The 288,358-nt window shown below is 46.1% G+C and overlaps 1 protein-coding gene and 1 non-coding gene across 3 annotated transcripts; both read left to right on the plus strand.

Moving 5' to 3' along the window:
* The first annotated feature begins 64,776 nt into the window (after positions 1-64,776).
* On the plus strand, positions 64,777-232,806 carry NCK2 (NCK adaptor protein 2). Of its 2 annotated transcripts, none has more exons than XM_075563349.1 (5): positions 64,777-64,910; positions 151,188-151,330; positions 178,798-179,039; positions 208,080-208,813; positions 231,431-232,806. In XM_075563349.1, exons 3-5 carry the CDS (start codon positions 178,814-178,816, stop codon positions 231,623-231,625), a joined length of 1,155 nt encoding a protein of 384 aa, XP_075419464.1. In that variant the 5' UTR covers positions 64,777-64,910; positions 151,188-151,330; positions 178,798-178,813; the 3' UTR covers positions 231,626-232,806. The 2 variants fall into 2 exon arrangements, with proteins under 2 accessions (XP_075419464.1, XP_075419463.1); XM_075563348.1 differs by lacking the exon at positions 64,777-64,910 and adding an exon at positions 65,106-65,417.
* A 42,570-nt stretch (positions 232,807-275,376) lies between these two features.
* Positions 275,377-275,496, plus strand: LOC142462041 (small nucleolar RNA SNORA61). Its single transcript, XR_012787187.1, has one exon. It is a non-coding gene; the product is annotated as a small nucleolar RNA SNORA61 (small nucleolar RNA).
* Positions 275,497-288,358: the final 12,862 nt, after the last annotated feature.

Here is a 288,358-nt window from a genome sequence, read left to right on the forward strand (position 1 = left end):
GAACCATAGTCTTGTGAAGAGGTATCTACGTGCCAAGGTACAGCTGGCATTACCAGGTGCTGAGGTGAGAGAACACTTTTCTCTAGACCTTGGGAGGGAGCATTATCTGGACAAATAGGGATTTGGATTCTTAGCCTCCTAAATTGCAAGGCAATATGTTTTTATCCTTCTGAGCCACCTAATTGGTGGCATGTTGTCACCGCAGGCTGTCGGAAACTCATACAGTCACCCTTCCCTTGTTTGGGCAGCTTCCACACATTGAACTAACACACACATGCCTAGAATATTTCCCATTGGTCTTAGTTCTTGTTCCAGAGGTTTCTAGGGACACGATCTGCTTCCTCCTCCGTGTGCTAGCTCTTCATTTTCAGACGGAGAGAGCTCCGTGCATAGCTGATCCTATCAGGAGACTGGATTCCCAAACCAGAGCCCACATTTCGGACCATTTAATTTTTCCGTTCAGAACTGCTCCCTAACTGACTGAGAGATGTCTCCTTTCTCGTACGAAACTAGAGAGCCACTGTCCTGAACCCTGGGTTCTCTACTAGATTTCTGCTTCCCAGCCCTGTATGTTCCCAGGGCGGCTGCAGTCAGAAATTGACCCCTTCCCTTCCTCCCTCCAACACAACCACCAAGAAATTATCCATTCCTAAATCCCACGCAGGAATTCCGCATCTACATGCTACTGTGTGTTAGCCAACATTTTCGTAGTTCTTGAATGTTGACATGGGGTGAATCCATTCCATAATGCCTGGTTTATTCCCTGAGCAGTTCCATGAATCATTAACAGACCGCGCTTTGTTCTCCGGAAGAGAAGAGGTGCGGCAGGCTGAAACTGTACAAGCAGGCCAAGGTCAGGGCAGCTGTTGGCCGAGCACCTCCAATCCTTGTCAGTCCCAGGGAGGGCCTCTCACCCAGCAGGGATGAGCTAAGGCCAAAGGGCATGTGGGAAGCTGTTTGCTTCCTTCCAGCCTCATTAATCACCTACAAATCAATGCCCACCCCCCACTTTCAATTTTATTTGGGCAAAGTTGATTCAAGGCCATCCAGTGGCTCTGTGGGAGAAAGACTTGGCCGTATGCCCCCAGAAAAAATACAGCTTAAAACCCCCCGCAGGGAAATTCGACTCCATCGCCCAGTGTTGGAGTTACTACAACAACCAACTTGTCATCTTAAACCTCTTTAAGTATGCAATGCAGGAGCCATGGCAGTGTAGTGAATTACACTCAACAGCTGCTCCCAGAAGAAAGATGATACTTTCTACTACTATTCAGAGACCCACAGGGGCAGGTAGGTCTACCCTGTCTTACAGGGTCTCTGGGGATCAGAATTGACTAGATGGCAGTGAGGTTTTGGCTTACGTATAAAATCCAGTGGCATTAATTACATCCACAATTACTATCATCACTCTACAAAAGTTTTTTGTAATCACACTCAATAGAAACCACATTACTTTTAAAATATCATAGCCACATAAACATTTTCAAGGCCTGTTTCTAGTCATGTCTACCCTGCTTAAAACCTCCAGGGACTTAGCGTTGCTTACCAAACTCGGGCAAGGCTTCTGACAAGGTCTTTACCCAGATGATAGTCTACTTGCCAAGCCCCTTTCCCAACCATCCTGAGATCATCTCTGTGCTCTGGGAGGCAGCCCTCCATCAGGAGCATCACCAATGGTCCCCTCAGCTTCAGGATTTTGGGTGGGTTTGGCCAATGTAAGAAGCAGTAAGAGAAGGAAGGATGGATTAGGTCAATGGATTAATGAGCCACAGGAGCTTTAGCTCCCATGACCCTGAGACAAGAAGAACTAGATGGTGCCCGGTTACCACTACTGATTACTAGAAGGTGATCACCTTAGAATGTTCTGAGTTGAATGGGAGAAAACTTATGTTATTAAAAAATAAAGCAAAGATGAGACGTCCTTGCTGGCTAGAGACTGGTGGAACCACCTAGATTAGAGCTTGGGGTAAAAAGATTGAGGAATGGAAGGATGGGAGGAGAGGTTCTGTCTTTCTTTCCTACTTTCTTTCCCTTCTTCTCAGTGAAACGTTCACTGCCATGGAGTTGCCTCTGACTCATAGTCCTGTAGGACAGAGTAAATGTGCTGCTGTGATCTTTTGAGAGTGTACGTTTATAACGGAGTAGAAAGCCTCCTCTTTCTCCCACAATGAGGCTGGTGGTTTTGAACTGCTTACATGGTGCTTATCAGCTCAACATGAGCTCAACCACGCCCCCAGGGCTCCCTTTCTTTGCTTAGGACCCTTTTTCTGGCAGTGACCGTCCCCTTCCAAGATGACAGGCCCCATTGATTAATCTCTCCTCCAGTGATCTGGATTTCCCTGGGTTCCTGGAAACCTTCCCTTCCCTTGACTTTTCTGTTCTAGGCAGGATGGTAGCTTCCAACGATGGATATTATCTGGGTCTCGGGTGGTGTCGTGGGCTAGACTCTGAGCTGCTAACCACCAGATCATCAGAATGAACCCCCCAGCTGCTCCCCAGGAGAAACATGAGCCTGTCTGCTCCTGTAAAGAGTCCCAGTCTTAGAAGCCCAAAGGGAAGTTTTATTTTGCCCTTTGTCGTTGTGTTAAGTTGGAATCAATTCCGTGACAGCGAGGTAGGGTTTGTTCGTCTCTTTGGGAGCCCTTTAGCACTGCCTATGGCCTCTGAGGTTGCTTCCTACATCAAGGGGAGATCTGGCAGAGTTGGATTCTATTTTCACCCAGGACCCTGACTGATACAAATGCTATTGGAAAAATGATCCCCAACTGCGTCTCTTTCCTTCACTCTGAACTTCCGAACTTAGACGCTGAACGTCAGTAACACTCTTCTACACGTTGCACGAAAATGCCGAGGTTTCCAACTCTGACTGCACAGCAAAATCACTTGAAAACTTTAAGAAAGAAATTAAAAATCCAATTGAGTTTCCAACTCAATTGACCTGGAGTGTGGATGGGTTTCATGAGCAAGGACCAGTCAGAACAGATGCAGACACTCAATGAACTGTATGTCTGGGCAGAGGGCGATGGATGGCGTGATTCCCAGAGCCAGGCATGATTTCAAGCTTTCTTTGTGGTTCTGATCTGCAGCCAGGACTGAGAACTATGTGAAACAGTGTACTTCTCCTACTACCTCTGGGCCTTAGCGGATGCTTTTCTTCTGCATGGAATATATCCCTCATTGTCCCTTGTGTGCGATAAGCATTGGGAAACTGCAAGATCCATGCTTCAAACCCACCAGTTGCTCTATGGCTGTAAAGTGAGACTCTGCTCTGGTAAAGATTTACTGTCTCAGAAAGTCTATATAGAGTTGCTATGGGTCAGGATCAACTCAATGGCAGTGGGTTTGGGCACTGGGCTAGATCCCATCACTCTTATCACATTACAAAACCCCACCTTCAAAACCCATCTCAGATGCCTCCTCCTCCATGAAGCCCTTCCCCATCCCCAACAGACCATACCATCTCAGGCTTTTGAGCATCCATGGTATTTTCTTTTCTCTTATGATATACTGGGTTATGAATTTTGCTGCTTACTGAAAAGTTATCAGTTCAGACCCACCAACTGCTCCTCAGGAGAAAGATGAGGCTTTCTGCTCCTATTCCAATTTTCATGGTAGTTGTTAGGCTGTGTGGCTTTATTTGGCAATGACTACGTGAGAAGTTACAGTTGACAAGTGATGAGGTGAGGAGTGATAGATGGCCACTGACCATGTGAGAAACCATTTGGAAAGGACTTCAAAGGTCATCTCAATTTCTCTTTTATTGCAAGAAGCAGGGGCTTGAGTGTCATTAGGTCCCTTGTCTTTGGTGTCACAGCTTTGTGATCTGTGATCGCTTTTTCAAATTAAACATGCTGGAATTGATTCTAGCTCAAATTCTCACCCTGCTTTCCTTACATCTTCCTAGCTGGGCAACACCACCTCACTGGAAATGTTTTGTAGAAAAATCAATTCTATAATCATGCTGTAGCACAGAAGTGTTTTGTTTGGATGTTATAACTGAGCATTAAATAATTGTTACAAATCACAATCAATAGATACAAATACTCTGTTCAAAACCATCCAATATTTCCTGCAGAAACCCTGGTTGACATGGATTTGAAGCTCTCGTGGAAATGCACAGAAATGTGTCTGAAGGAAAAATCCAGCTGCTTCTTTGATTCTGGGAGGGAAGTGGCGCCGCAATCTCACACCTGGGTCCAGGCCTAGAAGATCATTCAGGTTAATGGTGAACACGGCAGACTCAGCATCCTTTTTTCTGACCTTCCTTCTCCCTAAACAGTTTTATATTCCTTTAACCTTTCATTAAGCCTTGTGTGCCTGCCCATCATACCACAATGGCAATTAACTGAGATCTCCGTTTAGGTAGTCCAGCTTAGGGGCTGAATATTCATTACACATGCCCAGAGGTCCAGGCTATCAGTACATGGAGTAGTCGCATGCTCAGAGGTTCAGGTTTCCCGCCAGGAAGGGGAGGTACACCTGGGTGGGTGCTGCATCTGGATTGGCCCACCTAGACGAGGTGGATTCAACTCAGCCAATGGGATCGACCAGGTTGTCCACCACGCCTCCCCACAGAATAACTGAAAAGACAGGAGCCCAGAATGGACTGCACGACTTTCCGAGCAGCTTCTAGGGAGTCTGCACGGGGTGAGGGGTCCTGCGGGTGCCTGTGTAAACCTGAAAGTTCTTCTTGGATGACAAACCAGGCTTCGGGGTGAATTCTTTCTCACGTGGAGCCAAGAACCGAAGTATATCTATCCCCAGAGAGATCTAACAGCCCCAGGTGTGAATGAAAGCCACCTTGGCTCATTTGTACATATGTATTCGTGTTCTGAGGAGCCCGTTGGTGCAACAGTTAAGTGCTTGGTGCTAACCAAAAGATTGGTGGCTTGAACCCACCCGGACTTGTGAAGCTGCTTCTATAAAGATCTCAGCCTAGAAAATCCTGACCCGACAGTTCTCCTCTGGCCCCTGGGGCTGCTCTGAGTCAGCAGCATAAACTTCACGGTGCCCAGCAGCAGCAGCGTGCATGCATGTTTCATCAAGTCTGAGACACCACCACATGCAAAGGGCATCATTCTTTTGTGTACTACCGAGGAAGAAACAATTCTTGATAAATTAACTGTGGCAAGTCATCAATCATATGACTCCATTGATTGTAGCATGTGTCCCGAGTCCAGAGGTGCTGACATGTACAAAGAACACTAAAACGTCTGCCTCAGATCTATTCCATGTGGCATTTCAGACGGTCATTGCTCGCTTCCTATCAGCAAATCTTTGTTCCAGTTCCCCCCCCCTCTGATGGTCCCCAGAGTCATCTAGCTGGGTCCCCCCAGCAATGTCACTGATGTTAGCCATGACAATTTCTTCTTCTTTCAATTTTTATATCAGATGTTATTAGGCTACCTGGTACCCAAAGATGAATGTTCATTTTTCCATAGACGAGTTTCGTATTGACACACACGTAGAAACTCATCTTTTTAGCTTGCATTACTATCACATAAGCAAGAACTAGAAGACACTACTGGTGAAATCGTTGAGTTGATTGGATTGGTCTATGATGCCTTCTGGGGACCATTCAAGAAACACTCAATTACCCCACTGATCGCTGATGTTACTCACTGTGGCAGAAAGCTGTGTCGTGCCCCACGTTTTGCAGAACCACCCCGTTGCTCCGTTGAAAATCAGTAGCAAATAAAGCTGCGCATATTCTCACGTTACCCACCAGTCACTTTTATTTTCGGTTCAATTGTTTTCATCTAAGCTTTTTTATTCTGCAGAATATAATGGGATCTCCTTTCTTTCTTTCTTCTTTTTATTTTTTTAGTGTCTGCATTTTTTTTCCTCATACGATTTCCCACCAATTCTAAAATACTCAGACACCGGCCTGTGTTTCCTGCTATTTGACACAGAGGGACCGCCCCTAAAAATAGAGCCGGAGACCTATTCTCAGCAGTGTGAGGCATTCAGTGCTCTGAATTCAGTGCAGACTTTAGTACAGAGACCATCACTGGGAACAAATTTAGATTTCCATTTCTGAAACATAGGCCGACCTCTCTCTTGATGCTTAAAAAAACAAAAAAGTTTAATTTTGTTTCTACAATTTAATTTCTGGTGGAGGAAAGGCTGGAACTTGCAAATGAACTATTTCTTTTTCTTTTCCGTGTATTCTTTGGTAGCAGAGCCCCCGGGAGAGAGCGAATACACAGTGACTCTGAGTCAGAGACCTGACTCCCATTCTGAGCGGCTCCAATTACTCAATTACTAGCTGGGTACCCTTGAGGAAGTTCTTCTGAAAGTCGGGTCGAGATTGTAATGATCATGTTAGCTACCTCACAAGGTTATTTCAAAGGTAAAATGAAATATATCATGAACAGCAGTTGTGGCCATTTTGAGAAGCCCTGGAGGTGTCAGCGTTGACATCCAGCTGCTAGTCGGAGTTTGGCAGTTCAAACCCACCCAGTAGCTCCTGCGGAAAAAGACTTAGTGCTCTGTGCTCAGAGAAGTTCAACCCAGAAAAACCCGTGGGATAGTTCTGCACTATCACCTGGGGTCACTGCGAGTCTGCAGCCCTCAGCAACAGCAGGGCCATGTTAACTGTACCTGCTCTCCAGCCTCATGGTTCCATCTGTAGAAATGTCAACTACAGATACACTTGCCAAATGGCATGAATGTGTCTGTGTGCACACACATACTGATGTGAAAATATGCGATGTACTTCTGCATGCTCAGAAAACTCGGGGAGAAAAATTAAAGATGAAAGTTGGGTAAACGGACAAAAAGATCAATATCCTAATAGATAAAATCTTAAAGTGATCTAGAATGTTACGTGAAAACTCCACAACAATAAAACATACAACTTTCCTCTAGTTTCTAAATGCCTCCTCCCCCCCCCCCAACACCACCACTATCATGATCCCAATTCTACCTTACAAATCTGGCCAGACCAGAGAACATACACTGGTACAAACAGGAACTGGAAACACAGGAATCCAGGGTAGATGATCCCTTCAGGACCAGTGGTGAGAGCAGTGATACCAGGAGGGTGGAGGGAGGGTGGGGTGGAAAGGGAGAACTGATATAAGGATCTACATGTAACCTCCTCCTCCCTGGGGGGCGGGCAACAGAAAAGTGGGTGAAGGGAGACATCGGATAGTGTACGATATGACAAAATAATAGTTTAGAAATGATCAAGGGCTCATGAGGGAGGGAGGAGGGAGGAGAGAGGGAAAATGAGGAGCTGATGCCAGGGGTTTAAGTGGAGAGCAAATGTTTTCAGAATGATGAGGGCAATGGATGTACAAATGTGCTTTACACAATTAATGTGTGTATGGATTGTGATAAGAGTTATATGAGTCCCTAATAAAATGATTTTTTAAAAGATATGTAACAAAAGAAAAGCATTCGTGGTAGCCAGAAATTGAAAATACATACATAATACAAAAAATAATTAATTACCACTTGTCCATTACAACACTGGTATGATTAGGGCAAAATATAACATGGTATAAATCATGCTAGTGTATGGATACAGATTCCTAATGTTCTGGTGAAAGGATGGAAAATGTGCAACCTTTCTTTCTGGAGTACATTGTAGCAGTGTGCACCAAAGACCTTAATGCTTGCATCTGCGCCAATAAAACAACTCCCCTTCTAGGAATTTGTCCTAAGGAAATCAATATGTATATATGCAGGGATGCATGCAACTTGGGACAGTGTTAATAATAATAGGGGGGAAATGAAAGCAGTTTAAATGTCCACCAATAAGAAATTGATTCAATAAATTATGTAGAAACACTACTCAGCCACTTAAAATAATGTTACAGAAAGAATTTGCTAGCAGGAAATATGTTCCCAATTACTTAACGTAAACAAAAGGCTAATTAGAAATCTTCACAGGCAACATGCTTCTCTTTGGGCCTTTACCCAAACTGTTCCTTCCCACCGGTATATCCTTCCCCCTCCTCTAACATTCTATCGAAGGGACTCTGGGAGTCTTGGACGCTGACACCAGACGCCCTACCGGAAAAATGCTTGGCGATCTACTCCCTTAAAAATTACAACCAGGGGAGCCATAAGGCCAGTTCTACTCTGTGCCATAGAGACGCGACAAACCAACAGCACCCCAACCTAAAACCTACGGCCATCGAGTGGATTCTGGCTCTCAGTGGTTTGGGAGGCTGTAAATCTTTACAGGAGCAGGTAACTTCATCTTTCTCCCAAGGAGTGGCTGGTGGGTTTGAACCGATGACCTGGTGGTTAGCAGCCGACTGTTTACCTGGCAGCACCACCCAGGCTCCAACAGCACATCCCAACGTCCTAACTGCTACTCTTTGAGATCTGAGCCCATTCCATGAAAATCTCGACTTTGTCCAACCCCGTTTTACATATTTGCTGTACTTTGTTGAGGCATGCTTCATAACAGTAAGTCATTATTTATTTCTCTCATTAGATTCTAGTCTATGTCTCCCATGGGAGGTAAGCTCCAGGAGGGGAGGCAAAAAGCTGCATCTTTCCCCCCTCCCACTCCCATGCTGAGCACAGTACCCACAAGAAGGAAGTAACTCTGCGCGCTTCTATAACCTGGAAGGAGTGGAGGGGGGGGACACGACTGTGTATGTAATAAGATAATAGATGGAAACATTCATCTTTGTGTTTTTTTCTTTCTCAGATTTCTTTATCTGTCAGTTGGAGGTATCCAAATAGCCAAGGCAAAAATTAGAATTTAAGACTGTCGTCAAGGGGGGTGGAAGGAGAAAGAAGCAGCTGATGGAATCCCGCTCCCCCGCCCCCCGCCATTATCAAAGCTCATATAGGAAACTTCCCGAAGACGAGCCTTTGGTTTACAAGCACTGGCTTTTGTTGAAATAAACACAACACGTAAGCATCAGAAGGAAGGCCCCGGAAGAAATAAGCCGTCGAGATGGCCTTCTCAAGGAACTGGACGGGAAGCTAGAAAGACACCCAGATCAGGGTGCCCTGGGGGAGACAGGTGGGGAAGGGGGTCAGTGAGGATGAGATGAAGGAACTAGGTGGGGTGAGCACGTGCTGAGAGCCCAGCCAGCAGGGAGAGACGGCCCGGGGCATCAGTACTAGGGACTTGCGTGAGACAGGCCTGCACACCCTCACCGCGCTGAGTGAGCACCCAAGACACCCACGCCAAGGCGCTCTGAGAACTGTGTTTTCTCATGTATGACCTTGGTAACATTTCCTAGCCTCCCGGGCCATTGTGAAGATGAGGTCATCGATGCTCACTCCACAGCCCGAAGGTGGACCGCCTGAACCACACAGAGGGGCCTCAGAGAAAAGGTCTGGCAACCAGCGTCCCAAAAGTTACCATCTTGAACAGGTTACAGAGCAGTTCTACTCTGCGCCTTTGGTGTCACCATGAGTCCTAGAAGACTTAGTGCGAACGAACAGCAACGTTTGACGGAATCAATAGCTGTTGCAATGATTGTTGTGACGGCTTGATATGCTTGCAGGGCTGCAGCTTTGTTAGTTTTCCAGTCTCCACATAGCTCTCATTGGCTTTCCTTGGCACTAAGGCTTTATTACAAGCTCCCAAGGACCAGAATCTTTTCTTCTCTCACTAATGACTCACTCTTCAAAAAACAAACTCACTGCCATCGAGTCTATGCCAACTCATAGCGACCCTGTATGGCAGGGTAAAACTACCCCAGTGAGTTTCCGAGATTGTAACTCTGTACAGGAGTAGAAAGCCCTGTCTTTCTCCCAAGGAGCCGGTACCGGTTTGGACCCACTGACCTTGCAGTTGGCAGCCCAACCCAGACCCATGAAACTGTATGGACCAAGCAAAGGAAGGGACCTGTAGAGTTTTTCCTTCTAGGAAAATTCTAAGAGCCCTCAAAGGTAGTATGAAATATGATTCAGATATGATGAGACATTTTTGAAACTTAATAACATTTTTGTTTGAGGTTTTTTTTTTAACCTTTATTGCGAATTAGGTGAAGGTTTATGGGCCAGGTCGTTAGTGTTATATTCAGCAATTCACACAGGTTTTCTTTCATCTCCTCACTTACCCCGCTTCCTCCCTCTTATCATTCTTCCTTCTTTCTACCGTGTCTGGACTTTGTCCTTGGGTGCATGCTGCCCTGTGGATCACAAAGGGCTGATTCTGTCCCGAGTGTCATTGTTCCCTTTATAGTCCTGGTGGACTGTTAAGCCACGGTGGTGAGTTCATGTCCAGACCTGGAAGTAACTAAAGGCCACAGAAGTTCCACTAGTCTCTCTCCATCCAACCAGTAAGTCTGGTCTCTTTTAAGATCTTGAATTTTATCCCACATGTTTTTCCCACTTTATCCAAGACTTTCGAATGTGTGATCCTTTCAGAGAAGTTGGTAGTGGTGGCTGGGCACCCTCTAGTTTTTCTCGTCTCAAGGTGATGGAGACTGAAGTTTTCATAACACGGTAGTCCAGTGGACTAATGCATCACTCTTCTTTCCCCCGGACAGGAAGTTCTCAGAGGACAGCCCCTGCTACCCTTGAAGAATACACAGGTGCATTTTCAGGAAGACAATTCCTCAACGCAACAACACTCCTGATCTTTTCCTCACCAAAGCAGTATTTCATTTTCTTAAAATTTCTCCATAATAAGTCCCAATAGTCATCCTGCAAACTTCAAGAAAATCTACCTTTTGGGATCCCAAAACCTAGCACCGTCTGAGTTGACCTTTTGCCTCAAATATAACTAGCCTAGCAGATTGCATTGAAGGTCACTATTTGAATTGTTTTTTGTTTTGTTTTTTAAAGACATTGTGAAAGTTATATAACCATTTGTCAATCTGAGAGGATTAAGAGTAAAGGGGTGGAGTCTAGTCTGTCAATCAGGTCATAGTCAATGAGGCCTCTGTGTGGGCATGACCTTCTCCTGAGGAGAAGACTTCTCCTGGAGGGGGGATCCTCTCTCTCTCTCTCTCTCTCTCTCTCTCTCTCTCTCTCTCTCTCTCTCTCTCTCTCTCTCTCTCTCTCTCTCTCTCTCCTTCACCTTCCTGTTGAGGAGCCACACTCAGAGTACCAGAGGAGCCACGTAGGGACCCATGCCAGTGCTAGCAGCATTGGTTCCACAAGATTTTTCACCCACTGGCATGTGATCTTCCTGCATTCGGCAACATTGTGAGTGGCTATGTGAGTCTGAAGAGGAATTTATAAACTAGTACCAGACATATGGGCTAATATCGGACTTATGGACTGGATCTGGACTGGGCTGGGATGTTTTCTCAATATGCAATTGCTATTTGATATAAAGCTCTTTCCTATACATCTGAGTGTTTCTGGGTTTGTTTCAAGAGTCAATCCTGTCAACACAGTGGTTAGGAGGGGAGGGGCTAGTCACACAATCAGACTGTGGATCGACCAGCTGCTCCGTGGGAGAAATGTGTGTCTTTCTACTCCTGGGAGTAGTAACCAGCTCAGAAACCCGACTGGACTCAATGATGGTGGGTTTGGATTTTTTCAGTTTTAAGGAGAGAGAGACAAGAGTTTTACTGAGAAAACTTGTCTGCAGCCATCCACTGATTGATTGTAGAAACTTATTTAATACATTTTGCTTGGCATTAACCGATGCGTGCATGAGCTGGGACACTAGCAGCAATACAGTTTCGCTTGTTTTGGTGTTCTCTGTGACAGCTTTTGTACTACAGTGACAGAGGTGACCAGTCGTGAGAGAAAGCGCATGGCTCACAAGTCTGAAACAGTCACTATTTGATCTTATACCAAAAAAGCTGCAAGTCCTGATATAATCTACTGTTTCCCCCCATAATCTGGAATGCCATCTTCATCATATATCAAGCGTCCTGCCTCTTTAAAGCCTATGCCTTGGTGACTCTAAGTGCCTTTACTTACACTATGGTACTTTGCCATTCAAGTTAGAATTACTCTAAGTCTGGACCCCTAATAGGGCCCCTCCTCATCCACATTGTTCAGCTTATTCAAAAGTGCCTTTGCTGGTTTGGGCTGTTGCGCATCCATATATATTTTAGAATAAGATTGTTCTAACTTCCATGAAACTATTTGTTAGGATTTTTAATTTGACTTTCAGGGAACTTATTGAGTCATTTGAGGATAATTTATATTTTTATAAGAGTAAGTCATCTTTTCCATGAACTTGGTATGTTTATCCATGTTTATTTCAGTCTTTCAATATGATATTTATTTTTCCAACAGTGTTATTGTACATCTTTCATTTTAAGTATGTTCACTTGGCTGTTATGTTAAGTAATATCTTTTATAACTTCTAAATATTTGTATATTTATTGCTAGTATGTATATATAAGAAATATTTTATGAGTCTTTATTTGGCAGTGACTGCTTTCCTGTACAGACTCTCCTATTCATATCCTTCTATGTGTTATTTCCTTTTTCTTATGACACTGGCTGAGACTTATAGTACAATTGAACTAGAAAAAGTGAAAATGAGAACTCTTCTTCCTACCTTGTTTAAAAGGGAATATTCATATCTTTACACCACTAAGTATGCTATTTAGTGTACGTTTTTAATAGCTACATCTGATCGTTTTTACTAAGAGTATCTAAAATGAGTAGGTGCTACGTTATGACGCGTGTTTTTATAGTCTACTATTAAGTAAATCACTTTGTTCTTAATCTGTTAACGTGGTGAAGTAACAATATGTAAATTAACAAATGAGTTTGCCTGTAATTCTCCTTTCTCGTACTGTCCTTGATAAATTTTAGTATCAATTTTATGATTACCGCACAAAATGAGTTGCAGAAAGGGGATCCTACTTTCTGTATTCAGAAATATATACATAAATTGGATTGGCATTCTCTGAATATTTAGAGCCAACCTGCTGATGCATATGAGGTTTGTGCTTATTTTGTGAGACTTCTTAAACATTGGTTGTATATCCTTAACGAGACTCTTCCAGTTCTCTTTCACCTTGAGCCCTTCAGGTGGTCTTCGCATTTTATCATTGTTCTCTTTTTCTCCTTTAAGGAGCCGTGGCAGCATAGTGGTTAGGCATTGGGCTGCTAACTGCAAGGCTATCCGTTTGGAACCATAAGCCACTCCTCAGGAGAAAAATGAGGCTTTCTACTCCTAGAAACAGTTACCGTCTCAGAAACACCCAGGGGAAATTCTACCTGATCCTACAGAGTCTCTATAAGTCAGCATCGATTTGATGGCAGTGAGATTAGTTTTTGGTCTTCCCGCCTTATAATTTTTTATGAATTACTTGCAGAAGATTCTTGTGGGAGAGCGATGCTGAACTAATAAAAGTTCATCTTAATCAAAATGACGATCCTCATAAGCGCAATTGTGTGTGTGTGTGTGTGTGTGTGAGAGAGAGAGAGAGAGAGAGAATAATTGTTTTAATTTTTACTTTTTCAGGCAACAGTATCAGCAGCTATCAAGCTAGTCACAATTGAGACTCTCTCCTGCACCCACTTTCCCTGCCAGATGGCGAACATAGCACGTTTGTGTGCTTTCTCTTTCGCTAGCTCTGTCTGGGAAAAGGAGGCCTGGTGGAGCAGTGGTTAAAAACTAGGCTGCTAGCCAAACCAACCAGCCTCTCCAAGAAGAGGAAGATGTAGCTGTGGGCCTCCATAAAGATTTACTGTCTTGGAAACCCCAGGGGCTCACTCTGGCCGAGTGGGAGTCTTCCTCATGGCAATTCCTCTGGGACAAGGGTGCCACCTTCCAACTCCAGGTTCCACTGACCTTGCCTAAGGCCAGATCCCCAAGCATCTTGTCTCTGTGCCTTATCACACCCTTCCTTCCTCAGCAATGCATTCTGTACCTTTGACCATACATTTTATTCATTTTTTATTTTTTAATCATTTTATTGGGGGCTCATACAACTCCTATCACAATCCATACACACATCACTTGTGTAAAACACATCTGTACATTCATTGCCCTCATCATTCTCAAAACATTTGCTCTCCACCTAAGCCCCTGGCATCAGCTCCTCATTTTGCCCCCTCCTTCCCTTTTCCCCCCTCCCCCTCCCTCAGGAACCCTTGATAATTTATAAATTATTATTTTGTCTTATCTTACACTGTCTAGTGTCTCCCTTCACCCACTTTTCTGTTGCCCGTCCCCCAGGAAGGGGGTTATGTAGATCCTTGCAATCAGTTCCCTCTTTCCACCCCACCTTCCCTACACCCTCCCAGGATCGCCACTCTCACTGACCATACATTTTAAATGGAATTTCCTACTCTACTTTTTCAAAGCATCTTCATTTCTGTTAGTTGGTTTCTTTTGTTTGGGGGGAATTTCTCAGAGAAAAGGGGACAGTGATCTCTAAAAATAGAATGTTACTCAAGTTTTGGGGGGCAAGCCTCTCATTTCCAGTGTTCCGTTGTCATTAACTTACTTACTCTCACTGTCCACCCAGTAGTTCGCCATGGGTCCCCACTTCTCCCTGTGCACCAGGTAGTCATCACAAGCCCTCTGACGATTCTTTGTGTCATTTCATGGGTTCATTCTGAGTAATACTTGATCAGACAATAGATTCTTTCTACTGTAAAACAAGTATTGAGGTGTCTATCATGATAATGAGCCCTTTCTTTTTAATAGTTGAGACGTTCCACCTTGATATGAGATGGTAGACCAGTGAGTTTTACTATTAGCAGTTGCAGGGGCAGTGAATTACTTAAAATGGCTCCTCTAGCCAAAGTCTCTAATTCCCATTAAATGACCTTCCCCTGCATAGGTGGGGTAAGAAGATGAGGGAAGATACTGGTAGGATTCACCGGTGAGTAATTGCAAACTGGTTTCCCTGGAGTGCCTGGCTGCTGGGAATAAAATGAGATCTCTGAGAAGCAGGAGGAGGGGGCTCATTACTAGCAAGAGCCAGGACGCAAGATCCCCTTTGCAGTGAACCTCCTGGATCCAGGTGACAGCTATACCCTCAGAGTATCAGCACGAGCAGAACACAGAACAGGGCAATGGACTTCCTCACAAGCCACAGAGCAAGTAAAGACTGAGTGCCGTAGGGCAGGGGGCTGACTTACTGAGTGGCGGTGCCTCTAGACACTTAGTTGGGGAAGCTGGACTTGCTGACCCACCGAAGTGGAGCTGAGAACTCTGAGCTGAGGTTGCTGGAGTGGGGTGCCTCTGGGCACTTAATTCAGGGAGAGAGCTTGCTAACTCACAGAGCTGGAGCTGAATCCTTTCGGGCAGAGGTTGACAGCAGAGTGGTTGTTTAGCATACCTGAAACTTTGTCACATGTCCTGGGACACAACGCTCCTGAGCATTTCTCAGCAGTATTGTGACTTATTAGCTTCTTCATAAACCCTTTAATCACGTGTGCACCCACTGGCAACAATGTTATTAGTTGCCAACCCGTTTGCGCCAAAGGAGCTCTGCTGGCGTGGTGGACTGTGCACTGAGCTGCTCCCCACAAACTCAGTGGTTTGAACCCACCAGCTGCTCCACAGGGGAAAGATGGGGTTGTCTGCTCCTGTAAAGATTTGAAGGCTCAGATACCCAAAGAGGCAGTCTGCCGTGCCATCCAGGGCCTCCATGAGTTGGTGAGTCAACTCCAGCCCATAGTGACCTCGTGTGTAACAGAACACCATGTTGTATAGTTCGGCACCACTTTCATGGTCAATGGCATGTCTGAGTTCATTGTTACAGTTATGGTGGCAATCCATTTCGCACACGGCTTCCCTTACTTCCACTCCTGGAAACCAAACACGACATCCTTTGCTAACCATCGGTTTTCCCTGGTGAGGGTCTGCAGTAAGCAGGCTGGAGTCTTGCTAACCTCACTCCAAGCTATTTTCTCTTCTAAAAAAGCACTCAAGTGGTATTTATTCTCAGACTGATTTGTTTGTTCTCCTGGCAATCGGAGGTATACACAGTGTTCTCCACCAATACCAAAGCTCGAATGCATCCATCTTTCTGTCTTCTAGCACGTAACACCTAGTTACCGTGCACATGGAAATTAAGGAATGTGTCCCTTCTGTGCAGTGTCCCATCTCAGCAAATCTTTAATCACTTAACTGCCCTTCTTGACCAGCTATAGAGCTTACCATCTTTGTGCGCTTGCATGCCCAGGTCTGCGGCAGTTTGAGGAAGTTAGAAATCACATGCAGGAGAGGAGGTAAGCGGTGCACACCAGGGCATGCCAGAGGGAGGGCAGAGCTGAGAAGTACAAGGAGCGATTTGAAAGTCTCCACAGCCTCTGCCTAAGTATGCAGTCCGATTATAGGGACACAAGGGAAAAGCGGGAACAGATTCTTCTTCCACCTCTTTTGCAAAATGAATTTGCCGGTAAAAGTCATTTTCCAGAACACCTAAAGACTCCCCATGGATTCAATTATATGAAATAGAATCTGGTGGTGAATGTAAAAAAAACTGAGCTGCTCAGGAGGCGGAAAAGATTGTATTCCCATTGCCTCTCGACAGCTACCTTCTGTTGTAGAAACACGAGACATCGCTGGGACTCTCATTTGACATAGCTGTTACACGCCTTTTGGTTTCATCTGGACAATATCCTTCCCTTTTTAAAGTTATTTGCTTCTGCTGTTTAAATGGGCTCAAACTTGGAATGATTGTGCAGATGGCCTGGGACTAGGCAGTGTTTGGTTCTGTTGGACATAAAACCAGAACCAAACTCATTGCCATTGAGTCAATGCTGGCTCATCTCAGACCCCTATGGGCTTCCAAGACTATAGCTGTTTATGGGAGTAGAAAGCCCAGTCTTTCTCCCATGGAGCAGCTGGTGGTTTTGAACTTCAGACCCTGTGGATCACAGTTCAACGAGTAACCACTACACACCAGGGTTCCTCTCGGAACTGATTTGGTGACAGGGCACAATAAGTACGCAGCTTCTGGAGAGCGTGATGGGTTAACTCGCACATCAGAGTGTACTTTAGATGCCCGCTCACTTCATTTGCATAATTTATCCAGCACTCCCTCTCAAGCTGAACTCCTCTGTTTTTGAATAAAGACAGGTAAGAATTTGAATAACATTTTTCTTAATCTTTCGGGTGGCTGGTGCTTAAACAAACAGGATATGGAAATGACTGAGCGCACAGAACAGTCGGTCAAGGATCCCACCATGTTGCGGAGCCTCTGTTCTGAGGCCCTGCAGTGGACTGTCACTGGCCCGATCCCAGTTTCTCCTGGAAGTTATTGTAGGATGGAATTACCCACAAAGGCTAACTGCTAGGTCTGCTCATCTGGCCACCGCATAGCGGTGTGGAATACTAGCAAATACCAGAATCAGTGGCAACAAAGCAGCAGAAGCTTTGTCACTAATTTGCCATGAATACCCAGTAGATGTTGAGAGCGTTCCGATCCAATTTTTTTTTTCAGATCCAATTTTTAAAATGACGTACTTGACCTTGTAATCCCTCAAACAGTTGAGCACTTGACTACTAGCCAACAGGTTGGCCGTTTGACCCCACTCAGAGGAGCCTCAGAACACGGGCCGCAGATCCGCTTCTGGCAGGTCACGGCCTAGGAAGCCCTGTGGAGCAGCTCCAAGCTGTACACGTGGGGTCCCCACGGGTCAGAATCACCGAGATGGCAGCTAACAACAACAGGAACTTCCCCATGTGCCTGGATCCCGAAGCCAGTCCCCATTGTGGTCTGGGTGATGCGTCCTTTCAAGAGACAATGAATACAGCCTCCCATGTTATGGCCTAGTGAAACAGTGCTGTCCCTTCCTGCTGCCCAGTTCATTCTGATTCATAGCGACCCTGCAAGACAGAGTAGAACTGCTCCCTAGGCTTTCAGGACTATCAAGCTCTCTCTTTTTTACCGCGCACGCGCACGTGTGTGTATGTGCGTCTGTGTGTGTGTGTGTGTGTGTGTGTGTGTGTGTGTGATTTAGGCAAAGGCTTACAGAGCAGATCATAAGTTCTGTGTTCAAAAATATGTACTTTTTTTTTCAACCCATGCGTTGTCATCCATCCAATGGACTGTCACATATCCTACTCTCTCCCAGTGGCTCTCATTCCTAACTTCTCTCCTAACCCTCTGAACTTCGTCTTTGGGTAAATGCTGCCTTTTGATCTTCAGTGGTTGATTATTCTAACACGGGGTCAGTTCAGTTCCACACTTGAACGGTGATGAAAGGAGATAGGCTTGGGAGTCCCTGTAGTCTCTACCTGACCAGGAAGTCTGGACTCTTGTGTTTTTTGAGTTCTGTTTCACATTCTCTCCCTCCCTATCCAGAACCTTCTAATGGCTATAAATCTTTCTGGAAGGAAACAGTCTACCACACCTTTAAAGATCCCTCGGAGCACCTGGTGGATTTGAACTGCCAACCTTTTTTTGCCACAGTAGTCCAATGCTTAACCCACTGCACCACAAGGGCTCCTGGTCAGACAATAATCAAAGAAAAAAGACAATACTGATATAAAACAAGCCAAAATTGCCTTAATAACTAACTGATCATTGGTGTTTGGATTTGCTTAGAAGTTTAGAGTCTGGGACAAACTCTACAAAGGCACATGTAGTGGCAAAGGTCTGGAGTATCAGAAATCATATTTGCTAATGTTTATAGACTATAAGGGGGCTTCAAACCTTTATGGAAAAATGAAATTTAAAAATAACGGCATTTTCCATGAACTTTTTGAGGCTCCCTCGTTATATGTAATCTATGTCACCTTCCAACAACTCTGTTAGATAGTTTTTATCAGCCAGCCCTGGGAGGTAAGTAAACTGAAGTTTCTAGCCATTAAGTAATGTTTCCAAGTTCACACAGCTGGGAACTGGTAGGACTGGCTGGGGTTTTTACACTAGTCTGTCTCACTCCAAGGAGTCCTGGTAGTGCAGTGGGTTAAGCTTTGAGCTACTAACTTAAAAGCTGATGGTTTCAAACCTACCAACCACTCCTTGTGAGAATGATGACATTGCTCCTGAAAACACTTGAGTCTTGGAAACACTTTGGATTGGTCTACTCTGTCCTGTAGGCTGCTATGAGTTGTAATCAACTCAACAGCAGTAAGTGGGTTGTCTTATTCTGAAGTTAATTCCTTTTCCACAATTAATGCAATTCTATTGGATTTACAGAAAGTAGGAAAATTTCACATCCTATATTTACATAGACCAGTAGTTCTCAAAAAGTGGTCTGTGAATCATCAGCAGCAACTGGGAACTTATTAGAAAGGAAAGGTCTTGACTAAGTGCCCTTGTGGCATAGTGGTTACAAATTGGGTTACTAACCACAAGGTCAGCAGTTAGATCCCAGCAGTCACTCTGTGGGAGAAAGATGAAGCTTTCTAATCCCATAAATCAGTGGTCCTCAACCTTCCTCATGCTGTGACCCTTTCACACAGTTCCTCATATTTTGGTGACCCCCCCAACCATAAAATTATTTTCGTTGCTACTTCATAACTGTAATTTTGCTACTGTTATGAATCATAATGTAAATATCTGATATGCAGAATGTATTTTCACTGTTACAAATTGAACATAATTAAACCATAGTGATGAATCACAAAAACAATATGTAATTATACATGGTGAAGTATTGATTTCTAATGATAAATGAAATTTTGTCTCGAAGCATGGTATAGCACGGGTAACAGTCTTCATGCCGGGTATTCGTATGTGGGCATATCTGCATGTGGGTGGACCCGCCTGGAGATGGATAGAGGAGCAGTGTTTCGGTTCCTGACTCTCGGTAATATGTGTTTTCCGATGGTCTTAGGAGACCCTTGTGAAAGGGTTGATACCCACAGGATAAGACCACTGCCATAAAGAGTTATGGTCTCAGAAAAGCACAGTTGTATTCTGTCCCCGCATCCCCTAAATCAGCAACTCCGGCTATAGTCTCCGCCTTTAATCAGTCTCTGGGCCATTCAGAGGCATGGAATGCCTGCCTGAGTAGAGGATTCTGTGTTGACTGCATTCAGGAAGTGCCAGATTACACAACAAGCAAGGAAAGCACTGGCTGACTTTTGCTTGCTTACTCTTCGGTAAGCCACGTGGGTTTTACATGTGACATTGTTCACTACCGAGTAGTAAGTAAGCACAAGTGGAACTGCGCTTACTTCTTGGGTAATTAGCTCCTGTGTTCAGGTAACTGGAAGCAGAATGTGTGGGTGTGAAAAGTATCGTTCGGATGGAGGCCCGTGTTTTGATACCAATGAGTTGTATTCATGTATGATGGCAGGGTAAGTTTGACAGGGGTACAAGTGTTAGCTCTGACCTAAATTTTCAGTGAGTCAGTTACCCTCCTCCTCCTCCTCCTTACATGCCCCAGCTGTCCCTTCCCGCAGAGTGACCTCAGGAGTTTGGCATTTACTGAATAACTATTACATGCGATCTGTGAGGAGGGTCAACTTCATTAGCAAGCAGTCTTCCATGGTCTTTTGCTGTGCTCACACATGCAGAAATATCTGGTCAAGAGTTAAGTTTTCTCTACACAGGGAGCTGATGGAAGGTTCCTAGCAAAGGGGCGATGCCTGTGGACTTACAACACAACCCTTGGATTCCCTGTACTTGCCGGGACTCTCTTGAGTCCCAGAAACAATGACATGGAGTAGTTCAAATGTTTGAACAAGATTCAAAGGTAATTTTCAGTCAGTCAGATGTCGACAGTGGGAAAATAAATGCATGCAGGGCCTTGACATTCCTAAGTCAGAAAGATCTGGCTCTCGTCCTCAGAGGAATGCACTGACATCTAACACCTTCCCCCGAGTAACAGAACTGACTTTGACAGCCTGACAGTTGTCTGTTGAAGGATTCAAGGACTTGTCTGTGCTGATGGAGCCAAAGCAGCAAGAAGTTGTGCTGGGAGGATGGTCGGCAGAAGGTGTAAATGAGGAAACCAAAAGAGGAGTGGTCCCTGGAGTCACCCCTATGGGGAGGGGGCTCCGTGGAGGAGAGGCGTGGGAGCTCAGAGAGACCTGTTTGTAGTTGAAGCCTGACAGGCCTCTTGCTAATCCAGCTTCCAAGAATACCGTGTTGCATTCCTCGTTAGGCACTGTCATTGTGGATATAATAATCACAGGAAGTGTGAAAATAGCTGGGCTAGAGTCACAGTGAATTAAGATATTTGAGTGTGCCTACTCAATGGAGATGACTTAGCAGGACCCACTTGTGTGTTTAGGATGCGGGTTCCCATTGAGATGGCTAGCCCTTGGATGTCCAGAAGGAGAGAGTGTATAGAGCAGATTCCATGCAAGGCACCGTGAGGTTGTGGTTAAGAGCCCAGGGAACGTGGGTTGAAGCTTGCCTCTCCTAATGGACTGCGGTCTCAGCAGGACCCTTGCTTACACATCCTAAAAGGAGGAGGAGGATCAGAGTCCCTGCCTCTCGGGTTGTTATGGGAACATTGGTGAAGTAGCTCGGACCTTGGTTGGCACTCTATAACAGTCATTATCATATAAAGCATTCAGCTCAAATGGGCACATGTATGTATACATGTTCATATACGTAATGAGATACATGGAAGCACAGGCTTGGATACTTCTTAGACGTTATCAAACCCCTTGCCATACTGTGTTTTTGTTTGGTGTTTTGTTTTACTTTGAAGCCTCCGGATCATAGTCTCATAGGAGAACCTGGTCAACTGGAAAAATCAACTTAATCAACTGAAATACAATTTATGTTCTCCATCCTCGTTTGTTGAGCAGCGTCTGGAGTCCTACGTTTACTTGAATTTACTGTGTATGTTTTCTCTGAAAACTGAATTAAAAGTTATTTTTAAATAAATACATAAATAAACCACTTAGCTCCATTCTTTAAGAACTCGGATGAGTGTTAAGGTGTCTTTGATATCAACAGAATCCTTATAGTCATCTCAGCATGTGGACTTATTCTATGAGCAAAACCTTAAGTATTATAAGATTGCAGTAAAAGGAAGAAAGACAATTAACCCTTACTGTGAGCTTATGATGTCGGGCACATATATGTCCCAAACTTTCTAATTGTTCACCTGCAGATAAACCAGCAAAAGCACTCATGACCCACAGCTCTGTATCATATTATCCATAGCCTATGGATGCAGACATTGACTTAAAGCATAATGAACTGTGTCTGAGTTCAGAGAGAGCAAGAACTCACCCTCATACCTATCACTGTGAGGTGTCATTGAGCCCATTCCAACTCATCCTGGCTCAGTGCCCAACAGAATGAAATGTTGCCAGGGCTTGCACCAACAATTGTGACATTGTTGCTACTTTTTTTTAACCTATTGTTGAACTGCGTCAAGACATTTTGTTGAGGGTCTTCCTGTTTTGTTTTGTTTTTTTTGCTGGTTTTCTTCTTTACCAACCATGAGGGGCTTCTCAGGAACTGGTCTCAACTGATGACACGTCTGAAAGGAGATGACGTCTCATCATTCCCACTTCGAAAGAGCATTCTGGTTGTACTTCCAAGATAGATTTGTTCATTCTTCTGGCCGTCCATGGTGCATTTATTCTTCATCAAGACTATAATTCAAAAGCATCAACTCTTCCTTGGTCTTCCTTTTTCAGTCCAGCTTTTATACACGTATGAAGTGATTGAAACATCATGGCTTGGGTCCAGTGCACCTTGGTCCTCAAAGGACTAAAGCACCATGTAACACTTTAAAGATGTCTTTGGCAGCAAATGTATGCAATGCAAGATGTCATCTGATGTCTTGCCTTGTACTTCCATGGGTATTGCTTGTCAGTTCAAGGAAAACGAAACCCTTAACAACTTCGGTCTTTGTTCCCTGTATCATGATGTTGACTGTTGAGCTAGTTGTGAAGATTTTTGTTTTCTTTGCGTTGAGGAGCAATCCATGCTGAGAACTCTAGTCTTAGATTTTCATCAGAAAGTGCTCAAATCCAATTTGCTTTCAGCAAAGTTGTGTTATCTGCATATTGAAGGTTGCTAATGAGTCTTGCTCCAATTCTGATGTTTCATTTTTCTTTCTATAATCCAGTTTCTCGGATTCTCTGCTCCGCATACTGAGTGAATAAGTACGCTGATCAGATATAACCTGAGGCGTCCTTTTGCCCATTTAAAACCAGTCATCCCTAACACTTTGACACTCTCTTACACTTGCTTTGAAATGTCCCATACTCTATCTTCCCCAGCTACAGACCGATGGTCCCACACCACTACCTTACAGTAAAGAAACTAGGGCCCAGATCAGTTTTTTCTTTTTGCCATACGTCCAGTGACAAATAAACCAAACATTTTCTGAAGCTTAACTTGGAGGAATAGGGCACATGGGGTAGGTGCTAAGTTGAACTTGCATAGGCATCTGTTTTACTTGGTAGAAAACACACTACTGCCATTTTGCCTTAATTTGTGACCTTGTTTCCAAATGTCATAAGAGCGTGAAATCACAAGCATCCAGGAAGATCATCAGTGCCGTATTTCTATTGCAGAGCATCACTAGCAGCCGGATGTAAACTCAAAAGACAACATTCATGCCACGCGGCTATAATCAATTCTTCTACAGTTAATTTTGACAAAAGAGTAATGGCAGATGTTTTAGTTTTTCAAACAATATAACTCAATGACAGAAATTCTTGAAAATGGAGGAAAAACGATCATAATTCATCACCAAAATACAGCTTCTCTCATTTGGAATATTTGGCTTCTAGTACCTTTAGTTCTTCATCAACATCTCATAAGAAGAGGATGGTGGGGCTCAGCACTAGGGGTAGCTTGGGTGAGCAAAGGGACCCACACCTGAAGCATCAGGGTTGGTTCTAGGAAGCCCGGTTCAGTGCATTTATATGCAGTCTAGGGAGTGCAATGGGGAAGTGGCTAAGGTTGAGATGAAAAGGTAGCTCAAGACCGTGAGGAGGTATGGTAGTTATATAATTTCATGTCAACTTGAAAACATATAAAAGTGTAGAGGTGGGGTTTAGTTTGTCAGTCAGGTTACAACCTGTTGGTGACTCCTCCTCATAAGGAGGGCCCAGGGACCCTCTGTCTGCCCCTCGCCTCTGCCTTCAACTTGCTGGGAGCCCTGCCATTGGATCCACACAACTTTGCAACCACCAGTCTGTAATCTTCCTGTATTCTGCATCATTGCATGTGGCTGCGTGAGTCTGAAAGAAACGTATAGACTAGTATTGGACGTGTGGACTTGATCAACACTGGGCTGGAATGTTTGCTTGATAGAAAGCTCTCTCTTACCCACGTATGAGTGTCACGGGAGTTGTTTCTCTAGTCAACCTGGCCTAACACAAAAGGCATTATCTACTTTGCTAACCCACGTAGTATATTACAATAACAGACACAGTGCCTAGGACCTCTACTCCTTTCAGGGCCCTTTGAGACTTGAAATAAAATTACTGGTTCTCTAATATGGACAAGACTGCAATATCAGTGAATAACGTAACATTATATTCAATAGCCAATAGCAACTCAACTCAACCCTTACATGGTTAACTATTACCTGTTAATATCAATTACTTTTGATCAGTATAAACTAATATTGATTGTTGCTGTTAACTGTAACCTGCTTTCAGTGTAATATGGATATTTTCCACATTGAAGCTTCATGTATTCTACTCATGACCCCCACTAGGATGACTAACAGACATCTCAAACTTGACATGTCTCTCACAGTTGGTGGCAAATACGTCCTTCCAATTGCTCAAGTCAAAAAGCTGGGAGTTATCCTTGCTTTCACGTGTCTGCTTACATTTTGCATCAGGAAATTTGGAGGTTGTACCTTAAAAAGGTATTCAGGACCCACTCAGTTCTTATCATCTTGGTTTGAGCTACTATCATCTTTCATCTGGATTATTCTACGAGGCTCCTAATTGGTCTCCTGCATTTACTCATTGTGTCCTCTTTGCATTCTTAGCCCACCAGGGGAACCCATCTGCAACCCAGGTGAAAACATGCCACCCTCCTGCCCACCAGCTAGAAGGCTTTTCCACCTCACTCACATGAGATCCACAGTCATTCTCCATGATCCGGCCTTGTTATTCTGCTGATCTGGCCTCTCTGTGCATTCTCCCTCAATCCTCTCCAGCCACCCTAGCCTTCCTGCACTTTGAACATGGAAGGTGCTATCCCACTTTGGAGGTTTGGAACTATTGATCTGGTTGTTTCTTCTGTGGGGAATGCTTTCCTTCACATATCTACTTGGCTCACTCCATCATTTCCTTTAAGTCTTGCTAAGTCCTCCCATCTTGACTAGTATGTCTTACTACTTACTTTTTACTGCTTTATTGAATACAGCGATCTGTCCCCAGCCCACTCCCAACACCTCTAGCAATGCTCTGATCATTTTTCCTCCCAACGCTGATGGTAAAGGGGCATGAAACAACATGAACACCCTGTATAATATGTGGACTTGGACCTTTGGTCCAAGAATAGCATCTCTGTGAGATCAAGAATGTTGGGTTTGTTCAGAATTGTCCTAAACTCCTAGAATTGTTTCTGGGTAATCATTAATGCTCCACAAATATTTGTTGAATAAACTATGAGTGAATTGATTTGGCAAAAGTGTGAGCTCTTTACTGGAGAAAGATAAGGAGTGTACAGGAAGAGATACTCATCTGAAATTCAACATTACACTGAAAAGACAGATCCAGGTGAAAGATAGAGAACTAGGCCACAGAAGTATCAAAAGTGTAAGTCAAAAATTAATGTCCATATAGTTATGAATCCTGCTTTATCCAATTGATAAAAGTACCCATCCTTCATAAATATCATTTTCAGTGATTCTACTACACACCATTGCATGTATCTGCAGTAACCATTTCTCTTAGGTGATCCTAATTCTTCATGGTTAGGAATTGTCATTGTTAGGAATATCTATGAATATTCTTTGCTCTATTTTGAATGATTTCATTTGAATAGTTTGACAAAGCCTCGTCTGAACAATTTTATGATCCTCCAAAAGATTATACTTAATTTCATCATCCAACAGTTTTTGGACATATGTATTTCACCATAATATTGGGAACATTGCCGATGAACATATGGAAATGTTGATTTAATGTTTTGAACACGTCGTCTCATTTCCGTGTTTTTATTGGTGTTCTTTTCGCATTTATTTACTTGAAGCTTACTTACCCTTGTTCTTGTATCAGTCCCTATGAAATACTTACCAGCTTAAAAGGTGAAAATGCCGTTTTCAATCACATTTTCTATTAAGAGTAAATTGAGCGTTCTTTCATAAGTTCAAGAATGATTCTTTATTTCCTGTGAACTGTTCTTATCCTTCGCCTTTGAAGGTCTCTGTTGTTTTGTAGTCCATCACTCATTCCATTTGACAATTACTTTTTTTATCTCATGTCCAAAGGTGCCGGGGGTTCAAAGCGACCCAGGACAGGAGGCTCTGCTTCACGAGGTCATCTAGACGCCCAGCCTCCTTCCTTCTGCTTGCTTTGTCATCCGCCAGTTGTCCTCTTCCTCATGGCCATTGCTGGCTCATCACCTGCGAGTCTGAGCTCTACTCTGTGGGGAGGGAGAAAAAAGAATGACGAATACTTGTTTCCTTTTTAAGAAAGTGCTGGAAATCCACACAGATTACCGACCTGCTAAGAAACACAGCTAGAGATTGATGTGCCTGGCTAAAACATCAGTGGGTTTTATAATTAAGGAAAAAGAAAAATCAATCTTGGGGGAAATGTCCCAATTTTTGTTACAAGTCCTAATTGGATCTTCCCACCCCTCTAAATTTCCAAATATTTACTCCATCATCGTTTATTTCATGCCACCAGTTAACAGTTGTCAAGTTGGTTCCAATTCATGGTCACCTCCTGTATCTCGTTGATAAATCATGGTCCATAGGGTTTTTAAGGACTGTGTTTTCAGAAACAGGTCACCAGGCCTTTCTTCTGAGGCATCTGAGAAGAAAGTAGGCTCAAACTTCCAGCCTTTTAATAATGAGTCAAGTGCATTTGAACCACCCAGAAAAGATCATTTGTTAAAGAAGATACAGCTTTTCTCCCACTGTGTAGATGAGCTTTCTCTCAACACAATATTGATTCCAGTAAGAATCTCTCTTATTGTTGTTGTTGCTGTTTTTATTATCATTTTTACATTGTTATCATTATGTGTTAATACTTATTAACTGAAGGAACATACAGTGTGTCAATTTGTCAAATTTTCCACAAGCATATTACTATCAAGTCACCTAAACTATTTAGATTTCCAAGGAAAGAGTATTTACCGCTTTTTACTGACACAGCAACAAAAATAACACACTATCTGAATCCCAAAGGATAATAATACAGACTCAGAGGACATTTTATATTATAAGTCTGTTTTGCCAAAACATTAACAAAGTAAATCTAGGAGCAAGTTTAGGGTAAGTATTTGACCCTTTCCTTAAGTCTTGGCGAAAAGAAACCAATAACTCAACACATAGACATGTAAACCTAGACCTGTATGCCAAGGTCAAATTTGTTTTCATAATGGAAGAAAGTGGTCTCATTTCTCTGGACACTGAAAATGAGCAGTGAAGGATTGATAGGGCTTAAAATTTTGCTAGCATAAGTCGTAAGGGATGATTTGAAATAATATGACATTATTCTTCTCCTGACTTGCTGGGTGTCATGTCTGTCTCCAGTGGTAATGGTTTCCATAGCTCATGGAAAACTGCACCCTTGCCAATTCTGGCCATCTTTGCCCTGGGAGGGTCACATTGTAGCTGGGAACTTAGGACATCTAGATACATTGGCTGGAATGGCCAGTGGGCAGACAGTGACTATTATCAGAGATTTAAAAACGAGAGTCTAGTTTCTGATGAATTACGTCACCTTTTGAAAAATGTAACTGTGAGGTCTTCTCTTCACATTAAACTGAGTATGACTTTTTTCCTCATTTCCAGTCAGGACAAATGGCTTTAGATACCCTGAAATCACCTCTTTGGGAGGACGTCATCCAACTCATCTGGCTGCTTTAGGGCAGAATAATAATTAAACTCTGAGAAATGGGAATCTACTTTCCTTTTAAAGTTATTTAGAGAAAAATAGTTTGAGAACTTTATGAACTGGTAGAAGCTGCTAAAGTTGTGAGAGGGACAGACAGAGAACGCTAAAGGGAAAGTTTCAAGGAGCATGAATGGCCTCAGGATCATTTATCAACGTGACCAGACCTGTTGCCTAGCTATTGGGTCAAAAGGGAGGCTAGGTGATGCTGTGAAGGGGGTTTGTAAATGTGAACATCTTTTACAAGAGGTTTTCTCCAATTACAGGAGATTGCGCTGGACAATGCTGTTGATGGGCCTCATGCAATCAGTTGAAGGACACAGGAACAAAAACAAGAGAAGAAGGAATTCTGCCCAAGACTGCACCATAGAAAGCCTGCCTGAGTTATGAGCCTGTCCAGTTTCAAAGTTACCAACCAGATAAACCCATTAAATTCTCTCTATATATATCTTGATGTAGAATATATATCTATATCTATCTGTGTGTGTATGTATGTATATATATATATATATATATATATATATATATATATATATATATATATATATATACATATATAGTACATCACAACCATCAAGAAAGAAAGCCATCTTTTGGATCCTGAAATCCCTGAATGCGGAGCCTCCTCAATCCGGGAGATGGAGACTGTGAGGCCAGAGGAGCAGGAGAGGAGTGGCAGGAGCAGACCCAAGAGCCAGAGCGCAGATAGAACGATGGACTTTGCCACCCACAGAGTGAAGAATGGTGAGTGCCTTCAGGCTTGCTTGCAGAGTGGGGTGCTTCCAGGTACTTAATTCTAGGATTTAGACTCACTGATCCACAGAGCTAGAACTGAGCACCTGTGAGCTGAGGCGGAGTCGAGGGCCCTTTAGGCATATGTTGGCAGTGCTCAAAGAGCTTTGTAACCTTGTCTAAGCAGGAAAAGGTCAAGGGGCCACCTGGGTTAAACTGTATGAGAATGAGGCTTGCCTGTGGGCCTGGTTATGTAAAAGTGTTCCTGATCAGAAGAACTGACTCCTGAGCATTTCTGATCCTCACCTGTTGCCTGTTATTTCCCCAATACACCCTATACTCCTATTGTCTGTGCGTTCTGTGTGACCGTGACAATAAATTATCTAACTCAGCAGAAAACTGAAAGTGCTATGGGAGGGATGGTTGGTGTCGTACTTGGTAAAGAAGGATGGAGCATGGAGGATGCCTGGGCTCATAGAAATTGTCCTGGAGCTGATGTTGACTATGATTCTCCTTCCCCCCTGTGAAGTCAGAGGAAGTCAGACTTGGCCCCATGCCATTTGGGCATTAGGCCATGGCGAGCTGTCTTCACTGAAGGGAGCACAGAGAAAGCCAAGTGAAAGGCTGCTTCACCTATGAGCATGTCTCTAGACAGCATCACTCCAATTTCTCCTCCAAGTAGATGAAGCTTAGATCGGTGTAGGTAGTGGAGGACCAAGGAGAGAGGCAAGGAAGGGAACTGGTCAGCATTAAGGTTAGAGTCCAAGAAAGAATAACTGTGTTCCTCTTTGTGTTGGATTTTATTGGAAATTCCAGAAGATTTAAATCACTAATTAAAATCATAGGAGAGAGAAGCTGACATAATACCCAAATTCCAAAGGAAGAATCATATTCAAGAAGTAACACCGTACAGAACACATCATAAAAGAAAGATCTGCCTGTGTAAACATTTAGTGCATTTTTTATGGACAACCCAAAACCAGAGAGAAACTACACGTTGAGACAAATCTAATAGAAAAAATGCTCAATGCCTTTATGAGATAAAGAGGTCATATGACTAGAATGCAAAACCCTGAAACATGAATAGCTACGTGTAAAAAGACCCTTATGGCTAGGTAAACACAATCAGCAGCAAAGCTATGGAACCAGCCGCGAACCTCATTTGTAATCAAAGGCAAATAAACAGCGAAGTCGCCACACTCTTCACTCTTCGGTGGAATTAAAGGTATGGAGGGCACCCCGTTCGGATGAGGGTAGAGCAACCTGACTGTTAAGTGGTTTTGGAAGCAGCGCTGTTTGTGAAAGCAATTTGCAATTGTATATAGACTCAAAACCATTCATTTCCATTAGTCCAATAATCCTACTTACTACATTCTTATTTAAAGAGATAATCCCAAATATGGAAAAACATATCTACACAGGGAGACAATTACTGATGTGTTTATGTAAAAAGTCAGAAGAGGCCCAGGAATTGGATCCTGGCCCACTCCCTTGATGGCACATTAATCTATGCGCAGGAAACAGCGATGATGAGGATGATCGGGGAACATAAAGAACATCACCTTGAGTAAGATAAGCAGTACGAAGCTGTAGGAGCAGTAAAACGACAATCAGCTGTGGAAATAAAATGCAAATTTGGTAGAAAATAAATAAAAGGCCCGGAATGGAATGTGCCACAAGGATCCTAACAACTCGGTTGTGACTACAGATGATATGAAAATAGCCGTGGTTTCAGGTCCTTTATGTTCAGAACTGTGGAGTAAGACTTCCAAGACACTTCGTTATGTTAAACTGATTTCTGTAGCATATTTCTTGAAAGGTAGAAATGAAGGAGACATTGACGGATCTGGGAACCCGAGAGTTTTGGAATTGAGATAGACAGATTCGACCTCCTCGTACACCTCACTAGTTTATTCTGTTTCAGACCCAGTCCAGTTATGACATTATTTCAAGTAGGTCAACACCTGGAACTTCTACCCACTGTGATATTTAGAAGTAAAGACCTTTTTTTTTGGTCTGCTGAATCTCTTCTGTTTGTGGTGGTGGGTGGTGGGGCTGATAATTTCATGGATGTATAAAACATGTCAAAACTTATCAAAGTATACAGTTTAAACAAGGACACATTAGAGAAGGTCAATGACAGCTCAACAAAGTTCTTAGCAAATAAAATATTGTCTCACCCTGGATGATTAACACTTTCTATATATAAATTCAAAAGTGTTCCTTTAGTATCAGTTTTGATTCTAAAGACTTTTTACACAGTTAAAGAATTTACAGTTATAACTTCTCACAGGGACATGCAGGAATAACAGGTAAAAACCTGAGTTTAGAATGGGGAACAAGGAATCTCTCTACCATCAGGAATGAAGAACTGGGAGCAGAGTCTATTCGTTGGACCCCAAGATCCTTCACACCAAGCCTCCTCCATCCAGGGGACAGAGAACAGGGAACCCAGCACAGCAGAGGTGCGGCGGCCGCAGAACCAAGAATCAGCATGAGGTAAAGCAGCAGCTTCCTGACACACAGAGAGAGTAAACTGAGAGCTTTGGGGCAAGAGGCTCACTTTTGGAATGTACTGTGTCCAGGCACTTAAGGAAACTAGGTCTGCTGGTCCATGGAGCTAGACTACAGCCAACTTGAGCATCCTCGGGCCAAGGCTTATGGAAGAGGGGAGAGCTCTTTTGGCATCTATCAGCCATGCTAAAAGAAGTCTGTGATATTGGGCAGGTAGGGCCAAGGCCAAGGTGCTGAGTGGCTATGAGGTCAAGGATCAAAGACAGGTGTGCCTGTGGGATGGCTGAGAAGAGGTTGCCCTAACCAGAGAAGTATATCCCGCGTATTTCTGATCCTGAATTGTAATGGATTAACCTCTCTAATAAACCCCATACTCTTGAGGAAGGTCTGTAATTTCTGTGTGGCCACTGAAATGGACGTGTAACCCAGCAGAGAAGCACAGAATCGAAGGGGAGGAATGGCTGGGGTCAGAGTTGGTAAAGAAGGTTTGGGAGTGGAGACTTTGGGCTGATGCTAAATTTCCTTCTTGTGACATTCAAAGAGGTTCGACAGGGCCCCCACACTGTTTTTAGAGTGATATTACATTATAGGGATTACAACTGATATCACAAAACAAAATGTTTTGAATGGGAAATCAATTTGCTCTATATACTTTTACTCAAATAACAAAACGTTGGGGCAGGGAGGGGGAGGTGGCATAGCTATATTACAATGACAAAGAGAAAAAGTAGCTGCTAAGGCTGCTTATGGACAACCAAACACCTTGTGGGAGTTTATTGCTTGGTTGGGAGGTTTAGAGTCATGGTTTCACGGGACTTCCAGTTAATTGACCTCATAAGTGTTTCACGCTTCTGTTCCTTGTGTCGTGGCTGAGGTCTTAAAAGCTTACAAGGGCATGGCAATCCGTCCCTATCACTGGGAGCAAAAGAGGAAACAAGACTTGAGAATTTTGAGAGCATATGGAATGTGTGGTTAACGAGCCTCCTTCGTCATGAGACCAGACGAACAGGATGGTGCCCATGTTGATAGAAGTTTCTACAGAAGAATCTTCATCCAAAAGGCCAAGTACAGAACAGAATTTCAAATTCTCGTGTACTTCAGAGTTCCTGGAGCCATGCAGGGTTGATGAACTCCTGAAATGATCTTTCAACTAAACCAAAATACCTCCTGAGACCTTAAAAGCAAATAATAATATAGCTTAACTAGTGAAAGAAAAAGTGCCTGCCTTGAACATTACAATATTTTAAGATTTATGTATTTGGGTTCAAAGTGATCACAGCAACTCACAAGATCACCACAAACGTGTGGGGCAATGAGTTCATGTTAACGGGGAGGAACAACTTGGAAAGGGGCGAAGAGACCTGTAGTGCGAGTCAGTGCGCGCCATGCACGTCTCAGAATTGTTCGTGCTGAGAGGGCTGACCTGGGGTATGTTTTGTGGTGGACATCCTCAACAACAACAACAACAACAACAAAAGAAAGACTTTCACTTTGCGTTAAATGGAAAAATCTACTTTGAAGTTTTATCTTTCCTGAATGGCTGTCACTTTGCAATGCAAACATGGAAAATGGAAAGGTTCAGAATTCATTTCCAGCAGAAGGGAACACACAACGCAGAGGCCAGAGCCTGTCCTTCCCAAACTCTGTGCCTGCTTAAGGCCCAGTTCCCATTTGGTTGACTTGGCCCTTCAATTCTCTTTTGTCTTTTGTTTCTAGGCTTCTACTTGGGCTGTGTCAGACATGGTTCGTCCGCAGCCTAAGTGGCACGATCAATCCACTGAGCGCATGTCACGGGAAGTGAAAGATGGGTTGTGTGGCCTTTGTACTGGCGAAGGACTAGAAGCCAAAAAGAATGCATGGTTGAAGAGTCCTCGGAGAAGAATTCTAATGTGTCTGTTACTTCATATTGAGGCATGATAGAGGATATGCTGCCGGTTGTTTGAATGATGAGGAGCTAATTACCATATTTCAGAATTCATCTCATTCTAGGTCAAGAATGGTTTTGAGAAGACTGCAGGGATGCTGAAGGTGTAAGGAGATGAAAGTTGATAAGTTTGTGCTAAAAATAGGTACGCCGCTTTAATGTACATAGTCTTAAAAATAGCTCTTAACCAAACTCTCTCCTCTGCCCTGCAATCTGCAGGGAGGAGAGGTGGGGCTGCTCAAACCACAGGGAATCAAATTGCGACAGGCCCTGATCTCACAAGCATCCCGGGAACCCAGAGTGCTGCCCAGCAGTTAGCTGCGTTTGGCTCAGTACAGACTGCTGCGACATGGAGGTGCCTTTTTGGGGTCGGGGGGAGGGGGGAGGCTGCACTTGGTATGAGTCTGGGACCACATATATATTTGAGTCACAATGCGAACTCATGCCAACCAACACTCTTCCCTGCCCCTCGTGTCTAGGTCATCCTATTTGGGTGGGTCTTCAGGGACGTGACATTCCAGCTTGTCCCCAAATGGAAACTCCCATCTCCTCTGGTCGCCTCTTTGTTGCAGGGATGTTAGCTCATCTTACAAGCCTTTCCATGTCCACATGCACTTTCGTACATGCCCCGGGCTTCGTTGAACTCCAGCCACAGACGCTATTTTTATTCGCAGTGGCAGCTGCCAGGTAACAGAGCTTCACCCAGGTGGTGAAGCTGCTTCTCATGGGTGAGGCAGGGGCTTGGGCCCATCCAGAGATCTCTGCAGTGCCAGCTGCTGCTTTCAGTCGCAGCCAAAGCCAACCTGGTACTGAAACCTGGGTGCACACCAATTAGCAAGCTCCTGCAACCACGGGGGCAGGCAGGCGGTGCGGTGGGAGCTTTGCTGCAGCCTGCCTGCTGTATGTCAACCCCAATTGGAGGAAAGAATTCTTTTAACCTTAAAAAGTCACTTTACATGCAGTGAGGCATGGTAACAATCTGACAGGTAGGATAGGGCATGGTTACAAAGGGAGAGATCAGCTCAGAGCTTTTTCTGGTACGCTGTGCTGTTTCCACAGAGCAGAGTTCGGCCAGCCCCGATCCCAGCAGGCCTGGCTGGGAGACTCAGGGAGCCCATGATGGTCAGAATGTTGACTTTCTTGGCCGTCGCCGCCGCCGCCATCTCCACGTCCTGACTTGGATAGCTATGGAGTGCTGATGATCTAGACAGGGAAATCATAGAATTTTGTTTGGTTTGGTTTCTGTTTAATTTTAGGAACAGACTGATTCCAGTCATTTGGGCTTAAATACAGAGACATTGGGTGGTAGATCTGCCACTTGTCTGTCTGGGGAGGCCTGCGGGTTTCTGTGATGCTGAACGGCTCTCAGCTGAGCTTCCAGACTCAGATGGATAGGAAGAAAGGCCGGGTGATTTCTCTGTTGATGAAAACCCAATGGGTCCACCAATGGTCAGGGGGATGTCAAAGGACTGGAGGTGAGTCTGGGGCTGGCTGGAGAATGATGAATAAATGTTACGGATTGAGTCCTGTCCCCACAACATGTGTGTGTGAATCCTAACCCCCAACATGTAACTGGAATCCCATTTGGAAATAAGAGTTTTCCTGGTTGTTTTGAGAGGGCCTTGTCATTGTAATCATTGTTTGAACCCAAACACTCTGAGGCTTAAAAGGGGATTAGACCCAGAAGTAAGCAAGGACAAATGTAGCAAGATTGTTGGGACAAAAAGCTCACCGAAAAATTAAGGAATCAAAGCTGAGAAGAGCCCAAAGCTGAAGAAAAAAAAAGCCTTTCCCTAAAGCTAGTGCCCTGACCTGAGTCTGCAGCCTGTTTGCTCATAAATAGGGTGGCAACGGGTCGGAATTGACTCGATGGCAGTGCGTAAAGGCCTCTGAGCTGTGAGATAATAAATGTCTGTCCTTTATAACCACGCGCTTGCTGTATTTCTGTACAGCAGCTCTGAGAAACTAAGAGGAGGAGCCCTGGTGCTGTAGGGCGGTTACTACTTGGACTGTGATCAGCACGGTTGGCAGTTTGAAACCACCAGCAGCTCCGGGGGAGTAAGACCGGGCTTTCTATTCCCATAAACAGCTACAGTCTCAGAAACCCACTGGGGGTTGCTATGAGTCAGCATTGACCCGATGGTAGTGAGTTTGAGTTTTTTCCTGGAAGAAACTAAGACAAACTATAGACTGTTATTCAGTAGGTAGACAGCTGGACCAGTTGGGAGACTAAGGACTACTGGGGAAATAGGAAGTTTCTGCATGGTATTTTGAGGTAGGCAATTCCTAAGTTGACTTCCAATGGTCCATACCTCCTGACAGCCATGCTTTCAAATGTATGCTGGGAGTAGTGACTTGCTTCTAGCAAACAGAATATGGGGGAGAGGGGGCAGTTATAAGGTGTCTTTTGAAATGAGGTTCCCAAAAGGCTGGGGCTTCTGCTTTGGGTCACTCTCCTCCTCTTCCTCAGTGTTGGAGACTTTGGGTACCATGTGGTAAGAAGATGTATGGAGAGGCCCACATGACAAAGAGCTGTGGGAGCCCTCTAGCCCACAGCCAGCACGCAGCTTTGACCCTCAGCCTAACACCCTGCATAGCACGGAAACTCACTACCACCCAGAGACGCTTGAAACCAGGTCCACCTGCCACAGCAGTGTCTTCAGGTGAGACTCCAACTCTGGCTAATAGGTGGCCATAATCTCATAAAAGGAGCCCACCCAACTCAGCTGCGTGAGAATTTCTGACCCACAGAAACTGTGAGAAGTTATACATCTCTTCAGGGTTAAATTTGGGGGCCATGTGTTACACCGCAAGAGGAAACACTTCCAGCCCCTGGGAACACGACGCACGACCAATATTCTAAAACACGGTCCTAGGCAATTATTCTAAAGTTTTACCAAAAGAAAAAAAATTATTGGCATTAACAAACTATCAAATTTATCTGATTTTAGGGTGTGTTGTCCAAATTAATATTCTCTACTCGATCTCTAGTTTCTAATATCCACTGCAATAGCTACACAGGACTCACAAATGAAATTGATGATTAAAGGGTTTATTAAGGAAGTTAAGTTGTAATGTCCACGAGTAATGCTCAGGATTGAGTTGTTTATCGGGACACATTACAATGTGCTGTCTAGTCTGCTAATACATGTCCATATACACCACCCTGCTATATGCCTCAACCCACAGGCATTCAACTTAAGTCCCTGAGTCAGCAAACCCAGCTCCCCGAATTAAGTTCCCAGAGGCACCCCACACCACCAGCCAGCCTCCTGCACAAAAGCTCTCAGCTTTCCCTGCTCTGGGGTTGAGAGGTCCATTACTCTGGCCCATGGTTGTGCTGCTGCTGCTGCTGCTGCTGCTGCTGCTTCTCTAATGGTCCAGCTGTCTTTTGGATCCAAAAGATTGACTTTGAAGGGATCTCAAGTCCAGAGGACACACTCCACGCCTAGCCACTGCTTATAATGAGATCCCTCCACCCACTTCTCAGAGGGTTCCTTCTTTTCAATCATTTTATTGGGGGCTTGTACAGCTTTTATCACAATCCATACATATTTCCATTATGTCAAGCATATGTGTACATTTGTTACTGTATTGGACAGGGTTCTCTAGAGAGACAAACCAGATTGCTAGTAATTATATATAAATATATTTATAAAGATAGATATATCATTCAAGAAATGAACCATTAAATTATATACAGATAGATAATACAATAAATTAACAGTTAAATTATAAAGCAGTGAGACACTAGCAGTCCTTTAAGGCTTGAGAGCTGCCAGTTGCCAGTCCCCTTCTGTAGAGAGAGCTGGGCTATATATATCCAGGCAGCAAACAGCAAGGCAGGTCCCCAACTGTCATCAACTGTCAGTCCCCAGCTCCAGAGATGAACATTCCAATCGTGTGGGCTTAAAGGGACCTCAACTTACAGCAACACAGTCCACAGGCTAGGCATCCCACAGGCAGTGTACCCCTTTAAACTGAGGCACAGAACAACCCAGGTGAGGCTCACTGAGCCATTTATCCCTCTGCCCTTCAGTTAATCCTACTTGTGTTTATCGCCCAGGCTGGCACAATAAACTATAGCAGTTACCATCATCATTCTCAAAACATTCCTTTCTACTTGAGCCCTTGGTATCAGCTCCTCATTTTTTGCCTTCTCTTCCCCACCCTGCCTCCCTAATGAACCCTTGATAATTTATAAATTATTTTTTTCAAATCTTACACTGACCAATGTCTCCCTTCATCCACTTTCCTGTTGTCTGTCCCTCAGAGAGAGGGTTATATGTAGATCCTTGTGATCGGTTCCCCCTTTCTCCCCCAACCTTCCCCTTCCCCTCCTGGTGTCGCTACTCTCGTTATTGGTTCTGAGGGGTTTAGCTGTCCTGGATTCCCTGTGTTTCCAGCTCTTATCTGTACCAGTGTGCATACTCTGGTCTAGCCAGATTTGTAAGGTAGAATTGGGGATCATGATTGGGGGGAGAGGGGGAGGGTGCATTAAAGAACTAGAGAATGTTTCATCATTGCTATACTGCACCCTGACTGGCTTGTCTCCTCCCCACAACCCTTCTGTAAGGGGATGTCCCATTGCCTACAGATGGGTTTTGGGTCTCCACTCCGCACTCCCCCTCATTCACAATAATGACTTTTTGTTCTTTGATGCCTGATCCTGATTCCATCAACATCTTGTCACACAGGCTGGTGTGCTTCTTCCACGTGGGCTTTGTTGATTCTCAGCTAGATGGTTGCTTGTTTATCTTCAAGCCTTTAAGACCCCAGATGATATATCTTTTGATAACTGGGCACTATCAGCTTTCTTCACCACATTTGCTTATATACCTGCTTTGTCTTCAGCAATTGTGTCGGGCAGGTGAGCATCATGGAATGCCAGTTTAATAGAACAAAGTGTTCTTGCATTGAGGAAGTACTTGCAACCCTAATACTAAACCTATAAATATATGTACATAGATATATCTCCCCATCATATATAAATGTATTTACATATGCACATGCCTGCATTTAGAGCTCTGTAAATATCCTTTGCCTCCTAGTGTTTTCCTCTATTTCCTTTTACTTTCCTCCTGTCCCACTATCATTATCCATCAGACTTCATTTGGGTTTCAGTAATTCCTCTCAGTTACATTGCCCTTGATCAAGCCCTACCCAGCCTCTTACAGCCTCCTGGCCATCTTTTTTGGATCACTTGTTATTCCCTTGCCCCTGGGTTTGTTAAACCCACTTCCTGTCTCCCGCCTCCCGCTCTCCCATGTCTCCCCAGAACTATCAGTCCCGTTGTTTCCTCCTCCAGATTGTTTATCCTGCCTATCTTATCTAGATAGACCTGCAGAGATAATAACACACACAAAACAAGACAGAACAAAATAAAGCAACAAAAGAAAACAAAACAACAAAATTAATGACCCAAAAAAAAAAAAAGCCTGTAAATTGTTCAAGATCTGTTTGTTGACCTTTAGGAGCGTTTTCTAGTCGAGTCTGATGGAGTGTCACACGCTGGGCCCAAAGTCAATTTTTGTTGTTCCCTCGGGACTTCATTGCTCCTTTCCCCTTGCTGTTCTGTTGCCCACCCTTAGTGTTTCGCCTCAGCATGGTGGGGTCAGATCGGGCACAATCCCCACACTGTGTTATCCCCATAGAGCTATGGGTCAGTGAGGAATATCATGTCTTATAGGGGGACTGGCCCTCTCTGTGCATTGACGGCTCTGAGCAGGAATATCGTACTCAGGGCTTGGTGGGCCAGGATGTGCTCAACTCTCTCTGCCTCCCCCTTCATTTGCTCCCGTGTGCTCTGATCAGACATCTTCCTTTCCCTGAACTGTAGCTTCAGTGCTGTCCTCTCCAGTGAATTCTTCTTCAGGGAGCATGGGCTGTCCCCTCAGACCTCTCTATTAGTTCCCTGCTTCATGCTGGTATTTTGAATTATTGTCTTGGAGCACCAGGTTAAAGTCTGGTCCCAGAGGGCTCCTTCTCTCCACAGCAGGACAGCACTCCAGAGAAGCATTTCAAAATTACTCACAGGTGAATTTTATCTGTATCTTCCCCCAAATCTTATCAGCTCCATGCAGGCAAAGGTCATTTGGTGGGTGGTAGTGAGAAACTTCTGTTAGGAGAGCAAATTAAATAATTTGCTGCCCTTGCATAGGGTTTGTGTTATTTACAAATCCTTCTTTCCTCTATTTAGCAAACACAAATGAGCAGTGAACTAGCAACTAACAGGAGGGAAGAGAAGTGGGTTATCAGGAGGGTTGGTACACCCAATTCAGGAGGGGACTACAGATCACACTTGGATTGTGTGAAAGGAGGCAAAGCTGTGAGAACCAGACCAACATTCCCACACCAAACTCACTGCTGCTGAGTTGATTCTAGGTCTGCCTCTGGGTATCAAGACTAGATCTTCACGGGAGCAGATCTCTGGGGCAGCTAGTGGGCTCCAATTGCTGTTCCTTTGCTTCCCCGTGCAGCGTGTGACTACTGAGCCAACAGGGATCCCTGAACACGATCAGAAACAACCAACGAACATAATTTTGCATATATGCCTAATTTGAATAATATCTCAGCCTTCTAGTTCAATGATTTTGGAAACTACAGAAGTTTGTTTCAAGTTCAAATTAGAGGAGTTGGGTCTTTAGAGATGAAGCAACTTCAAACAAACTCACTGCCATTGGGTCGATACTGATTCCTAATGACCCGCTAGATGGGAGTAGAGCTGGCCCTGTGGGTTACTGAGACTGAAATTCGTACTGGAGCAGAAGGCCTCATCTTTCTCCCACAGAGCTGCTGGCGAGTTCAAACTACTGACCTGTGCTTAGCAGCCCAGGGCATAACTCACTAGGCCACTAGGCAACCAGTCCAGATAAACACTTTAGAATAGCTTTTATCCGCAGAGTTTGACAAAAATAAAATGGTAGTTGGAGCTCCATTCTATAAAGAAGAAAATGTATCTTATTAACAGAAATAAGTTTTATTAATTTAAACTATAACGTCTGCTTGTTAAGTAAGCCAGTGAGCACAACAGAGTATGCCCTTTGGGAATTAGAGTGGGTGGCTGGCAGGGGAAGTCTGAGGTTATCTGCAGGGGAGTTGTACAGTATTGAAATGGAAGTAATTCACAAAGACTAGCAGTTCCAAAGAGTAAACGTTTTCAAATTAGCTTGCCTGGTAATCTAGGATACATGTCAACTAAACTAATTCAGAAATGTAAATGAGGAAAAATACAGCAATTTTTATTTTTATAATATCATTGGGAAGGCTGTCATTTCTGAATTGATAATTGTTAAATTTGGAGGAAGCCTATCAAATACTTCAACCAGTATTATTTTATCACTGAACAGAAAATAGTTCCTACATGTAGCCAAATATCAAATACAAAGCCATGTTAATATGTTTTTAAAAATCAGACACAGTAGCACACTATTCTATGCCAGGAAATAATTTGAAGTTCCAAACAGTCTAATTTACATTGTTGGCATGTTGAATCCAGAATTGAGCTTTCAGTTTCATTGGTGATGTTTCCGTTGTCAGTTTTTGCCAGGTCACATAGGAGCCCTAACATGGCTAAAATTAGGTCTTTAGAAGTATCAGCAAGAAACACAAATGATGTAGCTGTGGTATATTTTCGAGTGTGAGATAAATGCCTCTATTGAACAGTCATTTCCTACCCTGTCAGAAGCCTTGATAGGGATGCTTTTCTTCTGTGTAACCGGTGACCTGTGATATGGAGAGTACACTCTGGAATCCACCACATATAACATTATAAATAATGAACAACACATTTGCAGTCTAAAGACCATTCTCTCTCCAAAACCAAAAACATTCCTCCAGATTTTTTTGTTTTCATCTTTAAACTTTCTGTTGTGAATTAGGTGAAGGTTTACAGAGAAGACCATGGTTTGATATTCAACAGTAACTACACCTTCTAATTCAACTCATCCAGGGAAGACAATTCTTGAGGAAAGTTGTCAGTTTGTATGATGGTCCCCCAACCCTGAGCACGGAACTGTCTTCTTCCTAACAGCCAGAGCTTGTCTCTGTAGCTCATACTCCTGCACTCCCCCCAGCTGCCATTTTTTTGTCCACTTTTAAAAAATTGTTTTATTAGGGGCTCATACAACTTTTTATTGTCGTTTTAAGCATTTTATTAGGGGCTCATACAACTCTTATCACAGTCCATACATATACATACATCAATTGTATAAAGCACATCTGTACATTCTTTGCCCTAATCATTTTCTTTTCTTTCTTTCTTTTTTTTTCCTTTTCTTTTTTTACATTTTATTAGGGACTCATACAACTCTTATCACAATCCATACATATACATACATCAATTGTATAAAGCACATCTGCACATTCCCTGCCCCAATCATTCTCAAAGCATTTGCTCTCCACTTAAGCCCTTTGCATCAGGTCCTCTTTTTTTTTCCCCTCCCTCCCCGCTCCCCCCTCCCTCATGTGCCCATTGTAATTTATACATCGTTATTTTGTCATATCTTGCTCTATCCAGACCGGCTGCCATTTTTATAGGACTGTTTCTGGTGCTGCTGTAACTCATTGCACAGACACGTCTACATTTTCATAAGGTTATCATGTGGGGGTACTGCTTCAAGTGGTTAAACTTTTCCCCCTAGATAAACCTGCAGTGTTTAATAAAGTGGTCAATACCCTTTTATATCCTGCTAGAGCATAGAACAAGCAAACAGAGAAATCACCAACACCCCTACACTTACCGACTGGTAAGTATTCATCTCGGTCTTTGGGCTAATTAATGAAATACTTTGCATCTGGTTGTGCGTTAGACTATTGTTGAGTGATGGCAATCACTGTGTTGTCAGAGACTCCCCTCCGTGGATGCTTCACATTAGTAGCACCAATAGCACAGGATCCACTCACTCACTCACTGCTCTGAGTCAATTCCCACTCATCATGACCTTGTAGGGCAGGGTAGAACTGCCCCTGTGGGTTTCCAGTAACTCTTTACGGAAGTAGGAAGCCTTGACTTTCTCTCGGCACTGGCTGGTCATTCGAACCGCTGGCATTGCTGTTAGCAGCCAAAGGTGCACCCACTGCGCCACCAGGGCTCCTCATGGGAGTCTAACACATGTTCTTTATGTGAAGCCCTACAAAGACTCACCCTGCTTGTGAGCTAACAAGCTTGCTATGGTTTCACAAATGCAGACAGGAGACTCCCGGCTCAGAGAGAAAGGGCTTGATGACTCCCAGCGCAGCTGGCAGCATGGATTTTGTGTTTGCCTGGGCTCCCTGTATCTCCCACAACCCATGGGGGTGACGTGGAATGGCCCGCATGCACATGCATACGCAGTGGGGGTGCATCGCGGACTGCAAGCAAGCCTGTTCAAACATTGCCCTGGAGGGAAAGTTTACCTTTGTTAGCCTCGAGGGTGACCAAGCTTAGCCTCTGTGCCCAAGGAAGAGAGCACCTCAATTTTCCAAGTGGGGTTTCTGTACACACACCATTGAAAAAGATGAGTCTGACATAAAGGTGGTCAGTGACCCTCTTGGTGAGATGAGCAAAAGCATGTGACCCACGAGGAAAAGTCTACCAGTACCTTCCCCGTTTCCCAGTGGATGCTTCCCTGCTCACCTGCAGTTCTGTGATTTAATTTGAGTGGTTCTGTAAGTGCCTTTTAATTTTTAGATTTTATTTTTGTTTGGAGAATCTCCAAAGTACTTCTGTGGAATCCTGCAGTTTAAGATAACTAAATACTACCCTGGTCCAGATCCTTATCTAATGACAAGGAAACTGAGGCAGAAGGAGGCTAAATCACTTGCTCAGGTGACCGCTGGGCAATGGAATGATCAATCTAAACTGTACTAGATGGCAGGCAACGTAACTCCTTAAATCTGGATTATGTGTCATCCAAAAGGGCAAAGAACATCTCAAAGCCTCTTAATTTGGGATCCTCTTTAAGCAATCTCTGAACAAGAAGCTTATTTGGGAAGGGATTCCAGGAACTATTTTTAGGGGAATAGGGAATAGAAGCTGAGGAGGATGTGAAGCTCGTAAAAGACTAGCTGTGGAACAGGATACTCCCGTGGATGCCTGGAGCTTAACTGACTAGGGAATTCAGAAACCAGTGCTGAATATGGACCCCAGACTTATCCTGCATGAGGGGTGAAGGAGCTGGTGTCCCATATGGATCTACCAAACCCCGTCAGCCCTTGGCTGAGAAGGAACTCGGGGAAACGTTTGTTCCCTAGCATGTTGACCCTGCCCTGCACTCGGGAAGGACAGATGCTGTTGGCCAGAAAGATTTCTAAATAAACTTCCAGTGCTGGCCTCTGTAAGGTAGACCTGGATCGGAAATGATGCCGACCAAAGGGGTAGGGGGTGAGCACCAGTGGTGTCTGTTATGCCAAGTGCAGCTGATCTTTAAGCCGCAATGCATTTGGAGTGAACCTTGCCTTGTCTAATTCTCAGACTCTGCATTGGGGTAAAAGTTTTCAGATCTGGTAGGGATGAGTTAAGAAGGGTTTCAAATGAATTGATGATTGCAACGAGGGTAAAGTATAGATCAAAGGTGAGGGGGGTGGATAGTTCATCTGATTAGGATTTAACATATTCCTAGAAAAGATATCAAGAAAGCGACAAGGAAGGAGAGGACAAGGCTCAATCATGCAGAAGCACCATGGGCAGAGGAAAGGCCCATTGACAACACGCCGCAAGGGATTGCGTGTCCCCAACAGGAAACACAGGACGGAGTCTCTTCTGTGGCTTCCTTTGCGAAGAGTGGGCCAAATTAGAAAACACTCTGGTACCTATTCTAACAATGATCCCAACATGTTGAGTAGGAGGATCCCTTTTTATATTAACATTTTTTCCCTCTAAGGATTTTGTGTGTTAGTGGTTGCTGATTAAATATCTTTTGATTAAGAAAATCCAGGATGAAACTCTACAATGAACTCAGTACCACTTCAAAATGAATTTGATTTTATTCATCACCACGGCATCTGCATATATATTTAAAACAGCAGTCAGTGCGCGCCCACGCGTGTGTGTGCGCGCGCGCAGGACTATGAGATGTAGTCAGACCACAGACTGAAGTGGTGAATTGGTTCCAGAAACACAAGAACTTACAGGTGACCTTTTGTCCATGAGGATGAGCTATGTGCTTGACAGGAGGAGCCAGGAAGGCATGCCCCTGAAATGCTTAACGACCTGTCCAAAAACCCATTCCATAAGACTTTCCCAAACAGAAGACTTTGATTCTTTAATTTCTTTCTTTAAAAAAAAAGTTAAAAAAAATTGTGATTTATGTGAAGGTTTAGAGAGCAGATCATCAATTTTACATTCAACAAATCATATCCATGTTGTGTCAACCCATCATTTGAAATCCTTTCAAATGTACCATCACTAGCCCACTTCCTTCCTGTGTTTCCTATGCTCTTGCCTAGTCCTCTGAACCTTGTCTCTTTTGCTCTTGAATGGTTGATCATTATACCACAGGACAAGGTCATGTCCAGACCTGAAGGGTAAGGACCATAGTCTTGGGTGCCCACTACCACTACTCTCTCTCCAAGCAGTAAGCCTGGCCTATGACTCTCTTCCTGATAGCCACACCTCAGATGCCCCTGGCGGCACAATTGCTAAAGCACTAGGCTACTTACAGGAAAGTTGGCTGGTGGAACTCATCAGAGGGGCCTTGGAAGTAAGGCATGACAATCTATTTTTGAAAGATCATAGCCCTGAAAACTCTATGCAGCAGTTCTTTTCTGGCATACATGGGTTGACATGAGTCAGAATTGATTCAACGACAGCTGGTTTGGTCAAAATTAGTTGTACACTCAAACTGCCTTTGTGTAGACAAAATAGTAAACAAGACGGCAGAAAGAAATTTGCTCCCAGAAAAAGACAAGCCTACACATCTGCAAGTGCATTATATTAAGGACAAGTACACTTGCACACTGACACCTCCACTCCCACCTCGATACACATTATAATCCTTGCATAAGGGCCACGCAAGTTTGGTTGCATGTGATATGATTTGGGGTACTCAATGCGATTCTGTCACTCATAGACTGAGAATTTATGAAGAGGGAACCCTAGCTTTCTGTGAGGCATGATACAGGAGTGATAGACAGGCTTTGAGGGTGATCTGGGGCCACGGTGGAGGAGGGAATCTGAGCTGGACCATAACGATGCCAACACTGAGGTTGAGTTAAGACCTCTTCTGCTGGCTGTTGTCTTCCAGGATTACTCAGTGTTTAGCACCATCAATGTAAAGTAGGTATTAGGATACGCTTCCAGAGATGGGTCCTACAAAAGTTACTCAATAAAACACCCGAAGACTTGCCGTGGTGACCACATGTGACCTTCTCTGTCTTCAGTAGTGAGAAAAAGGATCCAACGCCATAGCAGCCCAAGGCTGATTGCTCAAGACAGAGCAGACGTGGCGCCTTTTCACCCGATCCCAACACCAGCTGTTCACCCTGTCTGCTGGGTTTGACTGCAATCACTGCAGTGACTATGCAGAACTCACAGACAGTACTCATGAGGAGGAGGGATTATTAGGGAAGTTAACCTATTATCACAAGTCAGGACCCCAAAACGTAAAGGATAACATCTTTGGTCCACAACAGTGCCTCTTCTTACTCAGAGGCCACGTCTCTTGCTGGTGCTCAGGCTCTCGGTCACACAGCCCCTTGGCCTTGGCTTCCATGGGTCAGGATGCAGGCCTGCCACTCTGCTTCGTAGTCTGGACACTGCTGGCCCTGCTGCCTCCACTGCTGCAGGCAGAGGTCTCGCACGAGCTCCACTGATAGCTCTTCCTTGGAGCTCACAGGGATCTTGCTTCCTGCTTTTGATAGGGCTATCTTATACCCAAAGGAATTACCGACCAATCCCTGAGTTAGAGTTCTCTATACCTTATTTGCATGGTCCCACGCAATCATTTGGTGGAAGTTAGAGAGAAATGGGTAGAAGATTTGTAAGTAATATCACTTCACCACAGGACCGATTTTCACCGGTTTCATTGTTTCCTCCCTTCAATGACTCTGAGACACTACAGAGGGCTTGAATCCCTGGCTGGTGCAAACGCACTCAGCTGGCAACTAAATAGTTGCAAGTTCCAGTCCACCCACAGGCACCTCAGAAGAAAAGAGGTCAACTTCCCCCAAAACAGCCATTAAAATCTCTGAGGAGCCCAGTTCTACTCCTACCTCTAATATGGTGTAGAAAGCTAGGTTTGCCACAGGGATTGTGCGCCTCGGGTGAGGATAATGCCACTCTCCTTAACAGCCTATTTAATGCCCAGATTGTTTCTGGATCAATTCTCCAAGGAGAAAAAAATAAGAGAAGGGAAAAAAAGTGGGAAAAGAATTCAAACATAAAAGGCCTCGAGAGCCATGTCGGCAGTGACAATGTGTGGGGTTAATGGCAGCATGGGGATGTTTTAACATGTTTGCTCTTCGTTTTCCCACATTCCACTCTTCCCAGCTTCCCATGCCTCTTTCTTGGGATCGCTCCCTAAAATAAACTCCTTACATGAAAACTCGTGCCTTGAGCTCAACTTTTTTTTGGGCGGGGAATTCAGGTCAAGACATCTGAGAATGTTGCTAGTAGGCCCAAAGGAGACGGAGCCTAGCAGGGTGGCATCACAAGAAGGCACGATCTTCCGTGCGGGAAGAGCTGGTTCTTTTTCTCTAGCTTCTGCTTCTGGATTAAGTAGAACAACAGAACACACAGTCCTGTCCTTTAAACCCAGCATTTAGTCAGTCGCCATGCTTGCCATGCGTGATCCTCAGATACCATGCATTTCTTTCCATCTGGTGCTAATGTGACCACCAGAGTTAGGGGGTTGTCCCTCACAACCAATGTGACCATGGTGACTCATATTGTGATCTCCCCGAGTTCAATGTCCTCCTACCCCATCTGCTTGCACACCCCTGCATGACCAATCTTCCCAAAGTACATTTTCAACTTTTGATATTTGTACCGATATGTAGAATACACATAACAGAAAACCGCATGCACGGCTTCATGAATATCCTTATAATTATAGCCCTCACCATATGTGGCTTCCCAAACTCAATCTTCTCCCATGAAACCATTCTCTTTTCTTTGTCTTCTCAATCAGTATGCATCCCTAGGGAGTTTGCTTCAAATAACAACGTGCGTGGCTACTAACCGAAGGTCGATGGTTGGAACCATGCAGAGGCACTGAGGAAGGAAGACTGGTGACTCACTTGCGAAGGCTCGCGGCCGTAGAAAACCCTTGGAGCACAGTTCTGCTCCGACACACATGTGGTCGCCAGGAGTTGGCATGGTTTTCACAGCAGGTGGTTTGTTCTGTTGTGGTTTTACATACTCCAAAATACCAGTTTGATGTGTTCTCTCTGTCTCTCTCTCTCACTCCTTCGCACACACACTCATCTCTGGCTCCCTTTTAAATGTCTTTTAGGCATTTTACTCTAGAGCAGCGGTTCTCAACCTGTGGATCACAACCCCTTTGGGGACCAAACGACCCTTTCACAGGGGTCGCCTGATTCATAACAGTAGCAAAACTACAACAAAAATAATTTGGTGTTTGGAAGGGGGTCACCACAACATGAGGAGCTATATTAAAGGGTCGCAGCATTAGGAAGGTTGCCCTATGGGCTCTGTCCATCGCTGCTTCCCCCAGCTTTATCAGTTAAAGGAGCCAGATCAATTTGGCCTGTAGCTTCCCCGCAGTCTGTACTTTGATTGCATTACAGATAGAGCTTAACGGTTTCTTTGTCCCATGCAGTTTGGTGATTGGGTCTGAAACAGCTTCTTAATTTGTATTATTTCTTTTGCTCCAGGAACCAGTACTTCCTCTGCCTGGCTCTGGAGTGGAGTGTTAGCTTTGGCTAACCAGACAAAAACTGATCCCCACTGACTCTCATTTGGGAAAAGAGGTTCCAGAAACCATGAGCAGAAAGGCATCCTTACTTGCACGTAACATCATGCGCATTCCCCCCTAACATCCTCTCTTGGAATGGTTCCTGAGGCCAGACTATCCTCCCCGCTGCCTCCCCTCCACGCAGAGCTTCCTTGTTCTGCTCAACCCCCCCTGTCAAGTCTTCCCAGGGCTGGTTATTCTGTGGGACTTCTATGCGACTTGAAGATGTAGGTAGGATGACATTGTCCCCAAAAGTGTCCCTATTGAGAACCCTTGGGCCTATGACTAGATCTTCTTATATGCTGAATGAATTTGGCAGCTGTTGTTTGCTTATATACCTTGAGATGATGCTGGATGATCTGGATGGGACCAGTTCTAATCTCAGGAATCCTTGGAAGACCAGAACTTTGCCCGGCTGAGATGACAGAGGTGGAAAAACAGGCGGAGAGCTGGAAGGATGTGGCATTGCTGGCTTTGAAAGTGGAGGAAGAGCTCATGAGCCAAGGAATGTGGGCACATTCTAGAAGGCAGAGAAGGAAAGCACAGACTCTCCCACTGGGCTCCAGAGGAACATAATCGAGCCTTCACTTTTATTTCAGCCCATGAGACCTGCGTTTACTTCTGTCTGTGAGCCAAGACATTTGGCGAAACCACCCGTTTTGTGATAACTTGTTACAGCGGCAACAGATTCTAAAACAATATCCAATATGGTGCTGCATGGGCTTTGCTCCGCCCCCACCCGCCCCAGTGTCCGTGGTGAAGGCATGAGTCACATCTTAAATTCCTCCCTTTCCCATACTCCTTTATCCAATGTAGGCACAGGGGAGGTGAGTTCATTATGTTGATTGGTTGAAAGTGTTTAATAAAATTAGAGTGCACTGGGAAATAATCAGTAACTGTGTGAAGAATTTGACATAGAAGTGATTCAATCGCAGATAAAAATAAGAGAAATATATTTATCTTGGTAGTATTTCTCAAGCACCTTGTAAACCACTATTTACATATTTGTGGGAAGTCTGGCGGCCAGGCTGAAGTGTTCTCCTGCTAACCAAAAGGTTGACAGGTCTCCTCCGGCAGCTGCTTTGCAAGGAAAACCTGGCTGTCCGCTTTAATAAAGGCTATGATACCTTGCCTTAGAAACCCTGTGGGAGAGTCCAGCGTTGCTTATGCATCAGGCTTGATGGACAGCAGTGAGGATGTTTTTTTGGATTAGGAGAAGTCATGAAAATATTTTCACAACTACTGTCATGAATAGACTTGTGTCCCCCACACCACAAATGTATAATCATTCGCTATGATGCGCTGAGCCCGGGTGTAATGTAAAGAGCTTACAGTGGAATGCAGCATCCTTAATCAGGTCATAATCTTTAAAAAAATTTTTTATCACTTATTTATTTATTTTATTTAAGATCATTTTATTGGGGGCTCTATAACAATCCGTACATCAATTGAATGAAGCATATTTGTACATATGTTGCCATCATTATTTTCTAAACATTTACTTTCTTTTTCAGCCCTCAGTAACAGCTTCTCTTTTTACCCTCCCTCGCCACCCTCGTGACCCCTTGATAAATTATAAATTATTATTTTTATATCTTATATTTATTGCTGTCTCCCTTCCCCTGAGGTTTCTTTCCCCCCTCCTCTCCCCACCTTTTCCCTACCCTCCTGGTATCGCTACCACCATTTCTGTTCCTGAGGGGTTTGTGTGACCTGGATTCTATGTGTCCTGAGCTCTTATCTGCACCTGTGTACATGTCTGGTCTAGCCCGCAGTGAAAGGCAGGACTGGGCTCATGACAGTGGGGGGTGAGGAAGCCTCAAGGAACTAGAGGAATATTGTGTTTCATCAGTGCTATACTGTACCCTGGTTGACTTATCCCAAGTCCCATTGTCTACAGAGGTTCTGAGTCTCTGTTCCAAACCCCTTGTCCTCAGCAATATGGTTTTTTGTTTGTTTGTTTTGGGTCTTCTGGATGCCTGTTACCCGATCCCCTTGACACCTCATGGTCGCATAGGCTGGTGTGTTTCTTCCTTGTGAGCTTGTTGCTTCTCTGCTAGATGGCTGCTTGTTTACCTTCAGGCCTTTAAAACCCCAGTTACTATATCTTTTGATAGCCAGGTACTATCAGTTTTCTTGACCATATTTGCTTATGCACCCATTTTGACTTCAGCGATTGTCTGCGAGGGTGAGCGTCACAGAGTGCCAGGTTATGAGAACAAAGTGTTCTTGTGCTCAGGGAGGGCTTGAGCAGAGGCCAAAATCCATCCACTTCCTCAGTGCATTGCTATATAAATATATGTACATAGACCAATACCTCTGTTTCATATATTAATATATTTACATAAGTACATACCTATATTTGTACCTCTATCCATAGCTTTACTTCCTAGATATTTCCTCTGTTTCCTTTTACCTTCCTGCTGTCTCACCATCACACTCACCCTTCTTCTGCCTCTTAGTAATTCCTCACCACCAGGATCTCTACGTTCTCCTCGTTGCTGATTTTAATTCCCTGATTTTTCCCCTGTTTATGGTGTTGTTTGCTAACTGCTCCCTTCCCCTGCCTCCTCCTCTGCCCAAATCCCTCCTGAACTGTCTGTCCTGTTGCTTTCTCCTCAGACTTGTTTCCCATGCCTATCTATATAGGTAGGTAAAACCAACAGTAACAGAGACAAACAAAAAAATTGAATAAAGAAGTGGGGGGGGAGAGATAATAGCTTGGGTAATTCCAGGTCTGTCCACTGACCTTTGTGACTATCTCCCCATTGGTTCTGGGGGTTTCTGGGAACTTCCGCACCTAGCCTGAAGTTTATTTTGGGGGTCCCTCAGGGGCATTTTGACTTTTCTCTGCTCCCATTGCTGATCTGTTATGTTCCCTTCTTGGTTTGCCCCACCGAGGTGACATCACGTCTCGAGCTGCTGTTGGTCCTGCAGTCCTCTCTGTGCCTTAGCATCTCCGTGCAGGGATGTCGTCTTTAGGGCTTGGTGTGCTAATACAGGGTCTAGAGCCTCTCTCTCTCTCTTTTTCCTTCTTGGTTTGCTTCCATGTGGGTGTGGCAGGCCAACCCCTCTCCCCATCATGTAGGTTTAGTGTTGTTCTCTGTAGCACATACTTCTAGGGAGGTGCTCAGTTTGGCTCTGATTGGGGCCAGCCCTGTAGCCCACTTTGTTCATGTGCTAATCCATGTGGTTATGTTGCCCTCAAGGTTTGGTGCGCTGTGGTGGGGTCTGTGTGCACACTACCAATACCCTCTCCATGAGCAGGTTAGTGCCCTGCTCCCCCATTGCCATCGTCTCCCCCTGTATTCATCTGGGTTGACTAGAGCAATTGTATATTGAGAAAACATTCCAGTCCAGTCCAGATCAAGTCCATAAGTCTGATATTAGCCCATATGTCTGATACTAGCCCAGAAATACTTCTTTAGTCTCACGCAGCACATGCAATGATGCCGAATGAAGAAGGATCACAGGCTAGTGGGTAGAAAGTCTCGTGGATCCAGTGAGAGTGGAAGCATCTCAGTGCTGGCATGGGTCTCCACAGAGCTCCTCCATCTCCAGGGCTCTGTCTCCATCAGTGTCTCTCCATGTGGCTTGTCAACTGAAATACCAAGCAGTGAGTGAGTTTGTCCTGCCACCAGGGAGGAAGGCCGGAGTTCCCAGAATCCTCAGGGGGAGGCCATGTCCACACAGAGGCCTCATTGGCTATGACTTGGTTTATAGGCGAGACTCCACACCTTCACTTAAGTTGACCCCTTCTCCCGTTTCCCCTTCTTTGTGTTGGAATGACGTGTGTATCCTTGGGTTTGGCCTGTCCCCCACCTGACTGCCCGTACCTCCACCTGCATTGAGTGAGATAAGTGGCTTTTCTTCTGTATCAGGTCATAATCTTGATCCTTAATAGGGGTGTTTCCCTGGATGGTGGTCTGCATCCCTTTTAGATTACGAAAAGGAAAAGGAGAGAGAGGGAGCAGAAAGAGAGGGACCTACTATACTATAAGATAGAAGAGCCAGGAGCAGAGCATGTGTTTGGGACCCAGGGTCTCTGAAGCTATGAGCCTTGTAAACTGTGGAAGCAACATTTTATGTCAACGTGAAGCTGTGTGAAAGTGTGGGGGTGGAGTCCAGCCTATCAATCAGGCCACAGCCTGCTGAGGCCTCCTTGGGCATGTGGCCCTTTAAGAGACATCCTGGGAACTTTAGTCTCTTTGGCCCTTCACCCTTCCTGCTTGCTGGGATTCGGGGTCTGCTTCCAGGGTCAGTCCCATGTGGGCTGCTGACCCTGGGTTCCAACTTGGGAGCTGTCCATGCCCTGTCCTGTTCCCACCAACCTGGGATCCACACAACTCTGCACCTACTGGCCTGTGATCCCCCTGCTTCCCAATTCACCTTTCTGTGTCATGGACCCACAGCTGTGTGAGTCTGGATAGAGCATTGAACCCATGGACTTGAGTTGAACTGTGCTGGGATTCCCTCTTGATAAAAAAATTACTTCTTGAGATTTTATATATATATGTAATTTGAGTCTACACATAGACTCAGGGGAAACATGATGTCAAGACACATGGAAGATATCTCAGGGATACCAAACCTACAGATGTTGAAAGAAAATAATGACCTTTCCCCAGAGCAAAAGTGAGACAGAGTCTTCCCCTAGAGCCGGCACCCTGAATTCCAAATGCTAGACTCCTAAACCATGAGAGGACACATTTCTGTTTGGTAAAGCCATCCACTTGTGGTGTTTCTGTTCAACTCACTTAAGGTGGGGATCTGGAGCCTTGGCAGCAGAGATGAGATGGGCTGATAACCACAAGATTGACAGTTTGAACCCACCAGCCTCTCCATGGAAGAAAGTGGAGGCTTTCTGCTCCTGTAAAGATTTACATAAAGACCAAGGACTGCAGTCTTCAGTATGGATTACAACTCAATGCAAGGAAGACCCAAATCCTTACAACTGGCTGGATCAAGAGGTAACAGCAGGATACATGGATAAAAGTTGGAAGTGATCAAGGATTTAATCTTGCTTGTATCCACAAGCAATGCTCATGGGGGCAGCAATCCAGACCTGTTGCATTGGGTCAATCTGCTGCACAAGACCTCTTTCGAGTGTTGAAAAGCAAGGGTGCTACTTTGAGGATTAAGGTGCACCCAGCCCAAGCCAGGGTATTTTCAATGGTCTCATATGCATGTGAAAGGTGGACATTGAAGAAGACCAAAGAAGAATCCCTGTATTTGAACTGTGGATCGCTGGACGGACAAACCGGTCTGCCTTGGAAGAAACAGGACTAGAGGCAAGGATGATGAGACTTCGTCTTACATACTTTAGTCACATTGTCAGGAGAGACCCGTCTCTGGAGAAGGACGCCCTGCTTGGTAAAGTGCTTCGTAAAAGAGGCAGGCCCTCAAGGAGATGGACTGACACAGTGGATGCACAATGGGCTCATCACTGCAACATAGCAATGCTCCAGCGTAGCAACACTTGTGAGGTTGGTGCAGGACCAGGCAATGTTCCCTTCTGTTGTGCATTGGGCTGCTATGGGTTGGAACCAACGTGACAGCACCTAACAACAAATAACACAGATTTACAGCCGTGGATACCCACAGGGGTAGTTCTCCTGTGTCCTATAGGATCACCATGTGTCAGAATCAACTTGATGTCGGTGAGTTTGAGTGAAGTGGAGATCATCACACCCACTCCTACGGTTGTGAAGATTAGAAAATGCGTTTGTAACGGGGGGTGAGACTACAGTGAATGAGAGCATTAGTATTAATCACTTACAATGATACACATTTAAGTGTATTTTCAAATATTTCTAAGTAGTTTGTTTTTATCCTACACCATCCCGTCAGGAAGTTATTAGTTGTCAATTTTGTAGAAATGTTTTTTTAAAAAAACTCCACTAAATAAAAGGACCTCATTCACAATCAGTATGTCATCTTTAAATACCTAATGGACATAAATTACTTCAAATTAAGGCATTTGGGGATAGTATTTTAGGGAAGATGGAGCTAAGAAAAATAACTCTGAGGAAAGAGAGTTTACTAGACGAAAAATGGAAGATGGTGTTTGGAATGGAAGGAGGAAGCCAGACAATCAGGTCTTATACAGCACCAAATTACTTCTTAAGAATAGGTTTCCAAAAAAAAAAAAAAAAACCACAAACAAACACCAACAAAGAATAGGTTTCCAGTTGGAAAATGTCCACTGAATCCCTATAAAAAAGAGGGTGCTCTGAGCAGTGCATCACAACAAGCAAAATAAATATGGTAGCACCAGCCCCAGCCTTTCTAAAGTACACATTCTTAGTAACTTAATTATTTTCAAATACAGAATGCAATGAATAAAAGCATCATGCTATTTACCAATGTGCTAGTTGAGAATTGCTGTGAATTTCAGAACTCTTCTCTCTTACTATATGCTCAGATGACACTGAAGAGTGGTTACATTTGGGGTTGCTAATTGTGAGGTCAGCAGTTTGAATCCACCAGCAGCTCTGCAGGCGAAACATGAGATTTTTCTACTCCTATAGAGAGTTACAGTCTCAGAAACCCATGGGGCAGTTCTACTCTGCCCTATAGGGTCAGTTTGAGTCAGAATCTACTCCATGGCAGGGAGGAGGGAGGGAGGGAGGGAGGGAGGGAGGGAAGGAGAGAAAGAGAGAGGAAGGGAGAGAGGGAGAGGGAGAGAGAGAGAGAGAGAGAGAGAGAGAGAGAGAGAGAGAGAGAGAGAGAGAGAGAGAGAGAAAGGGAGAGAGAGAGAAGGAGAAAAACTATACTTGAATGACCTGTGTATTAGTCTGGTACTTTAGAGAAACAAATATACAGAAACTCATATATAAGAGAGACTTTTATATAAAGGGTAAATGCACATCAAGACAACATCCCAACCCAGAGCTGCCCAAACCCACAAGTCCAACATTAACCCATATGTCCGACACCAATCCACAAAGTCCTCCTCCATCTCACAAAGCACACACTATGATGCTGACTTCAGGAGGAAAGCTGAGTCAGTGAATGTGTAAGCCTCTCAACACTGGCAGGGTCTCCACACGGCTGCTCCAGCACCCAGAGCTGCATCAGAGAAGGTCCATGAGGCTTCTCCTCCGGGATGTATTGCAGGAAGTGAGCCTTGCCAGATGAGGCAGAGAACTGGCTAAGGCAGCTACACCCTAGTCCAACCATCAGAAAGCAAACTAGAAAGGCAAAGCTCACCGAGCCATTTATCCCTCCACTTGTGTTTATCGGCCAGGTTGGCACAATAAACTTTAATTATATCAATCTGGAAATCTCGTGAACTGTAATTCTCTGTACTCAGCACTCAACTTTGGGAAGAAAGCAGCAAAGAGAGGAAAACAGGCAGGTTTGTTACCTTTCAGAAGAGTCATTCTAACACATGGTCTGAATTAGTGCCGATTCCTGCCAATTGTCCACCTGCTTCATGTTGTCAAACGAGGACACAGTTTGGAATGATTCTGAGGCATATAAATACATACATACATACATACAGAGGTGGGGAGGGATTGATCACACCTAGGATACTGTGTTTTCTTTGGTGAGACCAGTTTGCAATATTTTTAGGGAAAAAAATTTAATTTGTGTTCCATCTAAAAGGGTTTCCTGGATTCATCCTTAACCAAAATGCAATTTTAATTTAGCAGAACGATTCCTTCCTGAGGCATTCTGATTAATTGAGGTGTCTCTCACAGAAATGGTTCACATGTGATACTCACCTAATGGCAGAATTCAAAATGAAGATCTGAGTAAAATCCCCTTAACTTTCCTCAAGTTATAGAAACATTCTTACTTTTTTTTTTCCTGGCTAAAATGAATTCTGTCCTGCTGTTCCTAATCAAGAACAATTTAAAGTTTGAACATTTGTTAAAAAATGTCAAAGCAAGCAGTCTCCAAGTTTTAAAGTTCGGTTGTCCATGTTCGTCAAGGCCATGCGTGCTTGACCAAATGCATACTGAAAGATGCACTCATATTGTAGCAGCTTGCATGCCATTGTCTTAATCCGATTGTACTCACCTTTCCTGTGTTAATTCATCTGCTTTCCCTTTATTTTAAAAATAAAACAATGCATAGAGGTTTCCTCAAGTCTGGATCATAATTCAGACCTAGAATCACCACACTTCTTTTGGTATAGATGAACTTTTTAATACTTTATAACTGTGATTTTTCTTGTTGAACATTACCTGCACCTTTCTGAGATGGAGTTATGTATTACTAGGATGCTGCTCCAACTGGTACCGGGGCCGCGATGGCTCGGAGTTGACCTCATGGCTATGGGTTTGGTTGCGGTTGCCGCTCTGGAATCTGAAGAAAGTAGGGAGTTAATTTTCAGTAGTTCTGGTGAGAAATGATTATGTCATCCTAAGTGCCACATGTTAGTCCTCTCTCCCTATGCTAAGGAGCCCTGGGGGGTAGGAGTTACGCATTGAGTTGTGATCTGCATGGTCGGCAGTTCGAGGCCACCAGCAGCACCTTGGGAGAAAGACTGGGCTTTGGACTGCCATAGACAGGCACCATCTCAGAAACCCAGTGGCGGTCGCTATGAGTTGGCGTTGTCTTAATGGCCACGAGAGGCTCCCTATGCTGATGCAGATAAAACCAAGTACAGACATTTGTAGGTCCACCTTCAGAATTTGCTTTTAAATTCTTATATTGATTTCATAAAGGTGTTTCTGCCTCTTCACCAAAGCTCGACATCCCCGTCCCCTTTGGCAAATTCAGAAGAAGAATTTCCATTTATCATGAAAGATCTATTAAGTGCTGGCTCTGTACAGAGTATTCAGAGAGAGAGGCTGGAGGCTGTACAAGGAAATCGGAGCTGGTCCTACCCTCAGGGTATTTATACCAACACAGAGATGGATGGCACAATTAGAGCATAATAAGGCTCATTACTCCAATGGAATATTTATAGCGCTATTCGTTACTTTTCTAGCCAAAAGTCACTTGAGGGCAGGAACTGTGACTTGTTCGTGTGCGTGCATGCCTCCTACAGAGCCTTCCCGTGTAGTAAGTTGGCAATAAATATTCATTAAACTAAATATACAAAAATAAAACTGCTTATCCCTTCAAAACAAACAAACACAAACAAACCCAGTGTCCCCAACTTTTTAAATTCTGATAGTGCCATCATTTTCTTTGCAGTTTCCCAAAGGCAAACCTCCTTGTTACATGAGATGCCTCACTGCCTTTTGACTCACATCTCTCCATCCTTCCGGCGTCCCTTCACGTGCCCTGCTGTGGTTTGCTGCTGCGGCATCTGACTCACGACAAGCACGCGTGAGCCGAATCCAAACTCCTTGCCTTTGAGTGGCATCTGACTGACGACAACCACGCGTTAGCCAAATCCAAACTCCTTGCCTTCGAGTGGAGTCTGACTCACGGCAAACCTACAAGACAGAGTAGAATGTTCCCTCTGGGTTTCTGAGGTTGTAAAGCTTTCTGGGAGCAGAAAGCCTCAACTGTCTCCCGTGGAGAGGCTGTTGAGTTTGAACTGCTGACCTAGAGCTTAGCTGCCCAACACACAAATCACTGTGTTACCTGAGCTCCTTAAACATACAGGTTACAGAGTAGAATTGCCCTATAGATATATCTCAACCCAAATCTTAATGGAATATTCCTTGGGGGAAGCAAATGGTTAAGCAGTTGACAACTAGCTGAATGATAGGCGGGAGTACAAGTACCCTGGAGGCAAAGTCTGGTGTTCTGCTTCCAGAATATCAGGGCTTTGAAAGCCCTATGAAGCTCACTTCTACTCTGTACATCTTAGGTCATCATGAGACCAAACCAATGAACAGCAGTCTCAATGGAAGCAACTGCCACATCTATTTTCTGCTGTGTCACTGGATGGGTGTAAGCCATTTATGCCTTGGGTCCTAACCTAAGCAATGCAAATATCCCGACTTGTCCAGCTTTCTTGTGCACACGGGACAAGTAAAATAACCCTGGCTTATGTCAGGCACATCGGAGTCCTCAAAAGGTTAACATTTAACACTTTGTTATTTGATCTCCCTTTTGATCCATTTTCAGTTGGCTCTGGTTTTTAATACTTTCTGCTCTTGTATCAGTTGCGGGTTTTACTAGTTTCACTTTTTTATTGCTGTTAGTTTTTGTTTGTTGGTTTGTGTGTGTTGTTTTTAATGTTTTTCTCTGTGTGAAATCCAGGAGAGGTACATCTATGGAGACAGACACTGGATGAATGGGTTCTTAGGAGGAGGTCTTGAGCAGCAGATTGTCCCAATGCAGTATAGCAGATGATTTCCTGATTGCTGCTTTCAGTGGCTCATTTTGGACCCAAGTGAAATGAGACCCTGGACAACCTAAGGATTTATCACGCTATTTCATATTGGTCCAAGAGTGAGGATTTTTGTTTTCTTTATGGCAGTGAGTTGTTTCGGAGGCTGATGTATACTCCATAGGGAGGCTGTATATTATTATTATTTATTAATCATTTTATTGGGGGGCTGTTACAAATCTTATGGCAATCCATCATTCAATTGCATTAAGCACACTTGTCCATATGTTGCCATCAACATTTCCAAAACATTTTTTTTGAGTCCTTGGTATCAGCTCTTCTGTTTCCCCCTCCCTCATCCTCCCACCTTCGTGCATCCTTGATCGATTATACATTATTGTTGTTATTTCATGTCTTACACTGTCCGTTGTCTCCCTTCATCCACATTTATGTTATTTGTCCCTCTGGGGGGTGGGCTCTATCTCAAGCCTATTTTTTTATCTTCATCCATAAATTCCTCAAGTTCTGTTGGCTTTCAGTAAGCCAGGTTGTGTCACGTGCATCCTCTCTGTTATCTGAAAATTCTTTGTCTGGGAGTTAAAAGTGGAAACAGTATAAGGAAGACCAGATAACTGATTCCTTTAAATGATTTTGGGGAAGCATACTGGGTATACCATGAACTCCCAGGAGAGTGAATAAATTTATCTTGCAAGAAGTACAGTTAGAATGCTCCTTAGAAGTGAGGATGACAAGACTTCTTAAAAAAACAAACAACCAAACAAATAAACCAACCAAAAGAGACTTCTTGTGTGCTTTGGAGAGGCTAGCAAAAGGGACCGGTCGCTGGAGAAGGACACCAGGCTTGGCCAAGCAGAATGTCGGGGAGATGGATCGATACAGTGGCTGCAGCAGTGGTCTCAAGAACGATGATGATCCGAGGACCTCGCAGGAGCAGGACCGCGCAGCAGCGCTGTGTTCTACGGAACACGGGACAGTTACACGGTGGGCCTGACTTGAGGGCATCCCACTGCAGCACTGCCAACTTCCAGCACACGCCAACCTCCAGGCATTCCCTTTCCAACCCTTTTGGGTGTATCAATCAAATGAGTTTTCCTGACGATGTTCACCTGTACTTACCATCTGTCTCCTGGCCTCATCTCCTCATGACCCTGTGTGTGCATTCCCCGTTCCTATCCAGTCCCCCCACATTCACCCTATCCCCAGGGGGCTGTGTTTCCTCCACTGGGAATTTCCTCCCTATCTGTGTTCACTTTTCAAAATCTACAGTTCGCATCATCGAGGAGGGAGGAGTTTGACTGCAAGTTGGATAAAGTGCTCTGGCCACCCGGGCAGGGCAGGAACTCACTGGAAGCCTGGCAAGCAGCTTGCAGAGGAGTTGGGCAGCGGAGAGCAGAAGTGAGAGCGAAGCAAGCAGGTGACTGCTGTGTAGGAGGTGTCCAACCACTGGGTCTAGAGCATGTCACATCAAACCCTCCTTGACCCTCATCACCTTCTCTGATTTCCAAGTCCTGAGGGTAAGGGTTCTACTAGCGAATCCCAGGCTGTATGGGGGGCGGGGGAGGCAAGGAGAGCGCTTCCAAAAGTTCTTGGAAAGACTATTTCATCCTACTTTTCAATGATTTCCTTTTTTTTTTTTTTTAATGCTCCCTTGTATCCCTTCCAGGGCTCTGGGAGTGGAGAGATGTTGTTGCCCACTCTGCCTCCCTGCAAAGACTGGACAGCGGACTCCATAAATCTTGGAAGGGGGTTGGGTGTAGGGTATATCCTTGAGTCAGAAATGCATTGATGGCTGTGAGCTTGTTTTTATTTACTTATTTATTTTCTTTTTTGAGTTTGAATCTCTCCACGTCTGGGTTTTCAAAATTTATTTAAAATGTAATGTTTTATATAGTTTTCCAGTTTCCATAAAATCTATTCCGGCTGATTTTTCAGAAGTTGACTGCCAGGCTTTTCCTCCAAGGACCTCTGGGTAGGTTAAAACCCCCAACCATTGGGTGAGTAGCCAAGTGCATGAGCCAGTTCTACCGCCCAATGCCATAGCCTTTCCTGTAGTCTTAGGCGCCCTGGTGGTACTATTGTCAGGTAAGCGAGAGCCACCCCAGGGGTGGGGTGGTGGTGCTCTGGCATGATCCAAGGATGCTGAAAAGTAGATACCTACATTTTAATTGCTAGGTGGTACTGCATACTTTTCTTTTTCCCCCGAAAAGGAGCTGTAGGCCAGATTCAGTTTGGGAACCTATGATGTAAAGCCTTAGAAACATTATATAGGGTCGCTGTGAGTCGTGACTGGCTTGATGGCAGTGGATTAGGTAGGTAGAGCCTTTCCTGATGCCCACAATATACGCTGGTTAGTACTTTTCATGTTTAGCTACATAATAGAGTTATTCGTGTACTAGTTTTATCTTTTCTCTGAGAGTAAATATTCAATATATATTTTTTCCACCTGAAATTGTCGCTTAGAACATCTTACAAATGAAATGTAATAATAACTAAAAAGATAAACAAAACTAACTCCGTGGCTGTTGGCTCCAACTCACAGTGACCATGTAGGCCAGCGTAGAACTGCTCATTAAGGCTTCCAAGTCTATAAATCTTGACAGGGGAGACAGCCTCGTCTGTCTCCCGAGGAATGGCTGGTGAATTCAAACTACTGACCTGGCAGTTAGTGGCCTAACTCATAACCTACCATGCCACCAGGGCATAATAGTAAGACAAAAAATCTTATCAATGGAATAAAATGCCAAAATGTCTGTACATTCTAAAATTAAACAGACTTCAATGAAAGCTCACCCACGTTGAATCTTGTAGTGAGTTTAATGATGCCCCCTTCTCCTTTGCCCCCCTCTCCACTCTCCCTGGCAACCAAAGGTGCCAGCATGTCCACCCAGGACCTGTGAATGGGGCCTTATTTGTAAAAAGAGTCTTTGCAGATGTAAATATAAACCAAACCTTCCCCATGCTAGATCATCCTGGATTAGGGTGGGCCCTAAATCCAATGACAACTGTCCTTGTAAGAAAGACAAGGGAGAAAGACAGAAAGGAAGCTCATGCAAAGAGAGAGAAATTGGAGTTGCGCTGCCACAAGCCAAGGGACTTTTGGAGCCATCAGAAGCTGAAAAAGGCAAGATGGTTTTTAGAGGGGATGCAGCCCTGCTGACACCATTTCCCGCCCTCCGACAGTTAGCCTCCAGATAGAAGAGAACACTTTTCTGTTGCTTTAAACCCCTCGGCTTTTAGTAATCCGTTACTGAAACCATGGGGAACCAATACAGGCTTCTGAGGGTAAACGTCTCTGCTTTCCTTGGGTGAATGCTCAACTCTCTGTGATTAGAAGAGTTTCAGAAGGGCCTGGTGGGCTATGAGGGGCTTCAAGCTTCGCCCTCCTGGGAAGCAATTGGACCTCTTTGTTCTCAGTATTGTTCTAGCTGTGGCAACACCTGCGCGATGCCTGAGGCTAATGCATGGCGGTTGACCACACCCAGAGGCATCACCTGCATGCCCAGTGATGACTGAGCCTCATGCTACAGTGATGCAATCCATGTGGGCCACTTAGTGAGGTTGAGAAAGACCCTGCGCCTCCAGGAGCTTCCTGGCTGAAGACTAGTGAGGGCAGTGTGTCCCTCTTTGTGACCCGGAAGCTCTGCATTGTGATCCCTCCCAGGCCTCATCCTCTGTGCCTCTGCCTTTGTATGGGACCTTTTTGGTTGTCATAGGTTGTAGCTATAAGTGTGCTATACTTTACGTGAGACTCTGTGAGTTCATTCAGTAACGTCCCAAACCCGATGGGGCACTGAGAGCCAGGAGGGGCTGGTGTCAGCTTATCTAGCAGTGTGAAAGGAGATGTCCTTCTAACGCGTTGTCACCTAGCTCTGGGTGAGGAGAGGCCCAAGAAATGTTTCGTGGTCTGAAAGACACTGTCTGCCTAAGTTGTGTGCACTGACACAGCCCTGGAGGGCTGAGGTGGCAGAGTGCGCCCTGTGAATGGGTGACGATGAGGATGGAGACTTGTAAAGCTGAGGGCCGGCTTCATGCCCGCCCTTTGGGGACTGGATTCTTCCTTAGCAGGAAGGTGACAAAGAAGGCAGGAGCTGCGCTCTGTGCCCCCGATTAGTGCCGGGGCTACGGGATGTTCTTCGGCAAAGGGTAGGGTAACAGAGAAATAATTTCTAGGAGGGTTGGGATGACATTGATTGCGTGCTATGGGGGACTAGGTGGAAGGTAGCGGGTTTAGTATGCAGAAAGAACAAGCCTTTTAGAGTCAAGTATTTGAGGGTTCTGTTCCCCACACTGGCACTTATGGTTCCTCCTTTTCCATCTGTACAATGGGGAAAATATTACTGTCAAGAATTCACTAAATGCACATGATCATGGTTGTTATAATAATGGGAAAATTAGGGACGTGGTATCTGAAATAGAATGGTGTTATCAAGGAGTTGTTCACGAATGAATAGATTACAGAATCATAAGCATTCAAATGAAAAGGGATTTTCGTGTCCTCTAGGGCCGTCTCTTCATTTTCCTCAGGGAGACCTAAAATTTAGGGAATGGAGTCATGAGGTTTCTACCTTCACCAGGTATCTGGTGAGTGCTCTTGGCCAAGGCTGAGAGGAAGTGGGAGAAGGAGCAGGTTTGGAAAGGTGACTTGTGTTCTGAGCATGCTGGCCTTGAATCAATGATGAGCTAGCTGCCCACGGGAGAGAGATTGTGGTCAGCTGATAATAAGGGACTAGTGTAATAAACAGACATACTCCATGCTCAATCTCTTTTTCTTTCCTCCTGCATCGACCACCTTCCAATTGGTCTCTCATAACTCATTTCTAATAGACCAGGGAAGGGAAAATGTCTGAGGCTAAAACCTGGGAACTAATCATGGAAAGTCCATACTGGGAGAATATAGGAATCATCAACTCTCTCTAAAAAGAAAGGGGGAAAAAGGCATATATTGGAATAAAAGCAAAGGGCTGCTTTGGGAATACTACTGTCACAAGTTTGGGAGACAAAATGTCCTTCTTAGAGAGATGGGTGGGTCTGGAAAGTAAGAGACCTGGAAGTAGCCATTTTATGAGTAATGAAAAGATGATGTTTCATAAGATAGCAGAAATGCTACATATTTCAGAAAATTACATAGGATACAGATTGAGGAAAAGACCATTGGATTTCGACAGAGAATGTCATGGGTGAGTTTAGGAATTATCAGAGGATGAAGGGGAAACATTGGGTGAAGTTCAAAGATCCATGTTTCAATCAAAGTTTACAAAGCATACAAGTTAAAGACGAGGTCAACATCATTATGCCTGTTTTCAGTAAGTGGCTTTACAACTGGGCTGATTAGAATCCTGTCTCCTTCATTGTAAAGCTGTTGCGCTAAGTCGCTGCCCAGTAAGCCTCTGAACAATGGAATTGGACTGGAGACCTATGGGGGTTCACTGCTTGGTTTTTGGAAATAGATCCCCAGACTCTCTTCCTAGTCTAGATACTCGTTTTCACTAAGGGATGAACCAAAGTAGGTATTTTCCAACACAACAGAGAAGAATGAAGATGTCTCAACTTTGGTTCCCACGTTTTGTAGAGGAAGGAAATGAGGCTTGGAAAGGGTAAGAGCTACTTGTACAAGGTCATACAGTTGGGGAAACCTGTAGCCCCCGAGCTCACCGCAAGAGCTATTCTGACTATCTATCAGTTATCTATCCCTGGATACTTCCTTATGGGAACAAGGCAGAGGAATTGTGAATCAAATAATCCTGGCCAGTCACATTGTGTAACTTATTATTGGTTTAATAATGGAGAAGCCAGGCGTCTAAGAAAGAATCTTATTAACATGGATGCAGGCGATCCCACCAGGAAATCAGAATAATTTGCATATTAGGATTTCCTTTGGGAAGCCATATGGGAAGGAGACTGGAGAACAGACATCTGGATGCGTGTGTCTGTGCAAGCGGAAGCTGGGTCTTTCTCCTGCCCCTTGGGTTTCAACCTTCCAAGTGTGTTTACAGGTAAGCCACACCTCGCAGCTGGGTGAGTGAGCCAGTCCCAACACCGAAGACAACTCCTTCTGGGGTCCCCAGTCAGGCATCTGTCTTGTGTGTGTGTGTGTGTGTGTGTGTGTGTACAAGTAGAATCCAACCAGGGAAGGCAAGTTTGGGCTTCCTCTCCTCTTAAAGTGCTCCAACAAGGACGGAGTTAAAAAATGGTCTGGTTAGGAAAAAAATAGATGCAAGGCGAGTAAATAAAAATACCCACGAGTAATTACCGGGAGGAAGTGACATTTGTATGTAAGTCACTTTTCTGATGGACAACAGGCCTGCTCTGCAGAGAGTGCCGTGGGAACGCTTCCGGAAGGCGGCCAGTGGCCAAGCAGCTATCGTGCCGCGATAAGAAAATCAAACAAAAAGGATGGGAGAGGCGACCGCAGCGGTCAGTCACTGGGGGCTGGAAGTTGCTGCGTTTCTTTTCCTTCTCGTGCCCTCCCCGCCGCTCGCAGTTTTCAGCAGTTGCTACTTTCTTCTTTCTCGGCGCGCGGCACCGCGTTCGGTCCAGCCTTTTCGCGGTCGCCCAGCAGCGCGCGCGCCAGCCAAGCTGACTATTCCCGGGCAACCTCTCGGTCCTTTCCCCGTTCCAGACCCCGGGCCGCGGACCTCCTACCACGCCCCCGGCCGGGCCCAGGCTTGGCCCGGGGTCCGGGCCGGGAGGGGCGGCGGGGGCGGCCCCGGCCGAGCCCTGGCGGAGCCGTGCCCCGTGCAGCCGCGGCGCCCCCAGGTGGGTCTCGCCGGCCTCCGCCCGCGCGCCGGGGGCCTGCGGCCGGCCCCTCGCGGCGTCACGGCGCGGCCGGGGGAGGAGCGGCGGGGGGCGGGGAGGAGGGGAGGGGGCGGGGGTTGAGCGCCGGGGGAGGGGCCGCCGCCGCCGCGGGGTTCGTCAGGCTGGGAGCCGCGGCGGCCGAGCGAGGCGGCGGAGAGGCAGGGCGGCCGGGCGGGAGGGAGCGCGGGCGGCCAGGCCTGGACGCGGCGGAGCCGAGGCGGCGGCGAAGGCTCAGGGCGGCCCGGGCCCCGGGCGGAGTACGCCGGGCCGCGGGAGGGGGCGAGCGGCCGCCGGCGGCAGCAGGAGGGCAGCGGCGCAGACAAAGAGCGGCGTCTCCACGGGCGGGGAACACGGCCGCCGCCGCCGGGACCCCCGCGCGCGCGCGCCGGCCCTCCGGGTGGCGCTCCGGCCGCGGCGCTGCCTTCCCCGCCCCGGGCGGGCGGCGGCCCGGCCCAACCCCTTGGCGAGGTAAGCGCCGCGGCCGGCCCGGCTCGGGCTCGGGGGGCTCGGGGCGCCGGGGGCGCCGCAAACTTGTGGCCATTCCTCGGAGTTGGGAGCGCGGCGGGGGCTGGCCGGGCGGGGCCGCGCCCGGGAAGGGGCTGCGGGGACCCAGTGCCCTTGCCCCTCTCGGCGGGGTCCCCCTGGCTCCGGCGCGGCCTGGGGCGCCCCCTGCCCCGCGGGAACTGCCGGCTCGGCACTTTCCAACTCCTCACCTTTCTTCCGGCCTCGTACCGGCGCCGGGGGCGGAGGAGAGGGTGCGGGGAGCCCGCCGGCCGAGGCTCCCGTCGGCCTCGGGAGGCAGCGCGGAGGGCGGCGCGGGCGCCGGGAGGAGTTCCGGGCGCTGGGTCCCGGGGAGCTGGGGAGCCCCGGGCCGACCAGGAGTGAACGGCCTCGGACCCGGCTGCGGGGACGTAGCTCGGGGCCGGGCGTGGGAGTGAGCCCTCCTCGGGGACACACGGGATCAGGGGCGGGGGAGGGGTGTTGGTCCGGGTGTGCGCGTCTTCGGGAAGAATAGCCCTGAGTTGCAAGGCTCCTTGCGCAGGGGACGTGGGAGGCCGAGCTCCGCCGGGAGAACTTAACAGTATTTATTGCAACTATTTATGAATTCCCGCACAAAGCTGCTGTCAGATCGCATAAGGGAAGGCCTCGCCCAGGCGAAGGGCGCTTTTGTGCCAGATTCAGGGTGTGAGTCCTGTTCCAGATGGACGTGGTTCTCTTTCAGCCACCTGAACCAAAGTTTCTCAACAGCCGTGCGCTGTTGGTTTATCCATGGCGATTTGACTATGAAGTGGTGTTGGACGAATTTGGTGTGACGTTTAAGGCTTCACTGTAACTTGCACAAGTTCAATATGCATGCTGTGTGGATGGGGCAGCGTTCGAGGAAAACAGAACAAAACAGCACTGTCGTTTGTAGGTAATAAAGATCACCTTGAAGGTCTGCAAGGGATGCTGGTGGTGGGGTCATTGGCTGATGACTAGCTGAAGACTAACGCTTTAACAGCTCCAGGAACAAAGCAGTAATGTGTCTCTCAGGCTGCCTATGCCACTTCAGACAATTCAGCTTGGCAGTTTCCCCTTCATTTGGCTTTGTTTGTTTGCCAACAGGTTTAAGGCTGATTCAGCCAAGTTTTCATCTGATCATTTGGCGTCTGCATCGTGGGGGCAAGCCTCAGTGCTGGGCCAGAAGGGGCCAAGCAACGGCAAGTCTGGCTCCTTCCATTGACCCAGAAAGAAACTGAACTGAACAAACCAAGTGGTTTGCTGGGGACTGGGGTAGGGAAGTCTGCGGTCCCTGCCCAAACCCTGCCTTCCAGAAGCAGATTCTGTGTAGGGATGAACATTGAGGTGTGTTTCTTGTCTTTTTTTGGGGGGCGGTGCTGGGGTAGATATGGTTGTCTGCAGGACTTGTTAGTATTTAAAAGTGAACAGGAATGGAATGAAAATGAAATGACCAGGTCTATCAAAACAGATCGAAACTTTGCTTCTGAACACACCCATCTCACCTACCAAGAGTTCCTGGATAGGAGGGTCAATAAGTAACAGGATTCAAGCTAGTGCATCTAAAGAGAATGATTAGCAGTGGTGGACTTGTGGAGAAGAAATATGGAGTGATTGAGTCAGTGGTTGTTGGGTGACCTGGAGTCCATTTCAACTCTGTGAGCCCCCAGGCCACAGTAGAACTGCCCCATGGTGTTTTCTTGGCTGTAATCTCTGTGGAAGCAGATTGCCAGGTCTTCCTTCCTCCCTCGGTCTTAGGACCCCCAACCTTTTGGTTATTAGCTGTGTGCCTAACCACTGAGCCACTGGGGCTCCTTGTTTGTGACAAGCTTGAAGATGTTGAACCATTTTCTGACAAGTGGGCTCTAATAGTGGTAAGAAGTGACTTGGGGGTGGGTGGAGAAACAGGTGACTGCCAGGCACAAACTTGCTACTACCTCACTCCCTCCTCTGGGTTGATTTGATGCAGTTTTGATTAAAGAAAGACAGTGGCAGATCTTCATGGTCTTGGGACAACTGTGTACTTCCTGCTGGAATTCAGGACTTTAAAGCCAGTGTTGTCTTGCCACTCTTCCTGGATTGCAGGCCTCACCTGGACTGGAGCTAGATGAGCACTTAACTGGGTCAGTCATGAAAATCAGGATGTAAATTTGGTGGGTAATTGACAGCTCCTTTAATCCCTATCCACTTTGGTGGCAGACCCATTCCTCTTAGGGGGTGGGGCTTGGCGAAAGCATGTTTTAAGTTGCTGTCCTCAGTCTCTAGGCTGCTGATGGCCTAGTACTTAAGGGGTTGGACCAACTACTAGCAGCTCCGTGGGGGAAGGCTGAGGCTTTCTACTCCTGGAAAGAGTTGTCTTGGAAACCAATGGGGGCAATTCTACCCTGTCTAACAGGGTAGCTGTGAGTTGAATCAACTCGCAGCAGTGAGTTTGATATTTTGAAACTTAGTTTCCAGGCTTCGGAGTTTTGCTTTCTAGTAAATTTTGGTCAGTTGAGGACACTGAACGGCTACATGCTTAATCTCCCTCCTCTGTGAGGCTGATTTACGTTTACCTTCTGTCTTACATGTATGGGGTGATTGAAGTTTTCCAGCAGATCTTACGTACACAGTGTTTGAGAAATGAATTCTCTATATTAAATGCACTAGAAATCTGCGTGTGCATAGGCTGGGTAATCTTTTAAAATACCTCAGACTTCCTGATTGCCTGGCCTGACCTGGAGTTCTTTTTTGCTTTTATCACTCCCATTAGCTTAATTTGCCCTGGCTGAACTTGGGCTGTGTGGCTGTATGGCAGTGGTTCTCAACCTTCCTCATGCTGTGACCCTTTCATACAGTTCCTCGTGTTGTGGTGACCCCCCAAACATAAAATTAGTTTCGTTGCTACTTCATAACTGTAATTTTGCTACTGTTATGAATTGTAATATAACTATCTGATATGCAGGATGGAGTAGGCGACCTCTGAAAGGGTCGTTCGGCCCCCAAAGGGGTCTTGATTCACGGGCTGAGATCGGTGCAGATGTGTCAGACAGGCTTGTGTTATACGCTGGAGGGAACTGGGCTTGTGGAAATGGGTCCTCCACTTTAAAAATGGGAGGCTTAAGACCTGTAGGGCTCAAGCTCCCTGGAGCTGCAGGGGAGGAGGGGCGGTGGGCAATATTTGGAAAAACTAGTTCTCTAAATTTGCTTTCTGCCTAAGAACTGAAAACTCCCACAACTCACCCCAAGAGCCTTAGGAGATAGTTTTTCCATCCAGAGTTACTGCTAATGGCACCTCCAGATTGTTTCTCTTTTGCTTAAATGAGTTACGGAAACACTTCACAGTGTGGTTTCAAAGGACCTAAGCTAAAAATGATACTATGTTACATTGTTAAATGCTTGAGCTACAGCTACTCAGAAGGAGGCCAAGGCAGCCTTTAGCGGGTTATCAGAAGTGTGCAGCTGAGGTAAAAATAGTTCCAGATTTCTTTAGGTCATTTAGTAGTTCAATTTTACAAATTAGTTTTTTTTTTTTTTTTGCTCTTCCTGCATTTCTCTCTGAACGCATCTCATAGTACTTATATTTCTGGAGGTCTAATTAACATTGACAAGATTTCTCAGCCTTTGCCCCAGCACCTCGCATTTATATTCACACTTACCAGGGGACTTCAAAAGTTCGTGGGAAAATGCTATTACCTTTTCATTCTGTCTCTCCACGAGTTTTTGGAACCTCCCCCCCCCCCCTGGCCCCTTACACCCATCTCTGGCATTGCCAAAAGAAAACACAAACACAACAAAAGCCAGCGCTGTGGAGTCCGTTTCACCTCTTGGTGAGCCACACACCTTTACAGAGTGGAACTGCACCCTAGAGTTTGTAAACTCGCAAGCTTTTAAAACATTTAAAACTTTTTATTGTGAATCATTGGCTTACGGAGTTGGTCATGGGTTGGACATTCAGCAATTCACAACATGGAGCTCCTTCTCATTCAGTGCGGTCTCCTCAGGGTAACGCCACTTATTTTGCTTCCTGGGTTCTCTTTCCCCATGCTTTCTCCTTGCCTAATAACGCCCCCCCCCCTTCACCACCACCCCCTCTGAACTTTGCCCTGGAGCAAGCCTGCTCTTTTGATCCCAACTCTCAGATTATTCTAAGGTGTGGACTTCCCTAGCTGCTATGAGTCTCTTGATAAACTTCTCTTGTTTGACAGAAAATTGAGTCCTGGACGTGAGTTCATTTTCAGACCTTCAGGGTAATGAAGGGCCCCTTAGTCCCCAGGGTTCCTCTAGTCAAGCGGTACTCCACCTTCCTCATGTCAGGACCCGTTCATACAGTTCCTCATGTTGTGGTGACCCCCAATGGTGAAATTATTTTTGCTACTTTATAACTGTAATTTTGCAACTGTGTGCATCAGGCGCCCCTGTAATAGGGTTGTTCGACTCCCAAAGGGGTTGTGACTTACAGGTTGAGAACTGCTGCTTGTCTCTAACTGACCGGTAAGCCTGGACTCTCCAGTGGTTTTGAGTTGTGTTTCACATTCTAGTCCCGCTCCATCCAGGACCTTCTGATGGGTGGTCCCTTCCAGAGCAGAGGCGGTAGCTGGGTACCATCTAGTTCTTCATGTCTCAGGTGCATAGAGTGTGATGCTGGTGTGGGCCATTAGTCCATTGGTTTACATTTTCATCACTCTTGATTTTATTTTCTCCAGACAGGGAGAAATCCTTATCACTTTTGATGGCCACTCATGAACTTTTAAGACTCCCAATCACCCTCACCAGATTAGAATATAGCACATAATCTTTATGGACTATGGTTTATGGTATTGACCTTACTATCGCTTGCAATCTCCCTAGACCATGGCCCTGAGCCCCCAGACCCAGCAGTGCAGTCCCTCAAGGTGTCTAGTTATAGCTATTATGCTAAATTTTTGTAACTTCACCACTGGTATGCTCCATCACATTCGTGGGCATGTTTGCAGCAAAGGTACATAAATAGCATGTACACTTACCTTCTGTCAAGTCTCTATGTAGTTTTGGCTATACTCACTTTCACTCACACTCATTCAGTGTGTCTACTTATAGATCATGGTTATTGCAGAACTGTGTATAGGACAATACTTAGTTTACATCTATGGCCTCTAACTAACTACTTAAGCTGAACTATTGTTGAGTTTTAAGATGATTTAGAGGGGTACTTTGGCTTAAGGTTTAAAGATTATTATCTCAGGACAATAGCTTCAGGTCTTAGTGTAATATCTGATACTCAACACATAATCATTAGCTAGATGAATATAAAATTTGAACCTTACAGGTTACTGTGGCTCTAGAAAACCCCGTGGGGTTGCTCCTCTCTGATCCCCATGAGTCGGGATCAACTTGACGGCAACCATGAGGAGCAACAACCAGGCTCTCACCTTGTAACGAGGGACCTGCAAAATCCCTGTCCTTGGGTGTATAACCTCTGTGGCATTTAGGGGAGACTGTGCCGGTGGGAGTGGGAGGCCTGGTGGCTTAGTGATTATGAGTTGAGCTGTGATCCACAGGGTTAGCAGCTCAAGACCGTCAGCTGCTCCACGGGAGAAAGAGGGGCTTTCTCTGATCATAAACAGTTGAACCCCGCAGGGGCAGCTCTACCTTGTCCCGTAGGATCTTCAAGAATTGGCGTAGATTCGATGGCAGTGAGTATGGTGTTTTGGTTGTCAGTGAGATATTGAGGCAATAGGACGAATGGGTTAGTTTGTCTTTGGTAAATTCTCTGTCAAATGAAACATTTGTGTCCATGAAACTAAACATAAAAGAACCCCAGACAACCCCAAATATATAATTTTGTGGGCTTGCTGGGTGGTTTGCTTTTCAATAGATGAGTCTGTCTTTCCAATGTCAAGTCTGAAGCAGAACATGTTGAACGAAGTGCTTTTTACCCAGACCCGGGGAGTTCAGTATCATCCTATTTCTACCCTTTGTGTTTTCTAGTATTTTTAAGCAGAGAAGCTGCAAATGCACTCATAACTTTAAATTCTATAGATTCTTAAAAAAAATAAGTTTGGGAAAGTGGAATTGCTGGTCATTCATTAATAAATATTTTTAAAACTATGATGATGACACATGGGGGCTTCAAAAAGTTGGTGGGAAAATTCCATTATCTTCATTCCATTCTATGAACATGTTGAAGCTTGATGGCATTTCATACAAGTGCATCTGGGATAATTGATGACTTTCTCCATACTCTACCCTATTTACATGGTTAGAGTAACAGGGAAAAACTAGCCCAGCCCTCATTTATCTCTGAGAACATGGGAGCTCAGGGAATTTGTTGGAGATGACAGAGTTTGAATTTACACCTAACTGCTTCCACTTCAGCCATGTGCCCCTTAGCCACTGCTAAGCAGACATTAAAGACGCCACACCAAAATGTGCTGGGGATAGCTGCTTGTAATGTGACAGTCGGTAGAGCAGGATTTTATAGACCTTGGTTTTATGCTTCTGCGATGTCACAGATGGGTAAGGGGATCGCTGGGAGCAAATTCCGTGTGTCCGTTGCCTCCCTGTAGAGGAGCTCTTTCTGTGTCAGCGTTGTCCTGGTTATTCTCGTCCGTTGAGGAGTGTGTGTGTGCCTCTTTAGTATGTAACTGTGTGTTCTAAAGGAAGGCTGCTTATTTTAGGAAGTCCTGGTGTTTCCATTGCCCAGATCTGGAGTCTGTTTATTTGAGAAACGCCAGCCAGCTGTGGCTCCGGAGCTGTCAGAGTGAGGCGGGAGTGTGGGCTCCTTCTCTGGGGGTAAGTCAGAAATCCTCACTGCGAGGGTTCCTTCGTGGCGTGTGCAGACCTGTCTCTGTGCTCAGTGGATGACTGCAGGTCCCTCCTCATGTTAATAGATGGTCTTGGCCTCATTAGGGTGCCTTCCAAAGTAAGACCCCATTAAAACGGTGGCTTCTGCGAGGAGCTGCTGGCTTCGTTAGTTAGAGTAAAGGCAGAAAGAGCAAGGCACAGGGTGATGGTGATTGATTTTTGGAATCCCAATGGGGGCAGCCTTAGCAACTTTTCTCAAAAAGGATGCAGGGTGAGCTAATGGATTGCACTGGTCAGACAAAAGGCCAGGAAAGTTGCTCCAAGGGATTCTTTTTCCATTATGACATTACACCTGCTCATTCTTCGAAGCTAGGAAAGGCCTGTCTTTTTGAGAATCTCATTGAGAAACTGTCCACTGTCCACATTGCAGTCTGATCCTTGCCCTTTAAGACTTCCTCTAAGTCCTTAAAACTCAAAGAGCATTGTGCAGCAACACACTTTGAGTCCCCTGATGGTACCCGCACTGGCATTTTGACTTGCTGTGAACCAGACTGCAGAGTTCCTCAGGGAAAGGTTAGGGAGATGGACACACCCCTTGGGAAGGGTGTAGGCCCAGCTGGGGGCTGCGTCAAGAAGCCACCGCTTCACGGTTTGTGTATTTTTGCTTCGTCAAGGTTTCAGTGATTTTGTAGCAGCTCTTCCTAATTGACCTTCGTATGCTCGTCATCTCACTGCCAACGAGTCCATGCTGGTTCCTCGTGACCCTGTGAGTTTCCGAGACTGTACCTGTTTACAGGAATAGAAAGAGCCCCCTCTTAAGCCTCTGGAGCACCTGGTGATTTTGAAATGCCAACCTTGTGGATGAAGTGTGGCCAGCGCTTAACCACTACACCACCAGGGCTCCAGGATAGTAGTCATAGAGACCTTATAAGACTACGTAGGCATGGGGGGAATCACATCACCGTGAATGAGGGGGAGTGCGTGATGGGGACCCAATGCCCATCTGTAGACAGCTGGACATCCCTTGCAGAGGGGTAGTGGGGAGGAGATGAGTCACTCAGGGTTCAGTGTAGCAACAATGAAACTCAAAACCTTCCTCTAGTTCTTGAACGCTTCCTCCCCTTCCAATTATCGTGACCCCAGTTCTACCTTGCGGACCTGGTTGGACCAGAGGATGTACAGCGGTGCAGTAGGGATCTGTAAACACAGGGAATCTAGGACGGATGAACCCCTCAACACCAGCCGTGGGAGTGGCGACACCGGGAGGGAAGGGGGTGTAGAAAGGGAGAACCAGTCTTGGAGATCTATGTGTAACCTCCTCTCTGGGAGATGGGCGATGGGAAGGTGAGTGAGGGGAGATGCTGGGCAGTGTAAGATAAGATAAAATAATTATTTATAAACTATTAAGGGAGCAGGGGGAAGGGGAGAACTGGGAGGGAAGGAGAGGGGGAAAAAAAAGGAAACTGAGCTGATTCCAGGAACCCAAGTGGAAGGCGAATTTTGAGAATGACGAATGCAACAAATGTTTAAGGGTGCTTTGCTCAATTGATGTATGTGTGGATTGTGATAAGAGTTGTATGAGCCCCAATAAAAAGATTTATTAAAAATAAAAAGACTACATAGGTAAGAAACTTTGTCTTTGGTCAGCTTTTAAAGTGTGGTCACATTTGAAGTAGAATGAGCTGAGGCGAGAAAAAGAGTCTTGACTTAATTCCACTTAGGAGTGTGTCCTCTTACCATACGCAGATTCAACGGTAGTGAAGCTTTATTATTAAAAAAATTTGAATCATGATCAAATAGTAGAGGTGTGTGTGGAAGGTGTTGCACCTGGATGCATGTAGCCAAGTGTTAGAAGGCGTGGGAGGTGGCAGCTGCTGCAGTGCGTTGACCCACTGATGGCCAAGTGTTCTCCTGGGTACCGTGACAGTGCTGCATAGCTGAGGGACACCTGTGCACTCTGTGTCTTCTGCGAGCATGATGTGTCTGGCAGGGCCGATTTGAGTCTCCAGGATGATTATTTAAGGCAGGGGAGAGCATACACGACCCAGTTAATTTGTTAATTCATTCACATGAATTAGCTGAGATAATACTTTTCATTTTCACCCGAAACCCTGAATGTTCCAAACTGTATGTAACATCTCCCAACTAACTTGCCTTTTTCAGTCTGGGTGGGTCCTCCCTTAATTCTTCCTCATCATCCAAATCCATGGATGAATCCCTAGTGCTTCTCATCTCAGACTCTCTGACATATGAGTTCTGCTGAATTTTTCTTCTTTCCTGTGGACCATGGTAGTAGCTTTCTAACTGCTCCTGGCACTCTTTCCTGTTCACTACACTCGAATATTCAAACCTGGCCATAGCTCACACTTAGTGACTCTCCACCGCCCTTGGGTTCTTGGCCAAAGTCCCCAGCATGGCATGCGTGAACCTGTGTGGCTGGGCTCCTCAAACCTCCTCACTCCAACCCTCAGCTCCCCCAAACCCCATGAGCTAATAGACACCTCATGGCGGTGACATACTGAGTGACATTTTACTAACTGATAGTAAAATGTTTATTTTTTGCTTTTAAAGACAACAGGCTGATCCCCTATAATCATGGCTTCATTGTAACCATGCAGCCACAACTTTGTATCCACTACATTGTGCAGGACCTGCCTCTGCTTAGACGCAGGGACTGTGTGTGTGTGTTTCTCTGCCACTTCACATGATTGTCAAGAGTAGCACTGCCCATTGATGATTGTGTAACTCCACCAGATGGGATGAACAACAGAATTACACGCGAATGGACATACTGGAATGTGTAAAGCTATTAAAAAATAAAGAGTAGTGCTTCCCCATAATTTTAAATATTCTGGTAGCCACCAAAAAAAGATAGAGACGCACGATGGATTTTATTGTCATAAACTTTTTATCTTAATTACCATTCTGACACGCAACCAACATAAAAAGATATTTTGCATTCCTTTACTTGTACAAGGTCTTTGAAGTCTGGCATTAATTGAGATTTGCTGCACCGTCATTTTGTGTAGCTACATTGTCAGTGTTCAACAGGTTGAATGAGGTTGCCGTATTGGCGCATGCGGGCTCAGTACAGAACTCTGATTCGATTAACACTGTGTACATGTAGCTCATATTTTAACTGCATTCTGAATTATGGAGATTAAATTTCCAATGCAAAAAGTAGGGTTTTGGAGTATCTGCACTCAGCATCTTTCTCACATGTGCCAAGTTCTTGAACATCCCAGCTGGGGGTGCATCGATTCTGACTTGGTGGCGTCATGCGTAACAATGTAGAATTGTGCTGAGAGGATTTTCAGGGGCTGAAGTGCCAGGCTTTTCTTCTGAGCCTCCTCTGGTCAGACTTGAACACTCAAACTCTCAGCTGGCAGAGGAGTGCCTGAACCCTGGGGACTCGGGCCTCAGATTACACAGTTAGTGTGGTAGTTACATCATCTGTTGTCAATTTGAGACTTAGGAGTGGAGGGGTGGAGTTTAGCCTCTCCATTGGGTCACAGCTTGATGACCTCATTTGGAGGCACTAAGGAGATAAATAGCTTGCTGGAGGCGGGACACATGCTCACTCCCTGTGAGACATTACTGACAATGAGCCTGATGGAGCTATGCTGATGCATACAGAGCCCTGGGAGCTGGACGAGTCACGTGGAGACCTCCGTCAGCACTGAGATGCTTCTACCACCACGGGATCCACAAGACTTTCCACCCCCTGGCCTGTGATCTTCCTGCATTTGGCATTATTGCCTGGCTGCGTGAGTCTAAAGAGGAATTTATGGACTAGTATTGGACATACGGGCTAACATTGGACTTATGGACATGGCTGGAATGTTTTCTTAATGTACTCTTTGCTATACACATGAGTGTGTATGAATTTGTTTCTCTCGCTAACCTGGACTAACACAGCTAGACCTGGAATTCACGCTTGTGGCGTGTGGAGTCTGAGTCTCTACTTTCATCCACTATGTTAGGCTGCTGCCTCTATTAAGATGTATCTGCAAATACATAAGACAGAAACATAAGCATTTATTGTGCTATCCAAGCAGAGAAGCCGAGTATCACTCATAGTGAATGGCATTTGGCCATTCTGACTTACTCTAGGAACCTCTTATCCAATTTCTGTAGTAGGTACCTGCCCTTTGGACAGCAACATAACAGCCTGGAGGAGCAGGGCGTGGACTTTGGGCTGCTAACTGATAGGTGGGGGGGTGTAACTCATTGTCGGCTCCACAAGAGAAAAGCTTTGACAGCCTGCTTCTGTAAAGATAGAAGTCTAGGAAACCCCAGGGCGCTGTTCCACTTTGTCACATGGGGTCAAGATGGGTTGGAATCGATGCCATACCTCACTCCACCTCCACACTGGTCATTGAGGGGTGGCAGTTAAGGGGTTACAGAGCAGTAGCTTTGGTCCCCTTTGCTTGGTCTTGCTGCGCCCATCCCCAGCTCCTCCTCCCTTGCCTGCACAGAGTAGTGGGCATTGGCACCAGTTGGAGAACTTGTTAAAATACAGACCTTTGTCCCAGAGGTCTGGGGTAGCTAGCTCACTACCATCAAGTCAATACTGGCTGATAGTGACCCCTTTTGGGTGCCCGAGACACTAATTGTTTATGGAGGTAGAAAGCCCAGCTATCTCTTGAGCTGCTAGTGGTTTTGAACTGTCGATCTTACAGATTGCAGCCCCATGTGTAACCTTACATCACACCCCCAGGGCTCTGAGAGGTCTGGGGCAGGACCTGAGAATTTGCTTTTCAGAGTGATTCTATGGTGATTGGCTGCTGTTGATATGGACAGGACGTTCTGAGCCCCACTGCTGTAGGACTTGGTACACAGCTGAAAGCCTGCCACTATGCAGATAGCACCAGCTGAGCCCGGGTGATCAGCCACTTCATAAGCAGTGGCGCGGAGGTGACAGCACCTTGGTGGGGATTGAGGTAGCCGGAGTCATCATTTTTCCCCCACTCTGTACCTGAGCCTGTGCATCTTCTAATGATGGGTAACCTGAGTAAGATCGTTTCTAGCCGCTGCCCTTCTTCACCCTTTGAGTTACTCTTAGTAAGGTGAAGGTAGACGGGTCTTCATGGAAAACCTTAGAGCCAAACACAGTAGTAATTCCTTTTCTTTGTGCTCTTCCAATGCCCACAACGTCCTGCATGCTGTGATGGCTTTGAAAATCCTTTGCAAGTATTTTCAGAGTAATGGAGAGAGGCCAGGTCGTCTCAGTCTAGTACTCTTTGAAAACTCCTGCCCAAAGGGCCCAATGGGAACTTTGACTTTGGCTGTCATTCCAAGTGAGCTCTCTCATGGGCCACAACATTCTCAACCTAATGCCCTTCCATGTTGGGAGGACCCTTGAATCATCAGCAACCCTCCTCCAGAGCACACAGAGCTTAGATACCGAAAACTGGGGTCTTCTGGGAAAGCTTCCATTTGTTCCAAGCCATGGGGAAAACTGGTTTGTTTCCATTTAGGGCTATAACGGGGAGGCTTAAATTTATAATCAGCTTGCTTCTCATATGGTCAGCTCTGATTTAGCTTGTTCAAGGATGAGTAACAGTAGAGAGTTACTTATCTACATCTGCTTAATCATTCAAGAAAATGGCAGTGGCGGTTAGACTAGTTAGGGTGGAATAATCAGTCAGTAGAAGGGGGCGCCCTAGTGATACTGTGAGCCAATCACTGGGCCTCTAACCAGAAGGTTGGTGGTTTGAATCCACCGGCTGCTATGTAGGGGAGAGATGAGGCTGTCTACTCCTGTAAAGATGTACAGGGAGCATTTCTACCCTGGCCTATAGGGGTGCTATGATTCGATGGCGGTGAGTTTAGAAGGCAAGAAAACTCAAACTGCTGATGAGTCACTTCTGACACGTAGAGACCCTGTATTCAGGGCAAGATTTCGGGTAAATGTTTAGGAAGGGACTAGTGGCCCTCATGAGACTAAGTCCATCACTGTGTCAGTAGATTTTCTTTTAGGGATGTGCCTAGTTTAAAACCTTACAGATTTTGGCTGTCTCCCAAGTCAGCCGCTGTTTTTAATTGTCACACTTAGCGCAGCTTCTCTGTTTCTCTACTGCTTCCAATGTCTCTGTTCATTCTAAGGACAGTTGCCTGACAAGCCAGCGTTCCTATTTGAAGTCTTTGTGTGAGAGAGGGAGAGAGGGAGAAGCAGCAGCAGTGGGGGTGGGTGGGGGATGCGATCTGGAATGGTGATAAACAGCCCGCTTTTCTTATTGCTCTGAGTGATGGATGCCAGTTTGGGGACATGGACATAAAAACTGCCAAGCTGCAGGGGGATTTCGAGAGACCAAGAAATAACAAGGGACTCTTAGAGGTAGTTTTGGGAAATTTGATATAGGTGAGTAGTGAATTTTTGTCGAGCTAAACTATTTACTATTATTATAATTTTTTTTCTGAAGAAACAAATTCAGGAGCTGGATCTGGCAAGAAAGGAATAAAAACGGCTTTTTCTTTCTGTTTTTGTTGCACATTTGTAGTATGTGACTCACTCGTGTGCTGAACATACTTTCCCTTGCCCTGACCGTTTATTTCAGACAGATCTGTTTTCCATCTGCCTCATTACCTGCACTCTTAGAGGTTTCCCTTCTCCATCCTTCAGTTACTGCCTTCGTAGCCACAATCTAGCCTGTATCCAGAAGTTTCTCCTCACTTCTTAAAGCCATTCTCCTGGTTCCGTTCCCTTTGCATTGTTTCCTTACTGGCACTGTTCCATGGGCTCAGTAGATAAGACCCAGTGGAGTCGAGAAAGAAACTGTGACATTCCTTTTAAAGAAAGAAGAGTGAAACTTGCTGGGCTTTAAGTGTAGCTTAGTTGATTGATCATCTATAGATGGAGACTAGAGTGATTAATATGTTGCTGCTTAAGCTTGACTAAACCATCTCTTAAGAAAAGAGATTTCACAGAGTTCATAGAAAAATTGGATGAAAAATAAATTGGATGAAAAGATAATGGGATTTCCCCGCAAACTCTTTGAAGCCTCAGCTTATAATAATTATGATAGTGTTATATTTTGATGTGCAATAAAGCTGATAGCACCTTTCATAAGGATTAGGCTCTCCATAGATGTTAAATAAACAACCCCCCCCCCCCAATCAACAAAAATAAATAAACCTGAACTCCTGCCATCAATGCAATTCTGAGGCATAGCGATTTTGTAGGGCAGAGACGAACTACCCCTAGGGGCTTCTCTGTTAGGATTTTTCCTTGATTTGAACTGGGAAACGGAAGTGGTTTACTCTGAAAATACACAGCTACTTCTTCCAAAGTGGTTGTTGGGTGCCATCACATCGAGTCTGACTCATAGCCACCTTGTTGTGTGCAACAGAAGAAAACCCTACTCGGTCCAACTCCTATCTTCGCAACTGTTACTTTAAGCCCATTGTTGCAGCCACGGTGGCAGTCCATCTCACCAAGGCATTCCTTGCTGCCCACCACTTCACCAAACTTGATGTTCTTCTCCAGGGACTGCCTCTCCTGATAACACATCGGAAGTCCGTGAGATTAGGTCTCACCACCGACAGCACTTTCAGTATTCCTTACCAGCACAGTATTCAAATGCGTCAGTTCTTATTCATTGTCCAACTTTCACATGCATATGAGGCAATCCAAAATACCATGGGTTTGGCCAGGTGCACCTTAGACTTTAAAGTTACCTCCTAGTTCTTGGATATAAAAGTGGTATTGTGCATCAGATTTGCCCAGTGCAGTATGCTCTTGGATTTCTTGACTACTGTGCTGCTGATTATGGATCCAAGCAAAAGGAAATCTTCTCAGTTTTCATGGTCTTGTCTTGGGTCCACGTGTGAGTGTTTCTGTTTCCTGTACATTGAGCTGCAGTCCATAATAATGACTGTACTTTATGTTCTTCACCAGCAAGTAATGCAAGCCCTTCTCACTTTCAGCAAGCAGGATTGTGCCATCTGTAGATTGTAGGTTGTTAATCAGCCCTCTTCCAATTTGGTTGCTAATGTCTTCGTATTGTCTAGCTTCTCCGATCATTTGCTCAGCATACAGATGGAATAAGTAGGAGGAAAGAGTACAATCGTGGCTGCACTTTATGTAGGTGTAGGGTATTTTCCTATCACAGCATTGTACTTCAAGATAGATCTTCGAGTGTTCTTTGCAACCATGAATGCTGCAGTGCCTTCCCTCTGGAATGTCACTTCTGACACAGTATGCCATACAATTGATTCAGAATGGCTAAATGATTGGTTCATTTCAGCTCACCAATGACATGCATCTTTATGAGTCAAATTTCACTCATGATAACTTGGATTTCCTAGAGTCATGCTTTGCGACTGTTAGTTGAATGTGTGTAGCTTTCCTTTGTGAGTTCTTTTCGTTTTTAGTTCCAGCCATGTTCTTGTGGTTGACTACTTTGAGGAGGCAGCTCTTCAGCAGTCGGGTCTGTGAAGTGCCTTCCATCCTGAGTGGCTCATCATCCAGGATACAGCAAGGCTTTGCTGCGATTCTTGCAATTTACAATTGCTGAACCCTCGGAAAGAGCCATGGTGGCGTGGTTACGAGTTGGGCTACTAACTGCAAGGTCAGTAGTTCGAAACCATCAGCCGCTCCTCAAGAGAGAGACAAGACTTTCTGTTTCCATAACAGCCTTGGAAACTCACAGGGGCAGTTCTACCCTGGTCGTTAGGGTTGCTGTGAGTCGGCATCAACTTGATGGCAGTGAGTTTGGTTTCTTAGTGAACCCCTCGGAAGCAGATGGCTTCTTCCTTCTTTGTAGTCTGTTCTTCCTCTGAAAGCCTAGGCATTCTTTTTCTTTTTTATTAATTCATTTATACAAGAGCTCTTACAGCGCTTACCACAATCTTACCACAAGCACATTTGTATATATGTTGCCATCATCATTTTCAAAACATTTCTATCAGCTCATTTCCCCCCCTCCCCCAACCTTCCTCCCTCCTGAACCCTTGATAATTTATACTTTTTTTTTTCATGTCTTACACCAACTGCTGTCTCCCATCACCCACTTTTCTGTTGTCCATCTTCCTTGGAGGGAGTTATATGTTGACCATTGTGATCGGTTCCCTCTTCTCTCATCTTCCCCTTAGCCTTCTTGTATCGCTGCTCTCATTATTGGTCCTGAGGGGTTTACCTGTCCTGGATTCCCTCTTATTTGTATCAGTGCACATGCTCTGGTTTAGGTAGTTTGTAAGGTAGAATTAGGTTCATGATAATGGCCTGGGGTAGGAAGGGGAAGGGAGGAAGAAAGCATTAAAGAACTAGAGGACAGTTTTATTTTTCTTTGGTGCTGTACTGCACCCTGATTGGCTCTTCCTTGTGACCCTTCTGTAAGGAGATGTTCAGTTGTCTACAGATGGGCTTTGGGCCTCTATTCCACACTCCCCTCATTCACTTCAGTATGATTTTTTGTTCTGGGTTTTTAAAGCCTAATACCTGATCCCATTGGCACCTCATGATCACACAGTGTGGTGAACTTCTTCCATGTGGGCTTTGTTGCTTCTCAGCTAAATGGACGCTTATTTATCTTCAGGCCTTTAAGACTCTATATGCTTTATCTTTTGATAGCTGGGCACCATCAGCTTTCTTCACCACATTTGCTTATGCACCCATTTTGTCTTTAGCGATCATGCTGGGAGGGTGAGCATCCCAGAATGCCAGGTTATTAGAACAAAGTCTTCTTGGGTTGAGGGAGTACTTGAGTCGAGGCCCAATGTCTCTCTGCTGCCTTCATATGTACTAGATCTTCCTCTTGTTATAAATATATTTACATGTGGACATGCCACTATTTCCTCTTATCCCACTACCATTCGATTTCATTAATTCCTCTCAGCTACATTGTCATTGACCAAGCCCCACCAGGCATCCTACGCCATCCTTGCCATTGATTTTAGATCACTTGTTCCCTTGTCCCTGGGTTTGTTGGCACCCCTCTTACTTTTCCCCACCTCCCTTTCTCCTGTGTTCCCCCCACCTTTAATCCTGTTTTTTTAAAATCATTTTATTGGGGGCTTGCACAACTCTTATCATAATCCATACATCCATCCATTATGTCAAGCACTTATGTACATTTGTTGCCATCATCTTTCTCAAAACATTTACTTTCTACTTGAGCCCTTAGTATCAGCTCCTCATTTTTCCCCTCCCTCCCCACTCTCCCTCCATCATGAACCTTTGATAATTTATAAATTATTTATTTTGTCATATCTGTTTTCTCCTCCAGATTGTTTATCCTGCCTATCTTATCTAGAGAGACATGCAGAGACAATAATTGCAAAAACAAGACAAAACAACAAAACAAAACAATAACAAAAGCCTATAAACAATTCCAAGCCTGTTTGTTGACCTTTATGAGTGTTTTCCGGTGGAGTCTGATGGAGTGCCACGCCCTGGCCCCAAAGTCTAATTTTGATCTTCCTGGGGGGACTTCATTGCTTTGCTCCCCTTGCTGCTCTGTTGCACACTCAGGGTTTCATCTCCGTGTGGTGGGGTCAATTCGGGCACAATTCCCGCACTGTGTTTCCAGTAGTGCTATGGGTCAGTGAGGGATGTAGTGTCATAGTGGGGCCAGTCCTATGGTCCTCTCTGTGCATTTGGCTGCTCTGAGCTGGAATATCGACCTTGGGGCTTGGAGGGACAAGATGTGTTCCACTCTGTCTCTTTCCCTCTTTGTTTGCTCCTGTGTGCTCTGATCAGACGTGCCTTTCTCCCCAATCTGTAGCTTCAATGCTGTCCTATGAAGTGCATTCTTCTGGAGGGGAGGGGGAAAGGTGTCCTGTGGACATCTTTTCAAAGGTTAGGATTTTAAAAAAATCTGCTTGGGACTTGAACTTCATCCCTGTGTGTTGAGGCTTCAAAAAGTTTATGGGAAAATGGAAATATGAGATAATGAAATTACCCAGAATATTTCTGAAGCATCTTCATATATTAGTGTTGTTAATTGTAAGCAATTTTGTCTCTGTGGACATCGGACAATATCTGGATTCCTCTGACTGAGGGTGTGCTACTGGCATGTGTTGGACACAGACAGGGATTCTGTTAGACATTAAAAAATGCACAGGGCAGCCCTCATAACAGAGAACTAAAGACTGTTTATACATCTGTGAGTTCGTAGTGTAACTGGCTTAGCCATGGTTTATTTTATTTGTAATTTTAAATTAAAGAAGAAACCTCACTGGTGCAATGGGTTAAGCATTGGGCTATGTAATTGCAAGGCTCGTGTTTCAAGTGAAGCAGCCGTGCCTGACGCTATACGATTGTCTGTTCCCGTAAAGAAGTATGACCTTGGGAACCCTATGGTGTCGCTGTGAGTCAGAGTCTGCTCGATGGCACTGCGTTTGGTTTGGTTAGGATGGCTTGGTTTACATTGCTTTCGTCTTTTCTAATACAACATTTGTATTGAGTAAATAGTGAATTTGTAAGAAGCATTGTGCCAGAAACCTGTTCCCCTTAGAAAGCTTACTCCCAAGGAAGTAATAGTGTATCGGGAGGCTCTTACCAATGCCTTTTAATGTTATTGATTGTCATAGATTGGGTTAATCAAAACATCTCTTTGTGTAGTTGAAAAACCATATAATTGGAGACTGTCTGCACTTCAAATCTATATGAAAGTTCATAGGATTCCAGGTTCAGCCTGAGCTGGTTGATCACGTCTGTTAACTTTTGAATGTTTTATTTCCTTCTTTGTATAGTTCTAAAATAACCTCCTCTGGAAAGTGAGGGCAAAAATACCACAAATTAGACCTTACCCAGCGAAAAAGGAAAGGTAAGATGATCATGTGGCTGTGAGTAGCTAACTCCAGTGCCTAATTTGCCAGTTGGTTGGCTAAGAATATGATGCTGATGTTCAAATGACTTATCTTTATGAGTAGGCTCTTACTCGATAAAAGGAGCCTGCTGGCACAGTGGATGAAGCAGTGGGTTACTAGCTGCAAGGTCAGTTGTTCGAACCTGTCAAGTGCAGGCTGCTCCCCTGGAGATTGACAGCCTTGAAGCCCTGTGGGTCAGAATTGACTCAATGGCAGCAGGTGAGCACTTGATAAATGTAGGCTACGCTTAAAAATGAAGAGGGTTGTCAATTGGGAATGTCCTTGGCTTTATCTTCATCTGTTTTGCATGACTGATTTCCTGTTCTGCTATTTCTCCTTTTTTTACTTTGTAGCCCCATATCGCTCTTCCTGTTCTGATAGTTACTAGAATAAACACAGAATCAGCACTTTGTATATAATTTTTATCTTCTCAGGGTTGACAAAGCAAAATACAATCAGTCCTTTCTTGTCCTCAGTCCTCCCATCCTTCTGTGGACCGTGCACCACTCATAGTTATTCCTTGGGTGAAATTGAACGGGCTGAAGTTAGGGGCTGCAGGACAATGCCCATCCATTATTTCCACAGGCTTGGTGGGATTTGAGCCCGCTCACGCTGGTTGAGGGAGGTAAGACTTAGCCATTTTGTAAGTGAAGAAAGTAAGAGTCAGGGGCCCACTGCCTGGGCCATAGTGTTCCCCGCCTCCCCCCCAAACCCCTTATGAGTGGCAGCGGTGGAGCCCACGTGCTGAGCAGCACTTCAGGGCTGAAGGTATGTGGGAGATGGCCCCAAACCTAGAGCTGTAGACCCTGTCCTTCACTGTGGCTTTCCATCAGTGTGACTGAAATGCTCCCCCCTCAAAGTAAACCGTTTGCCTGTATGTAGTGACTGCTTGGCTTTTCGTTTTACCACAGTTCCCGAGTTAAAACAGAACCCTGAACTTAATTTTTTTCATTTTTTTTAATTTTAACAATTTATTAGGGGCTCATACAATTCTTATCACAGTTCATACATACACATACATCAATTGTATAAAGCACATCTGTGCAGTCTTTGCCCTAATCATTTTTTTCTCCTCTTTTCTTTTTTTACATTTTATTAGGGACTCATACAACTCTTATCACCATCCATACATATACATTCATCAATTGTATAAAGCACATCCATACATTCCCTGCCCCAATCATTCTCAAGGCATTTGCTCTCCACTTAAGCCCCTTGCATCAGGTCCTCTTTTTTTTCCCCTCCCTCCCCTTTCCCCCCTCCCTCATGTGCCCTTGGTAATTTATACATCGTTATTTTGTCATATCTTGCCCTATCCGGAGTCTCCCTTCCCCCCTTCTCTGCTGTCCCTCTCCCAGGGAAGAGGTCACATGTGGATCCTTGTAATTGGTTCCCCCTTTCCAACCCACTCACCCTCCACTCTCCCAGCATCGCCCCTCACACCCTTGGTCCTGAAGGTATCATCCACCTTGGATTCCCTGTACCTCCAACCCTCATATGTACCAGTGTACAGCCTCTGTCCTATCCAGGCCTGCAAGGTAGAACAGAATCCTGAACTTTTATTGATAAGTGCTCACTGTTGGGCTGAATGTGACTCCTGGCAACCCCAGGCTGTAGAGCAGACACACTCCACGGAGTGTTTGTGGGTCTGACCTTTGGGGAGGCACATTGCTTGAACTTCTGAGGTGCCTCTGGGTGAATTCGACCTTTGTTTCCCCCCAATCACCCCCCTCCCCCGCACTCCTATTTTCTTAATGACTAGTGTACCTTTCAGCTTCAGAAGACTTCATCCGGATGAGGAGTGCCGATGTAGACTCCCTTTCCTCTGCTTCTAACTAGGCTAAGTAACGTGGCTCAGCTCCTGTTTAACCTCTCCTGACGCACGTGTGTCTCCGGTGAAACGAGGTTAGCTTAACTGTTCCTGAAGACCTTCTGTAGTTCCACAAGTCTCTGTTTATACATTTCAATGGAACAGTTCCTTATTAGATACTTCTTCTTTTTCGAAGTACATGGAATGAACCGACTAGTGTGCCGCTCGCTGCAGGTAAGCGTTGGACTACTAAACTGCCAGGTCAGTGTTTCAGACCCACCAGCCACTCCATGGGAAGCAGATGAGACCGACTGCCTGGTAAAGATTTACAAAGCCTTGAAAACCGTATGTGGGGTGTGAGGAGTTGAAATTGATCTGATGGCATTGGAGTTGGTTTACTGGATTTAAGGAGCCCTGGTGGCTCAGTAAGGATCCCCCTCTCTTGTGGGTTAAGTATTGGGTTCTTAACAGCAAGGTTGGCAGTTCAAACCCATCAGATGCTCCTTGGGAGAAAGGTGAGGCTGTTTGTTCCTGTAAGAAATTTGTAGTCTTGAGAAATTTCTTATAGGGTTGTTATGAGTCAATTAACTCAATGGCTATAGGTTTTGGTTGGTGGCACAGTGGATAAAGTTCTTGACTGCACACCAGAAGGTTGATGGTTCAAACCTGTCAGCTGCTCTGGGGGAAACAGATGTAGCAGTGTGCTTCTGTAAAGATTTATAGCCTTGGAAACCCAATGGGGCATTCGACGATGCCCTCTAGGGTTGTGGTGGGTCAGATTCAGCATGACAGCAGGTGTTTGTTCTCTCTCTCTTTTTATTACTGCATTTGTGTGAATCTAGTTAAACTCAAACCAAACTCATTGCTATCTTGTCAATTCTGACTCAGTAGCAACCCTGTAAGACAGGGTACTTGGGAGTTCCCAAGACTGTAACTCTTCTGAGAGTAGAAAACCTCATCTTGTGCCAGCAGACTGGCTGATGGTTTCAGACTGACTTTTCGGTTAGCAGCGCAACTCGAAACCCACTAAGCAACCAGGGCTCTGCTTGATCCTAGCTAGGAGGACCGAGGGAGCCTGTGTGCAGATGGAGAGAACACTTTGTTTTCCCTCTAACTGCTGATGTGCAGATTCTGCTGCTCTCTTCGTTTGCTTTCATAACGAAACCACCGCCATCGAGTCCATTTTGACTGACTCATGCTGACCCCACAGGACAGGATACAACTGTTCTGGTGGGTTTCTGAGGCTAAAGTCGCAGAAATAGAAAGCCTTGTTTTGTTCTCACAGAGCAGCCGGTGATTTCAAACTGCTGACCTATCAGGCATCTTTTAACATGGGGATTAGTCCTTGGAGAAGGACGCCATACGTGGTTCAGTAGAGGGACAGCGGAAAAGAGGAAGTCCCTCCAGGGCATGAGTTGGCACAATGGACCCAAGTACAGCACTGGCCGAGGATGACTCAGGCATGGGCAGTGCAGCATTCTGCCGGGCGAGAGGTCGCCGTGAGTCAGACCACTTTTCACGTACCGAGTGCCCACAGTGCCAGTGCTGTGGGCAATACAAAGAAAGGCCACCCCGACAGTGGGCTGGCTTCCAGGAGCTTATTGACAGTATGAAAACCCGTGTGGAGATTTACCTGCACACATGCGCTGTGGAATTCTGTGGGAGACACCGGGAAGGCACTGTTGAAAAGCCTGCTCTAGCTTCAAGACCAGGTAGAGCACGTTTCAAGTCTGGGGGAGGGTCACAATATTTTCATTAAGGGCTTCAGCAAATCCCTGAGCTCCTGGTGAAAGTGGAATTATCAACCGAAAAGTGGAGCTGTCAATTGGAACTCACTGCCTCTATCACCGTGTCAATGAGCACCTGGTTCTCTCATCCCAGAATTACTCTACTTCCAGGTCTGGAGGGAGGGCCAGGCTGTTGGTGTTCTGATAACTAACCCTTGATTTGAATTTTCCGTGTGTGTGGCCAGGTTCATAATTTTCAGATTGTATACAATTCTACACCATATTTTATTCATTTGCCTGGAGCTTTTTAGATCTTAAACTTTTAAGCCTAGTGCTGGTGATTTTAATGGGCTTGTTGATATTGGATAGCATATTAATAATTCTTTGTTTCCTTTTTATAGCATGACTTTACCATCATGTTTTAATCTAGAAAATATTTAATAAAATTATGGTTCTGCCTGGATTAGTATAAATATTGTAAGTCGATCCTTTCGAACTCCAACTCATGACCATGGAGCTGATTCCTACTCCTAGTGACTCAACAGAACAGAGGAGAACTACCGTGTGGATATACCCAAGGCTGTAGCTTGTTACAGGAGTGGGAATCCTCATCTTTCTTCCATGGAGCTACTGGGGGTTTTGAACTTCTGGCCTCGTGGTTAGCAGCCCAAAGCATAACCCACCAGGCCACCAACGCTCCTAGTTTTATTTGTTTTTTGTTCTAATACTGATGCCTAGTTTGAAGTGTGCTTATTTTAGGTTTTCCTTTGAGACTATTTATTCATAATAGATGTCCTGTCTTTTAAACTTTCAAATGCTGGGCTTCAAAGTGCTGACTTCTGCTTAATCTAGTATCTATGATGTTCGCAGAACATTTAGCACTCTATAGAATAGTTTTACACTAACTATTTTCCAAAGGTAGGCTTATTTTGCTGTTTGCGTTTAGCTCTTGTTTGGCATCTAGAACCCAGTGGATGCTGACACCCCAGATAATCAAAACCATAATTAATCCTTTGCCTTTCCTTTTTCACTGAACCAGTTTAAAATTTCTTTAACTTCTGATGATGTGGATTTAGTGTGATGGCTTTTGTGACATACTGTAATTAATTTGTGGTAGTCTGTAATTAATGCCTGGTGTTTTGAATGAAGGTGATTTGAGAATAAAGCAAATTTAATTTGAGATAGGAGTTTGTGTGGCAGTGTTATGGATTGGTTGAAATCACTGATTCCTGTCTCCTAGGGGCAGTCTGTAGTAGGGAATTCAACATGTGCTGCGCAGGGCTCTGTTGGGTCCCAGTCAAGGGAGCAATATTTATTTCTTTCCAGTTTTGTTTTTGCAAACGCATTCAATATATTTATCATTTTACATTCTTCAAGTACCAGTAACGAGTTCTCTGTTGGCCAAGTTAATTATTTTTGAACAACTGCAAAAACTGTACTGAATTTTAAATGTACATTAATGTCATTGTGTTATGTTGAATTACTCAATAGGTGCGTCTGTTTCTCTTGCTTCGTTTTCTAACTTTTACAAAGTATTATTTGTCATCCTTGAAAACTGACCATGTTATGATACATACATAATTGATATAATATGCACATTTCTTAAATGCTTTTTTATTCATATTTTAGAATAGTTTTGGATTTACATAAAAGTTCTGAAGATAATACAGGGAATTCCTGCTGGGGGTGGTGGTGGGGGAAGGGCTTGAAAATGCTCATAGAAAATGAAAGGTAATGGACTTATTTCATGGACTTTTTGAAGGTTCCTGTACAGACCACCCAACCAATTTCTCCTATTAACAGATCAGTATGGTGCATTAGTCAGTACTAATGATCTCATATTGATACATTATTATTAACTAAAGTCTGTAGTTTCCTTAGCTCTGATTTAATGTACCTTTTCTGTCCTACGACCCACCTATAGAACTGAGTTATGGGTAGCTCTTGTGTCTCCTGGAGCTCTTTTTGGCTGTGGCACTTGCCTTGTTTTTGATCACCTGGCCAGCTTTGGGGTGCCCTGGCCACGTGTTTTGTGAAATACTCTTGGGTTGGGGTTTGTCAGATGTCCCTCCCATGGTTACATGGGGGGCGGGTATGGGTTTTGTGGGGGAGGGGAGCAGAGAGGTGAAGGGCAGTTCTGATCACATGTCAAGGATTCATGTTCTCAACAATGATTTAATTGTTGTAGATAATGACCTTGATCACCTGGTTGAGGTGGGTCAGGTTTGTTGGGTTTTTACAGTCTAATACTCCCCCCCTCCCTTTTCTCTTCCGAGAGTATTCTTGGTAAGAATGTTAGTGTGCTTAGTTCACACTTTAGGAGGGGGGTGGATACACTACCCTTGAGGGGGTTGTATTAGTTATTTGGAATTATTTATGGGAGGTTTATTCTCTCTAAAGAGATCAATTTTCTGGAGCAAATGATGATGGCAAAGCACAACCCCCTGGCAGTGCTCTGTATGAGGCAGACGGGAGGCACTCTGTCCACACAGCTTTCTAGAACATGGTCTTGGAATGCTTTTGAGCAATGCAGATTCCTGGGTCCCTCTTGGCCCCTACTGACTCAGCCTCCTGGTGTGGGGTGGGGCGCGATTCTTCAAGTTGAACAAGTTCCCCAGGTTACTCAGATGCATCTCCAATTTTGAGAACCCTTGCTATGTCGCAGCATTTTTAGCTCTTTTAACTCGTTTCTCTGAAATATCTAGATGTTCTCAGAGCTTCAGGCTAGGCCTACCCTCTGTTTTTCTACCCAGACCTCTTCTCTGACAGCAGTATCTAGTTTTGTGGTCGTCTGTGCAAAGAGCTTCTTTTCTGATGCTTCACCTACCTAACCTACACACACACACACACACACACACACACACACACACACACAGTTTTAACATTTTCCTGGGTGGTTCCAAATGGGAGTTTATCTTTTATGAACCTAAGGGTTTTCTTGTGCTTTCTGTGCATTCTGTTGTTGTTAGTTATCATAGAGCCAGAACCAAGTGTGTGCATAGTTCTGAGCTATTTTCATGATCCTTGGTAAGCTGAGTACATTGTTGAGGCTGCTGGGAAACTCAAAACCAAACCCCCTGCCATTGAGTCAATGCTGACACATTGTGGCCCCTTGCGACTGTAACTGTTGTACCTGGTTACAGAAGGAGAAAGCCCAATCTTTTCCTCTGTGAGCTTCCGTGGTTTCAAACTGCTGACCATGCAGGTCACACCATAACATGTAACCACTATGCCACCAGGTCTCCTTGGCGACTGGGAGCACCTGCCAAATGAAGAGGATCATCTGTCAGCATCATAGCTACCATATTCTGTATTGCTCTTAATGTTTAGGTGTTGATTGTGAGAACTTGTTTCTTAGTCTGGCAGTTCCACTGCAAACTGCCCACCACAGGTAACTGTGCTGGCATTGAAGTATCCATGGCATAGCACCCAGCCTATGATGTAGCTATAAGCCACTCCAGTATGATACCTGACTAACAGGTGGTAGGGATCTGCTGGGCAACCCGATTTTTAATTTGATGGCCTCAGAATTCCTGTAGAGGGGCAAATAGGATTCTGGAATCCTACCATGTAAAATTGATTTAGATTAGAGTAGGGAAGTCTGTAAATATTACATTTGTCTAAAAATGTTCTGTATGGTGCACATGCGCACGCACACCTATGTGTTTGTCTACATGCAGTGGCAATTATGGGCATTGCTCAATGTTTGGGCAAAATAAGACATCACTATATCTTCATAGTTTCCTCATGTCCAATACTTGTTGTTAGGTGCTGTTGAGTTGGTTGTGACCCTGTGTGCAGTCAAACAAAACACTGTCCAGTCCAGCACTGACAGGGACACGCTGTGTGGAAATTGCTGATGTCAATAAGCCTTCTTCCAATCTGATGCTGCCTTCTTCTTTATACAGCCCAGTTTCTGAGATTTGCTCAGCATACAGATTGAATAATTATGGCGATTGGATACAGCTCTGATCCACACCTCCTTGGTGTAAAACTGTGCAGTATTCCCTTGTTCTGTTTGCGTGACTGTCTTCTTGTTCATTGTCTAGGTTCCTTTGGAAGGCTCACAACTAGGGATCTCTTCTGACTGGTTTGCCAGGTAGTGGTCTTCAGAATTTCTTGTCTAAACAATTGAATGCTTTCAGTGCTTCATCTGCTTGTTGAAACGTTTGTTTCAATTAGTGTTCTGTCAATTCTGGAGCCCCCCTCCCACGTGCTGATGCCTTCAGTGTTCTTGGATTTCCTCCTTTAGTGCTGTCAGTTCTTGAACACATGCCACTTCCTAACATAGTTGAATGTCTACCAGTTCTTTTTGGTCTAGTGACTCTGTGTATTCCTTCCCTCTTCTTTTGCTGCTTCCTGCATCATTCAGTATTTTGCCCGTAGTGTCCTTTTCATATTTCTACTTGAGACTTGGCTTTTTTCTTCAATTCTTTCGGTGTGAGATTTGCACAATGTGTTTATCCTCTATGGTTTTCTAATTAAGGTTTTTGTGCGTTTCATAATACTTTGTCATCTCAAGTTTCTCTTTCATATTTTCTATTCAATTCTTTTGCTTCATTATTTCCAGACTTTGGGTTGGTTGTGAACCTAGACTTGGTATGGGGACCACAGCCCAGGTCCCAGAGAACCTTAGTCAGACCCTAGCTCAGAACAGGGCTTGGGGAAGGGCCTAACTCCATGTCCTCCCACGTCCCCTCAGCCCTACCTCTTACCACAATCATAGTATGATTTGTAGCTGTTCCATGGGAGAAAGACAGGGCTTTCTACTTCTGTAAAGAGAGTTTCAGAGACCCACACGGTTAGTTCTACTCTGTCTTAAAGGTTTGGTACAAGCTGAAATCACCTCTCTCTCTCTCTCTCTCTCTCTCTCTCTCTCTCTCTCTCTCTCTCTCTCTCACTCTCAGGGGAAGGTGTTCTCTTTCTGACTCTGAAAGGTGGTCTTTGTCTCTTTGAGTGTATGCTCCTGGGGTGTGGAGAGGTGGCTGGGTCTTCTTGTGACTCGATATCTCTTTACTCATCTTTCCTTTTTCTAAAATTTTTGCTTTGACTAAGATTGTTATTGTGAAATGAACCATAAGAACTATGACTTCTCCTCCAGATTGTTTATCTCACCTAGCTTATCTAGACTTGCAGAGATAAAAATATGCACAAAAAGCAAGACAGCAAAACAAAGCAGCAAAAGAAAACAAAACAACAGCAGCAAAAAACAAACAAACCAATGACACACCTGCAAATAGTTCAGGGTCTGTTTATTGACCTTTAATAGTGTTTTCCAGTCAAGTCTGATAAAACAACAGAACCCACAGTTCTGGGGGGCCATGGGAGAGGGGGAGGTAGGGGAATGGAAGTGGGTGTTAAACCCAGGGACAAGGGAACAACAAGTGATCCAAAATCAATGGTGAGGAGAGTGTGGGAGGCTTGGTAGGGCTTGATCAAAGGCAATGTAGCTGAGAGGAATCACTGAACCCCAAATGAAAGCTGAACATGATAGTTGGACAAGAGGAAAGTAAAAGGAAATAGAGAAAAGAACTATGAGGCAAAGGGCACTTATAGAGCTCTAAATACAGGCATGTACACATATATATGATGATGGGGAAATAGATCTATGTGCATATATTTATAGGTTTAGTATTAAGGTAGCAGATGGACATTGGGTCTCCACTTAAGTACTCCCTCAATTCAAAAACACTTTGTTCTATTAAACTGGCATTCCATGATGCTCACCTGCCCAACACGATCGCTGAAGACAAAGCAGGTGCATAAGCAAATGTGGTGAAGAAAGTTGATGGTGTCCGGCTATCAAAAGATATAGTGTCTGAGGTCTTAAAGGCTTGAGTGATAATCTAGCTGAGAAGCTACAAAGCCCACATGGAAGAAACACACAAGCCTTTGTGATCATGAGGTGTCAAAGGGATCAGGTATCAGGCATCAAAGGACAAAAAATCATATCATTGTGAATGAGGGGGAGTGTGGAGTGGAGACCTAAAGCCCATCTATAGGCAACTGGACATCCCCTTACAGAAGGGTCGCGGAGAGAAGATGAGCCAGTCAGGATTCAGGATAGTACCAATGAAACATACTTTCCTCTGTTTCTTTAATGCTTCCTCCCCTCTCACCCACCTATCATGACCCCAATTCTGCCTTACAAATCGGGCTAGACTAGTGGATGTACCCGGGTACAGATAAGAGCTGGAAACACAGGGAATCCAGGAGACATAAAACCCTCCGGACCAATAATGAGAGTAACGATACCAGGAGGGGAAGGGGAAGGTGGAGGAGAAAGGAGAAAGCGATCACAATGATCTACATAGTACCTCCTCCATGGGGGAGGGCAACAGAAAAGTGGGTCAAGGGAGACAACAGACTAAGATATGGAAAAATAATTTATAAATTATCAAGGGTTTGTGAGGGAGGGAGGGTGGAGGAGGTAAGGAGGGAAAAAAATGAGCCAATACCAAGGACTCTACCAAGTAGAAAGAAAATGTTTTGAGAATGATGATGGCAACAAATGTACAAATGTGCTTGACACAGTGGATGGATGTATGGATTGTGATAAGAGTTGTATGAGCCCCCAATAAAATGATTTAAAACAAAGAAACTCTGACTTCTATTTTTCTGGGAAACATTTAACTGCAGCATTTATTTGATTTGATTTTATCCAAAGTTTATAAAATATTATTTGTTCACTGACAAAGTCCATGAAAACATCTAAGAAATGTTTATTTAAATTAGGTAAGAAGTTGATGTATTTTCCATGAATTTAATTTTTGAAAATCCACAGTGGTGCAGTATTTAATCCACTTAATAAAGAACACAAACTTTTTGTTTTGGGACATGTGATTATATTTAGTATCAACGGGGTTCAGTTGTTAGTTTATTATTTCCAGGATCAGGAGAATGTCAGATGACATTTTAAAATCTCTTGCATAAAAAAGAGTTGATTCTTTTCCCAGTTCTCAGCACTGTTGTGGCAAAATGCCTCCCGGGGTTTTGACCCCATGTTTCACAGAAATATGGTAGGAAGTAAAAAATAATTTGATGAAAAGAGAACTAGCTCAGATGTTCCATGCTCCATGCTTCCCTCCACAGGGCATTGGAAAGATCAGCTGCTAGAAATCCCCCTTCAGGGATGGACTGTGTGGAGGACCATGGTTAACGTGTTCCTGTGGTCATAATAGGCACTGTTTACTGAGCGTGTCGGATGTGTTCTCTCATTTGATCCTGACTGCAGCACTGGGAGTCAGCCGGAAACCCCCTCCACAACTGCCGTAGCCATTTCCATGAGCCTCAAAACCCAGTATCCCTGCATTGATGTTGACTCCGGTGACCGTGTGGGACAGAGTAGAACCGCCCCAGTGAGAATGTAGGTCTAATATACAGGAACAGAAAGCCACATCGTTTGTTCACTCTTGGAACAACTGGTGGATTCGAACCGCTGATGCTGTGGTTAACAGCTCATGCATAATCTACCACGCATACCAGGGGAGTGCCTCTCTTTGAAATAAAACTCCATAAATCAGTCTCTTTGAACACGCCCACATTCTCTCTCATTTTTGCTCCTCTAAGAGAATCCAGCCTAAGCATACCTTTTAAGATTAAGAGCAAATGAAAGAAGGGGCGTGTTTGAGTTAAGTGGGGAGAGGATGGCATGGTGCTGGGGCAGAGGTGTGGTTCATGTGGGTACTCCTTCCCAGCTGGGACATGTCTGTTTTGTGACTGGTACTAGGAGTGACTGGAAGCTGAAACAAGCTTTGTGTCTCTATCCCTCTCTTACCGTGTGTGTGTGTGTGTGTGTGTGTGTGTGTGTGTGTGTGTGTGTGTGTGTGTAAAATCCCTTTAGTGCTGTCATCTCCTTTGTCTTTCTCCATCATGCAGCCTTCAGGATGGTCTAAGCAGAATGCCAGAAATGGCCCCTTGAGGTGAACAGACTGACAGGGGCTTCCAGTTGACTGTGAAAGTCAAAAAAAAAAAAAAGGCTCCTTATCTTCCCTCCTCCTCCATAGACCTCCTCCACTTCCCCCTCACTCCCTGCCTGTTTTACTCCCAGACATTTCTGTCTGTAGTGGGAAAGATTAGTGTTAGGAATTCATGTTTTTCTTTTAACCCCTTCAAGTTAGATTGGTGGCTGCCGTTGGTCTCAGCACATTCAGCCCTGACCCGTGTCCCTTCTCTCTCCCCGCGAAGCATCAGCCCAGGCACTTCTCACCCCCTGGGGTGGGGTCCGGAGCTTCAGGTGCACACAGGGCTGCGGCGGTCAGAGGTGTTGACCCTTGGCTTCTGCAGGAGTCAGACTGATTTTGACCCGGGAGCCTAGACCCCATTGGTTAAGTTTTCTCGCCAAATGTTCAGCTCTTTCCCTCCTCTTCACTACTCCCACCCTTCACTCCCTCTTTAGGGAGCTGCTCTTTCTACACCCCAACATTTGGAAGGTAGGCTTCTGTGGCTACATTTTCAGAAATGGTTTCATCCGGAGCACGAAGGCCAGGGCGAGCCTGTAGACATGTGCTATAAGCTTTAAATGCCAGCTGCACGTGGAATTGAAAATTTCTTTAAGAAGTGATAGATGTGATTAATTTTAATTATATCCTTGATTCAGCCCAGTGTGCTCCAAGTAGTCCTTTCAATATACGTGGGAACTCTAGTGCGCCTTTGATATTTATACTTATTGACGGCCATGCTATACTGCCACATTTTGAGCCCTCGGCGAAGCCACGTGCAACTGTTGTTGTTAAGTGTTGCTAAGTGCCAGCCGCCTTGTGTATACTGGAAAGGTCTGGTCCTGCTGTCATACCGTGCCAGTGATGTTCTCTGTCAGTCCTTCTTGAGAATGGTTTTCCTCTTTTAAAAAATATTTTATTTAATTTTTTGCTGTAGCCATCATTGGCCAGGGCAGCCCTGAACTGCCTCCCCTTGGATTCTTCTTCCCCAGCTGGCCGTGCCATTTTAAAATCCTCCCCTCTGCTGAAAACAGCGGCTCTATTCTCCCCTTGCTTGCTAGCAACTCCTCCTTTCCTCCAAGAGCTCACTCCTTATCGTGCTGGGTAACTCCCTGGGGTCCTGATTCTCAAGATGCAACTAGGGAAAACAAAGTAGCACTTTTGGGGAAGTGTACAGAAACAATGTTTGAATGTAGCCTCCCCTCCCCTCACCCTGGAATATTGTCTCTCCTTTTAATAGCTTATAGAGAAAAAGAACTGAACTGTGCAAGTTAAGCATCTGCTGCTACCGGTTTTCCAAGAACGGGTTCTGTGTGGGTGAGCCTGTACGTGGCTGTTGCCCTCTGCAGCCTTGGTGGAAGGAGACCCGACTGCCTGACAAGCCTCCCACCCCTTACTGAAGCTCAAGACTGGACCAGGAGCCACCATGGGGTGGATTGTGTGCATCTAGGCGTTGTAAATGAAATGAGTGCAGGAGGTTAAACGTTCAGAGAAAAACATTTTGTGTTTCTCCAAAAGTCTTTGTTCTTCCCCTTCCTGTTCCAGCTTTTTTCTCTTTTATTGTCAGTTTTCAGTGTCTTTTTTGATTTGGGATTCTGGCAGAGCAGCTGGAGTGGTTGGATTCTAATCTTGGCTCCATCAGTTAGGCATGGGACAGCTCCACGTGGGGCCTCGGGCCTTCACCGGAAAATGGGCTAAGATTTAAAACAAGTTGCTGTTTAATGTGTTAAAACATTGAGATCTGTACCTAGCCCATGGTGCTTTTATTTTTGTACTTTGTGTAATTTTATAATGTTAAGCACTCATGAGTAAAGAACAGATTTATTACAAGAATAAGAGGGAATGGTAAAGGGACTGGCCAGGGTGTGGGGTAGTTGCTAATTTTTTTCAGTCAGTATTTTCAGTATGGTTTATGCAAAGTTCTTTAAACATTAGGCAGGGCACGGTGAAAATATTGTGATTTCCAGCTAGAGATGGACTTCTTTCTGTTGCTTGCTATCTCATGCTCATAGTCTAAAGATGGCTTTTACATCAGTGTTCCCCCCCCCCTTTTAAACATCTTTCCTTTCTGATAGGCAGGCAGGCAACATTAATGAAGTTTAATGTTTATTACCAAATTCACTGCCCTCGAGTCAGTTTTGACTCATAGCACCCTTATAGTAGAACCACTCCTTTGGGTATCTGAGGCTGTAAATCTTTACCAGGAGCAGACAACCTCCATCTTTCTCAAGGAGTAGTTGATAGGTTCAAACTACTGACCTTGGGGTTAGCAGCTCAACACACAGTCACTTGTGCCACAAGAGCTACAACTCAGTGGCCGAAAGATAGGTAGTTGTAAGGTATGTGTGTGTGTGTGTGTGTGTGTAAGTAAGTAAATGAGAACATTTAACATCATTTCTTTAGAAGGAGAATACAAACTATATACCATCTTTAGATTGTATAGACAATATACACTCTAGAAATTTAGACCAATTACCTGTAAAATGATCAGACATAATTTAGAGTTTGAGGTACTGAATAAATTCATAGGTAAAGTTATGGAAGGCTATAGGTTGCAGTCAGTTGGAATCAACTAGATGGTAGCGGGTTTGGGTTTTATATGGATTACAGGAGCCAGTTAAAGCACGTGATTGCTAGCTAACCGATCATGGCTCAAACCCTTCGCCAATTCAGAGGAGAAGCATTCGACAGTCTGCCTCTGGAAAGACTGCAGCCTGGCCTCCCTGTGAGGTTTCCGCCTTGTTTCGCCCTGCTGTCTCCCTGTCAGTATGATTCTGAATCTGCTTAATAGCAGTGGGTTTGCTTTTTAGCTTTTATTGTCGATGACATAGACATTGATTTTTAGTAAGCTGAAGTATACTTTTATTACCTATATACTCAAGTGTAAGCCAATCCGAATATCAGCCGTGGCACCTAACTTTACCACAAAAACTGCATTTAAAATGTGCTGTAAAACTTGGCTTATATACAAGTATTTATGGTATTTTGAATTGGAGATTTTCAACAGGTTGAGGAAAAACATGTATATATAGTTTTAGCCTTTTTAATATTTCAGATATTCAATAAAGTGGTTCAGGAGAAGTAAACTAGATTGTGTGTGAAATCATTTAGTGCTTTTCAGTTTTCAGTATTGAAAACTGTTAATGTAACTTTATCCTACTACATAAATTCTAAGTTTCTACTAAGAAATGCAAGAACTCATTTATATGTGGATAAATATTTAAAAAGGCGTTTATCTTAACAAGCTGCTTAGGTGGAAACGAATGTTCCCTTCCCACAGCTCCAGGAGGAGTGTTTGTGCAAGTTTCTTTCTTTTAAATCATTTTATTGAGGGCACATACAACTCTTATCACAAACCATACATACATCAATTGTATAAAGCACATTTGTATATTCGTTGCCCTCATCATTCTCGAAACATTTGCTCTCCACGTAAGCCCCTGGCATCAGCTCCTTATTTTTACCCCTCCCTCCCTGCTCCCCCCTCCCTCATGAACCCTTGATAATTTATAAATTATTTATAATAATAATTTATTAAATTATTACAGTCTGATATCTCCCTTCACCCGGTTTTCTGTTGTCCGCCCCTGAGGGAGGAGGTTATATGTAGATCCTTGTAATGGGTTGCCCCTCTCTATCCCACCCTCCCTGCATTGTCACTCTCACCACTGGTCCTGAAGGGATCCTCTGTCCTGGATTCTCTGTTTCCAGTTCCTATCTGTACCAGTGTACATGCTCTGGTCTAGCCAGACTTGCAAGGTAGAATTGGGAACATAATAGTGGAGGGGAGGAGGGGGCAGGGAGGAAGCATTTAGGAACTAGAGGAAAGTTGTATATTTCATTGTTAATACTGCACCTTGACTGGTTTGTCTCCTCCCCACGACCCTTCCATAAGGGGACGTCCAGTTGCCTACAGATGGGCTTTGGGTCCCCATGCTAAACTCCTCCTTATTCACAATGATAGTATTTTTTTTGTTCTTTGATGCCTGATAACTGATCTCTTTGGCACCATGTGATCACACGGGCTGGTGTGTTTCTTCCATGTGGGTTTTGTTGCCATCTCAGCTAGATGGTCGCTTGTTTATCTTCAAGCCTTTAAGACCCCAGATGCTATAGCTTTTCATAGCCGGGCACCATCAGCTTTCTTCCCATTTGCTTATGCGCTCATTTGTCTTCAGTGATCGTATCTGGGAGGTGAGCTGTTTGTGTAAGTTTCTATTGCGTGAAAGTCCACACGTCCTTTGTTCCACGTCATGGCTTGCAGTCCCCACAATGGAGCAGCCCTGATCCCACTTGCTCCTGGGTTTTCTATTCCTCCTCCTTTCCCAACCCTCCTGAACTTTGTTCTTGGGTAAAGGCTGTTCTTTTCATCTTCAAGGATGGACTATTGTGGCTAGTGCCTGCTGTTACTGTTCCCCTTATAAACCTGTCTGCCGTTTGAGTGAAAACAAGACAGGATGAATTTATTTCCAGACCTGGAAAGGGGGTTGGGTGTTGACGAAGGTTCCATAGTCTTCGTTTATATGTGGCTATCTCTCCTGGTCTTATGATGTTGAATTTCGTTCCACATTTTTCTCCCGTTCTGTTCAGGATCATCTAAATCGGAAAGCGATCCTTCTCAGTGGTAGCTGGGTACCATCTACTTCTGCTCTCGGCATCAACTATTCTTCACATGGTACATGAGCGCTTTGGGCTGTTTCCTCTTATCTCTGATTTTTTTTTGGGGGGGCTCTTCTTCACTTGGGGCAGGGAGACACCAATAGTTACTCCTTAAATGGCTGCTTCCCAGCTTTTAAGACTCTAGTTGCTACTTAAAAGACACATTTTTTAAAGCTACTGTTTCTCCAGCAGTCTTCTTTTGAATCCATAAACACTTTGAGTCCCTTACCCTTTTTAGGATAAGTATGTAACTTGGTGTAACACTTTGCAGCTTTTTAGACTTTTTATTGTGATCTAGGAGGTTTGTAGAGCTGGTCATTCAGGAATGTGTACATAGTTTGTTTCAACTCATCCATTTCGATCTTCTGGGGGGTCCCCTGAAGGGTGACTGAACTACTGTCCTGGGCATCCCGCCAGTCTCTATCATATCGATACGCCTGATCTCTCTTATGATTTAGCATTTGCCCCACATTTTCTCCCATTCTAACCAGGTCCTTCTAATGTCATCTCTTTCAGGGTCGTTGATGGAGGCCACTGGGCACCATCTAGTTTTTCTGGTCTCAGAGTCATAGAGATGGTTGTGCATGTGATCCAGCCATCCATTGGATTAATTGTTTTTATGTGTCCTAATTTTCTCCCCTCTTCTTTCCTCAGGACAGTGAGAGACCACTAGTTGTCCCAGAGAGGGCTGCTCACAAACGTTTAAGACCCTCAGCCTTGCTTAAATGACCTTTCTACTTTCTGGGAAAAGCGTGTTCCTTGGTTTAACACTATTTGCAGCTATTTCTGACCTTTGTTTTCTTTTGCCTGAAGCAGAAACCCTTCTGCGCATGTCACTCATCTGGTTTCTGTGGGTTTTTTTTCCCGGTAATTTCTGTGCAACTGTTCTCATTTTCTTGGGCTGACTTTCCTCCCTGTCAGGGCTGTTTCAGGGACTAATTTTCCATTTCCATCCCTTCCACTCTTCAAAAATAAGCACCCTCAAAGCCTGCAGCGCCCCTTGCTATAAGGTCTTTGAGAACACACAGCTCTTGAGCTGCCTCCCGCTTTGCAGAGCCACCAGTAGCTGGAAGGGTAGGAAGTTCTAAAAGCCTGACTTGTTTGAGGGAGATGCTCAGAAAGATTAGGGAGAGGGTCACCGATGTAGAGTACACTGAGTTCTGGTTTAGCAATTTCTCACTGGTATCTTTCTGACAGCCCTCTTGGGAACCCTTGAACTCAGCGCCCAATGTTTGGGAACCACGGGGTTGGACTTTGGGTTTTAACATCCTGCAGTCGAGCTCACATACTCAGTTGGCTCACTGAGTCCCCAAAGAAAACCTTCTCGCCCCTTGGGTTTAATACAACGGCACATCCTATTATCTCTGCCTGTGTGTAGTTGTGGTAAGGCCTAGAAAGGGTACACATTTCCTTTATTCCATTTAAAATGGTTTTCTTTTTATTGCTTTCCTTCCTTCTTGTAGATAGCTGATCTAATCTCATAGATCAGTGGTCGTTTATCATCTTAATGCGACTGTTTCTTTTCTTCCCCCTGACAGTTGTAGGCTTTATCTAAAGAAATCGGCTTACAAAGTTTTACAGGATGTATAATTGAGAAAATTTTCCCCCTAAAATCTTTACCTGGTGGCGCCTGGGGGTGCTACTCCGTGGGCTGCTAACCACCCCGCCAGTGGTTTGAACCCACCACTTGCTCCAGGGGAGAAAGGCGAGGCTTTCTACTCCCACAAAGAAGAGTGACTTTCACAGCCCAGAGGGGCAGCTCTCATCTGTCCTACAGGGTTGCTATGAGTTGGACTCAACTCGGTGCCAGTAGGTCTGGCTTTGGTTTTGAGTTAGGAGGTTGGCCCATTCTCAGACGAAGTAATGTCACAGGAATTGAGTGCTTTGTGACCTGGGTTTGGCAGAACTTTATTTCGTAGATGATAATAACGAATGACATTCATTAAGAGGGAATACTTATTTGCCACTCTCAACTCATTGGTATTGTGTGTGCACTGCCTGGGCTTGTATTCCACAATAATTTGCTTATTAATTTTTAATAGTGGAAAATTTCCCCCATATGGCAGTGATAGAGACCAGCATGAACTCTGTACAGACGACATTAGCTCCTGTTTCAGCTTCACTGCCCTTCCCCCACTTCTTTTTCATCTTTCTCCCCACCGGGCCATTTTAAAGACAATTCTACCAGAATATTAAATTTAGAAACTGAACTTCAACTTGGTTTTGTTTGAACTGAATTGTCTCCCCACCCCCACCCCAAGTTGTTTATTTTTCTCAGCTGTCACAGCAGAGCACCTTGATGACTTATCTGTGAGTTTTCACTTGCTGTAAATAGCTTCTGCAGTGGACTTGAGAGGTGACTACTTCCCAATAAGCAGGAATCAGCTAATTGCAAGCATTTGAAGATCTGCCGGTTCCCCTCTCCTCCATATCTGGAAGCACCAGCACACTTGCACCAGCTTCAGAAACGACATCGATTCCATTGGATTTTGATTTATGTGAATTTCTTGTCTCTGTGTGCTAATCAGGCTCTTAATTTCCTCATCTGCAAATGAGAAGGTCGGAATAACCTGTTGCCAAAGTTCCTTTTACAGGTTTTGTGGTTACAATTTTTTTTTTAAGAGAGGGTAAGGCATAGTGGTTGATCTTCAGTACTAAAGGGGTTAATGACTTCCATCTGGGAAATAATTATAAATAAGTAAATACACCCATTGTAGCACTGTTTTGTTTGCTCTGGCCCTGGCTTTCATAAGCACTGTAAGTGCGTGAGATTTCAACATCTGTGGTCGCCACAGAAAGTTGGCGGGGTGCAGTGTGTTCCGAAAACCCTGTCCCCGGTGGGCTGATTTGTTGGATTGATGCATTGGTGGGTGCCCTGCAAAGTCTGCCAACACCCACTTCCCTCAGCTCGGTGTGGGCAGCTGTCCCCGGGCTGCTCTGTGATGTGCCCTGCCCCAGAACCTTCTCTGTCTCTCTCTGACATTTTTAACTTGACCTATGGCTTAGATAGCTAGCGCTGCTCTAAGAGAAATACCACAGAATGTGGCTGTAACAAAAATTTATTTTCTCACAGTTTAAGAGGCTAGAGGTTCAATTTAGGGCAGTGTTTACCAAAATGGGCGAAATGGCCCCCTAGGGGGCGCTGGGATGACCCAGTGGGGCTGCCAAAGCTAAAATGACAACCAACCTCATTTTCTCCTGGAGGATGAGCTGTATTTCAAAGGCTTTTAATTGCCAGAGGCCGCTGAGGAGTTTGTCTGTTTCTTACCCCCCCCCCAACTTCCCTGAAGAGGGGGTGATAGGACAAATAAATTTGAGAACATATGATCTAGGGGAGGAAGCCTGGTGGCGTCGTGGTTACACTTTGGGCTGAGATCTGAAAAGTCAACTGTTCAAAACCACCATCCACTCAGTGGGAGCAGGACGGGGCTCTCACTCCCATAAGGCAGCCCATTTGACCATGTCTTACTTAGAGTCCCCGTGAGTCCTCAGTGACCCGGTTGCAGGGAGTTTGGTTGGGTTTTATGCGCTAGGTCTCTCTCTAGGTCCTTGTCTCCTCAGTTTCTGCTCCTTGGGGAACTTCCTGTCCATTGACAGCTCTCACCCCCATCTTTCCTCATTTGTTCTCTTTTATGTCTCAAAAGAGATGGGCTTCAGGCACACCCACAATAATACCCACTCCCAAATGAGATGACAGCCACAGGTGTTGTTGCCGAATGCCATCGAGTTGGCGCGGTGTCAGTGACCTCATGCACAGCAGCAGGAAACACTGCCGAGCCCAGCCCCACCTCACAATCTTCGTTATGTTTGAAGCCATTGCTGTAGCCACTGTACCAGTCTGTCCTGTTGATGGTCTTCCTCTTGGTCATAGGATTTACAACAGTTATTTTGAGGGACACACGGAGCCTGCAACAACTTCCTAAGGCCTTTGAAGATGTTTTTCCTTGGTTTAGTCAGTGGACAGCTGACACACAGGCTACTTACTCCTTCAGCCTGTCCAACGAGTTCTAGCTCAGTGTTTCAAGCAGAGTGATGTCAGCTGTACCCAAGCTCCAGGGACTCTTAAGCAATGAGACCACAAGTCTCACTGGAGGAGTGACACGGCCCTCTGGTATCTTTGTGTTTTGACTTAACTAAGGAGTTGTCAGCGCTGATTCATTTTTCAGGTGACCCCAGTCTTACTCTAGCCTGGGGCTTGCTCTTGCTCCCCACCGTGGGCACCGCTGCTAGGAAAAGCAGTGCCCACTAGGTATTTTACTGGATCCAAGATAGGCAGCGATTTGAGGTTGGAAGGGGTGGAGGAGCCCACAGGGTAGGCAGTGGCAGCCAAGGGTAGCAAATCTGAAGGAGGATGCTGCAGTCCCTCATCGGACGGCGCAAAGACAAGGGAATGGGAGTCACACAAAGCCAAGGGCACGAGCAGGTGTTCACCACTGCTGCTATTGAGCAGGAAGCCTGGAGCCAGGAGTCGTGTGTTGATACTTCTATGGATGCAGCTGGTACCTCGGTCACCAGCCCTTGCTTTTGCAGGAACCCCTGCCACTTGTAACCTTAAAGCAGGGGATGAGAAGGGGGGGGGGTTGGGGGGAGGCTTCTTACTGCTGCATTTGAGTGTTCTACCAGGACTTCTCTCTGGCAGAACCTAGCCAGAATCCAGCTGGCCAGGGTGTCTGGGAAACCTAGCTTTCAAGTTCCTAACCCCTGTGCTACAGGGAAGAGCATGGATAGATGGCGGCAGTTCCGAGCACCAACAGACAATGGCTGGCACACAACCCCTCCCCCCCCCCCAACGTGTTGATGAGAATGAAAAGGACCAAACATGACAACTACTTGACACAGTGCTTGGCCACCTGGTACACAAGTGCCCAAGTGGTAGCTGCTGTCCATGTTCTCTAGCTGGAACAGTCAAAATGAACTAGCGATAATACGCTATTCATGCAGATTACACGTGATTGCTAAAGACTAGAAAACACAAGAACACAAGTTTAACGTGACCTGCTTTGGCTGGTGGAAATGAATATAAAGTAATCAATTGTAGCTCTGCTGCAGGTCATAGTGGATGCTGATTGGCATTTAACATCGAAGTACTCTTCGGTAATGGCTCATGGAAGGACCTGTCGTTCTCACTGATACATAATGTTTACCTGGAAGAACGAAATTGTTCTTGGGAGCTTGGGTACAGACTATTCATTGCTGCCTGGCAAGACGCAAACATACCTGCATTTTACAGATGCAGAGCTCTTGTTTACAGTGTGTTTAATGTCTGTATTGAAGAAAAGATTGGTATTGGAATGAGGGCTAACTGGATTAAAGCAACTGAAAATTGGCTTCATTTATTCATCCAGCCTCTATCTTTCTACCTTGGATATTGGAAAATTCACTTGTTTTCACTCTCTAGCAACCCTGGGGGCATAGTGGTTATGAGTTGGACAGCTAACTACAAGGTCAATGGTTCGAAACCACTAGCCACGCCACTGGAGAGTGCATTTAGTCTTGGAAACCCACTGGTGATTCTACTCTGTCCTCTAGGGTCATGAGTCTAAATCGACTCCACAGTGAGTCTTCTCTTTCAGTAAAGCTCATCGACCAAGCCCCATGAAGCAGTCCTGTTCAGTTATTTGTGGGGTCACCATGAGTGAGAAGCAATTTGATGACAACGTTTTTTTGTTGTTTTTTTTTCGCTAACAAGTGTTCATTTACCCCCTAAGAAGTGATAAGCCCATCACTATGCCATTATAGCCAGTTTGGTTTCCTAGGATAAAAGGCATAAAGAAGGCTACACTCCATGTGCTTTATAACTGACTTCTGTGGCTCCTTCCCCACCTGTTGCCACAGGTAGAGGTGGGATCTCAGCAGCTGTACTTCTATGCCATTTACCGCGGAATCTGGCCTCTTTGGTAGGGTTTAGTTTCTCTCTTTCTCTCCCCATCTTCCTCCCTCCCCTCTCTTCCTCCCTCGTCTCTTTCTCACAGTATTGATTTTCTTCTTAGGAGAGGGAGGCCTGGCATTAAATAAGAGCATGAGGAAATTCCCAGGCTACATGAGCTTCTGTGTGGCCACCCTCTTACATAACGTCACACACTGATCCACACACCTCACCATTAGATGAGGTTTTGGACTGGCATGTGTATTTTAGACCTTCATTTCCTGAATTCATGTCTATTCCTAAACTACCCCATCCCACCCTCCCCTTGATTGAGTTTTGCCTTTCGCCTTGCTCTATGCCATTGTTTTAACTGCTCATTTTGGATGTACTAGGCTAAGCACTAAGAAATAAGGCATGTGTTTGCCAAAAAAATTCCTGATTGCAAGACTAATCAGGAATAATAAATTTTGTAGGGCATTTAGGAAGTTTTAAAGTAAAATTTTCAGCCCTTGAGAAATTGAAGTTTCAGCATCTAGGTTAAGTGGAGGTGTGGTTTCATGAATATTTAGATAGCTATCACCACCATGTATATTTCCATAATACAGTTTTCATAGATGTAAATTTATTGAAAGGGTATCCATATATACCCCAATGCACACCTGCGTGCTTTCCCATTTTGGCATTTGGTTTAAAATTCCAGTGTTTGCGTCTCCCTCATGTCTTGCATCTGGTCCTAGTAGCATGAAGTATTCGTGTTACCTACTCAAGAATGAACGGGGATGCTGCTCCTGTCGTTGCTGAGGCAGATCTGACCTCCTCTCCCTGCCCTGGTGTGTCTCCTGGCTGTGGCCTCCCTCCCTCCAGACTCTCTTCCTGCCACCTGCGTCCCTCTTTGTCTCTGCTGTGATGGGTTTCCTACCGTCAGGGTCTCATTGTTGCACTTCCCTCCTTCTAGACCTCTTCCTCCCCATTTCCTACAGCATAAAATCCAACAGGAAGGAAACCTGGGACTGCTAACCACATGGCCAGCAATTCAAACCCATCAGCTGCTCCCCGGGAGAAAGATGAGACCATTTGCTCTTCCATTAAAGATTTATAGTCTCAGGAACATAAGGGGGGCAGTTAGACTCTGTCCTAAAGGGTCATTGAGTCAGAATTGACTTGGTGGCAGTGGGTTGGGGGTTAATGTTATGAAAGGTTCATAAAATCAGAATTTAAAAACGTGCCCCAACTTCTGGTAGTCAGCACTTGCACCATACACTTGATCACAGGATCATTCCCCCAATACCTTTGTAAGCGCTGTACATGACAGCTGGACTGCCCGTTTCCTGAGCCTCAGCCTCTCTTACCTCCCTCCCTGTGTTTCAAGACTAAGATCCCTCACTACCACATGCAGAGAGCTGCTTTTTCCTCTTTTTGGAGCAGGGACTAGCCACTTGAGAGCAGCCCAGCTCCCTTGAACATCAGAAGAGCCCTCCAGGTGAGGAAGAGGCCCTAAGAAGAAGATCTGATTTCCTGGGGTTGAATTTTGTCCTCTCCTCCTGCCTGTGCTTGACTGGGTTAGAAAAGCAGGGAACGCAGAGCAAGTGGAGAGAGCGAGGACGGTGAAGTGCTGCCCTCACAGCACCCATTCCTTCATACGAAATAACTGAATACGAAACGGGAAACACACAGTGGAAAGATTCCGGGCTAAGAGAATGTGTTTTTGAGTTTTTCCCAGAGCGGTGCCAATGCTTGGTCGTCTCTACCTCCCTCTCCCTCTCTGCTCTAACACAGATTTTTGACTCATTTGATTAGGCAGGGTAGCCCTTCCAGGCTGGCCATTGGCAGGCAGGATGGACGGGCCCTGGAGCTAAAGATGATTTTCCCTTCCGCAGTTGGTGTTGAAAAGACCAATTCACCAAGCACACCCCACTGATGACCTTCCATGGACCACACTAAAAGCTACTGACAGGTGCGAGATAAAGGTCTTTGCTGACCAAGTCCTGTTAGAATAGTTCTACCTAGTCCACCATAGCTTGGCTGTTGGCCCTTTGAGGATATGGGAAGAAAGGGACTACACGAAGGGACTTCCAGAAGTTCCTGGAAAAATGGAATAAAAATGGTAGGGTTTTAGATGGGGATTTGCTTTGCGGCGCTGCAAGAATTCCAGCAGCAGAAGCATGCTTGTAATCCAAGTAAGTTTTATGAGGAAAAGGGAATACATGATTTCAGAAACGGCATGCAAGGCTGTGCGGGGGCCCCGGGGTTCACAACAACACGAGAAACACATGGAAGGAATACAGGCACAGGAGCACCAAACCATGCTTTTGGAACCAGGAAGCCCAGGGGCAAGAGGGAGGCCTGAGTGGGACTTGGGCCCCAGGGCCGGAGCCCAGTGTGTGCATCAGCACTCGGGAGCGAGTCCCACCCGCGGCCTGCCAAGCATGCCTGAAGGAGGTGGCCCTGTCTGAACTGTCTTTACCCCCACTGGCTGGGGAGGCGTGGTTGAAGGTATTGGCTGACCTTGTTGACTGAGTTTAGGGCTTTAGGCACACCTGTGTGACGTGGTGCCTAAGTTGTAGCCAAGCTTAGCTTCACCTGGGCTTGGGGCGGGTGTGTGTGTTAGGTGTCTAATCAGTGTGCTTGTGGTCCCTCTGTAGGCATTGGGAGACAGCCCTCCCTTAGCCCTATTCTGGCTACCTAGGAAAAAGATAATGGAATTTTCTCCAGAACATCTTTTTTCTGGCATATAATTCACATATCATACTATTTAACACTTGAGTCACGTCAAGAGAGTTGTACAGTCCCCTCCACCATCAGTTTTAGGACATTCTCTTAGTTTTTGTATTCATCGTTATGAGCTCTCCATTTCCCCCCAACCTCCCTTCCCTACCCCCAAGGAACCATTTGAAGCTCCCTTATATCCTGAACAGTTTTTTTCTTAGTGATCGAAGTTCATTTAAATTCTTACTGGACGAACCCTGGCTGTCTAAGACACCGGGCCCATCTGTTGTTCCGCTCTGCTTTTGCCAGCTTCTCTCTCGTGTGTGTTTGATATGACTACTTCTTTGTAGATTTTAATAATTCTGTTTTCCTGGCCAGTTTTGTTTTGTTTTTGCCAGTTTTAATTCTAATTATAGGATTGATCCACATGATGTCAAGTGGTAGATGTAAGGGAGCAGGTAATTGTGAAGGTTGGTCGCCTGTTTTGAGCACCAGCACAAGCAAAGCACATGCCTCCTAGAACTGACTGTAACTTATTTGTAGTAATATATTATCTCGGGCATTCTTTAGTTGAGGTTGTTTTTGGCGGCCATAAGAGACGGTCATTATCCCCACCTGTTTCTTCACTGGCCTGGTGAAGGTAAGAGCTATCCCATTCCATGTGATAACTAGTCTCTGTTACTTTCTGCATTAAACTCCTCTTAGGTGCAAGCCTTATTTTGGGCATCTGGGTTATAATTGTGGAACAGGATCAATGTGGAGAGCTGCCTTTGTGGAACTTGGAAGCAACTAGAATTACAGAAGGGGCAGAGTTCAAAGAAATGAATTTTACATTCTCTTGAGATCTGCATTTTCTGCTGAAGCAGTTGGAGGCAGAGTGAGCCTGTGCTCTAAGCTGTGCTGAATCATCCCCCTCAAAAGCAGCACGCCTTAAGTTGTGTGTTTGCTGTAAGATGATATGTTGTGATACAAAATAGGAAAGAATGACATTAAAATGTTCAGCGATGTCTAGAGGTATGAGTATCGGCTTTTCAGCGTGGCTCAGACTTGGCCATTTCCTCAACACCCCCCTCGTCACGTGATGAACCAGGTAGATTTAAGGTTGAAGAGATTTTCTCTAGTTCCTTCAGGTGTGTTTGTCTTATTTTAATAACCAGATTATCTTGAACCCAGAAAGATAAATTGCATTCCGCATGGTCTTGAGTTGGCAGATTCAGTCCCCAAGTGCAGGTAGAAGGTGCTCAGGAATGCAAATGATTGTTTCAGGGATTAATGGTTGGGGATTACCGTAGATTCTTTTGGAATTTTAGAGTTTCGGTTTGTGCTTTGAAGGAATATTTTATTGCATCTTAATATAAATAACAACCATATACTAGGTAAGATTTTAGCTATGGGGGATGAAGTAGAGGTGAGAGAGTAGTAACATAAAGATAGAAGAAGCAGCCATCTAAGTGACCTGTCAACTAAGTCTGCACAAAAGAAGCACACCAGCTTGTGTGATCTAAGGATTATAAATATCAAAATCCATGATTAGAGGAGGTAATTATATTGGAGCTTAAATTCTGAGCACTCAGTTTGCAGAAGGCTATGTATGACAATATAAGCCCCAAGTCCATTTGCAGAGTCCCCATATGGATTAAGCCTTTATTGAATTCCCTGACATCAACCAGAGATGTGAATCGTCTTAAACACAGTTTGTGGGAAGTGCCTTACCTCCACCTGCCTGACCAGTCCAGGGAGGAGCAGTCACCCTTGAGGGCTTGACTGGGTATGCCCTTGATTGAGATCATCATAGGAGGGGGTTACATCATAATGAGCCATGCCCTGGACCAATCTTATGTCTACCACAGTTCACATACACAGCCATGGACACTCTTGTAATCTCACCTGTAATTATGATGGGTTCACCTGTGTCAACCACACATTGTGACAATTGTCTTTGGCCTCCTATGCCCTTTTTTAAAGTGTATTGGCCAACCTGTGGGCACCATTGTGACCTTGTGTTAAAGGTCTCCCTCATCTGGATAATGTCTTACGTCATTTAAGATTTTAATAAATATTCTCTTTAGAAGAAAAAATAAGAGGCAGCTATAAAGAGGCTTGAACAGTTCCACTGTCTTTTACTTCCATTTCTCTGTGAATAGGAGAAGCTGCCGTGCATACATTATTTTGGATCGTCTTCTCTGCCTTCCAGTGGATGGTACTAGCTTCGGGTGGTGGTGAAGAGGCGGGGTTTAGCATCCTGGAGTAGGCTGCTATAAGAAGCTCCATGCTGCAGAGTCACTAAAGACAGACAATTCAGGGCCTTATTAAGACATGTAGAGTTCATCTTGTTGTTAGCTGCTGCCAACTTGCCCTGACTGAGTGACCCCATGTCCCATGGAAGGAAACACTGCACGCTCCTGCCCCGTCCCTAGCAGTTACAGACCAGACTGCCGTGATACATTAGTGTTTTTCTTGGCTGGAAGCATCATAGCAACTGAAGTCCTCACTGGTAAAGAGATGGCCTCTGGCCACTACGAGAGGGGTAGCTTGTGGCCCATGTGCATTGGCCAAGCATTGACTCTCGCTCCCGCGTGTGGAAAGCGTGCTTTCAAACCCTGGTGTATGTGACATTCACCACAACTAAGAAACCAACCATAGGTGGATTTTAATAGTTACTAATTGGGGATGATCTTCTCTTGGCTTACCCCCTACTAAAGCTTCTTAATTTGTGTACGTGCTTAAGTCATTTGTTTTTTATAGATCTCGGAGAATTATGAGTACCAGAGAACATTATTTGTGACCATTGAGTCTGGTGGTGGTTGTAATATGTTTCTTTCCCCGGAGAAGTGAGGTCGCTTATCATTTCCTTGGGTGGTAGAATTTCTTTGTTCATAGCTGAGACTTCTTCATGGTTCATGTATGACTACAGCCATTTTATAAATCCCTCACATTATTGAATAGAGTTTGAGGGAAATTGATGAATTTATCATCCTCTGTGGCCCTTTGGTGCCTGTCTAACCTCTGCGAACCAAACTCACGACACTGAGTTAATTCTGATGCATGGTGACCCTTTACCCCATGGGAGAAAGATGAGTTTCCTACTCGGGCCAGGGATTCTGATCTCAGAAACCCACAGGGACAGTTCTACCCTACCCTATAGGGTCGCTATGGGACAGTTCTACCCTACCCTATATGGTCGCTATGGGACAGTTCTGCCCTACCCTACAGGGTCGCTATGGGACAGTTCTACCTTACCCTATAGGGTCGCTATGGGACAGTTCTACCCTACCCTATAGGGTCACTATGGGACAGTTCTATCCTACCCTATAGGGTCGCTATGGGTTGATGCCTATGGAATCCTTTAAAAGCTGCTGAATGGTGGGAGGTCTTGGACAGTTGAGGCAGGAGCTTTTAGAAGCTAGGGGTACAAGGGATGTGTTCGCTGTGCTCGGGAGACACCATTTCGTACATGTCCTCAGTGACTGCCTCAGCCTTTCTTTGGCTGACCTTTTATAGGCTGGGTGATGTCCACTAAGTGCCTGTAAAACACCCTGAGGTGGGTGAATTCCAAGGAGGCCATGGCTCTGCCGGACCACTGCAGGTGGAATGTGGCAGTGACATTTTCAGAAGAGCATCCTCCTCCTTGAGTCTGATGCAAAGTTGATGTTGATTAAAAAAACTTTTTCTCTGTGAATATAGAGATTGTAAGTCTGAAAGGCAGTTTGGCTTGGCTTACTTGCCTGAAGTAGAGTGTAAGAGGTGCATGCTCATCTGTGTTCCCCAATGGTGCATCCTCTTACACTAGTGCAGCCTATTTCCTAGGAAGATTTACATGGAACTCAGTGACTCCTAGGCCCAGGTTCTAGATGAGTGTCCTTTGGGCTTTGATACGGAGCAGGAGTGTCTTTGGTCGTCATGGGTTTTGAGCATAGGTGGGCCCAGCTAAAAACAGGACTTGTTACTACTAACCTTTTATTGTGAAAAATAGTTTTAAATAGAAAAAGGTAGTACTTTGAAAATGGATTAGTAAGTGGAAAATGTATTTCACTGGCCCGGGGAAGAAGATTCCAGGCCATGCTCCCATCCTTTGGGGGGGGAGGAGAAAGACCCCAGGAAGCAGGGAAGAGATCCTTGAAGGCACTGCCCCTCCAGCTGGAAAGCTGCAGGACCGGAGCATGAGGAGGCTGGGCGTGGGCTGGGGCTGTGAAAGTCTCAGGTCATTCGGTCATCGCCCTGCCCAGGCGCCTATGTTCCATGTCTCTCCTTTCCATTTTAACTGTTGTCTCCTTTTTGTCTGCGGTGCCTGCCTGCTTGAACTTTGCGTCCTCCTCTGACCTTTCCATCTTGGCTCCTTTCCACTCCCCACCTCCCCTCCCCTGAGGGTGCTTTTGCCTTTGTGTTCTCCCCTTCCTGTTTCCTGGTACAGTTTGACAGCGGGGAGGGTGTTGAGGCCCAGCCCCAGCCCTTGGAGCTAAGTGACCTTGGGTAGGTCACTTATCCTCTGCTCCACTCTCCAGATCCTGGTAAACATGAGGTCAGAGGGACAGGAGCTGTGATAGGATGAAGTCTCAGGTCTGGGCTCAGTAGAAGGTGTTTTGGTGCCATGTGGTAGCGTCTGACTGTTAGTCACTCCCCCCTGGGTCATGGTGAGCTGCGCTGGAGCAGCTGTAATCTTTATTACAGGAGCGGAATGCCGGCTCTGCCTCCTGCAGGCTGGGTGGATTCTAACCACCAGATGCCTAGCTTTGTGCCACCAGGGCACTTTTAGTGGCCTTTTGCTGCTATCATGGTTGGGTGGTGCGGTCATCTTTGTTCCTGGTTTTGTTCTGGGCTTAACGTTTCCCCTTCAGTCCTGGTTCTGACCCCACTGCAGCAGGCTTGGCTGGCAACCAGGTCCCCTGCCCCCCCCCCCCTCACCCCCAAGCTGTCTTTCTCCCCATATGGAAAGGGACCCAGCTCAGCGCCAGTAGAGAACTCAGACACCTGCATCTGCTTGTCTTTGCGGCAGGCCAGTCACGCTTGGGCTGATTCCTTTCTCCCTGTGAGCCTCTCCCTGTGGGCTAGCTTCACCACTGAGGTTGAGCTAACCACCACCCCTTATTGTCCAGATGCACCTACTAGACCTGGGTGGGTGAGAGGGGCTGCACTGCCCTTCCTTTTGGGGTGTCACCCCACCATCCCCATGGTGGGCGCTGCCCTTGAGTCAGGTTTCTTCATTTGAGGAAGCAAGACCCTACTTTCCCATGGGCTTGATGGGAAGATTCAAAGCTTCTTTTCATGTTTTAAATCGACCCCCTTGTTGACAGATGCATGCGCTCCCATATGAACCCTGCCCTTTCATAGTGAGAAATAATACATGCTCAGATGCCTTGAGTGAGACATCTGTGCCCTGCTAGGGTGGCTGGCCCAGGGACTTCTTGTTGCCCCTTACCTGCCTCCTCACCTCTCCCCTCTCCCCTCTCCTCACCGAGTTCTACATGCCATCGCCATTTACAGATTGTAGATTGTATAAACATTGGAATTTATTTGTACCTGGATGCAGAAAGTGAGGGTGTTACCCTTGAAATAAGTTCCTAAATTTCGATGTGCCAACTTTTGGTCCACTGTTATTTATTTGAGTTCTAGGGAGTTGGGTATAAGGAGACCGATGCTGAAAGAAACGAGTGCTTCTAATTTGTTGTGTGAAGTGGAGATAAAAGTTCAGAAACCCAGATACTGTGGTGCTGTCCTTGTGAAGGACTTTTGTGCCCTGGAAACCCTGCACCAATCCGTGGGAGCCCCAAAGACTCTGCAGTCGTATTACGTAAAAGTAAATTAAAAGGAGAGGAAAGTCCTTTGACTATCCCTTTTAGAGGATGAGTTAACACAAACAAAAATCTGTGCTTAATTTTTTTTTAAAGTTTGCATTCTTGTAATCATGTTCTCTATAAATTAGTGTTTCTAATTAGCGGGGAGAGATATTCTGAAACGACTCTTCATCTTTTCTTGCCAAGTTTATACATAGCAGATACAAACAGACACATACATGAGGGGTTTCAGAAAATTCTTGGGAATTAGAATGAAATTTGTCCACGAAATTTTTGAAACCTCTGTGTGTCTGTGCGTACATATATAGTTAAATATATGTAAAAATCGGGAGTGGGCACGGGGAGGGAGGGGATAAAAGAGGACTTGATGCAAAGGGCTTAAGTGGAGAGCAAATGCTTTGAAAATGATGAGGGCAAAGAATGTACAGATGTGCTTTACACAATGGATGTATGTATGGATTGTGATAAGAGCTGTATGAGTCCCTAATAAAATGTTTAAAAAGAAAAAATATGTGTAAATATCATATTGGTATTTAAAAATCTTCTAGACATCCTGATAGCATATTGGGTTATGCTTTGGGCTGCTAACCTCAAGGTCAGCAGTTCAAAACCATCAGCCCCGCAGAGGGAGAAGGATGAGGGTTTGTTGTTGTTGTTTTGCTCCCATGAAGACTTAGTTTCCAAAACCTCTGGGGGCACTTCTGCCCTGTAGGGTCACCATGAGTCGGAATCAACTTGATGGCAGTGGGTGTCTGAAGAATCCTCTGGACCAGTGCAGGATTTAGTAAACTTCTCCAAAGGGTTTTCATTAGCCATTCTTTCTTCATTCTCAACTTTAATTCCTCATAGACCCCGTGCATGTCAAGATACTGTGCTTTTCACAAGCAAGCACCATCTCTCTCAGTCCTGTTGTGCTTTCGACAGATGCAGGCTCTGGTCGTGGCAGGGACTCTTGTTTGCTGTGTGGAGTGCTACACATGCATTCTAATTGTGTTCCTCTTTTTCAGGAATTGCAAATGGATGGGAATTATTTAAAATATTATGACTACAACCATTCGGTGTCCTGCACAGTCCACGCTCTCCCTCCCAGCAGCTCCTCTGGGGCAAGAGTACTCTGTACTCAGACTGCTTCCACGCCGGAGAGGGCGCTGCCTTGGTGCCCGTGGCTCTCGTGCCTCCCCTTGATAACTGACACTGGCATCCCTTCGTAAGGTGAAGGCCAGGCCAAGGCTACAGTCACAGGTGCACTGGAACCCAGCTGCTTAATTTCGTTGCCCCCTCCTCCCATGAGAAGAATCATTTGCTTGTTTCTTTTGCTCCCAAGGAAAGTTTTTGTTTGGTTTTGAAGACATGCGCTTCTTGGATCTTTCTGCTCAGTGATTGTCTTGTTAGATACCACTCTGACCCTGTTAAGCGGGCAAGGAAACCTGTCTGAGCAGTGCACGCTGCACATTTCTTAGGCATCTCCCTGTCTGCTCCAGAGAACCTGTCATCCTGGTTCTCACTCTCCAGTCTAGCCGGGGTGCTGCGCCCCCCATCCCGGTTTCTGCTTCACTTGTTTGGGGGCAGAATTCGCACTTGCTGGTTAAGGGGCACAAGCTGAAAACCCCTGCTCGTGCCATCAGCCAGTGAAGAGTTGATGTGATTCCAGAAGTTTTTAACTGCTTGTACACAAGCAGGTGTTGCATTTTTCCTTCGTGGGAATGCATGCCGAAGCGTGTGCTCTCTTCAATGTAAGTGCAAAGAAGCAGAACTGTCCCATCTTCCACACATCTTGGTTTTTCTTTCTAATGCTGTATCTGCAACGTTACTTTCTATTTCCAGAAAGGGGAGAATTAAAAGTTTATTTGTGAGCTAAAAATACAATAAGACATTTCTTTTTTTATCATAGCCCATAAATAGACCAGAACATTGAGGCATAAGAGTAAACCATTAAGAAATAGTGTTCCTGTCATTAGAATTTGCTTGATCGGATTAAAATTATAGACTATCTCTTTCCTATACTTCCTGCAGCTTGCATAATTGCTTGCCGTCTATTTTTAGTAGATGTTGCACTGTTGACTCAAAGCAGTAACCGTTGTCGGGCTCTGCGCTGCTCTGTACCGTATGCTGAGCAGGTGGCCCCGCTGGGCGTTGGGGGTGGGGGGGCGGGGAATGCCACCAGCAGGGCTGTGGGTGAGGCAGGGCGCCCGGTGGTAAGTGGATCCCCTAGCAGCCTGGGAGCACCGCCAGCTTCCCCAGGCCCCTTCCCTTCTTGCTCCTCCTACCATCCCAAGAGCAGTCATGGATGGAGCCCACGTTTTCAGGGCAGAGTTGCCGTCTGTAGACATGCACCGGGCAGTGTCGCATCAAGTCCAGTTGATACCATATTATCCTCGGTGTGCCCTTACTCCGGGGTGAAAGGGAGGGTGCCTTGAATTCCACATTTCTTGTACACATTTCTTAGCACACTGTAGCGCAGACATATAATTATGTGGAGTTGGTCTTTAGCAGAGCTCCGTGGAGGACCTGGGGTCCCTAGGTGGAACATTCGTTTTATATAAAGCTCAATTGCTCTCAGTGGAAGTTTGAGAAGTCTCATCCACCTGGAGGTGGTCCTGGAGAAAGCATGGCTGTTCAGAGTCGTGTGGAACAGAGTTCTCCCCTGTGACCGGCCCCTCTTTGCCAGAGGTCACCTTTGGCAGCTGATGCCTGTAAGCTTAATGTGGGTGCAGCATTTGGGGCTGTTGCTTTCAAGCCTGAGCAGGGTCTAGTCAGCCAATCCTTGGCCCACTCTGCCCGCTGGGTCCCTAGCCACAGAATTGGCATGAACTTAACCCAAGCTGCCCCTCTCAGTCTATGTCAGCACCCACCCAAATACAAACCATCAGAAACAGACAAGAATACCACTTTGATAATACCAGGCTCTGGACTTTCTGGGGCCCTGGAGATCTGTACCTGTGAGGAATAGAACTGTGAGTGCTGGCCTTGTGTTCTCACGCTGTGAGACAAAGCAAAACCTCCCTGCCCGGGGCCTCCGCCATTCGGGACTTTAATAATCTCCTTTGTTAAAAGGAACGCATTAAATCAGGAGATACTTACCCCTTTATCAAACCCCGGTGGGTAAGTGATAGACAGCTAACCTCAAGGTCAGCAGTTAAAACCCACCAGCTGCTCCTCTGGGGAAAAATGAGGCTGTCTGATCCTATAATGACTTCGAGTCTCAGGAACCCTGTGAAGGGCCCTCACGAGTAGTACAGGACTCAGTGGTAATGGGTTTGGTTTTTGATTCCAGGATTTAATTTTTTGCGATTTATGATGGCTTCATGAGGGTTGCCGTTACTCCTCCCCCAAGGAATTGCCTCCCTGCCCAGACCACACAAAATCCTTTTTGCTGTTAGGTGTCCTCTAGTTGATTCTGAGTCGGACTGACCCTGGACACAACAGAGCAAAACACTGCCAAGTGTCAATCCATCTGCCTTCTGTTTTACCAAGGAGCCCTGGTGGCTTAGTGGTTACCCATTGGGCTGCTAACCTCAAGATCAGCGGTTCAAAACCACCAGCATCTCCTCGGGAGAAAGCCGAGTTAGCACTGGTGTATGGTTAGCAGGTTGCCGTGCCCAGACTGTGTTCAGAGAAGACCAGCATTGTACTTCAAGTCCTCTCCTCTTTTCTGTTCTCACTCCTTTCGAGCTCCATGCTGTAAAGGGGTTTTGTGTTTCTTCCTTCCCCCTTTATTTGTTTGTAAAATGTCAACAACATATACATCTTTATACTTATTTTTTTAATTTCCTCTTAAAGAAGAGCATACTCTACAAACTTTCTCCATCAGTATAGATTAGTGTCATTTGAATAAGCTGGAGTTGCCAGTTTTAGTCTAATGACAGTGGCATATGTAATGTAGTTCATCATAAAATGGGTTGTAGTTAATGTGCCTATTTTGTGCTTGGAGCGAATAATGGTAGCCACCACCACTACATATTTTCTTTCTTTCTTTTTAAATCATTTTATTAGGGGCTCATATAAGTCATCACAATCTGTACATACATCAATTGTGTAAAGTGCATTTGTACATTCATTGCCCTCATCATTCTCAAAACATTTGCTCTCCACCTAAGCCCCTGGCATCAGCTCCTCATTTTTACTCCTCCCTCCCCACAACCTCATCCCTCATGAACCCTTGATAATTTATAAATTATTGTTATATCTTGCACTGTCCGACATCTCCCTTCACACACTTTTCTGATGTCCGTCCCCCATGGAGGAGGTCACATGTAGGTCCTTGTAATTAGTTTCCCCTTTCCAACCCACCCTCCCAGTGTCACCACCATATCACTGGTCCTGAAGGGACCATCTGCCCTGGATTCCCTGTGTTTCCAATTCCTATCTATACCAGTGTACATCCTCTGGTTTAGCCAGATTTGTAAGGTAGAACTGGGATCATTATAGTGGGGGAGGAGGAAGCATTTAGGAACTAGAGGAAAGTTGTGTGTTTCATCGTTGCTACACTGCACCCTTATTGGCTTGTCTCCTCCCTGAGATCCGTCTGTAAGGGGATGTCCAGTGGCCTACAAATGGGCTCTGGGTCTCCACTCCGCACCCCCCCCCCCTCTTTCACTATGATAAGACTTTTTTTTCTGATGATGGCCGATACCTGATCCCTTTGGCCCTTCATGATCACACAGGCTGGTGTGCTTCTTCCATGTAGGCTTTGCTTCTGAGCTAGATGGCCGCTTGTTCACTTTCAAGCCTTTAAGACCCCAGATGCTATATCTTTGATAGCCGGGCGCCATAAACTTTCTTTACTCCACTACATATTTTCCTCACATTCCAAAATAGTTCGAAATCCAAAGACACTTCCAAATTCATTAAAATATAACAGAATTTTGTCTGCAAACTTTTTGCTCCCTGGTACAGGAATATTTTTTATTCATATGGAAAATTCAGAAACAAGCAAAAAGACCAAACTTGATCTGATTTGTATGCATTCCAGATTAGTGGTTTGAACCTGGGGTGATTTAACCCCCAGGGGATACTTGACAGTGTCCTGTCACTTCCTACAATGCTTGGGGAAACCCCAAGAGGAAGACTCATCTGACCCCTCATATCCCTTGTTCCCTTAGACTGGAGCTTTAATATGGGAACTGGTGCCTTTTCCCATTAGCCTCCTTTTATTCATCCTCCTGCCTGCTTGCCTACCTCGCTCCCTCTTTCTTTCCCCCTTCCCCCCTTCATTTTAACTAGGCAATTTGCATCGAGAACTTTACGAAAACATAAATCATTTAAAATGGAAACCATCCCAGTACATCAGATTCAACACACTTACATAAAGAGAAAAATAACTGTGCTTGAAACTTCCATTGGAGTTTAGTCTGTTATAAATCCTATGTGCAGCTACAGTTTTACTGCGAGGTAAATTCTCCTTGATTGCGGCTCTCCGTGAAACGGGATTTCCTGTCAAGCACATAGGGAATGCACAGCACGGTTTAAGGTGACTGAAGTTGAAATGTGGAAGAACTGGCGGCATTACAGACTCATGGTTGGCTTGGAAGTAAAGCCCTTTATGAGAGGATCGCTGCAGAAGCACGTGGGAGTTGAGGTCCCAGTTGGGAAGATGACAGCTAGCTTTGCTGCTCTTCCAAAACTCACTGCCATCGAGACGTTTCAGACATGTTGCGACGCTGTAGGAGGGGGTGGAACTGCCCCTGCGGGTTTCTGAGACTAAACGCCTCATCTTTCTCCCAAGGAGGGGGGCGGTGGTTTGGAACTGCTGTTGTTACCATTGTGCCATCAGGGTGTAGTCATTTTGTTCTGGGTGACAGAAGTCTGCTAAACGGCTATCTCTTTGTGTTGCCTCCTTTCTGAAACTTACGCAATCGGTTGTTTTCAACTACAGAGCATTGAGTCCTTCAAGTTCATCTCGGTTTTGACGGCTGTAGGTATAGTGTGGTAAGGAGGAATAGTGGACAATATCCCTTTTTATACAGAGGTGGCCTGGTGGGGTCCCGACATTGTACTTAGCTGCACTTGATCAATTTGCAGAGAAAGGTCTCATGACAGGAATACGTGACACGTAAAAAGTAGGTTTCCAGTCTAATTACCCATTGGGCTGCTAACCTCAAGATCAGTAGTTCAAAACCATCAGCTACTCCTTGGAAGAAAGCCAAGTTAGCATTGGTTTCTGATTAGCAGGTTCCAGTGGTGTGTCCCCCGACCCCCAACAAAAAGGTGGCATTTATTAGTCTTTCTCTTCTGCAGAATCCAAGGTCTTGGGAAGCACTACTTTGGGCTACGCCTCTTCTGTCAGGGCATGGCTCTAGCCGTGGTTGTGTCTTCTTATGTCTGCTCAGAAATCCAATTAAAAAAAGCTAAAAATCAAAGTTGTGCTGTTTCTGGGCGGTGAGTACGGGCCTCACAGGCTTTGGGGCACACGGAGTCTGTCAGCAGTGCAGCTCCCTATTGTGCGATCCAAGGCCAAAGCCATTCCCAGTCTTTCTAAGGAAAACCAGTAGCAAGCTGCTGATTTGTGTTGGCAGAAAAAAAGGGAAGTTCTGAAAATACTGTTTGAAGATACAAGTAAAAAAAATATCGCCATGGGGGTTTCAGCTCATGCATGAGTTTATTTCAAACGAGATGTGTTTAAACATGTCTCTGTGACCAGCGAATGACTGCAGCCATGTTCTCTCAGTGAGGTCTTAGTCTCATTAGGGTGCATTCTTAAAGAGGGAATGCTTTTGTGCCATGGGGTGGGGGAGGGGACCATTTAATTCGAAAAGTTTAAACTCAAGTTCTTCCCGAACTGTAGAAGCTTTGCTATGCACCTAACAAGATTGCTGTCTCCCATAAAACAGTGGTTTTTAAATGGGTCAGATGTTTTCCCAAGAAGTTGGGAAGACCTCAAAGATGAGCCAGGAGAGGCAAGACTGTCAACTTGGACCAATGGAGAAATGGTGGCCCAAGTCACCCAAACTGGTAGAATTATTGTTACCGAAGGTGGCATGTTTTGGTATTTTCAGTTTTAAACAAGCATCTTGGTCTCAGCTATCTGAAACACTTGATCTTTAAAGCAAGATCAGAGTTACTGGAGGTGATCTTATGGAGTGAGTCATAGCGGCGAAAGTACTGGATTGGCCAATATGATGTATGCACAAGGTCCAAACAAAACAGTGACTGAAGAGGGAATCTGCCAGGCTAGTTGCATTCAAGACAAGCAGACCACTCAGAAGCTTATGACTGTTGCTTTTGGGCATGCAGAGCAGTGATCTTGGTACATTTTCTGGATTGACACAGGATGATCACAGGACGTATTATGGAGAAGTTTTCAGAAAACATTAAGCTTCATTGGTGAGAGATGGGCCACTAAGCTTGTGCTAAGGAAAATGATTTCCATCATTCTTTGAGCGTAGCAGGTGCCGTCCTGAGAGAGTGAGGTGTCTTTGGGAAATGATACCCCCCTTCACCCTCCAGCCTTGCTTTTGCTCCTTCAGACTTTGTTCTTGTTGTGCCCTAAACTCAGAGAGCATGGAGAAGGAATACAATTTGTGTTGCTCAAGGATGTCCATTGTTGCCCTTTCGCCAGTTTTACATCAAAGGGCGTGGAATTCTTCAGGAAAGGGTTAGAGGGGGCAGCCCTGCCTTCAGTAGGAGTGGGCAGACTCAAATGGAGGATATGTTGAGAAGCATCCAGGTGGTGGGGACCCAAAGGAGTTTCAGGGGTGATGCGGGGCGGTGCGGCTCTACGTCTTGTTTGGTTTCTGGCATAACCCCCATGGGAGAAGACCGGAATGGCAGTGGAGTAATCCGTAATTGGATTTTGCAACAACTCCTAACCAAGGCTCCTAACTATTGAGACTTTGCCTCAGTTTTGCTTAGTGAGCAAGTGCAGAGTCTTTCTGTGGCCATTGTGAAAATGAAGTGCCTTGCATCGCCGAATGCTGTCAGCTGTCGCCTTGCTGGGGGAACAAGGTGTCTCTAGAAAAGAAGGCCAGTTAATAAACTTGGCAACAAACAACCCTTTTAGCCGTTTCGTGTGCCCTCTACTTATTAATTTATGGCTTCGTAACTTTTGGAAGCACTGGCACTCACTGCAGATCGTTAAGCTATTTATTTACCCCAAGCAAGGTCCGGCTATGGGATGACCAGCTGAATTAATCTGATTCGGTTCATATGCCAGGATAACAAAATTATAGCTGGATTTTCATTAATTTATCATTTCAATCCATCTATGTCATCAGCAGTATTAAATTATTCCCTACCTCCAGAAGATGTATTTTTGAACCTAAGTATCTTCAGGATTCAGTGTTCTGTATAAGGTCGGGGTAGGAGTTAATGTTAGCCTGCAACTTGTTTTCTTCTACTTACTGTTCTTTTGCCGTGAAACATTTATTGGAAATAGTAATACCACGGTCTCATCAAGGCCATCCTTTAAAGGAGGAGACTCTGGGTGGATTTGAACTGCCAGTCTTCCCGTTAGTTGTCGAACACCTAGTGGTTTACACCATCCAGAGGCTTGGAGTCGTGTAATTTTGTCCGTTATCTCCAGTATCTTGAGTGCCAGTTTTACCACCGCCTCACCACTATAATATTGTATCCTACTTAGAATACTTTGTTAACTTTTCTATCTTATTGCTGTCATTTTGAAACTGACCGAAGCACAGAGAATTCTGCTGGTAGGTGCCACTGAGCTGCGGGCTCACAGGGATCCTATGTTCTACAAAATACTTCCTGTTGCTGCCCCATCCTCACACCTGTGACGTTTGAGCCCATTGCTGGCCGCGACTGTCAGTCCATCTCATTGACCTCTTCCTCCCTTTCGCTGATCCCTTTCCCAAGCATCCTGCCTTCTCTAGGGACAGGCCTCTCCCATTACCTTGTCTAAGGTATGTGACTCAGTGATTTCTTTCTGTACGTCATGGAGCATACTGACTCTATATTTCTTTTCTTTTTTTGAAATACTTTTATTGGGGGCTCTTAAACATTTCTTATCACAATCTATACGTTCATTCAGTGTGTCAAGCACATTTACACATATGCCACCATCACCATTTTCAAAGCATTCCCTTATCACTTGAGCCCCTGATATCAGCTCCCCATTTCTTCCCCCTCCCTTCCCCACCCACTCTCCCTCACGAACCCTTGATAAATTATAGATTATTTTGTCCATATCTTACATCGTCTTCTGTTGCCCCTCACCCACTTTTCCATTCTTTGTCCCCCTGGGAGGGGGTTCTAGATTGATCCTTGTGATTGATTTCCTCCTTTATCCCCCCACCATCCCCTAATCCTCCTGGTATCTCTACTCTCATTGTTGGCCCTGAGGGGTTTATCTATCCTGGATTCCCTGTGTTGCAGGCTCTTATCTGTAGCAGTGTGCATCCTGTGGTCTATTCCGATTTGTAAGGTAGGATTGAGGTCATAATAGTGGGGTGAAGGAAGCACTGAAGAACTAGAGGAAAGTTGTGTGTTTCATCAGTGCTATACTGCACCCTGACTGGCTCATCTCTTCCCTGTGACCCTTCTGTGAGGGGAGGTTCAATTGTCTACAGATGGGCATTGGGTCTCCACTCCATGTCCTTCCCTATTCACCTTAGGTGTGGTTTTTTTCTTGGGTCTTACATGCTTGATACATACTTTTTCCAAGGCACGTGCGCTCATTCTTAGGCATTTCATGATGTGTGGTCTGTATTTTCACCAACATCGAAATTGAAACGCAACGATTCTTTCTGGATCGTTTGAATCATTATTGTCCAGCTTTCACCTGGGTGGATATGAGGTGATTGAAAATAGCTTGGTTGGTTTGGGTCAGGCATATGTTAGAACTCAAAATGACATCTTTGCTTTTAGAAAACATCTTACAGAGGTCTTTTACGGCAAATGTGCCCCATGCAGTCAAGCATCACTTGATTTCGTGAGTGCTGTCTCCATGGCTGTAGATTGTGGATCCAAGTAAAATGGAGTTTTTGACTCTTGTTAATGTCTCTGGTTTTCATAATAGATTGTATGTTGGCCCAGTTGTGAGGATTTTGTTTTCTTTATGTAAAGACACACTCCATACTGAAGGCTGCCTTCTGTGAGCTTCTTCAGGAAGTGCTACGAGGCCTCTTAGTTTTCAGCAAGCAAAGTTGTGTCTTCTGCACACTGCAGGTTTTCATGAACATTCTTCCGACTCATACCACCTCCACCTTCATATTGTTCAGCTTTTCAGATTATTTGCTTAGCATATTTATTTTTCATCTAGAATCCTCAAATGTTAACATCTTAGAAACCTACCATACAATTTTCAACGTCACGGGATTCATGTTAAGCTGTTATTAGTATTACACTATGTAATCTCTGACATCCTTACAGCTGAGAGGTGCTATCTTTGAAATCTCAGTGTACATCTATCTAATTATGAGTGAAGTCTAGCACTCTTTCATGTGTGCATTTTATTGCCAGAGTTTCCCTTCCTAGTTTCCATTTGTTGGTTACTTTTTCCCAGTCAACTTCCGGGATCTCTTGCTGTTTTGGGGAGATCTTTGCTTGATTTGTGTTCCATGAATTGCACAGATCTTTCCCTTAGCTTTGTGCTCGTCTTTAATATTTTGCCACAGAAAAATTTTTTTTTGAATTTATGAGTTTAATTCATCTAATAAAATTTTGAGTTATACAGCTTAAACAAAGAAAATTTCTCCTGATAAGAAAGATGGTGTTCCTTGTCTTGACTTTCTGAGCTGGGCCTCCCCTCCTGTATTTTGCCTGGCTCCGTTCTTGGCTTCAGGAGGCAGGTTAAGGATGCTGATGGTCATGGTTGCTGATGGAGCTTTTTTTAAAAAGAAAAACAAAAACATGGGGTTTGAGAGCCACACAGTTTGGAAAGAATACCGTGGGGAGTTTTCTTTGGTATCATAGCTTATGTTCATAAGGAACACTGCACGTCTGTAAAAAGCACTGCCTCTGCCTCCCATACAGCTACAGTCTCTATTTGCATCAGTATTTGACAGGGATCTATAGTGTCCCCCATAAGCCAAGGGCGGGCAATGGCAGGCCTGCGTACTGTATAAGACTATCAAGATCACCAATACCAGCTAACATCACAGGCCTCACCATAGAGAAGCCGTTCTAGCCATCACATTACCCCAACTTACGACCACTGAGTGAATGCTGACTAATAGCAGCTCCGCCCCCCCCCCCCCACACACACACCCCATGGATTTTCCGAGACTATAACTGTTAACAGGTGGAGAAAGCCCAGTCTTTGTCCCTTGGAGCTCCTGGTAGTTTTGAACTGCTGACCATGTGGATCACTGCCCAACGCATAACCATTACACCACCAGCGAAGCCGTCACATTAGGGATGAATTAATAAATGTTTGGCCATTATGTCCCATAAATGATTTTATATAACTATCCAAAAGGGTCCTTGGCAGAAAGAAGGTCCCTCATCCCTGCCCTGCTTGACTACAAGGCCAGAAGTTCAATTACCACCAGCAGCTCTGAGGGAAAAGGATGTGGCTTTTCTAGTCCCATAAAAAGTTAGTCTCAGAAACTCATGGGCAGTTCTCTGTCCGGGAGGGTTGTTATGCATCAGCATCAACTGCATGTCATTGAGTGTGGTTTCGTTTGGCTTATCTGTACCCTAAGCAAACACTCGGCTGGAAGAAGGGGTTGTTGAGCTGTCTCTACACTGTGAAGCCTAGCTCAGGGATCAAGAAAGGAAGGTCAAGGCCAAGGGCTGTGAAGAAGTCAGCCCACGTGAGCCTGTGTGGGTTACCTCACTGCTAAGGTAGACTGAAGGCAGTGAAGCATTGTCCTGATGTTAGAGGACTGAGTGTGACAGTGCATGAAAAGCACTTGACACGATCTGGGGCCCAGGAAATGATTGATGCCATCACCTGGCTCTGTGTCCTTCTCTTCTTAGTACATGGAATTCTGACACATGTAGTTCCTGAGCTTTTAACTTGCGTGGGGAACCTAAAGGAAGATCATATGTAATTTAGGATTAAATTACATGTGTGAGTAACCCACAGTGGGCTAAAACTGAGGGTGACATGAGGTTGACCTCAAAATCAAACATCTAAAGGTGGGTGGAGAGAATGCTTGTTGTGGTCTGTTTGAGAGAATTGGGCACTCGAGTCAGTTCTGTGCTTGGTGTCTGATGTGACTAATGGGCGGGCAAGATTGAGAGACTTCCATTTATACTTTCACATTTGCTGCTGTCCTTTCTTTTTAAAAAAGTATATAAAACAGCATAATCTTAAAAGTAGAACTGATGGAACCAATCTCGTTAACGAGTTGAGATGCAAGCTGGGGGAAAGGTGGGTTCAGATGAGTGATAGGAATTTAGTGTGATGAGCGGCAGACTCTTGCTATTATTTGAGCGACCTTAACGGAGAAGAGCGAGGCGAGAAGATTGGAGACATGTCGGCAGTTATTGTTCTAATTTTCTAAATGGAGAAAAAGGCAGAATCAGGCAAGAGACGATTAAACTGATTACTAAGTACAGGTGAAAGCTGAGAGCCTTAAGCCCGTCAGCATTTCTTCTTGGCTTGGTTTCGTATGGCTCAGTTTCAGTAGGGGATCTGGATAAGATTAGACTCTGTCATGTATGTGCCCTGGGACTCTCTAGTGTTAAAGTATTTATTTTGGACCTTGATTATTTTCTGGAAGACTTCTGGACTACTGACTACTTTGGGATGAGTCTGTGATCACCTGCCTTCTCAGCACTAGCTCTATAAGACCTCCCCTCTCCCCCCCCAATCCTGACTGATAGCCACTGACCAGCTTACCTCTTCTCTCATCTTGTGCACTTAGTACACAATTGAGGGGACATTATTTTCTTAAACTCTGAGCTTGACTACAGACAAAGCAATGTACAACATTGACTGAAAGAAAATGAATGGAGAAAGATGGAGCATTGGCAAGGCCTTTGTCACCTGCTGAATAGCTGAGTAGAAAAAGAGAGAGGGGGAATTTGGGGTAGCAAGGAAATCTTAGAGTGCACCGATGTCAGTGAACAGAGGGTGTTCCTGATGTCCGCCTTCATTTGTCTTCTTGTCCAATCTGTTTACCCTGTGGCATCAGTCATAGGATTGTTTCTGGTCTTGCTGGCAGGCCCAGTGTATTCAAAGGTTGGGTGTTTAGGTGCCAACAAGGCAGCTCCAACTCGTAGTACCCTTCTGTCCAACGGAACGAAACACTGTCCAGTCCTGCGCCAACCTCATAGTCCTTATGTTTGAACCCATTGTTGCAGCCACTGTGTCAACCCATCTTGTCCAGAGTGTTTTTCGCTGCTCCACTTCCCCAAGCGTGATGTCCTTCTCCAGGAACTGGTCTCTCAGGACCACATGTCCAAAATACATGCAGAATTCCCTTGTTCTGTACAGATTTTTCATGCGCAAAATACAGTATTCTGCAATTCCCTTCTTTGTAATATTATCCATCTATGTTTTAATGAGCCGCACAATCAAATGCCTTTGCATAGTCAGTCAAGTAAAGCACAGCGAATCAGGCATCCTTCTGGCATTCTCTACCTTCAGCCAACATTCTTCAGCTGTCACCAATGCTGCCTTCGTTTCCCGTCCTCTTCGGAACCTCGTTTGAGTATCTCAGCTCCCTGTTGTGCTACTGGAATCTCTGTTGAGTGATCTTAAGCAAAATTTCCCTTGCGTGGGATATTGATCTTTTTGGATAGTTTCTGAGTTCTGTCCAGTCACTTTTCTTTGCCTGGTTACAAACATGAATCTCTTACTATCAGTTGGCCAGGTAGTTGTCTTCCAAGTTTTCTTGTCATAGATGTGTGAGTACTGCCAGTTCTTCCTCAGCTGCTTAAAACATTTCACTTGTGAGTTAACCTGTAGGTCACTAGACCTTGCCAGACCCACTGACACAGGGTCTCTTGGGACGCTTGCCCAGGGACATTTTCATTGAAGAGAAGATTCTATCTACATCTTGATCTAAATCCCTTGTTGTGGAGTCAATTCTGACTCATAGCAACCCTCTAGGTCAGAACAGAACTGTCCCTTGGGGTTCTGAGTCTATGACTCATTACGGGGGGGGGGGGAAAAAACAAAAAACAAAAACATTTCACGTGGTAGTCCGTCATTTCCTGGAGTCTTGTGTCTCTCTCACAAATGCCTTCAGTGCAGCTTTTACTCCTTTAAAGTCAAGTCAATTCTGTATCATATGCTACCTTTAGAAATGGTTACAGCCCTGTTTTGGTGCAGTGACTGAGGGGTCTTTCCATCTCTTTGGATGCTTCCTGTGTCTTTCAATATTTTGCTTAAGAATCCTTCAACATCGCAGCTCCTCGCTTGATATGTTTTCCGCTTCTTATCAATGGAGTGTACTGTTCCATTCTGGTTTTCTAACGCCCGGCCTTTGTACTTATCCTTATAATACCTTGTCTTCTTGAGCTGCCCTTTGAAATGATCTGTTTTAGTTTTGGGTTTGTTTGTTTTTTTTTTTGCTTTTTTCTTTAATCGTGTCTTACATTTGCTTTAGCTATTCAACTTTCAAGATCAAGTTTCAGAGTCTCCTGTCATCCCTTGTGATCTTGTCTCCACCCCACCTTTTGTCTTTTTCACGACTTTTTGCATTCTCATGTATGAAGTTTTGGATGTCATCCCGCCTCTAGTCGGGTCTTCTGCATTAATTAATGTTCAGTGATTCAAATCTACTCTTGTATCGTTGCCTTTTTATGCTGTTGAAACGGTATTTGCAATGAAGACGTTCTTGGCCTTATAAGATTCTGTCATGCAATCTCCAGCGTCATTTCTTTTCCCAAGGCCATGTTTCCCCAGTACCAGTCTTTCTTCTGTTTCTAATGTATGTGTTCTAATCATCAATAATTTTCAGTGCATCATGTTCCATGCTCGATCAGTTTCAGATTGAAGAAATTGGTAGAATTCTTCATTTTCTTCATCACTAGGTTTAGTGGTTGGCGTGTACATTTGAGTGATAGTTGTACTTTCTCTGTAGATGTATGGATATTGTCACAGGATAATGTACTTCAAAATCTTGAAAGGTTCTTTTTGATGGTGATTGTGATGCCAGTTCTCTAGAACTTTCCATTCTCAGCATAGTTATATGATTAAAAAGGGCCAATACCAGTTCACTTGAGCATATTAATGCCTAAGATAACAATCTCTATGCATTACATTTCTTTTTTTTTTAGTTTCCTATTAGTTTATTCAGGGGTCCCATTTTCACTCCCCGATGGACTTTATGTATTTCTCATAGGCCTCTTCACTCATTAGTTCATCAATGTCTGAAGGATTAGTCAGTGTCATCTTGATCAGCCAACCATCTTCATGACAGGATTTGTTCATAAGCCCGGGATTCTCTCTAAGTGCGTCCTTAATTTCTGTGACTTCTCCGGATAAGAGAGAGTAGAGTTCACTAGCAGCATTCACACACATCCAGAGCACCGGACTCATCCTGTTTGTTCAGCTTTGTCCCAACTTCAGGAGACTACAGTAAACAACATCTCCCAAAGCTTTCTGTGCAAAATGGCTGATCCCCACGGTTCCAATACTATTTTCTATCGTTACCCATTCGTGTTTGTCTGTGAACTTGTGCACCCAGAGGAGAGCCTGGCCAGAGCGCACCAACCCGGGACCCCAGCACATGTTCCCTGCGGGTGAGGATGGTCACAGCGCAGGACTCGGACCCTGGGGCACGGGACGGGTGGGATCTCCATTTCATTTAAAAAAAAATCATTTTATTAGGGGCTCATACAACTCTTTTTACAATCCGCACATACATCATTTGTGTCTCTCCATTTCATTTTTGATGACTTCCAACTTTCCTAGATTCATACTTCATACATTCCAAGCTCTGATTATTAACAGATGTTTCAACTGTTTCTTCTCATTGTGAGTCATGCCTTATCACCAAGTGACTGTCCTGAAAGCCTCACTCCCTCCATGTCATTATCAACTCCACTCTGAGGAGGCAGCTCTTCCTCAGTTGAATTTTGAGTGCCTCCCAACCTGAGGAACTTATCTCTGCCAGTTCTCCCCCTAATCAATTCAGATCGGGGAACAAAATGACCCTCTTTTTCTGGAAAAAAAAAAAAAAAAGAGGACCTGATGCAAAGGGCTTACTTGGAGAGCAAATGCTTTGAAATTGGTGAGGGCAAAGAATGTACAGATGTGCTTTACACAATTGATATATGTATGGATTGTGATGAATTGTATGAGTCCCTAATAAAATGTTTTAAAAAAATAAACTGCTAAAAAAAAGAAAGAAATTACCCTCTTTTATTTTTTATTTACATTTAAATTTAATTCAATTTATTTATTTGGTCATTTTATTAGGGGCTCATACAACTCTTTTCATAATCCGTACATACATCATTTGTGTCCAGCACATTCGTACATATGTTGCCATCATCATTCTCAAAACACCTGCTTTCTACTTGAGCCCTTGGTATCAGCTCCTCGTTTTTCCCCTCCCTCCCCATTCCCCCCATCCCCTGAACCCTTAAAAATTTATAAATAATTGTTTATCATATCTTACACCATCCGACGTCTTCCTCACCCAGTTCTCCGCTGTCCTTCCTCCAGGGAGGAGGTTATATGTAGACCTTGCCATCTGTTTCTCCTTTCTCCCTCACCCTCCCTCCACCCTCCCGATATCGCCACTCTCACCACTGTTCTTGAGGGGTTCATCTGTCTTGGATTCCCCGTATTTCTAGTTCCTATCCATGCCAGTGTACATCTTCCGGTCCAACTGGTTATGTAAGGTAGAATGTAAGGTAGAATTGGGATCATGTAAGGTAGAACTGGTTATGTAAGGTAGAATTGGGATCATGATAGTGGGGAGGAGGAAGCATTCAAGAACTAGAGGAAAATTGTATGTTTCATCGTTGCTGCACTGCACCTTGACTGGCTCGTCACCTCCCCACAACCCTTCTGCAAGGGGATGTCCAATTTCCCTCAGATGGGCCCTGGGTCCCCACTCTGCACTTCCCCTCATTCACAATGCTATGATTTTTTTTTTTTTGTCTTTGATGCCTGATCCCTTGGATGTCTTGTCATCTCACAGGCTGGTATGCATTTTCCATGTGGGCTTTGTTGTTTTTCAGTTAGATGGCCCCTTGTTTATCTTCCAGCTTATGGGACCCGAGATTCTATATATTTTTACAACTAGGCACCATCAGCTTTCTTCACCGCACTTGCCCATGCACCTGCTTTGCAAAATGACCCTCTTTTAAGTGCCTATTTTGTACCTCTACCACCGCCTGTCAGTTTGTCTTACTATAGTGGCTTTTTGTTCCTATGATGAGATATGACCTGTGCCTTTGCTATCTCAGGTACCAGTAGGATCACCTGTAGTTGACATGTTCAGCAGTGTTTCTGGACTTAGGACAGAGTCAGAAAAAGTTCTGGCATTCTACTTCCAATAATTAGCCAATAAGAACTTTATGGGTTATCACAGAACATTGGTCAATTAACTTAGACATGAGACTAGCCAGGACCAGACCAAGTTGTGTTACATTTTGTGTGGGGTTGCCATGGATCTGAGATGATAAAAGAGCCGCTAATAGCAGCTACACCATCTACCTGTGAGTCTCATTGAGTAATTTGATTATTGTTTAATATATACAAATCTGCAAGAAATCGCTTTTTCCTTATCGTCCATTTTATTGAGGGGAAAACATGATTTTTAGAGAGAGAGAGTAAATCCTCTTGCTAATAGCCTTAACCAGTACGTTAGGGTGCTAATATTTAATTCCAAAGCCAATAGTCATGTTAAATCAGGCAACAGGCTCGTCACCTTGTTGTGTAGCCACCTCCAAGAGCATCATTGAGGCCTCCTTGAGAATGGTCTCTGTTGGATATCCTCTTTGGCCTTCATTTGTTCACCAGCTTGACTGAGAACCTAGGAGCCCACCTGCCCTTCATATTTGTAAGAATGAGCCGAAGGAGGAATAAGATTCATTCATGACTGAATCAGAGTTGGAAACACACGAGCAGTGAGAGATGGTTGGAAACAGACACAATGAAATGGAATAAGATTTCTGGCAAGCACATGTCCTTTCTCCCATCAGAAATCACTTGCCCTGACTAGTATCAAAGAGGCTGGGTCCAGCATGTGCAGCCCCAGGCCTCACTGAGCATCAGCCTTCCTGTGTCCCTAATGGATATTTGTGTCTGACTCTATGTCAGATACAGACTTTGCGTGATAATCAGACCCACCCTGAATTCCCCTGTGTGTATCTTTAAGACCCACTTAGCTGTTTTGGCTGCTTTGTGAGTGCAAGGAATACATACAGGACGGCTTCAGAAAGTTCACGGAACAATGGAATTAGAAGATAATGGAATTCCATTCCCCCTCCCAAACTTTTTGCGCCCCCTAGTGTGTTTGTGTCTTCTGCCTTTTAACATCCAATACCAAAGAAAGAAAGAACACAGTGCTATCAGGTTGAAGAAACAAACAAATCCAGCGTGATCCTGACTCTCGGGGTTTCCAAAGACAGTTTTTAACTGGACAATTCAGCCTCCTCTTTCTCCCAAGGAGCGACTAATGGAGTTGAATGGTGGGCCTGGCAAATAGCTGGTGTTCAGTAACTATTCGTTGAATGACTTAACTTAGGGTCTATCTAGGAGAGAGAGAGAGAACACAGCCTTAGGAGGATGGCATGTAGGAAACCCTGTGATTATTCAAATTAGGGCGGTTTGGCGTGCAGAAGTGTTTTTCATAAGACATTATATTCCTAGCTCAAGGTCAATCTGGGAAAGTGAGACTAGACCGCTTCCTGCTGAATCATAAGTGGTTTTCTCCAAGACAACTACACTAAGCTAATCACGAATTGTACTAGTCTCCTTAGGACCCTTTTAATTGCAGGCCAGATATTGGCAGATGTTTTGGCTAGCTTGCTACTCTTTTAAAACTTACTTAGGAAAGCTTCATTACATTTCTCTGAAAGGCGGATTTTTTCAGAGTAAGGCTGTGGTGTCTCCTATTTGACGTGAATTCCTTAAGAAGGGCGGCGTTCGGCCTTCACTTTGTTTATAGACCATGGGTTCACACAGCAGGTGTGCACACAGTCTCGGTGAGTCAGTGTGAGTCATTTCATTCTGCCAGCAAGGTGACTGCCATTGTCTCCAAGGAACCTCGTCTCTGAGGTGGCAACCTTAAAATAAGGTAGGTGCGGAGCTAGGCTTTGTGTCTAGTGCAGTGGTTCTCAACCTGTGTGTGGGTTGTGGTCCCTTTGGGGGTCGAACGACCTTTCAGAGGGGTCGCGTGATTCATCACTGTAGCAAAATGAGAGTGATGAAGTAGCAATGAAAATATATTTATGGTTCGTGGGTCACCACAACATGAGGAACTGTACCAAAGGGTCACGTCAGGAGGAAGGTTGGGAACCACTAACTAATCTAGTGTCAAGCCGAATTCTTGTGTCCTTTGCATCATATGCGGAGAAGGTGCCAGCTTGATCACCTGGGTTAGGCTTCTTCACAGCAGTCTTTGTGTAAAAATGATGAGGGTTTGGAGAATAAGGGTTTCTTGAACCGGTCCTCCTCACTGGCTTTCTCTACAGTAGTGGCTCTTAAGGTGGCAGGGCTGGTTCGAGTCTGCCCAGGTGGTGTATCTGGACAACAAACCTCACACGCAGCTGTGACTGTCTGTCACGGGAGAGCTGCATGTTGCTGTGTTGCGATCACACGCAACATGGGTCCATGGAGCTCCTGGGGTAAGAGGGACGAAGAAAGGCTTGTGCAAATCAGCTGGTGAAAACCCGGTGGCTCCCAGTAGTCTGATCCCCAGTAGATCTCTGATGGTCTGATCATCGGCCGGCAAGTGGCTCAGGACTGGGCAGCACTTTGTTCCATTGCAGCTGGGCGCATCATGAGTCAGAGGCCGAGTTGGCAGAACAACTGTGGTTTGTCTTCATCACTGAGTTCTATTCCGTTAAAACGGCCTTTCCAGCCACAGTCCCGTATGTGATGTATATTAATTCTGGGTCTCTTGAGCCTGAGGCTGCAGCCCCCTTTTGGAAGCTGCTCACACACAGGAACGGATGAGATAGAGTGCTGAACTTCCTGCAGCAGATGTGAACCGGACCACACTAGGTTTCATGGTTATCCTAGTTAGAAATTCTATGCTACATCCAAGAAGTGAAAGGAAATTGTTCTGGAGGGGCCTGGGGAAAAGCCTGTCTGATGAAGATGAGGAGGAGGCCAATGACTACTGGAAACTGGAAACATCCTGCCACAGGCCCCGGGTTATGTGTGCACAATTAAGATACAGTTCAGGGGCGGAGAATAGATCATTACATTTGGGTGAAATTTGATTTCATGTAACTCCCACCAAAGGACCTTTCCTTGCATAGGTCTGGTAAGAAGGTGGGGGAAGAGCCTTCTAGTCTTCGCCTGTGAGTGACTGTAAACAGGATCTCCTGCCCTGCCATCCTACTGGAGGTAACTAGAAAAGCAGAGGCTCATGACTGGCTCATGACTGGCAAGAGCCAGGAGGGGAGTGGGCCCACTGACCCCAGCATCTGGCTTACCTCTGCCTGACCTTGAGACTCTGCACTGAGCTGCACCCCCACCTCATGATAGAATTCATCAGACTTACGAGTTGCGTGGGATGCTGCAGCGATTTGAAGAACCCAGAGACTCAAGGGAGGGATGGACTTTGGGGACTCTTTCAATCTCCCACTTCCTTGGGGCTAGTTAGGTATTAGTGCTTATAGAAGAAAATGATTACCACAGAACCCCCTTGAGGCACTTCTATCAACCTCAGAGTGTCTGTGTCTAACTCAGTAGCTCTGGGGTAGGATCTTTCGGAAGAAAGGGCCAGAGTCCCTCTCCATTTCTGGAATGCTTGGAATACCTGCAGTTCCAAGGACTGTGAGCTGAATTGACTTCACGGTCCATGATGCTCAGGATTGTGAATTTTGCTGAGTGGGCCATCTGAATAATGAGTTGCAAGGCATGTTTAGGAAAGTGAAGGAATAATTTAAACTCACACACTGAGTCTTTACCTCCAAATCCACCCCCCCCAGCCTCCTAGTGAGGACTTGGTATTGAAGTTACATTGTTGCAGGACAAGTTCCATGCACAGAGGCAGTCGTGAACCCCAGGATTTACTCATCTCAAGGCCCTACTGTATGAGGGGTTGACAGAGAAAACTGGCGAATGGCGAAGAATGCCTGCAATCTCTTGACTGTTCCCTCAGTGCACAGAGTTGCACTGTAGGGACCTGCACAGCCGATGGTTTCATAATGTGAGTGAAATGAATGGACCGAAGCTCCGCATTGACGCAAACACTGGGGGAGGATTAGCTGAGAGGACCTGCTTGGGCATGGAAGTTGGTTTTGACTCTCTGCCAGATGGTCACGGAAATGTCTTTTCTTTCTTTGTGCCCAGTTAAAAGGCGGGGCATGGAGGTTTTCCTGCTCTTGTCTGGTTTCAGCTGTAAGTGCTTACCCAGCTAAGCTGGCATTTATGATTATTTCCACTTTGAGCTCAGCAGGAGGCTCTATGGGGATATTCAGACAGAAATGACTTAATTGGATTTCAGCCCAGACACGGTCTGTGAACGGCTTTATGGCTGGCGTTGATAGGACAGCTTTGATAGGAAGTCATATTTATGTTTTTTTGGGGGGGTTGAATATAGACTGACTTTTTTATTGTGTTTCTTATTGGTTTGTTAATTTATTGAACAAATGAGATGGTCCAGAACAATGGTGGAAAATGAATTTTAGGCAATAAAATGAGGAAATAGGGTTTGTCAGTGTGGCCAGCATTTTTTACCCCTGCATATACTTGCGTTATCATTTATACTACGACTTCTCTGTTCCTCTGCATGGCCCGGCTCTGAGTCACATCAGGTAATATAGTTGGGTTCTCTTGGAGGGAGCACTGGGGCAAAAAGATTCTGGGTCAAATATGGCATTAAGTGTTGCAGGACATTAAGCAACTACAACAAAATCTTAGAGCTATTATTTAAGGTGTGAGATTTTATTGAATGATATACGAGGGGTACCCCCCAAAAATCCCTCAGCATCCACCCTCTCCCACCCCAAGCTATGTTTAAAAATTTTTTTACAAGCCAAGCTTATCACCTTCAAAGCACTCTCTATTACAATTAATGCATTTGTCAAATCTGCAATTCCATTCTTGGAAACATTTTTCAGACTCATCTGCATCTCCCATGTCTTTTTCTTCTCCTCTTTTACATTGACAAATATCTGTCCTTGCATGTTCCTCTGCATTCATGGAACCAAAAGAGTCACATGGAGTAGGGTCAGATGTGGGGCAAGAAAGGCATGCTGGGTTTTTTTGTTTTGTTTTGTTTTCCCAATGAGCGCACTGAGATGGCTTTGGCTGCGTGAGCAGGTACATTGTCGTAGCAGCAAAACCAGTCCCCTGTCTGCCACAAATCAGGCCTTTTTTGTCATACACTGTTACACAATTTTTTGAAAACCTCTAAGTAGAAAGCTTGATTAACAGCTTGATCTGGTAGAATGAACTCCAAATGCAGTACAGGTCGACACTTTCATCCGTTTGAGAAGTTCACAGATGTCCAGAACAAGGTTTGTCGTCAATCGACATTTCACCTTTTTTGAAATGAAAAACCACTCTTAAACTTCAGTTTTTCCTGTAGCGCTGTGCAAGCAGTGTTCAACATCACAACAGTTTCTGCAGCACTCTTCCCCGAGCAGGAAACAAAATTTCACAGCTGAACACAGTTCTCTTAAATCAGCCATCACAAAAAGCAAGGTTCAAGTGAAACTGCTTGTAAGAAAAAATTCACTGTGACTTCAGAGAACCTTCCCAGGCGACACCACTGGGTACACTAACTCAAAGCGAGTTGCTGGAGGTTTGCTAGAGGGAACAATGCCTAGCGGAGCTTTTCTCCCATTTGTGGGGGGGGGGGCCTTGTGTATTTGAAATGAATAATTGCATCAAGAGTTTATCCTGTGCTACTCAATGTGGATCTAAAGGCATGGAGACATTTGTTTCCTTCCTCCAAGGCCCTCCCGGCCAGGGCAGTCATGCGCCCTCATTTCCTATTGCTGCTGTAACAGAAAAACCACAAGGGGTAACTAACTTCTAAGAACAGACATTTGTTTTGCAGAGCTCTCTAAGGTAGTGGTGCAAGTCAGGTGCCTACATTGTCCATCTCCTCGGGCATTACTAGTTGCTTTGTCTTTGTAGACGGTCTGCACATGGCAACCTTCTTCCCCACTTTGTGTGTTTTTTTTCTTCTTTCAAATCAGAGGTGACTAGATTAGAACTCACTCTATGTGGGTATGATCAAATTAACACAAAAAACCTTTTTCCCAAACAGGATTGCACCTACAAATACAGGGGTTAGGATTCCAGTGTACATTTCCCACCACCGCCCGACTCCTAGTGACTCCATGCACTAGTAGAGCTGATCTACAGGGCTTATGAGACAGTCTGGTCTGGTCCCCACAGGGCAGCTGATAGGTTTAAACTGGAGGCCTGGAGGCTAGCACAGCAATGCCGAACCAATGTGAGCGTGCACAGTTGAAGCTGTACCACCATGTAAATGGAGTGACCATGATCTTGTAAAATAGTGATACCTATGCAAAAGGAGACCTCTTTCAGAAGAGGGAAGAGATGAACTTCTGATATCCGAGAGGTGAGATGCATTTGGCTGGGCAGACAGAGGTGGTGTGTGCAGTAGGGTGGAAAGGGCTTTCCCGGTAAGGGAGTGACCAGCCTTCTGCAACAGCACCACTTAGTAAACGGGACTGCCCTTTGGGGGAAGTATGGTTGAACATACGTTGGCTATTTTAGGAATGCTGGAGCAGTTCAATATTGCATGCAAGGCACAGTGATATTAGAATTTTTATTCAGTTGTAGCTGAATCAAATCATAATTTTTCTATGTAAATCAAGTTTTTATAAAAGCCCTTTTCAAATAGAGAAATTAAATATTTAATTTTCTTTTCATTCCGAAATGTTTTTATGGCTTTTATGGCTTTTATGGAATGCATTTATGGGGTATGCAGAATCAACTCAGCAGGCAGTGAGTTTGGTTTATGTTATCTGTAAGGAGCCTCGGTGGTGCACTGTGGGTTAGGTGTTAGGCTACAGACAGCCTCCGCTTCCTCCCTTTGGAGTGGCTGGTTCAAACCTACCAGCCATTCCTAGGGAGAAAGCTGAGCCTGTTGTCTGTTCCAGTAAAGATTTACCCTATCTGGGGTGGCGGTGAGTCAGAATTGGTGGGAGTGGGTCTGGGTTTATATTATCTGTATGAGCCTCACTTTCACAAGATTCTCAGAAACCAAGTTGATTCATAACATCCCAGAGGTGGACAAGGATAACGGGCAACAAGACTTTTCTCACAGTTGCTTAGGAAGACGAAACTTCATTCTGTAGGAGGTCTAAACCTTGACCAGCAATTTCCCCAAGAAAAATCAGACAGCTGTTGATCAAACAACTATTTCCTTCGCCTGAACTCACTTATTCTCGCTCTCCCAGGGACTCCGAAGGTGCCAGAAGTCAGAGCCTACCATCATTCTTTTGTCAGTTAGCCTTTATCTAATTGCTGCAAAAAAATGTTCTCTCCCACCATACATGTGGAGAGTCCCATCATCTATTCCCTAAAAGACCAGTGATGCTCCCTGGAACAAAGGAAGAGTCTGAGTAGTACTTTGAATTCTGGAATACTAAAATCAGAGTCAAGTCATTCTGGCCTGTAGACTTAGGGATGTACAGCTTAATCCTAAATTAATTCGAACCCTCACCCTGGACCTGAGCAGCTCCCTCCACGTTGTTTCTGTCTTGCAGTATATGTGTGTGGGAACAGCAGTCTTAACAAGTTTAGTGTTCTTTCTAAATTTAATAATGTCTCTAAAACCACACCCAAGCACTCTTTGGAAGGCAGGGGAAATAAAGGTTCCTGGGGTTCCAATTTGATTCATTCTAGGGTGTGGGTAGATCCACAGACTTACATAAAACAGTAGGTGTGCTTTTTTGTTGGGGGTGGGGTGAGACGTATACAACGTTGCTGTTTTAGAAAAGTGTGGAGGAAATACTGTTTGGTATCAGAGACAGATGAAATACATTGATGCCTCTTCTCTGACACGAAATAAATGGAACGAACTCCTTTTCAATTCAATGGCACACGTATGTAGTATTTCTTCTGGCCCTACCCATTTGAAATCTTTAGGTCAGATCTCCCAAGTGGAAGGACACAATTCTCTAAACTGCCAAGTTACCCAAGACTTTCGGAGATTTTCAGAAGCTAGCCTCAAGCTGACAGTGGGGATGGAGGGCTAGGGGTATAGGTCCCTTCAGGTCTAACCTGGCTGACTCCTTTAGTCGCTCAGATTCAGTCATACGCCAGAGGGCCTACAGAACTTGGGAAAGCACCGTATTGCAATTGTAGTCTTCTACTAATGAAAACATATGCAAACGAAAGGACTGATGTATAGGGAGGGTACTTTGTGTGGAGCTTCCAGGTCCCCAAAGGGCTGTGTTACCTGTCCCTGAGTACCAATGCCTGTTACCAACTCCAAAGCCCCAGGAGATTCCGTATCCAGAGCCTTTAGTGAGCCTCATTTTATAGGCCGATTGAGGGTGCACTGCTGTCACCCGGTTGGACCTTCTGCCATTTCCAGCCCTCATCCAAGAAGCGCCTCATTATCCTAAGCCCTCAGGTATGGTCTGGAGGCCTCTTCAAAGGTCATCTCCAGAGTCTAGAACAAAGACCAACCTCTTTGGGTAAAAATTCACCCTAACATATTGTGCCTAATATGAATTGCCGTATTATTTCCTCAAAAGACTAACGTAGAGGCATGAGGTGCTACTGCTCCACAGGATTGTGGTAGAGATGCCATGAGGCCATGCCTGCCAGGAGGAGGTGGCACTGCACCAGGACACACCTAGCACTTGAGACAGTTAGTCTTTAAAACCATTGTCCTAAACCCCAAACCAAACATACAACTTCATTGGATGCTTAGCTTATTCTGTAATTTTTTTTGCTTTTTTTTTTTTTTTTCACAGTGGGAAAAGTAGAGTAGTGTCCTGAGAGGGAGGCAGGGGAAAGGAGTAGGAAGTAGACATTAAGAGGTGTAAAACAGTACGTGCTGATCCTGTCTCAGGTCCTCTGTTCCCGGGAGAAGCCCACAGAAATCTGGAGCAGCAGCCAGGGTAACAGAGTGCTAGAGTCTCTGTGCCATCCTCGTCCTCATCAGTGGTGGCTGCTATTGACTGGCTTCTGACACTGGGAACTGCAGCAGGAGGAAGGGTTGTCCAGCCCTCTGCCATCTTCATGATCTGTAGTTGTGGGAGGCCATTGTTTCAGTTCTTTCTGGGACTTGAGCTCCCTTCTCTTACCCTCTGTGTTTTCTTATCTTGGAAAACACTTGTATTTGCCCGGCTTGCTGAGCATTGGAATTGACTGGATAGCGACTAGTTTGATTCAGTTGGTTATGTTGGTTTCATTGAAGACATAGGTAGTGGTAAGAATCAAGGGAATTTCAATCTAGTTAGATGGATGGACAGACAAAACTATGTGGTGTCATAAAAGGCTGTAAAATACTAAAAGTTACTCACTGTCCTCAAGTCAGTGCTGACTCATAGTGACCCCTGTGGGTTTCCCAGACTGTTTATGGAGTAGAAAGCCCAGTCTTTCTCCCTCAGAGCTGCTGGAGGTTTTGAACTGCCAGCCTTGCGTATCGACCTAGTGGATTGAAGCCAAAAGGAAACCTGTTTAACCCACCCAGGAACCATCCAAGAAGGCCTCCTTCAGGAGGAGAGACTTTTGAGCAGTCCTTGACAAGAGGATCGCCAGGTGTTCACCCCACCCACAGATCCCTGAGGGATGAGGCATGTAGAAGAAATGTTTGAAATCTCAATGCCTTAAGCCATAGAGTCAGTGGATTCAGAGTTGGCTGGAAGTCTTTATTGGAGTAGAAAGCCTCTTTCACCCTTAGAGCAGCAGCTGGCCGTACCAAACGCTGAGGGCACCTAGTGTTTGGACGTTCTCAAAGGGGATATGGAGAGGGGCAGGCCAAGAAGGATACAGGCCGTGGGAGGTGGGCATGTGGCCTGGGTTGGTCAGTAGGGCTGTGTCTGCTGTTGCTGGGGTGCTGTGTCTTGCATCATATAGAAGTCTGCGCCTGTGAGAGAGTGATGTGCTAAGGAGAGCCCGTCCAGGCTGTGTCTGGGAGACTGGTTAGTGGCCATCTGAAGTACTAAGAGGAATGGCTGGAGGGGAGGGGAGGGGCGGGGCATGTGTGAAAGGGAGTGTTTCCAGGACTTGCTTGGTGATGGATTTGGGGAGCATTGAGTAGAGTTGTGCCTGCTTCTGAGGACGAGAGAAAAGAGCATGCTCCTGTGTCCGTGGCCGTGCTTCAACAAGAAGAGACGAGGGTGGAGGGGTACCAGGCTTTTCTTTTGGTTATTATTTTACAACGTTTTATTAGGGGCTCATACAACTCTTATCACAATCCATACATACATCAATTGTGTAAAGCACATCTACATTCATTGCCCTCATCATTTTCAAAACATCTGCTCTCCACTTAAGCCCTTGGCATCAGGTCCTCTTTTTTTCCCCTCTCCCCCCCTCCTCGCTCGCCCCTCCCTCATGAACCCTTGATAATTTATAAATTATTATTTTGTCATATCTTGCCCTGTCTGACGTCTCCCTTCACCCCCTTTTCTGTTGTCCGTCCCCCAGGGAGGAGGTCACATGTAGATCCTTGTAATTGGTTCCCTCTTTGCAACCCATCCTCCCTCTACCCTTCCAACATCGCTACTCACACCCCTGGTCCTGAAGGTATCATCCGCCCTGGATTCCCTGTGCCTCCAGCTCCTATCTGAACCAGTGTACATCCTCTGGTCTAGCCAGACTTGCAAGGTAGAATTTGGATCATGGTAGTGGAGGGGGGCGGGGGAAACATTTAGGAACTAAAGGAAAGATGTATTTTTATCGGTGCTATATCGCACCTTGACTGACCCATCTCCTCCCCTAGACCCCTCTGCAAGGGGATCTCCAGTGGCCGACAATTGGGCTTTGGGTCTCCACTCTGCACTTACCCCTTCATTCACTATGGTAAGATTTTTTGTTCTGATGATGCCTTATACCTGATCGCTTCGACATACCAGGCTTTTCTTAACTGCAAAAGGAATGCTTTGTTTTCAAAATTCAAACATTACAGAAATGGATAAAGCTGAAAGTGAAGTAATGCTTCCAAATCTTGATCCCACTGCCCAAGCTTGTAACTGCTTCTCACTGTAAATATCCCAACAGTGCTTTGCCTTTCAGATCACTGAAAGATAAAAAAAAACAAAAAGGATGTGTGTGTGAGTGACAGAAGAGGAGAGGGCATGCGTAGAGCAACATGCAAGTGCCCTTTTCTTTGTGCTACGGACACATGTCATCTTGTCCTTTCTTGGAAATTCTCCTTTTTCACACCTTCATCCCTAAAGATAAAAGGAAAATAAGAAAAATAAGACCAAAGAGTGTTTATACATATGAGGTAGTTTCAAGAAATTTGTGGAATTGAAAAATAATGGAATTCTCCCGTCAACATGTTAGAGCCACTGAAGGTCTAGTGAAGAGAGGCTTTCTGGATCCCATAGTAAGTCCAGATTCTCTCAGATCAGGATTCAGTGAGCTATTTTCCTACAGAAAAAGGTGGGGATGGGGGGGGGGTCACGTTTGTAGACTGTGATTCACTAGAGTGTTAGATTTAGGTGTAATTTTGTCACTGTGCTCTTTATTTGGGTTGAAACTACTTGGACCAACACTAAATCCTATGGGGGCTTAATAAATATCACCACTGAACCTTAAAAGATTTGTGTAACTGCCTTGTCTGTTTATGGCACTGAGATACAGCAAGGCCTTTCCTCTGCTTTTGAGAGCTGTGGTTGAGCTGCAGCACCTTTTGGAGAATGGAGTACCATTGTGCTGAGGAGGCTAGCATTAAATAGAAACCCAAACCCACTGCCATCGAGCTGATGCTGACTCCTAGTGACCCTGTAGGGCAGGCTAGCACTTCACCTCTGGGTTTCTAAGACTGTAACTCTTTATGGGAGTAGAAAGCCGCATCTTTCTCTTGTGGAGGAGCTGGTGGATTAGACCTGCTGATCTTGTGCTTAGCAGCCCTAACACAAGACCATTGAAAAACAACAGGGTTTTAATTCTCTCTGCCATCAAGTCAGTACTGACTCCTAGCGACCCCTGCGGGTTTTGGAGACTGTTTAGGGGAGTAGGAGGTTCATTCTCTTTCTTGAGGAGCTGCTGCTGGTTTTGAACCGCCAACCACGTGGATCACAGCCCGGTGCTTAACCACTACATTACCAGGGTGTCATAGGACATTAAATAGACAGAAAAATCTTCACACACCGATGGAAACAGTGTTAACTAATCCAGTTTGTGTGTTATATAATATATACGTGAAATTCCTTTTAAGAATTTGTATTATGATGTTCCTGACATGTCGTTTTAGATAACCTTTCGTAAAGCTTCGTTACTGTACCACCAATTTTTAATAACCCAGAAGCCAGTCCTCCCATGCTGCAGAATTCAGACTCGATGGATTCTGGTTGTGTTGGTGGCCTGGATGTCAGAAGGGCAGTGCTGAGTCCCACAGGACATTGGCTATGGAGCCAGCCTGGAACTAAGTTCCCCTGACTCAGAAGTGGGCCTCAAAGAGTTCGTGGAAACAAATTCCGTATCTTTTCGCTCCATTTTTTCCACTAACCTTTTGAAGCCTCTTGCTGTCTGAAGCCCATGGCACGCTCTGCTTTTACTGCTCCGTTTCCCACAGCACTGTCAACTTTTCTGCTGGGCTCTAATTCATTACAGTGACCGCACAGAACTCACCTAGGTTCATGACTGTGCAGCTTATTATAGAAGTTAACAGGTTACAGTGCAGGTGAGACATGCTCAGGATACAGTTGTTCATCCGGATGTGGGTACAAAGTTCTTTTAAGGCTGTTAATGAATGCCCAAAGGGCATGCCACTCCAATAAAAGCCTCAACCAGAAGGCTTTCAGCTCCAGCTCCTCGGATCAGCACACCCAGCTCCCTAAGTTAAACACCCAGAGGCGCCCCACTCCAGAGGCCAGCCTCCTGCCCGGAAGCACACAGTTGTCTTTGTTGATGGGCTGGGAAGTCCACTGCTCTGTCTCACCTTCTGCCACTCCTCAGATGTCTCCACTGTGTCCTAGATCCAGGAGAGTCGCTCTGCCAGGGATCTTAGTGTAGAGAAGATGCAATCCCTTCACTCCTAGCTCTTGCTAGTATTGAGATCCCGCCTCTAAGTGGCTCCTTTTGTACCAGCAGACTGGCAACCATAATAATAAACACTCACAACAGAATCAGTGCTTCCCCCCACCTTCTCTTACCCAGAATTATCAGGACAAGGTCTTTGGGTGGGAGTTAGACCAAGACTAGAAGCGCCTCATTAAATTTTCATGGCATGGCACCACTGCCTGTAGTTTCGTTTCTTTCTCAACCTTGGAATACTGGAACACAGGCCTCTTCATTAACCCACAGCACATTGTGCGCGAACTGTCAGAGCGTGACATCTGAGACTGGTGATGGTTCGGAGGCTGCCAGGAGGGTTAGAAATTGGTACTCGAGTGTTTATTCCAAGTTTGTTAACCGACAAGAGGGTGGAGGTTTAAAAACCAAAACCCCCCTGCCCCCCAGTGGAACCACAGAAGAAAAGCCTGGAGATCTGCTGCCGTGAAGATGACAACCAGGGGGAAGCCGCTGGAGTAGTTCTGCTCTGTCACGCGGGCTAGCTGCTGGCCACACCAGCTGATGGCACCTAACGGACCGCGAACTGACTTGGTAACCACTGTAAGATGTGGCCTTGACATACTCCTGGCCCGAAGTAGACTAAGACTTGATATTTTTTTTGCTGTTCAGGACAATTTTTTCCTGAATATAAATGCTAATCAAAAAGAGCAAGGATCTTAATTTTAGGACTAAGGTGCCCTTGACCCAAGAATGAAGCATGGTGTGTTCACTCCCCTCTTGTGGGTGTGAATGCAGGATATTGAGTAAGGAAGGCGCAAGAAGCATCAGTGTCTGAATTACGGTGCAGGCACAGGATATTGACAGTACCATGGACTGCCAAAAGAAGAAGCTGTCTTTGAAGAAGTACACCTAGAACGCTCCTTCCAAGCAAAGATACCGGGGCTTCGTCTCAAGTACTTTGGACGTGTCATCAGGAGAGGCCAGCCCCTGGTGAAGGTCATCATGCTCGGGAAAGTAGAGGGTCAGGGAAAACGAGGCAGGCCCTTGACAAGGTGGCTTACTACCCATAACAGTTCTGAGGCAGGTACAGGACTGGGCAGGATTTTTTTCGGTGTACATAGGGTCGCTATGAGTCGGAACTGATTCCATGCAACATGAGAACAACAAATCCTAATTTTGGTTTTAATTTTTTTTTTTTGAAGTTCTGCAACTAACCTTTTGCCGCCATCAGTGTTCTTATGATCGCTAGCTAGGACCCCGATGCACAGGATGATAAAAGATGTTTGAGGCAACCCCTGGGAAAATTAGGGTCTGGGGTTTCTGAGCAGCTCAGTCAGTACCAGTGCTGAAGGGGGAGGTGCTGGGTGGTGGTGGTGGGGTGGGGGCGCAGTGTGTGAATGCCAGAGGTTGAACGTTAACCAAATGATTCAAGTAGAATTTTGTGTAGCTTTGTTCAATGCCCAAACCGAGTATTTTCCCACTTGAGTGAACGCCCCACCCCCACTAAGTAGTCCAGTAGAAGATAAATTTAGCTTGGTTCTGCCCTGAGTCTGAGCGAGTACCCTTGGCCCCATGCTGTTCTGGGTCAGGCCCTGATCCATATGCATTCTGAACTCTGGAGGTCAGCTTGTAGGCATCTCGCTGTGTAGACCTGGCCTGAGGCGGGTGGTGGGAAAGGGAAGGCAGGGGAGTTCAAAGTTTAGAGTATAAGCAGTATTGCCCTTTTTCTCAACTCGAACCATTTTTTCCTGTTAAATAAAAGAGAAATGACAGTCACCTTTAGCTTTTTTATAAGACTGTTAGCGATGCATATCTGTTATGTAGCCTGTGAATCTGTAAGTTGTGCCAATACTTAATCCAGTTGGCTAGTAATCACCAACATGGTTTCTTTGCTACTTTAACATCTGAGGATCATTGTGATTTCTGATGGGAGAGAGGCCTTTGTGGCGCGGGTGGTTAAGCGTTTGAGTTGCTAACCACAAAATTGGTTGGTTGGTCCCATCCAGCACCTTTGGGAGAAAGACCGGCAATATGCTTCTGGAAAGAGTGCCCTCGGCAGCAGTTCTCCATGGGGAGCGGCTGCGGGGTTGCTATGAGTCAGGAGCCTCGACCTCAGACCCACACGTGCATCTTGGACTTGCTTCTGTGATTCAGCATAACACTGGCTGATGTCCCTGGGCCATGCAAACACACTCCGCAGCTAACCGAAAGATGGGAGGTTTAGTTCACCCAGAGACCCCTCAGAAGAAAGGCGTGGTGATCGATTTCAGGAAACCCCCGTGGATCGCTTTTGATTCTGACACAGGGGTCAGCCTGATGGCAGCTTGCTTGGCAAACCCTTAGCGAATCTGATTTGAATGGTTGCGGCCACCTTCCGTGGTCGGTTGCCATCTACTCCAGGTAGATGGGGGTCACCAGGTGTGTCTCTTAGGAGTCCCCAGGAAACTGGGATGTAGAAATCGCCACGTTTGGGCGGCACCATATGGAGGCTTGCTTCCTGAGCTGAAAAATAAGATTTTTGCCCAAGGTTTGCTGAGAAGCTGCATGACACTGAAACGGAAGTGAAGCAGCGGACAAAGCTGGGTCTTCCTTGGACAGGTCCATGCTCGTTTCTCTCATTGCCAGTTACTGAAGTGAGCCCAGGTGGTGCTGGGGTTTAGGTGTTGGCTGCTAACCACCAAACCCCCGGTTCAAGCCCACTATTCATTCGGTGTTGAAGAGCTGCGTCTGTTCCCACAAAGATCTATAGCCTTGGAAACCATCTAGAGGATCGCTGTGAGACCCGTATTGGTTACTGTGGATTGGGGAGGAGGCGAGGAGTGCTACCTGACCTTTCTGAACATGAGCCTTTTGATGATCTCGGGGGAGGAATGGTGTCCAGCAATATTGTTCAAAAGACACACAGCCTTTGGCTGCCAGCAGAGCAGGGCAAGTAACCCTCCAATTGAACCTCCATGACTTGACTTGAAGAAAGCTCACCAGGCATCGATGACAAGAATGGACTCTTAATCTTGGAAGTTCCATCCAGAAGACACTACCCTGTAGGACAGCAGACATGGGGAGTTAAAGTGGATGCGGTCAGTTTGCAGGAGAGGGTCCTGCTATTACCAGATTCCGTGGAAGTTGCTACCTGGGTTACCGGATCACACCACTAAGGAACACAAACCCAGAGTGTGTGCTCCCGGTTGGAATAAGCCTTGGACTCTAAACACCCCTGAAAAGACCTCAAAAAGACCCCAAAAAGCCTCAATTTTTTGATGGGCAACATAGGTACTAATATACTCGATACAGTTGATATGTGGAATGTTGTAAGAGCCCCCAATTAAAGGATTTTTTTAAATGTATTTTGCATCAGAAGAAAACATCCCCAGGTTTTGATTCATAGGTGTCAAAACAGAAAACCAGTTTCTCTGTGTGACAGAGAACTGGGATAATCCCTTGGATTTTGCACTGGAGATTGTTATGCAGTTAAAGGGTTCAGCTTATAGGGAGACCTTTGGTTTCAGTGTTAAGTCCTTCCCATCCCCACCCTTCCTTGTTACGTGTAAAGGTTGGGAGTTGGAATAATGGAAAAATATTTTAGGAGAGGCACATGCGCATTTTAGATATTCACTTAGTTTGAAACACTGTCAAGCGATTGAGTGAATTCTCTGGTGCTGGCTTTTCCACATTGCAAGTGACTTTGTGTATATTTTGCAGTTTGATTTTTCCCCCTCCCTTCCTCCCCTGCAGAGGTGAATGGTTTTCAGCTAGGTTAGGTCATAGGCTGTAATTATAGGCTGGTGTGAAATCCTGGTCCTTAACAGATGTTCTGCCCACTAGCCCCCTAGTTCAACATAAGCAGTGGGCAGCAGAGCTCATTGGAAGTCATGAAGAGAAGCTTTTAATCACTCTATTCACCCCTTTTCATCGAAGGGGGTGTGTGTGCTTAGTAGAATTTAGCTGTGAAATACTTTTTCTCAGGCATAACACTGCAACATTCGGTTTTCACATTTTCATCCCAGATGGCCACTGCCAACTTTAAATTGATTTAAAACACCTATCCCTTTCATGGGAGAGAGCCCATTAATTCAGAATCGGCACCCTTCTACCATCTGGTTTCCCCTTTACTGGCTGTGCTTGGAGACAGCATTCCCTAGGTTGTGTACACTGCAGAGTTTGGAAGGGCTGGACTCCAAATCCTCTTCGGTATTCTATTGCTTTGGGCTTCGAGATGGAGGCTCAGGCCACTGGCACCAGCTGTGCTGTGAGTGTGATGAGCTACTTTTCTACTATGATGGCACAGTGGGGTATGCATCGGGCTCTGCCAGCTGCTCCATGGTGGCAGTGAGAGTTGAGTCTAAGAGAGGAGCCAGTCTCTAAGGTACTACTCATGCCCGTAGCAACTTGGTTAAAGACACCTTGGTTGACACATAACAAACACTGGGTTTGCCCGTTTGAAGCTTTAACATCTCTGGGTGGTTAACTCCATCTGTCAACCTGGCTATTGTAATATGTATGGTGGAAGATTATTAGAAGACTTCAGTCAAGATAATGCCCTGTAGGACGCAGGTACGCGCTGAAGGAGCTTCTATTGGGATGTTATACCAGGCAGTGGCCTAAGGAAATCTGACTCAGGCAGATGAACCTTTTGGTTAAGGCTGTACAGCTTCATCTAGATTCTAGAAGAATGCCTGGAAACAAGAAGACGGGCCTGGCTGCTCAGCGCATCAGTCTGTAACTTTCTTGGTGGCTTATGGAGGTAGGGGATGCCACTGGTGGGGAATCGGAATCCTCAGCCAAGACCCGAGTTTAGATGCCAACACCAGTTCTTCCAGAAAAAGTCATTTTTGTTGTAAACAAGGAGAGAGAAGAAAGCAATCTTCTGGATATACATTTAAAATTATGTCCAGTTGGTTATTTCCATCATATTTAGTCATTATTTTTTCTTGTGTCAAATCATATCTTTTTTTTAATTACACAGCCTTTAAGATAATGCTAGAGAATCCAGAAGGGGGAATAATTTTTTAATCAAAATTATGAATTTGCCTTACAACACTTTCATGAAATCTGTCGTGAATTATCCTCTGTATGTGATTAAAGAAGGATTCGATTTTTCTGTGGGGTGCTTAACACTTTGGGTCACGATAGTATGCTTGATGAATTAATAGATCTTCTCTGAGCTGTCAAGACTGAGCCCCTCTGGGTTTGAAACAATTTGAAATGCCAGTGAACTCGCTCCGAAGTCCACAGAGTGCTCCAGGGTCCCCTCTACAATGCTACTCAAGGACTGAACATTTTTACCCGTGTGTCAGGAACACAGTGCTGCAGCAAACCCCTGACAACCAGGAGTGAGTCGCCGCTCACCTCTGTCAGGTGTCTCGTGTTCTTGACCTTGAGGCTCTGATGTGATATGCACAGGTGCTCTGCCGGCGGGCATGTTGTTTTCAGTGGCTTCTTAGTGTCAGCCCTCACTCTGTGGCCAGTGCAATCCCAAGAATAATGTTTCTCAAGACTTCCAAGAGAGGAGCGAGTCAAGTAATACCCATGTGCTCGCCACCCTTCCTCCCTAAATAGGCTCCCAGGCTGGCCCTGTTTCCACTTGGCATCTTTCCTTTGGCGTTTGCCAGGCTGTGCTGAGTGTGGCCAGGGGCTCTTGCCACATTGCCAGCTGTCCCCTGCCTCCCAACCTCTTCCCAGCACTGATGCGCACACACTGATTCTCCCCGACCTGTGCTTCGGCGCCATCGTGGAGGATGGAAAGTGTAGACCACATGTTCCCAATCTACCACTCTCTTTGCAGGAAGGGTGGTGGTGGTAGATTGTACTCAATGCCACCCTGGTAGTTAAAAAAGCTTTTTGTACTATAGCCAGGAATCTAGGATAATGGTTTTAGATGCCTCCACTTTATCCTGGATTATGGGTTATCGTACAGAAGGTTTTTCATTGCTGGGGAGGAGACATGCTGGCCTAGTGGGTTGTGTGTTGGGGTGCTCACCCTGAGGATATGAGTCAGAATCGATTCGATGGCTGTGAGTTTGGATCGTTGGTTTGGATCTGCTTTTACCACCCCCCGGGAGGTGGTGCTGTCCACACTGATAGAGGAGGATTAGATATAGGAGAGAGAGTGTGTGTATATACATTCTCTGAGGTATCCGTATACACAAAAGAAGCCTCGGCAGTGCAGTGGGTTAAAGTGTTGGACCGCTAACCAAAAGGTTAGCTGTTTGCATGTCCCCAACGGATCCATGTGAGAAGAGAGGTTTTCTGTTTCCATTAAGATGGAGAGCCTCCGAGACACAGTAGTTCTACTCTGCCCTATGAGGTTGCTATGAGCAGGCACCCACTGGGCACAGTGGTTTCTACCCAGAGTCCTTTGTGGGGAGGAGGGGGGGGGTGAGGAGCGGAAGGAGTGGGTTCGTTGGAAAATGCTGGTAGCAGGCAAATAGATTTTAAGTAGATACTTGTCCTCAAAGCAGCAATTTTAACAGGGTTCTTTCTGTTTCTTTCTAGATTTCCTTTGTTCATTTTAGGCACGTTGTTTCCAAGATCATAACTCTGAGATTCCTGCAGCTTCAGAGGGGGTGATCAGCTGAAAACCGAACCTATTGGAAGCATCTGGCGTCCCGGCCCTCACCTCTAACTGCGTGCCAAAGGTAAGGCGACAGTTCCCTGCTTATCACAGGCCTGAGAAGTTACTGCTGCGGCCCCTCAGGCTTCCCGTGGCACAGAAGGTGCTGTACTAGGGAAATGGCAACAATTCGGCACTGTTTTGTTGAGCCACGGTAAACTGAAGCTTTCAGAGCACCCGCTTGGAAAACGAGATGATTGTTTTGCCTGTATTAGCATGTGATGGTTTTTGAGTATGTAAATTGGAAAGCGTGGTAGAAACCTGCAGCCCACGGGGTGCTGTTGTGCTTCAGTTTATCCAGCTCAACAGATAGTCCTTGAACATGGAAGTATAGAGATGAAATCGGAATAGTCTTCAATGTAATCTCAGCCTCGTAAAAAGTTTGATTCTGACTGCAATGCCAAGAAGATAAATCTGCATCATAAGAGATGGAAAAAGAGAAAGAATTCTTAGGGAAGTTTTATCTGATAGGTGAGCACTCGGTTGGTGTGTGGTTTGTTTGTTTTTAATTAACCAGCAATGGGCCAAAGTAGGTCTCTCTATAACAATGGTATTTCTTAGCCTTAACACATAGTTTGAAACACTAGCTTTGGAACATACGAGCCGCGGTGGAGTGGTCTGGTTCCTGTGGTGCTCCATCTCTGACAGACGGTATTGTTAGTGCCGTTGAGTCGATTCCAACTCTTAGCGACCATGTCCAACAGAATGAAACTGCCTGATCCGCGCCATCCTCACAATTGTTGGTATGTTTGAGCCCCTTCTTGCAGCCATTGTCAGTCCATCTTGTTAGGGTCTTCGCTGACCTCCTGCCAACCAAGCATGATGTTATTAAGGTGACTCCGCAGTTGTATTTTGAGCACCCTCCAACCTGAGGGGCGTGTGTTCCACACTGTATCAGACAGTGTTCTGCCACTATTAATGAGGTTTTTAGTGGCTTATTCCTCAAAAGTGGACGGCTGATTCCTTCTTCCCAGTCTGTCTTAGTCTGGAAGCTCCACTGACATTTGTTCACCACGGGGATCCCTGTTGGTGTTTGAAATACTGATGGCAAAAAATCTAGCAGCACCGCTACCAGCAAGCCACCACAGTGTGACAGACTGAGAGCCGAGGGTGGCTTACAGACAGTAGGACGTGCTTTATCAAAACATGCATTTTCACCTTCATGGGGCTGCCTCAAAGCTCTCCTTAAAATTTTATTCTGCTCTGTTTGTGTCATGGTTTTCAGCTATTCTTAAAACTTTAATCTTAGACAAATCTTTTGGCATAATAATTTTTGTAAACACTGCATTCATATAAATTAGGATTTCCACTTATTTGGTTTAAAACTGACACTGAAAGCATTCTCTTTCCTTGATCAATTAAAAAAAATGTTTTCTGTGTGCACAGAGGGCTAGCCCTGTCTCTCTCCATTATCCTCTCCCACTATGTGGTAGCTACAGTGGCAGAGATTTAATATGTAGTATTTCCTAAGGGTGGATTAAATGTCTCAGTGTTTTTCTCTTATTTTGCCTATGGTTTCTGCCAAGGGATCTGCCTTTACTGATTCTTTTGAGGACAATGACACACTGTCCCGTGTGCCTAGCGTATCGTTCATGGTGGTTTTATCGTTCATCTCTATTTCATGTCGTAGTATCGTTCATATCTAATTTCAAGGTAAAATGGAGAACGCAGAGTTCATGTCGTTTAGTTTGAGTCCATGCAACTCTCCCCCTCCCCCTGCCCTCCCTTTCTGCTTCCTGGCGTGCTTTAAGGCAGTTATACAATTGGAAACTTAACCCCCCACCTCGCAGCTCTTTGGGCTCCGGCTAGCTTTAATTAGTATCGTGTATACATAAGGCATTTCTAAGTTTCTCTTTCAGAGATTTTCCAAAATGCTCAGACATACAGCACTGGGACGTTAGCTTTCCAATCCTTGGAGAGTTCCATTACTTAAAAAAAAAAGAAGAAGAAGAACCCCCCCCCCCCGTTTTTTTTTTTAAGAAGTAGGCATTGGTCTGCAACCTTTTAGGACTTTGTCATGTGGGAAGGTGGTTTCTTATCAATTCATTTGTCAGACTTTAAGTGGGACACAAGCCAGAAATGAGTGCGTCTTCCCGAGCGTGAGTGTCAGAATTCATTGGTAATGTGTGAGTAATCAGGAAAGTTCTCGATCATCAGTGACAATAACAGTACACCACTCTTGCGCTCGGCCACACCCTCTCTGTGGCAGCCTCTCCATGAGCCCCTGGCAAGAGTGCAGCGTGCCTTCCCCCAAGAGGGGCTGACGCCCGGTTTCAGTAGATGGGGAACCATACAGGCCATCCTGGAAAAGGATTGGTACCAACATCACTTTTCAGGATTACTTTTCTTTCAAAAGCTCATGAGATCCCTACAAAACCCTGACTTCTCATTGGGTTTTAGGAAACTGTTCAGTGGGGGAAATCATTAGGTGTGTGCTCGTGTAACAAGCAGGTACTGTGAGCACCAGCTATATGCTAGTCTGTTTCCTTTCAGGGGCTGCTTTAGTGGTTAAAAATATAGATCACATAGCTCGATACCCCCGAAGGAAGGGGCAGCCCCCCAGTAACTCAGGGGCAGCAGTGGCTGAGAGAGGTATGAAGTCCCTGGGACACAGCAGGGGAGCACGGACCCCTCCCACTGGAGAAGCCGGGATTCACTGGGATTTTAAGGAAGGCGGAGGCTAGGTGTGCGCTGTCATAGTGGATCCACTTGACTCCAGGCGCACTTGGTGGCTTCGCCAGACAATATGTTGTAAAGACTCTAGGTCATTTAAAACAACGGGTTGGGACCAGGAACATCCTGTTAGGTGTTTGAAGTGATCTTTTAAGTGACACTGTGGTTGGCCTTGTCCTTGAGTGTGAAATGAAGGCCAAGAGAACCTGTGGATGTCAGCTTCCCAGGCATCCCCGGTTCTTGTGCTCCTAAAGTGCTCACCATACCTGCCACCTCTACACTGGGGGCTAGGCCGAGAGACGCCTGCGTGCCTTTTCTGAGGCCCTGCTTCCCAGCCAGGAAGCTAGAGAAGAAAGACTTCAGAACCCGCCTGACTACCCGCGAGGGGGGTGGAAAGCAAGCCTGGTGGCACTCCCCGTCTGCTCACCAAGCAGCCACTAGCCTTGCTTCAGTGCTCAGCTGCTGTGCTAGAGAGCAGTCCTTGCAGCTCGGGTGGCTCTGCAGGAGAGAAACCCTGACAGGCTGCACCCACCAAGAGTGCAGCCTAGGAAACCTGACTGAACAATCCTGCTGTCACCTAGGGTCACTGTGACCCTAGCCAGCCAGGTGGTATACAGCAGCAACCTTCTGTACTTAATTCTTGCCACGGAGAATCGAGACAGGACAGTCACTGGCCATGGTTGCAGCTTGGCGAGTGTGTGCTGGGCGTGGAGGACAGGAGAGCATGTGTGGACTCGGTGGATGCGTTTTCATCTGTTGAAACGCTGTTGAAAGGATGTTGGCGCAGTGGTGGAAGGAGGACTGTGGCCTGGAGGACGAGATACATGGGCTCAGTCACATTAGTAAGGCTTAGGTTTTATCAGGTGTTAGTTGCCCATTTGTATAGCCAGACTATAAATATTAACCTGCCATTCATTAAGAGTCGGTTTCCATTGTACTGTGGAATCGGCAGTGGCTTTAATTTGAGCTTCGAGCAGAGAAAAATGCAGAGTTAAGTATTTCTGTCACTCTTAACATTCTTAAATGTACTAAGTAATGGTATGCCTTCTATAAAGGAAATCTTTCCTACTTATCTTCATATTAGCCTATTTTTTTTATCATTTTCATAGAGTTTATATACTTAGAAGAATAGCCTTAAATTTACTCCACATTTTTACCATCGGGGGCATTTGGGCATGTACTTGGTGCCACAGAGATGACCTAGAAAGACGTACATAAAAGGCTCATATCTCTGTTAGTCAGCTTTTGGGGCTCATAGCTCTGCTGGGAAGGGTAAGTCTGAAAGTTTGCTGATTCCTGGAAGTAACTGTTGGCCTTCTGCCCAAACAGAGGCAACCACCTCGGGGCCGTTGCAGTCGGGCCCTGGTTGCTTTTTCCTGTGGATCAGAATTGATTTGATGGCAGTGAGAACACGGTATTGAGGAGGCTGAGGTGCAGGGTGCTGAGCGATGACCCGACCTTTGCTGTTTCAGTTTGTAGACTCAGTCATTTTATAATACCAGAAGCTCTGGACGCCCAGTGCCAGAAGTTCGAAACCAGCAGCCACCCCTCGGAAGAAAGACCAGGCTTTCTACTCTCTTATAGAGTTACAGTCTCGGAAACCCACAGGGGGCCAGTTCTTCCCTGTCCTAAAAGGTCTCTGTTAGAATCAACTTGATGGCAGGGAGCTTTTTTTGAAAGCCAGAGCCAGACCAAACCAGCTGCTACCAAATGGATTCCAACCCATGGGACTGCATATGTGCCAGAGTGGGCACTGCGCTACATGGGGTTTTGAATGCTGTGATCTTTATGGATTGCCAGCCCTTTCTTGCACGGTACCTTTGAGCAGATTCTCTAACTACTGTGTATACTCGCGTATAACCTGAGTTTCCTAGCACATTTAAAAAATGCCATTTTTGTGGTAAAAATAGGTGCCTCAGCTGAGCTGATACTCAAGTAGATACGGTAGCTTTGTCGTGAGTAGCTAAGTGCTAACAATGTGCATAACCAGGGGCCTCCTTACAGAGACTAGACCTGATAAGCCTCTTCAGCATCAGCACTCTTCCTCCTCCTGTCTTGAAACCCGTGCATCTCCTGCTCCTATGCGCCTAGTCTTGTATTTTAATGCTTGTCTTGAACCAGGGACCTTGTGAGACTGAGAGATTAAATAGCTTGGTCAAACTCCAATGTTAGGGAGTGGCAGACAGGTGATGAATCAATGTCTCCCTGACTTCAAAGCCTTTACTTGCCCAGAATCATCCACTTGGTTTCAGCTCAGAGTGATTCTCTCTTAGGTTTTCCAAGACTGTACCTTTTCAAGGGAGCAGTTTTAGCTTTCTCCTGCCTGCGGAGCGACTAGTGGGTTGGAACCAGCGACCAGTGGCTAGCAGCCAAATATGTAGCACCACCCACCCCCAACGTCCTACATCATGCCCTAATTATACCACCATCCTCCCCCCACCGCACCCCCAGTATAATCTCCATTAACTACACGTGGCATAGAAGAAAGAGGAGACTTTAGCACGAAGCCTCAGCAGGGCCTCGGTACCTCATGAAGGTCTCCAGGTTCCGGTAGCAGCTTAGTCACCGGCCTTCTGATTTCCGTGTGGGCTGTCTGGGCTTGCGCGTATTGAGAATGCCCACGTATGAAGAAATCTGAAGTCCTCTGTCTGCAGGAAGAAGTGCTAGTCTGTCATAGCGATTTCCTGAGTGCTGACTATCTTGCTGTCCCTGCTCACACAGTGAAACTCAAAACCAACTTCTCTGCCAGAGAGTCACTCCCGACTCGCGGCAACCCTATCGGGCAGTGCAGAATTTACCCCGGTGGTCTTCAAAGGCTGGCACTCTTTACCGGGGTAGAAAGCCTCATTTTCTCCTGCCGTGCGGCTGGTGGTTTGACATCGCCAACCTTGCGGTTAGTGGCCTAGGGCATAACCACTTCCCTCCAGGGCTCCAGGTGAACTCAGTAAGTTATTAGCGCTACATTGCCGGACCAGTGTGAGAACTGCTTTAGGAGCTGTCACTGGAGGGTGCGTTGTGAGCCAATAGGAGAGAGTCTGTGTGAGAATCCCCAGGGCTCTCTTGTGTGGTACCAGCCCCTGGAGGCCCCGAATCAACTATTCCAGTGGGGGTTGGTGCCTGCCCCTCACTGTAGAGAAAGAATGCACTCAGTACTCTATCGGGTTCTGCCTGACAGAATTTACTTTCCTGTTGACTTATTATAACGTGGTAAATGTGTTCTTGGGAAACTGTACGGGCTCCAGGATGTTGGAATTGCTGTAAAAACATAAATATTTCGGGCCATAAAAGATCAAAGCTTATGGGGAAGAATTTTTGGTCTTGCGCTACAGGGCAAAATAGTAAGAGAATGCAAGTTTTGGAATGGACAGTAATGAACCTCAGTATCTTGTGTTAGGGTGCGGGAGGGCAGCTTAGATTACACTAAGCAGGAAGAGGAAACGGGAGCAGCGAGCTTGCCTGGACGCACGCAGTGTGTCCACGTGCATAGCCCTGGGCCGTGTGCTCTTTCAAAGATGTGCATTTTCCTTTCGGCATTCATTGATCTTTGCTAAAGGGATCATCAACTCTGAGACATACTTTTTTGTCATCAATTTTTCAAGTTATTTTATGAGGCCTCATACAACTCTTATCACAATCCATACATCCATCCATTGTGTAAAGCACATTTGTACATTCATTACCCTCATCATTCCCAAAACATTTGCTCTCCACTTACAGATGGGCTTTGGGTCCCCACTCCGCACTCCCCCTTGTTCACAATGATATGATTTTTTGTTCTGATGATGCCTCATGCCTGATCCCTTTGATACCTCTTGATCACGCAGGCTGGTGTGCTTCTTCCATGTGGGCTTTGTTGCTTCTGAGCTAGATGGCCACTTGTTTACCTTCAAGTCTTTAAGACCCAGATGCTATATCTTTTGATAGCCGGACACCATCAGCTTTCTTCACCACATTTGCTTGTTCACCTGCTTTGGCTTCAGCGGTTGTGTCGGGAAGGTGAGCATTATAGAATGCCAATTTAATAGAAGAAAGTATTCTTGCATTGAGGGAGTACTTGAGGGGAGGCCCAATGTCCTTCTGCTACCTTAATACTAAACTTATAAATATATGCACATAGATCTCTTTCCCCATCCTCATTTATAAATATATTTGCATATGTACATGTCTTTATCTAGACCTCTATAAATGCCCTTTGCCTCCCAGCTCTTTCCTTTATTTCCTTTGACTTTCCTCCTGTCTCACTATCATGCTCAGTCCCCACCAGGGTTTCAGCAATTTTACATTACCGTTCGTCATGCCCTACCAGACCTCCCACATCCTCCTCACCCCCATTTTGGATCACTTGTTGGTCCCTTGTCCCTGGGTTTGTTAACACCACTAACTTTCACCCCACCCCACCCCACCTAAGTGTCGGTCCTGTTGTTTTCTCCTCCAGACTGTTCATCCAGCCTACCTTATTTAGACAGACCTGCAGAGATAATATCATGCACAAAAACAAAAAAGAGCAAAACCAAGCAACAATATACAACCAAACAACAACAAACCAATGACAAAAAAACACACACAACAAGAAAGAAAAGCTTGTAGTTAGTTCAAAGGTTTTTTGTTGGCCTTTAGGAGTGTTTTCCAGTCCAATCTGTTGGGGCACCATGCCCTGGCCCCAAAGTTCACCTTCATCATTCCCTGGGGACCTTGCCGCTCCATTCCCTTGCTGTTCTGTTGCACCCCCTTAGTGTTTTGCCTCAGTGTGGTGGGATCAGATCGGGTACAATTCCCACATTGTGTCTCCAGTGTTGTCCCCTGTAGGGCTATGGGTCAGTGAGGGACGTCATGTCTCATAGTGGGGCGGCCATGTGGTCCTCTCTGAGGACTGTCTGCTCTAAATGGGAAACATTGTCCTTATGGCCTGGTGGACCAGTATGTGCTCCACTCTCTCTTCCTTCCCCTTCATCTGCTCCTGTGTGCTCTGATCACATTTGTCCCCCTCCCAGAGCTTCAGATTCAGCGCAGTCCTTGGAAATAAGTTTTTCGGGGGGGGGGGGGTGAGCGGCAGGTGTCCACTTAGTAGTTGGGATTGGGGCCGACCCCCCAGACCTCTCCACTCACCACATTCTTATGGAGAGTTTTCCTGCATTCACACTTCATACAATTCATTAAATGTTTAGAAATTACATTTATGACCAACCACCATGGCTCCTGGCAGTCCTGACCTGTGGTCTTCAGAGTGAGTTCATCTGTAAGAGCAGAGAGCCTGTTCTCACTGCCCAGATGAAGCATCACTGACGCATAGGAAGCAGCCCCGGGCCCTGTAGCTGTGTGGAACATACAGGAAATGGAGGCATTTCGCCCCACACCTTGCAGTTTCCACTCGGAAGGGAAACCTCTGGTTTGGGGGATGACGGACACTCAGGAAATGTGACATGGGGGCAGTGAGGCAGATGCACCACAGAGGCCACCTTCTTTTGCAGGAAAGGGAAGTCAGATTTGCGCTTCCCAGGGCATCACATGGACCCCTTATTTTTTGCCCAAACCGCAGAGAGGATATGAAATAGTGATCACTTTTTGAAAGGTAACAAAGCTACAAATCATGTGATAGGAATGAAGCAATTTTAAGTATACTCCCGAACATAGCCAGCCATCAGATTTGAATCCCTTACATCGCATTGTCTGGGTGGTCACCGTTGGCACTTCCAGCACTGCAGGAACATGGTATCTTCTGATTAACCCAAATCATTGACTCTTGTCTCTCAGAAGTGGACCTCGAGATGCTCTGAGCCACAGGAGTAGCCTGATTCATAACAGTAGCAAAATTAAAATTTTGAAGTAGCAACAAAAATAATTTTATGGTTTGGGGGTCTCTACAACTTGGGGAACAATATTTAAAGGTCACCGCATTAGGACGGTGAGAACCACTGTCCTAGGCATTTTGGTTGTACCTTAGGTAATAATTATGAGGTCACGTTATATTATCCCTGGCTTTCTACTCCTGGAAAGAGATATAGTCTCAGAAGCCCTCCGGGGCCCTTCTGCCCTGCTCTGTCGGGGACACTGAGTCACAAGTGATTCTATGCCAGTGAAAATGTCCATGTTTGTGAAGAGGCCTGTCACATATAACTACCCAAATATGGAAAAATTTAAAATGACAACGTATAAATTAACCACCTCTGATCCCCTGCCAAGACGTTATTAGTAAGCCAGAAGAGTCTCATTCCCATTTAGAGCATGATTCCACAATGGGCCGCTTGCTTAAGCGTTTCCAGCGGCTGTGTGCAATCCAAAGCCTCCTTCCTGACTTGCTCTTTCCCAAAGCCAAGTGCCAGCCACAGAAGGGGCCTCTCTGCGGAACTGTCCTCTTGACATCAGAGAGTTGGGGTTGAGGCTGTGGCTAGAACCACCAACTTCTGTGATGTCAGCTGGATTAATACAGTGGTCTTTGCCCAGACTCTGCTCTCCCTAAAAACTTACTCTCATTTGATAGTTCACTGTAGCCCTGTGACATCCGAAAGGCTACGATCCGAAAGGTCAGTGGTTTGAAAACATCATCTCTCTGTGGGAGAAAGGTGGGGGGTTTCTACTCCGGTAAATAGTTACAGTCTCAAAAACTCATGGGGCAGTTTTGCCCTGTCCTACAGGGCCGCTCTGAGTCAGCCTTGACTTGATGACAGTGAGTAGCTAAGACAGCAGCCCAGGTGCTGTGGTGGTTTTCTGTTGGGCTGCTAACTCCAAGGTCAGTACTTCAAACCACCAGCTGCTCCTTGGGAGGACTCACTCTCACTACCATCAAGTCATTGCCGACTGACAGTGACTCTGTGGGAGCAGAAAGCCTCGGCTCGCTCCGACGGGGCAGCTGGTGGTTTTGAACTGTTGACCTGGCAGTTATCCATCTGCAGCATACGCAGTACGCCACGAGGGCTCCTCCCCGGTGCCTGGTCATAATGAAAACAGTGTCTGTGATATCCAATGATCAGAACAACACCTAACCGTGTAGTCATCCTGCCAAGGACCCTTTGCCCCAGCTTAACCCTGAGGGAAATCTCAGATCCGTCCCAGTTGAGGAACCTTCTACACAGGGCTCACTCTGCTCATGTTCAAGATCACGAAGAACAGGGAAAGCCTGAGAAGCTGGCACAGTCCAGTGGCGTCCCCAGAGACATAAACACTAAAAGCAACGTGGCATGACAGATGAGACCCTGAAGCAGAAAAAGAACCTTAAGTAAAACATCCAGCAAAGTAAAGGTTTTAGCTACAGCAAGGTGGCAACAGTATAGATTTAATAATTGCTAACAACTGTACTCTAATGGAGTTAGAGGATAATGACAGGGAACCCATGTGCAGCTTCTCTGGAAACTGAGCTGTCATTCCAAGTTTCTCTGTGAGTCTGAAATGGTTCTAAAACAAAACATAAAAGCAACAACAACAAAACCCTCCAAAATGCTGCAAAACCAAACATACTGTCACCGAGTTGATGCTGATGAATAGTGACCTATGTATAGTACAGGAAAGACTTGCCCTGTGTGTTTCCGAGACTGCAACTCTACAGGAATACTGTACTCTTTGGAAGGAAGTCACTACGGCAGCCCTCATGGAATGGGAACTTCTGCTTCACCTCTTTGAGGCAGAGTGACTCCATAATTTATTTAAATTTCTTTAAGGGAGATTGGTGTTTTCTCCATTGATTTATTTACTCATTTATACATATTAAAGATGGGTAACCTAAATAACATTGTTTAGTTTTGCTTGATTTGGGGCCTTAGGAAAATAGAACCCTGTGCTGTGTGACTGTAATTATGGCTTGGAGACTTTGGCCTCCTAACTTCCCAAAGGGGGAGGAGAATCCACCTTCACAGCTGCTGAAGGATGATCACTATGAGGCTGTAGTAAGATATGCCTCAACTCTCCAGCCTTCTGTACCTGGTTCTGACACTAACTGACCCTCCCCTGGCACTCGACTTCGGTGCTCATTTTCCAATTGTGTTGTTGTTTTCTTACTGAATTGTAGGAGTTTGTATAGATTCTGTACACCACTTCTTTGTCATTATCTAGGTCACGTACAACAGTTTCATTACAAGCATGTTTAGTAATCTGTTGTAAAGGCCACACTGAACTCACAGACAATACCCATAACTATGAGATTTACCAGGGAAGTTAACAGGTTATAAGTCAGGATCAGAAATGTTAAAGATACGGTTCTTTCATCCACATTACCTCTTCTCAGCTATGCCTGCAATCACATTCTCTCTCTCTCTCTCTCTCTCTCTCTCTCTCTCTCTCTCTCTCGCTCGCTCTCGCTCTCGCTCTCGCTCTCTCGCTCTCTCTCTCGCTCTCTCTCTCTCGCTCTCTCTCTCGCTCTCTCTCTCGCTCTCTCGCGCTCTCTCTCTCTCTCTCTCTCTCTTTCTCTCTCTCTCTCTCTCTCTCTCATCTTTAGCAATGTGGTCCCTTGGCCTCTGTCCTGCATGGCAAGTGTTACAAATCTCCATTAGTGCTGATGAATGTGCAGGGGCATCCTACTCTGTCTGGAAGGCCTCAGCTTTACCCTGCTCTAGGCCGAGCTGCTGCTTTCTTACTTGGTCTCTGGCACCGTCTGCACTTGTCTACACAGGAGTCTTGGACACATTTGCTTCTGAGATTCTCATCTCCTGCTTCTGAGGTGACTCTTTTTTTAACTCAGTGGAATGGCACTCCTGACTCTACCCCAAGTCATTTGGTGGTAGGACTATGGATAGACGAGCCACGCCAACTAATTGTACCTCATGGAGGTAGCAATTTATTTTCCTACACAACCTGATTCGTTTCTTCTGTAGGAAGGTGGGGAGTTGTAACTTGTTTATTTCACTGCTGATGGACAGGAAGTGTATGATTTGACCACCGGCTGATCCTTTTTCATGTTGATTTAATTTTTCAAGCAATCATGAAGGGTTTATCTTAAGCAGCGCTGTTCTGAGCATTGCTGTACAAGTCTCTGTTGCAGTTGGCAGCCCAATGTGTGTTCCATCTGCGTTTGATCGACGAACTTGGGGTAACCCCTATGTGCCTTTCTGTTTAAAACTGTCTAACCAGGAGTGGAAAACACTAGATTGTAAATTGCGGACAGCATTCGGTGTCACAAAATCATTTCCCTCTTACTTTATCCAGCAGCACATGAGAATTCCCCCATGATTCATCACTTTCCTAGCACTCACATTGGCAAAAATTTAGTCTGTATCGGTTTAGTGTAAAGTGGTGTTTTATGGTGGTCGATTGGGAGTGGGATTGAACTTCTTATTCGTGTTGAACTTTTTGATTGTGAATTGGGTTTACATTTCAGACATTGTTTTCGTGCCTTTTCCTCCTCCTTTTGTGGGATGGTGTCGTCTCTCTTACCCAAGTTGATGTTGGTCTGCCCTTCAGCCTCTCGCCTCTCTTTCCCTCCCACCCCAGGTCACCAGCAGTCTGTTTCTTTTGGTTAAAAAAAAAACCCTTTACCTCCATTGAAAACAAAACCCCTTTACCTTGAGTTTTTTCCTTTTTCCTTTTTACCAGTGGGCTATCGAACACAGTATTTTTCCTTCTGTGACTAACTTCACTCATTTTCGGCCTCCATTTGGGCGGTGAAATGACTGTGGTTTGTCTCATTTTCCAATTGAGCCGATGACATTTCCTCACTGAGTTATGGGAGTTCCTTTCGGTGGTAGATGCCAGTCCTTGACTTCTGTGAGCTCCTGGCATCCGCTTGCTACAAGTGTCTCAACCCTTGCCATCGAGTCGATGCCGACTCACAGTTACCCTATAGAACACGGTAGAACTGCCCCTGTGAGTTTCCAAGACTAACTCTCCACAGGAATAGAACATCCATCTTTCTCCTGTGGAGTGGCTGGTGATTTCGAATCGCTGACCTTGCCGTTAGCAGCCCATGTGTAACCAACCATTCATTACAAGTTTGTTCCATCTTACTTTGATCGATGAACTTGGGTAGTCCCTATATGCCTTTCTCTTTAACTAAAACACAAGTCTTTTACTTCACAGTTGATAGATACCAACATTTGTAAACTTTTAAAGGTTTTCACATCTGTTGTGAGAAGGCTATATATATTTATTTGATATCTTTCCAATGTTCAGCAACCTATTTTAAAATTAAATTGGGGGGCCAATAAAGATAAATTAAAACTTTTAAGTGCTGTTTATTATATATATAATATATTATTATATAATACATACCGTTATTATATAATATTATATATTAATAATATATCATATAATAATATATTATATTATTAATAATGTATTGTATTAATAATTATATAATTACTATAATATATGTTATATTAATAATTATTAATAACATCAATCAATAAATTATTTATTAATTCTTAATTAAATATTAATAATTATCATTAACAATACACAATATCTTATTATATATATATAAAGTGAGTTCATGGAAAAATAATGTGATTTTTCCATGACCTTTTTGACACCCTCTCACATTTACATTATGTTTGTCATGTATCTATCATTTAGTCTTAAGACATGCCCTCTCAATAGCTAATGAGCTTTGCTAAACTTTTATATTTCCTATAGTTGTTGCTGCACAACTTACTTGCTAAAAAGAGAAGATTCATCCTCATTATTGACCTGCATTTCATGCATGTGTGTGTGTTCCATGCATTTTTACCCTTTTGCTCAAAGTAGCTACATGGTATACAATTCAGATTTTTAATAGAAATTCTTTTATAGCCTCCATCATATGGGTAAAAGAGCCATGTAGATAAATAATGGATATGTAAAAAGACAGAATTGTGTATATGAATCTTATTAAATTTGGATCCAGTAGCAAATTATGACTTCAGTATACGTATCATAGCCTCTGGTCATCTTGTCTTCATGGGTTGAATATGGTGGTGGAGACCAGGCCATTCATTCCTTCACCCAGATATTTTTGAGTACTCATGCATGTCTTAAATTTTACTGGGGGTTTTACATCTCTTACCACAATCCATACATTCCTCCAGTGTGTCAAGCACATTTGCACATATGCTGCCATCATCATTTTCAAAGCATTTTCTTCCCATTTGAGCCCCTGATATCAGCTCCCCATTTCTTTCCCTTTCCTATCCCCCCTTCCTCCCTCCCTCACGAATTCTTGATAAGTTATAGATTATTTTTTTATATCTTACATCATCCTCCATTGCCCCTCACCCACTTTTCTGTTGTTGGTCCCTCTGCAAAGGGGGTTCCTAGCTGATCCTTGTGATTGATTCCCCCTTTCTCCTCCCACCCTTCGCTAATCCTTCTGGTATCTCTACTCTCATTGTTGATCCTTGGGAGTTTATCTATCCTGGATTCCCTGTGTTGCGGGTTCTTGTCTGTAGCAGTGTGCATTTTCTGGTCATTCCGATTTGTAAGGTAGAATTGGAGTCATGATAGTGGGGGAAAGGAAGCATCAAAGAACTAGAGAAAAGTTATGTGTTTCACATGCACGTCTTAATCTAGGTTTCCTACAGGTATAAAATCTGTGTGTGTGTGTGTGTGTGTATGTGTGTGTAAGTAAATTTACTTCATGGAAATAGCTCCTGCAATTATGGGGACTGGCAAGTTCCAGATGGGTTGGTCAGGTGGCAGGCTTATATCCTAAGAATCAGAGGACCGGGCACAAAAGCGCTCAGGGTTGGGAGCAAGAAAAGGAGCTTTGTTAGAACATTTACGTCCTAGAGGCAGGTGGACCACCAAGGAAACTCCCCTTCCGAATAGCTAGCTACTCACATCAGATTGCAAAATGGAAGATGACTCTGGAAGCCCTGCCAAACCTCTGAGCACCGTAGGCTAGCTTCGTTGACACATAATGTTAACCACCGCAATGTGCAACCCTCAGACAGCCCCTGGGAATGCAGTGATTGGGCCCTACACGGGCCACACCTGGCAATTTAGACTAGGAAGGATGGGGGGAGGTGGGGCATGATGCCTGTTCTTTTAGTTCATTGATCATGCATGACTGTGCAATGATGCCCATATAAAGGCTTATTGGGTTGGAAAAAGAATGTATTTTTAAGAGAGTGGCATGTCCTTAGGGTCAATGGAGGCCTCATACCTTGACTCCTCCCAATGAATGTCATGTGTGTCGATTCAGTATCCTTTCTGATTATAATGAGTGGGTAAATATGCATGTAGGTATTCTATATAAAGTCCATGAGCTATTCCAAGGAATTAATGGACGCAAGGCAGAGTTAGTTAGCAGGGGAGGGTGTTTTCCTAGCTGACCATCCTTGACTTGTGTTGTGTGGCCCTCCTTGACTTGTGTTGTGTGGCCCAGTGTGGGATGACTGGGCTGGAGAAGGTTCTGCATGGACAGCCTGTCCTTCTAACTTGCAGCATTAGTTCAGCTCCCGGTGGCTGGGGGTTGGAGAAAGGGTGTGCTTGCTGCTCATGGTGGCTGGTGATGAAGATAGAGAAATGGGAGGTGAGGACCAGCCCCACTTCCAACTGGGATCCACGCTGGTGTTAGAACTGAAGGTGGGATTTGCCTGCTGTGTCACTTGTTTGGTGCAGAGACAACGCCCCTGTCTTCAAGGAAATACATCTTGTGAGGATGCCCTTGATAATAATACCAACATGCACTGCTTTCAGAGAATGACCTGGAACAAAGGGAAGGGCAGGGGCTCCCGGGTGAGACACCGTGGTGCGAGATAAGTGCTTCAAGAATGGCTTCTCAGAATTGGCTTCAATCAAGGATCAAACCAGACTCACTGCCGGCGAGTCAGTGCTGACTCATAGCGCCCCCCCCCCCCCCCCGTGGCTTTCCAAGGCTACGACTCTTTATGGGAGTAGAAAGCCCAGTATTTCTCTTAGAGGAGTTCCTGGTGGTTTTGAACTGCCGACCACTTAGATCGCAGGCTATCTCGTCACAAAGACGTCTGTGGGGAAGAACCCTGCAGGCAGTGGGCACAAGTAAAAAGGCCCCAAGTCGTGAGAGGAGAGTTAGCTGCAGGAGAAGTATTTGGAGAAAGCTACTAAGTTATTTTAGGTCACGATCAAGGCTCTGGGTTTTAGTCTAGTGTGGTATAAAAAGCCATGGTTGAATTTGAGCAGAGGAGTGGCACCAGTTGCCTTCAGTCTTTACAATATGTAGGCTCCTATAAGATACACAAACTGGAGTTAGGCGACAGAGTTATTAGGAGACACTTTAAGTGGTCCATACAAGAAGCAGTGATCCTCTGGACTAGGGTGAGCGGTGAAAGGGAGAGGGAAATGGTTGGAGTCGAGACGAAAGTGAGCTCCTGGTGATTTGGATGGTGAGTGAGAATATATCTGAGGGATCACACCAAGGTCCTTATGAGCTACTGGGGTAATAGCTGGTGGTTATCTAAAGCTACTAATCACTCAGGAAACTGGAAATGTGTTTGTTTAGTTTGGGCATGTTTTGTTTGAAGCGGGCCTTAGGCATCCCGACTGCTGATATCCAGGAGGCAATTGGGTGCGTTGGAATAGGGACATGGAGCAGGAGTAGAGAGAAGACAGATCTCCTGGGCAGATTCTTCCAAATAATTTCCATAGACATTCTGCCTTCAGGGAGGTGGAGCTCCACTACATGTTGGAGGATGGGCTGCTGGGGGCCTTCTTCCAAACACTACGGCATGGAGAGGGGATGAAAAGAACAGCTCTTCAGGAGCGAACCCGACCCACCCTACCCCTTCCAGGTGATCAAGGGCAAGTTCTTCAGTGTCAAATTATGTCGATAGCATGCACCTGTGATAAGATTTGAAGAAAATGACAACCTTCTGTGGTTTTCCTGCCAAAAATCTAACCCTACTTTAATGTAGAATGGGGAGGGGGGGAGAGGAAAGCAAGAAAACAGACAAGCCCCAAATGAGGAACATGCTACAAAATATATGCTCAGTACTCCTCAAAGATGTCAAGATTGATCAAGAAAACAGGACAGGTTGAGAAATCGCCATAAGCAAAAACAGCTTCAGTAGACTGGTGACTAAATGTGATGTCTCCTGGGTGGAACTCTGGGTCAGAAAAAGAATATTAGGTAAAGACTAAGGAAATCCGAATAAAGGATGGACTAGACTTATAGCAATACAGTGTTCATTGTCGTAGCAAATTTACCGTATTCTAATGGAAGATGATGTGAATGACAGGGAAACCTGGCTGCATACGAAGTTCTTTATATCTATTACCTTTGCAGTTTCTTTGGAAAACTTTAAAACTTAAAAGTGTTTTGTTTTTTACTCAGCTGAAGATGCTGAAAGCTTTCATTTCCTGATTCTTTTTCCGCGCATGTGAAAGCCTTTTTGCCAAAGAATCCATTTGCAAAAAGTAAAACTTACATTCGTCTTTCCATTTCCACATGTGGATGTATTTGTGCAGGGATTAAACTCAAAACAGGCCCAGTTCAACCCATGTCCTGGGAACAGTACAGCACCAAGTGAGCTGGGGTCCCGGTCCACAAATGCTGGGTGCAGACAGCCTTTTGAGAACCCCCTCTCCCATTAAATAGGAAAATCTAAACCACATTCACAGCCTAGGAATGTGAACACAAGCCTTGTAAACCTGAAGCACTAAAATGATTTTGGCAGCTTGGTTACAGTTGAACATTATGAGACCCAGATCCTCTGACGTGTGTTGTTTTTCATCATGGTGCTTCTTGTTTCAACATAGCACGGGAATCATGGAAAAGAAAATGGGATGAAGAAAAGGTCGACTATTGATTAATGTAGCTGAAGATCTGAGGGTGCTTGTGGCATTTATATTTTGATGTGTAGATGAAGTAGATGTTTAAGTTATAAAAGTTACAACTATAATGATTAGGGGTTGCGACGGGGAGGAGATCGCCAAGTCCTAATAACCAGAAAACCAAACTCACTGCCCTTGAGTGGATTCTGACTCCTGGTAACCCTGTAGGACAGGGTAGGACTCTCTCAACAGGAGTAGAAAGTGTAGCCTGTCTCCTGCACAATGAATGGCGGGTTGAACGGCTGACCACAGTTAGCAGTCCCGGGTGCAGCCACCCACCAGGGTGAAGATACCCTTCATGGTGATAAGGCAGTATCAGTGCAAGTTACTTGGGAATGCATTTGTTTTACCGTTAATATAGCACAAGGAACCTATTGACTTGTCAGTGATTTTTAAGCATCGTGGTGTTTGGGCATCATTTAACATTTATAACCCTCCTCCCAGCGTGACAAATGTCTAAGCCTCTCATGAAGTTTAGAAAGGCCACCATACTGTATAGTTGATCACGACAAGAGCGATGCTATATATAAAGAGCCTTCCCCAGTAGCCCTGCTAGCATAGTGTGCTGCTCATTGAGCTGTTAACCACAAGGTCAGTGGTTCAAACCCAGCCACTCCACGGGAGACAGATGATGGTGTCTGCTCCTGGAGAGAGTTGCAGTCTCCAGATCCCAAGAGGAGCAGGTGCAATCTGTTCTGTAGCCACACTGTGAGTCATAATTGACTCGATAGCAGTGAGCTGGGTTTGAGTTTGGGTTTAGCTGAAGCCACCTCATCACCAATTCTGTTTCTTCTAGAACAGTGGTTCTCAAACTTCCTAATGCCGCAACCCTTTAATACAGTTCCTCATGTGGTGGTGACCCCCTAACCATAAAATTATTTTCATTGCTACTTCATAACTGTCATTTTGCTGTTATGAATTGGGCGACCCTGATGAAAAGGTCGTTCAACCCTCAAAGGGGTCACGACCTACAGGTTGAGAAACGCTGTTCTAGAAGATCTTGTGCTCAGGAGTGTGGCTTGTCCACTAATCATTTAGAGTGTGGCTGTGCCCTGCCGTTTCACATATCCAAAGCTGTAACTCTACAAGATCAGACAGCTTCATCTGCCTTCGGCAGAGCAGCTGCTGGGCTTGAACCACTGACTTTAGGTTTACGGTCCAATGCTTAGCCCACAGCATCACCCTTAACAAATCCCACTGAGACTCCAGGATAAAAGAAGGATCCATTTAAATTATGTCACGTAAACTTCTGCTGGATGGTGTGCTACTGAAATTGCTACTGAAATCCTGGCCTGGGGTCATGGAGTTATTTCTGTGCATGGTTGGAAAGGCCCAGGTACTTCCCAATGTGACCCTGGGATCTAGAGGTAGAGGTCTGGGCACAAGTACCGCTTGGCCAGCAGTGGGAGGTGGATGGGTTTGACAGGCTCATCAGTGGGAGGTGGGGAAGGAAGGCCTGGGACAAGCAGGCAGCAAAAGGGGAGCAAAGAAGTTAGATGATCGCCCGGGTCTTGAGTGCCTTTTTCACTGTCTGTTCCTCTGGTGGCCTGGTGGTTACGTGTAGGGCTGCGATCTGCGTGGTCCGCAGTTCAAAACCACCAAGCAGCTCAACAGGAGAAAGACTGGGCTTTCCACTCCTGTAAACAGTTACCGTCTCAGAAACCCACAGGGGGTCCCTCTGAGTCAGCATTGACTTGATGTGAGTTTGGATTTAGTTTTGGCCTTACCATTAAGGAATCCAGGTGGTGGGCTGGTTCAATGTTTGCCTGTCAACCAATAGGCCAGTGGTTTGAACCCTCCAGTGGCCCAGTGAAAAAAGATGGGGCCATTCTACTCTGTGCCTTCAAGTTGCAATGCCTCAGGGAGGACTTGAGGGTATTGGTTGGGTTTCTTACTGACTTGCCCTTGGGATTTGGTTGGCAAGGCAATAGGGTGTGGGTTGGCCCTGTAGCAGGATTCTGCTACAACCCGTTGTATCAGGCAGTAGAGAATAACAAAGTACAGACTTTGTGATGTGACAGTTCTCAGTGTCACTGCCATCGCATCTGTAGGACTCACTGAGTGAGTGCCCCTCTGAGTTTCCAAAGCCACAAATCTTCACAGGAGTAGAAAGCCTCCGCTTTCTCCTGAGATGTCGTTGGTGGCTTTGAACTGCTGGTTTGTGGTTAGCAGCCCATCACCCCACAAGTAACCCACTAGTTCCCATGTGCTGGGATCCCAGCTGAGTCACTTTCTAGCACTGTGAACTTGGGCAAGTTATTTAATATCTCTACGCCCCAGTTTCATCACTTACAAAATACAGCTGGGCAAAGTCCCCGTGTGTAGGGGTGCTGTGAAGGTGTAATGAGCACAAGTACATATAATACCATCCTGTGCTGGTACACGGTACGTGCTAATTGCTTGCTATAATCCTGTACCCTGCAGCTGTCCGGAGGGCACCCTGTGATGTCATCTCGTGGTGGCATCTCGCACTCTGTATGCAAAGGGTATGTCGAGTACTGCCCTGTTGTTTGTTTTCTCCTTTACTTGTATTTCGGTGCCTTAGAAAAGTATTAAGACCTTGACTCTTTGTCACAGCTTAATTAATGCACTGAGTGTTGGAACAGCCACTAGATTCCATATTGTGTCCTAGTTAAAGGTGGAAGCGTATTAGCTGTAATTTGTGACAATGCTTGTGAAAACCCCCAACTGACCTTTCTGTTAACCCCACTGGGAAGCACGGGTCTCGCCAACTCCTGTCAGATTAGTGGGCATCTAGCTAGTCTTTTCATCTGCAACAACACAACTTGAAATTTTAATAAGATGTTTTAATAATTCAATTTTAATAAGGTGTTTTAGTTGTTTCTGTTCCCCAAGTAAAGTCTCCTTAATGGGAGCTCTCCATTTTTAGCTATTTTCAGATACATACTAAAGGTGACAGGGAGAGGGGGGTGGGGGTGGGGACATAGTATTATAAGCAACGGGAAAAAATATTCCCTCTTCTTTGGATTGCTCTTAGGACCAGCATTTATCATTTTCCTTTTCTGTTTGAAAAACCTTTTCATTGACGTAATTTGTATATCTAACATTCAGTGGTTCAACAATATGAAAAAGAGTTACACAAATCATATATTTACTCCCATAAAGAGTTAAGAGCCTTGCAAACTCATAGGGGCTGCCCCTGTGAGTCACGATGAATCAGCATCAACCTGATGGCAGTAAGTTTGGTTTACTTTTTTTGGTAGTAAGTTGCCACAAAGAAAAATGCCTTAAAGCATCATGTGGATTGTCTTGCCGTGTGGAGGCCAGAGTCTGCCATGGGTCTCCTTGGGTGAAAATTATTGCATCACCAAAGGCTGGGTTCTTTCTGGAAGGCTCTAAGGCTGAAGGAATCTTCTTTCTTTTCCATTTCTGGCTTCTTTTGGGAGCCCTGGTGGCTTAATGGGTACTCACTGGGTTGCTAAACTAAAGGTCAGCAGTTCAAAACCACTAGCTGCTCCTTAGGAAGAAAGAGAGGCTTTCTACTGTCAACAGTGGCAGTCTTGGAGACTCAAAGGAGTTCTACCCCGTCTTGTAGAGTTACTATGAGTCAGCATAGACTCTCTGGCGGGGTGTGTGTGTGTGGGGGGGGTGTTTTTCTCTGCCTCCCCCTCCACCCCTCTCTCAGAATGATGCCTCCCTCAGTTTGTGGCCCCTCCCTCCCTCCAAAGCCAGCATTTCTCAATCTCATTCTGACCCTATGCTCCCCCTCCCACTTTCCAACCCCCCAATGATTATCCTGAGCCCACCTGGATTATTCAGCTAATCCATGGGTCTCCAAGTGAGCTGATTAGCTATTTTAATTCCATCTGGAAATTGAATTGCCCTTTGCCTTGTAACACAGGTTCTAGGGATTAGGTTTAGTTGGTGAACCATGCCAATCACATCTATGGGAGGGAAACAAAAACAAAAATTAAGTTTCTATATTAATTGGTTGTTTGCAGCCTTCTGCACCCCACCTTCCAACTGTCTAAAGACATGAGATATCACAAAGAAAAAAAAACCCTAAAGCTTCATGTTGATGTTATGTGCCATTGAGTGATTTTCCAACTCAGCCAGCAGCCCCATGGGACAGGGTGGAGCTGGCCCCCTAGAGTTTACGAGGGCAGATTGCCAGGCCAGCCTTCCTCTCCCGGAGCCCCCTCGGGCTGGGCTTGATCGGCCCATGCTGGGGGAGCAGCTGAGCACTGCACCACTGTGCCACCAGAGCTCCCCCAAGAACCATGGTTAAAGGTAGTCTCCCACCTGCTAACTCTCAACCAATCCTTTTCTTGAGGACAGTGTATTTGGGGATGTCCAGGTGATGTAGTGATTGCTTGTTGGGCTGTGATCCGAAAGGTCAACAGTTCGAAACCATGAGCCACTCCACAGGAGAAAGATATTCTCTACTCCCATAAATAGATCCAGCCTTAGAGACCCACAGGGGAATTTCTACTCGGTCCAGTAGAGTCACTGTGAGCCGGCATCCACTCGATGACAATGGGTTTGGGATTTTTTGTAATACCTGTACACAAATTCATTTTTCTGACATTTAAAGTTAATATGCTGAAAGAAATAAAGTTAAGATGCTAGATTGCTTTTGAGCTATGTGTTTATGCATGCATGTGTGTGTGTATTTTGACTTCAGTAAATTATATTCCCTACATCTAAGATTTGTATTGGGTTTGGGATTTTTTGCTAAGCTGTGTAACCTGGTCCTGACTGAACACATTTACTGGCAGAAGAGTGGATCATTGGTTTGCACTTACCTTTAACTTCCCACACAACCAGGTGGCAGGAGGCAGAATAACCATTATCAATACATAATGGGGTCTGCTGGACACCACCTCCATTGAACAGTTCATCCTAGATGGAGCTAGGTATGAATCCAGGCAGAAAGCATTATTAGGCTCGTTCTTCAATGACCCGTGGAAAGGAGGGGCTAGGGCAGTGATACTAACTTAGAGGGGATGGTTGGGGCAGTATGTCTGAGGAGGGCTTGGATGGCCAGGGAGAGACAGCATGCTTACCAGGGAGCCCACCATGCCAGGAAAGAATGTGTGACGATGAGTGAGCATTGAGTGAATTCTGGTTGAATAAATGCTGGAATCAAGAGAAAGCATTACCCACCTGCCATTGAAAGAATGTGCTGCATTGTATAGAGAGCTGTAGTTTCCTTGTAGCTGCCCTCCTCTTTTATTCACTGTACCTGATGCTCTCTTTACAACTGTGTAAACGAGGGACTTCGGGTTTTGTTGGCTGCTGTCAGTCAAATCCTGTCATGCTGGCGATGCTCAATGGACAACAATGGCCAGTCTTGGCTGTCCTCATGATCGTTGGTAATTTGAAGCCATTTGTGGTTTCTATGGTGTCAGTCCATTCCATTGGGGGCTTCTCTCCCCTTTTTGTAGGTCCTGTTATCATCCTTATTTTACAGAAGAGGGTGCTGCTGGCCTAAAATAAGCCCCAGTCACAGGGATAGTGAGTGATACAGCAAGGACTTAAGCCTAGGTCTAGATGATACAGACCCACCCTTTAAAAAATTGATTTTATTTTTATTAAGATTTACACAGCAGAACATAGCCCAGTTCACCAGTGTCTACATGTGCGATTGCTTCAGTGACATTGATAACACTGTTTGAATTGTAAGCATTTGCGCCTCCTTTTCCGAGTTATCCACTCCCCCTACACTAGCATATACTCACTGCCCCCCCCAAGTTTCCTATCTAGTCTTTGGAGTTGCCCTTTGACTCCACATGAACAGGTCTTAAGAGCACCGTGTTGAAGACAGGCATTCATTCTTAGTGAAGCTAAACAACTGTTTGTAAATTCCAGGGTCTAAAAGCACTACAGCATTGTATTTCTCTTGAGTACCAAGAGTCCTGAAGGAGATATTGTCTCCATTGGACTGAGGAAGCTTGAGCCCAGTGTGGACTCATGAGTCATGCAAATGGTTCAGTTTAGCCTTGAGTCCCAGATTCTTGTTCTTGACCCCTGTCTTCAATTTGCCTTCATGACCAAATGGTTTAGTTTGGTCCAAAGACGACTTTGGAAATAGGAGAGTAAATTTAAAAGTATTGCAACTAGAGTGCCAGGACATGCGAGGACTTTATTCCAAACCAACCACACATAAGCCTATTTCTGAGGTCAGGGGATGGCTGTTGATAAGTTTTCTCAGTAATACACTTAGTTTCATTAGCACCCCCCCCCCCAAAAAAAGGGTCTAATCAAGACAGTTTTCCAGGAGAATCTACTGGACAAGTTAAAGCCAAGGTAGAGAGGTCAGCTCTGAAGGTTATGGCAACTATTTTGAGGGGACTCAAAGGAGGATAATCTTGATAGATTTTCTCAAAGGACATGAGTGATCATAGTAGCTCAGTAGGAAGAGATTTTCATAAACTCGAAAACTGCGTTAATGAGACAAAGGCCAGAAATTTTTCACTGAGGATATTTCTCCCCTTCTTAGCATTCTTCAGGTGTAACAAGGAGACTATCTACAAGAATTTCTTTGGGAAGCCTTACCCTACTTGCTGTGATACTTCATACAACCTTGGTTTTGCCCCTTCACACTTCTCTGTGTTCCCCAAATGCAACACTTAAAAGGAATATGGTGTGAGTGTTGGGTGCCAGCATTGCAGCTTTGACAGGGTAGTCACTAAAGAGCACAGAATTTTGGGGGGATGGGCTCCAAAAACCCAAACTCACACTGCCTTGCAGTTGATTCTGACTCATAGAAATCCAAGAGGACAGGGTAGAAATGCCCGTATGGGTTTCCAAGACTAGATCTTTAGGGGAATAGAAAGCCTTATCTTTCTCCCACAGAGCTGGTGGTTTTAAACTCCTGACCTTGCAGCTTTCAGCCCAATACATAAACCACTATGCCCCCAGAGCTGCTTCGGGGATGGAGTAGAGAAATGGAAACACAGAAGTGTCCTGACTAGATGGGAAGCTAGGTTGAGAAGCAATACCTTTACATTTTGATCTTTTTTGCTTAATAAAGGTTACTATGATTCCGTAGCAGTAATTTTCTAATTACCCACCTTCCTAGCTGTGATCATTTGGGGGAGTGGTAGGTAACTGGCTATTATAAGCAACCTGCAGCACAGCAGAAAGCACTTAATAGGATTGTTTTTAGAAAGAAAATAGGGTCCTAGAGCAGGATTGATGACATCTTAGGGGTTTGATGAAAACTGTTGAGCCGAGAAATATCTTTTTCAGCTCTTCTATTTTTCTTTCAATCTTTTCCCTTCTAAACCTTGACAAACCAACCTAGTTCAAAAAGTCTTCTTAGAGTTTCATGTGTATCTTGAGGTTCTTGTTAACTTTGATTCCTCAGCAGTAAAGACACACGTTGTGATGCGTCCATACGTAGCTGCTCTGTGAGCCCCACCTGGCTGACAAACTTGAACCAGCTCCTCTTGATGAAGGTGGGGACGCGGTGTCCTTGACCTTGGCAAGCTGGGGTCAGAAACACGCATTATTCTATAGACCTTGCCTCCAGGATCCTGTCTTCGACTAACTCATGATACGATCCTTGAGTTAACTTTTCAGTAGAGGCTTGTAGTCAACGACTATGCTCTTTGGAGGCTTTTCCATCAGAAATTGAAGGTAGTTTGTCCAGTTTTATTAAACACAGTTTATCGACAGGGTCTTCCTAGTCTAATTCATTGTACATGCCACAGCAGATTACTTTTAAGGGAACATAACTCATGCTCCCTGTTGGCTCCTATGGAACATCTCCCCAAAGGCCTTGCCCGTCATGTAAGATCCACTAGAGCAGGCCCGGGGAAACCCTTTCCTCTGCCAAGGGCCAGTGGGACATTTCTGACATGGTCAGTCATTCAGTGAACTCACCCCTCATGTGAGGGCTGGCACAGCTTCTCCGGAGAGATGCGTGTTAGCTGGAGGTGATGAGTCCGCAGACCGGCTGCATCCCGAGGGCCAGGCGTTCCCCACCCCCGCGTGGGCTCCGGCTTAGCACTGCTATTGTGAGAAGGGGAGGCATGCAATAGCTTCAAAGAAGGGGGAGATCCCCATAATGAAGAATAAGGCGTTGTCCAGTGTCGGTTGTCTGTAACCCCGGGGCGGCCTGTGCTTTCTGACACTGTGGGTGTACCTCTGGGGTCCTGGTTGCTACCCAGAGATAGCCTTCATGGGGGAGGCGGTCTGTGGCTGTGTTCCCTCCTGGTTGGCTCTGTCCTGCTGAGGGTGCAATTAAAGATTAACCGTGCACCGCACTGCTAACCAAAAGGTTGAAGATGCCAGCGGCTCCTGTTGATAAAAGACCTGGGATCTGCTTTCAGGGAGATTACAGCCAAAAAGGACAGACAGTTCTGTCTGTCCCATGAGGTCGCTGTGAAGCAGACTGGATTTGTGGACACCCAACAGGCTGATTGGCATCGGAACCCCAGGGACGGGTGATTTTCCACACCCGCTGCCTGTCACCATCTTTTGGAGAGCTTTCAGAAACCACTCATTCCTTGACCTTATCCCAAAGATGCTGATTTGTGGTGTGGTGGGGAGGAGGTCAGTGCCATTTGTAAGGCTTTCCACATGATGCTGATGTACAGTCAAGCAGGTGTGCCCTTGAAGTAGACCATGCCTCCGCCAGCTCCTGACTTGAACTGCTGTTCAGAGGAGAGATTTAATCAATAGCTTTAGATACTGCGTTCCCAAACTAATTGGCCAACCACCCCCTTTGCAGGGGACGGAAATAAAACAAATAAAACTCAGTACAGCACCACAACTCATGACCCCCCCCCCAGGCAATGAAACATTTTTGTGCTCTAACCCACAGTTCAGGGTAAGTGTAGGTGGCTGCTTTCACAGCCCACTGTGGAAACTGGGTTAGATCTTGATTCGTCTTGTTAGAGATTCTTTGGAAAATTGGATAATTAAGAAAAAAGCCTTGTTTTCAGATAGAATCTTCTCTGAATAGCATTCCTCTTGCTCTATCCTTATTATTTAGAAACTAAAAGTCTCCTGTGTGACTTTCAAACCATAAAGGTCAGGCTAGAAAGATCCATGGTTGGGCACCTGAGATGTTCTTCCAGTGGATAACAAAATTGCCCTCGTCTGCAGTGAGCTTTGTGTAAACGATGGCCTCTTGGATATTTTATACATTATGCATGAGGTTCATTAAGCAGAGCCTTCTTCCCCAAAGGTTTGTTATCTCTAAATTTGGAAGTTAATCCTCAATAGAAGAGACCATGTATTATTTATAAATTTCTTAGTATCTGGTAGAAAGTGTCATGTTATGCTTACCGCTTCCAAGGAATTACACACCTCGATGCTCTCTGTAATCTCGAAACCCGCCCCGAAAACTAACGAGAGTGCCTCTGTCAGGGGTGGGAACAAACAAAACTAGGTCCACTGTCCTCGAGTCGATTCCGACTCACTGTGACCTTACAGGCCCGAGTAGGGTTTCTGAAGCCGTCGTTTGTTACCAGAGCGTACAGCCTCTTCTTTTCCCCACACACGCTTCACGGTTTCCCCGTCTCAGGTGTTAAAACTCAAAGATCAACACGGCAGCATCACTGTGAAAGAGGCAGGGCCCAGCTGTTTATCAGATCCCACCAGGAGGGTTTTCCTAGGTTTTTCCTTTTTCAGAATCCATCCCAGACCCCCGCCGGCATTTAGTACTTACCGCACAGGTATTTTCACTGACGGGCCACCATGTGGGGTTCATTAAATGTGTTCATAAAACTCGCCGTATTCTCAGGAAATGGGTGTACGCGCATCTGCTGTAAGAAAGTGGGTGTTACTTCATCAAATGGGATGCTGAATTATACTGCTATTGAGATTGGTGTGTGTGTATGTAGAAGTTCTGGTTTTTATCTCAGCAGAGCACCCAGAATTCCCAACATCCCATTTAACCCTTACCGGCCTCAGGATTTGCTCTCTCCAGATGCTGTTTCTAAACAAAGCCACTAAAGGGTGTTGAAGGAGAGTCATTAAAAGGTGTGTGTGTGTGTGGGGGGGGGATATCTCAGGACCCAGGAGAAAAGTGGTCGCAGGATTACATTGCATGCAGTGCTGTTCCTGTGGGTGCTCAGAAAGAAATGTTTGCATGGTTTTCTAACGAGCGTCTCCAATTGTTCTTGCCGGCAGAGGGACCCCATGAAAGATGACAGAAGAAGTCATTGTGATAGCAAAGTGGGATTACACCGCCCAGCAGGAGCAGGAGCTGGACATCAAGAAGAATGAGCGCCTGTGGCTGCTGGATGACTCCAAGACGTGGTGGCGGGTGCGCAATGTGGCCAACAAGACGGGCTACGTGCCGTCCAATTACGTGGAGAGGAAGAACAGTCTGAAGAAGGGCTCGCTCGTGAAAAATCTGAAAGACACGCTAGGTGAGTGCCCTGTCCGTGAGGACCCAGGCAATGCACAGAGGGGACATTCTTCCCATCACGCCAAGAGAAAGCCTCGAGCTTTTTATAGAGGTGTGGCCCTCGTCCTAGTTGCCTCCCCAACTCTTTTTTTTTGACTCCCAAAATAAGGAGCTCAAGATGGAAGGCAATCAGGTTTGCTATTTCCTGCTGATTTTAAAGTTTATAGTCATTGGATGGTGATGCTTCTGTTTGTTTTGGGGGCCCTCGCACGTGTTTCTGTCTCCTTGCCTGAAATGGAATTCACCAGCTTAGGAAACATTTCACTGTCCTGCCTGTATCTTTCCATCACATTGTTCGAAGGTGTGCGTCATGAATCATTCTCTATCTCTTCCAAAATCTCCCGTGGACCCGTTTGCATAGGAAGAGGGGGTAGCACAATGCACTTTGAGCCCAGATGAATTTCCTCCCCATCTTCAGTGAATGCTGACTCGTCCCACAGTTATGAGTTAAAAGGGGCAACCGGCCCGACCCCTGTGTGATGTCTGGGGTCAGGAGAGGTCCCTAAAGGGGAGATCACTGGAACTTACATCAGGCATCTCGTTGCCAGGATTTCTTCAGGACTTCTTCCAAAGAACCTCTTTCTCTCCCTTATTGTCCAGAGATCAGGACACAAAGCCACCTCCAGTTAAAGATGCTGTTACACCATGATGAGTACAGTGGTGATTGATTAGACTGAGGGAACTGTTGGGTATCACTTGATAGTTATTGAAACAAGTCTGTGTAACCACCCAAGGTACTCTTCCTTGGGCTCAGAGCAAGTGTTGTATCTATGCTTAGGCCTAATCCCTATGGTGCAGCGGTTAAGTGTTTGGTGGGCAATTACAGGTTGAGAAGTTGAAATCGACCTCGTTGACTCTGGGAGAAAGACTTGGAGGTCCACTCCCATAACTATCATGACTTCAAAAAGCCCAGGTGGAGTCTGAGTTAAAAGTCAAGTCTATGATGCAACTAACAATTTCAAAGGAGGGTTTGTCTGTGGGGTGGGGCTCATGGGGGGGTGTAGATGTTTGGGAAATATAAAAAGGAACTTAGAGTGGTGAGTGTTGCATAGTCTTGCATTTTATGCAGTCTTGAAAAGTATTCATGCTTTGATTCCTTGAAAGTCTTCATTCATTGGGTAGTGTTTTTGTGTTCTAGATTAGGTTGTGCCATGACTTAGTGCGATTCATATGTATTCCTAAATCTCAGCTCTAAGTCGCCAGCTCCCTGAGACGCTCAGCCTAATTTAGAAATGTCATTGTTCAGAGGCCTTTTGGTTCCTGTTTCCCTCAAATCACGTTCTCTCTGTCTTACTTCCCTCCTGTAAGCATTGCACTTGAAAGAATCCCGGGGCAGACGCCTGGGGTGCTCACTTAGGAGGGGAGCCCAGGCAGTTAGCTCCTTTCAGATTTCCCTGAGCCTCATGTTTTGTGTTGTCACCAATATCAGGCCTATACTCCTTTTGTAGACATTGTAAACATTGTTGGCCTGAGTGTTTTGCCTGCCTCCTTGCCCACGTATATGTGGGTTTCTCAAGATTGTGTAAACTGGGGATACCCAGAGATTGGCAGAAGTGGAGGAAAGCAGGGCAAGTACTCTGGGAAATTCCCTTGAATAACTTCAGTGGTCATTTCTATCCCTTTAGTGTTTTTAGTAGGAGAAAGGTCAGAACCTCAGGTTAACATGATTACCTATGACTCTCCTGGTGCACTTAAGTCTCTTCCTTAGCTGTGATCTGTGATCTGCGCAGTGCATCCACTGGGGAGCCCAGCTTCTCAGAATTTAGACGAGACCGACTCCGCCAGCTCACCCAGAGAGCCGTCTCGGACAGATGGCCGCCCAGCCTTGGCTGGAACACTTCTGCTTTCAGAGTCGGCCAGCTCCATTTTTGGAGAACACAGATTGTTAGAAAGTTCTTCCTTAAATAGCATCAGGATTGTGTGTGTGTGTGTGTAGTTCTCATCGGCTCTTATTTTTCCCTCTGGACTTGGACTGAGTAAGCTTTATATTTCCTTTGTAGAATGACAGTGTTCTGCCAGTCTGCAGCCAAAATTCACTCATGCTGCCTAAATTCAGTCACACAGCGAACTCCTTAGAAACATTTATACCAAGTAGTACGTATTTTAAAATTCAAGTAAAAGTATGCTGAGTGTCCCTGTCTATTATTAGTAGTTGGTATTCATAGTCATCTCTTCACCTTCCCACCCCACGGTCACCCCACCCCCTTTACCTCTGATGGCTTTATCATGCTCACGAAGCATCTTTCATTTATTCAAGAGGCACCTTGGTACCTCAGCTTGAGTTTCCCATCGCTCCATTAGGCAGGATCACATAGAGACCACCTGGGCAACGTGTATATTAATAAAGCTTCAAGGCTAAGCTTGTATATTAATAAAGCTTCAAGACTAAAACAACTAAGCATTGTTGTCAAGAAGGAAGGTGAGAGGACTTTCTGTAGCCCTTCTTGCCTCCCATGAGCCTCTAGTGCTAAAAACATTAACGCCCCAATGTTCCTTGGCTGCTGGTTCAGATCATTGCCACAGGTGTGCACCAGCATGTAGCCAGCAGACAGTCTCTGTATTGCAAAGCCCACTTGCATCCAATCAGCTCTAATTGTCACCAGCACAGGGAGGTTTTTTGAGGCTGTAGATCATGGTGGAAATAGAGAGCCTCCTCTTTCTCCCACAGAAAAACTGGTTGGTTTGAACTTCCAGCCTGGGTCTCAAAAAACCACACCCACTGCCATAGAGTTGATTTTGACTCATAGCAACCCTATAGGGCAGAGTCGAGCTACCTGACTGGTGGTTTTGAACTCTAGCCTTGGAGTTAGCAGAAGCAACAGGCATCCAACACCACCAGAATGAGTGAAATCAGCAGCGAAAATTGCACACACATGTTGACCTTCTAATACCAGGAGGCTTCGGAGAGTCGAGGGAAGAATGAGAGGAAAAGATCCTAGAATGTTTCCAGGAACACATGAAACCCCTGCTCCTGCTTCCATCACATTTGCAATGTTGCTTGCTATGAGAATTTGCCCAACTCCTAAATCCACAGAAAACTTTCCGTGGCAGATGCTTAGTTTCCAATACAGTAGCACCTCCCTCCCTGCAAAGCTCGGTGTTGTGTAAGTCGCAGTGTTACAAATCTGCCCCCTGAGTTGCTAATTTCAATTATCTGTATCCCAAGAGAGCTTGCCCTTGGGCTTTGTGGGACTCACCTGTTGAGAATCAGAAAACAGGGAGGTTTTTTAGGAGGGAATTTACTTTCAACTGGGATCATAGTTTGTTAAAGTAACTTCAAGACCAAAATGATCTGCCAAGAAAGGCCCATCTTCACATTCTCTCCTTTCTTTAATAATTTAAAGCTGAATAAAACATCATAAAGCTCCTGTTAGCATGTGGGCCACATATATCCTGGACCTCTTCTCATATTCAATTTATGATCATAGACGGCCCTCAGACAAGAGGGAGCTGTTGTCCAGAACAGTTTCTGTTGGTAGAGTCCAGCTGATCTTTTGGAGGCTCTGGCCTCCCCGGTGGCTGCCCCTGTGCTGTAGTCTGGGCTTGACACTGCAACTTGGCCTATAAAATTGGTGTGCTGGCTGCTGGGAAAGCTCTGGGTTAAGTCCTGCCAACCTGCAGCGCTAACACTGCGCCCAGGAAGGATGTTTCAAAGATTTTCCTTCAGGCCGCTGAAGAACAGTTTTTGTGACCGCTTCATGGTACCAGGTGGAACACATCAACGCCTCAACGCAAATTCTCTCCTCAGTGCCTAACTTTGGTGCTGGCACGGGCTCCCTAAAAAGATGTTCCATTTATTACCTTACTGTAATCCTCCTTGGTCTCAAAAAACCACACACTGCCATGGAATTGATCTTGACTCATAGCAACCTTATAGGATAGAGTAGAGCTGCCTGGCTGGTTGGTTTTGAACTGCTAACCTTGGAGTTAGCAGAAACAGCAGGCATCCCTTAAACCCATATTTATTGAATGTGCCTGCTGAGTGACCAGGATGGAGTTGCTGTGTTACCGCTGCTTAAGGGTTCTGGGAGGCCAGGGTAGTCTCTGGGTGAGGAAGCATGCAATGTTTCTGGAATATGGAGTTCAAAGGGTGGAGGTAGGAGATCAGGCCAAGCAGGAGGTGTTTGGATGACTTCCGGAGTCCTCTGTTGGCCGTACATAGGAGTTAGCTCGGTGGGGATCTGGAACGATTAAAGGCTTTGAGCAGAGGCGCTCTGCATGGCATGGTTCTCTGCAGGAGGTGTTGAATATGAAGGCACGTTGGAAGACCAGGAATGAAGCATACACTGGTCTAGACAGATGTAGAGGCCTAACTCAGGGTGGGGGAGGGGTAGAACCGGCAGGACTTTGGTAGAGTGGCAAAGGGTGAGGGTGGAGTCCTTGTGGGATATGGGAGGGCAATATGATATTACTAGGTTGCTTACCTCTCCCTCAGTCCCCCCTCCCCCCAGCCTTCGCTATTCACTGGACCACCCTGGATTCTAAATTTTCTCTTCAGTCCTGGTCATATTTCTCCTCAGTCACATCAGAGCTACTGATTAGAGCCCCCACCCGCACCCCCCTGGGCACCAGGACTATGTTTCTTGAATGAGTTCTTCTTGGATCAGGAAAGAAAGGGGGGCTGGGGTCAGGGTACCAGAGAAAGTCCCCAGCCTTGGTAGGGAAGCCCTGGAGGGGAGGGCGTGTGACAGTGGCTATTGGCCATAGAGGATCACTTACCCTCTTTTAATTGAGTTACTACTAAAAGCAAATTATGTGTATGCCTCTGTTGTGGAGAAGAAAGCATCTGGAATTCATTAATTTGTTTTTATACCTTTTGTCCATCTGAGTTTCAGATGTAAGAATAAGTCAAATCTGCCCTTGAATTAATTCCAGCTCATAGGGACAGTTTAGGGCAAGTGTCCTCAAACTATGGCCCGCGGGCCACATGCGGCCCGCCGAGTGTTTTTGCCCATTTGTGTTTTTACTTCAAAATAAGATACGTGTCGCGTGCATAGGAATTTGTTCATAGTTTTTTTTAAACTATAGTCCAGCCCTCCAATGGGTCTGAGGGACAGGGAACTGGCCCCCTGTTTTAAAAGTTTGAGGACCCCTGGTCTAGGGTTTCCAGTGAAGTAAATCTCTATGCAAACATGGAAGCAGACAGCCTCTTCTTCCCTCAAGGAGCTCGAACCACCAACCTTGTGGATAGCAGCCCATGGCCTAACCCACAGGGCCACCAAGGTTCCTTGAGTGCACAGAGAATAAATGCCCCATATATAAAATGTAAATGTGTCTAATTCTAAAATGACACACTTTTCTATGTTTTCTAAGTATTACAAACACAAACCGTCTATAAGCTGATGTCTTCGCAGAGTAGACATGTTTTGAAAGCTGACACAGGGCTCTCGAGCCTGGTCCTACCTAGGCCGCCTCTCTGGGGAGGAAGGTCCACTTGAAGGGTTGTGAAGATAATCCTCTTGGGGAGTCTGGGGGCTTGTTGGCATACAGCTTTTAAGTTCCTCTAATTTCCAAAGCACATCTGCTTTTTTATAAAGACTACGAGTGCCTTAATCATACTCAATAATTTTCTTAAGATCAGACTGTCCTTGAAGTTTTTTTTTCTTCTTTTTTTTTTTAAGCGTACTGGCCAGAGCCTCTAATCGAGTTGACTTCCAGGAGCTCTGCTCTCCTGAGGGAAGATGAGAAGGCCTCCATGGTAACTAATAGTGAACCTGTAGAAACACGCATAACAAAAGTAACAGCTGGCCGTGCATAACCCGGTGTTCAGTGTTTTTGAGACCATCAGACTGCTCCCAAAGGGTTTCCTAGGCCGAAATCTTTACAGAGGAGATCACTAGGTCCCTCCAAGTCCCTGGGTGGCTTCAAACCCACAAACTTTGAGTTTGCAGCCTAGTGTTTAGCCATTACCCTATGAGGTGATTCTAGTTACACAGGTGCGGTCTTACTAGGACAAGTCTGGAGCAGTAAGGTATTTGTAGTTACACAGCATGGTCTTACTTAGATGGACAAGTCTAGAGAAGTGAGGTAATTATAGTTACATAGTACCTACATTTCTGAAACTACCAGCTCACATAAAAGCAAGTCGCGGGACCCCAGGCGCACCTTGGCAGTGGTTCTGATTATAGCAAAGAAGGATGAAGGCCTGGGAGGTGTTAGCTGACTTCCCCAAGAACGTGCTACTAGTCCCCGGGACGTGATTGAAAAGGGATGATACGACTTTGCATTCCTGTATTTGCTAGGACCCTATGGAAGAGTCGGGCAGTGAGCCGAATGTTAGAGCAAAGTTTACGCGGTGCTTCATTTTAGAAATGAGCCATGGAGACCTAGTTAAACCAATATAAATATGACCTAAAGTCCAGGGATTAGATGGTAATCTTACCAGCTAACTTTATTTATGTATGGATTTATTTTCAGTGGTTCTATTGTAGTTATTTGGGAGAAAGATGGTGCTTTCTACTCCATAAAGAGTTACAGTTTCAGGAAAATGCTTTTAGGGACCGTAGGCAGGGAGGGTCCCTGGGGGTCTGCACTGAATGGATCCCAGTGACCCGGGCTTCTGGGTTCCTCCTGGGGATCCAGGCCATGTGCCAGGGAACAGTACAACAACTGAATCGTGGATCTTCAAGGGGCACCGCATGCTCCACAGCGTGCATCAGCGAGATCCGACGCAGGTCTCCATGGGGTGCACTGGACTCCTCAGACCCACTTGTAACCTGAAGACTTAAGACAGAAAATTCATGGTGTCTGAGGATGTGGAAGACAGCTGTACCAAGATAGTCTAACCAATTGTAAGTGAGAAAACGTCGTCTTGCTACATCAGTGCCCGGTGTGCTCTATTAAGATATGTATTATTCCAACAAGCCTGTGACAGACATTCTCAATGAATAATACTGTGCTTTCCCTGATAATTAACACCCATTGTTTGTGTAAATAGCATCCAGCCAAGAAAGGATTGATTCTGTAAAAGTGAATAATTCAGGTACTGCGATAGAAGTTAGCCTCCATTGGCCCAATAGCCCTCTCTCAACAGGGATCTCTCAACCAGGGCTAATCAAAAGCTGTTCATGGAAGATCATTACCCCCAGGGACATGATCGATAAGATTTTCTACCATAAATTAACAAGGAGGTTTTGTAAGGGAGTCAAAAGCTGATTAAAAAAGAAAACAAACACACATGATCCAGGAATGGTTTGGGGCTTATACTAAATCCTATGTCCAACTTAAGAGCAATAGTTCTTACATCATGACCCTGCTCGATATTCGCCCCAGGAATGGAACACAGACAATATGGGTGCTAGAGCAAAGTGTGGTGAAGAAATTAGATGGTGCTGGGGTCTTAAAGGTTTGTTTCCAAACAAGCGGCCATCTAATGTTGTGGTGTTAACTAAGTCCACATGGAAGAAGCACACCAACATCAGTGACCAAAGGATTGTAAATTGTGAGAGGTAGGTTTGTTGTGCCAACATGGCCAATGAACGCATGTGAGATTGGTTGTAGGGAGGAGAGATAAATGGCTCCGTGCGCCTCGCCTTTTCTCTCTCTCTTACTCTTCAATCATCAGACCAGTGTGCTGCTGCCTTGCTTGTTTTGTGCCCCATTTGCAAGCTACACCATCTGTGGGACACCTACCCGTGGACTGTGTCGCTGTAATTTGAGGTTCCTTCAAGACCGGCTTCACGCCTCCATTGGAATTTACATCTCTTGAGCTGGGGACTGTCAGACCCTGTCATCTGGCTGACTGTTGGAGACCTGCCTTGCTGTTTGCTGCCTGTGCCCAGATAGCCTGTGAATTGCTCTACAGAAGACTACCGTGCGGCCCTCAAGACCTGAAGGACTGCCAGTGTCTCACAACTGTCTCATGGGTGTGAGTTGCACTGAGCCATTTGTACTGCTATATAGATTAGTTAACTGCTTTATCTATTTATCTATCTATCCTATCTATCTAAATATATACAGAATTATTAGTGTCCTAGTTTTGTTTCTCTAGAGAACCCTGTCTAACAGATAAATCATATAACCTGAAGCTAAAGGAGGGATTGGTGTCAGAGCCTAAATTGTGAGATTCTGCTGTACAGGAGGCTCTGGGTGACAGTGAGAGCCCAGGGTACATTTGTGGGAAGGGAGCTGTGTAGGAAATAAGTCTCTGGTGATCTCACGCTATCCATAATGAAGGGATAGGAGCAGATGGGTCGCTGAGCAGAGTGCATTGGAGAGATGAGTGTAGTAGATCTGAAAGACAACTTGAACTGTTGTGACCATGTCAGTGGCTCCCCCTCTCATGCACTCCGGACTTAATCTGGTTTTCAACGTTTTTTTGTGTTATTTGTTCATATTGGGGTTTATCTCAGATGCGTTCTATCATTGGGCGTCACCCTCTTGATTTTTTGTTATGTATTGTTTAAAAATCTTTTTTTCAGATATGAAACCCAGAATTGATGGACCCATAGGGACAGCAAGTAGAATAAGGGTTTGGGAAGGGGAGGGGTACAATGTGCGGGGCCGGGAGTGTCATGGTAAAAGGGAGCTGATGTCAAGGAGTTCAGGTCGGAAAAGAATGTTTTGAAAATACAATACTGCTTGATGTGATTGAACTGTGGAATGATATGATATCTGTATTAATTCCCAACAAAATGGTTTTGAAAAAAATTTTTAAAAATTAATACAGCCTTGGAAATTCATGGAGGCAGTTTTACTCTGTTCTAAAAGGTTACTTGAGTCGGCATCAACTCCACGGAGGTGAGTTTGGTGTGGCTTTGTTTTGTTTTGTTTGTGGGTGTGTGATTAGAGGAGGCCTGGTGTGGTGGTTATGTGACGGGCTGAGACCCAAAAGGTCAGAAGTTCTAAAGCACCAACCTCTCCTCAGGAAAAAGGTGGGCTTTCTACTCTGGTAAACACTTAGTCTTGGAAACGCACGGGGCAGTTCTCGCCTGCCCTATCGGGTCGTTATGAGTTGTCATCGACTGAATGTCAGTGAGTTTAGTGTGGTTATTTTCCATGGAGCCTTAGTGGCACAGTGGTTATAAGTGTTTTACTGCTAACCAAAAGCTCTGTGGTTCAAACCCACCCGCTGAAAGAGAAGGGATGCGGCACTTTGGAAACCTGTCGGGCAGTTCTATGCAGTAGGGTGACTATGAGTCAGAAGTAGCTCAAAGGCAGTGAGCTTGGTGGTATTGTTTTTGTTTTTAATTGGTTCTAGAGCAATCTATGGGTGCTACAGGCATTTAATATGCACAGCTGTGAACCTAGAAGTTGAAGTTGTTGAGTCGTTTCCACACACACACCACCCCCCCACACACGCACACAGCCACCGCAGTCCCGGCCTGGCAATCTGCATCTCACACACCAGGCTCTGGCACAGTTGTACAGGGGCGCATGTTGGGTCACCATGACTGGGACATCCCCCGGCGTAACCAGTTTGTACTGTGCTTACTGAAGAGGAGACCATGTTTATGAAAACACACCGTCACATGAAAACACACTTGCGTGTGGAGATGGGCTTCATGTTAGCAGCTTACTCTACGACAGTTCTGGGAAATGATTGTTCTTTGCTGTTCTTAACACTTTCTGTGTGTCAACACAAAGCAAGCATGGTTTAAAAACTTCCTGAAGCCATGAAGTTGCCTTGTTGCAGAAAATCCATTATGACGTAGGCTCCCTAGCTCTGCTTGGGCACTTTGGGGGCATTTGGGAATCTTCCAGGGTCTTAACTCTGGCATCAAGTTTTCAAAGGTCAGCGGGTACCACTGGACATCACCTGAATTGGGATCTAAAACACAAGCAAATTCCAGGTGTAAACTTGCACCAGGCTTCAAACCAAACTCACTGCCAGCAAGTCAATTTTGGCTCATACTGACCCCACAGGACAGGGTAGAAGCCCCTTGGGGTTGCCGGTCTGTAACTCTCTATAGGAAGAGAAAGCACAATCCTTCTCCATCGGAGCGGCTGGTGATTCCGAACTGTTGGCCTTGTGATTAGTAACCACTCCACCAGCAGTGCTCCTGATTCTCAATCAGAAGGGCTTTCCCAACACTTGCTAAGGAACCCTCTGTGATTACCCGGCACGTTCTTCTCTTCGCATGGCGAACACACAAGCGAGGGAATCTTCTCTGCTTGCTGAATCCGTCCCGCCAGCTTTGAGCCAGCTTCCTGCACGTGCTTGTTACAGCAGCCGTGGGGAGGCGGGGCCCGAATGGTCTCCATGGGCTGGACTGGGCTTGGCTCCTGTGTGGGGTGCTGGGGAATCGGTTTCAGTGCTGTGGAACTGCGGCCCTAGTGGTGATTATCAGCACTCTCAACTGCGCTGACAGTTGCAGGGCACGTGGCTGGTCATAATGAAGTGTGGGGAAGGCTTGCAGCCTGGGGTCCCTTCCTCTCAATCCCTGGGAAATTCCTTCGAAGGCCAGCTTCCTTCACTGCTGAGTGACCTTTGAAACCCGTAACCAGGGGGGTGTACTTGGGATACAAACATCACGCAGGGAGCAAGACAGTGTCATAGCGAATGTTTAGATTAGACATTAGAGACCTGGTAGGGGGTTCAGTGTAGACCCTGAGTTCTTCAAGCTTGTCATATAATTGGAAAAACAATGCACACAATCAACAATCCTCATTCAAACGGTGACACGGTCCCTGCCAGTGACATTGTAAAGCAAGTCTGAATGGTCCAGCTCAGGTGTGGAGACCTTAAGGAAGCCACGCTAACATTCGAATCCAGACGTTGCCACCTTACAAGATGAATGACTTTGGATAATCCATTGAACTCTCCGCCTCTGTGGTATCATGTGCAGAATGGTCTGTGGTGATACATTTTGGATGAAGTGGTTCATAAAAAGAATCCTCTAGGTCAGCCCTTGAGAGAGAAGGTTTCAGTTGAAGGAAGAATATAAGCAAAGATTTAGAGACTGAGCCACGAGGCAGTTGCAGGACATTAAGTGGCTGTAGTCAGAATGGAGTCCTCCGAGCACCGAGGCATCCTTAGTGACCAGTGTTAGCTGTATCAGACAGGTCCTTGGTTTCAGAGGTCGGTGGTTCAAATCCCAGCCAAAGATCCTTGGAAGATAAGTCTTACTATCTGTTCTCATAAAGGTTACAGCCAAGAAAACCCTTTGGAATGTTCTACTCTGTAACCCGTAGGGTCACCTTGAGTCAGAATTGACTCAGCAGCACCTGGTTTGGGTGGGTTGTGAACATTAGGCCTGATTCCATTGGAAGAGGAACCAGAGAGCCCCCAAAGGTCTCTCCTGGCAGAGCAAGATGATAGCAGGTGGCCTGATCCTGGTCTTCAGGACATGACTAGAGAGGCCTGGGAACAGACCAGAGGAGCCTGTGGGTGCAGAGGCCCAGAGGGTAGCAGAAAAGAGAGGCACTGTGATGGAAACCCCCCAAGATCCTGCTGGAAGAAGAATTGGTGAGGAATGGCTGAGGCCGTGAACCTGAGCGACTAACAGAACAGCCGCAGCACAGTGACGAATGAAGGAAGCGGGAGAGGGTATGTGCCAAGTTTGAGCCTCAAACTTAGGTCATCTCTACAAAGTCAGCATCTAGGATTTTGCTCAGGACATGCTTCACACGCACATTTAAGTTCACTCTAGTTTTTGGACTGGTTTACAAATAATTTTTTCCCTTGGCCAACAGTAGTGGAAACCTAGCGTTTTGTGAGACAGCCTGGTAGGCACTTCAGACTTCCTTTTGTCTAGAGGACTGATCCCAGGCCTACACACAAATTCTTCCTTGTCCCTTGCTCGGTATAACTGTGGCCCTGGAGCAATGAATGGTGAAGGACAGGACGGTGCTGCGATGTGCATCACCTCTGTATTCCGCTACCAGTCTTCGCCTGACAAAGGGGCGCTGGACCAGCTCTCTGTGATCCTAGTGCATCCTGCTAAGAAGGCAGATAAGCCTCCCCCAAAGCACACAAAAGTCAGTGCAGCGGAAAGACTCCAGCTGGCTGGTTTTGCTTGCATTTTTTAGTGAAGGAAGAGGAGTACTTACTTTTCTTTGAGTACCTAATTTGTGCCAGCTACTAGGCTTGCAGGAGCCGTGGTGGTGTGATGGTTACACATTGGGCAGCTAACCACAAGGTTAGAAGTTCAAAACCACCAACCAACCACTCTGTGGGAGAGAGACACAAGGCTTTCCACTCCCATAAAGTTAGAGTCTCAGAAACTCACAGGGGCAGTTCTACCCTGTCTTCCCTATCCAAAATGGTGTGTTTGTTTTGTTTGGGATATTTCGTTTTTGTTTACTGGGCTTGTGTATGTTTTTGTTTAATCTTCACAATAATCCTGAAAGGTAAATACTATCTGCACCTCTCATGTGAGAAAAGACTCAGAAGTTAAGGACCGTGGTCCGATTGGTGATGAAGTTGAAGTCTGTTTGTCTGATTGATTCACCCTTGTCTGTCTGATTGATTCCCGTTGGTCAGGTTCAGGAACTGCTAGTTCAGATTAGTGAGGACAGGGACAAATCTTGGTCACTGATGGTGAATTCCGTTCCTGCCTGCCTACTCTGAAAGCCTCAACCCCAACCTGCACTGCTGTCCTAAAACCCCTAAGTACTAGGAGAAAAGCCGCTTCCATTGGCATTGCTTTCTCTCTGGTTCCAAGGGATTCACTTATTAATAACTTGGGATAATTCCTTCATGTTGAGGTGTGCTGGAGGCATTAATTAAGATGACTCCACAGCACAATGTCATACCAACAAAGCTCTTTTTGATGAATATTTTTCATATGGGCATCACATTTTGACAGTATCAAGCATGTTCTGTTTACTGTGTACATAATATCTCATTCATCTTTACTGCTTCACATGGTCTTTGTATAGCACAGACTTTGATAAACTGATATACCTCTGAATTGTCACTTCTAAAATGCCTTATTTTTAAGCCATGCCATGTCTCTTGTGTGCATATCTGATAAACATAGATAGCAAAGCATTTTCCACTTCAACATCATGTGTACAATTCAGAAATGTTCTTTATGTTCATCATATTACAGGTACCAAAAAAAACCCCAACTAAAAACAGATGTGATGTGAGGGGGATAGTGCATTTGGAATTCATTCCACCAGGTCAGACTGTTAATCAAGCTCTCTATTTAAAGTTTCTGAAAAGACTCAATAACAGTGTGTGACCAGAAAAGGGGCCTGATTTGTGGCAGACGGGACTGCTTTTGCCACTACAACAATGCGCCTGCTCATGCAGCCATCTCAGTGCGCCAGTTTTTGGCAAAAAACAGCATGCCTCTTACCCCACGTGCCTTACTCACCTGACCTTGCTCCATGTGACATCTTTTTGTTTCTACAAATGAAGGTGGGACCTGAAAAGAAGCTCGTCTGAAGGTTGTCAGTGACTAATTTCCCATCAGTGGACAGCCTATTTCTTCTTCTTAGTCTGCTCTGGGTCCCGAGCTCTGCTGAAAGTCTTCACCTGGGATGGCTGCTCGTCGTTGAAATACCAGCACCACAACTCCCAGTGTCAGAGCACCGCCAAGCCGCTGTGCAGTGTGACCAACTGACGAGTGGTGGTTTATTTCGTTTGTGAATTTATGTATTTTGTTCAGATAGTTCCTGTAATACAGGTGACCAGACTTCCACTTGTGGCGGGGAAGCCCTGATTTTTAACAATTTTTCCCGTGTCCTGCGGCATTTTTTAAAAGTCCCGATTTTTGGAAAGAATGCACGACAAGCTAGGGTATACGGTTTTCGGCTGCCATGTGGCTTTTTCACCAGGATATGAGTTTTAACAATGGTGTCCCGCTTTGCCAATGTTAAAATCTGGTCAGCTTACTATAAGTAAGATTATATAATCGTTCTTTTGTGTCTAAGTTCACTGAGCAAAATGCTTTCAGGGTTCTTGGACATTTTTATGCCTGAGTTATATTTTGTTCCCTTCGTCTTCAGATGGACATTTTGGTTGTTTCTGCCTTGGGGCTTTTGCGAGTAGTACTGCAGTCAGGACTGTATGTATCCCTGCCTTCTGTTCTGTGGGGTGTACACCTAGGAGGAGCCCGGCTGGGTGGCAGGGCTATTCTACATTGAACTTTCGGAGGAGGGATCCAACTGGTTTTCCACAAGACATGCACCATTGTGCCATCCCTCCAGCAGTGTACATTCTCACCTATTATTTTCCCGTTTTTTCCCCATTATCATAAGCATCCTTGTAGGTGAGCTGGTATCTCATTGTAGTTTTGACTTGCATTTCCCTTTTCCCATGCCTGTTGACCATTTGTGTATCTTCTGGAGTGAAGTGTCTCTTCAAGTTCTTTCTTTTTTTTACTGTGTTGCCTTTTTGCTGTTACATTTTACAGGGATTCTTGATATATTCTAGATAGCAAGACAGTAACAGATACGTGGTTTCCGGAAGCTTTCTCCCTCTCCCTAGGCTGTCCCTCCACGTCACTGGCAGAGTGCTTTGGTTAGAACTTACTTCCGATGAAGCTCTGACATTCTACCTCAGCACCCGTGGTTAAAAGCAAGGTCCGGAATGATATTACCTCGGTGGTTTCTTCTGAGTTTCAGCATTTTGTAGTTCTCATTTTCGTTCATTTTGAATTAGTTTTTGTATATGGTGTATGAGTTATGGTTAATTCTTTTGCATGTAGAAATTCTCGTGTTCAAAGCTATTAGATTATTTTTATCTCATTGGATAGAATTAGCACACCTGTCAAAAAGTAATTGACCATGGATGTTTCTGGATTCCTAATTTTATTACATTGCTCTTTATGTCTTATCATTATATCAGTACCTGGCTGTTTTGATTACCATAGCTTTGTAGTATGATTGAAATCATTGTGAGTCTTCCTCCTTTCTTCTTTATTTAAATTGTGTTAGCTATTTGGAATCCCTTGCCCTTCAGTATAGCTTTGAGGCTGTTGAAATTTTGATGATGATTGCATTGTATTTAACTTACTTTGGATAGTATTGACAGTTCTGCCCCCTGCTATGGGGACACTGAGTCAGAATTGCTTCTATGGCAGTGAGTTGTGTGTGTGTGTGTGTGTGTTGCTTCTTTTTTTTTTTAATTCATGAACATTGATGTTCTTTCATTTAGGTCATCTTTTCTTTCTTTTAAATAGTTTGGTACATAATTCACCATCTCACAATTCAATAGTTCAGTCACATTAAGATGATTACGATCAGTTTTAGAACATTTTCTTATTTGTTGTACTCCTTGATATTAGCTCATTTCCCTTCAGCCTCCTCCACATCTTTGATTTCTTCTAGCAGTGTTTTATAGTGTACAAGTTTAAGTCTTTCACTTTCCTCATTTAATTTACTCCTCCATGTTTTATCCCTTTAGATGATATTGTTGGCTTAATCTCCTTTTCGCCTGCTCATTGCTGATAGCTACAACTCCAACTGATTTTGGAGTCAGACCTTGTACTTTGCACGTTGACCTTGTACTTGACCTTGTGCATTAGCCCCTAATGGTTCTCTTGTGTAATCTTTGGGATTTTCTGTATACATGGGGCTTCTAAAAAGTTCATGGAAAAATATCATCTCTTAATTCCATTTTCCCCATAAACTTTCTGAAGGCCCCTTCTATAAGCTCAGGGAGCTCTGATGCCATAGGGGTTTGTGCGTTGGACTGCTCTCTGAAAGGCCTGTGGTGGGTTTGGTTTTTAGGCACACAGGATCATGTCACCTGCAAAAAAGACATGGTTTTACTTCCTCCTTCCCAAATTGGATATTATCTCTCTCCCTTTCTCTCCCTCTCTCGTTCCCACCCATCCTCCTGCCTGACTGCTCTGGCTAGGACTTCCCGTGCAAGATTGAATAGTAGCGGTGAGCGGCATTCTTAATCATGTTCCTGATTCCGGAAGAAGTATCAGCCTTGCTCTGCGTAAGGCTAGTTGTGGGCATTTTCATAAATGCCTGTAACAGATTCAGGAATTTTCTTTCTATTCTTAACTCGTTGATTATTTTTTATCATAAAAGAATAGTAGATGTTATTAGATTGTTCTTTTCCTTTGTTCTATTAATAATTTATATACATTGGTTGATTTTGTAATGTCGAACAAGCCTTGCAGTCCTGGGCTAAACCTTGGTCGTGGTGTATAATCTTTTTCTTTATGCTTTTGCATTCAGTCTGCTAGTATTTTTTAAAGATTTCTGCATTTATATTTATAAAGGACATTTGTGGGGCTTGGGGTTTTTTTTTGTTTTTGTTTTGTTTTTTTGGGGGGGGGAGTGTTCCATTACTCCTACTTCTGGAAAAGTTAGAGGAGGGGTAGGTGTACTGGTTTTGTTTGGTCGAATGCCCCAGTGAGACCATCTGGTCCAGAACTGTTCTTTGTGGGGAAGTGTTTGATTACTGATGGCTCTGCCAAAATAAATGATTGTAGAAGTTTATGCATGTTAGGTAGGGGGTTGTCTATATCATCTAATGGTCCCAACTTGTTCGCATGGAATTGTGAACAAGCTACCGGCATTGAGTTGATTCTGACTGGTAGTTACCTCGACAGGACGGACTAGAACTGTTCCTTCGAGTTTCAGACTAAATCTTATGAGGACTGTGTCATGTTTCTCCTTCAGAGCAGCTGATGGGTTTGAAATACCAACCTTGCAGTTAGTAGTCACAGCCTAGCCCACAGCACCATAAACACTGGTTGTCCCTTTTATTTCCATAGGGTTTGGTTCCAGTGTCCCCCTTGTTCATTTCTGATTTCAGACATTTGTTTCTTCTTCTTTTTGTCAATTTGTCGGTTTTGTGGATCATTAAAAACAATAGTTTTAGTGATTCCTTTTACTGTTTTCCTTTTCACACCTATGTCTACCCTGAATTTTGTTGTTTCCTTCCTCCTGGTAGCTTTGGGCTTAGCTAGTTCTCATGCTGTAACAGTTAGCTTGCTGATTTGAGGGATTTCTTTTTTCGGTCAGCTTCTGCTACAAATGCTCCTCGGAACACTGCCTTCACTGCGCCCAGGTATTTTGGGATATTGTAGTTTCAAAAAAGCCATGCTTATGTTTTTCAAACTAATTATTGAGTTGTCCTCCATCTTAAAGATAGGTATACTAATTGAAAGAAATCAGAAACTATGGAAACACATAAGGAGGAGAAATCGTCACCTCTTATCTCTTCACCCAGAAATAATCACTGTTTACATTTATAGATACACAGTCAAAATAATGTTGCAGGGGTCACCTCTTGGTGTTATTTATACTAGCTGTCATGGTGCTGTGTGTGTGTGTGTGTGTGTGTGTGTGTGTGTGTGTGTGATATGGAGAGAGATGGTTCTTACTATGGGGTGCTCAGTCCTAACACATTCTACAAATAAAACTTGCACAGCTGTTCCTGTTCTATACTGCCGGGCTCTCTAGTGGCTGGGATACTTGAGGAAATGGCTTCACACTCTCTGGCTTCAGGAGGGAGAAAGAGAATCCAAGTCCACACTGGCCCAAGACTGATAACCAGATGTCAGGCATGCTTTCACCCTCAATTTTCATTACCATATTCTGACACCCACCATCGCTCCCTCAGCACTCTACATCTCTGCTGAGTTTGATCATGCTTGGCGATGGTAACAGAACTCACGCAGACAGTCATCACAATCGTGGGGGTGGGGGGTATTCGGGAAGTTAATGGGTTATCGCTAGCCGGCGTCCAGAAACATTGAGGATGAAATCTTGTGTCCACAGCAGCTCCTTTTCTCAGCCACGGCCGAACCTCTCTCAGATCTTGAGCCTCAGCTCTGTGGTCCAGGATGGCCATTGTTTTGTGTTGGACATTGTCTGGTTGTGGCCTCTGGTACCTCTGCCAGTAACTTCACTTCACTACTCTTTGTGTGGTATTATCTGTAAGCCAGGCAGAAGAAAGCCGTTTTGTTGTTGTTTTAGAAGCAGTTGATTGTTCTGGATTAAATGTTCTTCTAGAATTTTTTTGAGAAATTACTGTTAATTTTCTGCATGTCATTCACTATGCTTCCTAAAGTAAATCACTAAGGTTACCAGTTTTTCATTTAAAAGCACAAATGGAAGCCATTCCCCACACAAGTTTGCATATGAAAAATACAATTAAGCTACCACCATTTGAAATTGCTTAACCTCTCTCCCATGTATTAAAACAAAGACTCTTCAGGCTTCCAGGGTTGGATTGAGCCCATTAGGTTTACTGTTTCAAGTCTCGTTTGTACGGTTGTATAATTTTCCATCGTGATAATGTGACTTAAATAAAATGTGTCCTAATTTTAAAGTCTTGAAAATTCTGTGCTGCAAGATCATTCACAATGGAAGTGGCTTGCCAAATCTTTTGCCCACACGAGATGGAAACTTTTACACTTCCTGGGGGTGCCAGCCACCTAAAATAGACTTGGATTCGTTTTTGTATAGCATAAGCGTACAAGTATTTGGAATCCAAAACGTAAAACAAATCACAACAGATTAGTGGGAGGATAATTAGAGAAAAAAGAGAGATAGATTGTCATCCAACGAATACTAATGGGGGGGGGGGAGCCAGAGGAGACCATGGGAAATGAGGAGGGGGCCTTCTACCCCTAGAAACTGGAGGCGCAGGTGTCGACTTGTCTGTTAGGCGGGGCTGTACATGGGGGTGCCAGAAATCCAATGGCTCTGCCCACTGGGCCGAGAGCGGTAGCCTCAAGTCTTGACAAAGAACAGGGCCGTCCAGTAGAGGGTTCCTTGGTTTGTTGCCCAGGAACTGGCACCAGGGCCGCTGCTGATTAAAATGATCTAACCTCCCTTCAGCTTTCGACAGAGCATAGAGAACACCTGTTCTGAGTGAAGAGTTACTCAAGTGGGAGCCTTGCATTTTGGAGCAGAGATCCAGGCACTCCAAATGCCTGTGCATTAAAAGCGAAATCTTCTTCACACGTTTCTGACGGCGTTTCCCCATATGGCATGCGCTCTTTTTTTTAGGCCCTATCCATATGTTTAAAATGTTGCTTTTCTCCATTCCATTTTAGTGTGTGTTCCCCGGGGACAGGCCTGGGAGACAGAGCAAATTTGTTTTTACCGGCCTGACCCTTAGCGGTTGACTGCCCAGTCCTCTCTCATTGGCTCTAGGTGCCTCCTTATGAGCCCACCTCCTTTGGCAGGTAGACAGGCCCACAACTCCTCTGAGTAATGGGCAGGCTCAGGCCTCCTGAGTGACCTAGATAGTTCGACTCAGCCATTGCCAAAGGGGCTGGGGTGCCCTGTCAGGAAGGCTGTCCCTGCGATCTCTTCCTTCCAGGCTGCAGTTACTGTCTGCTCACAACTCATGACTCCCCCCTCTCTGCTTCTGAATTCACCGATCCTGTCAGAGCACCAAGGTTGTCCCCAGTGGTTCTCACGGCCCTGGAAGCCACCTGGAGAACAGCTCTTGGTAAGGTTTTCAGGCAGGGGCCGCCTGTGGGTTGTCAGGAAAGCAGGTTATCCCGTGGCATCTGTGTGTAGGGGGTCTTGCTTTGTGGTTTTGGTGGTGGTGGTGTTGATTTGTTTGCTGTGTTTTTAAGAAGCCTACCAGCCGATTGACATTCATCACTGACAAGTGGGCGTTTGATGTATCTCCGTAGAACGTGCATTAGTAGGACAACTGCTCGTGCTACTAATTGAAGTTGACTAGATCTCTCCTGTTGGTTAGGAAAGATAACTGAAGCCACGGAGGTCGGCTCGGTGTTGACCGTAATGGCCACTTGATTCCATGTGGATCTTCTCTAGCCATTTGTTACTTTCTCTTTGTAACCTCAAGTGCATGGATGAGCTTAGCACGTGATATTTTCCTCGACCATTGAAGCTCGCTGTAGAAGTTTGAAACATGGAAGGGGCCCCAGAAATAACCTGGCTCAGAGCTTTCCTGTAACAGTGTGACAGCTGAGGGCCAGGTACACTAAGCGGCTTATCCAGAGTTATACAGCTGCCTCCCAAGTCCCAGGCTGGGGCCCTTTCTGCTGAAAGCCAGGTTGGAGCCCATTGACTTGAGTGGCCTTCTGGAACATGAGCACATGACCAGGTAGCGGGAACACCAGTTGTCTCAAGAGCACTGCTGTGGGATCCCCCTGAGCCCTCTTGCCCACCCTCCCTTTGAGACTCGTGCTCCCTTGCTCTTCCCCCCCCCCCCCCCCGGAAAGAGTGTCGGCAACCCACAGGGGCAGTTGTAGTTCCACCCTTCCCTGTCAGGTCTCTCTGAGTCGGCACAGGCTCGGCAGCAGTGGGTTTGGTTCAGCTGGACGTCGAGGGTCATTGTGTCTTCGAGTCCCTGTCCTCATCCGTCCACAGAGCCTGCATGGTCCCTGCAGATCCTTAGCTGCTCCTGACCCAGGCGAGGGGAGGTGAGCCTGCTCTTGGGGTACATTTTAGAGAATGAACCCATCCGGGCACATTCTGTTGGGAAAAGTCTCACGCAGTCAAGTTTTTTGTCTGCATCATCAGCCGCTGCCCCTCATCCACCCAGGACGGCAACTAGGGGAAATCACCACTACCCTTGCGCACCTACTGTGTGCCCGACACTGTATGAAGTGTTGTCCTTCTTTACGTGACCCTCCCAGCAGCCCATGATAGATGCCATCTTTATCCGCATGTCACCAGTGACCCTCGTCACTGAGGCCATTCGGCCTCCTGGCAACCCCCTGGGCGGGTCAGCAGACCGTGTTTGGTAGAGTTTTCAGCATCTGTTCATCCGGCTTTGCTTCAGAGGCTTCTCTGAGTGCACTCAAGCCCCCAGCCTTTTGGACCTGAGGAGTCAGAGAGATGTTGCGTGATTACCAAGCTCAAAAGCTAGCGCATGCGGAAGGTGGGCTTGGAGCTCTTGTCTGAACGGCAGTTGACTTAAGTACAATGCCGGTTGTGTCTTTGCCCACCCCTGGCCACCTGCGTATTTTCCCATGAGTCTGCTCTATCTGCTCGCTGGTTTTTTAAGTTAAACGTTTGTTTCATCTTACCAAGCAGGTGTGGCCTTGAACAGTTGCAGGCTTGCTGAACTTTTGTCAGCGGAGTTGCAGAGCTTCAGAAATGTCATGTCTAATCCTTGCCACGCCTAGTACAATGTTCTGCATATTTAAACGTTCACATGCTAATGGATCAAGTGTATGTGTTGAGAGGTACTAAATTTATATATTTTAAATTAGAAATTATAATTTAAAAAAATGTTTTTCATTCTCTTCATTGACATCTGTCTCACCATTTGACTCTCACATTTGATATAAAAATCTTTCAAGTCTTTTTTTTTTTTCTGGTTTAAATTTTTGGTTATTTGCTTGCCTTGCCAACCAGCCGGTGGGCTTTCTTATGGCTGGGGATGGGTATTCAGGTGGGTCAGCTGACACTTGTCTTGTGCTGTGGTAGTGAGGATGGGCCCCTTGCCCTCCTTTCTTGCTGGTACATCTGCCCGCTGGGCAGAAGGCCATTTGGCACTGATCTCTTATCAAAGTGGCAGCCCTTCCCATCATGCCCTGACCCAGCCCCACTGCCACCCCTGCCCCTGGGCCTGGGGACTTTACATGCAGACGAAGAGCTCTTCATTCCAGAGGAAGGGACACTCAGGGTGCACATGCCCAGAACAATAAAAAGCAAACCTGCAGGTATTAGGAACATGAAGAAAGCAGACTGGCGTGAAGTGAGCATACTCCCTAAGGATGGGGGTGGGTAGGTCAGGAAACCGGAGGACTATGGGTACATGCAGACAAACCCAGGTAGACCCGTGCCTTTACCCTCCTCATGGCTCCTTGGCTGACTCATGAGTGCAGCAGTACCGGGCACATAGTAGGGTCTCAACAAACTTGATTAACTTTTTAATGTAGTGGATGAAAGTTTATAGAACAAATTAATTTTCCCATTCCACAGTTTACACGTTTTGTGTCATGACATTGGTAGCAAGCCCCTTGATGTAATAGAACAGTAGAGTGTGTCCCACTTCCTCCCCCAGCCATCCACTGCCCTGTGGCCACCTTCCTGCCCTGCTGCCCTGCCTTCTGAGCTTGGTGTGGGACAAATGCTGCCTTTGTCTCCTATGGTTGACTGTCATCAGGAGTACATGACTCTGGTGATGCTACACCCTTGGTAGACCTATTGCTGACAGGAAGCTGGTACCCAGGAGAGTCTCGAATGTTGTGTTGAAGGGTAGAAGGAGAAATAGTTGCGGGGCTGGGGGAGGGAGTCAAGTGGTATGTACTTGGGAACCTGCCTGTGCATAATTAATCTGGCCTGTACCACTCCTGGAAAGATAGATGGGTATCGTTGACAAGATCTAACTCCTCAGGGTAGGACTGGTGAGCACATTTGAAATGGTGGTGATTAGATATGAAGTGAAATTTGTCAACTGAGCAAACACTCGGGAGCGGCAGGCCCTGAGGACACACAGATGACAGCATGGTGTTTGCAGATGGTTGAATACCTATTCTAATAGAAGTGGATGTAGGCCCGCTAGGACTGTGACCAAAAGCCCTCTCGTGCAGACTGATGCCACATTGCTGCAGTGCTGGCTCAGGATCTGGTAGGCCGGTGAGTAGGATTTTTGAGACCAAGCCTCACTTAATGTGGGGGAGAACACCAACAGAGAGTCAGTCCCCCAGCAGCCCAGGGGCTGTGTTGACTGCCATCTGAATGGGAACATGGAGTTGACCCAAGGACATAGGTTTTCTTTTTTTTCATTACATTTTATTAGGGGCTCATACAACTCTTATCACAATCCATAGATACACATACATCATTTGTATAAAGCACATCTGTACATTCTTTGCCCTAATCATTTTCAAAGCATCAGTTTTACACTTAAGCCCTTTTCATTAGGTCCTCTTTTTTTTTCCCCTCCCTCCCCGCTCCCCCCTCCCTCATGAGCCCTTGATAATCCACAGATTGTTATTTTGTCATATCTTGCCCTATCCGGAGTCTCCCTTCACCCGCTTCTCTGCCGTCCGTCTCCCAGGGAGGAGGTCACATGTGGAGCCTTGTAATCAGTTTTCATTTTTTAAAGCTAGAGTTAAACTATTGATTAGAGGAAGCAAAGATCCAGGGCCACCTTGATACCCACCGGGAACCCCTCCATGTTTCGTACTTTTAGCATCGAAGGAATACACCCTGCCCTCTTGTCAGGGGCCTTTAGAGACGTGCGTCAACCTGTTTGTGGCACCCAACAACTACACAGCAACGAGACTAGGTTTGGGACACGGCTGGGATTTGATGCAAATAAAATGCTATTGCCAGCCAGTCATGAATATATATACTGGTGTTTTCATGCCCAAGCGTTGCTGACTGGTCAGGCATTATCAACTTAATGTGAGCTCATGCAGTTTGTGAGCCAGAAAGCAATACAGGTCTTTGTAGGAGCCAGTTTTATGGGATAGTTTGGGGCTTGAAATAACTGGACAGTAAAGTGTTGTAAGAGAGAGATGTCAATTGCTGGAGCCCTGTTTTTGTCCAGTGTGTTCAGCACAGCTTGGACTTCATCGTTCAATATATGGATCTTGCTCACCCGTGCTACCCCTTGAAATGGTTGAGTTTGGTTTGGGACGCTTCCTTTTGGTAACCCTGCTGGCCCAGTGGTTAAAATGCTCATCTGCTACCCAAAAAACTGGCAGCTCAAACCCACTAGCCTGCTCCACAGGAGCCAGACTTCTCAGTCTGCTCCTGTAAAGATTTACAGCCTCAGAAAGCCAGTGGGGCAGTTCTATCCAGTCCTAAGGTCACTTGATTCAGAATCGACTCGTCAGCATTGGGTGGGTGTTCTTATGCATAGCTTAATGTAAATGGAGTTTTAAATGCAAAGATGTTTTCTAGTTCAGTCTGGTTTCTGTTACCAATCCGATTGGTAACAAAAATAGAATGAATCTGCCAGAGAAAAACCTTGAGTGCATTATGTCCAAATGAATTTGCTTGACTATATATCTGAGCTGTCAAGTTTGTTTGAAGTTTCATTTCAAATCTCCAGGACTCCAACTGGAAGATGACAGAACATGTTTTAAAGTCGTCTGTTAGCCATCCCTGTATCGTGAAAAGCGTATATAAAAGATTTTGACTGTGGAATCACTGGCATTAATAATGCATGACGTATCCAAGCTCTTATTAGAACTCAGTCTTTAATGTGTGTAATTTTATCCCAGAAAGTTAAAACACGGTTATTATCATCAGTAAAAACGGAACTGGGGACCAACGATCCAATAACTTGGTGCCGGGCAAATGGTCCTATAGGCAGAAGGCTATGGTGTACCTTTAGATCCAGTTCGCCGAAAATTATGCCGTCTGCTCGCTGAGTCAGAAATCCCATTCTTAATCTTTGCTCCTTATTCAGTGCAGTTAGAGAGCTCGGTGTCCAGATTGTGGCTGGTCTTCAGTGCCACAGTCAGACAGGTGACTCCTAGACAACGTGATCCCATTCTTAGCCCCAAACCGAGTCCACCGGGGCAGCCCTGTGCCGCCACTATGTTTGGGCCCTTGGAGCCGGGTCCTGGCAGGCTGGTGAGACCTTGGCTGAGTGAGTCACACTCTCTGTGGAGCACTTTTGCCCACTACCTCTTGCCCTTGGTTGGGGCCAAGGTGGGGGTTTGTGGGATCCTCTACAGGCTGGTCATCTCTGCAACCCACACAGGCCGCAGGGCTGCAGCTAGTCAACCCGTGGTCGAGGTGCTCGCTAAGGCTTCCCTGGCATTGAAGGACCACAGTGTTGTGATCCTAGACTTACGGCCATTGAGACGATTTCTGGGCTTAGTCTTCGGTGAGGAAGTTCAGATCTGAGTCATTCCCAGAGGCAGGCAGAGTAAATGCAACAACATTTTACTCTTTTATTTTTCCCCCTCCACAGTGAATTTAATTTCATTTTTGGGCGCGCGCGCACGCGCGCGCGCAAGAGAGAGAGAGAGAGAGTGAGTGTGTGTGTGTTCATGCAAAGATGTTGCAGTTTATACATTATTGAGCAAGCTGTGGAGAAAAAAGGTTACCTAGCCTCACCTAAGAAAGCATGACAGCCTCCAAAAAGATTTTGCAAGTGGCCGCCTCCGAGATGTTCAGATCCATCCTGTGGCTTATCCAAAACAAAACGGCAGAGGCTCCTCCCACCCAAATACGCCGCCATTTCGGCAGACCTTTTGAAGCCTTGTGCAAGCCTCGCAGCGTGGAGGGAGTGCGTGTCCCTGACCTCTGTGAATGCGCCCCTGCAGTGACAGGCACTGAGCAGCCCTCAGGGACCTGGCTGAGTGCATGTGCTCTGCCCACCTGGGCCTGCTCTCCCGAGGGCCCCATACCCAAAGCTGAGGCTGCATAAGGAGTGCATTCGAGGGGGTCCATGAAGAATGCTTCCAAGGGGGTGGGGGAGAGAGAGTGTCCATGTCCCCGATATGGGACAAGTAGAAGCCCTGATTAAGAAAGGGTCTCTGGTCAAGGTTTCGTATATCTGGTAAACATGACCTGAGTGTCTTAAGAAATACATGTGAGGATTTGCCTCTGATAATTGAGAAAATCTGTAAAATTCCAGAAGCAAAGTAGATTTAGAGAATCCTTGTTACAAACAAAAAGCATTTAAGTTCATACCTAGAAGTGGGTGGAGGGACTTTAATGAAGGGAAGATCTAGAGGGAACCAGAAGTATAGAAAGCATGTCGGCGTAAGGAAAGTGGGGTGCAGGGCAATACCTGTGTTACTGCTGGCGTAAAAGGAAGTAAATGGGCCTTCAAGTGGGAGAACCTCCCCGCTTCCTTTCCTCACCCCACTGCCCCCACCCCCAGGGTCCTGGACAGGTGGGCTGGGTGGTAGTCGTCAGGGTGGGCTCTCCTTTCTCTCTGCCTTGCTTCTGGGCCCCGTAGGAGCACTGTGCTCACCTGGTGGATGTGTGTAAACCGCTGCTTACTCCATCCTTAAAGCCCACCCCACTGAGAGTTCGCAGGTGTGGCCTATGTGCCCTGGTGACTCCAGGCAAAGTGTAGGCAGCAAGAGAATGAGGCAGAGTCCCAAACCCCTGAGCGGTTCCCACCCAAGTCACACTATTTGGGGCCTCCCCTGGCTCTCCCGATGTCCTCAGAAAGAACACCCTGTTCGTGAGGTTTCTTACATGGCTCTCTTTGCCATCTGAGATAGCTCAAGCAACCAGCAGGCTCCTCCCTCCCCCGCTCCTCAGGTGTGTTGTTTTGGTTTTCTCACCCACCCCCGGTCCTCCTTGCAGTTGCAAAGATGGGAGCAACCCCGAACCTTGCTCTGCTCACACTGTGGGCTGTGTTTCAGACTACACTGACCATTGGACAGAATCGGGCTAGGACGAAAGTCAAAAAAACCAAACCCACCGCCATTCTGACCCGTGGAGACCCTAGAGGACAGTAGAACTGTCCCGGAGGGTGTCTGAAGCTGTAAGTCTCTAAGGGATCGGACAGCCTCGCCTTGGGGGCGGGGGGGTGTAGAGACATGCCATCCCCATGTTCTTACTCAGCAGCCCAGATGACTTAATTCCATCTTTGCGATTTCTACCATCCTTCACCCCAGCCAGCTAACTGTACCCCTGGAGCCCCTGGGCTCCTACTGCTGCTGCATTTCTTACACTAGCTCTTCAGTAGCTAAACCACAGGCAGAATGGGTTAATTTCCCATGGAGCATTTTCTATGTAAACTTTTAATTTTGGCAGAGGAATGTAAGCTCCACATAAAGGCCAGGGGCCTTTCTTATTTATCCCACCCTCACCAAGGTCTCTTGGCAAAAATGCAGTGGTAGACTTGATGGAATTACTTAACCTTACGTGGATTCACGTGTAGAAAGAGTCACCAGGTAAGCCCTGTTCACAAATCCGTTATCAAGTGCTGTGATAAGTGTATGCACACTGTCCTATATGTCATGCATCCTGTAGTAAGCCCTGTGTTGTCTTGTCCCCTCTACCTTGCCATCATGATGGATACTCTAAAACCTCTCCTTCAGTGGGTATTTCCTCAAGTGCCTTTCTGACTCACACATTTTAAAAGTGCCGTTCTGAAATGTCACTGAGCCTTTGCCCGGGCATTGCCACTTGAGCACATCCATTGTTTCATGACGTTCTCGCGCCTGCGTTGGTGCTCCTCAGACCAAGGTTTACCTCTGTGAGTCCTCTGCCTTTGGGGTGGGTGTTGAAGCTGTTGAATGAATGACCACAGTGCCCTCATTGCATAGGTGCACTTTCCTGCACTTAAAAACGCATTAAGTTGGTCCTTCTCCATCTAGACTCATTCATGTTGTCGTCCTGGAAGCAGTTCATTCTATGTAGAAGTCAAACTTGTAAACACATGGCCCAGTGTTCTTGGTTTCTCTTGTTCTTCCCATGCACTTGAGTATAGTACATAAAGACACTGCAGAGCCATTACCTTGGCTCGATTACCCTCTAAGTGACCATTCCCCAACAGTAAACACATACACAGTTGACTCACTCTGCTGGGTGGCAGAGTGGGCATCGATACAGAGGCCTGGGTCGGGCTACGCTAGAAGGCAGACAAACAACTCTCCACAGTAGAGGACACACATTTGATTCCATGTGACCTCTTGACTTTACACCTGCTCAGACGTCAATAGAAGCAAAAGTAAGTCTAAGGGTCCAGGTGTCTTCATTCCAGTAGGTACAGGTTACCTGTGAAAATGCTTGTCCTCTTGGACAAGGGAGAGGAGGCTGCACGTGGCCACAGTGTTCATGCGGAATCTGCAGTTAGGGTCGGAGCGTGCAGCAGAGCTGGCAGGTGAACTCTCTAGCAGGGAAGGCTCCAGGGCTGCCTGGCCTTCTTACGCTGGGCTCACTCACTTCTCCAGAATGTTCAGGGTTCTGTGCATTTTAACTGGGTTAAACAGCAAGCATTTCCACCTGGGGGCTTTTCAGACCGCTCTCCTCATCTGTAGGGAGAAAAGGTTCATCTTACCATGTGGGATGCACTCCCCTATTTAACTGGAAAAACAATACTTCACCCTCACTGTGTTTGGGACATTCAAAGGTTCTCTGTCTTCTTCCCTTTAAAAAAAACTCCATTAAGTTGATTTTGCGACTCACTAGTCAATTTGGGGGATCTTTGAGAAATGCAGTCAGTTAAGCACTGGGTTACTAATGGGCAGAGTTGAGGGTTTGATACTCCACAAGTACTGTGGAAGAAAGGCCTGGTGATCTTTCAAAAGGTCACTCTTGAATCAGTTTTGAACTCCCAGCGACCCTACAGGACAGACTAGAACCTCCCTCATATGGTTTCTACGACTATAAATCTGTAGGAGCAAATTACCACAGCTTTCTTCCACAGAGCAGCCAATGGGTTCAAGTGTGGACCTTTCAGTTAGCGGCCAAATGCCTGCTTAATGACTGTACCACCAAGCGCCCCACCCCCAAACCCCCCATGTGAAAAGATCACAGGCATTGGAAAGCCCCACGAAGCACAGTTCTCTGACACACATGATGTCACCATCAACTGATGTGAACTCATTTTGTTTCAAATGAGTTTTAATTACAGTAAGAAAATTTCTGCTTTAGATTTAACCGATTGGTTAATCTTTTCTCACTGTTGTGGGGAATCACGTTACTGTTTGGCAAGAAGAGGGGAGTTTGGGGATGAGAGGAAAGGTGAGCCGTCTCCACTCCTGCCCCTAGGGCGGGCCCACTGTGCTGCGTGGAGGAGAGGCAGGTGAGAAGGAGGCCTAGAGTAGACAGCCCTGGAAGTCCTGTGGGTCGGCTTCCCAATAGTAGAAGAGCAGCCTGGAAGACCTATGTCGCTGCCTTTTCCCGTATTTCTGGGAGGAGGCCACTTCAGAAACGACCTGCCCACCATGTTTGTATGGTTTGCGATGCTGATTTTTTTTTTTTTTAGTAGAGGGGAGAGGGATCGGTTTCCATACTGCACAGGTTCTAGGACTTCCACACGGACCACACCAGTGTCAAACGTTTCCGTTTCCTGGTAGTGATGGCGCTTGGGCACCAGAGTTGATCACTGCACTTCCTGCTGTGTAGTCTCCCGACGGAGGATGTGCTCAAAGACAGCCCCCCACCCCCGTTACTTCTGGCTACAGATATTGATTATGTAACCACAAACGCCTCTGTCTTGTGTTGCACCCCGCCCTGCCCGAGTGGCCACTAAGCCTCCCCCGTGTCTCCACAGGCCTCGGGAAAACCAAGAGGAAGACGAGCGCGCGGGACGCCTCGCCGACGCCCAGCACGGACGCCGAGTACCCGGCCAACGGCAGCAGCAGCAGCAGCAGCGCCGACCGCATCTACGACCTCAACATCCCCGCCTACGTCAAGTTCGCCTACCTGGCCGAGAGGGAGGACGAGCTGTCGCTGGTGAAGGGGTCCCGGGTCATCGTCATGGAGAAGTGCAGCGACGGCTGGTGGCGAGGAAGCTACAACGGGCAGATTGGCTGGTTCCCGTCCAACTACGTCCTGGAGGAGGTGGACGAGGCCACGGCGGACTCGCCGAGCTTCCTGAGCTTGCGCAAGGGCGCCTCGCTGAGCAACGGCCAGGGCGTGCGCGTCCTGCACGTGGTGCAGACCCTGTACCCGTTCAGCTCCGTGACCGAGGAGGAGCTCAATTTCGAGAAGGGGGAAACCATGGAAGTGATTGAGAAACCGGAAAATGACCCAGAGTGGTGGAAATGTAAAAATTCCCGCGGGCAGATTGGCCTCGTTCCCAAAAACTATGTGGTCGTCCTCAGTGAGGGGCCCGCCCTGCACCCCTCCCACGTGCCCCAGATAAGCTACACCGGCCCTTCGGCCACTGGACGGTTCGCGGGCCGAGAGTGGTACTATGGGAACGTGACGCGGCACCAGGCCGAGTGCGCCCTCAACGAGCGGGGCGTGGAAGGGGACTTCCTCATTAGAGACAGCGAGTCTTCGGTAAGTGCCTGCCGCAGGCTCTCTGCGTTTTCTCCCAGCCCACTGCTCACCGAAAACTTGACAGTTCCTGCGTGCGTGCGTGCGTGCGAGTGTGTCTGCAGACCGCTAGTAATCTTGGCTCTCAGTCGAAAGCTTGGAGGTTCAAGTCCACTCAGACGAGCCTCAGCAGCAAGACCTAGGAGATCTATTTCTACCTCACCACTGAAAAACCCTAGGGTGCTCAATTGTGTACACACACCACCACCACCACCACCACCACCCCTACCCCGATAACGTATTGCACAGTACGGCATGATTATGCCGTTCCCTTTTCAGATTACGTGAATATACTTGCAGTAGCAAAGGATATTTAGGAATTCATAGGAAGAGGAGTGAGGTTTGGTATGGACTCTTGGTCCATTTCCTTAAATCTGTGCAGCGTCGGGACTCACCTGTTCCATTGCCACTTACTGGCCCGGAGCTGTGCACATAGGCGTGGAGGGTCACTCTTTGTAGTGGGTAAATGTTTTGCTGCCTTTTCTGACGCTTTCCCCATTCCCTCCTCCGTTCTACAGACTCAGATCTGACCGCCTGCCATTCTCGCGCTGCTCCTAGTGATTGGCTTTGTTCCTTCTGTGTCGGCATCTACCACGTAGAGAACATTCTCAGTGAGACGATGCCTGGTTTCTGATACAGCCTTTTGTTAGCTGGTTTTTCTTTTTAAATCATATAATCCCAAGGTCATCTCACCTGCAGACACGGCTACTAAGTTCGTTTCTGCAAAGCTTTCAAAGCACTTAAAGAACTGAATGGAAAAAGAAAAGTATGGTTCTTGAGAGCGAGTGTGTGTGTGTGTGTGTGTGTGTGTGTGTGTGTGAACTGAATCAGGATATTGCGTACAGCCACTGGACTTGCATAGCAGCACATCCATTTCCAGCCATTGTCAAATGTGTGCTTTGTGTTCGTGTGTGTGACTCAGCCAGTCTCTGTGCACCACACAAGGCAGTTGTGAAAATACACAACTGCTATTGTCGATCTCTTTCCAGATAGGCCCTCTATGTAGTCAGGCCTCAGAAGCAAGCATTTTGAAGATCACAGCCAGTGTATTTGATACTTGTCATCACTCGTGAAGGTTTCAAGGGTTCACCACACCCACAGTTGTGTGGTGGCACTGTGGGAGCAGCATTGGACTGTGAACCCCAAGGTTGGCGGTTCAAACATACCCGCCATTCTGTGTGAGCGAGATGAGATTGTCTGCTGCCCATAAAGCGTGACAGTCTCAGATACCCTGTAGAGTGCTGCCGTGAGTCAGAACATCTGAATGGCCGTGGGTTGTACTCTGAAATGTTGGTGCCATGATAAGCAATATTCAAGACTCCTACAGCTGGGCCTGGGTGGAATTCAAGGTTACAGATGTGTGTTTCTCCCTCAGACAAAGAGAGTGAGGGAGGAGAGCCATCTGTGTTCTTGCCTTCCTTGAGTCAGAGGACGCACCGTGGTGATAGAAATGGACCCTTTGTGGTGTCAGCAGCTTTGCCGAGTCCACTGCAATCTTCGGCGTTGCTTGGGCTAGCGCTCTGTGCCTGAAAGTTAGCTAAAGCCGAACACTGCGGTTTTCTGATCAAGCCAGCAGAGTTTATCATCTCTGGCAAGGCATCACATTAAATTGTTCTCACGCCACATGAGCTCTGTGCATGGCTTCCTTCAGATCACGTTGGAGCCTTGAAAGAATTGAAGGGCAGTAGCACTTCTAACTCTATGGAGCAGAAACGTGAGAGAGAGCTCTGGAAAACCAATTACAGTGTCAATTGAGCGGTCCAGAGTGCTGAAGGAATAAATCCAATTCAGAGTAAAAAGGGTCATTGTGATAGACGATTTTTGCATAGGAAGGACTTCTGATAAGGGAGAGGGTGTGAAGAAGCCCTGTGGTGTGGAGGTGAAGAGTCCCATTTCCGTGAGGGCCTGGGGAAGAAGGCTAGATGAGAAGACTCTTCCAGGGATGTTTGTCTTAGGGAAGATCTGCTTTTCTGTCAGACTGGCACTTGCTGTATGAACTAAGGACCAAATTTAGAGAGGGGCGCTTGCATTTCTGGGTTCTTTCTCCGAATGTGATGGTCCGGTGTCTCCTAGAGTCCTGGTGGCGTTGCGGATTACGAAGTGGCCTGTTAACGACAGATGGCAGCAGTTAGAATCCAACCTACAGATGAGGCTTCCTCCTCCCGCAAAGATTGACAGCCTCGGAGACCCACTGGGGAAGCTCTCCTGTCCCACAGGGTCACTAGGATTGAGAATGGGCTTGGTGGCAGTGGGTGAGAATGTCACGTTCTGAAGCAGTGGGGCTCAGTGGTAGAATACTCACTGTAATAGCTCACTCAGTCACTCACGCACTGCCATCAAGCCTGTTCTGACTCAGGAGACCCTGAGCCTCCCTACGGAGCACAGGGTAGAACAGCCCCGTGTGCATTTCCGAGTCTGTAACTCTCTCCCGGCAAATAATGCCCCATCCCTCTCTTTCCAATCTGGTGGTGTCAAGTTTCTGGCCTTGCAGTCTAAAATATCAGCCAATGAAAATATGGATCGCAATGGCCCAGTCCCCTAAAGATCCCAGGGCCAGGCAGAGTTTAATTTCTTTGTACATGGAGTCTCCCCGAGTTAGGGGGTTACTTGAGGACAACTTTTGCAGAACCATGATTATATCTCGGTTGGATAGTAAGCCAACTTTATGGAAATAATTGAACCATTAATTGCTTTGAGTCTATTTTAACCATTTTCATGAAAAGGTTGCCAGATTTTTTTTTTAAGATCATTATTTAGAGGGCTCTTACAGCTCTCTTTTTTTAATCGTTTTATCGGGGCTCATACAATTCTTATCACAATCCATACATCAATTGTATCGAACACATTTGTATATATGTTGCCATCGTCATTTTCAAAACAATTTCTGCTGGTATGAGCTCCTCTTTTTCCCCCTCACCCCCCCCACCATCCCACCCTTAATGAACCCCTTGATAAATTATAAATTGTTATTATTTTCGTATCTTAGACTGTCCACTGTCTCCCTTCGTCCACATTTCTGTTGTTTGTTTACCAGGAAGGGGGCTATACATCGATTATTATAGTGGGTTTCCCTTTTCTCGCCCTTCTCCCCGCACCTTTCCCCTACTCTCGTGATATCACCACTCCCAGTACGATTCCTGAGGCATTTATCTGTCCTGGATTCTGTGTGTCGAGAATGCATATCTGTACCAGTATACGTGCTCTGGTATAGCCAGATACGTAAGGTAGAACTGGGGTCATGATATTGGGCGGGAACGGGGAGCATGTTAAAGAACTAAAGAATGTTGTGTGTTCCATCAGTGCTCTGCTGCACCCTGGCTATCTCATTCTTCCCTGTGACCCCTCTGTGAGGGAATGTTTAATTGTCTATAGATGGCCTTTGGGTCTCCACTCTGAACCCCATCATTTGCATTGATACATTTGTTTGGGGTCTTCTGATACCTGATCCCGTCAGCACCTCATGATCACACAGGCTAGTGTGCTCCTTCCATGTGGGCTTCGTTGCTTCCCAGCTAGAGGTCTGCTTATTTACCTTGAGGCCTTTAAGATCCAAGATGCCATATCTTTTGAAAGCGGCCACCATCAGCTTTCTTCACATTAGCTTATGCACCCATTTTGACTTCAGTGATCATGTCTGGAAGGTGAGCATCACAGAATGCCAGGCTATTAGAAAACGTGTTTTTGCATTGAGGGAGTACTTGAGTAGACCCAGTGACAATCTGCTACCTTAGGCTTTAACATTTAAAGATATGTACATAGGCCTATATCTCTGTCGTTCTATATCAATATATTTACATAATGTGTATGTCTATATTTGTACCTCTATAAATGTCTTTGGCCTCCTAGGTCTTTCCTCTATTTCTTTTTACTTTCCTCCTGTCCCACTAGGGTGAGAGGTTCTACCTTCATTTAGTTCTCTGTGCTTTCTCTCGGCTACATTTGTGTGTTAGTCCAGGTAGAATAGAGAAAAAAGTCATAAACACACATGCGTATAAGAGAGAGTTTTATATAAAGGGTAATTGTATGTTAAGAAAGCATCCCAGTCCAGTCCGAGCCCATACGTCCAATATTAGCCCACATGTCCGATACCAATCTATAAGTCCTCTTCAGACTCAGGAAACACATGCAGTGATGCCGAATGCAGGACGATCACAGGCTTGTGGGTAGAAAGCCTATAGTTGCAGTGGCGCTGTAAGCATCTCAGTACTGGCTGGGGTCTCCTCGTGGCTTTTCCAGTTCCCAGGGCTGCATCAGGGTAGGTCCATGTGGCTTCTCAACTCCCAGAGCATACCACCATGTGTCTTGTCAGTAGAGCCATCTCCAAGGGAGTGAGCCTAGGGAGAGTGTCTCTCCTGCCTCCAGGGGGGAAATACCAGAGTTCCCAGAATTCTCTGGTGAAAGCCATGCCCACACAGAGGCCTCATGGGCTTTGATCCGATTGACAAGACTAGAGTCCATTCCTTCATTCTTAATCCTATCAAGTCCCAAATTGACACCAGATTATGTAACTACCACAATTAGACTTGTGGAATCCCCATCAGGCATCATTATTTGATACACATTTACTTTCTATTTGAGGCCTTGGTATCAGCTCTTTTTTCCCCTCCCTCACTCCCTCCCTCACTTGTGACCCCTTAATAAATTATTATTTTCATATCTTACACCAACCACTTTCCTTTCTCCCACAGTTTCTGTTGTTCATCCCTGAAGTAGGTGTTATGGGTTGATGATTGCGATCTGTTTCCCCTTCCTCCCTTTTTCACCCCACCTCCCATTTCTGTACCTGAGGGTTTTAGCTGACCTGCATTCAGCATGTCGCGAGCTTATCTGTACCAGTGTGCACGCTCCAGTCTAGCCAAACTAAAAGGCATGACTGGGGTCATGATGGTGGGAAGTGAGGAAGCCTCAAGGAACCAGAGGAATATTGTGTGTTTCACTGGTGCTATACTGTTCCCTGGTTGTCTCATCCCTACCTTGTGACCCTTCTGTGAGGGTGATGTCCCATTGTCTACAGATGGGTTTTGGTCTCTGCTCTGAGACCCCTTGTTCTCAGCAATATGTTTTATTTGTTTGCTTGTTTGTTTTGAGTCTTCTGATGCCTATTAACTTGATCCCATTGACACCTCATGATTGCACAGGCTGATGTGCTACTTCCATGTGGGCTTGTTGCTTCTCTGTGAGATGGCCTTAAGACCCCAGATGCTCACCGGGCACCATTAGCTTTCTTCACCGCATTTGCTTGTGCACCCATTTTGTCTTTAGGGATTGTGTTGGGAGGGTGAGCATCACAGAATGCCAGGTTGGTAAAACAAAGTGTTCTTGCATTGAGGAAGGGCATGAGCAGAGGCCCCAAGTCTGTCCACTACCTCAATGTTTTGCCATATAAATATATGTGCATAGGCCAATACCTCTATATTTATGAATTAATATAGTTATACCTATGTTTATACCTCTATCCATAGCTTTGCTTCCTAGATCTTTTCTCTGTTTCCTTTTACCTTTATCTTGTACTACCATCATGCTCGCCCTTCTGCTTCTTAGTAATTCCCCTCAGCTAGATTTCTGTTGCTCCAACACCCCCAGGATCTCTATGTCCTCCTCGTTGTTGATTTTAATTTCCTAGTTGTTTCCCTGTCTATGGTGTTGTTTGTTCACCACTCCCTTCCCTGGCCGCCTCTTTCCCACAAGTCCTCTAGAACCATTGGTCTCCTTGTTTTCTCCTTGGGCTTGCTTCCCATGCCTATCTTATATAGGTAGGCAAACCAACAATAATGGAGAAAAAACAAGATTGAATAAAAAGAGAGAAAAAAAAACAAAACAGAAAAAGCCTAGATAATTCCAGGTCTGTCTCCTGACCTTTATGGCTGTCTCCCCACCAGTCCTTGAGGAGTTTGGGAACTGCCCCCTCCTAGCCTGAAGTCCATTTGGGGGTCTCCTCAGGGACTTTGTGGCGTTGGTTTGCTTCTGTTGCTGATCTGTCATTTTATCTTCTTGATTCACCCACTGTGGGAGGTTCAGACCAGACTCACTCCCTGCATGAGTCCCCCGTATTGTCCTCTGTGTATGCTCCAGTGCCTTAAGCTGTTGTCGGCCCTACAGCCCTCTCTGTGCCTTAGCTGCGCCGTAGCAGCTCCGTGCATGCAGCTTCATGCAGGGACAGTCCTCAGGACTTGGTGTGCCCATGTGGGGTCTATACCCTCACTCTTTTTCCTTCTTGGTTTGCTTCTGTATCAGCATGGCTGGCCCACCCCTCTCCCCAACCTGTAGGTTTAGTGTTGTCCTCTGTAGAACCTACTTACAGGGGAGGGGATCAGTTTGGGGCCGGTCCTGTTTCCCACTCTGTTCTTGAGTTGCTCCATGTGGTTACGTTGCCTTCAAGGTTTGCCGTGCCATGGTGGGGTCTCCATTTCTGTGGAGGCATAAACCATACCCTCCCCCTGGGTGGATTTGTGTCCTATGACCCCAGTGACATTGTCTCCTTTTAATCCCGCCCCCCCTTTCACCACTCCACCCCTTTCCCCTTATTTGTGTTGGAATGACATGTACATCCTTGGGTTTTGCCAGATATTTTTGCCTTCCTCCTTAATTTAGAAAATGGAGCGCTCCAACACCAGGCTGCTCTGTGATGTTTCCCATAGTATATTTATACTGTGCCTTGGCCCAGGGATTTCAGGGGTGTTGGAGCAGAAGGTGAGAAATTGGCCTTCAGGATAATTGGCTGGACCTGTGTGAGCCCAGAACAGTGGGCCTCTCTTCTCGGGAATGCTGCCGTGTGCCCTGAGGAAGCGTAGGCTCTTCTTGGTCGCTCTTGCTGTAGCTTGCAGTGTTCTGTTGCTGCTACGCTTGTGCCAAAGGGCTGCTGGAAGGGACTTCGAAGTTAAAGACACTCTCGTAAGCAGTAATACCAACCATGCAGTCCTAACGAACTGGGGTGGGGGCACGGACTCCCTGCCATTGAGTCCACTCTGACCCATAAGGAACATTGATGGCATGATGAATTATGCCTTCGACTGCTAACTGCAAGATCAGTAGTTCAAAACCACCAGCCCCTCTGTGGGAGAAAGATAGGCTTTGAGTTCTACTCCAGGGATCCCATAAAGATCACGTTCCTTCTCATATGTATCAGGCTCCGCGGTATTATTCGGAGACTTAGGTTTTGGTACTTGTGTCTGATAGAGAAAAACTGCCTTACTAAAGATCATTTAATGTGCATATCTAGCACTCTCAAAGTCAGTGTGTTAATTCCTTCTATCAAAAATAAACTAGTAAAATTATTTGGCTAAGAAGGAGCGAGTAAAAGAATTAGAGCCCTTGCTATATTTTAAAATCAGAATTTCAGAATGCTAATAGGAATTCTTACCTAAAACTGCCCCCACTTTTTTTCCAGTCTTCAACTGTATGTCTCTCTAGGTCACTGACTCTCAAGTGTTTCCAAATTCGCAGGAAGAATTCGTTGGGTTTAGTTTTATCATAAATTTGCTGAGTCGAACTGCCGCTGTGAGTTTCTAAGACTGTAGTTCCTTACTGGAGTCGAAAGCCCCATTTTTCTCCTGTAGAGCAGCCGGTGGTTTCAAACTGCTGACCTTGCAGCGAGTAGCCCAATGCAAATGCCCACTCTTTCTTTGGTTTGTTTTTAACTGAAGTACACAGTTTTAAAATGTATTCTTGTCATTTGCCACAAGAAAACAAGAGTCTTAGGTAAAGTTGCTCATAAGTAGAATAGCAGGTTTCTTGCGGCACCTAGCAAGGACCTCTGAATGGGACAATTGGCCTTCCTGTTGGAGGCGTGGCTCCACTTTCCTCCCAGAAGGCTGAGGTGTGCTGGTCTAGCTGTGTGGCTGTTGTCTGTGGAATGCCTCTGGTACCACATGCCCTTGTGAAAACTGCATATAACTACCAAGCAAAGAACAACTTATCGATGATGCAGAAGATATGGAGAGTGTTAGAATCTCAGCCTTAAAACCATCGTTTAGACGAATAACCCAATGGAGCTCTATTTGTGTATTAGATACAACAGAGAAGCTGTAGTGTGCCAAGTCTATTTTGTTCTTTGACGTGTGCTAAGACATAGCCAAAAAAAATTGTCGTTTCTGAGTGTGCAAATTTGAGTGGTGTTAAGTATGAGTAAGTCAAAAAGTATTGCTGCTGGGGTTTCAGACCATACACTCATAGGTTGATTCCAAATAAAAGAGATTTAAACATATCTCTGCAACGTGTGGATGGCTACAGACAAGTTCTCTCCATAATGTAATTGTCCTAGTTTTATTAGGATGCCTTCCCAAAAATGGTGTCATTAGGAAAAAGAAAAAGATTTTGGGGTTAGGCTAGTACAGAGCTTGAACAGAGCCCGTGGGGTCATATCCCACGTCTTTAAAACTTGCGGCAAGCTGAGGGGAATGTGCTGTGCCACATCAAACACCCACCTGGACAGCTGGCGCGTCCTTTCAAGGAAAGGCAGGAGGGCAAATTCAAGGCTGCTCGGAAGGCAGTGGCCACTGTGTTTCCAGACTGCAAAAGGTAATCTTCAAAGACTTTCTCAAGACTCACAGGACGGTCACAGGTGCTGACAATGAAGATGTTTCCAGAAAACTTTTCCTGGAAAAGGCCATTAAAGTTGCATCAAGGAATTTTTTTTTTTCATCATGATAAAACAACCCAACTACCATAGAAGCGGTACCCATAACACCTGTGAGGTCAGAGTAGCATTGCCCTGCGTGTTTCCGAGACTCGACCCCTTGACGGCAGCAGAAAGCCTCATCTTTCTCCCTGGGAGCAGCTGGGCGTTCCCAACTGCTCGTCTTTCAGATAGCAGTCCAGTACGTGAACACTGCACAAGGCACCTGCTCATTATTCTTCACGGATAACAAGGGATCACCTAGGAGAATTTGGTTGGGGAACCTTACCCCGCCCGTCCAACCTACAGTCCTGGTCTTGCCCCTGCAGGCCTCGTTTTGTTCCCTAACACTCAGAGAACATGTCAGAGGAACATGGTTGAGTCCTGCGAGAATGCCAAAACTTGGTGCAAACCACAGAGCAGAGTCCTTCAAGGAAAGGTTGAGAGATGGGACCATGGCCTACAGAATGGGTAGGCCTAGATGGGAGGATGTGCCAGAAAATAATAGCCTCACACTTTGATGTCTTCATTTAGTGAAAGGATCTACGATTTTGTAGCAAGACCTACTGACTTAGGTTTGTGCATTCACAGTATTGTGTAACCATCACTACTTTCTACTTCAGTATTTTTCTTTGTCATTCCCAAACAGGAATTTTATATTCTTTAAACAGTTACTTCCATTATGCCCTTCCCAGCCCCTGTCTCCTTTATGCTACTCTTCATCTCTGTGCGTGGGCCTGGCCTTGGCACCTCATACAGAGAAGCATGCACCCATTGTTCTCTTGCATCTGGCGTCCTACACATACTCAGCGTATTGTTTGCAGGGTTCGCCCGTGTGGTATCCCCGATACCATTTCAGAGGTTTGTTCTTTGGGTGGCTGCTTGTACTCTTCCATTGTGTGATAGCCCACATTCTGTTTATTTATATACCCGTTGATGGGCACTTGCTAAATCCATATTAACTTTTTTTAAGAGAATGATTTGCTACTTAGAAATCGAAATGAGTGTAGGTTGGCCAACACTCACCAGGTAATGGAGATAGACTGTAGGTTCCCAAACTTCCTTGGCCTACCTCCCGCCCCCCTTTGAGAACAAGATTATTATTCAGTGCCCCCTAGCAATGAAAAACTCAGACACTATGGCTGATCATCCAGGATGAACCGTTTACAGCCCCCCGCGATCTTTTCAGCACCCCCTAAAGGGGCAGCATCCCTCCCTTTGGGAAACACTGGTCGAATGATGGAACAACGTGTGCTTTCACAACCACGTCACTGGTAGGATTCTGAGAGACATCGCTGTCATTCCAGCCAGGCCTGCCTCTAGGTTCCAGTGTATAACACAGCCCGACAACAAAGCCTGATACCAAAAAATAACTGGCTTGGTATCTTGGTTTTTAGACCTGTTCCTAGGGATTGGGGCCCTGATTCAGAAAATTATATTGGATAGACCACATCAACTCAACTATTAAGTAATACTAATTTATGAATTTCTCATTCTGGTTTTAAATATGAGAACTCACAGCAACAAATTACAGGATAAGACCCAAGTAAAAATTATTTGAAAAGTAAGTATTAAAGGACTTCCAAGGGAAGCTGTATATAGACCCATGTTGGGTACACATTGAGTTGGCAATCATAAGGTCAGTAGTTCAAACCCACCAGTCACTCAGCAGACTTTGAAAGATTTAAAGGTTTAGAAACTCAAAGGGGCAGTTCTCTGTCCTATAGGGTCACGAGAAATTAGAATCTTTTATATGCAGTAGATTTTTCTTTTTGGTGTGGGAGGTCATGCATTATACCTAGAGGCTCCATATCGGAGACTGCAAAGCCAGAAAACAACAGAGAGGTCCATGTAACTGCTGGGAACAAAAGAGTTTGGGGTTTGTTTTTTTACTTTTTAAGTTGTTAAAAATAATAGTACTAAGAAGTATGAAGAGGTTTAAAAAAACGTGGAAAATGGAATTAAAAGATGATGGAGTTTTTTTTCCCCCAGAGATTTTGGAAGCCCCTTTTTACTGTCAGGCTTTATCGTTCTATATAAATGTTGATATTGGTCTTGTCGCAAACTGCTAGTACAAGTGCTAGAAATATATACATCTAAGGGAAATTTTTTCTCCCAAAATATTTACAGGTGTAATAGAAAAATAAAGCTGCATAAGAAGTGTCTACCTCTGGATTTGTGGTGCTGTTTCGCTAGGTTTTGTCAGGCTGTTCCAATGCAGAGCCGCCCTGCACAACCAGATGCCCTCGTGCCCAGGCCTGCGCCGTCCTCCCAGTTGTTTCTGTGTGGGAGAAACTAGTGGAAAACCTTGCCTTTCCTTTCCTTTTTTTTTTTTTTAACAAATTGAATTCTCTTTCATTGTTGCTGCAGAAATAGTTGTAGATATGTTTGTTTTATGAACGGAAAAAGTCCCTCTGGTTTGCAGAAAAAGCTAAAATTAAGCATAGCTTCCTAGCAGTCTGGAGATGATTGCATTTACATGAATAAGCCGAAGCAAGCCCACAGCCGGGGAGCCGACTGACTCAGCGACCCTGTGCTGTCGGGTGCTGGAGACAGTGAGTCAACAACAGCCTTTTTCTCCCTAGCAGGGCCTGGTGGGTGTGAAGGCCTAACCCACAGGACCACCAGGGCTCCTGAAATGAGGCAAAGCCATGGAAGTTATTGAAGAAGATGGTACGGCTTTGCTGCACTGGCCACTTTGTTTTGAGGTTTGAAAGCAGAGCTACTGGGGCAGGGGAGGGAGAAAATGCTACAAAGTGGCCGGCGAGGGAGCCTCATCCCCTTCAGGAGGTGCTCACAGCCAGAAAAGTCCCTCCCTCTTTCTGATACGAGATTGAGGTATGAAAAGCTTTATCGTTTCATTAAGAAAATCACCACCATCCACCCCAGCTTTCAAGGTGAAGTGGAGGGAGAAACTTTGTTGACTGTTTATCAATGAAGAAATACAGCTCGAGATGGCAAATTTTGACAGGAGTAAAACTTTGAATTATTTTTCTTAAGTCAAACAGGAACTTGGAAGGCAAGCACACGTCGCTTCTCTCACAGCACAGTCTTGGAGCGCCCGCCGTCTCCTCTTGACTAGCTGTTCTTTGAAAACGCTCCCTTTGCTGAGTACAGGGACGGTTTGAGTGCTGCTCGGAGGATGTGATAGGAATCTACTTGCTCAACTGAGATGGGTTTCTAGGTGTTTAAAAGTTTTAGTATGACTCATATTCAAATAAACTAAGAGGCCCAGTGGTGGTGCCAACCTGAGCCAGTGAGATTCAGTACAGCATTTCTAAAAGACCACGAAAAGAATAGTTAATGGGAAAACAACATTGCATGCTAGCTAGCTGTGTACTCTTAATATGTCCTCTCCATGCAATTGCTTGACCTCGGGCCAAAGAGAAACAACCTTTTTTTGTCGGAGCCCGTGGTAGCTTCCTGGTGTTGCCTTAACAAAATTCCACCAGTGGGGTACTTTAAAAGAACAGGAACGTTATGCTGTCAGTGTTTCGGAGGCGAGGAGTATGAATTCTGTCCCCAAATCCTCTACCCTTTCCCCCTAACTTCTAGTGGCTGCCAGCAACCCTGGCGCTCCTTTGTTGTTCCTAGATGTACCCGCCTCTGGGTCACACTGGAATCTCCCACTCGCCTCTACCCTGTCCCTCCGTCTCTGTAAGACATTGCTCAAAAGCAGTTACCTGCTCCCTGTGACCTTGTTTGACCCAACTGATAATGAAATAAAGACGTTTCCCCAAACAAGGCCGTATTCACAAGCATTGTTGGATTTCAGCGAGTCTTTTTTGGTGGGAGAGGGGGTACAATCAATCCGTACTACAGGCCATCCCTCCAGCTGCCCCTTCCCCCAATAAAGCTATTATAGTCACCACTTGCCATTGTGACCTGAAGACAGCATCTACACCTTCTCTAGCTCCACTTGCTGCTCCCTCACTAGGAGGCACTGGACTCTGCTGCTGCTTTCTCCTCCACACAGCTTCTCCATCCAGTCACGGACTGTAATGCCCTACTGGAAGGAACTGTGTTAGCTTCTGGATCGGGAGCAGCCAGATGGCCTCATGCATCCAGTGTTAGGGTAGACCAGAGAAACAAATCCATAGACACTAGTATATATAAGAAAAAGGTTTATATACAAGAGCAATTGAATATTGCTCAGTCCAGATCAAGTCCATAAGTTCACTTATTAACCCATATGTCCGATTCCAGTCTATAAAGTCCTTCAGACTCACAGAGCACATGCAATGATGCTGAGTGCAAGAAGATCACAGGCCAGTAGGTGAGAAGTCTTGTGGATCCAGTGGCATTGTAAGCATCTCAGCGCTGACGGGTCTACACGTGGCTTCTCCAGCTCAGGGCACTAGTATAGTTCCATGTGTCTTGTCAGCTGCGCAATGTCTCCCAGGGAGTGAGCAGAGAGACAGATTGTCTCCGACCTACAAGGAGGAAATACAGGAATTCCCAGAATCCTCAGGGGAAGGCCATGCCCACAGAGACCTCATTGACAGCCTAGACTCCACCCCATTCACTCTTAATTCTCTCAAATTGACAACAGATTATATAAACACCACACATCCCAATACATTACTTTTCCCCATCGTGCTTTCTGTGAGAATTGCTTGTCTGTATCCAACTGGTATCCCTCTCAGCTTCTCAGTTGTGTTTCCATTGGGGGTCCTCCGTTTATTTGCGGGTGTTTCCCACGGCAGCACAGTTCATCAGGTCTTTAGTTCCTATAGTAGGGCCATAGGGACCTTGAATTACACAAACTTACGCGTCTCCATGGGATACTTCTGCAGCCATTTTTGAATTATCTTAAGCAGAAGTTAATTGTGTGTGGTATCAATATTACTGGACAGTTTCTACACTCCATTGGGTCATCTTTCCTTGGAATGGGTGCACTTTAAGGCCCTCCTGCAGTCCATTATGGAGCCCCGGTGGCATGGTGATTATGCATTGGGCTGTCAATGATGAGGTCAGCAGTTGGAAACCACTAGCCGCTCCACGGAAGCAAGATGAGCTTTCTGTTCCCATGAAGAGTGAAAGTCTGTAAACTCACAGAAGCAGTTAGTTCTTCCGTGCCCTATAGGGTCACTGTGAGCCTCAACTCATGGCTGTGAGTTTGGTTGTTTTTCGGGGAGATTCGGTCAGTTGGCTAGGTAGCGGTCTTCTAAATTTTTTTGCCAACAGCTTCCCGAGCTCATCAGTTTGTTGAAACATCTCAATTAGTATTCCATCAACTCCTGGAGCCTTGCTTTTTAAAATATGTTTTCACTGTTTCTTTGACTTAGTTTTTCAGTTTGGTTCTTAATCATGTGCTAACTTTTGAAATGGTTGAATGTCAGCCATTTTTTAATTATTCCTGCATCATCCAACATTTTACTCCCCACCCCCAACCCCACCAGAATTCTCCAGTATTTGAAGTCAACCTTTCCGCCTTCTTTCACCTTGAGAAATACTAAGTGTGTTCTTTCTTTTAGGTCTTCTAACTTTGGGGCATTTCACATTTCCTTATAATAGTTGACTTTGTGTTCTACAGCTGCCTTCTGAAAGTTTCCATTCCGTTCTTTTACTGCATCATTTCTTCCTTCACGTTGGCTATTCTACATCCACTTTGACATTTGCTTCCCTTCCTGTCTCTTCAACGAACGTGTGTTTTCCTCATGTCTCCCCCACAGCTCTTCTGTCAGTTATTAGAGTTCAGCGCATCACATCTGTTCTAGGGGTGCTTTCTAAGTTCAGCTGGGATAGACGCAAGGTCCTAATTGAGTGCTCCTGGGCTTCTTTTAGTTTTCTTCCGCTCTGACCTGAACTGGCAGGTGAGTGCTGGTCCCTCAACACAATTGAGGGTATAGATGCAAAGCCTACGAGCTCTGGTTCCATGGTGGGTACTTCCACGTTGGGCTGTCGGCTGGAGGGGCAAAGCCACCAGCAGACCTCAGAGAAGGAGCAGGCTTTTTACCCCGTGAAAGTACAGCTTGGGAAACCCACAGGGCAGTTCTACTCTGTCCTCTGAAGGTCGCAGTGAGTCCGAAACGGCTCGATGGCAGTGAGGGAGAAAAAATGCGAACCCAGCAGCCAATCTTATGCTCAATGGAGAAAGCTTGAAAGTGTTGCTCTTGGAAACCAGAAGATGTATGGGTGCCCCGTAGCTATTCCTAGTCAAGGTGGTGCTGAAATTACTAGCCAGAGAAATTAGGCAAGAAAGGAAAAAAAGTGGCATCCAAATTGGAAATATTATTATCATTATCATTTATTATTCATCTGTCACAACAGCCAGACACTGCAGAAAGTCCAAAGGATGTCAAGGACAATATTCTAAAGGCATTGACATTGAACCTTAGAAAGCATAGTTGGGGCTGTGTGAGTCTGAAGAGGCACTAAAGGACTAGTATAGAACTTAGGGACTTGAGTTAGACTTGGCTGGGGTGTTTTCATGATGTACAATTTATTTTTGATATAAAGCTCATACATAGGAAGAGAAGAAAAGAAACCATTTGGAATTGAAATAAATACATGTACACATCTGTGTTAGTCTGGGTAGACTAGAGAAACAAATCCGTAGACACTCGTGTGTATATGAAAGAGCTTTATATACAAGAGTAGTTGACTATTGAGAAAACATCCCAGCCCAGTCCAGATCAAGTCCATATATCCAATACTAGTCTATAAAGTCCTCTTCAGATTCACAAAACACATGCAATGTTGCCAGTGGGTGGGGAGTCTTGTGGATCCAGTGGTGTTATACGCATCTTAGTGCTGGTAGTGTCTCCATGTGTCTTCTCCACAGGGATGTCTTGCAGGGAGTGAGCATGTGTCCCACCTCCAATGAGCTATTTATCTCCTTAGCACCTCCAAATGAGGTCATCAAGCTGCGATCTGGTCAACAGACTATGCTCCACCCCTTCACTCTTACTCCTCAAATTGACACCAGATTATGTAACTATCACATCATATTGTTGTCAGATCTGTTAGTCGTTGTGGACATGGTTCTGACTTACAGCAACCCACACACTGCCCGATCATGCGCCGTCCTTGCGGTTGTGATGTTTAAACCCATTGCTGTAGTAACGGTGTCCATCCATCTCCATGATCCCCTTTTTAGATGACCCCTATTATATCAAGCATGATGTCCTTTTCCAGGGACTGATCTCTCCTGATAACTTGCCCCAAGTACATGAGTTGAAGCCCTCGCCTCTAAGGAGCGGTCTTGTTGCACCTTGTCCAAGATTTGTTTGTTCTCTGGCAATCCAGGGTACTGTCAATATTCTTCACCAACACCTTAACTCAAGTGCATCGATTCTTCTTCGGGCTCATATTTTCAGTGTCCAACATTCACATGCATATGGGGCCATTGAAAATACCATGACTTGGGTCAGGTGCATCTTAGTCCTCAAAGTGACACTGTTAAAAATGAATCTTGTGCAGCATTTTCTTAATCTGTTCTTAAATGCCAGTGAAATATGAGTTAAATTCCAGTGAAATATGAGTATAAATTTCCAGGTTATTAAAGAATGGCCTTGTATCTCAGCGCTGACAGGGGTCTCCCACATGGCTTCTCCAGTTCCCAGGGCACGGGGTCTATCAACATAGTGCCATGTATCTTGTCAGTATAACGTTTCCAAAGAAATGAGCAGAGTGAGAGAGTGTCTTCCGCCTCCAAGGAGGAAATAGAGTTTTCACTGAATCCTCAGGGCAGTGGTTCTCAACCTGTGGGTTGTGACTCCATTGGGGGTCAAACAACCCTTTCACTGGGATTGGCTAATTCCTAACAGTAGCAAAATCACAGTTATGAAGTAGCAACAAAAATAATTGTATGGTTGGGGGGTCAGTACAGCATGAGGAACTGTATTAAAGGGTCACAGCATTAGAAAGTTTGAGAACCCCTGCCTTAGGGAAAGGCCATGCCCACATAGAGACCTCATCGGTTTTATCTTGATTGAAAGGTCAGACTCCACCCCTTCTTTCGTAATCCTCTGAAATTGACACCAGATTATATAACTACTTAAGGGAGTGTCTGCAAGTATGACCCACCCTGTGTGGCCCTCCCCCACTCCCCCCTTTATTCCCTCATGGCCATTGTGCTTTAAAAATAAAGATCACATTCACACTTCAGCTTTCTACCTTGAAGGGAGAAGTAAACAATATGTGAAGGCTGTCCCCAGCCTCCACTTGGTTCCACATCAATGAGAGAATGGTGATTAAATCTAAAGTATCTGAATAAGGCATCTCTTTTATAAAAATGCAAAGGTTTTTTGAGCAAATATTTGAGCAGTAGATTGTATTAATAGAGTTTTTAAAATAGTATCAAAGAGCATGTTCTCCGATATTCTTTTTTCTTTTTTTAATCATTTTATTGGGGGCTCAGCTAGTTCTTATCACCATCCATTCTGTCAAGCACATTTGTACATTTGTTGCCATCATCATTTTCAAAACATTTTCTTTCTACTTGGCTCCTTGGATTTTCTTCTCTAAAAGCACTCATTTCTTGCAAGCAAAACTACCACCGGTGGGGTTTAAAAGAATTACATAAGCGAATAGTGGAAGGAAGGGTTAAAATCAGAAATTCACAGTGTACTGAACAACTCTGAAGCCAGGGTGGGGCTATGGAGTTGAATCAGGCTCATGATCACAATAGAAACCTTAATAGATTAGATTTCTACCGACCTATTACTATTATTTGTCCTCGGGTTCCATGTGGAACCCAGAAGAAGTGTGGAGATAGTAATTGTTGAGAACCCCTGATTCAAATGTTGTTTGCCCCGCCCTCACAGCTCTTGTTATATTTGAGCCAATGGTTACAGCCACTTTGTCAGTTCATCTGAGGCATCCTTTTACTCACCTCCCCACTCCAACTTGACCCTCCACCAAGTCCTTCTCCAGAAACCGATCCCGCCTGTTAGCCTATCCAGAGCAAGCAAAGGAAGGAGCGCTCTACCTGGACTACTTCTTCCAAGACTGATTCACTCATCCACAGCACATGTAGTATCCCTTCCCAACACCAGGATTCAAAGGCATTAATTCTCTGGTGGTCCTTCCTCATTGCCCATCTTCAACATGCGTGTGGAACAATTGGAAAGACCGGGGCTTGGATCAGGTCCTTCTTACCCCTCCAAGTGTGACCTCTCTGCCCTCTAGCACTCTGCAGTGGCCTTCTGTCGCACATTTGCCCAGTGCAGCAGATCATTTGATTTCTTGATTGCCGCTGCCATGGGTGTTGATCATGAATCCACGTAAGATGAAATCATTGACAACGTCCATCTTCTCTGTGTTGATTATGATGATGTCTACTGGCCATGTTCTGTTTTCTGCATGTTGAATTGTAATCTATGCGAAGACTATGTAGTCTGGAACCTTTGTTAGTAAGTGCTTCATGTCTCTTGACTTTCAGCAAGTAAGGTGTGTCATCTGCATCCTCCAGGTCGTTCATGAGCCTTCCTCTACTCCTGGCACCACACTCTTCTTTATGTAGTCCAGATTCTATGATTATTTGCTCAGCAAATAATGGTGAAAGGATATAGCCCTGAGGCACATCCTTCCAGATTTTAAATTACACTGTTTCCTTGTTCTATTTCAGCTGCTGCCTCTTGGTCTATGTTATAAGTTACACATGAACACTAATGTCAGAATAGAAAAACCAGCCCTTACAAGGAACAAAGAAAGATGACCAGAAGAAGTGACCAGATGATTTGGTTTTGAATTCTACAGATGGAATCATACTATCACTATTTTCTTTCGGCACACACTCAAGATTTTAAAGCTATCTAGCTGCATGCATTCCTTTCATTGTTGGGTGAAGAATATGTATAATTCATTTTCATTCTGCTGTTGGTGATCATCAGGAGTGTTTACAACTAGGCTTATTACAAGTAGTCCTGTTGACCTTTTTTAATATACTAAGTGCCGTAGGAATCCATCTTTTGCATAGATAAAAGTGATCTAAAGTTCATGTTAACTCTTAAAATTATCAGTATCTTCTATTAAAGTGTTCTTGTGTGAAATTTTATTCAATTTGGTTCTCGTGACTATTTCTATACACAATGCTTGGTAATGTTGGTAATATTTCCCTCTTGTCAACCCTCTCATCTTTGCTTTAGGGTACATGTGGACTGTGTGGTCACATGTAGGTGTTTGGGTTTGTTTGTTGGTTTTTTTCTTTTAAGAAGCACAGTGTTTATTATAAGTTGGTACTTATTTTATGAGCCATCCTGATTATTTAGCTGAAAGGCGACCTCTGAGAGCACTTTGAGTTCAGAGTTCAAAGGCTGTCACAGGACAACCATCTCAGTGATTCCTCTGCTCTCATCCAGTCCAGTTAATCTGGGCTCTTAAATCATTTTAATGTTTTTAAGAATCTGAGTTTTGTTCCATGATTTTCCCCATTCCATCTGGGACCATCTGCTATGTTCCTGGTCAGAATGGTCAGAAATGATAGCCAGGCTCTATCTAGAATCTAGATACTAGCTCATCTGCTCTCAAGATAGATAGATGAGGTCATATCTGGCTTTTGATGAAATTTATAATACTAAGCCTTCAAGCTTAAAAAATACCTGCGAGGTGTTTGAGAAGTAGCCATGGCTATACTTTCTATATGCTTTATTACATGTGTGAATATACATGTAACATACAGAAACATGTATGTACATATGCCTATAGGTACATACATGCACACATATAGACATGCACATACCTTCCTATACACCTAAATAGGGAGCCCCAGGTGGCGCTCAGGTAAGTGTTGGACTGCTAGCCCCAAGGTAGGTATCTGTCTGTGTAACCAGTCACAGGTTTTGTTTTTGTTTTTATTGTTACCGTTGTACAAAGTGGTGTACGTGACTGCTTGTACCGCACTGTCCCTTATTCCCGTATACTTCTAGGTGCCGTCATTTACTTCGGCCCGGTTGTGTGTGCACTTCATCCACATCCACTTCTGTCTTTCTCATATCAGAAATGGCAACTACCGTCTAGAGAGAGTCCCCAGTCTTTCCCCTCCCGCTCTTGGGCAGCCACCAAAGAGCATGCCTGTGTGAAGATGTACCTGGCACAGAAAGCTTGTGTTAACTCCCGTGTCTTAGCTCTCCCTAGAAGACAACCGATTCAGACTGAACGAAATTCCTTCAGCTTCAAATCAAGTAACGCCCAAGCTGAGACCGTGCATGGAGGAAATGTGGAGCCGCTGCTTGCTTGGGTCCTTTTTCTCCATCTAGCTGTTCACACAACACGTGCTCACATTCTCTGACAGCTGGAATTTGGAGTGCCCTGTCATCATCGTTTTACGACAGTGCTCCTCTCGGAGTGGGTGGAGTGTAGCGGGGTCCTTTTGCTGTCTAGCATCTCAAAGTCTTTTTCAGAAACCGGCGCTAGAAGGACCCAGCAGGCAGGAGCAGCGCTGGGAGAGTGGAGTTGTTCCCTTGAGAATAGGCCCTCCCCTGGGTGCTTCTCCCTGGAGGCCGAGTTGTTTGAGGCCCGGAGTCTAGCTCAGCAGTTCTCAACCTGTAGATCACGACCCCCTTGGGGGTCGAACAACCCTTTCACAGGGTTGTAGTACCAAAATGACAGTGATGAAGTAGCAACAAAAATAATGTTATGGTTGGGGAGCTCCACACATGAGCAACTGGCTGAAAGGATCACGGCATTAGGAAGGTTGAAAACCCACTGGTCTAGCTCCTTCTCCACAGATCCAGGGAATTGGCCCAGCCTACTGGGAAGACTTGGTGGTGTTCTCTCCTGTAGTGGCCCAGCTGCCCCATCAAGAGCCATTCCCAGGAAGGGATGTCTGGCTCCGGGCCAGACAGGCCCCGGGACAGAATTAGAAAGGCATCTCCAGATGGAATGGCGTCTGCGGTGGAGCTTCTATCAACATGGAGGGAGCGCTTACATCGCATTGGGCCGTTTGCATCTTTTTCTGGTGGCTCTGGACATCGGACCACACTGCGGGTGGCTGACGGGAATTTTATTTCAGTCCTCGGACTCCGTGGACAGCCTGGTAAACCCAGGTCGCTCGAGCATCCCCCGCACCACCACAGCCCCGCCTTTGGAGTCTGTGCATTCCTAGCACGTGCCCGGGGGGCTGCTGGTGCACCTGTTCTCGGAGCACACTGGAAAGGGAGTGCTCTAGTGGCTTCGTGCTAACCCGTGCGGGGGGCGGAGGGGGGGAGTGCAGATGGCGCACTTTCCAGTGGTCTGAGGAAAACTCTGTTTGAACGAAGAGCTCCCTAAATTGTGAGCACAACTGTGGGACAGAAATGAAGGCGGGGCCAAGTCCTTACCTGGTTTCCGCTCGGAAGCCCATGAAATTAAAAAACTGATCTTTGCCGCTCCCTCGGTTTTGACAGCTGTAACACATACAGACACACACCAGCATACCATGATGTTAAATTAAAGAGCTTCTTAAATTAAAAGCAAATTTCCCTGTGCGAAAACTCGTCTGCTGATGATTTGGCTTAATTAAAGTTGGGTCTGTGGGATGCTTAATATTCACACATACACGCACAGCCTGCCTCCACCGAAACGGTGCCACAGTAGGTATGAGTTGATTACAGCGCGGGCTAGTCATCCTCGTGCAGACAGCTCCGGGCCTGCCCTTTGGTGTGGTGCCACCTTGTCCAGATCGGAGAGGGTTGGACCAATCCCTGCTCCTCGCAGCACGATGGTCCCAGGAGTCACCTTCACCGGTTGTGTGTGGCTTTGTAACTGCTGACGGGGCCTTGGCCTTTTCCTTGGCCCTGAAGTAAAGGCGAGGAAGGAAGGAGCTGGCTCATCTGTTCTAGCTTACCTTCAGATTCTTGGGACCCAGGCACGGATCTTGTTCCCAACCCCAAGGGTGGCCCCATCTCTAAAACGCACAGTGCCTGGCTCGTGATACACTTGAAAATGAGCTGCCCTCAATCTGTTCCTAAAGGCACACCTTAGGTCACAGAAGAAAAATATTTGTGTGTGTGTGTGTGTGTGTGTGTGTGTGTGTGTGTGTGTGTGTGTGTGTGTGATTATAAACTCTATACTTTTAGAATTTCCATAGTGAGAAACTTGAAACGATGCTTATCCACATTACTTTGCCTGCCAGCCTGGGGCCCTGAGAAGAGGGGCCGGCAGCTGGCCGAGGTGTCCCCAGGGCCGCACTCCTGCAGTGTGCTGGCAGGGTGGCCCTGCGCGTCCGGGGCTAAGAATAGCACTGGGCGGGTGGAGGGGCTGCCAGGCAGCACCTGTTTGCCTGTTTTACATGCAAAGCTGCGTTCCTGCATTTAGTCCGGATGGTAGTAGAGAGGCCCTCGGGCATGAGTCGTGTCTAATTCCATGAAAATAATAATGATTGAGAATTGTGCAATCAGATAGCTACTTGAGAGCATTGTTCCGCCCTGCTTAGAGGACTTTATGCTGAGGGGTGGGTCCCCTGATCATCGATGGCCTTGGAGTGGTGTGATAATTCATTTCTACCGGGCCTCTGTGGGCGAAATAATTTTCAGTTCTCGGTATGCAAACCACGGAATCAATTCCTGATTTATCAGAATATATCCTGGGAGATGAAACAGCCCCTCTGTCGCCCCTTCCCCCCATCCCCACCCCCAGTGTTCAGAGGGACTCTGGTGCCTGGTTTCCCAATGGCAAATTCTCTCGGCACCCAAACTGCAGTCTTCCACGGGTTCTCGGAACATCAGAACCGTGGCCGGCATCTGGGCCGTGCTGGGTCTTCCCGCGGGCCTGGCTGCCCGCGCTCCGTGGTGCTTTGTTGGCTTTTGGACAAGTGGGCGCGGTGGTGTCCTGAGTCTTTGGAGCTGAGAAGTTGAAGCATGCAGCAGGAAGGGCATCCGTTTTTTGACCCCCGCCTTAAATCTGATGGATGGCGAAAGTGTCTCTCTGCCGGTTGCTCCAAGTCGGAATCACTCGGGTTGCGTTTGGTGTGGGTTCGGAGTGTGTCTGGAGGCTCCCGCCTGTGGCCAGGTCCTAACGTGCGCTTTGCTCTCTCTCCCCAGCCCAGTGACTTCTCCGTCTCGCTCAAAGCGTCAGGGAAGAACAAGCATTTCAAGGTGCAGCTCGCGGACAATGTCTACTGTATCGGGCAGCGGCGGTTTCACACCATGGACGAGTTGGTGGAACACTACAGAAAGGCCCCCATCTTCACCAGTGAACACGGGGACAAGTTGTACCTTGTCAAAGCACTTCAGTGACGACCGAGACGGACTCCCCGCCCCGCCTCCCGCTCCGGACTCCAGGCCTTAGGTCCCACACTCCCCGCGGGGCGCAGAGCTCAGCGGGCCCAGGCGCCTCCTGCACACGCTGGGCTCTGCCTGGCGGCTCGCCTTCACTGGGTTCTTTTGCCGGTTTCTCTTTCTATTCAGTTCTGTTTGCGTTTCTTTGCCTCCGGTTGAAACCATCAGCAGCCATCCTGTGCGAGTGCAGGCACCCCCTGGTTTATAGACTTCGGGGGCGGCCGAGAAGCATATCTCTTTCCTTTTGTCTTCTGCCATCAGAAGCCTGGTCGTCTGTTCAGATTTGTGTGCTGACCAGACCCCTCGTTAAAAACACGCACACGGCACCGTCTGAATGCGCTGACGATGCCAGCCGGTTAGCGACACGGAGGCCACTCGAGTCAGACACGGGGCCGCAGTGCCGGGACTCTAGCTGACCAGGGAGCACCGAGGGTCCCTGAGACCCTCGCATCCCACTGGCCTGTGCTCTCACGTCACTTCGCACACACTGCCCCTCGCCCCACCGCCATGACAGGAGTAAACCACCCGGTGAGCTGACCCCATGGAAACCGGCCGAGCGCTTTTCCAGCCGCGCTTGCAATAAAGAAAAAGATACCCTGAAACTCCGTCTGCAGAGGAGGGAACGGTGACTCCTAAAGCTGGAAGAACATTCTGGTAGTTAACCCCCGAATGTGCCGTCGACACAGTGCTTCTTCCCCTGGCCCTCTGCTTGCTTGAACTTTACAATTATGTATTTAATTCTCAAAGTAACGTGTACCTGTAGCCGTTTGTTGACACTAACACAGATGATTATGGAAAACAGCTGATCTTTGGGGAAGGGGCGCTACCAATGCTTTATATTTATGTGTGTGTACACATGCACATACACACAGTATGTGTATGTCTATGTATACATATAAAATTTGCTTTACAGGGAAATTTTTCAGGGTTTACAGAGAATACGTGATCAGTAGTGAGAGACACACAGAATGTTTATAAAGAAAACGCAGTTTCTTTTTTTCCTTTACACTTAAATTTCTTTATAGTTTAAATCTACATCTGGAGATGGCACATTCCTAAGATTGAAGAGGGGTCTTGAGATTCCCCCAAACTTGCATACCCAGTTTTTTGGATATTGTAATAAAAAAGTATTATGACAAGATTACGTCTCTCTCTCTCTCTCTGTCTCTGTCTTGGGCAAAACCCTGAAGCAACCTCACAGCATTTCCCCAGCACTTGTTGCCGAAAAGGAAAAGTTTAAAGCAGTTTAACACATTTATACACACAGGCTTCCTTCTGCCACCACATTTTTGTATATGAAAATAAGTTTTAATTAGTGAAGTTCCACAAAAAACAGTCTCAAGCTTGGTCTTAACACAACCCTCTGGAGACGATGTGCTCCAGACAGCGCCCACCAAAGTGCTGTCAGCAGTGTTGTTACGCCGGTTTTGTTTCTCTCCGTGAATGTCATTTCCTTTGCCCGCTCAGTGAGCAATTCTGTAGCAATAGCAAGTGCCAGGCACTGGAAATACAGTCCCATAGCACAAAGCCGGTGCCCCTTGGGCTACCTGTAACCAGAGATTGTTCAGTGCTTCCTGGTCAGGCAGTTTCTCACCAACCTATTATAAGCCCATTTCACAGATTGCCCATGAATGCAGGGTGACTAATGTCAGAGCCAGGGGTGTACTCGAAGAACCAGACCCAAGGGCCCTTGTCCCTAACACCCGAGCCTTGCCTCTCGCTCCCTCCCAGCAGTGGAGAGTGTCTTTCTAAAACATCTTTCCCATTTCCTTTGAGATTGATTATAGCTTGTGGTTGCCTTGGCTTGTAATAAACGCATGTTGGTGCCTGCTCACAGACGGAGTATAACCGTTAAACGTGTATAAAACTCGCCCCAGGTTCTGGAGAGCTGGCCATCACCTTATTCAAAGAACTTGCTCTCTGCTTTGTCGATGCAAGGGACTCCTGACTCTTGCAGGTTCTCCCGGTTACATTTTGACCTCAGCCCAGAACCCCTCTAAATCTAGCGAGTGCCTGGAGAGAGACCCCCACATAGGGAAGAAAGGAGCTAACGGACAGAAGACACACATTTTGGCTTTGGGGGCCTCACGTTTACGGTTGTAATGGACAATTGTTTTCAATCTCATCACAAACTGGGTAAATCGGACTGATCTTTTATTAAGGAAGCCACACTGAAGTGAGCCCAGGAGGGTGGATTGACAGCCCCAAGGGTGCATCTCTCTCTAGGCCAGAGCCTGAGGGGAGCACCCCGCAGGGGGCTTGGGGCCAGTACCATGATGCTTTGGCTGGGTAGCACTTCTGCCATGCAAATCTCCACATGTCCAAAGATTTTATCATCTCGCTCTCGCTGTTGCAGTTGCCTCTCTGCGTTGCACATACAGCAAAGGACAATAAAGGTTGGTTATTCTGTATCTGGGTAACATTCGTTTGCCTGCCTTCCACACAAACAATGTGGCATATGGGCACCCTGCTGGCTTCCAGCACATCAGTGCTAAGCCCTTCACAGGTGGTTGATGGCCAAGTACTGCTAAATGACATTTCTCGGGAACTAAAGCTGCCCATCCATTTCCCCCCAACGTATATCTTTTGCAAATTAAAACCATAAACTAGAATCTTCAGAACTACTAGAACGCTGCTTATTTCCAAACAAAGCATTTTGGGTGCCCGTATGATTTTGTCTTCCTTAATATCGCTGATTCTAATCATACTTTTCCGCCACTCAGGTCACCCAGCACCAGGATAACGTCCGTAAGGCCAGAGTTCAGAGCTGGAGAGGAGGTTGGAAGGCGTGGCCTCCAGGGAGCGGGTTCCGCTAAGTCGGGTTAGTTCTGACCTCCCTCACAAGAAGCAAACCTCTTCACTGCGTTGGTAGCAGTCAGCATTCAGTACAGTTAGCATGGGTTCTGACACCCGGTTCTGACGCACCTGTTGGAAGCCGAGCACCATAGCAGTGCCTGTTTCTCAGTCCAGCAATGTCAAGCAAGTCACTTAGCTTCTGTGCCTGCCCAGGAGTTCAATTTGGCTGCCATTCCCCAATATCTAACGTGCTGGGCTGCTAACCGGAAGTTTGGAGGTTCAAGTTCACTTGGGCTCCTTAGAAGAAAGGGCTGGCAATTGCTTTCAGATTACCAGCTCTTGAAAATCCCTTGGACTCCATTCCACTCTGAAACGGGCACTGGCACCAACTCACATGTGATTCACAGTCAGGATTCAGGGGGCTGATGGATGGGATGGTGCTGTCATGTCACCAATGACAGTCAGGGCCTGCTGTGTCACTCAATCTTTGGCATTTGTATTGGGCAGGATTTCTGCAGAGAAGCAAAACCAGGACACTTAGGATTATGTTTGTGTGTGTGTGTATGGACGAGTTTATATAGCAAAAAGGAATCTAACAGCAAATTAGTCCACAGCAGTACAGAGAGCTCAGCCCAACGCACTTCCGTGGGTTCGTTAATAAACTCAAGGTCCTCCCGACCCACGCAGCCACGAGCCCAGGGCCAAGGCAGCCGGCAGTAGGAAGCTGAGATGTCCAGGTATAGCCGGGGCCAGTAGCATAGTGTGGCAAAGCAGGTCACAGCAGAGCCTCAAGGTGGAGCCATGTGAGGTGGCTGGCTGGAGGCGCGGCGTCTGGAGTGGTGGCAGGCTGAGCAGTCGGCCCACAGACAGCAGGCATGGAAGCGCACGTAGATCTACAACGGCGGTCTGCCACGTCCATGGTTGGCTCGGCCCCGTGGAGCAGAGCACTGCCCGGACCACAGGTAGCACAGGACACGTGGCGAGGCACGACAGCATGCTGGCCTGACCACCAGGGAGAGAGGGGGGCCGGCTCCAGAGAGCTGTCTCTCTCAGTCACACCTCCAAAGAAGGTCGTCAAGCTGCGACCTGATTGACAGGCTAAACCGCACGCTGATCATCTTAAGGGGTGCCGTGTTGACACAAAATAAGACCTGGCAGTGTTCCTCCTCACTTGTTGGCACTCCCCAGCATGTCATAAGCCAAGGGCATTCCTTTGATGGTCCATTCTGCTAGCTGTCGCCCGGTCAGACCGTCAGTGTGTTTCTGACCTTGCAGTCCTACAGTCATCCCTCCCCCAACTCCCCACCTCTTTTTTTAACTTGCTGTGAATTCCTTGAAGGTTTACAGAGCAGATCCGCTTTCCATTCAAACATTCGTACATGTTTTGTTTCATGTCCTTGAGTATAATCCCCACAACATCCATCGCTCGCTCCTTTCCTGTATTTCCTGTGGCCATCCCTCCTTTCCTAACCCTTCTCAACTTTGCCAACACTGTCCTTTTGATGTCAAATGTGATTTTAGGGAGTGTGGCCTCTCAAACATTGTTCCCCTTATAGTTCTATTACTGACGGGAAATTGAGCCCTGAGTGGGAGTTGGTACTGTTTCAGACCCGAAGGGTGAGGACAGGCCATAATTTCAGGGCCTCTGCCGGTGTATCTGACCATCAGCCTGGTCACTTTGATTTTTCCCACTTCTATAATGCGCCCCCTTTCCAGATGCTCGGTTGGGAGAGCAGGCACAATCTAGTTGATCCCTTCGTCCATTAGACTTAACGGTTTCCACAAGTCTTCCTTTGCCTCTTGCTCCACCCCAGGAGCTTGACCTTCGTGGTCATCCTTTAAGATTCCAATAGCTGCCCACCAAAGGAGGATGTTGAACAAGGTCTTGTAGGTCCACGGTGTGCCAATCGATGTTCTCCACCTGAACGGCCCTGTGTTCCCTTGAGGTGTAGAATTATGGCGAAGGACTTTTTATAATGTTGTGCCCTGTACTGATTTATTCATAGATACATAAATAGATAAAAAATATTTCTTTCAAACCTGTAGATTATTATTGCTTTTAGTGCAGATTTGTGTATATATAATATCATACCCACCTCTTGAAACTACGATTCTTAAGAGAGTTTGTGAGGTCTCTTCAGCCAACCGCTCACTCTGCTACGTGGTCCTTCTTTCATTAAAAACCTGCTCATCACTCAGATTTTCACCTCGGGTGATTACCAAGTCACATACCTAAGAGTGGCCGTCGTTGGGGGCAGAATATAAACGCACCTGTGAGGGAGTCCTTTAGTTTGCCAAGCTGAGCGTTAAGCAAACTTTGAATGGGTCAACCCAAAGCTGTTCATTCCCCATCTGCACAGATGTTCCCACGGCTCTGAGGAAGCTGGCTGTTGCCATTCTCCCCATTCGCAGCCGCCCGCAATAGAGTTCTGGCCATTCTAAAGTGCTCCTGCAGGCAAACCCAGGCCCAGACAAGCGCGGAGTGAAAATGTGCTAGGATTTCATGCAGAATCGCCTCCTGAGTCGGCAGCAACCGCAGGCCACTGGGAAGGAGGGGAGTGAGAGGAGCTGGAAGGGACACAAGATTGGCCTTGAGTTGTGGAAGAGACGTGCTTTATGCTGAATTTCTCAAACCAGAGCTGGGTTCAGGAAACGGTAGAGCACGGTTGCCTGCCTGTCAAACAAGCTCCCGAAAATGTAGGCAGAGCGGCGCCTGAACTTGGAAAACGCGTCTGGTCTGTATGAAATCCCTGGAAACTTGTGTGTTCTCTGCCTGTGCCCCACCCCAGTTTTTTCCAAGTCTTAAGAGAAATGTCTAAAATGGTTGGTTTTAGTTGCCTCCATTTTTGTTCCTCATAGCATAGCTCCTGCTCTCGGATCTCACTGGCCTAGCTCCTCCGCAGGGACTCCTGGATGTGACAGGGGTTATTATGGACGAGGGATGGGCAGACAGCCATGATCAGAGCTCACTGGGACAGCTTTTAGCAACGCACGGCCTCTTCGCCAGCGCGCCAGGCACTGGCCAGCTCCTCTCCTGGGTGACCACACGGCGTGCAGCTAAAACCAGGCCCCTGGGGAGCCGGGCACTTTAGTCCAGAGCCCAACTGCTGAGGAAGGCAAGTGGCCCTCGGGGGGTAGGTCCTGCGTGAGGGAACCCAAGTCCTGGAAGTCCTTGTGGACTTCAAAGCACACAAGCCCTTTCCTGGGAGTCGAACTGGTAGACTTGGGTGTCTGCCCTGAGTTCGAGCCTGGGCTCTACTCCTCGCCTCAAACTACCTTGAACAAAAACTCAGAGCCATCGAGGCAATTCCAACTTCCAGCAGGCCCGTAGGAGGAAGGAAAACGAACAGCCCCTGTGGGTTTCCAAGGTCGTGAAGCTTGATGGGAGCAGAGAGCCCCATCTTTCTCCCACAGCGGCTGGTGAGTTTGAAGCTTGTGCTAACAGCCCGACAGCCTAACCCCACGTGCCTCGGAAACACTGGGCCAGCTCTGCCCCTTCCCGTCAGCCAGCCATTCGAAGGTGATGGCAGAGTGGTGAGAGGTGATACACTGAGATAAGGCGATGTCCTTTACATAATCATGGACTGTGCTGACATCCTTTTGATTGGTAGATGATCTTCGTGTAAACGGGGAGCGGGCAGTAGGTTAACGGGTGAAAATTATTATCTAAATGATGCTAGTCGGGAGTAATATTCAAATCTAGATGGCTTCCGATTATAGTACTACAGAGATTCTGTCCTCGGATTCAAATGAATTCGGTATAGTTTCAAGTGGAGTTCGGTTGCTAGCAGTATTTATTTCTAGAAATGGCATGGATTTCCCTTCCAGGGCTGTGGATAGCCCACTGATAAATAAGGCAGCTTTGACGCTGATGTTAGGAAATAGCTGCCCAGCCAGGATGCGAATGCACAGTCTCGCAGCACCCACGTCGTACTAGCGTGACCACAGCGGGCAGATTCAATGCTGGCTGTGAATGGGATCGCTTTTACTAAGAATACTTCAAAACATGTCTCAGGGTCAGGTCCGTCCATTCTGGGCTACAGCCTTAACTATGGGTGTTAAAAACTACTCAGACTTGGAATCTATACACACACACACACCCCACTATCATGATCCCAATTCTACCTTAACAGGAAGGGTGGAGGGAGAGTGGGGTAGAATGGGGGAAGCAATTACAAGGATCTAACCTCCTCCTTGGGGAATGGACAACAGAAAAGTGGGTGAAAGGAGATGTCAGGCAGTGTAAGATATGATAAAATAATAATTATAAATTATCAAGGATTCATGAGGGAGGGGGGAACAGGGAGGGAAGGGGAAAAATGAGCTGATACCAAGGGCCCAAGTAGAAAGCAAATTTTTTTGCGAATGGTGATGGCAGTAAATGTACGAATGTGCTTGACACGATGGATGTATATATGGATTGTGATAAGAGTTGTATAAGCCCCAATAAAATGACTTAACTAATAATAATGAAAAAAACTACTCAGAAGTGTGATGTTGGTCAGGAAACTGCGGGGACACTAATTGGAGAAATTAGAGAACTTTGTTTTTCTCTTCATACGTTTTAATGTTAACCAGATTTCCATCAGTTCATAGGAATGATCCGAGTGAAAAGGTACATAATCAATGAATGTTTTCTCTATTTTGCTCGCATGGCCGAAAACTGGGTGAAAAAAATTAAGTGCTCACATGAGTTATACCAACTGTCGAAAAATATTGAGCCAACAGATTTCTGCGACAGCCTTTGATTGCATTTTTGGTGCTGTTAGAAAGTTGTTTCATCCCTCGTCAACATTGTCATCAAAAATGCCTGTTAGAAATATGACGGCCAAATCTAAAAATGCAACAAAGTCCATTCACAACAGATTGGCTGTGGTAGAACACGAAGTCTCAGTCTAGGCAGCCTGCATGATTTCTTGAGAACCCTTCCACTAAAGCCTGTATTGACTGCCTGTTTTCTTCTTCTTTTTTTAAATTGTTTTATTAGGGGCTCATACAACTCTAATCATTTGCTCTCCACCTAAGCCCCTGGCATCAGGTCCTCATTTTTCCCCTCCCTACCCACTCCTCCCTGCCTCATGAACCCTTGATAATTTATAAATTATTATTTTGTCACAGCTTGACCTGTCCGACATCTCCCTTCACGACTTTTCTGTTGTCCATCCCCCAAGGAGGAGGTCACATGTAGGTTCTTGTAATCGGTTCCCCCTTTCCAACCCACCTTTCCTCTACCCTCCCAGTATCGCCACTCACACCACTGGTCCTGAAGGGATCATCCACCCTGGATACCCTGTGTTTCCAGTTCCTATCTGTACCAGAGTACATCCTCTGGTCTAGCTAGACTTGCAAGGGAGAATTGGGATCATGATAGTGGGAACTTGGGGGATGAAACATTTGGGAACTAGAGGAAAGTTGTATTTTTCATCATTGCTACATTACACCCTGACTGGCTCGTCTCCTCCCCGAGACCCTTCTGTAAGGGGATGTCCAGTGGCCTACACGTGGGCTTTGGGTCTCCACTCTGCACTCCTTCCCCACCCCCACCCCCAATTCACTATGATAAGATATTTTTGTTCTGATGATGCCTGATACCTGATCCCTTCAATACCTCATGATCACACTGGCTGGTGTGCTTCTTCTCTGTGGGCTTTGTTGCTTCTGAGCTTGATGGCCCTTGTTTACCTTCAAGTCTTTAAGACCCCAGACGCTATATCTTTTGATAGCCACCGGTCACCATCAGCTTTCTTCACCACATTTGCTTATGCACCCATTTGTCTTCAGGTATCGTATCATGGAGATGAGCACACAATGATATGATTTTTTTGTTCTTTGACGCCTGATAACTGATCCCTTCTGCACTTCATGATCACATAGGCTGGTGTGCTTCTTCCATGTGGGCTTTGTTGCTTCTGAGCTAATTGTCCACTTGTTTACCTTCAAGCCTTTAAGACCCCAGATGCTACATCTTTTGATAGCTGGGCACCATCAGCTTTCCTCATGTATATATTTATATATGTACATGTCTTTATCTAGACCTCTTTAAATGCCCTTTGCCTCCCAGCTCTTTCCTCTATTTCCCTTGACTTCCTCCTGTCCCACTATCATGCTCAGTCCCCACAAGGGTTTCAGCAATTCCTCTTGGTTACATTACCCTTGATCATGCCCTACCATGCCTCCCACACCCTCCTCACCACCAATTTGGATCGCTTGTTGTTCCTTTGTCCCTGGGTTTGTTAACACCAGTACCTTTCCTCCTACCTTCCCCTCTCCCATGTTCCCCCGGAACTATCAGTCCCATTGTTTTCTCCTCCAGATTGTTCAACCAGCCTATCTTATTTAGACAGACCTGCGGAGATAACAACATGCACAAAAATAAGACAGAGCAAAACCAAGCAACAATATACAACAAACCAATGACCAAAAAAAAAACAACAACAAAATAAAACACAACAAGAAAGAAAAGCTTGTAGTTAGTTCAAGGATTGTTTGTTGGCCTTTAGGAGTGTTTTCCAATCCAGTCTGTTGGGGCACCACACCCTGCCCCCAAAGTCCACCTTCAGCATTCCCTGGGGACCTCAAGTTACCATACGACCCAGCAATCCCCTTACTGGGCATATACCCAGAAGAGACAAGAAACAAACCAAGACCAGACATCTGTGCTCCAATGTTCATTGCAGCACAGTTCACAATTGCAAGGAGTTGGAAGCAACCCAAATTTCCATCAACTGACGATTGGATTAAAAAGCTGTAGTAAATACATACCATGGAGTACTCTGCATCACTAAAAAGCAGTGATGAACGTATGAAGCACATCGCTGCATCAGAAGAACTGGAGGAAATCATGCTAAGTGAAGTAACTCAAGCACAAAAGGACAAGTACAAAATAAGTCTGCTGAGAAGCTTTAAAAAAAACAAATGCAAAAGAGGCTTAGGGAAAAAGCTGTATACAAACATCCCTGGGGTGAGGACCAGGTAATATGGCAGGGACCAGACCAAATAAAGGGATACACATGATAGACAACTAAAAAGGAGTGGGGGAGGAAAAAAATAATAAAAAAGAAATGGGTAGCAGGGGCACAGGGCACTAACCTACCCAAGGGGGAGGGTATTGTTTGTGTCTCCACAGAGGAAGAGGGACCAGACTTCAACCCAGTGCTCCAAGATGTGAATACAACATGCCAGCCTGGAGTAGGGAACCAGTGGAGAGGTCTGGGGGTTCGGCCCCAATCCCAACTACTAAATGGACACTTGCCCCTCCCCCCCAGAAGAATTTATTTCAAAGGACGGCATTGACTCTTCAGCTCCGGGAGAGGGACATATCTGATCAGAGCACACGGGAGCAGATGAAGGGGGAGGAGGAGAGAGTGGAGCACATCCTGGCCCACCAGGCCTTGAGGACGATGTTCCCAATTAGAGCAGCCAATCACCAGAGAGAACCACATGGCCGGCCCTACTATGAGACATGACACACCTACCTCACTGTCCCCCTACAAGGGACAACACCGGAGGCACAGTGTGGGAATTGTACCCGGTCTGATCCCGCCACACCGAGGCAAAACACTGAGGGGGTGCAACAGAACAGCAAGGGAACAGAGCGGTGAGGCCTTTCTTCTTTTTCTAAGGCTGGATCACTGACAATCCTGTATGACTCCATCAAAAAACCTTTCCCTACGCTCCAAAGGCTTTGCGCTCTGCAGACAGTAGGTGCTTACCAAACCCCTGTGTGTTGATTGAACCCCCACAGAAGAGAGCCTGTGAAATAAGAAGCACCAGCTGCCACACGGACTCAGATGGAATTAGATTGAGCCACGCCCATTTTAAAGCCCTGGTAAGGAAAACCTGGCACAATCCCACATTGCCAGAAAGAGTCCTTGGGGGGTTCCGGTGGCCTCTCTGGCCTTCAGTCGGCATGGCAGGCCTGGAAGGAGAGAGATGGCCAGGCTCTGTTTCCATCCCTGGTTTAGGCAGTTGTCATCTGAGAAACAGTTTGTTAGATCTTCAAGCCCTGGGTCTTCAGAGAGCAGTTATTTCTTATAATCATTGAAAACAATCAACCACAGAACTTCTGGGAAATCCCTTAAATGGAACACCAGATGTGACCTGTAACCCATGATGACATTTTTAGAAAACACAAAACAGACCATTCAGAGTCAGTCTCGAGTCCCCACTGCATGTGTGACCATTGACTCTCAAACTGAAATACGCATGGCCGGCAAGTCCATGCCGACGCAGAGCGACCCTATGGGACAGGGTAGAACGGCCCCTATGACTTTGCAAGACTAGAACTGTGTAGCCGTGTCTTTCTCCCACCGAGTGGCTGGTGGTTTCAAACTGCTGACCCTGTGCTTTGCAGCCCATCACATGACCACTTCACCGCCAGCGCTCCTGGTGAGGCATTAATAGGTCCATACCATTGATGTTATGATATCTTGAAACATTCCTTTTTACTGACCTTAATCCATCGGTGAGATCCACAGAGTAAAACCCATCCTCGTTCTGATGAACCAGGATCTGGGAGCAAGTGAACAGGAGATTGGAGACTTGTTTGGAAAGGAAGTGGATGTTAGAAAATAATTTTCATTTAAAATTGGCCTAAGTAAGCCAGGTGAGCAAAACCCACAGAATGATCGTGTCCCAGTAGTTACCACTTCCCTTCTATCTGCAATGTGGATTTCATCTGTTAGGTTCAAGACAGGCAACCCAGCCAAAATAGGCTATCTGGACTCACGACAGAGTGACTTGTTTCCAGACACCTAGACAAGGGTCTCTGGTGACATGAGGGTTCGTACAGGGCTCCGATGCTGATCAGAAGGTGGGCAGTGAGAAACGGCTCAGCGGCCCCCCAGAAGGAAGAGCTGGAAATGTGCTGTAAAGAAACTCGTAGAGACCCCAGGGGGGAGTTTTCTCTAGATCACAACAGCACCCACTTAGACACCCCTTCCCTTTCCTGTTTAGATGCAGGTCCCTCGGCTAGGTCATGGGTTGCAAGAGTGACAGAAACATCTCCGGGCGCTTGCAATCTCGTGGGAGAGAGGGCGCAGTCAGTAGACCAGGAAACAAACGAATAACCATGTCGATCACAGAGTAACAGGAAAAATAATGAAGATGAAAACACACCAGTTCCCTCAGCGGCCCATGTGTATCAGAGTCGAACTGGGCTCTGCGACTCTTTCAAGCCAGGGACCTTTCAGAAGGAGCCTGCCTGGCTTTTCTCCCAGGACCTTCCGGGTATTCAAACCAGCAACCTCTGGGCTACCCACTTGTGTCACGCAAGGACACCAAGGAAGATCCGCCGAGAACTCTGGTGGAACATAAGAAGGCTGTCCATGTTAGAGAGGGAGGTAAGCAAGCAAACAAAGCAAAAGGCTTCTTTGAAGAACTGGTGCGGAAGTAGTGATTTCAGAGGTGAGAAGGAGCCCAGCTGTGCCCTGAGGGCAGGAGCGCTTCCTGTTCAGGAGCAGCATCTGTTGGGCGCCAAGGCAGGTGGAGATGAGCTTCCTGCGCGCAGGAGGCCTTGAAGATAGCGTGCGATGAGGGTCACACGTTTGAAGAAGCCGGGAAAATGAAGTCAGAGTTCAGGGAAGACCTGAGACGTTTGTAAGACATTGAAGGGGAGTTGCCAGAGACAACTTTTGGTAGGATTTTTATAGACCAGACATGATAGAGGCTGGAGACCATCGGAATAGAGATGGTGTTTAAAGCCATGAACGTGGATGAGGTGATCCAGGGAGGGAAGACCGAGAAAGCGGGCCCAGGAGCAAAGAAGTCAGGGATTTCACATTAATAGACCTCGAGGAATTGGCGAAGGTCACAGAGAGAGGGGACTACAATCATTAGGAAGTGACTTCATGGGAGTAAATGAGCCGAAGGCAGAAGAAAGGAGCGTGAACTATATTGGAGGTTGTGCAAGGCCCTGATTTGGTGTCCCCGGGTGGGGTACATGGTTAATACTCTTAGCGGTGACTTGAAAAGTGGGTGCTTCGAGTCCCCCCCCACCCCCCACCCCAAGGCACCGTGGAGCAAGGACCTGGAAACCTGCTGCCAAAATCTAAGCCACTGAAAGCTTCTGGAGCGTAATTCTTACTCCGACACGCGGAGCCTCACAATGGAGGCTGCCACTTACAGGCTGACAAGCCGCAGAGGCCATGTTGAATGGATTAGCAACAAGAAGGCTGATGACCTTGACATAAACCCTTCGAGCTGGGGGAGAGCCGGAGGTCAGATTGTAAAGGATTGAGAGTAATGGAGGGCGAGGGGAAAGGTGAGCTTTGGAGCCGAGAAGTACGGCAGTCATTAGGAGGGGGCAGTGGGGTGCTTGCAGTCTGGTGGCGTGTTGGTTCAGCACTCAGGTTGGCAGCTGGCACCCACCCGCCCGTCCCTGGGAGAGACGCATGGCAGACGACTTCTGTAGAGGCAGGCGCCTTGGAAAGCCTATGGGACGGTTCTGCTGCCTCCTCCAAGGTCAGAGTGGGGATTATTGACTAGATAGTCCCAGAGTTGGGGTGTATCTGGGTTTGCTTTTGGGCGGACTGCTTTCAAAGCTTGCACGTAGGCTGGTGGGAGCAATCCAAAGAGAGAGGAAACCTTGGGGGTTAGCCAAAGGGGCATCGAAAGGAGGGGGTTTCTGACGGGCAGGGAGAGGCGAGGATCCAGGGCACCCAGGACAGGACTGCTCCATGAATGGCTGGCTGGAAGGAGCAGGGCTGTCTCAAGTGCCCCCTGTAGATTTGGGAGCCTGGGGGTAATAGAACCCCTTTCCAGTGGGTCTGTTTCTCCAGCCAGTAGGAAGTTATCTGACAGAGTTTTTATAGGGTCAAGGATAGCTTCTGAATGCTGAAAAAAATGATCCAAATGCAAGTTACTTAAGTTTCTTTATTACACACACAAATGCAAAACATTGGTTCTTCCATTAGCTTTGAACTTCGTATTCTATTTATAAATCTACCAGTTAGCAATTCCTTTTAATTGCTCTGATTAATGTCCAGGTCCATTTTTAAATGTAGTTAAACTCCCCTAAGTATTTTAAGCTGAGTTTATGTGTCTATTAATTCAATTTCCTTTTTAAGTGCTTCACTTACCTAATTAACAAACAAACCCCTCCATGCACTTAAGTAATCATTGGAAAGCTAATAAATTAAATTTATAAACATATAAATCCGGCAAGTCTCAGTAAGTTCTTTCATATGCTCCAAGGCTGTTTATATATTTAAGGAGCCCTGGTGATATAGTGGCGTACACATTGGGCTACTACCCACAAGTCAGCAGTTTGAAACCACCAGCCCCTCCTCAGGAAAATATTGAGGCTTTCTCCTTCCATAAAGAGTGACTGCCAGAGGCAGCTTGACCCTTCCTATCGGGTCGCTATAAATCGGAATGGACTCAATGACTGTGAGTTTGGTTTTTGGTAGGGTTTCTACACTGAGTAGAATTATAACCTAAATCAAAAAATCTTCATTGAATTATATATTGTAAATCAAGAGGCCAATGTCCCTTAATTTTTAAAGTGCATAATTGACAAAATGTGCATCGATTTTTTTTCATCTTAAAATATTAATAGTATTGATTTGATTCTCATAAACACTTTTATATTTAATTGATCATGAATATTAATTCTATCAACTTGATGTATTTAAATATTTTTGTATTTAATTTTAATCTTCCTGAGACTAGGAGATGTGAAGTGGGACGGGGGGGGGGGGGGGGAGAGGAGGAGTTCACAGAGTTTGTGGAAAATTTAAATTAAAAGATAATAAAAACTTTTCCATGAACTTTTTGAAGTTCTTTCATATTTACCTTCTGAAGAAATCTTTGTCACTTCTGAGTATTTTAGCAAGACTTTCCTAAGAAGTCTTGAGTTGTATTTTCAGCCACTGGGATTTTTCAATCACATTGTCTGGAAACGGACGGAGTTTGAGCAAGCGAGCTGCTAATGTCGTTCCAGCAGGTTGCTTCACAGCTTAGACTCCTGGATGCAAAGAACCAAGCCCCTAACTCTCATTTCTCATGGGGATCGATAGTCCCTACCTCTTTGTTAGATGTGCCCCACATATTTCCCGGAGTCACTGTTATTAAACAGGCTGCCACGTCCATTGCGATTTGTTGTGGTCTTATCGGAGAGAGGAGAACTGTCCTTAAGTGTGATAGCAACAGACACCCTGATGCTTGCTTCTATAGAGCAGCTCCTGGGTTTGAACCCCTGACCTCTCAGGTGGCAGCTGAGTGCTTAACCATTGTGCCACCAGGGCATATACAGGAGTCCCTGGCTGATGTATATGGTCAAAACATTAGGCTATTCATCATAAGGTTGAAAGTTTGAGCCCACTCAAAAGCTCCTCAGAAGAACAGCCTAGCAAAAAATTCATAATCAGCCATCCACTTTGACACACAGAGTCTGGCCATGAGTCAGGATCCATTGCAGCTGGATTTTAAAAATCTATTGGCTGCTCCATTCTATTGGGAATTCTTTTCACATTGCTCCTTCCTGCAAATACAACTCTTAGATGTTTGATCAACATCCAATTGAATTTCTTATGGCTTTGCGTGGTTCTAAGGTCATACCAATGACAGAGGCAAGACGTTCAAGGGGTGAGGAGTCTGAGGAAGAGAGAGGAAGGGGTGAAGTGAGAGGTTTGATTGGACTTACCAGGCAGGAAGCCCACCAGATGGCGAACACTAATGAGTGGCAGGCTACACTCCTGAGTGCCCGCACGCCTCTGCTTTCCTCTGTTTAACAAGAAGTGATTTTGTGTGTCTCAGGCTTACAGGTGTTCGGGCACCTGTTTATTCCAGGCTTACATGTTTTTGTAATAACTTTACTCAGATTGCTTCTCAAGAGTCATTTGGTGTTTACTTTGTTTCAAAGAACACCAAACTGGAAATGGCAGAGGAGGATTTGTAGAAGAAAAAGGAGCCCGGGGACACCAATGGGTGAACATTGGCCTGCTAACTACAAGGTTGGTGGCTCAAACCCACCAGCCACTCCACAGGAGAAAGATGAGACTGTCTGTACCCATAAAGATTTCAAAAGCCTTAGAAACCCCATATAGGGTTTCTCTGAGCCAGAATCAGCTCAGTCGCAGTGGGTTGCATTTGGGACCCTAGAAAAACTGTGCAGAACTCCAACCAGCATGCCCATTCTCACAGGAAAGCATGGGCCTGCCTCGAAAGATGGGCGATTTCATATCTACCTATGTATTGCAAATCCAAAAAGAATATGTCCTGATATTTTTGAGGGACTTCAAAAAAGTTGATGGAGAAATTCCATTATCTTTGACTTCCATTTTCCCCACAAAACTTTGGAAGTCTCCTATTATAAAGAGGACGCTGGGAAGGTGCCAACAGTTTAAGGGGCTTCTCACCTAACAATTGGCAACTCACACCTAGCCAGCCACTCCTCAGACGAGAGCTTCGGGAAAGAGGACCGCTAAGAGGATCACGGGGAGCAGTTCGCCTCTGTAACAAGGAGGAGTAGGCTTGACTCCAATGAGCTTGCATTTTGATGATTTGTTTTTATGTATATGGTGGATTCTCTTAGTGGTACAATTAAGCACATGTATTATCAATCAACTAAAAGGCAGATGGTTTGATCACCTTCCAAAAGGTCGCAGTTTGAAAACCCTGTGGAGGGTCATTCCACTCTGTACAAGCAGGGTGGCCGTGAGTGGGACTTGACTCAGTGACAGTCGGTTTGGTCTTCTGCTCTGCTCATGGGAAACTAGGATTTTGGAATTCTCCATTTAATTTTTCAAGCAAATGATCAATCAAGGATTAGAACAAAGTACATAAGCTGACTTCTTTTATACTTCCCAAGCTAAACCATGGGATCCAAATTGGCTAAAGGGGAAAGAAGAGAGGAACTGATGATGAAAGAAAAATCCTAGGGATCAATTATTGAGGAGGCCTTAGAATCTAAGGCTTAGATGCAATGATCACAGAAAAGAGCTAGTAGGAAAATGGATGGGGCTGGAAAATAGAATGTGTGAATTACAAATGTAAGGGTGCTGCAGTTGATGACAGAAGGGAATAAAAGGCACTGGAGGGAAGCCAAGAAGAGTAGAGTCTCATAGATGACGCTGATCAATTCCCGCTCTTCAACGTGGTCCTTCAAGGATGACTAATGTCCCTGACCGAGCCACACCGTTTCTTTCTCCTCTAAAGGTATGGGAGCACCTTTAAAGAAGGCTCTGGACTAGATAGGACCTTCGGGATCACCTGGACCCACACTCTTCCTTTATGCGCAACAAATTGAAGGCTTAGAGAGATTGTTGGAGCAACAGGGGCAGAGCTTTTGGGTCACAAGGACTCCACGCGCTCAGCCATAGGCCCCTTCAACCACTCAGATCACTGGCGTGGACAGTCTTTCAAATGGGGTGGTCCACAGTGAAGGGCTCTTCAGTTTCTGAAGCACCTGTCTTCCTGGCTTAGGGAAAAGGCATGTAGCAGCCTTGCCCATCAAGGGCAAGGTTCAGTATTGGTATCAGAATTTCCTACGATGGACATACCTCCAAGGTCATCATGCACCTCTATCGGTCTCAGAGATGCTGGAACTATCTGCTGGCTCGTCAGCCCAGTGGTTGCAACTCTGATAATGGGACTGAAAGCAAGGCCATGACTTTGAGCCTAGAACGGGCTGTGGTTTCCCAGGGGTCCTACACATAGGAGGGAAGGCAAGGGGTTCTCCTGAGAGGGGTTGTCTGCAGCTGGAAGAGCGCAGCAGTGCTCTGCAGTTGGCAGACAGGGAGGTGAGCATGGTCACTCTTGGGAAGCAGGAGACAGTGGACTTTTTAGTCCAGATTCTCGTCTTTCATATCACACGGAGTGTCACTTTCCAGGTCCGTGTTTCTGTTTCTCATTATTTGAAAGTCAAGCACATTCTCAAGAAGCATCTTCAAGTACTTTTCATTTGGGGGGGACTCAGGGGACTGGGTGGCCCAGCATTTGGAAGCCAGGGTCCCCTACCACCTGCACAAACCACCATCCCCGAGTCTCCATGTTTTGAAAAGGGACCACGCCGCTAATTCTCATTCACCAGCCTTTAGGGGCCACGGGGTCGGTTCCAACCTCTAACGACCCTGTGCACAACAGAGTGAAACACTGCCCGGTCCTGCACCAGCCTCACACGTGTTCTATGCTGGAACACATTGGTGCAGCCACCGTGTCCTTCCATCCCACTGAGGGCCGTCCTCTCTCTCACTGGCCCTCTGCGTTTCCTGCTCCTCTCTCCACAGCCGTTTCCAGTGGACAGCTCAGCAATGGAGCCACTGGGGAAGAGCTGGTTGGCAAAGCCTGTACCAGTGTGACTTGGGTAAGGACGGGAGGACCCTTGTAACTGGCACAGGGCTCCATCAGGCATGTGGAACCGACTGCCCTGACATGCGGAGAAATCACTCACAACACCTCTCAGCTACCCGGCTAGACATGGGGGCCAGGAAACCCAGCGCCAAGGCCAACACACGCGGCCTCCAGAGGGTGAGTTTCAAGTCCACTGGGCAAAGTAGATCACGGCGCACTACGGTTCCCTAATTACCTCAGCCTCCACTCCTGACTCCCCGAGCCGGGGACTGTCTCTCCACGCTGCCGGCAAGAAGCCTCCGTGTAGATCTCCCTGCCCCTCAGTTCAGCCCACTCCAGCTGACCTGTCTTCACACACTTGCTGAGTGGCTCACTAGTATTTGCTCTTCCCACCTGTGCTTCCAGAAGCTTGCCACCTCCTCCCACTGGGAGAGATGGAGCCTAGGTCCCTTTCTTTCCCAACTGGCTAGGCCTTTATAATGATAGAGCAGCGGGTCTCAACCTGTGGTTCGCGACCCCTGTGGGGGGTCGAATGACCCTTTCACGGGGGTCGCCTAATTCTTAACAGTAGCAAAATGACAGTGATGAAGTAGCAATGAAAATAATTTTATGTTTGGGGTCACCACAACATGAACGGTATGAAAGGGTCGCAGCGTGGAGGAAGGCTGAGAATCGCTGCTCTAGAGGCTAACAGAAATAAAGCCATGCAGCTTCCGTGTGACTCTTTCTCTTGGGATGCTCGCCCTTGGAGCCCAATCCCCATAGAAAGGCCCAGCAGATAGAGAAGCCCGTGTGCAGAGGAACCAAGGAGCCACCAGCACTGCCAGCCCTCGCCACTGCCAGCCAGCACCCACTTGCCCGCGTGGGAGTGAGCTGGATGGTCTTGGGAGAGCCGTCAGCCGTCAATCCAGCCACTCCAGCCGATGCCAGGTGGGACAGAAATCAGCCTTCTCTAATGAGCTTGGCTCCGATTGCAGGTCTGCGAGCAAAATAAATGATAGTTACTATTTTAAGTCACTCCGTCTTAGGGGCTGGGCTGTTAGGCAGCAGTCGATAACCATCACTTCCCAAGTTCAGGGACCCATGAGGCCAGGTGACGGTCCCTTTGCGTTCAAGTTCCTTTCCCACCACAGCCCAAACGGTCTACAAATTCCCCAGTGGAAACACTGATTTCGGATGCTGGGGTTTGCCAGGCTTTGTGTGCCCCTCCGCCTTTGCACATGAGAGCAATTGAGAGGATGGCGCAGGAAAGGGCCATGTGGGTTCGGCTGTTCGGAAAGTCGCTCTGAGTTAGAACTGCCTCAATGGGGTCTGACACCACCACCACCAATGCATGCTGTCCCCTCAGACGCTTCTCCAAGCCCTCTGCCACCCTCTCTCTATCTACTCTGGATTGCTTTCAAGGATTTGCTCCGGAATCACCTCTCAGGAAGTTCCCCAGGATCCCTCTTCTCAGTTTGGATTAGCTCCTCCTCCCATGTAGGATCCAGCAGGAATCGGAGCATTTGTTCACTGCAGCACGTGCACGTACCCGGGGTGTGTGCGTCTTCCCCCATAGTGAGAGGGTGAGCTTTTTCCGAGGAGAGCCCGCCTTCTGAGTGTCTTAGGAAGCCCAGAGTCGGCCCAGTGCCTATCAGAAAGAGCATGTTTGAGAAACATTTAATGAATGACCGATTCCAGACTTGAAGTCATTCCATCTTATTGGAGCTGATTTATGAAAAGTGTATATGATACTTTGGGGCTGCAATTACTTTGATGTGGTTTCTGGGGCCCTCTTTTTGGACAAGGTGTGCCTGCTTTATGGGTTGACTTCGTGACTGGATAGCAACAATCCCTTCCCTTCCTGTCCTGGCTCCTGGACTTTAAACCAGCCCGGCCGGCACGCTCAGAACTCCTTTGGCCATAGTACCCAGTGGTGGGCAAGTCATATATATATATATGATATGTGTGGAGGGGGAGGGTATGCATACAGTGTCTGAAGCTTGGCTCAAGCAGTAAACCGTACTCCAGTTTCTCGTTCTTGCTTCAACTTTGCCTTTTTATTTTTTCTTTCCTTCGTGTGACTGGATCTGTGGAGTAGGTCGCGGGGCAGTTCGGACTCTTGCTCGCCAAACCAGTCTTGTTTCGATCTTTGGAAATTTCTAACCTGTGCAATTCAGGCAGTTGTGGATTTGTTGTGTGCTTTGCTGTGTGTATAGTTTAACGCAGACACACAAAGTCAATGGTAGAGTTTAAAAGAAAACCAAAAAAATCCCACTGTTGACCAGGCTCCAGGGCACAATCCTGTAGCGAGGGTTGAACATCTGGTCTACTTCTCCTTAATCCCCTCCACTCTGCCATCTCTTTCTGGCTCCCCTGAGCTAGGCAAGGTCAGAAAGAGGCCAATCCTCTCTCATCTGTTGGGATCAGATGTGGGCCCTTGTACAACTGCTGGATCTTCTGTCCACAGGGTACTTGGTGAACCTCTGGCTCCTTCTTCTGAGACTTATGGGTCTTGTCTGTCTTCTTGCTGGCTCTCCTGACTACCCATAGTCTCTGAGCTTCCTCCGTTGACCTTTCATCGTCTCTCGGGCCATCTCCTTGGGTGAGTTCCCCTTTAAGATGACTCCAGGCTGGCCCCTTTCTACAGGATCAGGACGGTTCTCCAGATGTGCTTGCATTTCCCACCATGGACGGCAGGTGCCCCCGATGCAGCTAGTTCTCATCATATTCTGCTCCCAGGAAAGAGCTGCTCTAGCTGTTCATCTCACCAGGTGGGAGCAGTCCATGGTGACCCCAAGCTCCAGTGGGACATGCCGTTTCTAGTCCCAGTGATTCACTGAAATCCACACCGCTTTGCTTGAGCTGAGAGGGAACGGCCTCTTGCTGGGGCACAGGGAGAGGGAACTGCCCATCAAATAGCACTTGAACCCCAACTTATTCTCCCCAAACGTATCCCCGGAACTGGTTCCGCCATCTCTATGCACTTAGCTTTGAGACATGACTCCTCTGGGCTAAGGAGGATGGCACCTATATGTGTGGTTTTCAGTCTCTGGGACCTCAGCCCAAGTTATATGACACACACCAAGAAGTTGAGATTTTACATGCGTGACACCTGTCGAGGTTTCCCCAGCATGTGTTCTAAATGCATCCACTCGCATGGAGGTTCCTTCTTTCAGCAGCTCTTTGGGGTCGGCGTTACCTATGTTTGTGTGACAGGAGGTGAGGCAGTCGTGAATTTGCACGAGGGTATGCCTGGGTGTGAGGAGACAAGGGAAAGGAGACCGCCATCACTCCCTCACTACCATCCAGGTGCGTCCCACTCACATCCAGGTGTGTCCCACCCAACCCTATAGGACTGAGGAGACTGCCTCTGTGCTCCCCCCCCCCCATACAGACTGCCATGGAGGGAACTAGGAAGTGACTTTGTCATGGACGCAGCGAGCCCGAGGATCATGAGCCCAAGCAGTGGATATTGACAAGAAGATCCTCAGCGGGAGGAAACCGGGACCGCATCAGAGCTGAGAAGTCTGTCCAAGGGCCAGGGAGAGACTTGCCCAGTGTCTCCAGAAATAACGGGTGGAACTCTTGGTTGAGGTGCATACCCTGACCTTAGTGAATGGGGTGAGCCTAGAGACAGTGTTCATTTCAATAATGCTGACAAGATTGAACCTGTCGACGCAAAAGGCAGAGGCTATGCTTTTGTTATGTGAATGCAATGTTGGTTTTCAAACTTCTTCATGTCATCGAATTCTTTTCAACCACCAGATACTAAGACCTAAAAAAGACCCCATACAGAGCCAGTGACCTTGAAGAGACCTTGCAGTCAGGCACTTCTTACAGTGGGTTCCGTTGGTCTTACTACCGCATCTCTGCCCAAGTAGTGCTTTAGCTTCCAGAAAAAGGCTTTCATCGAGGTAAGCTCTGTCAGTGCCACCGGCTGATTCCGACTCCTTGTCCAGCTGCCCCTGGGAGTTTCCCAGGCTGTGGACCTTCACAGCCTCCTCTTCCTCCCACGGAACGGCTGATGGGTTTGAAAGGCTGAGTTTGCTGCTAGCAGCCTCGCTTGTAACCCATCATGCCAAGGGGCTCCTAGAAATGAGCTAGTGCCTCACGGTGCTACATGTCCAAACATGACACGGAGACAGCACCCCACCGACAAAGCAACAGCAGCAACCAAAAGACCTCTCACTGTCATTGATTCTGCCTCATATGCTCAGCAATGTTTGCCTTCTCCGAAACAGGGCTTTCGGCATGCTTTTTGCTCAGGAGATTGAGATGCAGTTCATGCCTCCAGAAGACTCCATGGCTGCCCCGTGCCACCCCTGAGGTTTGTTCCCAGCCACGGAGCTAGGACTCGGAGCTCGATGACGACGGGAACTAGTCAATGCATTCAAATGACTCCTTGATTAAAAACCCTGGCAGTATCTTGAGTCTTTTCTAACCTTTCTGGGACCTCGGCCTCTCTGGGCCCTTTGTCCGGAATCCACTTAAAATGCACAGCAAATTCTGAACCGCTTTCAGACATTTTTCTCTTGTCATCTTTCCGACACCCACAGGTCATCAGTCTGAACCGTTGCCAAGAGCGGTTCCTCTTGCCCAGCATTTTCCATCTTCAGCCGCTGCCACGCTGCCCGTGACCCCTGGGGCTCCTTCCTGCGGCACAGATTTGCACAAAGGCCTCTCTCATAGCAGTTGCTCGCTGTCCCTAGAGGTCCCTGGGCTGAGTCCCTGGTTAGAAACCTAAGCCCCAGCTAACTGCGGTGACACAATCGGGCTATTGTGTGAACTGCAAGTCAGCAGGCAGGCAGGGCTGACTCACCAGGCCACTGGGAGCACCTGCCCTGCTGGCCTTCACGTGGGGGCGGGGCTTCCTGGACACCCACTGCCTCAGGCCCGGCCCTTCCTCTGCTGCTGTTCCTGCGGGTGCCTTTCTCCTGCCTGGGAACTCCACCCCCACCCACCCGCCACTCCTGGCACCCCCTGCCCAACAAACAAACATTATTTCCAAAGAAGAACATTTCTCTAAGGGAGAGACTATTTGCACGAAGAAAATGAAACATGTGGAAAACATCAAGGGTCTGTCTTTGGAACAAGGTTGTCCTGGCTCCAGAGGGTCCGCTTGGTCTACCGTGCAAGGCCACCATTCTCATTCTCCCTGCGTTCCTAGCCTCCACGGTCAGCCCTGGTGCCAGGGCAGGGCCAGTGATGTCCCAGCCCAGCCCCTCATGCCTCCAGATGTAAGATGCATGAAGTAAACCTCACCCTCTCTCTGGGGCCAGACTCCTAGAAGCTCAGGAACAAAGCTCCCCGCAAGATCTGCCAAGTACAGCAGCAGGCTGTCACCACAGCCCTGTCCGCCGGGGTTCCTGGGGACCCTCGAGGGGCTTTACTCTAGGCATGGGAGTGCTACCAAGGTGTGGACGACACCTTCCAGGAGCCAGGAGGAGACACGGCAGGAGGTTGGCTGGCCTCTGGGCCATTGAATAGGTGTGACACTCTTTCCCCCAGCACCTGGATGACTCCCATAGAAACTTCAGGTCTGGCTGGCCCTCCTTAATGCCCCCCCCCCCCCGCCCTCCATACACACACCTCACTATTCAATATATTCTCAGGCAAGTACTCTTCAAGTTCGGTCCCTGGACTCACAACTTCAGCAGTGCCTTGAAACTTGCTAGAAATACAAACCCATTCGGACCGACGAGGTCAGAAACTCTGGGGCTGGGACCAGCACTGCAGGGCTTAATAAACCTTTCAGGTGGTCCCTGGGTGACATCATGGTGTGTTCTCAGCTGCAGGCCTAAAGGATGCTGGTTTGAACCTACCCAAAGGTACTGCAGAAGCAAGAACCCAGTGAGCAGCTTGCCGAATTATGCGGCCAAGGAAACCCGACAGAGTCCGACGCCAGCACAGGGGCCCCATGGATTAGAAGCAATTCAACAGCAAGGGGGTTGGTTTTCATTTCCAGGTCATTCTGATGCTGCCTGGGGTTTGAGAAGCACTGGCATCAGGGAGAAGGCATCCTGATGGTGCTATAGGGTAGGCATCGGACTGTTCCCCTCCAGGTCAGCATCTCAAACCCACTAAATAAGGCTGTTTGCTCCCCTAAAGATCTGCAGTCTTGGAAACCCTAAGGAGCAATTCTCCACAGTCTGCCACTCTGTCCCTCAGAGTTGACTCGGTGGTGGGATTTGGTTTGGCTTGGAGGCTTAGGGACAACACTTGTTTCCCTGTAGACCCTGGGAAGCCAGCTGGAGGGCCCACGTCTTGCTCACTGTAGTGATTTGATTTGCCCCTCCCAGCTCAGTTCCTGGCGCATTGTAGGTGCTCAGTAGATATTATTCCGTGAGCCTGCAGTGAAGGTTTGCCCAGCTCAGCTGACACCAAACTTCCAAGGATAAAATGAAGGTAAGTGTGGCCTGTGCCCACCTTTCAAAGGCTGCTCTGCGGCAAAGTTGGGTGAGGGTCAGGTTCCACTGGAAGAACCTGCTACACTTGACCTCAGCTGAGGCGCCGTGGCCAACCCCACCGTGGGAAGTGATGGTGGTAGCATGTCTCCTTGATAGCATGTCCCATGATAGCATGTGTTGAAAATGACCTTTCATCTCCTTCTCTCAAGTAGCCACGAGCCCAGCCTCACCATAAGAAAAATGTCAGACAAACCCAAATTGAAGGGGCCTTCTACAAAGCCCTTGACCACTGCTCCCTGAGAGCACTGAAGATGAAGGAAGTCCGAGAGCAGGTGACAGCCCAGAGTAGCCTAGGGACCATGACAGCTCAGTGAAGTGTGTATTCTGACCTGGAGCCTGGGGACTAAAGTGGACATTAAGCAGACACTGAGGAATGCTGGTAGCTTTAGGCCAGACAGAAGAATGCTCATGGATGCACTGTTTATACTAAATAGAAAAAGTAGTAAAAAGTCAAGGCCTCCCCAACAGGACACTAACCATATTGTGGGGCAGCCATAACAAGACTAATTTTGAGTGAAAAATTATTGTAGAATCCACATGTTATAAGATCACATATATAAAGATTAAAACATGCAAAGTACAGATTAGTTGAGATTATACGTGATAGTATTTTTTTTTTTCACAAGAGAAAAGCTTGTAGTTAGTTCAGGGATCGTTTGCTGGCCCTTAGGAGCGTTTTCCAGTCCAGTCTGTTGGGGCACCACGCCCTGGCCCCGAAGTCCAATTTCAGCATTCCCTGGGGACCTTGCAACTCCATTCCCTTGCTGTTCCGCTGCACTCCCCCAGTGATTTGCCTCGGTGTGGTGGGATCAGGTCAGGTGCAATTCCCACGCTGTGTCTCCGGTGCTGTCCCCTGCGTGATAGTATTTTATTGATGCAGCAAATGGTTTGGTTTGGTTTGGTTTAGTGAGTGTGCCAGATTAATAGCACATCCAGCATAATGACCTGGTGGACAGAGGGGTACGACCAGGAGAAGTGCATGGTGGTGTCTGGTGGTGGTGTTTGGTGGTTGTATTTGGTGGTGGTGGGTATACTCATATCAACTGTAGATCTTTCTTGTTCAAATACTGTGAATCGTTGAATATAAGATACCTACTTAATGTGCACAAAAACATACCCACAGTGTGATAGTTAGGGTTTTTTGTGCCAACATGGCACCTGTAGGAAGATATGGGCGGGGTTTCGCCTATCAATCAGATGGCAGCTTGCCGACCTCCTTTGAAGGTGTGACTGAGATAAATGGCTCAGAGAGAGGCCGGACCCTCTCTCTCCCTGGTGGTCAGACTAGCTGCCGTGCCTCACCACGTGTGCTGTGGTACCTGTGAGCCGAGCCAACCAGTGGACCACATGGACCATGTGCATACTGCTCCATGCCACGACACTGGCATTGCTGCGCCATGAGGCGACACTGGGAGCTGCCTTGCCATGCTGCACCCCTGGCCTCCGCTCGACCCCACCACTTCATCTTCCTACTGTCTGCGTCCGAGACCACGTGAGTTGGAAGGACCTTCAGCATATTAACTGACTGTCCCACGAAAGGAGGTTGGACTGAGCCCTCTGTACTGCTGTGTGGACTAATTTTCTGTTACATTCTTTTACACTATACAAACAAAAACATTATCTATATAATCATAAGTGTCCTGGTTTGGCTTCTCTAGAGAACCCTGCCGAACACACACAGTTTATCATAAATATATTTTAATAATGTGAACACCCATAGATCTGCCACCCAGGACAACACATGCAAAAGGGTGTCACAACGTTCCTTGGGAAAATGGGTTTACAAGATAATAGCATGTTTCCTGGAGCTTTTCTCAGCCCCAGTCCAAGGTTACGGTCCCTAAAAGCTAAGTCTCTTCTCCGCCTGAGTGCCCTCCTTCCTTCCCCGGGGAGCCTCTCTCCCGACGCTAAGCAAATCCAGCTGCCTTACAGTTGGGCTTCGACGGTTTTTAAGTTGTGTGCAAGTGGAGTCCTGCCATCGATTTTGCCATCGGCTTCATTCCCTCGGTATTGGAGCATTAAAACATGCCCGCAGTGTGTGTGTGTGTGTGTGTGTGTGTGTGTGTGTGTGTGTGGATCGGAACCACTTGCTGTCGAGTCACTTCCAATTCACACTCCCCCATGTCTCTCGGACTAGAACTGTGCCCGCGGGGTGGTCGGCGCCTGTCTTCGGAGGCAGTTTGCGCCACCCGGGAGGCCTGGTGTGTGCTCACGTCACCCGTGAGTACGGTGTGGCCGAGTACTGTCTCGTTCATCTCTCTCCCCGCGTGACTCGTGCTCTCTTATTCACTCTGCCCCGGCTGGGTCTTGGCTCAATACTGTGTATGATTATTGAAATTCCAGTGTGCCTCTCAAGAAAGCTGTCTGGCTAGGAGGGGCGGGGTGGCACTGAAGAAACAATAAGACCGCAGCCAAGGAGGGAGCATGGTACCAATTGGAGACTACTCCTTTCGGTTCCAACAGTAAGAGAGGTGTTAGAAGCACATTTGTTTCCAAACATCACATGGGCTCCCCTCACCCAGGCCTGTTCACAAAGAAGGCTCAGCCCCAACCTGGGCGTTTTCTGACTCACAAGGTCTGGGTGGGAACCAAGCGATCTCATTTCTAACAGTGGCCACCCTTTGAGAACCACTGCTGTAGACAAGTCTTGTATAAAAATAACAGGCATTCTGAACTTCAATTATCAAATGAAAAAGAACAGCATGCAAATGCTGCGTCACAAAGTTACTCCGAAGACTCCTTGCTTGAAAGCTTGCTGGGCTTGCAGCAGGGACTGGGTGTGAAAATGAAATTCAGCAACGCTCCATCAGCTCAGACCGCGGCGAGGAGGTGGCCTATTGCGCTCCATTTCGCAACGCGGGACCCTATTACCGCAAAGAGGAATACACAAAAAAAGGGTCGACTCATTTCAGAGAGATCAGCAGCGAATGTCTTTTTTTCCTGACTCGGTATATTTGCAGGAAAACCATTCATTGGAATTAATTATTTATACATGTTACTTGAAAGACTTTAGTAAGACATATTTACAACCATTCCTGTTAAATCAATAGTTGAACGTTAGGGGCATAATTGCAGATTGAAAATAGTATTGCTCAAAAGAAGATCTATTCATTTCCAAAACATTTTCTGGCTGTGCAGCTCATGAATCTTTCAACATTTATGAGCTATATTTTATCATTGTATCTATGTAGGCCCTGGTGGCATAGTCATTACACGTTGGCCTGGCCACAGCAAGGTTGGCAGTTCAAAACTCATCAGCTGCTCCAAGGGAGAAAGACGGGACTTTCTACTCCTATGAAAAGTTATGGTCTCAGAAACCCACAGAGGCAGTTCAACCCTGCCCTGTAGGGTCACTATGATGGGGCTCCCTTGCTTCTCTAAATGGCCCTGCTCCCCCTTTCTGCATCCTGTAGAATTAATAGGGTTTTAAATTAACTAAAAGCCCAGGCCCTGAATGATAAACAGGTTTAAAGGGAGTTTTTACTCTAAGGGAGGGGGCTATTACGTCCTGTTAACTAAATCTCAACAAACCAGATCCCAAACTATGTTCCATTTATAGTGCTTGATGAACAGCAAGTTAACTCTTTCACCCGCTCTACCATTAGGGGTTCACTTGGTTATCCCTGCATCCCTCATTAGGAGACCACTGTACGCCGGGCCTTGTGCTGGGCCTGGCAGAACTCCGTGAAGAAGAGGAAACTGGGCACCACCTGATTCACTGTAAACAAGTTTTACCAGAAAAGAAAACAAGTCACAATTTTCTGTTTCCATGGACGCGATATTCTAGTGTGGGAGGCGGACAATAAATCAAATATAATAATTGAATAATTGACCAGCTTGACTTGAAAGTGGTAAATGCTGTGGAAACCAGAATCAATGAAGGGGTTTCAGGGATGTGGGGAATGATAGTCATGATTTTAGGGGTGATTTTTAATTTGGGGTATATATATATATATATATATATATATATATATATATATATATATATATATATATAAAAGCATGGGTGCTTTGCCTCTGGGCTCTGAGCGGTGTGTCCATTGGGAAGTCCTGGCAGAGCGGGGGTGGGGAGGGGGTGGAGAGGCAGGCAGGGAAGGAGGTAATGAGTTCGGATCCGGAGTCTTCCTCTCTTGTTCCCTAGCAGAGTGAAGTCGTGGAGCGCTCGCGTTTTGAGTTGCAATTCCTTCATGACTATTGCCTTTGAGCGTCTTTGTATGTGCTTACGGCCCATTTGTTTATCTTCTTTGGACCAATGTCTGCTCAAGTCCTTTGCCAATTTTCAAATCTGGCTCCTTCTTTTTTGCTCTTGTTGAGTTGTGGGAGTTTTGATATATTCTAGATATTGAACTCTGGTCAGATACAGGCACCCCTGAGAGAGTTGTGTTTTTTTCCCGGCCACTCATATTGTGATAAAGCAAAGCACATGATTTTGTTGTTGTTGTTTCCAGTGTTTATCAAAGTGATACATACACTATAGCCTATTAAGGGGGCAATAACATGAGAAAGTCAGTCTTGTTGTGAGCCTTAGCACGTGTGACGCCGAGACATGAGGTGAGCGGATGTTATTGGGAACATGGATAGAACACACTTGTCTGTCCACTCAGCTGTTGATGGATGCTGTAACCTTTTGAGAAAACTTCAAACTTTCTTTTGGTTTTGAGTGAACCATATAAAATATGACTTACACAAAATTATGTCCACAATATGAGGTTTATTTGTCCAATAGGATAACAAATCAATCATTGCCAGAGCGGAGGGGCCTGTAAGTGAGTTGAAAGGAAAGAAGGTAGACTAGGGGTGGGGGGTGGGGGAGGTGTGGGGCAGTTCCATTGTTAACAATTCAAACTTACAGCACATGAAGTACCGGTAAACATCCCCGGGTTTGTGGTTCCTCGTCCGGTCAGAGAGCAGGCAAGTTTCCCCCTGCAACTCTTGACTCCTGAGATCTTGTTCTCAAGTTCAGTGGCACAAGGGGGAAGGTCTCATCTCAAGCAGTCCGCCCTTTCTCCTTGCAGCTTGGCACTTCCTCCCGGAAAGCAGCCCTGGGACTTCTTGAAGAAATGGTGGTTCGCTGTCGGACTGCAATGGCCCCAGGGGTGAGCCGATGCGGTTTCTGGTTGTGTCTTTTTATAAAAGGGAAACGGGCTTTTGTGTGAGTCCTTGCATTAGATCTTCTAACGTGATGAGCACATGGGTTTTATCTTCACTGCTAGTTTGACTTTAAAACCAGTTTTACTTTAAAACACAAACAAGGTTTGTTTGGTTTTTCAAACTCATTTTATTGGTGGCTCATACAACTCATCACAATCCATGCATACATCAATTGTGTAAAGCACATTTGTACATTCATTGCCCTCATCATTCTCAAAACATTTGCTCTCCACTTAAGCCCCTGACATCAGCTCAAAAACAAGGTTACTTTTAAAGAAAAACAATTTTTACTTAAAAAAAACCTCTTATCTCTTACATGTGCGCAGATCCCAAAGCTCTAGGTTTTTGAAAACAATTTTCTGGGATTTCGTATGTTATAGTTGATATTCCCCACAGCTTTCCTCAGCAGCGCTACCATTTTGAATTCCCACCAGCAGTGGACAACAATTCCAATTTCTCCACAAGCTTGTCAATACTTGCTATATTCCGTTTTTAAAAAATAATTCAAATATGATATGCTCATGCATGAAGCATTACTCCATCCGTGTGAACAGATCCATAGAGAAGTGGACTCCTGGCCCCTGCTGAGGTGGAATGAGCCTTGAGAACCTGATGCATGAAGGGAGGCAGGCATAAAACAACGAGGTATTGCGTACTTCTGGCTATATAACAATGCATGGTGTCCCTGTTTATTAGTGGCTACGAAACTGGAGGGGAAAGTGCGAATCCTTACAAGGGGCTGGAGAGAAGAGGACACGGGAGTTATTGCTTAGGGTGCTGGAGATAGGTCAGAACACGTGGAAACGGCTGGTGGGGATGATAGCGCGCATGCAGTGTCAGTAATGCCACGGGGGGTATACTTCAAAGAGGATACAACGGAAAAGCCCGTGCTTCATGTAGCCCCTGGAGAAAGGCCTCGTGCCTGGAAAAGGAGCGGGTCAGCCAGAGAGGAAGGCCCTCCAAGCGATGGCTCGACACCGAGGTTGACCAACGATTGTGAACATGTGAACACGGCTCAGGCCGAACATGGCTTTTTCTGTTGTACATAGGGTCATGTGTGTTGGAGCCAATTTGACATCACCTAACACACACACACACACACACACACACACACACAGAGGAGCCTTGGTAGCTTAGTGGTTACATATCGAGCTACTAACTGCAAGGTCAGCAGTTCAAACCCACCAGCTGTTCTGGAGGAGCGAGGCGGGCCTTTCTCCTCCCGTGCGCAGTTACGGTCCTAAAAACCTCACAGAGCAGTTCTGTCAGTGGGTTTGGTTTTTACACACGCGCACAGACACGGACACGCACCAACACGTATATTAAACATTTTAAATAATGAGCGCAGCCACGATTTCCCCAAATTTCTTTATGTTCCTTTGCAAGGTCTCCTTCCGGCTTTTGCCCACCTCTTTCTTGCTCCAGGAAAACAGCGACCTGTTTTCTGCCACTAAAGGTTAATTTGCATTGTATACAATTTCACATCTATATACATGCATATGTGAACTGTGCATCGGCCATACATAATCATGCACCTCAGTATTATGTTGTTACTGTGGGGGCTTTTCAGTCTGGCTTCTTTCCGACAAAAATTGCTTTGTGCCTCAGCCCTGGCTTGTGTGCATCGCTGTCGCTGTCGCCCAGCAGTTCCTCGTGTGCATGCACCGCAGCGCGTGTGTTTACCTGCTGACGGAGAGTCGGGTTGCTTCTGAGTCTGGGTCATCGCAAACAACACCGCCACGAACCTCTGCATACCAGTCTTTGTCTGGACATATGCAGCCTTTTCTCTGGGGTAAAAGAGGGAGGAGTGGAAATGTTGGGTTATGTGGGAAATAAGCACAGTTGGCCCTGGAACGACATGGGCTTGAGCCGTGAAGGTCCATTTATACATCATTCTTTTCCAAAACACCACATGAGGCCAACGACCTCCATATTGTCCGTCTCTCCAGCAAATCACATACCTCGAGGAAAACCAGGAGCTCTTGTGGGACCTGGATGGTTTTCACTGTTTCGTTAAATAGTGTAAACCTTGAATAACACCAGGGGACTCATACCAGGTGCCACTGCGGATGCAGGAAACACTCCCAAGAAGCAGAGCAAGTCATGACACTCCCGCGGTGCAGGCTTTCGATTGAGGCGAACTGATAACCCACGCATCGAGGGCGCAAGGACCACTTTGGAAATGGAAAGGGAAATCGGTACAGTCGTCACGGCGATGCCACCAGCAAACTCAGAAACGATGCCTTTTTGTGTGAACCACCGTGGTGGGAATGCTGCCTTTACGTGGGCGCAGGGCATGGTACACATCGCATCCAAGCTGGGCTTCAGTTGATCGTTGTGGTTTGGGGACGGCTTCCAGTTGAGAGCGGGCTATTAGTACTTGTTGGGAGGAGGATGTCAAGAGTGGTATGCAGGTTTTCAGCTGCGCATCAGCCAACCTTTTCCCGAGTCCTCATAATATTTCGCGTCCCTGCCAATGGGATATGCCAGCTTCGCTCGCTCCACAGCTTTGGAGGACTTGGTAGGATATGCTTTGAGCCTCTTCGACATTCTACTGAGTGTGTAGAGTCACTGGGTTGCACAGGCAATGTGTTAGTCTGGTAACTGAAAGACTGGAGGTTTGAGCGGCATCTCAGAAGAGAGGCTGAGTGACCTGCTTCTGAAATATCAGCCATTCAGAACGGTGAGGCGCACGGTTCTACTCTGACCCGCCCAGGGCCATCCGGAGTCACGAAGACTGAAAGGCACCTAGTGGCTTATGCTTTCAGTCTCATTCCCTCAGGAGCAACAGGGAGTAAGGATGCCAACTGTCTTTTCAAATGTGGTAAAAGGTGTCTTTTGCTCATTAGAAAACTGAGTTGTTCTTGCCTTTTTAAAAAAAATTGTTGCATTAAGTCCCTTATTCTGATAAAAATCGTTATTAAAATACGATCAGCAAATCTTTTTGCTTAATCCATGAGTTATCGTCTCATTCTATGGACAGTCTTTCAAAGCCCAAAGGTATGTTTTTATAATTTCCCTTTCATGGATGATTTTGGGGGCGGGGGGAAGTGAGGAGCTATAACTAAGTCGTTGTTGCTCGGTCCTGGCTATCTTCTTGAAGCTTTTGTCCAGAAGTCTTATAGTCTTGCGTGTACGTCTGTGATCCATTCTGAGCTGATTTTGCGTATGGAGTAAGGTATGGATTAAAGTTCAGGTGTCTTGAAATGGATGCTGTATTTATTGCAGCAGCATTTGTTAAAAAGATTATCCCTTTTCCCAGCTGAAGAATATTTGTCTTTGTGATTTTGTTGAACCTCGGTTGTCTGTACATGTCTGAGTCTATTTATGACTCATTCTGCTTGTTGCTGCTACACCAGTACACACTCGCTTGATTACTGCAACTTCCTCTTGATTATTGAAATCAACTCGTGTTGATTCCCCAGCTTGGTTCAAAGTAGCTTTCCTGTTCTAGAGCCTTTGTATTTCCATCTATATTTTAGCATTAGCAAGTCAATTTCTAGGAAAGGCATTTGCTTGGATTTTGATTAGGACAGTTTTGAATCTGTAGACCCATCTGGGAGAGAATTGATCATGAATAAGGGCTACGACTTCATTAATTTATATCTTCTTCACTATATTTGCTCAGATTTATTCCTAAGAGTTTAATGTTTTAGATGTGGTTTTAAATACTATTTTAAAATGTCAATTTGTTTTGCATTGCCAAAACGCAAAAACAAACGATCAGTGACGGCTGCATAGACGTTCTCTTGGTAATACACTTGTCTGAGCCTCATTAGGGTGCCTCTGGGTAAAAAGGGCTTCAATTAAAACAGTGACTTCTCTGGGGCTCTGTTAGGCCAGTCAACTTAAAGGTCAGTCCAGAAGTTATAGTGACAGGGTTTTTTGTTTGTTTGTTTTAATGGCTCAAGGGAGGACTCCCAAGGGGTTATGTGAATAGATTGTTCTTTAAAGGCACAGGGTACTCACCATGCTTATGGTGGAGACGTTTTCAGGAAGTGGAAAACTACCCTGGTGAAAAAAAGACCAAGAAAGTTGCACTGAGGGTTTGCTTTTGCTCCCCCCGCACCCCACCCCAGTCACAAGGGTGCATCTGCTCCTCTTTGAGGGTAGCAAGGGATGCCCTGGGGAACCTTACCCCACCTACCTTACAGCCCTGATCTGCTCCTTCCCTCATTTTTGTTCCCCAAACTTGGGTTAGTCCTGGTAGACTAGAGGAACAAATTCATTGACACTCATATATGTGTATAAGAAAGTGCTTTCCATAAAGAGTAATTGTATATTAAGAAAACATCCCAGCCCAGTCCAGACCAAGTCTATAAATTCAGTATTAGCCCATATGTCTGATACCAATCTATAAATTCCTCTTTTGAGTCGTGCAATGACACTGAATGCAGGAAGATAATATGCCAGTGGGTGGAGAGTCTTGTGGATCAAGTGGTGATGGAGGCATCTCAGTGCTGGCATGGGTCTCCACATGACTCCTCCAACTCCAGGGTTCTGGCTCTGTCAGATAGGTCCATGTGACTTGTCAACAGAAATGTCTCACAGGGAGAGTCTGTGTGTGTGTCCTGCCTCCAGCAAGCTATTTATCTCCTTAGCGCCTCCAAATGAGATAATCAAGCTGCGACCTGATTGACAGGCTAAGCACCACCCCTTCACTCTTAATAGTCTCAAATTGACACCAGCTTATGTAATTCCCACAAAACTCAAGCAACATTTCAAAGGAACCCATTTTCTTTCCTTAAGCGGGTCCCTTGAGGATGCCCAAACTACTCTTTTGCCATGATGTAAATTGCAGAAGGCAGGATTCTTTGGGAAAGAGTGTGAGGGATGGAAACACTGCTTTCAGAAGTATAAAGACTTGATATGGTCAAAAACTACTAGCTTCACATTTTGATATTTTGATTAAATAAAAGTTTCTAAAATTTTATAGTAGTACTTTTGTACTTACATTCACAAAGGGAGTTGATTTTGTTCCATCCTGGGCAGGTGGCTTGTCACCTTTCTGGGTTTACTTACTCATTCTAATAATTTTATTACGGATTACATGCGATTTTCCACATAGTTAATTCTGCTGTCTGGGAATAAAGAGAAGATGCTATTATCAGAAAGGGAGAGTGTCAGGTACTATCCGGGGACAGCAGTAAGAACTAGGGCAAGCCTCCAGGAGGTGGAAACAATGAGGAAATCGGCTGCTGCTGGAGATACTGCCCCAGGCCACTGCTCAGATCTCTCCCCACTGCCTGCAGACAGTCGCATCTAAGCCAGCAGCCAGCTGACATGGACGTCAGCTGGTGGGGTCAGAGACGCAGAGAGCAGATGCAGGGTGAAGGAGGGTTATGGAATCCATAAGATCAAGAAACAGGACAAATATTAGGAGGTCAGAGATATGAGGAGGAACCCAGAGATGAGGCTGAGAAGAAGCAGCCAGTGAGGTAGAAGAGAAAACCGAGCGGTTTCCTGGAAGCTGACGGGAGAAAGTGTCTCAGGGAAGTGAAAATGGGAAGTGGGGAGGGAAAGGCTGTGAATGGCCTCTGGAGTTCGCAGCCTGGCGGAGCTGTGGTTGAGTGGAGGAGGGTGCAGATCTGGTGTGACTGGTTGAAAAGACAATGTGAGGAAAAGACGTATAGACCATTCTTTGTGAGATTTTGCTGCAAAGGACTGCAGAGTGGTCAGCAAGAGCTCTGAGAACAGGCAGTCAAGAGAAATGTGTGCTGCATCAATCAGGAGACACAACGATACACTTGTAGACGGGTGAGAGTACATCATGGATGACAGGGTCCCCTCGAAACCTTAATGAATGCATGCGAGGTTGTCTCCTCTGTTGCTGATAACAGAAGGTCAACTCAAGTCAACTGAAGTGAAAAAAAGTGGGGGGGAATTAAGAAAGGTATGTGACTGCAAGAGTAATCTCAAGGAGCCCCGAGACTGGACTACGAGTGGCAGAAAGAGGCCAGCAATTCCCATGCCCTCAGATGGCCTCTCCATTTCATGGCTTTGTGTCTGTCTTCTCTGCAGCGTCTTTCTTTACTCTCATTCTGAACAGGCTTTGGCCACACGGCAGACTTCTGGGTCTCTGAGAGCTTTGAGGGCCTACACAACCCCATCGGTTCCCAGGCCACAGATTCAACCAGTGACGGCTCCGTGTAGTGAGTCGCTTATTTCTGGACCAATCTGCTCACTTATAAAATGCTCATTTTATGGCCTTTCTGGGGTGATGGGGAGAAAAGACACTTTCCACAACCTTAGGAACTGAACCAAGTGCTCACAGCAAAATATTTGGGATTGGAATTTGGCCCAGCTGATGGGCATAGGTTTCCAGACCCCTGAAGGATTAAGCAGAACATGGAGATCAATTCTGGCAAGGATCAATGCTTGCAGTATGCATTCCAATACACTTCTGACTGGGCAGTGAAAACCTCATTTCCCAGACACCCTTGCAACTGGGGCTCTCGATCTCATTTAAGTCCCACCTGTGTGATGTAAGTGGAGATGCCATTTGGAGAGGGCAGAAGGGCAGGGCCAGTGGCATCTATCCCACTGTTGTGGATGGGGGCACAGGGATGGTTCTAAAGCCTGCGGGTGTCGGGGCGGGGGCCTGTGGACCACGAGGGAAGCACTGTGATTGTGGTAAATACAGCCATGTTCTGCTGGAAAACTTTAGGAATGGCCCCAGAGAGATCAGCCTGGAGTCTGTTTCTTCAGATTTCCTATGGATTGTCAAGCCATTTCCTTATGGAAGACATACCACTCGGCACTGAGTTGCTCCTGACCTACTCCGTGTGCGTCAGAGTAGAACTATTCTCCACAGAGTTTATTGCGGCTGGTTTGTCAGTAGTAGTTGGCCAGGGCCCTCTGAGTGGACTCAAAGTACCCACATTTTGCTTACCAGCCAAAGGCATGGATGACCTGCACCCTCAGAGACACCAAGCTGCTGCATGTTATTGCTGAGTGTCACCAAGTCAACTCCGGCTCATGTGACAGAGTAGCACAGTCCCATGGGGTTTTCTAGGCTGTAGACTTTATGCAAACAGATCGCCAGATCTGTCTTCCAAAGAGTTGCTGGGTAGGTTCGAACTGCCAACCCTAAGGTTAGCTGCGGTGTGCCATTAGGCATGAAGCTTCCAGAACTCCAAAGCCTTTTAGCATAAAACCCTTTGCGCTTAAACCACTTCACACGCACTCCTCTGACCGATGGACATAGCACGTGGAGACCGTCTTTCAGAACACAGGGCCGGAGCAGCTGGATGCAGTGCTGAGCCTTAGCCCTGAGGGCAGTGGGGCGGTGGGGGGGGGGGTCCCCGCCGCTTCCCACCTGTTTGGCAGAACCGAGAACGATGGTTGTGTTGAGTGAGTTTGGCAAACAAGTTAATAAAATGGCACCTGTAATCCGGGTTCTCTCCAAAGGGGCAGCTGGCCCATTGTGGAAATCACCAATTTACATTTTCCTGCCCCCTTTCTGAGGCTCATCCACGCAGCAGCATCTTCTACGCATCTGTAGTAATCTTCATTCCATCCAAAGGTATCGACGAATAGCGGGCACCATGCTTATAGTGTTAGCTTATTATTTCATACGACTCGTTAGACTTTTGATGAAGTACTACCTTTTTATTTCTTTGTGTCTGGTCCTTCAGTAAACACAGAACGTAGAGAGAAAAAGTCCCAACAACCAGAGTGACACGCTGCCATTTGTTCAAGCTCTGTGTTACGCCCAAAATTCCTCCGAGATAGTGAGTGAAGGATACAATTCCTGCAAGTGTTCGAAGGGCCGAAATATCAGATCAACTGCTGTCAGTACAGCAAAGGGGAAAGGAGTGTTCAAAGGTGAACATAGTATGTTCAGAGAAGACAAGGGGCCTAACTGCTGCTAACCGATCAGACACAATGACTACGGTCTAACTGGCCTGCCTCTAGTCTAAAGGAAGAGGATCCTTCTCCTACGGTGAAAAGGTGGTTAAGATCAATCACACAGCCAGGGATGCTCAGAGGAAAGCAAAGAATATTGCAAGTGAGGATGTCAAGCAAGAGGCAACATGGAGATACCTTAAGTATTACATGGTTTGTGCCAGTTATTATTTAATAGTTTTATCAATATGCTAAAACTCTCTCTTACAGCATGATCTAGTTTTGTGTGCCTCTTTAACTGTTCTTACTTAAGGATATTGCTTGTATGACATAATAAACTACCTTTTGGCATTTTTTTTAAACTCTTAAAGCAGTCATGTAGGCAGCGAACCTATTGTTAGTTATCTGAATCCCATCACCGCGTGAGGGTCATCAGACACTGATCACAATCCCAGTCCCTGGAGGACAGCAGCCTTAGTAAAGTGGAAGGAGCGCGCAGAAGAGGAAGGTCCTCATCATCGAGGAGATGGATTCGCTCCAGGGCTGCAGCCTTGGGCGCAGGTTGGGAACAATAGTAAGGCTGGTGCAAGGTGGTGCAGCGTCTCGCTCGGTTGTGCATAGGCGTCAGAACAGACTCTAGGGCACTTAGTAACAAACACAACTCACCGGACCAGAGCACCTAGTGCGGGCCTGCCTCGAGTCTGGATTGGTCATTTGATCCGAGGGAAGGATTGACCCAGAGGGCAGCTCAGTGTCCCAACAAACAGACCAGGAAGGAGACCAGGACTAGGATTAACGAGGGCCTCCTGTGTCCCGTGTGGAAACAGCACTTCTGACCCACCGGGCAGAGGAGAACTGCCCTTGAGGTATGTGAATCCTGGAAATCTTTCCAGGACTAGGCAGCCTCATCTTCCTCCAGAAGAATTGGTGGAGGTTTGGAACGGCTGACGTTTGCAGCGCAGCCCAATGTGTAACCTGCTGCTCCACCAGACTGCACCACTGGCCGCCCAGTCGGAGCGGACATGCTGGTAGCACGTTTGGTTAGTGTTTGGGGAACAGACATCCTGAGTTGGAATCCAGCCTCTTCTTCTGTGCAGATTAGGAGGCTGGGTAACATCAGACATGCTTAGAATTATAGGCAAACCTTCATACACAGAAAAAAAAAACCATCGCTGTTGGGTAGCTTCTGACTCATGGTGATTCCCTGTGACAGACGGACTAGACCTGCTCCCAAGTCCTCTCGTGGCTGTATTGTCTGGAAGCAGATGGCCAGACTTCTCTTGCATGGGATCAAGGTTAGTAGTAGTCAGTTGTGATCCTTCATAAATTGGGCTACTACGGATTATGTTGTATAGGAACTCAGGATTGAGGGTGCCCTACAGGAATTAGAGACTCCTGACCACTAGTTTCCCATTCAAGCATATAGGGACCGAGACAGGATTGGAAGTGGCAGTCTGGTAAACAACCATCCCCAAGAAGTCTCTGCCTTTGAGCTGATGTTGACTTGTATCCCCGCTGCAGGGCAGAGCAGCTCTGTCCCCGTGGGTTTCTGAGACAGTCCTTCTTTACAGGAATAGAAAGCCCTCTCTTGGAGCTGCTGCTGGTTTCCAACAGCTGACCTTGTGGTTCGTAGCCCAACCCTTCACCATGCACCCGCAGGGCTCGGGGCAGTCTGAGAGAGGCCACCAAACAACAAACACACCAAAACCAAACGCCAAGTTACCATTATCGTAACCCAGAGGAGAGCAGCAGCCAAGAAATCTCACAAAAGGTTGTGGCCGTTTTCCCGTGTGTCGAACAAACCCGAAAGCAATTTCCTAACGAACAAATAGACTACGGGTCGATGAGGTGCTTCCCCCATTTTGGTGGGCCGAGGTTATTTAATTATAACAGAGCAGGAGCGCGTGCTACCTCAAACATTTGTTTTACATCTGAGAAGCCTGGAGATGATTAAGATAAATAGATCCACACAGGAACGCACTCCCTCGCTCGTGGGGGACCGGTGGTGCTGAGTGGGCCAGCGGTGGTGATTCGTTTTCCTTTCATTTTCTGCTGTGGGTAGAAGAGGGCCCAAAGTGGTTCAAAAAGGGGGAAAAATCACCTCATGGAAATCTGGCAAGCTGTCCTGAGGGTTGAATTGCGCTCGTTTTCTGACCCGCAATCTGAGATTGTCGTCTCGGGGCTGTGAGTAAGACGGCAGGCTTCAAAATCTGTGCAAAGCCTCTGAAGAGCTTAAAGCCCTGCAGACAGCCCTGCCCTTTGGATTGGATGCCAAGGGGTCCCTGTGCCTGCGGCACAGACGGGGTGGGGGGAGCCTGGGAGGCCTGACTTTGCACAAGCGAGGGGGCTGGCCGAGCTTAGTTCCCCAGGGCGGACTTGTAAAGCAAGGACACTGGATTCTGTTCTGGAGGCCACTGCACACAAGGTCTGTGTGTCAAGGTCCAACTTTAATTTCGTTGCCATCGCGATTAAAAAATAATAATAATGGTAATGAATTCAACCAAATGAGGGCAGAGCTTTGTAAACAACAAGCAAACAAACAAACCACTTTTATTTAAAGATGCAGACCCAGCAGGAGGGTGCCTTTTGAGGCCGGGCTTTAGCCCCATGCCTGGTACCATGGAGTTGTTCGCCTTAATGAATGAGTGTTGGCAGGACCAAACCGTAAGTGATTTGGTTTTGTAAGTGGGCCAGCTGTGGGAAGGCTGATGGCATGAGAGACACTAGTAACAGAAGTGATTGGCTTGGGTAGAGTCTGAACTGGGTATTTTGGGGGGGGGGGGCGGGGGGGGGCCAGAGCAAGACTATCACCACAGCCAATGTTAGCAAAATGGATGGGAGAAAGTGAGCTCCCTGGCTGGCTTCCAGTCATGCCTCAGCCCCAATTCATTGGAAGCTTATTACAACCTGGCCAAAGCAGGCTTGATCCTCCATTACCCTCACACTCCGGGGGGATTAGTGCTCAGATATGAAGTAATATAAATGATTATCGAGTAAAGTCCTTAATCCAATACATTACAAATCTTAGAGCTGTCTGCTGGAAATCGATTCGATTGTGGTTACCCCTCACCCCAGAGTTAAATGAATTGGCACTGGTAGAAAGTTTTCTCTATTTCTTGGGACACAGTTATATGCTGCTGTTTAAATCTTTTGTAATCATTGATGTAGGAGGGCAATTAAGTTCTTCCACAGTCCAGTGGAGTGAATGTCGAAACGAGGCTGAACAGCATGGTCTCACCTGGTTGAGTCCAGTCTCAGCAAATCCCTCTTTTGTTATTCATGCCAGGCTCCTTAGCCAAATGTCAGTGCACACGCTATTCCAGAAATCAGAAGCAACTTGGGTCTTGTCTTGGTCTCCAACGTGGCGCACCATGTAAATCTGGCCCTTTCTTCTAGGCTGCTTTTCAGAGAGGCTCCCAGCTGCAAGGGTGCACCCAGGGAGCAGTGGACACCGCCCCCCCATCTAACTTCCCCACCACCCTGCCCTCCTCTAGAAGGAGCTGGAAGGACTGAGCACAAAGAGCCCGCACTCAGGAGAGTGGTAGACACAAGGTGGGACCGAGAGAGGGGAGAGCAAGACCAAAACATTCACATAACCGACTTGATGTGGTTGCTCTCGTAAAGCTAAGTGCAAGAAAGCAATAGAGACAGAGAAAGGCAACTCTGTTGGTGGGAATGCTAAATGAGTGGTCACTAGCTTGGCAGTTCCTCACTATGTTAAGTATAGAGCCAACATCTAAAAATCAAACCAAACTCACCGCCAGACAGTTGATGTCAACTCCTAGAGACCCTGTAGGGCAAGATGGACTGCTCCTGTGTGTCTGAGACTGTAACTCTTTGCAGGAGTAGAAAGCACTGACTTTTTCCCTTGGAGCAGCTGGTGGTTTTGAACTACTGACCTTGCCGTGAGCAGCCTGATGCATAGCCACGATGCCACCAGGGTGCCTCAGAGCCTCCATGCGACCCAGCAGTTCCACTCGCAGATGTACACCCAAGAGAGCTGAAAGCATCAAGGCAAGCAGACACACGGACGCCACTGACAGTAGCCCCCAGGTGGAAACACCCCAATGCCATCAGCAGATGGACAGATACACCAGCTGGGGTCCCAGGGATGTTACCCAAGAGAAGGGACCTTGTGATACAGGCCACGGCACGGGTGAACCTTGAGTAAAATTAGTCTCTCACACACGAACAAGTAATGGTCGCTCTCCCTGATCTCACTTGTATGGCGAAGGCACAGAGCTCCAGGTGCAATGGTGGTTCGTGCTCCCGGGAGGTGAGAGGGAGGAGGCAAAGGATACTGTTATTGAGGAAACAAGAAGCTTCTATTGCCGGCAATAGAGGAATCGGCAATGTTGGCCGAAGGATACACATAACAGGTGTTGAACAGGCCCATGTTATCTGTTTTTACAACAATAAAAGTGTTTTTAAATCCACTGAGGAGTGGTTTTCTTTCACAGACGAGGAACTGGGGGTGTGAGTGGTCCAGGCACTTTCGCAGTTACGCTCCTGCCGCCCACAGAGCTGGGACGCGGCCCCTCTTTCTGCCCACTCGCAGAGCAGGAGGAGAGCACCACAGGCCCACCTCATCGAGTCCAGGCAGTCTTCCTCAGGTACGCCGGTGGACACATTTTAAAAAAGGCTGCCCGGGATCTGTCCTCCATGAGTGTTGGCAAAGTTACATGAAATACGCGTGTCTGAGTGAGGCACGGCATCTGCTGCCGTGCAAAGGCTCCGAGGAATCCAGCAACAAGCATGGTCCAACCCCACCAAGCTTCACAAAGACCATGTGCAGGGAACGATGCCACGGGGCACACAGGCACACGCAGCTGGAGGACAAGCAGGGCAGGTTTGGGATGGAGAACTCATTGATGCTGCCTCCCCAGGGAGCCCATTTGGAAGGCCGTTTTGTGAGGGTTATCACGGGGGAGCAGTTTTGGACTAGAAGAGCATCCGTGTAAGCAATCTCCGACTGCAGAACCTCTTGCGCTCTGAGGGCTCTGAGGGCTGGCGACGGGACTCCCAAAGAGAGCACGTGAGACGCTCCGTCTCAGGTCGAGAAGAGGGGAGGAGGGGACCTTCGTTTTCCTTCAGTGGGTATTGCATTGAGCTGCTAGCTGCAGGAGTGTAGCTCCCAGGGAGAAAGATGGGGCTGTCTGCTCCGTGTAGATTTAAAGCCTCAGAAACCCAGAGGGGGCAGTCTCACTCTGTCCTGCAGGGTCACTAGGAGTCAGTGATTTGGTTTGGTTTCGTTTTCCTTCTGCATCTGTACCAAGTCAATGCAAGGACAGGACATGCCGCAGGTGAACGCCCCGCAGTTCTCCTACCCACACTTTTGAAAACAGTAAAAAGAAACAATCGTGGTTACATAATTGGCAATTTAAGGATTCAGCGTGTAGGGTGGAGCCTAGCCTGTCAATCAGGTCATAGCCAATGAGGCTTCTGTGTGGGCATAGCCTTCCCCTAAGGATTCTGGGAATTACAGTGTTTCCTCCTTGGAGGTGGAAGACTCTCCATTCACACCCTGGGAGCAATAGCAGCTGACAAGACACATGGGCCCACTCTGATGCAGCCCTGGGTGCTGGAGAAGTCATGCAGAGACCCCTGCCAGCGCTGAGATGTTTCTAATGCCACTGGATCCAAAGACTTTCTACCCACTGGCCTGTGATCTTCTATATTCGGCGTCATTGCATGTGTTTCATGAGTCTGAAGAGGACTTTATAGATTGGGGTCAGACATATAGGCTAATATCAGACTTATGGACTTGATCTGGACTGGGCTGGGATGCTTTCTCAATGTTCAATTGCTCTTCTATATAAATCTCTTTCCTATACACATATATGCGTCATGAATTTGTTTCTCTAGTCTACCCAGACTAACACCGTGATTGAAAGTAAGTTTAAGACATGGACAAAATTAGAGAACATTATGCTCAGCAACCTCAGTCTTACAAAGATATATATTTAATATCACCATTGTTATAAGGAAAAACCAAGAAGAAATGTGGTTTCTCCACCAATCGATGAGCCTTTGATGCCTAAGAGGAGGCCAGGAATGGGAACAGACTGGGGGTGTGGAGCAGGGGGAGGAAAGGATGGGGAGAGGAAAAAATGTGGAGAGTTTGACAGGAAAAAATAATTTAAAATAATAATAAATAAAAATAATACTTCTAAAACCCTCCAGATTCCTTACCCTTTGGATCAAAATCTAGGTCTAAGTGGCTAAAAAAAGAGGAAAAGTAAAACTGGAGTGGACTTGGAGTTTTAGTGATGTCCAAGTTCATTTCAAGCACATTAAGAAAAGAAATTAGGTGTAATAATAGAGTTTATTCAATTTAACATACGGTCCTGGTAGCACAGTGGGTTCAGCATTAGGCTGTTCACTAGAAGTGAGAGGTTCAAACCCACCAGCTGCTCCCTGGGAGATGGAGAGGCTGTTTGCTTCTCTAACTCACTGCCATTGAGTCAAGTGTAACTCACAGTGACCCTACAGGACAGGGTAGAACTGCCCCTGTGGGCTTCTGAGACTGTCCTTCGTTGTGGGAGTAGAAAGCTTCACCTTTCTTCTGCAGAGTGGCTGGTGATTTTGAATTCGACTGCTTCCTGGCCCGCTGGACGGCTGACCTTGTGCTTAGCAGCCCAAATCATAGTCACTACACCACGAGGCCCCCTCTGTTTCTGTCAAGCAGCCTTCAAAACACCTGAGAGCCGTTCCACTCTGTCTGACCTGCAGGGTAACTCTACTTACCCAACTATTTGCATATCGACATGTGTGCCACATAAAAAAGTGTTGCCCAATTAAAAAGCATACAAACAAGTCCTTTGGAAGGCGGTGTGTGTTTCACAATCAGAGCACATCACTGTTCAGATGTTTCAGGATCTCTGTGAGCACCTGGAGCCGTGGCTTCTCCTGGCCTCGGTGGATAGTCCTGGCCTCTATGGTCAAGCATCAGCCTCGGAAAGGAAGATGAAGCTGCACATAAAGGGGGCTGTGTTGTCAGGGGAAAGGCCAGCCCCTAACACATCATCACGGGTCTGGTAGGCGCAACTGTACAGCGATAATAAGTAAAGATTATAGTCATAGAGAGCATGAGAACTAGAAGAGAGAGAGAAATAATGGAGGCAGACACATCTCATGGTAGCATGCTCACCTCAGCCTCACTTGGTGGTCCACGTGGAGAGAGCGAGAGATTTATTGCTAACCAAGGCTTTTATATTCTCTGGGGATGTGCAAGGCCCCTAATTACAGGTGAGGACATACATCACAGGAAAGGATTGTGCAATAATTGGAGGGGGTGATCTAGGGGTATCCAAGCAATAGGAAGAGGAGGGATTGGGGGTATACATATGACAAGATGGGCGGATCCTAGATTCAGCATGGCAGCCTAATGGTTTGACCTGTTCTCTGGCTCACTATAGAAACCATTATCAGTAGGGTATAAACCCACCCTACAAGGACCAAACCTATAACTGCAAGCCTTTAGGGAGAATTAGTCCATTGTCCTTAACAGCAGGGAGTGGGCCCGACTTGGACCAGACAGTGGTCTGGCAACTGACTGCCTTCAGGGAGGTAACTTGACAATCATGTACTTTTAGCTGCAAGCAGTGTCCTAAGTCTAACATATATTTGGGGGAGACGACTTGGGGAAAATCTGTTTCCCACATTGTGTTAGGCAGGGTTCTTTAGAGAAATAAAACCAGGACACTTATGATTATATATATCCATATATATACACACATATATGAATAGATTTATACAGCATAAAGAAATATAACAGCTAATTAGTCCACACAGCAGTACAGAGGGCTCCGTCCCACTCATTTCCCTGGAACAGTTAATATACTGGAAGTCCTTCAACTCTCCAGCGCTGCCTGTCCAAGATCAAGGAAGCAGACAGCTGAGTCCTTCCTCGGGCAAATCAGGCAGAGTCCGCCCACAGGCAGCAAACAGCAGGGCAGGTCACCAATAGTCAGGCGCTCCGAAGCTTATTGAAGCAGGCCTGGATAGGATATCAGGATATGAACTCAAGCGATGCAAGATGACAGGACCACCCGCCTCAAGCTCAAGCGATGTACACACAAGTGTGGTGAAGCAGGGCTCGAAGAAAACTTGTGAACATGGGAAAATGGTCATTCATGTGAGAATTACCTTGTCAGGTAGGTATATGTAACCAGTATCTATGCTCCAGTATATGCAGGTATATGTAACCAGTATCTATGTTCCAGTATATGCAGGTATATGTAACCAGTATCTATGTACCACAGCATGTAATTTTTTTTTTAAGGAAGCAGTATTCCAGGCTTACACTGCCGTATGGAAGTGTTTGGGATTGCTTCTTTGTTCTCTCCTTGTTCATATGAGATTTTAAGGGTGAGAAATTGTACTCATTAAGGTAACTGCTGTGCCTCAGCATGTAATGAATGTGCTATTGACCAGAGGGACACATGTGCTTAGTCCTTTATAGAAAGGGTTTTGTGATTTGTCTCCATAGCCCCGTAATACTCTCTGCTTCTCTTAGCTCATAACTGTTTAGCGCACATCCTTGTTTGGGGTTGTAATTCCTAATTCCAACTTAGTTCCTCCTCCCTGTTCTGTGACGCACAGGTCCGTGAATGCCCCGCAGTGCCTTAGCTGGAGTGGTTTGGTGAATCGAAGGTAATTAAATTATTTTCAGTGTCGTAGAAGGACTAGAAGCTGTTGCTATGTGAAATTAAATGGATCAAACTCCTCATCTCTGGTGGTGTAGTGGTTATGCTACGGTGGCCTGTGATCTATCCGCGTGGCTGACAGTTCGAAACCACCAGAAGCTCTTCTGGGGAAAGATTGGGCTTCCTGCCACGGTACACAGTTGCAGCCTCGGCAAGCCACAGGGGGTCACTGTGAGTCAGCACTGACTCCGTGGCAGGGAGGGTGCTTTGCTTTTCACTCCTCATCCACGCCACGATCTTGATCGAAGGCCTTACAAACGATGTGGATGACTGGCCCACAGGAGGTCAGTATGTGTTTGGTGTCCTGGGAGTCTCCTTCCGGCCCTCACAGGAAGAGGAGGGACTCTCACTGGCTATTGTCATTACTATGAAGATGCCCTGCCCACAAGTCCTACAAAGACCAGCTTCCTCACCAACTCCAGTTTTCCTTTTGAAACATGAGGGAGTATGCCTGCTCCGGCCTCTTGGAGTCTTTTGGAGGGAAACATGGGAATAGCAGGAAAGTGACTTCTCCACAGCAGAGGGATGGGCGAGGAACTGGGTGTGACCTGAAAAAGGGGAGGACCAGTCCCAAGAGCTCTAACCGTTCGATTCCCTCATTCTAGAATAGATATCTGTCCAGTGGGCTGGCCTGTCAACACTCGCCTTGGCAAGGCAAGCTGCCAACGAGCACCAGGTCAGGAGCCAACAGTTCGAGTTCTCCTTCCCAGTCTCCCTTCTGATTGCCCAAAGATCTGTTTCCCCACCGAGCAGGTGTGAATGTGCCCAAAGCCATTTCCAGTAATTGGTCAAGGACTGGGAAGTCCTGGGAACAATCTCAGCAGGTATTTGAATCTGGTGAGGGCCACCTCACCCAAAGCTTTCCCACACTCTCTTCAATTATTTAGCCCTACCTCCGCCACCTGCCTCCTTCTTCAGGTATCCCTCCCTGCCTCGGGGTCATGTCACTAATTTCCCTTTATAAGCATGCTACTCCTTCTCAATTCTTCCAGAAGGAAAACAGAGGGAACGGAAAAGACAAGGAAACTTAGGGCCAGTTTACTGTCTCATTCTCAACTCACTGCCGACTCACAGTGACTCTGTAGGAGGGTAGGACTGGCCCTGTGAGTTTCTGAGACTATGACTCTTTACAGGAATGGACAGTCCTCTTTTTCTACCGTGAAGTGGCTAGTGGTTTTGAACAGCAGGCCTTGAGGATAACAGTCCAATGCGTATCCACTACACCACCAGAGCTCCTATTGTTCCTGTCTAATCAACTGAAAAACTTAGGTGGATGAAAAATCTAAAATGAATATCTGCCAGTCCTAGGTGGTGCAAACAGTTAAGCTCTTGACTACTGGCTGATGAAACTTCCTCAGAGGTAACGTAGAAGACAAGCCTGGCCACCTCTGAAAAATCCAAACCCCAAACCAAACTCACTGCCATTGAGTCAATCCCGACTCATAGTCACAGCCTTGAAAACCCCAGAGAGCAGTTCGACCCCACAGACACGCCGCCATGAGTTAGAACAGACTCAGAGGTGACTAAAAACATTATTTTATTTATTTATTTAAAAAAATAATTTTCTTAGGGGTTCATACAACACTTATCACAATCCATACATACATCAGTTGTGTAGAGCACATTTGTAGATTCGTTACCCTCATCATTCTGGAAACATTTGCTCTCCACTTACGCCCCTGGCATCATGTCCTCATTTTCCCCCTTCCTCCCCGTTCCCCTCTCCCTCATGAACCCTTGATAATTTATATTATCATTTTGTCATATCTTGCTCTGTCCCACGTCTCCCTTCACCCACTTTTCTATTGTCTGTCCCCCAGAGAAGAGGTCACATGTAGATCCTTATAATCGGTTCCCCCTTTCTACCCTACCTTCCCTCCACCCTCCCAGTATCGCTACTCACACCACTGGTCCTGAGGGGATCATCCGTCCTAGATTCCCTGTGTTTCCAGTTCCTATCTGTACCAGTGTACATCCTCTGGTCTAGCCAGACTTGCAAGATAGGATTCAGATTATGAAAGTGGGGGGGGCAGGGGGGGGGAAGCATTTAGGAACTAGAGGGAAGTTGTATTTTTCATCGTTGCTACATCGCACCCTGACTGGCTCGTCTCCTCCCTGAGACCCTTCTGTAAGGGGATCTCCGGTGACCCACAAATGGGCTTTGGGTCTCCACTCCGCATTCCTTCTCCCCCCACCCCATTCACTATGATAAGATATTTTTGTTCTGATGATGCCTGATACTTGATCCCTTCAATACCTTGTGATCGCACAGGCTGGTGTGTTTTTCCATGTGGGCTTTGTTGCTTCTGAGCTTGATGGCCCTTGTTTACCTTCAAGCCTTTAAGACCCCAGATGCTATATCTTTTGATAGCCACCGGTCACCATCAGCTTTCTTCACCACATTTGCTTATGCACCCATTTGTCTTCAGGTATCGTATCATGGAGATGAGCACACAATGACATGATTTTTTGTTCTTTGATGCCTAATAACTGATCCCTTCAGCACCTCGTGATCACACAGGTTGGTGTGCTCCTTCCATGTGGGCTTTATTGCTTCTGAGCCAGATGGCCGCTTGTTTACCTTCAAGCCTTTAAGTCCCCTGATGCTATATCTTTTGATATCCAGGAACCATCAGCTTTCTTCACCACATTTGGTTGTTCACCCTCTTTGTCTTCAGCAGTTGTGTTGGGAAGGTGAGCATCATGGAATGCCAATTTAATAGAAGAAAGTATGCTTGCATTGTGGGAGTACTTGAGTGGAGGCCCAATGTCCTTCTGCCACCTTAATACTAAACCTACAAATATATGCATATAGATCTATTTCCCCATCCTCATATATAAATATATTTGTATATGTACATGTTTTATCTAGACCCCTATAAATGTCCTTTGCTTCCCAGCTGTTTCCTCTATTTCCTTTGACTTCCCTTCTGTCCCACTATCATGCTCAGTCCCCACCAGGGTTTTAGCAATTCCTCTTGGTTACATTACCTTTGATCATGCCCAACCAGGCCTCCCACACCCTCCTCACCACCGATTTGGACCATTTGTTGTTCCCTTGTCCCTGGGTTTGTTAAAATCACTACCTTTTCTCCCCTTCCCCCTCCCCATGTCTCCGTGGAACTGTCAGTCCCATTGTTTTCCCCTCCAATTGTTCACCCAGCTTATCTTATTTGGACAGACCTGCGGAGATAATAACATGCACAAAAACAAGACAGAACAAAACCAAGCAACAATATACAACAAAACACCACCACCACCAAACCAAAGAAAAATAATATAAAACACAACAAGAAAGAAAAGCTTGTAGTTAGTTCAAGGATTGTTTGTTGGCCTTTAGGAGTGTTTTCCAGTCCAGTCTGTTGGAGCACCACACCCTGCCCCCAAAGTCCACCTTCAGCATTCCCTGGGGACCTCCCCACTCCATTCCCTTGTTGTTCTGTTGCACCCCATTAGCGTTTTGCCTCAGTGTGGCGGGATCCAATCGGGTGCATTTCCCACACTGTGTCTCTGGTGTTGTCCCCAATAGGGCTATGGGTCAGCGAGGGGCGTCTTGTCTCATAGTAGGGCTGCCCATGTGGTCCTCTTTGTCGACTGGCTGCTCTAAATTGGAACATCGTCCTCACGGCCTGGTGGGCCAGGATGTGCTCCACTCTCCCTTCCTCCCCCTTCTTCTGCTCCCGTGTGCTCCAATCAGATATGTCACTCTCCCAGAGCTGTAGATTCAGTGCTGTCCTTTGAAATAAATTCTTCTGAGGGGAGGGGCAGGTGTCCACTTAGTAGTTGGGGTTGCCTGCCCCCAGACCTTTCCACTGGTTTCCTACTCCATGCTGGCATGTTGCATTCACACTTGGAGCACTGGGTTGAAGTCTGGCTCCTCTTTCCCTGTGGAGATATAAACAATACCCTCCTCTTAGTTGGGTTAGTGTCCTGTGCCCCGCTACCCTTTATTATTATTATTATGTTTCCTTTCCACACCTCCTTTTTAGTTGTCTATCATGTGTATCCCTGTATTTGGTCTGGTCCCTGTCATATTATCTGGTCCTTGCCCCGGGAATGTTTGTATACTGTAGCTTTTCCCTATGCCCCTCTTGCATTTTTTTTAAAGCTTACTTCAGAAGCCTTTGAATTCTTTCGTAAGTCAATGCTATCTTGAGGTCTGTTTTCTCTTTTTTGTCCTCTGGGTGAGGTTGTTCTATGTGGTGGTCTCTTATTTATGCTTGGTGAGTGTTCTTATGCTCATACAGGGCTGGCAAGGATCTTTTGTAGGGCTGTTTTTCTTCTACCATATTCTTTGAGTTTTTCCTTGTCTGGGAAAACTCTTACTTTTCCATCTATCTTGGTTGATAATTTGGCTGGGTAGAGTATTCTTGGGTTAGCATTATTTTCCTCCAATTTTTGGAATATGTTACTCCACTCTCTCCTCTTCTTCATATTTTCTGCTGATAGGTCTGAACATATACTTATTTGGGAACCTTTATATGTGATTGCTTGTTTTTCCCAAGCTGCTCTCATGATTTTCACTTTTGCCTCAAAGTTGGATAATTTAACTATTATGTGCCTTAGTGACTTCTTCTTGGGATATAGTCTAGCTGGTATTCCTTCAGTCTCCTGAATGGTTGCCTGGCTTTTATTCATTAAGCTGGGGAAATTTTCCTTCAAGAATTCTCTCACTATTGTTGCAGATGACGTCTTTGTTGTGTCTTCCTCTGGTAAGCCAATCATTCTAATGTTGTTCTGCTTCATAGCATCAGACATAGCTCATAAGTTTTGTTTAGCTGCTCTGATGATCTTACTAGATTTTTGTTTGCATTAAAGTCTGCTTGGCTGTCCTCCAAGTCATTGATGTGGTTCTCTGCTTCCTCCAGTCGATTCTCAAGGCCTGTGTTTCTGCTGCTGGTTTTTGTTATCTCCTCCTTAAGCTCCTGTATTTCCCTTTGGTTTATGGCTTTTATTTCTTCTATCATTTCATCCTTTTTCTGTATTGTTTCCCTCATATCCTGTATGACTCTAAGTAGCATTCTGAAAATTTCTTTCTGTGGAAGCTCAATGTCTGCTTTTTCAATGCATGTCATTATGTTCAGGACATCTGCCATTGCCTTTTGTTTCTCCCGTTTTTCCATTGAGGTTGTTGGGGCTGAGGGGTGTTTGTGTTCCATTGTTTTAGAGGAGCTAGGTGCCATTTTCCAAGGAGTCAAAGAGCGCTGGCTCTCTCTGGGAGACTTGTAGGAATGCTTCTTCGAACTGCCTACAGCTTATTTCACTATGGAATTAACCTACCACTTTATCCTCCCGTGGCTTCTCTCTCAGGGGAGTGACCCAGAAGGCTGGTGGGTTGCCTCCTTTGGTGTTGCAGAGGTTGGGCAGAGGTTCCTGCAGCAGCTTGGAATGTTGAGGTGTGTTGGCCGAGCTACCTTAGGACCCCAGGCACACAGGCATGAATTCCCCTGTAAGACGTTGAGCAGAGTATCCTTTGGTGGAGGTCAGCAGGGCCTTCCCCAGCCTCACTAGCTACACAGGATGGAGCTCACCTAGCTGAGTGTGGCTCAGGTGTAAATGCCCTAGGCTAAGGGGTGTGGTCTGGAGGCTAGCAGTAGTGTGTGAGACCAGGATAGAGACAAAGAGCAGAAGAATAAATTTAAAAGCATGCTCACTGAGCCTGTGGGGTTCAGGGGGATGAGGGGGGTGGGGATATAGTGAAGAGATGGAAACAGTCGACAATGTAGCTGAGTCCCGTTCCCCACCAGTGGAGCTGCAAGGGTTTAGTCCTTACTTCCAGGTGGCAGCAGCAAGCTGTGGCTGTGTTGAGGAAAACCCCCTGAGCAGGCCTCCAAGACTGAGGGGTGGACAGAGAGGAGATGGAAACAAGAGCAACAATGTAGCTGAACCCCGTTCCCTGCCCAGTCCCTGCCCTGAGGCAGGTGGTGGCAAACTGTGGCTGTGTTGAGACCAAGCCGCCCTACAGTCTCCAAATGGTCCTTGCTCCGGCAGAGACACTGGCGGGGCCAAAGTCAAGCCCCAGTTGGCCTTCACTGAGGTAAGCCAAAAGCTCCCAGCCCCTCAAAACCCCGTGGGTCTGTGCCTACCTATCTTTATGATGCTCCTCCTGAGTTCCAGCAGTGTTGAATTTCCCTCTAAGCAACTCTCCTGGGCTGAATTCTACGGAGTCCCTCTGGTATGTGTTACTCCGTTGCCATCTTCCCGGAAGTCCCCCAACATTCTTTTAAAACACCAAACCAAACCGCTTTATTGGCGTACATTTACACAACATACAATTTAATGGTTCAATCATATTTTAAAAGAACTGTACAATCATTTCCACAATTAATTTTAGAATATTTTCCTCTTTATTGTTATCTGCTCCCCTTTCCCTCCCCCAACCTCCCCAGCCATAGCTCCCAAGAAGCCATCCATGCAGTCACTTTCTATAGTTTTATTTGCCCTGGATTTCATCGACAGAAAAATCATACAAGACGTAGAAAACCAAACAGAAGTTCTATGAGTCTGGCTGCTAGAACCCCCTGGAAAGATAGAAATATTTATATTCCTGAAGAAATAAAAAGTTAATGTGTTAAAATTAATATGTGATTCCTGCCCGCCCCCTGTCCATTGAAAGTGGTCTTCAAGGCACCAAATCATGCCTGGAGCTCGGAAAGAATGGCATTGTCAGCACTTGTTTGAGCAAATAGTTAATGGAGTCTTGGAGGGCGGGGGTGGGCAGGGGGCGCAGCTGTCTTGTGTGAGAAGCAGAACAGCTGGAAATAGGAACTAGCCCTGGAGGGCCAGTGGTTACTCGTCAGGCTGCTAACTGCCAGGTCAGCAGGTCAAAACTACCAGGCGCTCCCCAGAAGAAAGACAGGGCTTTCTACTCTCGTCGTAAATAGTTACAGTCTCAGAAACCCAAGATGGGTCGACAGTGACTGGATGGCAGAGTTTGGGTTTGGGTGCCTTGTCTTCTCCTCTCATGCAATGAAGTGCCTACTCGCCTACTTTTAAGATGACAGAACAGTATTTCGGTGGGAAGATGGAATTTTTCAAACATCATATCCAGCGTTTCATCATTTTGTTTCTTCAGAAAACATAAGGCAGCCATTGAATTGATACTGAAGCTGACTGGAACCCTGGAAACCATGGGGTGACTCAGAGACCAAACTCTTCAGATGTGCAAGGGATGCCCCAGGGGTCAGTTCTGTGCTCTCTAATAATTACAGGGGCTCATGTCTCTCAAGAGGAAAGCTTGCTGGGTGAAGGGAGCCCATGAGCCAAGAGAATGCTCTGTCTGCTGAACTGCAGGCTGGGAAAAAGTGCCTGTGACTGCCCCAAATCACAGGGCTGTTGTGAAGAGCCCATTGTATGGAAGTCACATCCCTTCTGACCCATGAGTTTATATTCTTGGAGAACATGTGGTCAAAGGGTGGTTTTCCCCCTTCCCAAGGAGGACAAACACAGACAACGTGCACGGAGCCCGGCATGCAAGCATCCCCTTGCTCCTGTCCTCGCCTCGGTGGGTGCCCGCTGAGGTTCTCACAGACCCGGGCAATTGGCTGATGTCACCAGAAGGGCGTGCCCTTTGGAAAAAGCTTCCAGATCTCTGAGGTTCCATGGGAATGTCACTGTAAAGCAATGCCAAGGTCGTGACCCCTTAAATAAGGGAAAACATGACAGAAGAAGAAGGCGGCCGTTAGATGACTGACTGACCGGGGGCACAAGCAGAGTGTCAGGCGGCTCCCAGTGACCGGTTTCACTGGGACCAGGGTCAAGTGGGTGACGCCTTCAAGAAGGAGAATAAGGCAAGTGTCTTTTCCACCAGCGGGTCTGTTCAAAGGAAAGTTAGGAAGACGGAAGGCATGAGCTTCCTCCACGTCTCCGCAGGAGCTGCTCTGACGCTTCTCACAGCCCAAGGCTGCCAGGGTTTGGCTCTTCTTCTCCATGGGGAATGAGTCAGTGGCATAAAAAAGTAAGCAGAAGAGAATACACAGGTTTTACTTGTTCAGAACAGATATCTCACAATAAGTAAATAAGGCTGGATTCGAACTGTGAAAGGAGTCCTCAGACTCACTGCCATCAAATCAAGTGTGACTTACAGTCCCCCGCTCTGGGGCCTCAGGGACTGTACCTCGTTGCCAGAGCAGTGGCATGAGCAGCGAAGCACTCTCGTACTAGCCCAAAGGTTGGCTATTTGCACACACTCAGAGGTGCCTCAGACAACAGGCCTGACCACCCACTTCCAGAAGGTCACAGCCTGGGACATCCTGTGGAAGTAGAAGAATGGATGGAGAGACTTCGGTACGTACACACAGTGCATCTCACTTAAAAGCAACGCGGACACTGCAGAACCCTTCCTGCCCTGGATAGACTTCGCGAACCCGAGGCTGAATGAAGTCAGTTGATCACAGAAGGACAGATGCTATATGAGACCACTACCGCAAAGATACAAACCAAGACAAAGACTTGCACACGAAAAGGAACAGACTCGGACAATTTCCAAGGGAGGGTGACGAGGGTGGGAAGATGCAGCAAGTGCCTAGAAGGTTGACAGGATGAAAGAGAGGGGGAAGACTCCTAAGAGGGAGAAGAGAAATCAGAGGAGGGGGTGGAATAGAATACGTGGGGAGGGGGGTATTTGATGCGTGGTCTGAACTACTGAATGCAGAATGGATGGTCTGAAATGTAAAACCCCCACCTAATCCACATCATCAAACACACACACAATAAAACAAAACAAAACACAAACCTCAAATAACAGCAACAAAGTCCTGGTGGAGTAAGCCTGCTCTGTACACATGGGGTCACGGTGACCTGGGGCCATAAGGCACCAGAAAGGCTGCCTCAGCAATATCCAGTTGAGTCCCTTCCACTCTCTCCGCTGCTGGAGCGAGACTCTTGGCCGTCCTTCGCCGCCCGCCCAGCATCTGCACAATGGCTCAAGCAGCAATGACCTACAAGGAAACAATGAAGGCTCTGTCCGTGCGATCAATACCGGCTCTTGCTTTTACCCAGAGCCCCATCGACTTCTATGCGAACGATGACGTGGAAGTGAAGCCCGTCAACAAGCGTGCCTCTGGCCAGGCCCGTGCGCTGACCTGAAAGCCTCCATCTCCTATCTGCCCCTGGAGGAGCCCCAGAAAAGGAGGGGACGCTGCAGAGGAAAGAACAAAGTCTCCCGAGGCGGAAACAGGGGGGCAGAAACAATGGGCAGAGGCGGAAACAGGGGGGCAGAAACAATGGGCAGAGGCGGAAACAGGGGGACAGAAACAATGGGCAGAGGCGGAAACAGGGGGGCAGAAACAATGGGCAGAGGCGGAAACAGGGGGGGCAGAAACAATGGGCAGAGGCGGAAACAGCGGGCAGAGGCGGCTCTGGAGGAGAACAGCCACTGCAGAAAAATGACAGAGGAGAAGCTGATCCTGAAGATGGAACAAATGAAAGAAAATCGTGAGGCGAGTCCAGCTGCTATTACTGACTGTCTTCGGGCAAGGAGAGGCATGCTGCATGCGCAGGAGCGAGGAGCTGCTGGTTGAACGGTCTGGCTAGGCGACACAGGGTATGGCATGCGCCACCACCAGTCACCCCTCCTGCCTCTGTCAGAATGGATCACGTGATGTCCGTATGGGAAATGTGTGACCTTAAAAAAAACTCATTATAAAAAGAATAAAAATTTATAATAATAATTAAAAAGTCAATGCGGTCGCTTTGCGGAATGTTTTGTTTGATGTTTAAAAAAATCCTTGGATCTTATTTTGTAAATATTTACACTGTTGTTTAAAAACAAGTATGGCATTATGCAAGAGATTTCCTCATCGAACGTGTCCTGTAGCAGGCTGTTGATGTTGTGTCTTCCACTCACGTGAATTTGCTGGGTCTGTCAAACTCCATCCCCTGCCCCTTTTCATCCCAACAGGAATGCCTAATGACCTGGACAACTTTGTCAACCCTGAGCTTGATGAAAACCAGCGAAGATCACCCCAGGTACAATAACTCTACAGGAAACCCCGCTTTGATTGCCTCATCATCTATCTACTCAACCACTTAGAAACTACCAAGCCCGGCCAAGGAAAGCCACCCATCATAGCGGTTCCTTCTGCTTCTCCTGCACGACGTGCTACACATGCGCTCTGGCTTTAGAGAGGCACGGACGAGAAGGCAGATCTCAACCTGGGCAGAAGCGCAAACGCTGTCCCTTGGAAAGCGGTGAACACAAACCCAAGCCCAAATGGTGTGCGCAGCCGCAAGGGAACGAACGTTCGTCACAAAGTGGGCTTGGTTCTCTAGTTTTAAGTTTTTTGATGGAATGAGCTCATTCATGCATCGGTGGCGTATTTGTGGATGCCATGATCGATGATGTTCACGTTAAGCTCTTACCTGTAGTACAAGTGCATGTCTCTACTGAACATCTTCCTGCTTGGAAACTTCGAGAAAACAAAATCAAGCGCACTGCAGACTTTCAT

This window comes from Tenrec ecaudatus, chromosome 11 (assembly GCF_050624435.1).
Source record: "Tenrec ecaudatus isolate mTenEca1 chromosome 11, mTenEca1.hap1, whole genome shotgun sequence".
NCBI lineage: Eukaryota > Metazoa > Chordata > Mammalia > Afrosoricida > Tenrecidae > Tenrec > Tenrec ecaudatus.

Excerpts from the sequence above, each read along its gene's own strand:
- NCK2 (XM_075563349.1), top strand. The coding sequence starts at position 178,814 with ATGACAGAAGAAGTCATTGTGATAGCAAAGTGGGATTACACCGCCCAG. Across the intron at positions 179,040-208,079 it reads AAATCTGAAAGACACGCTAG|GCCTCGGGAAAACCAAGAGG; the intron begins GTGAGTGCCCTG and ends GTGTCTCCACAG. Across the intron at positions 208,814-231,430 it reads TTAGAGACAGCGAGTCTTCG|CCCAGTGACTTCTCCGTCTC; the intron begins GTAAGTGCCTGC and ends CTCTCTCCCCAG.